We start from the raw sequence: 288,358 nt of genomic DNA on the forward strand, positions 1-288,358 counted from the left end.
GAACCTCTCTAATCCAGAACTCTCTCGTCTGGCAACATCCGTAATCTGGCTTGATTTTAGTTAGCTAGATGATCACTTACCATGGGTGTGGCCAAGTTTCCCGTAATCCCATAAAGTTTGTTTACAACCAGTCCTGGCTCTCACTGTTCTATGCTGTTATTTAGCTATAGTTTACCCATAAATGTTTCCTAAGAGCCCAGTATGGAGTAGAAGGGTTGGTAATGTGCTAATCAATATTAACCGCCCGTGGTCAAGCAATTTCGCTCCTCCAGCAATGGTCAGGTCCCAAGAGTGCCGTACAAAAGAGGTTCAACCTGTATGTTACTACAAAGCCACTTCAAAGTCTCCTTTATAGCTGTTCCTTAAGCACCCCAAATCAGGTAAGCACCCAGTTCTGAACAGCACTGACGTATATGCTTAATTTTGAAGTCTGTGGGACTTAGGCATGTGCTTAAGAGCTTTTCAGATTCATAGCCAAAGTGCTTTCTCTTGGGGAAGAGGGAAGAGCATATAACATTTTAATGAATTTAGAAAATACTTTCCCATATTCCAAGAGATTATTCTCTCACTCATACTTTTTATACGGGCTCATTTATATATCAAATGTACTCCTCTAAATTGAATTCAATCACCTTAAACAGCCCAGCTTTGGTATTCTGATAATGCTACAATTTATAGGTTTCGGGGATTATTTCTCTCTCTCTCTCTCTCTCTCTCTCTCTCTCTCTTGTTTGTGTACACCAGAGGTCCCCTGTTTCCTGTCTCCAGCTGATAATACTTGGAAGGAGGAGGGTCAGTGGGAAGGAGAGGGCCCTGTTCCCTTGGTGGCTCTCCAGAGTGAAGGGAATGAGGGAGTGGGGGGCTTCAGCCGTCTGACAGCTGAAACAGATGATGCAGCACACCACCTATGTAAACAGCAATAGGCGCTGAGGCTGATGTAGCACAGAGATATGACCCTGCCCATAGAGCCGCTGAGTCTAGACTCCAGATGTGTTCTCACTGTTACCAGGCCAATTCAGATCCAACTGGTAAATATTTCTACCAGATGACAGTGGGCTCGGTTACAGGAATGAGGACAAAGGACAAAAATAGGAAGAAAATGAGTACTGGGCACACTAGCTGCTTAGAGAACTATGCTGCATAGTTTTAGGGATGTTGAGGGGTAATTATTTAAATAGATCTCATACATTCTTTTATTTTCTTACCATGTTCAGTTGAAAAAGTTCCAAGGCAAATTGAAGGCTATTTAAATAAATTAGTCATCTAAAATGAGCTGAAACAGAGGTCTGTAAAGAATAAAATGTAATTTAAATTGTGATTTTTAGCATTAGGAGATAATGGAGCTGGGGGGAAAAAAAGAGAGCAAAACCTATTGCTGATTATGTCAGGTAGGTAAATGTCAATTTTATCATGAGGTGAGAATGATAGGACTGATTTAGAAAAGCACCAGAACCTAGGATGAGATAATTCTAAAAACAAAATGTAGTGAAAGAAATCCATATCTGCCAGCTTTTCATGCCTTCAGATATAGCTTTTCCTCTCTGGATTCCACATGGTGTTAAAAACGTCACATAGGCCGTGTCTACACTAGCCCCAAACTTCAAAATGGCCATTCAAATGGCCATTTCGAAGTTTGGGGCTAGTGTAGATCTAGTCATAGGGTGTCAATGAAGCAACAGCCAAGCCGGGGACGCCATCAAGACTGCAGAAAGTTTAAGGACATTATCTTTTTTGTCTGTCCCATGCTATCAGAATTAAGCAACAGAGGTTTTCAAGAAGCTAGGCTGGAATATTTCTTTGCTTTCTCATTGATTCATTGCCACCTATCATTTGGTAGATAGTTTTATACTGTAAGGAATTTCATTCAAAGACACACTAAGATGAGGGGCTGTGATCACAAGTGAATTTACCGTATTGCATAATGTCTTTGTGAAGGATGTGGGAGATGCCTGTAAAATTTAATGTTATACGTCCTTCTGTTTGATTGCTATGGCACTGTTTGCTATGTGACTACCAGGGGTTAACTACAGCAGGAGTTGTGGGGAAAGGGAACAAAGGGTTCAGATTTCCCTGTTCACTCACATTTAATGGGACAAAATAGTCATGCTCTCTGAAGTTTGCCTTTCCTGAGATCAGCTGCATGTTGGTACTCAGGAGGAGAGGTTCCAAACTCTAATCCTGGGGAAGGTCCTAGCATGTTACTACTACTGATTGACTGAACTGTTTTTCCTCAGAAAATGCTGATATTTTAGAACAGAAATTTTTCACAAAAGGGCTTCAGTTTTGTGGCCTGGTTTAGAACAAGACTTGAACGAAGGTCTTCCCCATTCCACATGTCCACCCATTCCACTGATGGTGTTAATGTCTCCTGTTGTAGCTCTTCCATTATGTATAAGTAGAGCACCATCAAATTCGCAGTCATGAAAAATATATCACATATCATGAAATGTTGTCTGAATGTGAAATCTGGTTCTTGTGTGCTTCACAGATTTCTATACTATACTAGACGCTGTACAGATTTCACAGAGCAAAACCAGGATTTCTCAAACTGGGGATCCTGACCAAAAAGGGAGTTGCAGGGGGGTTGTAGGATAATCACCTTTACTTTGTTCTGCCTCCAGTAAGTCATGGCTGGTGACTGAGGGCCCAACTCTGAAGGTAGCAGTGCAGAAGTAAAGTGTCATTATACAGTGCCATGCTCACTTCTGAGCTGCTACTGGTGGCAGATCTGCCTTCAGAGCTGGGTTCCTGGCCAGCAGCTGCTATTGTTCAACAGTCCAGCTCTGAAGGCAGCCCTACCTGCAGCAATACCTCTACCCCCCTCATGCCACAGAATAAACTTGTGATCCCAGAACAAATCATTTATGGATCAGGACCCCTACAATAACAACATGATGAAGTTTCAGATTTAAATAGCTAAAAATAAATGTGTTTATCACTGTAAAACAGATTAAAAATGGATTATAAACATAGTAAGTTATTAAATATTTAGTAGAGCAGAAAGTTAGAGAGACTGATGAACTCTGGAGCAAAGTGTTTAGACACCAAAAAAGGGTTTGGTTATTCTAGCGTGTTGCTTGCTTGACTTATTTTAAAAATTCTCAGAAGACAAACCCATTTAACCAAATGATGCAGGAGACAAACCCATTTAAAATCTTGCCTTTTTTTCTTTTTGCAGGATGGGAAAAACCTTGCTGGCTAGCACTGTTTGAAAACCCAGAGAGGACCTTTAGGCAGCGGACTTCAGAAGTGGTAAACAGAGGGCCCCCTAAAACACAGAGAAGACACAAGGAATGGAGGGAATCAAACTGAACCCCCAGCTCTCCATCTGAAGCTATGTGTAGATTACAGTGATTTATTGGCAGAAGATTTTGTCGGACGGTACCTTGCAATAAAACCTCTGTCAACACATTGCAGCTAGACCACAAAAGCAGATCGAAAGAGTGATCTGTCTTGTTGGCTGAGAGCTGCCAAACTACCTGACTGCTCTACCTTCAAAACAGACACCTGGAAGCACAGCAAGCAGGTTTGTGCAGTATCCCAGAAGTATTTTCTATCAACAGACAGCCCCCCAGAATTTTCAGACCAGTGTTTTACTGACAGATCTCTGTCGACAGTGGTGTTCTTCCTCATGGTGAGTGGGGTACTGCTGTCAACACAAGGGCTGTGTTCTGTCCACTTATTTTTAACAGAACACCCTTGGAAATCTGGATGCGTCATGGGTTTTGTCATTAAAACGTCCATTTTATCAACAAAATCCCTCTAGTCTAGATATAGCCTGAGAGTGGAAGAATCACAAGATTCCACCCCTCTTAGGTAAAGGTCTGAAGCCTAATATTTGGGGAAGTATGGCCTCAGAGACAGACCACTGAGAGGCTCAGACCCTCAGCTAGCCCTGAACCGTGCCTATCTTGTTAAACTAAAGGCACCCCTCAGAATGTGTGAATGGAATATTCTAGTTAGAAAGCAACCAATTTCGACACATTAACACGTGGTTTGAACGGGGATGGGAATTTTTGGGTCGTTATAGGGGCTATTTTGCATACTGGGCTTAATCTAATTCTTGACCTCCCCACCTGCCCTCTTCGGGCTCTCTACTCTCTGATTTGCTCACCTTGACAATTTTTTTTCTAATTTGTCAACCTTGATTACTATTTTTGGTTCTCTGTGCCTTAAGTATTGAGTCTGTTCTGGTATGGCTATGGGCTGAAGAAGTGGGTCTGCCCCACGAAAGCTCACCTAATAATTTATTTTGTTAGTCTTTAAAGTGCTACCTGACTGTCTTTTTGTTTTGATAGTATATAGACTAGCACGGCTTTCTCTCTGTTACTTGTGAAACAAGGTGTGTAAATTCTAGTTTGGAATAAATCAATGATAGCTGTGCATTTCACTTCAAATGGAACTAAGGTAGCATTATTTTTTTTTTAGTCTAATGCTTGAGGCATTTATTCTTGGTGGCTAAGGGATGCCTTCTGCCAACCTTGACCATGTTGAGTAGTAGTTTACCCCAGAAGAGTTCCCACTGGGTTGATAGAACTCTTCAGCTATGTCTACACTAGCACAAATCTTCAAAATGACCATACAAATTGCCATTTCAAAGATTAATAATGAGGCACTGAAATGCCTATTCAGTGCCTCTTTGGCATATCAGTGGCCACGGCTCTTTGAAATTGCCGCTTTTCACTGCCATGCGGCTCGTCCAATCAGGAGTCCTTTTTGAAAGGACGCTAGAAACTTCAAAATCCCCTTATTCCTATCAGCAGATAGGAATAAGGGGATTTTGAAGTTGGCGGGTTGACGGGGTCCTTTTGAAAAGGGCCTCCGTCTGTATGAGCTGTACAGCAGCGAAAAGTGGCAATTTCGAAGAGCCATGGCCGCTGGCATGCTAATGAGGTGCTGAATATGCATTTCAGCACCTCATTAGTAATCTTCAAAATGGCAATTTGCCATGGCCATTTCAAAGATTTGTGTTTGTGTAGACAAGGCCTTCATGAAGTAATGTACTACTCAACCAGTGCAATGGAGTCATTAACGCACTAAGACCCTTCAGACAGAAACTAAGAAATACGTTTGTCCATCATGTAGTAATAAGCAGAAAAGCCAAGGTACAAAGCCACTGTGTAAGGAGGGGCATCCATGGCAAGAGAGTTGTGACAGTGTCTTGCACCCAGCTAGTGAAGGCATTGCTATTTTTTTATTATTATTATTGACCAACTGAACTTGATGGATATATGTAAGTTATTGTCCTACCCTTACCAAGCACAGTCAGTTAAATAATCTATTTATATGGAATCTCTAACATAGGAATGGTCTATCAAATTCAGGATTCTGCCTGCATTGGCTGACTAAATGCTTTACAGTGATACGGTGTGGGAGTTCAGTAATAATACTTGCTGAGCCAGCTTCTGTCCAACTCCAAACACTGAGAGCTATATGGTGACTTGGACTACATGCCTACACTGGGAAGTGAATGCAGCCCAGGTTCTAGACAATGATATATATAAAAACAAAGTTGGAAAGGCTTGGGCTATTAAAACAATCAAATGAAACAAAGCCTACATTAGGAATAACTCCATTTCTTGCATAGGGATCATAAATCAGGAGACAAGAACCTTGAACTAGAGAGAAAAGGCCATGTTAGCCCTAAATGTGCCCTGTTTAATGTGACCTTTCCAATGGTTAAGCTCTAGGTAAATTAGAAGTGAGCATTCTCTTATGAATGCCTGTTAAGCTATTGGATTTACTAACAGATGCAGGTTATATTTTTATGTTTAAGAGACAGTACCTGGCTCTCCTTACACATTACTTTTTCTCTTCATTTTCATCTTTCTTTTGTATTTGAAGAGCTCTAACCAACTGTTAAATACTCCCAGGGAGAAGTGTGCCTTTTATATTTAAATGCTCACAGTTCGTATGAAAGTGGTTTGGCCTGATGTGCAGTGCCTATATGTGTATATTCTCTTGTGAACACTAGTGCACTGTTAAATTGTTGAGTTTAATTGGGATACAGCTGGTGATCATTTTCTGTGACTATATGAGGGGATTACTGACTGATTCACTGTCTTTTACTTTTGTTTTTAAATCTCCTCTTCAACTTTTATGCAGATTAAATGTGGTCTAGGCCTTAGGAATTACAAAGCTCAAAAAGGACAGAAATTTTATAATTTGCAAGTGGTGCAAACTGTGGTACTTCCTTGCAAACATCTTCTACAGAGAGCACTTCTGCAGGCAGTATTCATTTTCTCAGCATGCTGAAGATGAGTCAAAATGCCAGACCGTACAACTTTCAGGAACATACAGCATATGAAATAAGTGAGCCGTATTAGGCCTTATATTACTGCCATTGAATATGCTGGCAAAATGGAGAATGACTTTTACTTCCATGGGGGAGTATGGGGCTTTTAAAGAGGAAGTTACTAAATGACTCGTGGAGTCCAGAGTGCACCAAGTAGGATGTGGAGATAGGAGACATCTCCATCTATGTCTGCTCTAGCCCCAGAAATTCGAAAGGGGCGTCATAATGAACCTAGTCAAAAGATACTAGTGAGATACTTCCATGCATATGCAGTGCCTCATTAGCATAATGGCAGCTACAGCACCTCAAAAGTGCTGCTTTCGATCACGCTATTTGGTTATAGGAATAAGGGGATTTCGAAGTGTGTGGGGTCCTTTCAAAAAGGACCCTGTGTAGATGAGCCAGGCGTGATCAAAAGCAGCACTTTCGAAGTGCTGTGGCCACCATTATGCAAATGATGTGCTGCATATTCATGGCAGTGCCTCATTAGCATCTTTTGATTAGGTCTATTATCGTGCCTCTTTTGGAGTCCTGGGGCTAGTGTAGACGTAGCCTTAGTCTAAGACAAATGTGAAGGGAAGGCATTGCCACTGAGAAAGAATGGTAAACAGCACAGTAAAATCTGCAAAGAGCTTTTCAGTCTATGGAAGCCAGAGAATGACATACTAAGGATGACATGGTGAAAAAAAAAACAGTTTTTCCCTCCTTCTCAGTTGCAGCCCCTCTGAGGACTTGAGCTGTCACCTGTCTCTGGGTGGAATCACATGCGTCTTTCACTCTCAGGCCGTTTCTACACAGGCCACTTCCTTTGGAAGTGGCATGCTAATACACAGAGCGAAAGATGCTAATGAGGTGAGGATGCAAATTCCCTGTACCTCATTAGCATACCATCGCATGATTTGGAGTCCAGAACTCTTGAAGTCCCAAAAATTTTTGGGAAGAAGGGGCGTCCGGAAGAAGAACTTCCTTCCAGAAGCCCCCCGGGGCCACGCTTCTACACGGCATTTTGGAGTCCAGAAGAATGGTCTTCCGGACTCCAAGTCATGTGACATTATGCTAATAAGGTGTCGGGAATTTGCATCTGCACCTCGTTAGAATCTTTCGCTCCATGTATCAACATGCCACTTCCAAAGGAAGTGGCCCATGTAGAAACGGCCTCAGATTGGCCCTGGGCTGCTGTTCCCTGTGACCTTGTTAGTTTGCTTTTTTGGCAGTGTAGTACTCAGGAGTAGTCAGTACCATCCAGCCTGGGAAGAGTGGGAGAGGCCTCCTTCTCCTGACTCCCCAGCCAGCTTAGACCAACTCCTGCAGAGAGGTGATGGCAAGAAGACCTTCTGTAGCTTGGCACCCATCTTTTTATATGTTTCAGTCCATAGCTCTTGTCCAGTCCCATTGCCCCAAGATACTGTATGACCATAAGTTATCAGCGGACTTCGATCTTCTCTTCATGGGTCCTCTTTCTGTTTCTTGTGGGGGTTCTTTTGCAGGGCTCAGCTCCTATTATTCTCTGGCCACCTAGGTGCTGCTGGAACCTGGTTGTCCAGACAGGCTGGTTTTGAGGACTGATTCAGTTGCGCACACACACACACACACACACACACATTGTACTTCTAAATGAAATTGCAGACACACTTAACTTTCTAAGAGCCAAGATTTCTTACAGTCTTATGGTATCTATAAGCAATTGCTTACTAACTTATAATGCTTATATAGACCTTGCAGCTGCTACAAAACAAAGTTTATGAAACAAAATATAACTAAATGGAATAAAGCTAAATCTATAAACCAAAGCTACTGTTGCAAAGCTTACAGACGGTGTCAGGACTTAAAACCAGCAATGACTGACAGTTACAGAATTTGCATTTGCAGAGTGACGGGTGATTTGATACCAGCTTACTACTACCTGAAGCGGGGTTCCAAAGACAAAGAAGCTAGGCTGTTTTCACTGGTGGCAAATGACAGAAGAAGCAGCAGTGGTCTCAAGTTGAAGTGGAGGAGATTTAATTTGGATATTAAGAAAAACTATTTCACGAGGCAGGTGGTGAAACATTGGAAAGGGCTGCATCAGGAGGTAGTGACATTTTTTTATTCTGTTATTTCACGGGAATTGTTGTCTGCTTAGCAGCCTGATAATCCTTTTCCACAAAAGTGAATAGCCACCTAAAGCTGATGATTCTTTTGACTTATGGCATAGGATACATTAGCTTTTGTTTAGCAAACATCTTGGTTAAAGATAAGGTAACAAAAAAGTTACGATTTCCATCTTCATAGTCTTACAAAATACTCATTTGTCTGGGTAAATCTATTTTAAGTCATATCAATAGAATTGTCTGTTTCAAATGAGAATTTGTTCCTTGGAGATTTTTTGCAGAATAGTAGGAATCCTTCCAGATACTGTCATTCTTTCTGATTGTTTCTTACCACCTGACTAAGCAGAACTCCATGCATATTTCCTATTAACTTTTCTTTTGTATCGCCTAAATGTGTTCATGTCACATCTCCTCAAGCATAGCTTCATTAACCTGTCAATTGCAAGTCTAGACTAGTAGTTCTTTTGTGTGAAGGAAAACATAGTATATGTGAACAATGAAGGTCATGGAGCTTTATGTAAAGATTAGCAGAAAATCTAATGTTGAAAGTACAGATATCAAAAAGACAAAAAAATGGATGGGACTTTTCCAATTGTGTTTTGACTTGTGAATATCACACACAAATACAACACATAGCTCTGCTTTCTTTCATTCTAGTGATATTTCTCCTATTTAGCATTAGTAATTCATAATTATTTCTATTATTAGTAATTATTTCTATTAAGAAACATTCACCTGAGATCAGGGCTCTCTTGTGTTACACACTGAACATACACATATTGGAATACAGTCCCCTGATGAGTTTCAATCTCAAGAAACATTGGAGAAATTAGGCAGGTCAGTGACCAAGCTATGACTAGAACCCCAGTTTCTTTACTCCTGCACCAGTTCCCTGTGCATTAAACCATATTCCCTGTAAAACCACATTCAAAAATATTTCAGTCAGGGCTGCGGGGTGGGGAGGTAGTGTTCCCTGTAAGCTGAGTACTTGGGGCAGCCACCCAGGAGAAATTTAGGTTATGGCCCAGCTGATTAATGGTTCTAGCTATAAGTGGACTAACCAATTCCTCAGGGCCCCAAGCAACTCAGGGGAGACCCTATTCAACTTTCTTAGCAGGTGTTTTGTGTGTGAGAGCAGGAGATGGGGAGATATTCCTGCTTAAAACAGTCTATGGCCGTATCTACACTAGCCCCAAACTTCAAAATGGCCATTCAAATGGCCATTTCAAAGTTTACTAATGAAGTGCTGAAATGCATATTCAGTGCTTCATTAGCATGCAGGCAGCCACGGCGCTTCGAAATTGACGTGGCTCTCCGCCGCGTGGCTCATCCAGACAGGGCTCCTTTTCGAAAGGCCCCACCTACTTTGAAGTCCCTTTATTCCCATCTGCTCATGGGAATAAGGGGACTTCGAAGTAGGCAGGGTCCTTTTGAAAAGGAGCCCTGTCTGGATGAGCCGCGCGGCGGCGAGCCACATCAATTTCGAAGCTCCGCGGCCACCCATATGCTAATGAAGCGCTGAATATGCATTTCAGTGCTTCATTAATAAACTTTGAAATGGCCATTTGAATGGCCATTTCGAAGTTTGGGGCTAGTGTAGATGTAGCCTATGGCACACTTTCTAGAGACAGAGGCTGTGTCTACACTCGGCCAAAACTTCAAAATAGCCATGCTAATGGGCAAATCAGAGACTACTAATGAGGCACTGAAATGAACATTCAGAGCCTCATTAGCATGCTGCTGACCATGGCACTTTGAAAGTGCTGTGTTTTGCTCACACATGGCTTGTCTACACAGGGTTCCTTTTCGAAAGGACCTTGCAAACATCAAAATCCCCTTATTCCTATCATCTGATAGCTTCACTTTCAAAGTGCCATGGTTGGCAGCATGCTAATGAGGTGCTGAATATTCATTTCAGCACCTCATTAGTATTCTCTGATTTGGCTATTAGCATAGCCATTTCAACGTTTTGGCCAAGTGTAGATGTAGACAGACTGATTAACACTCTAATAAACTACTACAATTATAAAATTATCCAAAGCAGATCCTCACCCTCAAAATTCAAAGTCTTTTTTTTCGTTTTTGCAATGCACTTCTGATGCTTGTTCCCTGTTGTGTTGGCACCATGTTGAGTTCATGTCCCTCTGTTCCTCCACAGCACCCACAGCTGGCAGCATATGTTTCTGTTGGTGATGCACATCTGTACATGCCTGAGGGTATATAAAAAAATTATTCTGCCAATGGATGGAAAAAATTAGAGAGAACTCTGGGGGAGAACTCTATTTACATCAACATTCATTGCATTACGGTGTCTATTGTGATACCATCTCAAAGTCACATTTTTTCTCACTCTTCTGGGCTCTGTACAAAGAGGGTAAAAAAAAGATGATCCCTTCCCCATGAAGCTTGCAGTCTGTACTAGTTCACTATCATAAATACTCTTAGGGAAGTGGATTAATTCATTTACTGTTTGAGGGAAATTTGAGTGACGGTAGAGGGCTGACACAAAAAGAATGGGCTCATTTACAGCCAAATATGTTTAAATGGCCTACAGAATGTTGTGTCTGCTCTAGCATGCCAATTTTGTTCAGCTATTTAAAAATTGTGATGATCAAGATTTCATAGTTTTCAAATAAAAATATCCAGTTAAAAGCAATGAATTTGTAAAGGAATGTCTAAGAAATTAGGACCAACTGACCTGTCTCTCTTCCAGTACTCCAACATCTATTGTAAATGTCAGAAGAACAAAGCACAATCTGCTACAGAGGTACTTTATTCTTGGTGACTTTAAAAGAAACACATTTTTATCAACTAAGGTCATTATCTTTTCCATGGTTATAAACTGGCTTTAGAGATCAGACATGAATTAAAAACATGTGTAACCCCAAGAAATATCCCAACATAATAGCTTATAAGCCATTTGCAGTCTTACAATCTTCAATATCTGGTTTTGAAAACTTGTCTACCACAACTGTTTAGTCATTAACTTTTTCTTTGGGGGAGGGGGAAAGGGGCAAGCTGTCCCTTTCCATTCCCTGAAATGAAATTCTGTCAATTAATACATTGTAGTATCTGCCTACAATTTGAGCTCTTGAAAAACACTAGGCCTAGCTCTAAGGATGTAGGGTCTATTCTGCAACCCTCACATTCACCTTGGAGCAGAGGACTGATTCCTGAACTAATCATAACTACATCTCTGTAAACAGGTCAGTCTGGCCTTTTGATGGCCAGAGGCCCAAGGACAGCCCTGTTAATTGAACAAGGGTAGCTGAGGAGGGAGCAGGTGTTCGCTACAAGGAACTGGGCTGTCATCAGGCTTAGGAACAGAAGCTGTAGGGAGTTCTCTGTGAGTGGAGGCACTGGGATCTCTCTTGGCAAAAAGGACCACAAGGGAAAAAGCCCTTGTAGGGAACAGGGGTTGGTTCTCAGATAAAAAAGCAAGGAAGCTTTCTGCAGCACGATCTAAAACCAGGAGTGAGATTAAGAACAGCAGAGGGAAGACTTCCTGGAAGCTGAAGTTTAAGGTAGACTGAGGAAGTGGTTGTGGTTTTTGTTTGTTTGGAAAATAAAATTTCCAGGAGAAAGAGCTCATGTCTGGCTGTGGGTCTTTGTCGTCTGGAAACAAGCCAGCTCCTAATATTTCCATTTAAATATGACCTCAGAGGGGACCCCACCCATAGGAGTCATCTTATTTAATGGCACTTACCCTAGAACATAAGCCCAGAGGACTGTCTGCATGAGTAAGAGCCACTCAGGGTACGTCAATACTTACCAGAAGATGGAGTTGCTTTGGGTCAATCTTCCAGGGTTCAATTTAGTGGGGACACACTCAATTGAACCATCAGAGCTCTACAGTGGACCCTGATATTAACAAGAGGAGTAAGGGAGGAGGTTAAGGGGAGAGTTTCTCCCATCAACCTCCTTCTGTGTGGACAGGCAGAAAAATCAATCTATGATACATCATTCCAGCTACGCCATTGTGATAGCTGGAATTACATATCTTAAATAGACTTTTTGGCCTAGTGTAGACTTGGCCTCAGTGACTGGGTCTGCATGAAGGGGTATTGCTGGCAGCTTCATGCTAATGAGCAGTCTCACAATTGTAAATGGCCACTCATTAGCATAACTGCACAGCTAATTAACATAGCTGCATGAGATCTTGCTAATTAGCATAGCTGGCTGTCCTGATCACACCTCTTTCTCACAAGGCCCCATCCCTTCCTCACAAGGCCCTGTCCCTTCTGGAAGCATGGATCTGGTGTCCCCACAGCTTTGCCTAGGAGCACGGAAATTCTGTCCACTTCCCCTGCCCCTGGCAGATACTAGTGTTGTCAGCCGCGGGGCCTGATTCCCCTTTCATTCCCTCTGATGCAGAGTGCCATCCTCAGCAGGTCATTCTTACAATAGGTAGAAGCTGCTGCCAGCAGTAAACAGGCTGTGTAGACATGCCTCTGCCAGCAAAAAAAAAAAAAATGTAGGCATAAGGGGCTGTTAATCGAGGGTTTTTTTGCCGGCAGAAGCACGTCTACACAGCCTGTTTACTGCAGGCAGCATCTTCTGCTGGCAGCAAGATCTTGTGCAGCTATACTAATTAGCTGTGTGATGATGCTCATGAGTGGCCATTTGCAATTGTGAGACTGCTCATTAGCATGAAGCTGATGGCAATACCCCTCCGTGTAGACCCAGCCAGTGTGAGCAAAGGTTTCAGAATCAGGCTAAGAAATAACTGCCAAGCTCTTAATACATAGAGTCAGTTCTAGATGTAAGTAAGCTAACCAATTGCTCAGGGCCCCAAGGAACTCAGGGGAGCCCCCATTCAACTTTCTTAGCACATGTTTTGAGAGTGGGGGATGGGGAGATATTCCTGCTCAAAGCAGCCTGTGACACACTTTCTAAAGACTGACCAAGACTCAGTTTAATAAACTACTACAACTCTACAATTATCCAAAGCAGATTCTCACCCTCAAAGTCTTTTTGCAATGCGTTTCTGATGCTTGTTCCCTTGTGTGGTGGCACCACGTTGAGTTCAAATCCCTCTGTCGACCTGTTTTTCCTGTTGATTTTACATGCAAATATAGCACCTATTGTTTTTGATTCACAGTGCTTAATCTACATATGTCAGTTGACCTTTGCTCCAGTCTGGAAGAAACCTGTTTTTCAGTTTGGTTACAGACTTTAAAGCCTAATGATAGTAGATGTACGTAATTTCTCAGACAGTACTAATACATACTATCACTGTGAAGTTTAATGACCAGCTTTCATTTGTTACTTCTAATGCTTTATTCTCACCTTTTGGCTGTGATTGATACCATTCACACAGATGCTTCTGGTGGTCTGGAACTCCTACTCTGCTCTGTCCATAAACTGTCATTCCCATCTGGGACCAGATCTGCTTCTTTGCTGTTTGTAGACTATAGCTCTCAGCTGAGAACCAGATGTACTAATCTGTTCCCTCTGTAGAATGAAGCTGCTACTCTCAGCTCAGCTCCTTGAGAAAGGAATCAGTGATAAACAGGACCCCCCATAACCCAGAGAAAGCTGCTATAGCAAGCTAGAAGCACATAGTCTCTCTCCATTGACCTTGATGCTGTCTAGCACCTCTTACTCCACCTTGGTAAACATCAGTCTTAATTAAAGTGACCCTGTGTCCCATTCAGGTCTTGCCCAGGTGGTGCTCCAACGGACAGTCTCCAAAATAGCAAAGTGCAAATTTAGTTAAATTGTACGCCTGGGCCCCCAAATTATCCTGTTTCTATGTAAATGCGGTGTTGCCTCATTCATTCAACTCCCTTTGCTCCCCAGCAGAGAGCAGTGAAGAGCACAGTTGATATGTAAATTAGGTGCTGCTTTACTGAGGGTACATCTACACTTATTGGGAGACTGACTCAGTCAGGGTCGAACTTTCATGGTTTGATTTCTCACGTCTAGTGGGCAGGCGTGAAATCAAACTATCAAGGTTGACAGTCAACCCCTGTACTTCTCATTCTCACAAGGAAGAGTTTCTCCTGTTGACCTCCCTAGTGAGGACAACCAGATAAGTCAATCATAGTTATGTCAGTTCCAGCTACACAATTACCGTAGCTGGAACTGCATATCTAGGATCAATTTTAAGGTCTAGTGTAGCTCTGCAGTAAGTCTCTTCTCTCATGGGCTTCAGACCATAGACCTTTCAGTTGTCTAGTTAGTTTTGTCCTAACAAATGGCCAAGATCCGTGCTAGTGACAATACACAAAAAAGGAAATACATTGGAGTGCAAGAACTGCAGAATGATTGCTCTAATGAGTCATCTAGGCAAGATGCTGATGATGATACTGATGGAGAAACTAAGATCGCAGATAGAAGAACATATAGCAGATGAGCAAGCAGGGTTCAGAAAAGACAGAAGTACCATACAGCAGATATTGGCACTCAGACTGATAGCAGAGAAAGCTCGATGAAAGAACAAGAATGTATATGCTTGTTTCATCAATTTTCAAAGGCATTTGACAGTATAGATCAGAAAGTGACTTGGGTGATGTTGGAGTCATATGGAGTGGATAGCAGACTGATATGGTTGTAGAATGATATCAGTAGCAATGCAGAAGCAGCAGTGAGAACATACAAGGAGTTGGGATGTTGGTTTAAAACAAGTAGAGGTATGAGACAAGGAGATCCAATATCACCAAGTATCTTCATCACACATCTGGAGAGAGCAATGGACAAGATCAAGGAAGAAGTAGAAGGGATATCTGTGCATGGGAAAAGAATTAACAGCTTGAGGTTTGCAGATGATATAGTTATCATTGAGGAAGATGAGGAGAAGCTAGCGAAAATGGTGCAGGTGCTAAATGAAGAAGAGAAGTGGCACGGACTGATTATGAACATTGATAAAACAAAAACAATGGTATTTGGAGATAAGGAAATAGGAAGGAAGATCAGTGTAGATGGTATTGAACTAGAAAACGTAGAGAAGTTCACATATCTGGGGGCAACATAACATATAATCGAGACTGTAAGAAGGAAATAAAGACTAGAACAGCAAAATCAACAGCAAATTTGAAGGTGATGGGTAAGATCTGGAAAAGCAAAGTAATTAGCTTAGGAATGAAGCTGAGCATCTTGAAACGTGTATTCAGCAGCATGTTGTAGGAAAGTGAGACAAGGTTGACAACAAAAGATTCGAAAAGAAGAAAATTGGTGTTTGAAAGGAGTTGTTGTAGAAAGATTATGAGACTAGGATGGGTGCAGAAGGTCACCAGTGAGGAATTATATAGAAAGATACAGTTGAAAGAGAACCTGCTGCAGAAGGTTATAAAACAGAAGCTACAACTGTTCAGACATATTTGCAGAATGAACAACAAACAAAGAATCAAGACCCTGGTATTCGGAATAATGGACAGTTTGAATAAGAGAGGCAGACCCCACAGAGCATGGGTAGATGACATAGTAGATTGGTGTGGAGCTAGTCTACAGAAACTAAGCAACTCTGCACTGGATAGGGAAAGATGGAAAGAAATAGTGAGAGAAGCATCAGACACCAACAACCCCCGGTTATTGATGATGATGATGAATTAGTTGTGTGGCCTCCTCAATTTTTCTCCAGATTTTCTTCTTCTGATATATTTAACCTTTTTTCTTATATATTTTATGTTTTTAACTATGTACTTATTTAACCATATTTGCTTTCCATTTTTACTTTGATTTTGTTGAGTGGCATAAAAGTACCCGCTCTTATGGTATAATACACTTAAGGAGTATTTTGAAGAGTCTAAATTTTTAAAATTTTTAGTATATTGTTTTTGGCTAGCTGGTCAAAGAAGCAGAAATGTAAAGTACTAAGAAATTGCATCTCTGAATTTTGGGTTATTGCACCTTTTGAGAAGCTTGTAGGCAACTGAAAGTCTTCTATTATTATTATTTGGTTGAACTGAGTTGCCTCATCTTTCTGGACATTTTGCACTCAATATCCTCTTCCTCATGAAGAAGCCGGTAGTATAAATCTATTAACACAGTGTTTTGATATGTGTATCATGCAGGTTCTAATGCACAGTCCTATTCAATATGAGGGGACAACTGTTCTTTCTGCATAACAGCTATCACATTAATCCATTGATTTTTGCCATTCCGTAACGATCCAGTGATGCTTATTAAATCAACTGCTGGGCATTCTAGTTCTCATAATTTTGCTTTCAAGTCTCTTGCTTTGTGTGTGTTTTGGTCTTTTTTATGTTTTACCACAAACTCATTTTTATGTAACCCGTTTGTCTGACACTGTTCTTTTTCCAGAATTTACTTCTGTGACAGTAATCTGTCCCTTTACCAGTTCAGCTACAATTTTTGATCCTTATTTTAAGGCTTTAACCTGGCCCAGCAGAGTAGTGACTCAAAATTATGGTTTGATAGCTGTTCAGCAGCCTTTTTGAAACTCATTGTGGTGTCTGTCCAGTTTCTAGAGGCCAGCCCATATCTGCAAACCAATACCACTAAATAATTGGAACTCTCATTCTCAGTTTTAATAGAGGCTAAAGACTGAATGGGCCAATAAAATAAATTATTCTCCCACTTCCAGAAATGATCCAACCAGGTGAGACAAGAAACATGTTGGAAACACAGAGAGGAGAAGCATGAATAATTTCAGCTCTTGCTATACCTCTTCTGTGGATTTTAGTGTCCACTTTTTGTACTCCAGCTTTTATGGTTGCCAAATGAATATAAGAAAATAAACTACAAAATTTCTCTGCAAATCTGATTGCCTCAACCTCACATTTTTAATCTGATAATGACTAATATGTTCTCTGAATGTTAATATGGTGACCACTTAGGGGAAAATTCTATTATATAGGTTGTGACCAACATCCTAAGAAGAAACCACAACAAAGAAACAGGACTCTTGTCATCATGTATGTCTGTGATTCTTACGCATATTTAGATGGAAGCCAAGCACTCATGAATGTCAGATGATGAGTTCCCTAGGCTCCCTGGCAACGTGCATGCAACTAAGAGGCAACAACTTATTACAAGTATCCTAGGTAAAGGTGCGGTAGTTAGAAGCTGCGTCTACACGTGCACGCTACTTCGAAGTAGCGGCACCAACTTCGAAATAGCGCCCGTCGCGTCTACACGCGTCGGGCGCTATTTCGAAGTTAACTTCGACGTTAGGCGGTGAGACGTCGAAGTCGCTAACCTCATGAGGAGATAGGAATAGCGCCCTACTTCGACGTTCAACGTCGAAGTAGGGACCGTGTAGACGATCCGCGTCCCGCAACGTCGAAATTGCTGGGTCCTCCATGGCGGCCATCAGCTGGGGGGTTGAGAGATGCTCTCTCTCCAGCCCCCGCGGGGCTCTATGGTCACCGTGGGCATCAGCCCTTAGCCCAGGGCTTCTGGCTGCTTCTGCGGCAGCTGGGGATCTATGCTGCAGGCACAGGGTCTGCAACCAGTTGTCAGCTCTGTGGATCTTGTGTTGTTTAGTGCAACTGTGTCTGGGAGGGGCCCTTTAAGGGAGCGGCTTGCTGTTGAGTCTGCCCTGTGACCCTGTCTGCAGCTGTTCCTGGCATCCCTATTTCGATGTGTGCTACTTTGACGTGTAGACGTTCCCTTGCTGCGCCTATTTCGATGTTGGGCTGAGCAACGTCGAAGTTGAACATCGACGTTGCCGGCCCTGGAGGACGTGTAGACGTTATTCATCGAAATAGACTATTTTGATGTCGCAACATCGAAATAAGCTATTTCGATGTTGGCTGCACGTGTAGACGTAGCCAGATAGAGCTATGAGAGACTGCAACACATGAATGGAGCTGTCTGGAAAGAGGCAACCATTCCCTGGTGGATTGTCTCCACATTGTCCTGTGAAAGATTCAAAATACTTACCAGGGAAGCTGAATTTATTACCTAATGAGCAGAGACCCTATAAAAGATTATTGATGACTGCAGGATAGCCACAGCTACTGAATTGGTGTAATTGAATCCCAGCAGGACATTTTAAAAAATCAGTCCTACAAGCAGCACTTTTTACCAGGTAGGATACAAGTGGGATGAAGAGAAAACACAGAAAGCAGCTGTACATAACAGATGAGGTATTAGTAATGGTGGAAAGGAGAGAGCAATTTAAAATCCAAAGGGCATTGTTCAGAATGCTTGGAGTATTACAACCCTGACAGGGTAAAGGTGAAACAAGACAATTTAGCAGAACATCAGCAGAGTGACAGAAGTAACACAAGATGACAATGTGGCATTATTAGAAAGCTCAGCAACATACATAGCCTTCATCACAATGTCATGAGGACAGATGGTAGCAATTGGCAAAGACAAAACACAGCCTGACTGAAAAACAGAACCTACAGAAGAAATAATATAGTGAAAGACTATGGGAAATGGAAATGAAAACTGCAGCTTTTTCCAGATGTAAATTGCTAACCTAGCTTCTACCAGCTAATTATTGTGATTTATTTATATGCACCATGACCAATATTAATAAATCTTTAGAGAGAAATAAAATATTGTTTCCTACTTCAAAGAATGTATAGAAAATTGATAAGGGAAGCTAAGGGAAGCAAGTGGAAAATCTATGGCCAGCAAAGGTAAGGGCAATAGGAATCAGTGATTAAAATTATATTATTAATGGAAAAGAAACTCAGCAATGTTGTTGGTGCAAATGATAGAATTTATAGTAATAATGCAGAAAAGGCAAAAGTGTTCAATCCATACTTCTATTCTGTATTGGAGGAAAAACAGATGACATAATCTCATTATACAGTGATGACAATACTTTTTTCATTCCACTAGTATCTCAACAGCATGTTAAAAAACAGTTGCTAAAGTTGGACATTTCAAAAATCAGTAGGTCCAGATAACTTGCACCCAACAGTATAAAGAAGCTGGCTGAGGCATTGCTTGTGCCATTAATGTTGATAGTCAATTATTCTTGGAACCCTGGAGAAGTTGTAGAAGACTGGAAGAGAGCAAATATTGTGCCAGTTTTTAAAAAGGGTAAAAGATTCAGGTAATTATGGGTCTATCACCCTGACAGAGCTCCCCGGCAAGATAATGGAGTGGTTGATTCGGAACTCAGTTGATAAGGAATTATAGAAGGAGAATGTAATTAATGCAGGTCGATATGGATTTATAGAAAATAGAGCCTACAAAATATGAGGAGTAAGGGGACTTCAAAGTTGTCCCAGCACTTCGAAGTACCGGCGGGTGTGCTGCAGCTAGATGCATGCCAGTACTTCGAAGTTTAAAACTGCCACATGGCAGCACTTCATTAGTAAACTCCCAACACCCTAATTACCATCCTTTGAAGGAAGGTGGTAGTGTAGACGCAGATGAAGAGAGATAAATAATGAATAGCACAAGTAATTCAGAGTAATCTAGATTGTTGATACAGTCAAAAGAAACTAACTATATGTCTTAGTCATCTGAATGTCAATTTTTACACCTAGGACATTTGTACATCTGCTGCTCATAAGCCCCCAGTCTCATCAGGGTCAGGGGTATGGGACTGCCATCTGGTACTGCGGGGTCAGCAGTCCAGAATCCAAAGGTACCAGCTGGTCCCAAGGGGCCTGGGGTTGCCAGCCAGCCCCATGGGTTTGGGGTCTGGAATCAGCATCAGGGTTGCTGTCCAGGGTTCCTTCTAACGTTTTTCCATTCATGAGTGGAATAAATTTTGTTATGTGCACCAAGGCATGTGTGGATATGCACCACCAGCAGAAAGACTTGCTGCAGGATGCACATGCTCAGCTAATCAACTGAGCAGCACCTGAATTTCTCCTGGGAAACTGCCCAAGAGCTAGGCGTACAGGCAACACTGCTGCTGGCTAGCTCCACAGGGTCAGAGGTCCAGGGCTGCCAACCAGTTGCCTTGTTTCCTGGACAGGACAATGGGAAGTAGTAAATAAATAATCTGTTAGAAACAAAAGTCAATTACTAGATAGAAATAATAGAATGTATAGTAAAGATGCAGAAAAAAGAGTTCAATCAGTATTTCTATTGTGCATTTGAGGGAAAACAGGTAATATCCTTTTATATAGTGATGATAACACTTTTTCCATTCTACTAGTATGTCAGGAGGATGTCAAACAGCATCTGTAGTTCTGTACTTGCAACTCAGGTAACAGTTGGGAACCACTGGATTCAATGATCACAAAGGTCCTTTCTGGCCTTGGATCTATGAATAATCTAAGTTAGACATAACACAGTAAATAATGATGATAATAATAATGATAATGATAACAAAAAATATGTGGGTGGGTCTACACTAGCCAGCGACTTCGAAGTAGCCAGCACAATGTCAAAATAGCATGCGTTGCGTCTACACGCTCTGTGTGCTATTTCAACATTGAAATCGACGTTAGGTGGTGAGACATCGAAATCGTTATTCCCATCCCAAGATGGGAATAGCGCCCTACTTCAACATTCATCGTCGAAGTAGGGCATGTGTAGACGATCTGCGTCCCACTACTTCAAAATAGCGGGGTCCTCCATGGCAGCCATCAGCTGAGGGGTTGAGAGACACTCTGTCCAGCTCCTGCAGGGCTCTATGGTCACCGCGTGCAGCAGCACTTAGCCCAGGGCTTCTGGCTGCTGCTGCTGCAGCTGGGGGTCCATGCTGCATGCACAGGGTCTGCAACTGGTTGTCGGCTCTGTGGATCTCGTGCTGTGCAGGGCAAGTGTGTCTGGGAGGGGCCCTTTAAGGGAGCAGCTTGGGGCTTTGCTGGCCACTTATTTCGAAAGGGAGCTCTTGTGTGTGTGGACGCTCCACATTTCCTTCCAGGGCAGCTCCTTTCAATGTTCCCCGTCTCTACTTCAAAGTGGAACATCGACGTCACCAGCCCTGGAGGACATGTAGACGACACACATCGAAGTAGCCTATTTCGAAATCCTTACTTCGAAATAGGCTACTACAAAGTAGTGTGCTAGTGTAGACATAGCCTTTGTAGGGGAAATAAAATAGGAAAGACAAAGATATCAACAATAGAAGACGGATATATGATTATTGCTATGTTAAGCTACGTCTACACGTGAAGGCAACTTCGAAGTAGCTTATTTCGATGTAGCGACATCGAAATAGGCTATTTCGATGAATAACGTCTACACGTCCTCCAGGGCTGGCAACGTTGGCGTTCAACTTCAACGTTGCGCAGCACCACATCGAAATAGGTGCAGCGAGGGAGCGTCTACACGCCAAAGTAGCACACATCAAAATAGGGGTGCCAGGCACAGCTACAGACATGGTCACAGGGCGGACTAGCACTTCCGGGGCAACAGCTAGCCGCTACCTTAAAGGGCCCCTCCCAGACACACTCAGCCTGCACAGCACGCGGTCTGAAGAGCCATAGGCACGCAGACCTCAGGCGACGCAGGCATGGACCCCCAGCAGAAGCAGCAGCAGCAGCCAGAGGTCCACCCAGCCCTCCCGGCAGGAGCAGGGCTCACCCTGATCCATGCCATGCGGGAGGAAACTGAGCACCTCCTTGCCACACCGGAGGAGGAGAGGCCCCCAGGGTAGCAGGGCTCAACCCCCAACCCCGCAGCACCCCGACCCCACCACCGCCTCACACGCCGCTGCCTGTGGAGCTACCCCACCAGCACCGACTGGTGGGAGCGGCTGGTGCTTGAGAAGTAGGACGATGACCGCTGGCTCAGGAACTTCAGGATGAGCCGGCAGACATTTATGGAGCTGTGCCAGTGGCTCACCCCCGCACTAGGACACTGCCATGCGGCGTGCCCTCCCAGTAGAGAAACGGGTCGGCATTGCTGTCTGGAAGCTGGCCACTCCAGACAGCTACCGATCCGTGGGACACCAGTTTGGCGTCGGCAAGGCCACCGTCGGGGCTGTCCTTATGGAGGTAAGAGGACCCACGGGGGGGCGGGGGGGAGGGCAGGTGGGCCCTGGCAGGGCAGGGCCACACACACCCTGGTCATCCCTCATTGGTGCTGTCCCATGTGCTTTCCCTGCAGGACGTGCGTGCCATCAACGCCATGCTCCTCCACAGGCTCGTGAGGCTGGGGGACCCAGATGCCACCATCGCGGCCTTTGCCACGCTGGGCTTCCCCAATTGCTTCGGGGCTCTGGATGGGACTCACATCCCCATCCGCGCCCCGCAACACAGTGGAGGATGCTACATCAACCGCAAGGGCTACCACTCAGTGGTCCTCCAGGCCTTGGTGGACAGCCGGGGCCATTTCCAGGACGTTTATGTGGGCTGGCCTGGCAGCACCCACGACGCCCGGGTTTTCCAGAACTCGGGCCTGTGCCGCCGGCTGGAGGCGGGGACCTACATCCCCCAGCAGGAGATCCCTGTGGGGGACACCACCATGCCCCTCTGCATCATCGCAGATGCGGCATACCCTCTCCGGCCCTGGCTCATGCACCCGTACACGGGCCATCTCTCTGCCAGCCAGGAGCGCTTCAACCAGCGCCTGAACCATGCGCGCCAGGTGGTGGAGCGCTCATTTGGCTGCCTCAAAGGGCACTGGAGATGTCTCCTGACCCGCCTGGATGCGGGCCCCAACAACATCCCCCAGACTGTGGGTGCCTGCTGTGCCCTGCACAATTTGGTGGAGAGCAAGGGGGAGGCCTCTTTTCAGGGCTGGGCTGTGGAAGCCGGCAGGGGCGACATGCAGACACCCGCTGCCCCCAGTTGGCAGGTGGACCCCGAAGGGACCCGGGTCCGGGAGGCCCTGCGGGCCCACTTCGAGCAGGCCGTGGGGTGAACTCTGCCAGGCCCCCCACTGCCCCCCCCTTCCTCCACAACACTCCCTGCCCCTACGCCCACACCACAGAGCTCCCAACAGCACACACCCCCACCCACTTCTCCTGGACAAATAAAAGCACGCACTCATTGGTAAAATGAAACTGGTTTTCTTTTTTTAACTGGTTTTTGAACTAATAGGCTACGTCTACACGTGCACCCAACATCGAAATAGCTTATTTCGATGTTGCGACATCGAAATAGTCTATTTCGATGAATAACGTCTACACGTCCTCCAGGGCCGGCAACGTCGATGTTCAACTTCGACGTTGCTCAGCCCAACATCGAAATAGGCGCAGCGAGGGAACGTCTACACGTCAAAGTAGCACACATCGAAATAAGGGTGCCAGGCACAGCTGCAGACAGGGTCACAGGGCGGACTCAACAGCCAGCCGCTCCCTTAAAGGGCCCCTCCCAGACACACTTGCACTAAACAGCACAAGATGCACAGAGCCGACAACGAGTTGCAGACCCTGTGCATGCAGCCTGAATCCCCCGCTGCAGCAGCAGCAGCCAGAAGCCCTGGGCTAAGGGCTGCTGCCCACGGTGACCATAGAGCCCCGCAGGGGCTGGAGAGAGAGCATCTCTCAACCCCCCAGCTGATGGCCGCCATGGAGGACCCTGCAATTTTGACGTTGCGGGACGCGGCTCGTCTACACTGTCCCTACTTCGACGTTGAACGTCGAAGTAGGGTGCTATTGCTATCTCCTCATGAGGTTAGCGACTTCGACGTCTTGCCGCCTAACGTCAAAGTTAACTTCGAAATAGCGCCCGACGCGTGTAGACGTGACGGGCGCTATTTCGAAGTTGGTGCCGCTACTTCGAAGTAGCGTGCACGTGTAGACGCAGCTCTAATGACAAAACTATGTACAGGACCTACTAACTAAACCATAACATAAGAGTGAATAATAAAAAAGTTTCCATATATATTTACATGTAACAAAAAAGAGAAAACCAGGGATTGCAAGGACGGGGAGAACCATTTAAATGGGGGGGACTGGGCAAACGGGGGGCACAAATACATAAGTCCAACTATATACGGGGGGGGCCATGTCCTGGGCCCCACGCCCTATAGTCCGGCACTGGGGGTGGGCGGCCATGAGCCCCGCCTTGGCTGCAGCCCTGTCCGGGGCTGGCTGGGGGCTGGGCGTACCGGAAGATGCGTCCGGCGAGTCTCAGCTGGCCCCAGGTGTCCCTCGGTGGCGGGTGGCGGGGCGACGGCAGATGGCGCGGCGACGAGCGGAGCAGCGGTTGGCGCGGCGGGTGGAGAGGGCAGGGCGGGCACTGCGGCGGCCGGCGCGGCACGGGGGGCCAGGTAATCCATGAGACGGTTGAATGTCTCCATGTAGGCCCCCCATGCCTCTTGGCGCCAGGCCAGCGCCCACTCCTGCAGGTGGAGGTGGCGTTGCTCCACCCGCAGATGCTGCTCCGCGACCTCCAGCTGCCGGCGATGGATGGCCAGCAGCTGGGGGTCCGTCGCCACCGTGTTGTGTTGCGGGGTCCGCCATCTTGCCCGCCGTGGGGGCGGTCGGTCCTCTGCTGAGGGGCTGGCCTGCAGCGATGGCCCCGGAGGGGATTCCGGGACCACTGAAGCCACGCCAGGGCTCTCCAGTCCTTCCGATGGTGCAGCTGCGGAACACAGAAGGGGGGGAAGAAGAGTGGAGACAGGCGTTAGTGTGGTCCCCGAGCCGTAGCCCTTGTCCCCCCACCCCAGTGCTGCAGGTTCCCCATCCCCGTCCCCGGGAGATGCTGCTGTGATGGATGGGGTTCAGGGGTCCCCCTGCACTGCACCCCATCCCCTGGCAGGAGTGACTCTCACTTCACTCAGCAGGGTCTGACAGGAGAAGTTTCTTAGGCCACAGATGCCGGTTTCTCCCGGGAGTGACCGCACAGCAGTCAGAGACAGTCCTTCCAACCCGTCCTGGGGAGAAGACCCCAAGGGGTGCCCCTCTGGGGTGTAGCTTTCCCCCTCCTCAGGCTGGCTGCCTTCCAGCTCTCCCTTCCCCTAGCCTCTACCTGCGGCCCCCGCCCCGATTCAAAGCCAGCTCGGCTCCTCCCTCCTCCTTGTTCAGGGCAGAGTTGTCACCTGCCAGCTGTAGCCCCAGGATCATCCTTCGCCCCTGGGAGCTATTCGGCTCTTGTTGCTCATATCTAGCCTGAGTCTCCCTTTTGCACTCCCCACACTCCATCACATGCTGCTGCTGCTGCGGGGTGTCCCACCCCCTCCTCCCAGGGGACCCTCCAGGTTCTGCTCCCCCCTGCCCCGGGAATGGGGCATGGCACTGTCATGCTGGGGGGCAGGGCAGGGGCTGATGCACTGCTGTGAGGGACATGGTCCTGCTGTCCTTGGGGCCATGGCCATGTGGGCATGTGGGGGGCCCTGGGCACATATCTATTACCCCCGTCCCTCAAGCCCAGGGGTGTACACCAGAGGGGGGTACATACCTGTCGGACCACTCCCACGGTCCGGAGATCCCCGGGGGGCGCACGCCTGGCTGCTGCTCCGGGATGGCAGGAGGAGGATCTGCAGCCTGGACTCTGCAGAGGAGGAGCCCCCCTCCTCCTCCTCCTCCTCCTCCTCCTCCTCCTCCTTCCGCGATGGCCCGGGGGTGGGCTCCGGGGGGGGCCCCCAGGGTGCGGGGCTTACCTCCGGGGCGGACTCTGGCTGCAGGGCCTGCTGGGGCTTGTCGGCCGAGGTATCAAGGGTGGCCAGAGGGGAGGAGGTGTGCCGGGGGCCCAGGATGTCCCTGAGCTCCCTGTAAAAGGGGCAAGTGATGGGGGCAGCCCCAGATCGGCCGGCCGCATCCCGGGCCCGGGTGTAACCCTGCCGCAGCTCCTTCACCTTAGTCCCGATGTGGTCAGGAGTGCGGGCAGGGTGACCCGGGCGGCCAGGCCCTTGGCCAGCCGAGCGAAAGCATCCGCGTTCTGCCTCCTGCTCCCCATTACCTGGAGCACCTCCTCCTCACTACAGAGCCCCAGCAGGTCCCGAAGCTCGGCCTCCGTCCAGGAGGGGCCCCGCTGCCACTTCCCAGCCTGGCTGCCGGGCTGGCTGGCCTGGCTGCTCTGGCTCCCCTTGGGAGGGGTCTTCTGGGGGCGCTGGGGGGGGGCTGCCGGGCAGCCATGGCAGGTGCTGGCCCTGTTCTGGGTGGCTGAGGGACGTGCAGGCTGGCCGCATATCTGGGCTGCCACCTGCACGTTCCCTCAGCTTCCTGCACAGGAAGGGAGGGGGAGGAGACCTTTAAGGGGCCGCTCCACGTGGCCACCATTGAGCTGAGGGGCTGGAGAGAGCGTCTCTCAACCCCTCAGCTGATGGCCACCATGGAGGACCCCGTAATTTCGATGTTGCGGGACGCACAACGACTACACGGTCCCTACTTCGACGTTGAATGTCGAAGTAGGGCGCTACTCCCATCCCCTCATGGGGTTAGCGGCTTCGACGTCTCGCCGCCTAACGTCGAAGTTAACTTCGAAATAGCGCCCGACACGTGTAGCTGTGACGGGCGCTATTTCGAAGTTAGTGCCGCTACTTCAAAGTAGCGTGCATGTGTAGACATGGCTTAAGTGTATCATTAAACTTTTTGAATTAATATATTAAAATTAGTATGCAACGTGAGGAAAAACATGGGTTTGTAGGTGAAGACTCAGAAGGTGAGAGAGTAAACCACCATGGTAAAAGTGAGAAATAGAAACAGGAGGACAATGCTGCAAAATAGCAAAGCAGCCCATTGATAGGCAGAGACAGAAAGAATTGAAACAGTCAGCAAAGATGAGTAGTAGAAAAGTATAAAACTTATTCAATGATATCGTGAGTCAAGCAGGAGCTGTGAAAATATCCCCCTCCTGCCTTTTTAGAGGTAGCTAGCAGACTAGCAGTGACTGTGGCGTTGAAGGTATTCCTAGAGCCCATATAGTTTGGACGTGACTTCCAAGGTATAGGAAATGCTCCACATTTTCCGGCAGTTCTTTCATCAGTTACTCCCAAAACAGATTCTGTTTTTGGGGTTGAAGGAAAGACAGAGGCATGTTGGGGGCCAGAGGAAGTGGTTTAAAGACACATGAAAGCTGAAGGCACGCATGAAAAAAGTGCAGCATTGGTGTCCACACTTGGGAGAACCTTGCCCAGGACAGTTCCAGTGAAGAGCAGTAATCCATGAAGCGGTTGCACAATGTGAGGGGTTCCACCACAGTGCAGAAGAGGAGAAGAAGAGCAGCAAAAACTTGCCAATGCTCCTCCAACAGCTTCCAACCCAACTCTTTCTCTAATAAGACCAGTGACTCCAGAATCAGGCTGATCAGCCATCAATGGACTCCCAAATAGGAGGGTGACATGAAGATGTCCTATTCATGTGACTGCTAAGAGAATAGTTGAGAGAAGAAGATGAAGTCTATTGAGTTACACTAACATCAGCTGAAAAGCAGGCCTCCTTGTGCGGAGAAGGCAGCACATTTAATTCCTCTTGTGCCCTGTGTCATTCACCAGCTCTTCTCTGGGAAAATTAAGGTTTCAAATGGAGTCTCATGCAGAAATCATTATTGGAGGGACACTGGGTGCAACAAGGTCAAACAGAGGAAAATATTCACTTGTCGACAATTGGAACCGCAACACGTATAATAGTTTGGCTTGCGCCTAGGAAAGGCTAACAACCCTGCATTTTGTCTGCAGGCATACATTTTCTTTTGCTGTCTTCATATGTTTGCACAAAGCATATTCTCTGTTTGGTTTTGGAGGCAGTTAAAAAGAGAGACAGAGAGACAGAGAAAGAATAACTGAAAGTCATGAGAGGTCACATGTGCCATCAGGCCTTGCTGTTCAGTTCTGTGCATATGTTGGGTATTTGTCCGACCCTACCCAGCTGTTGTACACCTCCTGATCCTCCAGAAGATAAAAGCCCCTTCCCTTATAAGCTTCCAAATACTGTGGTGTTCTCAATTCCTCCTGATCACAAGAGTCTCAAGGCCAACCCAATTCTAGCTTCCATAGCCCTCCTCGTTTGTCCCTATCCTACTGATGTCCCCAGATGCCATAACCTGCTTGACCTAGTCCAGCAGTTGCAATCCTCCTGAGCCCACATTTTAAAGACCTTTGATTTTTTACACCCCTCTCAGGTGCTCTAACCCTTACCAATAAAGGCCAGCGGTCCATCTCCCTCAGGGCTCCTTGCAAAGCCCTAGAGCAGAACTGGAACAATATGTTGGTACAACCTTGCCCAGTTTTCCATGACTGGTACAACTCTCATGCCACAGAAAAATCCTGTTGCTCCATTTACTTTGCTCTGTCAATGGTCTGACTTCATTTTGATGTGATGTGATTACAGCATGCTTTCACATGGCTTGGGAAAATATCGTTTTCTGCTTGAAGATCATAATTGTTGCCCCTTTTATATTATATTATGGATAGCAGTGACTACATAACATAGGTCTGAAATCTCAGTTACACTAAGAGTTCTTTGCCCCACTTTGGCAAAATAATTTACACCTACCCTAATGCCTAATGCCTACCTTACGCTGCCAGAGTTGCATAAAGTGGAATTACTACAGATGAAAATCTAGCATACAAAGTTTAGTGTGCAGATCCAGAAGGTTGGTTTGACTAGAGTTGGTCAAATAGTAAAAAAAAAAATAAATCACAACAACCAGTTTCACATAAAAGTGCTGACTCCATATTGCTTACATTTTTTTAGAACATATTACTCACTGTTCACAAGTTTGCAGATAGCTGGGATTTCATAAATATATCCACAAAACACATAAGGTTCACAGCTTTTTGCATGTGTCATTATTTTTCTGTAGTTTTTCACAAAATTCAATTATTCATCACATTATTCTTGTATTTTAAAAATGTTCACATATCCAGTCAGACATCAGGAAAAAAATACCTTAGGTGACCAGTTTCATAACACAATAGTAAATATGAACTATAAAAATCAAACTGCCTGCAAATATCTAGTGAATACTCATGACAGCAATTACATCTGCAGGAATCAGAAATGTTTCACAAGTGATTCACTAATTCAAAGCCCTCATTCTTGCCTTGTGGGCAGATACCCTGTTTTTCCCTGGTAATCAACAGGACTCCACATGGGTCTCTTGGTTATGCTGGCTTACAACCAGTTGCCCAATCCAGGCCTGAATATCTAATGAATATTATTTGAAAAACTTCAATTAGTTCTAGGTTTAGTGTGCTTCTAATTTTTGGATGACCAATTTTTGTGTGAAATGGCAGAAACACACCAAAAGACAGTTTACCTCATAAGTGGCACTGCTGCAATCATTTTTTAAGTCCTTTTATGATAAAGCTTTTGCAAAGTAGAATCAACAAGTAATCTGCAAGTTTCCGACTCCCAGAGGCCATGTCTACACTAGACCCAAACTTCGAAATGGCCATGCAAATGGACATTTTGAAGTTTACTAATAAAGCGCTGAAATACATATTCAGCGCCTCGTTAGCATGTGGGCGGCCGCGGCACTTCGAAATTGACGCGGCTCGCCGCTGCATGGCTCATCCCAACAGGGCTCCTTTTCAAAAGGACCCCGCCTACTTCAAAGTCCCCTTATTCCCATCTGCTCGTAGGAATAAGGGGACTTTGAAGTAGGCGGGGTCCTTTTGAAAAGGAGCCCCGTTGGTATGAGCCATGCGGCGGCAAGCCACGTCAATTTCGAAGTGCCGCGGCCACCCACATGCTAACGAAGAGCTGAATATGTATTTCAGCGCTTCATTAGTAAACTTCAAAATGGCCATTTGCATGGCCATTTCAAAGTTTGGGGCTAGTGTAGACATAGCCTTAGAGTTACAAAGACCAACATTCTCTTCTGACTAAAAGAATACATTAATCCAGAAATTAGCTTGCTGATTGTATCTGTGGTCTCATCTCTGTAAAAAATATATTTGGACATACCACAGATGACTAAAACAAAAAAGCAGTCCAGTAGCACTTTAAAGACTAACAAAATAACTTATTAGGTGATGAGCTTTCGTGGGACAGACCCACTTCTTCAGATCATAGTCATACCAGAACAGACTCAATATTTAAGGCGCAGAGAACCAAAAATAGTAATCAAGATTGACAAATGAGAAAAATATTATCAAGAGTGGCAGAAGGCGGGGGGAGTCAAGAATTAAATAAAGCTAGGTACGCAAAAGAGCCCCTATAAAGAGCTAGAAAATTCCCCTTTCCAGTTCAAAACAAAAAGCAGTCAAGTAGCACTTTAAAGACTAGCAAAATAGTTTATTAGGTGAGATTTCGTGGGACAGACCCACTTCTTCAGACCATAGCCAGACCAGAACAGACTCGTGTTAATGTGTCAAATTTGAACTGGGATAGGAATTTTCTAGCTCATTATAGGGGCTCTTTTGCATACTTGGCTTTATCTAATTCTTGACTCCCTGCCCCCCCTCATTCTCCGATTTGCTCACCTTGGTAATATTTTTCTGATTTGTCAACTTTGATTACTATATTTCATTCTCTGTGCCTTAAATATTGAGTCTGTTCTGGTATGGCTATGATCTGAAGAAGTGGGTCTGTCCCACGAAAGCTCGTCACCTAATAAATTATTTTGTTAGTCTGTAAAGTGCTACTGGACTGCTTTTTTGTCAACAGAGGTGTTATTCCTCATCACGGAGAGGCAGAATGGGTTCCACTACTACTTGGACATCAGAATCAAGACGTCTAGATAGGCAAGTGAAACTGGAAAACAAAAAAGATAACTAAACTTTCTCAAGCCTCTGATAAAGTTTCAGCGCTCTTCAAGTTTATTGCAAAAGTTGCAACTAGTTCTCATTCTATCCCATTAGGTTTAAAGTAAACCATACTCATTTTGGTTCAGATACCACAAATTTGTATTCATACCACAGCTAGAGTGAAAGAAGTTACAGGAGGCAGGGAGGAATATCTGCCATTTTAGAGAAAAATGAACTGGGGAAAGTCAAGGAATAAATATATTTCTTTCATTGTTCATAACCTTTTGTTACCACACGCTTTTCTGCTGTGATCAACTTAACACACAACACCAAACACCGCCATGTATTTCACTATTATTAGTCACTAGTAAACAATAAATAAAAGTGCTAAGCATTAAATATATTTGAATACCAGATGCAAAGCGATTTCAGTGACAAAAACATTCTGTGTCCTGGGCACTCCTGTGAAAATAAATATTCAGTACCGTGCCTTCTCATAAGAACAGAGCCGACATGCAAAGCAAAAGGAGTGGGGGCTACAGCATCGTTTCAGCCTGTATGACAATCACAGCTGGTAGGTCAAATGTTTGCAACACCAACAAACTCCTATAAGCAGCAGCAATCCTCAGGATTAAAGATGATAATACCGGCTAAGCATCTGTACTTTATTTATAGAGTGACTTCTTTTTAGTAATGCCGAGTTCCGTCAGTAAGCATTTACTGCAAACTGTTGGGTCACAGTAGATCTCATTCACCACTAACAAGCTGGTGAAAATACTGTCTGTTTCACTTCTAACCATATGAACATCTGAGGAAACCTCGGTTTGTGAAGTCAGAGCCTGTGTGTGGGCAATAGGGGAAAAATAGTTTATATGGGGAAAGTGTAAAATTGGTACCCAAGTAATTTAGTTTGGTCCCTATCTCTTTTCTGGATTTCTTGTGTGATTTTGGAGCAAACAACTCTCTTGCTCCATGCCTCATTTTACCAGCTGTAAAATGGGGGTAATAATACCGCCCCACTGCACAGGGATTTTATGAGGCTTGATTCACTAATGTTTGTAAAATACTTTAATACAGCCTATTCTATTTGAATATAACTGTGAACTATTATGCATTTTATTAACAGAATCAGACTTTGATCGTCACTAAGTTTAAACTTGGCTTCTGTTTTTGAAAGACGAGTGAAACTTTTTTCTAGCAGCTAAAATCCAAAGTCTCTTGTTCCTTTCCAGGTCCCTTCTGTTTACTTCCCGCCACAAGAGCAGTCTAGTTCATCTGAGCTAGTAGGGGTCAGAAAGTCAGGTTGACTTGATAGGTACTTAAGCTTGGCCTGAGGCCCCCTCAGCTCACACACAGTTTTCATTACGTTAAGAGAAGTAATCCTCATGAGAAGAAAGAAGAAAGATGCCTTCGTTTCTTCATTTAAAAATCCTATATTTACAATATTAAATTAATAATTCTTGCCAGACAAATTAGAAACTCCCACACTATTAGCTGCCCTGCACATAGAAGCAACTGTGCTCTAATTTTTCATACAGGAATTATAACTCATTAGGAAACCTATTATTTCTACTACACCAAAATATATAAAATATATTTAAATTTGTACAGTAAGGAAACCAATGCACTCAGACACCCTCATTTGTGACACTGGACTTTTTTCAAAGCAACAGAAGGATGTCGGAACTGACCTCTTTTGGGGAGGGTTTAAATTAACAAGAAGTAGTAGTTCAGTAAACGAGAGAAGGACGTGTGTTTGTTTGTTTTTTTGTCTAAAGAAAGAACTTCAAGGAATGTTTTTGGTGATCTTCAACTCAGAGAGAAACCTTCTTGGAAGGAGGAGTTGAGTTCTAGTATCTAGAAATCTGTGTGCAGAAAATTCTTTTGAAATCAAGGAGAAGGAGGGAGGTAAAAATTGAGCAAAGCATCTTACTCACGAGCCATGCTGATGGCTTGATCCAAAGCCTATTTAAGTCAGTGGAATGATTCCCTTCAACCTCACTGAGATTTAGCTCAGGTCCCCAGTGTCATTCAGAGTGAGGCTCCATTTTATTCTAACAACATCCATATGAGTGAGGTCATCTTTGTAAAAAATATTCACAAAAAGAAAAACTGTCAAGAGTTTTCCTCTTAATATGCATATTAATTCATTTTCACATAGTATTGTCATGAAAGGTCTCTTCTGGTTTTCAGAGTCAACCAATCAGGGAGAAGAGAAAATTACAAATCACTAATATTCAAAGCAATGCATATGGTGACTTGTTTGCAAAAAATCCACGGTAAAAACATATTTGCATACAGTGTTTCTTCAACAATTTTGAACTGCATAAAATCTAACAAAAAGAAGTCATAATGTCTGATTCAAAATCAGAAATTTGTCTAATGTACCATTTATTAAGTCATTAGACTACTTCTACTTATCAACACAAGAGTGGTTCTTGGCTCCTCCTACATACCATAATTGGCATTCTATATGCATCTGATAACATAAGGATTATTTATTCAGTTCACATCATCTCCACTTCATCGCCCAACCTTTCCATCAATATTTTTTCCCACTAAATCTTACAGGTCTTTGCTCAGTCAAAGCTTCCTTTGATTTCATAATGGATAGAGCCTTACCTAATTAAGGCTACAGATATGATAAGAAAGAAAGGAAGAAAGAAAGAAAGAAAGCAAAAGAAAAATATTCTTCAGCATGTGTTCTGTGTGTAAGTGTGTATTGTAAAAGCATTGAAATGTTATGATTTATAGCTAGTCACTTTGAGGAGATTTTTATTCTTGACTCTGAAGCTGGTTGAACCAATTTCATAATGAATGAATGTCTCTCAATGCAACAAAAGGATAGTTTATCTGTGGGTCATGTTTTGACTATGGTTGGATCAGCTGGGCTATCAAATAATATAACAGATGACCAGTGTCAGTAAACCCAATGAGGTCAGTGGGTACTTTCCATGAGTGAGGACTGCAGATTTAATCAATGGCTTTGAAAGAACCATAGCAGCACCAACAATTGAAGCCATTTTAAAAAAATACTAAAAGTTGTACTGGAAAATTTCTGGTTAGAGTTTTCTTTGATCGTCACATTTGACAAAAAAAGTAATCAAATATTACAAACTTGCCACATTTCAATTGGATTTGATAGTGATAATGGGTAAGCTGAATTTAAGAGGTGCATTTGCGTCATGTGCCAATGTAAAAATGCAGCAAATTATATCATTTATGAAAATAATCCTCACTGCTCCACTTTGAAAATTTAAGTGGTGATTTGAAGACAACCTGCAGAAGAGAGATAGTCCTGAAACCAGAAGCCTAGATTAACAGACACCTGAACTTTGTGGAAATTCATAACCAGGTAACTTCATCACAAGTGAAACTGAACAAACACCTGATCTGTACATCTCAAACCCAAGGAATTCAGATCCGAGTCCAAGCTATAAGAATTTGGACAATCTCTAACGCTGATTTTTTTAGAAGGAAAAGTACAGCATTTTCTGCCAGCTAACCCACGAATGTGAATGAAAGTGTCCTGTAGAAAGTTGTTCATTCATTTAAGAAAGCTGCTAAAATGCACATATGCTAAAAGAGATCAGTTATATGTACTTTAGGAAAGAATATAAAATGGCAGTTCTCCCCCCAGAAAATGAAGATCAGTCACATTTGGCTTCCTGCCCATGACCCACCATTTAGCAAAACCTTTCTCCTTTGTATATTCAGAACAAGTTTCATGAGAAGTATCTCACAAACATCTGCCTTCATTATAATTATATTTCTATTTCAGCTGCACCAAGCTATTTACAGATGAGCCTGTTCATAAAGAGCTTTATAATTAAGCAAACAGAAATATCTTTTTATAGGCTGCAGATCTAGGGGTGATAATCACACACAAAATACACAGCAACAGTTGCAAATAGAGTGTTTAACGCTAGTTATATAGTTAGTGATGTGCTCAATAAAGCCTGACATGTCTTTGTTTCTAAATACGGGAAAATATGGTCTTTGCTACACAGGAGTGTAAATGCCTTTTTTACTTAGAAAAGGCCGTATATTTCGGGTGCTACTACTTTAAAGCCACACTGTGAAAATAAACCCCCATTTCTTTAATTTAGCAAGGTTAGAAAGCTCTTGGTTGCAAAAAAGGGGTTTATTCTGTACATCAACAGAGCCTAAAGAAACAAAGGGCTTGTCTACACTACCACCTTCCTTCGAAGGAAGGATGGTAATTAGGGTGTTGGGAGTTTACTAATGAAGTGCTGCCGTGCATACACAGCACTTCATTAAGCAAATTCCGCCCCTGGCAACTCCAATGTTTTAAACTTGGAAGTACCGGCACGTGTCTAGCCGTGGCGCACCTGCTGGTACTTCGAAGTGCTGGGGCAACTTCGAAGTCCCCTTACTCCTCAAAATTTTGAGGAGAAAGGGGACTTCAAAGTTGCCCTGGCCTGGCAGCACTTCATTAGTAAACTCCCAACACCCTAATTACCATCCTTCCTTAGAAGGAAAGTTGTAGTGTGGACACAGCCGAAGTGTAATAGTGTAAATTAGTGTATGCAAGGTGCTTTCTAATGATTCTGTAAAGAGAAGCTGAGAGACAGAGAAACTAAAAAGCTAATAACAGAACAGGGAAAATAGAGTGTAAAAGATAAAATTTATTGTATAAGGCTTACTTACACTGTAGGTGCTCCATAAATATAAGTAAAAAGGGTTCTCAACAACATTTCTATCACTCAATTCCCCCAACGGTGCAAGCATAATACTTTTCAAGTGTGACAGAGAGATAGCCGTCTTATTCTGTATTCTATCAAAACTAAACATCAGTCATGTAGCACTTTAAAGGCTAACAAAATAATTTATTAGGTGATGAACTTTCATGGGATAGACCCACTTCTTCAGATCATAGTCTTACCAGAACACACTCCATATACAAAGCACAGAGTCCAAAAATTGTTATCAAGGTTGACAAATCAGAAAAATTTTGTCAAGGTTGGCAAATCAGAAGACCAGAGGATGGTGGGCAGGGAGGGTTGTGGGGTGGGGAAGTTAAGAGTTAGATAAAACATCAAAGTACATAAAAGAGTCTTTATAATGGGTCACTAGCAACCACAGGCTATACCACAATAATACTAATCCTGGAACTTTTCCTTGCAACAAGCCCCATTGCCAACTTTGTCCACATATCTATTCTGAAGACACCATCACTGGACTGAACCACATTAATTACAGAATCATGGGCACATTCTCCTGTTCCCCAGCTAACATCATATATGCCATCATGTGCCAACAATGCCCGCATACTATGTACATAGGACAGCCTGCAAACACTCTTTGAGAAAGAATGAATGGACATACAACAGACATCAAAAAACTCCAAATACACAAACCTGTCAGCCAGCACTTCAGTGGAGTGGGCCATTGTGTTAAAGCCTGAAAGTTTGTGTTCTACTGAAAAGGGACTTTAACAACCGTCTACACAGAGAATGCTCAGAACTAACATTCATATTCAAATTTGACACATGAACATCTGGTTTGAACAGGGACAGCAATTACCTGACCCATTATAAGGACTCTTTTACATACTTTGATGTTTTATCTAATTCTTAACTTCCCTACCCCACAACCCCTCTTACCCCTCCACCCTCCCTCTGCTTTTCTGATTTGCCAACCTTGATAACAATTTTTCTGACTTGTAAACCTTGATAACAATTTTTGGACCTCTGTGTTTTATATGTTTAATCTGTTCTGGTGTGGCTATAATCTGAATGATTGGGTCTGTCCCACAAAGCTCATCACCTAATAAATTATTTTGTTAGTCTTTAAAGTGCTACATGAATACTGTTTTGTTTTGTTTTGATACTTCTTAAATGGTTTCTTACAACTTTCATGAGCAATATTAGCCCCCATAGAGTGGCCATAGAGTGGCCATGTAATAAAAATGCTTTTTGCTACATCAGCTGAAGTCCAAGTCTGAGTAATAGATCAAAGAAACCAATACAAACATGAACCTACAGTATATGCAATGTCTCATTTTTTGGGAGACAATCTAAGTTGTATTTGTATAGTTCTTTAATTACTTATATAGTACACAGGTGTGTACTACTGGCCCTAGGGAACACAGAGGAGGATAGTCTCTTGTCCAAGGTGTTTACAATATAGACAGGAAGAAATTATATGTTATTTGGAGCACAATTAAAAACATAAAAATGGGAGGCGGGTGAGAGAATTATGAGCGAATTACAGAATTACATTGACAAAATCAGCTGGTAATCTAGTCAGGTCTTCTACTAGGTTTTGTTTGTTTGTTTGTTTGTTTGCAGCAGATTATCATCTCATCTAATGGGCTGTTTCTACATATGCCACTTTTTCCAGAAGATGATCACATGCTTTCAAGTTTGACTTCCATGTCTCAGTCTTGTTTGTACAGCTCACTATGAAAATGGATGTTTTGCTTTAGCTGACCATGAAATATAGTCTTGGATGTATGACCATAGCTGGCCATGCCTAGTTGTTAGAACAGGAGCCAGTCTGAGAGGTAGCAGCAGGAAACAGTAGAAGGGAATTGCAGCCGAGGGTCAGCACGAGAGTCAGAAGAACCGATGCCTGAGCCAAAGGATCAGAGCTGAAACTAAGAGATTGAGCAAAGAATCAGATGAGGTTATCTGGAGTCAGACAAGGCAAAGACAGGAGCTGTCACAGCCATATTATTTCCGTAGCTTGAACTGAGTTTTCAAACTGACCCAGAAACAGGCTAGAAAAGTAAAACACAGGCTCCAAAAAAAAAAAGGAAAACCAGACTATGACCTCTTTCCCATCCAGAGGGACAGATATCCAGATTGTTAACTGCTGTCTGTCCCAGCCAGGAGGTTGCAGGCTATAAAGCCCAGCTCTTTGTTAACTGAAGTAGGGAGATGTGGTGGCATTCTTCCTCATTCAAGAGTGAAGGACCACAAATGAACAAGGAGAACAATTGATCATTCTCCCCTTTATAACAGCCCTTAATAAACTTGAGAACTTTTATCAGTTCCCCCCACCCCAGTCTTTTTCCTCTCACAACTAAAATATGCCTTTCTGGGCTGGTTTTCTAAATCTATTATTTTTATTCATGTCCTCTCTCCTATTTGTCCACATCTTTTTAAATGTTTGATGACCAAAACTGGACACACTACTCCCAATGAGGCTTCTCCAGTGCTAAGTACAGCAGGACAATTAGAATCATAGAATCATAGGGCTGGAAGGGACTGCAGAAGGTTATTGAGTCCAGCCTCCTGCCTAAAGCAGGATCAACCCTATTTAAATCATCCCAGACAGGACTTTGTTAAGCTGGGACTTAAAAACCTCCAGGGATGGAGATTCCACCACCTCTCCAGGTAATACGTTCCACTGTTTTACCACCCTCCCAGTCAGATAGCCTTTCCTAGTATCCAATCTACATCTCCCACTCTGTTGTTGAATGGGTCCTGGTTCTGGCCATTCACCACTACTGAGAACAGCCTTTCTCCATCCTCTTTAATGCCTCCTACAGGAAGCTGAAAGTTGCTATCAAATTGCTCCTCACTTTCTCTTCTGCAAACTAAATAAGCCCAAACCTCTTAGCCTCTCCTTGTACGTCATGTACTCCAGCCCCCTAATAATTTTCATTGCCCTCTGCTGGAACCTCCAGTGCATCCACCTCCTATCAATACTGAGGGGTAGGGGCAGAACTGGACACAATACTCCAGATGAGTCTTTACCAGTGCCAAATAGAAGGGAATAATAACTTCTCTAGATCTGCTGGAAATGCTCCTCCTAATGCACCCCAATATGCCATTAGCCTTCTTGCCTACAAACTCACGCTGTTGACTCATATCCATATCATCCTCCATAATCCCCAGGTCCATTTCTGCTGCACTGCTAGTTAGCCAGTTGGTCCCAGTTGTGTAACAGTGCTTGGAATTCTTCCATCCCTGCTACAGGACTCTGCACTTGTCCTTGTTAAACCTCATAAGATTTCTTTTCTCCCAATCCTCCAATTTATCTAAGTCACTCTGGGCCCTATCCCTACCCTCCAATGTATCTACTTATCCCCGTAGCTTAGTGTCATCTGCAAATTTGCTGAGGATTGACTTCTGTATGTCACATTAGATACTTTTGTTAATACACCCCAGAATGATCTTGGCCTTTTTTACGACTGCATGACCTGATTGGTTCATGTTCAATTTGTGATCCACTATGACCCCAGTGGGTTTCACTGGCACTGCTCCCAAGTCAGTTATTCACCATTTTATAGCTATGTACTGATTTTTCCCTTCTAAATTTAATATTTGCACTTGTCTGTATTGAATTTCATCTTGTTGACCTCAGACCAATTCTCCAATTTGTCAAGATAATTTTGAATTCTAATCCTGTCTTACAAAGTTCTAGCAACCCTTCAAAGCTTGATGTCATTCACAAATTTTAGAAGCATCTTTCCACTCCACTATCCAAATAATTAATGCTAATTTTGAATGGTAATGAAGCCAAGAAAGACTTAAACTAAACTTGAACTAACTAACACTCCCTAGCCGTGTCTACATGTGCACGCAACTTCGAAGTAGCGGCACTAACTTTGAAATAGTGCCCGTCACGGCTACACGCGTTGGGCGCTATTTCTAAGTTAACTTCGATGTTAGGCGGCGAGACGTCGAAGCCGCTAACCCCATGAGGGGATAGGAATAGCGCCCTACTTTGACGTTCAACGTTGAAGTAGGGACTGTGTAGTCGTTGCGCGTCCCGCAACGTCGAAATTGCGGGGTCCTCCAGGGCGGCCATCAGCTGAGGGGTTGAGAGACGCTCTCTCCAGCCCCTCAGCTCAATGGTGGCCGCATGGAGCGGCCCCTTAAAGGTCGCCTCCCCCTCCTTTCCTGTGCAGGAAGCTGAGGGAACATGCAGGCAGCAGCTCAGACACGTGGCCAGCCTGCACGTCCCTCAGCAGCCACAGGAGGCACAGGAACTTTAACGGCCGCCCGGCAGCCCCCCCCAGCGCCCCCAGGGGACCCCCCCCCCAAGGGGAGCCAGGGCAGCCAGCCCAGCCAGGCTGGCAGCCAGGCCGGCAAGCAGCAGTGGGGCCCCTCCTGGACGGAGGCCGAGCTGCGGGACCTGCTGGGGCTCTGGAGCGAGGAGGAGGTGCTCCAGGTAATGGGGAGCAAGAAGCGGAACGCGGATGCGTTCACTCAGCTGGCTGAGGGCCTGGCCACCCGGGGTCACCCTGCCCGCACTCCTGATCACGTCAGGAGTAAGGTGAAGGAGCTGCAGCAGGGTTACGCCTGTGCCCGGGATGCGGCCAGCCGATCTGGGGCCGCCCCCGTCACTTGCCCCTTTTACAGGCAGCTCAGGGACATCTTGGGCCCCCGGCACACCTCCTCCCCTCCGGCCACCCTTGATACTTCGGCCGACGAGCCCCAGCAGGCCCTGCAGCCAGAGTCCGCCCCGGAGGTAAGCCCCGCAGCCCGGGGGCCCCCCCCGGAGCCCACCCCCAGGCCATCGCGGTAGGAGGAGGAGGAGGAGGTGGAGGAGGGGGGCTCCTCCTCTGCAGAATCCGGGCTGCAGATCCTCCTCCTGCCATCCCGGAGCAGCAGCTGGGCCTCCGCCCGCCGGGGATCTCCAGACCGTGGGAGTGGACCGACAGGTATGTACCCCCCTCTCGTGTACACCCCTGGGCTTGAGGGGCGGGGGTAATAGATATGTGTCCAGGGCCCCCCACATGCTCACATGGCCATGGCCCCAAAGACAGCAGGGCCATGTCCCCCAGAGCAGTGCATCAGCCCCTGCCAACCCCAACCCCGCACGACAGTGCCATGCCCCATCCCTGGGGCAGGGGGGAGCGGAACCTCGATGGGCCCCCGGGAGGAGGGGGTGGGACACCCCGCAGCAGCAGCAGCAGCAGCAGCATGTGATGGAGTGGGGGGCATGCAAAAGGGAGACTCAGGCTAGATATGAGCAACAAGAGCCGAATAGCTCCCAGGGGCAAAGGATGATCCTGGGGCTACAGCTGGCAGGTGACACCTCTACCCTGAACAAAGAGGAGGGAGGAGCCGAGCTGGCTTTGAATCGGGGCGGGGGCCGCAGGTAGAGGCTAGGGGAAGGGAGAGCTGGAAGGCAGCCAGCCTGAGGAGGGGGAAAGCTACACCCCAGAGGGGCACCCCTTGGGGTCTTCTCCCCAGGACGGGTTGGAAGGACTGTCTCTTCTGACAGCTGGTGCTGTCACTCCTGAGAGAAACTGGGCATCTGTGGCCTAAGAAACCTCTCCTGCTGTCAGACCCTGCGGAGTGAAGTGAGAGTCGCTTCCACCAGGGGACGGGGTGCAGTGCAGGGGGACCCCTGAACCCCATCCATCACAGCAGCATCTCCCGGGGATGGGGATGGGGAACCTGCAGCACAGGGCTGGGGGGACAAAGGCCACGGCTCGGGGCCCACACTAACGCCTGTCTCCATTCTTCTTCCCCCACTCCTCTCCTGTGTCCCGCACCTGCACCATCAGAAGGACCGGAAGAGAGCGCCAGCGAGGCATCAGTGGTCCCGGAGACCCCTCTGGGGCCATCGCTCCAGGCAAGCCCCTCGGCCGAGGACCGACCAGCCCCACGGCGGGCTAGACGGCGGACCCCGCGCCACCACCAGCCGACAGTGACGGACCCCCAGCTGCTGGCCATCCACCGTCGGCAGCTGGAGGTCGCGGAGCAGCACCTGCAGGTGGAGCAATGCCACCTGCACCTGCAGGAGCGGGCGCTGGCCTGGCGCCAAGAGGCATGGGGGGCCTACATGGAGACTTTCAACCGCCTGGTGGACTACCCGGCCCCCCATGCTGCGCCGGCCGCCGCAGCACCTGCCCTGCCTGCTCCACCCGCCGCCCCACCAGCTGCTCCCCACGTCGCCGTCCCATCCGCCGTCGCTCCGCCACCCACCACCGAGGGCCGGAGCGCTGAGGGACCCCTGGAGCCACCTGAGACTCTCCGGGCATATCTTCCGGTCCGTCCCACCCCCAGCCAGCCCCGGACAGGGCTGCGGCCGCGGCGGGGCTCCTGGCCGCCCACGCCCAGTGCCGGACTTTAGGGGCGAGGGGCCCGGGACGTGGCCCCCCCCTTGTATATAGTTGACAAATTAATTTGTGCCCCCCGTTTGCCCCGTCCCCCCCATGTAAATAGTTCTCCCCTTTATCATCCCTGGTTTTCTTTTTATTACTGAACAAACTTTTTTATTACTATTGTTTTATTTGTACACATTACTTTTGTTCCACACATGTTGTATATAGTTTGTTCTTGTTTTATTTATAGTTAAAAAAAAAAGTTCTAAAAGAAAAAGCAGTTTAAGTTCAGCCACAAGTGCGTGCTGTCATTTGTCCAGCAAAAGTGGGAGGGGGGTGCGGTTGGGTGCTCCATGGTGTGGGCGTTGGGGCAGGGAGTGTTGTGGAGGAAGGGGTGGGCAGTGGGGGGCCTGGCAGAGTTCACCCCGCGGCCTCATCATCAAAGTGGGCCCGCAGGGCCTCCCGGACCCGGGTCCCTTCGGGGTCCACCTGCCGACTGGAGGCAGCGGGTGGCTGCACGTCGGCCCTGCCGGCCTCCATAGCCCAGCCCTGGAAAAAGGCCTCCCCCTTGCTCTCCACCAAATTGTGCAGGGCGCAGCAGGCACCCACAATTTGGGGGATGTTGTTGGGGCCCACATCCAGGCGGGTCAGGAGACATCTCCAGCGTCCTTTCAGGCGGCCAATGAGCGCTCCACCACCTGGCGCGCATGGTTCAGGTGCTGGTTGAAGCGGTCCTGGCTAGCGGAGAGATGGCCCGTGTACAGGTGCATGAGCCAGGGCCGGAGGGGGCACGCCGCATCTGCGATGATGCAGAGGGGCATGGTGGTGTCCCCCACAGGGATCTCCCGCTGGGGGATGTAGGTCCCCGCCTCCAGCCGGCGGCACAGGCCCGAGTTCCGGAAAACCCAGGCGTCGTGGGTGCTGCCAGGCCAGCCCACATAAACGTCCTGGAAATGGCCCCGGCTGTCCACCAAGGCCTGGAGGACCACAGAATGGTAGCCCTTGCAATTGATGTAGTGTCCTCCACTGTGATGTGGGGCGCGGATGGGGATGTGAGTCCCATCCAGAGCCCTGAAGCAACTGGGGAAGCCCAGGGTGGCAAAGGCCACGATGGTGGTATCTGGGTCCCCCAGCCTCACGAGCCTGTGCAGGAGCATGGCATTGATGGCACGCACAACCTGCAGGGAAAGCACATGGGAGAGCACCAATGAGGGGTGAGCAGGGTGTGCGTGGCCCTGCCCTGCCCTCCTCTGCTCTGCCCTGCCCTCCCCCGCCCTCCCCTCTCCTGCCCTCCTCTGCCCGGGCCCCCCCCACCCTGCCCTTGCCCCGTGGGTTCTCTTACCTCCATGATCACAGCCCCAATGGTGGCCTTGCCGACATCAAACTGCTGTCCCACGGATTGGTAGCTGTCTGGAGTGGCCAGCTTCCAGACAGCGATGCCGACCTGTTTCTCCACAGGGAGGGCACGCCGCATAGCAGTGTCCTGGTGCCTGAGTGCGGGGGTCAGCCACTGGCACAGCTCCATAAATGTCTTCTGGCTCATCCTGAAGTTCCTGAGCCAGCGGTTGTCATCCCACTCCTCAAGCACCAGCCGCTCCCACCGGTCAGTGCTGGTGGGGTAGCTCCACAGCCGCAGGTGTGTGAGGCGGGGTGGCGGGGTGCTGCAGGGTTGGGGGTTGAGCCCTGCTCCCCTGGGGGCAGCTCCTCCTCTGGTGTAGCAAGGAGGTGCTCAGCTGCCTCCTGCATGGCATGGATCAGGGCAAGCCCTGCTCCTGCCGGGTGGGCTGGGTGGACCTCTGGCTGCTGCTTCTGCTGCTGCTGGGGGTCCATGCCTGCGGCGCCCAGGGTCTGTGTGCCTATGGCTCCTCAGACTGTGTGCTGTGCAGGCTGAGTGTGTCTGGGAGGGGCCCTTTAAGGGAGCAGCTAGCTGTTGCCCCGGAAGCGCTAGTCCGCCCTGTGACCCTGTCTGCAGCTGTGCCTGGCATCCCTATTTCGGTGTGTGCTACTTTGGCATGTAGACGTTCCCTCGCAGGGCCTATTTCGATGTTGTGCTGCGCAATGTCGAAGTTGAACATCGATGTTGCCAGCCCTGGAGGACATGTAGACGTTATTCATCGAAATAGACTATTTCGATTTTGCTACATCGAAATAAGCTATTTCGATGTAGGCTTCACGTGTAGACGTAGCCCCTATGTGACCCCAGTCTGAGGCTATGCCTAGACTAGAAGGTTTTGTCAAAAAAACGGTTGCTCAGATTCCCAAGCGTGTTCTGTCAAAAATAAGTCAACAGAACACAGCATTTTTGTCAACAGCCGTACCCCACTCCCCAAGAGGAAGAACGCCTTTATTCACAGATTTCTGTTGACAAAACACAGGTCTGGATGTTCCAGGGTCTCAGCTTGAGCTTGGAGCAAACTAGTGAGTGATCTGTATCACAGTCAGCACTATGATAGCTGTGTGTCAGAAGGTCATTTTTGAGGTTATTACGCCTAGTGTTGACCACATCTAGTTGATGCCAGTGCTTCGAGCGTGGGTGTCTCCACAACACTCTGTGCTGTGGCTTCGTTTGGAAGAATGTGTTTGTGATGCACAGATTGTGGTACGAGCACAGTTCAACGAGATGCTGTCCATTGTCGTTCATTTTTCCCACACCGAAGCATCCTAAGCAGGAAGGCCATGAGGCCCAATCAGCTCCAACTCTTGCATTGAAGTCACCCAAGATGTACAGTTGTTCACGAGCAGGTATTTGCACTACAGCAGCACTAAGCACGTCATAGAACTTGTCTTTTACTTCTGGTGTGGCGTACAGGGTTGGAGCATAAGCGCTGCTGACAGTGATACAGATCACTCACTAGTTTGCTCCAAGCTCAAGCTGAGACCCAAGAAGCTGTACCACTCTAAACCTGCTGGAAGGCCCCACATTGACGCCAGAAAGACAGCAAACTCGGAGAAAGCTGAAAAGTTCAGAGACACCCTCCAGGAAAATCTGCACAGCGGCCCTGGGGGTGCCAATGAGACATCCAAATGGCAACATCTGAGGGATACAGTTTACAACACGGCCTTGTCGGTGTTTGGAAGAAGAGCTAGAAACACAAACGACTGGTTCGAAGCTAACGCCGATGAGATGATTCCAGTCATTGAAAAGAAGCACGCTGCACTCCTGGAGTACAAACACTCACTGAGCCAGGGTACCCAGCAAGCACTTAGAGAGGCCAGAAGAACAGTACAGCAGACAGCCAGGAGCTGTGCCAACAACCACTGGCTCCAGCGATGCATCAGCATCCAGACCTGTGCCGACTTTGGTAATCTCAGAGGAATGTACAAGGGTATGACGAAGGCATTAGGACCCACCAGAACAAGATGGCACCTCTGAAATCCAAATCTCGTGAAGTCATTGCTGACAAAGCCAGACAGATGAAGCGCTGGGTTGAGCACTACTCCGAGCTGTACTCACGCGAGAACATTGTGGTTGACACAGCCCTCGATGCCGTCGAGCTCCTACCAGTAATGGATGAACTGGATCAAGAACCGACTGTGGATGAACTGAAGAGAGCCATTGACAGCATTGCAGCAGGAAAGGCCCCTGGCCAGGATAGTATACCACCAGACGTAATCAAATGTGCCGCGGACACATTCCTGGAACCCCTACATGAGCTACTGTGCCTGTGCTGGAAAGAGGGTGAGGTTCCACAGGATATGCGCGACGCTAACATTGTAACGTTGTATAAGAGCAAAGGAGACAGAAGCAACTGCAACAACTTCCGTGGAATCTCCCTCCTAAGCGTCACTGGTAAACTGTTCGCTTGCATCATCCTTGGCAGACTCCAGAAGATTGCTGAGAGGGTGTACCCCGAATCGCAGTGCAGATTCCACGCAGAGAGGTCTACCGTTGACATGGTCTTCTCTCTAAGGCAGCTGCAGGAGAAGTGCAGGGAGCAGAGAAAGCCACTCTACATAGCCTTCATCGACCTGACCAAGGCCTTTGACTTGGTCAGCAGTGATGGTCTGTTCAAACTGCTCCACAAGATAGGCTGTCCTCCACGGTTACTCAAAATGATCCAGTCGTTCCACAAAGACATGAAAGGAACCATCCAATATAACGGCGCATTATCGGATGCGTTCAGAATCAGGAGCGGCATCAAACAAGGATGCGTGCTTGTTCCGACATTGTTCGGGATCTTCTTCGCACTCCTCCTGAAGCATGCCTTTGGATCTTCAACAGAGGGCATCTTGCTGCACACAAGATCTGATGGGAAACTGTTTAACCTTGCAAGGCTGAAAGCTAAGTCTAAGGTGCGAGAAGTCCTCATCAGAGCCTGCATCCTCAGCACCCTCCTTTATGGCAGAGAGACTTGGACCCTGTATGCCCGCAAGGAAAAGAGGCTAAACGTCTTCCACTTGCGCTGCCTCAGGCGCATCCTTGGAATATCATGGAAGGACAGAGTGACCAACACCGCCGTCCTCGAGCAAGCTGGAATCCCAACCATGCACACCCTCCTCAGGCAGCATCGACTCCGCTGGCTTGGCCACGTCCACAGGATGAATGATGGAAGGATTCCAAAAGACATCCTGTATGGTGAGCTAGCCTCTGGCAAAAGACCTCCCGGACGCCCCCAGCTGCGCTACAAAGATGTCTGCAAGAGAGACCTCAGAGAGGTAGACATCGAGCTGGACAACTGGGAAGAACTAGCAGATGACCGCAGCAGATGGAGGCAGGGGTTACACAAGGGCCTTCAGAAGGGCAAGATGAAGATCAGACAGCTAGCAGAGGTGAAGCGAGCACACAGAAAGCACAATAAGGACTTGCCAGACACCCACTACATCTGCAAGAGATGCAGCAAGGACTGTCACTCTCGTGTGGGTCTTTATAGTCACAATAGACGATGTAAATGAAGTCCTCAATTGAAACTACTCCTACATGTTCCAGGGGGCCTCAGTGAGCAGAAGAGGCCTCAGGGTGCTGCACAGATGCCCAAGGGGATGCCCTGTCCACAGCAAGCAGTTCTCTATGGTCCTTGCCTTCAGCCATTCTTAAAGCCACAGGGAGCCTGGGAAGCCCTGTAGCAGGAAGCTGAGAGCATGGAAGCAGGAGGGCTATAGGTTACATTCCTGCAAGCCCTCACAGCCACACTATAGTAGAGAGTTCTGAAGATGGCTGAGTGGCAGACACCCTATGCTGGTCAGTCTTACATCAGTCCCTGGAAAAATCATGGAGGGGCTCCTCAAGGAAGTCATTTTGAGGAACTTGGAGAAGGGGAGAGTGATCAGGAATAGTCAGCATGTATTCATGAAGGGCAAGTCATGCCTGACTAATCTGACTAGTTTCTATGATGAGATAACTGGCTCTGTGGATAGGGGAAAATCAATGGATGTGATTTATCTGGACTTTAGCAAAGTTTCTGATACGGTCTCCCACAATATTCTTGTCAGCAAGTTAAAGGACTGTGGATTGGATAAATGGACAGTAAGATGGATAGAAAGCTGGCTAGAAGGTCAGGCCCAGAGGGTCGTAATCAACGGCACAATCGGTTTCTAGTGGAGGGCCCCAAGGTTCGGTTCTGGGTCCTGTTCTCTTCAACATATTTATCAATGACCTGGATGAGGGGTTGGATTGCACCCTCAGCAAGTTGGAGGATGACACTAAGCTAGGGGGAGAGGTAGATACACTGGAGGGTAGGGACAGGGTCCAGACTGACTTAGACAAATTGGAAGACTGGGCTGAAATAAATCTGATAAGGTTCAATAAGGGCAAGTGCAGAGTCCTGCACTTGGGCCAGAAGAATCCCAAGCATTGTTACAGGCTGGGGTCTGACTGGCTCGGTAGTAGTTTTGTAGAAAAGGATCTGGGAGTTGTAATGGACGAGAAGCTGGATGTGAGTCAACAGTGTGCCGTTGTAGCCAAGAAAGCTAATGACATATTAGGCTGCATCAAGAGGAGCATTGCCAGTAGATCCAGAGAAGTGATTGCTCCTCTTTATATGACTTTGGTGAGGCCGCATCTGGAGTACTGTGTCCAGTTCTGGGCCCCCATTTATAGGAAGGATGTGTCCAGTTCTGGGCCCCCATTTATAGGAAGGATGTGGATACAATGGAGAGGGTCCAGAGGAGGGTGACCAAATTAATTAGGGGGCTGGAGCATATGATTTATGAGGAAAGGTTGAGGGAATTGGGACTGTTTCGTCTGCAGAAGAGAAGACTGAGGGGGTCTAATAACAGCCTTCAACTTACTGAAGGGAGGCTGCAAAGAGGCTGGAGAGAGGCTGTTCACAGTGGTCACGGATGGCAGAACACAGAACAATGGTCTCAAGTTGTGGTTGGAAAGGTCTAGGTTGAACATTAGGAAAAACTTTTTCACTAGGAGGGTGGTGAAGCATTGGAATGGTCTACCCAGGGAAGCAGTGGAGGCTCCATCCCTGCAGGTGTTTAAGTCTCGCCTTGACAAAGCCCTGGCTGGGCTGATCTGTTGGGTTTGGTCCTGCTTAGAGCAGGGGGTTGGACTCGATGGCTTTCTTAGGTCTCTTCCAGCTCTATTGTTCTACGATTCTTTGATTCTATGGCCCCCCGGGCCCTTGAGGGGTCCAAGGAGCCACCTGGGGTCTTGAAAAAGTGGGCCCCATCCCAGACCAGGGCCAACCTTCAGGCCCTGCTGGACCAGTGTGGGGAGAAGCCTGCATCCTCAGCACCCTCCTTTATGGCAGCGAGACTTGGACCCTGTATGCCGCAAGGAAAAGAGGCTGAACGTCTTCCACTTGCGCTGCCTCAGGCGCATCCTTGGAATATCATGGAGAAGCAGGCCTTGCAAGGCCCCAGCGAGAAGCACTGCAACACCCCTATCTATGACCACCACCCTGGTGGACCAGGGCCATACCCCTCCCTCCAAACCATGGAGCAGGTTTGGGGCAGGTAAAGGAGCATCACCAGGGCTATGTTTGGGATCCTGCCCAACACTCCCAGGCAGGACAGATCACCTCCTCCTATTACCAGGAACTGCATGACATTGGGTGGGGGGCATCCCCTCCATGCAGCAGCATGGACACAGTACTTGAGGTTCCCCCACCACAGTTGGAACACCATCAGCAGGAGGAGGAGGCCTCTGAGCGTCAACCCACACCAGATCTGGAGTCAAACATGGTTTCAGATGACAGCAGCAGCCTCTTCTTTGTGATGGAGTCAGTCTCCACCATCCAGGCTACCTTCCGGGCTTCATCTGTGCCAGGTGAGGGTCCCTCTGGCAAGTGCCCTGTGCATCACACACCCCAAAGCATCAGAGGTGGGTGCAGACATGGCAGACATGGAGTTCTGCACTTATAGCATGGCTGGATCGGGTGGGACCTTGTGCTGTGGTCCTGACACATGGAACCATGTGCAAGGTAGTGTGTGCCTTCTGGATCCAGCAGACAGCCCCAAGGCATGGGGCACAGGGCAGCCCAAGAGTGCATTACCTCCATGAGGAGGGCCCCAATGATGGACTTCCCATACCAAACTAGTTGCCCACTGAGCAGTAGCTGTCGGGGTAGCAGCCTTCCAGATGACAACTGCAACCTGCTTCTCTGTGGGGATGGCAGGCCACAGCCGGTTGTCCTATCTCCAGAGGGTGGGGGCGAGCCAGGCACAGAGCTCCAAGTAGGTGGCCTTCTGCATGTGGAAGTTCTGGAGCCACTGCTGGTAGCCCCACTGCCCCATGCTCAGCCCATATCACCAGTCAGAACTGGTGTAGTGGTTCCAGATCTGCTTGTGCACCCAGAAGGATGGATGCAAGTGTGACTGTGTGGCAGCAACAGTAAGGTCCGTAGAGGTGGTGTCAGACTAACCTGACTCTTCCATGAGGAAGAGGAAGATGGCTGTCAGAGGTGCAGCAGGTGCTGAAGCACCTCTGTGTGGGGCAAGTGCAAGCCTGGGGGCTGCTCTGGCACCATGGCTCACTGGAAAGAGCTGTGTCTCCCAGAAAGAGTTGAAGCCCTGCTCTAGAAGCTATGCTGCCCCTTGAGGAGGTAGGCACACCTCGGCATGGGCAGGAAAAGGGTGTCTGTGGGGGGGTGACCTTTAAGGTCGCATCTCACCAGGGCTCCTGGAAGGAAATGCTGACCTGTGACCTATCTGCTGTGGTTCCAGGTGGCTATTTTGTCAAGAGAGCGGTCAGGCAGATTGGTCGCTGTATGTCAACAGAATGGATTGAAAGAGTGTATCAAAAGAGCATGTCGAAACAGCAATCCACTCCATGCCTGGACACAATCTGGCAACAAAAGTTTTGTTGAAAGATATCTTCTGATGAAAAACTTCTGCAACAATCACTCTAATTTAGACATAGACTGAGAGCCAACCTTTTATAACTACTTATGAGAATGTTTTATGAGGCTGTGTCAAAAGCCTTACTAAACTATCCTGGTATCCTTGAAATCTTGTGGCACTAACTTTTCCTCTCAGATAATTTGGAAGAGCTACATGAGATGCCTTACAAAGGTGAAGCCAACCTGTTAACCACACTGTGCAAGTTGCCTGCATATTTGACCTCAAACTCACACTAGCAAACAAATTAAACCAATAAATACAAATTTTATGTAAGAACTTTATTAAAAAGAAATATACAATCAACAAAATATTGAATTATAAGAGATATTAATAATGCTTATTAACTATTAAAGGCTATGCTAGCAAGCACACTCGATCATGTGATCATATGTGCCCCAGTGTTCCTAATTTCCAGCCAAGCTGGTCCAGGAAGGGGCCAGCAACCAGGATGGGGACAGATCATGGAAGAGGGCAGGGCCTGTGCCATGGATGGGATTGCCTGACGCACTAGAGGGAACTGTCCTGGGCCCAGCCCCTGGGATGGTCCTGCTGGAGAGAGCTGACTGGGGTAAACTGAGGGCTGCATGTCTCAGGTTAAGCTGCTTTTCTTGGAGGAATGGGGTAAACTGGGGGACAGCGTCTCACCAGTATTATGCCTCTCCCCTCTTTCCCAATGGCATCAGCTTTCTCCTGCTTGTCCTCTGAGCAGTTTCTTCTCTAATATGAGCCAGCTATGATAAGAGGGAGCGGGAAACAGGAGAGGGCACTGACAAAGAAAGACCACACAGACTTCCAGTGTCTGGCACCAATAATTCCTACAGGCCAGCAGAATCCATAGCATTGCAGCTGGGCTGCAAGAAAGCATGAAACTTGGCTTCCTTGAAATTTAGAGACAAAGCAAACAGAAAACAAAGAGCAGAATCATTACCTAGCTATGCTCACCACATGTACAACTTATTAAAGCTACTCTCCCAACCACACAGACCCAAAATGACCCCAGATTTCTTAAATTAGGGCTGTTTTAGGTAAATGGTTTGGACTTTCTAGCCTGCAGTTTGGCTGACCGAGAAGACAGTGTACAATGTTCTAAGTGGTGTCCCTAACTGGCTAAGATGAAGATAAAGACACGATGGATAACAGAATCCAGACAGAATTTATCCATGTTTTCCATCCCCTCCAATGTACTGCTTCAGTGTAAATTTGGAAGCAGTATGAATGCACAACTGATCTTTGACTTCTTTACTCCAAGGAAGCACAGATTTTGGGGTAAGCATTGACTTTCTGAGTGAGTACAAGTGTACTAGCAACTAACTTTAGTGAATGGATCCAGTCTACAATAGAACTCCACAAAGGAATGTCAGAGTTTAGGAATGAGGGAATTATACAGGAGCAGACATCTATCAGTTGCTGCTGACAGATGTAATAGAGTAATTACATATGAGAATCAATTATTTGTGTCTACTAGATGGTCTTTCCAGCTAGACCACCAATACAGATGAGTGTGTGTGCCCTTGTGAGTGAGGTAAGCTGAGGACTTTTCTTAATCACAAGGTAACAAACCCACATTTCTCTGCCTTCTTATGATTAATTCTGGATGAAGGTGGGTGGACAGAAATGTGTTTGTCAGTCCTACCCTAAGTAGTCTGATTTTTCAGAGTGTGACAGAAGTTTTCTAGGTGTTGTCACATACACATATAGAAGCCGACCACTTGATGCTGCCTTCATGATTTTGTCATGGCCCTATTATAGAACTGTTTGATTCAATATTAATCCTGTCAGGAGGAAAGAACACAGGTTATGCCTACCTTATGAGCTGCTGGTCCTGCACACATGTTGTGCTAGCTCTGGTATGAATGGCATAGCTAAGCCCTGCCAAGTTCAAATGTACCCAAAACCAGTGGGTAAATCCTCAGCATGTCTCCACTGCCACTACTTGTGCTACTGCAGCCAAACTGCTATTTATACCCTTCAGACTAATGACATCTAGCACTAGCATGTGTACACATGCAGGAGAAATACACCCCCAGTTCACAGCATAGGCAAAGCCTGAAAGAAAGAGCGTGAAGCCAACTGGCTAGGTTTGCAAAGTGTTGTGCTTTAGGATTATGTTCTGGTATACATTTAAACAGAAAATTCAGTAGGGTAGCATGGGTGTCACTCATAACAAAGTTTGATCCTGAACTTGAGCTCTTTGTGTTTGAATATTTCCTTCCCCATGCTTATTTGCATCCAGCTTGTCCCATGATCGCTGCCATGAGCTCTCAGCAGGGGCAGGAATCACTGTTACCAGAACTGCTTCTTTTATAATGCAAAGTTTCTAATTTCATTCTGTCTAGTCCTTTTATTCTGGGTTACATTACTTGTCCTTGGAAAGAACATTCTCTGTGGTTCCAAATAAATTAGATTTCAGTTACTTCGTTTAACTTTTTTTATGTTATTGTACTTATAAAAACATAGTTTATCTGTTGAATAGTAACAGAGAGATAGCCATGCTAGTCTATATACTATCAAAAAAGTGCTACTGGACAGCTTTCCTGTTTTGATAGTTTATCTGATGTTACCTACCAGCTCTGTGTTTTTGGGGAACCTGGGCATGACCACCTGTCAGCTCTGTGCTCTTGGGGAGCCAGGGAGTAATAGTCACGGAAAACGATCCCCTTCCCCTCAGGCCTCTATTGGAACCAAAAGACAAAGCAGTAAAACTGGGAGGGACATACCCACCTATGTGATGGAGTCAGGGGAGTGCATGTGAGACTCAGGCTGGATGTGTGTGTGACAGGCAGAGCAGCTCACAGTGGCTAAGGATGACCCCCTGGGGTTGTAACCTAAGCTGGCAGGTAACACCTCTGACCTAGACAAAGAGCAAGGAGGAGCCAAGTTGGGTTTGAATCATGGGCAGCAGTTAGGAGCTGGAGGGAGAGAGAGTTGTAAGGCAGGCAGCCTGGCAAGGCAGGGAAGCTACACCCCAGAGGGGCACCCCTCGGGCTCCTCTCCCCAGGATGGGTTGGAATGACTGTCTGCCGGCTGTACTGACACCTCTGTGCTGAGCTGTGCCTCTGTCGACTAATAAACTTCCTGTTCTACCTGGAGAGTGAGAGTCGCTCCTGCCTGAGGACGGGGTGCAGTGCTTGGGGGCCCGTGAACCCCATCACAACCTAAATCCCACCAGCAAGAGTAACTGGATTAAGGAAAGACCCCAAGCCTCATCTGCACTGAAGATAGAATGGAAAGACATCACCATTGGCACAACGAATGGAGAAAGGCTTTTCTAAAGCAGGAAATGCACTGAGCTACAGTATACTGAAAGCAGTGAAGCACTGCCTGATGGAAACTCTCTGCTCCAGATGCTAATGAACTCAGGCCTGCTCAGACCCAAATTAGTCAAAACAAAAAAGCAGTCCAGTAGCTCTTTAAAGACTAACAGAATAATTTATTAGGTGATGAGCTTTCATGGGACAGATCCACTTCTTCAGATCATAGCCATACCAGAACAGACTCAGGTATGGCTATGATCTGAAGAAGTGAGTCTGTCCCATGAAAGCTCATCACCTAATAAATTATTCTGTTAGTCTTTAAAGTGCTATTGGACTGCTTTTTTGTTTTGATAGTATATAGACTAGCACGGCTTCCTCTCTGTTACTATTCAACATCCAAATTAGTCAGTGTAAGACCAACTCTAGTAATAGGTCCTGTTGATACCCAAAATACTTAAACTGCCTAGTTGCATTGTGAGCCCTTTCAAGGAACATCACCCATAGCTGGGCATGATCTGTATCTATTGTCTCACCTCTTTTCAGCCATAATAAAATCCAGTGTTCTGTTTTAACTATCGTGTTGTCCCTACAAAAACATCTACACTTGCTCAAGAAACTGTTCTGATACCTTGATGTAAACTCTATATCAGATCTCCTGAAACTTCATAATCTCCTGCCTGATCATATTGAGGGCTCTGCTTGTCTCCTGTCCCCTAGATTCTACAGGTACCATCTCCATCTGAGAACCCTGATCCATGGAAGCTCCATGGAGCGGTGATCTCTCTCTCTCTCTCTCTCTCTCTCTCTCTCTCTCATGCACACCTATGGCCTCCTAACCCTCCCTTATGTAATTAGTTATATGATTTGCTCGCCCTAACAATTGTAACCAGTTTCAGTTTAGATCTATATTGTAACTCAATTGTAACTACTCAGCAATAAATAACTTTCATTGTTAAACTGGTTGCTTTGTTCTTTTTCTTTCTCTCTTGCTCAATTTTCCACAGAGATGTTGTTTTGACTTCCCCATTCACTCTGTAACAACACTTCTTGTACCTATGCTAAAGATTCCCCTAGTGCCCAGAAATCCTGTGGGATTTGCCCATTGAGTGGGTTACTAGTAGAACGATTGTGCTGTGAAATTGGGGATGGGGCAGCTGGAGCTGAACCAGGGTGGCATATCAGGATGGCAGCTGAAGGTGCTGTGCAGCCCAGCCACTGTGTCTAAGGACACATAAGGGCCACAGCTTGGCACTTCTGTGCAACCCAGCCCACAGAGTACAGGGATATATAAAGTGTTAGCTTGTAAGTCCTGATTAATAGGTCCTCTCAGATGAGCTCTGGCACTCTGTGTGTGTGTGTGTTCACGTGAGTCCAGGGTGGGAAGAACTTAATCCTGTGGACCTTGGGTCAGGAAGAATAGCTCCATTGGGCGGGAATTGGCAGCAGGGTGAAGTAAAGCCACCCTCTACCCCCTGTAACCCCAAATATATAAACACACCCCAGAGTAATGGGCAAATCTGGTAACACTGCCCCCTAAGTGTATTTTGGCCCAGCAGAGATGCAGGGAATCTCTGTGAGCTTAGATTCAAGGAATTGCCTAGGAATTCTCCAATCAGGACTCCAGGGAAAGTTCAGCACAAAACTAACCCAGTGTTTCTTCCCTGAACCTCCACATATCCTGAGATCTGGGAAGAAATCAGGATATGTGCAGAGAGATAGCATTATCTATTGTCTTCTGCAGGTACTGTGCAAGAGCTAGCTTCAAACACCTGTACTGACTCCATTAGTAAAGGTAGCAGAATCTGGCTTTAATATTGCGTCTAAAAACAGCAATAGGTGCTGTCTGTGCTGCATCCTGCAGGGATGACTGAAGGTACATTTATTAAAGTGATCAATGTCGAAAAAGATGAGCAGTAAAGTCTAATTTGCTGCCATTCATTTTATGTATATGAAACCCACATGGCAAATTGGCAATAAACTGCTCAGATTCATTCCAAGCATACAATACTGAAATATTGTGTGGTTCTGCTCAGCGCTGGTCCCTTGCAATGGAAAGAACAACAAAAGTAGGATATTATGCACTTTAAAAAATTTAAATTCCTAATTGAATTTCATTTTAACCTTCTATAAGCCATACAAGGATCTTTTGAGTCAAGAATATCCTGTCACTTGGAGCTTCATAGGTGAACACCACAACAATATTACAGTAATGTAGCTATCCATATTAAACCCAATGTGCAAAGAATTCCATATTTAAGTCCAATCTAGATGGTATTGGCACACATAGATGGGAAGAGAGGGGCAGGCTGTTAATTATGTCTAGTAGCTATAAATGTTGACACATCATTAACACTATTTTTCTTTTATTCACTCTTGAGATTCATCCTGACTCTGATCAACATATGATTCCAGCTTCCTTCATCCGCTTCCTAAACTTTCAAATAATACCTTCAGGCTTTCTCCTATGTTACCAGTTTCTGAAAAGATATATAGCTGTACAAAGTTATATCATTGTCATTCTTTAAGTTCCACCTTAAAACTCTCCTTTGCTGTGATGTCCTCTGGGGGGAAAAAAAATACTTACAACAACTTGACAACAGTTAAACTGCTGGTGTGCTGAGACAATTAGCTGTCTTGCTGACCAATCTTGCTTCCTTGTTTCCTGATACTCCCTCCTCTGTCTATATCCATCTGTTATCTCTTTTTAATATTTACCTTATAAACTCATAGTGGGCAGGGGCAGTCTTTTTGTTCTGTGTTTGAACAGTGCCTAACACACTGGGTCCTGCTCAAGAACAAGGGCTGCTAGGTGTTACACTAATAAAAACAATATTAACAAATCCAATGTGGGCAGGATGTCATGCAACAACTGGGAGGTAAAAACTCCAGTGTCTACTGAGCTCCTGAGCTGAGAAAATCCCATTACTGAGGCTTCTGTGGAGTTGTGCTGCGGAGCTGGCTTTTTATTGCTATATTTCACGTATTTGTTTACAGACTGGCATTTACAACCTAAGTGTGAAGCTACATGAAGCTTCTCATTAAGAACTTAGCAAGTCCAACAGTGTGGAAAAGCAGTATTGATCATTTCTGGGTCTGACACATGTCCAAAGTAAGCTTGTTTCCAAAAGTTTTCCTCTTGTTGGTTACCTGGCAAATTCAAGTCATTGCTGCATGACTTCCTATCCAGACAGAGAATGCAAAAATTAGGTCAACAGCAAGTACGTCAAAATTACGGAGGAAATGTTGGCTACGTCTACACGTGCACCCAACTTCGAAATAGATTATTTCGATGTTGCGACATCGAAATAGGCTATTTCGATGAATAACGTCTACACGTCCTCCAGGGCTGGCAACGTCGATGTTCAACTTCGACGTTGCTCAGCCCAACATCGAAATAGGCACAGCGAGGGAACGTCTACACGCCAAAGTAGCACACATCGAAATAAGGGAGCCAGGCACAGCTGCAGACAGGGTCACGGGGCGGACTCAACAGCAAGTCGCTCCCTTAAAGGGCCCCTCCCAGACACACTTTCATTAAACAGTGCAAGATACACAGAGCCAACAACTAGTTGCAGACCCTGTATATGCAGCACGGACCCCCAGCTGCAGCAGCAGCAGCCAGAAGCCCTGGGCTAAGGGCTGCTGCCCACGGTGACCACAGAGCCCCGCAAGGGCTGGAGAGAGAGTATCTCTCAACCCCCCAGCTGATGGCCGCCATGGAGGACCCCGCTATTTCGATGTTGCGGGACGCGGATCGTCTACACGTCCCTACTTCGATGTTGAACGTCGAAGTAGGGCGCTATTCCCATCCCCTCATGGGGTTAGCGACTTCGACGTCTCGCCGCCTAACGTCGATTTCAACTTCGAAATAGCGCCCAACACGTGTAGACGTGACGGGCGCTATTTCGAAGTTACTGCCGCTACTTCGAAGTAGCGTGCACGTGTAGACGCAGCTGTTGTCTCCAGAATGAAGGCCGGCCCTTGGGACCAAAACATATGTGATAGCGGAACAAGTAAATTATATGCTGTATTTACAGAGTCCCTGGCACACCCAACCACTCCTGAAAATTCTTAAGAGAACCGGTCTAGTTTCAAAAAGCAAATGCATTTGCTACCACATTACTACAACAAGCACATTATGTAGAGAGAGAGACTGCTGGTTGAATCTGTCGAGTCCAGCACTATCTCATTGGGCTAATTCAGCATGTTATTCTCTGGTCTGAGCCTGGATTCGGGGCTCAACACCCCCCATCATTGACCACAATCCAGAAGAGGAGGAGGAGCCACAGAAGGAGCAGTAGCAGGACCCGAGTCAGAGATCAGCAGCCTTGTGATCACCCTGCACCGTGTTCCCAGCAGCCAGGACACCTCCCAGGCCTCCTCCGACCTTGGTGAGGGTTCCTCAGGTGAGTGTCCCAGTAGTCATACACCCCAGGGCAAGGGAGGCAGGGGCAGGTGAAGTGGGCTGTGAGTGTCACTCAGCCAGCTAGTGCAGGACCCCACGCTGAAGTCCCAGAATGTGGAACCATGTGCAGGAGTGTGTGCCACCCAGACCCAGCAGACAGCCCCAGGGCACAGGCGGCATTCTGCTGCCAGGCTTGTGGGAGGCAAGGCAAGCAATTGGCCTGGGGAAGGGAGAGGCGGAGCCTCCAAGCGCCTGCCATGTTTGGAAGCAGACTAGCCACAAGGATGCCGGCATGACCCCAGACACACTGAGGAGTGTGGCACATGGGTATGTCTTCATGAATGAGGCAGCACCCGCTCCCATGGGCAGTGCTGTGAGCCGTGGGTGTGTGAGTGGGACAGGCTGCTCCTGGCTCCCCTGCCACCCATGAGGGAACCCCCGGTAGCTGGATACCTCCCTTGGTCACTAGCCCATCAACTGGGGGGAGAGGCGGCAGTGGCTAGCACAGTCCTGTAGGCACCTGGGAGTTCCTGTGCCGCACACGTCTTTGCTCCTGAGACTTCCCATTCCTTGGCTGAAGGGGTGTTGGTCACTGCTTATGGTGGAGGCCATGGCCTCAGGGCTGTGTTGCATGAATGACTCGTAGTCTCTCCCTCCTTGTGTTCTGTACAGCTGAAATAGCAATGATTGACCAGCAGCAACCCCATGGACCAGGGCTGACCATATGATGGCACCAGATCCCCCTACTCCCCGAGCTGAAGCAGGAGGTTGAGGATCCATGAAGAGATCATGTACCAGCATGTGGCAGTCCTAGAGGACCTTCGCCTATCACATCCAGGAGGACATGGAGTGGCGGTCATGGGTGAGGGACCAGCTAATGTCCTGCTGCAATGCGGTGTGTTGGGACATGCTGGCCCAGCTGCCTGCACTGTTCCCACTGCCTTACACCCACCTGCCCTCCTGCAAGGCACCCTGGACCCCTGCTCCTGTGGCTGATGGCCATGTTCCCTCTCTTTGCCCCCTGCTACCCCTGACCCCCCTGGTCCCCGATCCCTCACCCCCCCCCCACCAACCCAGGGAGCTGCAGACAGGGGATTTTAAGAGGGAGAGCAAGTGATCCTGCTGCTGCAGAAGCTACCAGGCAAGAGCGCTGGCTTTTGGGGTAGTGAGTGAGTGTGCTTAACTGTTCGAATTTGAACTGCCATTTTGATTTCTGATGGGTGAGTTTCAGTTTCAATTTCTGTGGCAGTTGGGACTGCATGCTTGACCTTTGTTCCCTTGATTGCCTTGATCAGCCTTCCCCTGTGTGACTCACAGAGGGACGGCCTGACCCAGGCCAGTAGGTTTTAAAAGCCAGAAGCAAGGGTGACCAGGGGAGTGAAGCAGACAGGGAGTTGCACACAGGGGAGTTTAAGAGGGAGTTTGACAGAGGGAGGCCTACGATGGTTAGGAACACCTGTGCCAGCACTACTGCTGTCTCCTTCACCTGTGCCTGTAGCCAGACAGACTGCCTGACCATGGATGCCTCTACCCAGATCCTGGTGTGGCTTTGCAGGGACTGTGGCTTGCAATTCCCACTTACTGATATCCAGGCTGGGGGGACCATCCAGTGTGGAAGGTGCCTGCTGGTGGAAACTCTCAGGCGGCAAGTGGGAGAGCTACAGAAGGAGATAGCTAGGTTGAGGAGTATTCAACTCCACGAGCAGTTCCTGGATACTATTCATGTGGAGACAGCTGAGGTAACTGACCCAGTACACAGGACAGCTGATAAACCACTGGTAGAGGAGGAGATAGATCAGGGTGGACACTGGTAGCTTGTTACTTCTGGCAGTAGGCACTGTTCCTCCCCTGCTCAGAACCTTCCCACTGTGGTACTAGGAAACTGTTATGCTGTACTTGATACAAGAGACAAAGAATCACCAGTACAGCAGAGGAGAAGCCTCGTACCCCCAAGGCTGGGAAGTCTGCTGCCACCACTGCGAGGAGGAAACGCAGAGTAGTGATGGTTGGGGATTCTCTTCTGAGGGGGACGGAGGCGCCCATTTTTTGCCCTGACATTTCATCATTACGGAGGTGTTGTCGAGGGTTTTCCGGCCCTCTGACTACTATCCCATGCTTCTCATCCATGTGGGCACTAATGATACTACGAGGTGTGACACTGAGCATGTCAAGAGTGACTTCAGGGCTCTGGGGGCACAGGTGAGGGAGTTTGGGGTGCAGGTGGTATTCTCCTCAATCCTGCCTGTCAGTGGTAGGGGCCCAGACAGAGACAGGTGCATCCTAGAGGTGAATGCCTGGCTTCGAAGATGGTGTCACCAGGAAGGCTTTGGCTTCCTTGACCATAGGATGCTATTCCAGGAAGGACTGCTAGGCAGAGATGGCATTCACCTTTCGAGGAGGGGAGGGACTGTATTTGGACACAAACTGGCGAACCTAGTGAGGAGGGCTTTAAACTAGGTTTAATGGGGGCAGGGGAGCAAAGCCCATGAGTAAGTGGAGAACATGGAAACCTGGAAGATGGGTCAGAAATGGGAGGGAACATGGGCAACAATGTCAGAGTAAAAAGAGGGACAGGGCAAAACAGGGAGGCAAGATCAAATCAATATCTTAGATGCCCATATACAAACGCAAGAAGTATGGGTAATAAGCAGGAAGAACTGGAAAGGCTAATACATAAATACAACTATGACATCACTGGCATCATGGAAACTTGGTGGGATAATACATATGATTGGTAGGTTGGTACTGAAGGTACAGCCTGCTTAGGAAGGATAGAGAGGAAAGAAAGTGGGTGAGGTGTTGCCTTATATATTAAAAATGTACACACTTGGACTGAAGTGGATATGGATGTAGGAGAGGGACGTGTTAAGAGTCTCTGGGTTAGACTAAGAGGGGTGAAAAAACAAGGGTGATGTCCTGCTAGGAGTCTACTACAGGCCACCTACCCAGGTGGAAGAGGTGGATGAGGCTTTTTTTAAACAACTAACAAAGGCATGCAGGGACCTAGATTTGGTAGTGATAGGGGACTTCAACTATCCAGATATATGTTGGGAAACTAATACAGCAGGGCACAGACTATCCAGTAAATTCTTGGATTGCATTGGAGACAATTTTTTATTCCAAAAGGTTGAAAAAGCTACCGGGGGGAAGCTGTTCTAGATTTGATTTTAACAAATAGGGAGGAATTGGTAGAGAACTTAGAAGTGGAAAGCAGCTTGGGTGAAAATGATCATGAAATCATAGAGTTCACAATTCTAAGGAAAGGGAAAAGGGAAAACAGCAAAATAGAGACAGTGGATTTCAGGAGGGCAGATTTTGCTAAACTCAGAGAGCTGGTAGGTAAGGTCCCATGGTACGCAAAACTGAGGAGAAAAACAGCTGAGGAGAGTTGGCAGTTTTTCAAAGGGACATTATTAAAGGCCCAAAAGCAAGCTATCCTGCTGTGTAGGAAAGATAGAAAATATGGCAAAAGACCACCTTGGCTTAACCAGGAGATCTTTCATGATCTCAAAATAAAAAAGGAATCATATAAAAAATGGAAACAAGGACACATTACAAAGGATTAATATAGGCAAACAACACAAGAATGCAGGAGCAAGATTAGAAAGACTAAGGCACAAAATGAGCTCAAACTAGCTGCAGGCATAAAATGAAACAAGAAGGCTTTTTATAAATACATTAGAAACAAGAGGAAGACCAGGGACAGGGTAGGGCCATTGCTCAGTGATGTGGGAGAAACTGTAACAGGGAACTTGGAAATGGCAGAGACGCTTAATGACTTCTTTGTTTCAGTCTTCACTGGGAAGTCTGATGAAGGAATCCTAACTTAGTGAATGCTAGTGGGAAAGGGGTAGGGTTAGAAGTTGAAATTAAAAAAGAACAAGTTAAAAATCACTTAGAAAAATTAGATGTCTGCAAGTCACCAGGGCCTGATGAAATGCATCCTAGAATACTCAAGGAGCTGATAGAGGAGGTATCTGAGCCTTCAGCTATCATCTTTGGAAAATCATGGGAAACAGGAGAGATTCCAGAAGACTGGAAAAGGGTAAATATAGTGCCCATCTATAAAACAGGGGAATAAGAATAACCCAAGAAACTACAGACCAGTCAGCTTAACTTCTGTGCCAGAAAAGATAATGGGGCAGGTAATTAAAGAAATCATCTATAAGCACTTAGAAGGTGGTAAGGTGACAGGGAACAGCCAGCATGGATTTGTAAAGAACAAATCATGTCAAACTAATCTGATAGCTTTCTTTGATAGGATAACAAGCCTTGTGGATAACGGAGAAGCAGTAGATGTGGTATACCTAAACTTTAGTAAAGCATTTGATACGGGGGTCGCATGATATTGTTATAAAAACACTAGGCAAATACAATTTAGATGAGGCTACAGTAAGGTGGGTGCATAACTGGCTGGATAACCATACTCAGAGAGTAGTTCTTAATGGGTCTCAGTCCTGCTGGAAAAGTACAACAAGTAGGGTTCTGCAGGGGTCTGTTTTAGGGCCGGTTCTGTTCAATATCTTCATCAATGATTTAGATATTGGCATAGAAAGTATGCTTATTATGTTTGCAGATGATACCAAGCTGGGAGGGGTTGCAACTGCTTTGGAGGATAGGGTCCAAATTCAAAATGATCTGGATAAATTGGAGAAATGGTCTGAGGTAAACAGGATGAAGTTTAATAAGGACAGATGCAAAGTGCTCCACTTGGGAAGGCACAATCAGTTTCACACATATAGAATGGGGAGAAACTGTCTAGGAATGACTATAGCAGAAAGGGATCTAGGGGTTACAGTGGACCACAAGCTAAATATGAGTCAACAGTGTGATGCTCTTGCAAAAAAAAGCAAACATGATTCTGGGATGCATTAACAGGTGTGTTGTGAACAAGACATGAGATGTCATTCTTCCATTCTACTCTGTGCTGGTTAGGCCTCAGCTGGAGTATTGTGTCCAGTTCTGGGCACCTCAGTTCAAGAAAGATGTGGAGAAATTGGAGAGGGCCCAGAAAAGAGCGACAAGAATGATTAAAGGTCTAGAGAATGTGACCTATGAAGAAAGGCTGAAAGAACTGGGCTTGTTCAGTTTGGAAAAGAGAAGATTGAGGGGCGACATGATAGCAGTTTTCAGGTATCTAAAACGATGTCATGAGGAGGGAGAAAACTTGTTATTTTTGGCCTCTGAGGAAAGAACAAGAAACAATGGACTTAAACTGCAGCAAGGGAGGTTTAGGTTGGACATTAGGAAAAAGTTCCTAACTGTCAGCGTGGTCTAACAGTGGAATAAATTGCCAAGGGAGGTTGTGGAATCTCCATTGCTGGAGATATATAAGAACAGGTTAGATAGATGTCTATCAGGGATGGTTTAGACAGTACTTCATCCTGCCATTAGGGCAGGGGGCTGGACTCGATGGCCTCTCAAGGTCTCTTACAGTCCTAATATTCTATGATTCTATGGGTATTCTATAACCCAGACCTCACTCTAGCTCTTCTTTGTCCATACCTCCCCTTGTTCCCAGACCCAAGCCAGCCCCAACGGGGGCCCTGAATACATGTTGCTTGGCAACCTGCTCCCCCTCATGTTCACTGTCCCTTTCCCCACATATTCTGATGCCCAGCAACCCTTGTCCCATGTCCCCTATCTCCAAGTTGAGAAGCCCTCACTCCTGTCCCAAGCACATGATCTCCAAGTTCAGAGGCTTCCCACTACTCCACAGTGCCAGCCATCATCCCCCACAAACTTTTGTAAATAGTTCTCACTATAAACCCATTTATCATTCACCACAGAAGCATATGTCCTTACTAATCTGGGGTCAGTGAGGAGTGAGGGGGTGAAGGGAGGGTTTGTGGTGGGGACAGGCTTGGTCTGTGAGCCTGATGCCCCCTTATGGAGGGGACCTGTGAAGAGTTACTGGGGTCCTTGGTAGAAGCTCTCCCTCAGGACCTCCCAGATCTGCATCCCATCCTGATGTGCCTGGCAGATGGCAGCTGTGCTTGGTGTCTCATAGGCTTGCCCCTCACAGCTAACGGCTGCCCCCCACCCTGGAAGGAAACTTCCCCCTTCTCCTCCATGATGTTTTGCAGTCTCAAACAAGATCCTGCAAGCTCAGGAATGTTGAGTTCCCCCATGTTGAGGTGGGTCAGCAAGCACCTGCACCACGCCTTCAGGCAGCCAACAGCACACTCAGCCTGCATCCTCATGCAGTTCAGGTGCTCATTGAATAGTTCCCAGTTGGGGTCCAGCTGTTCAGTATTGGCTTCAGCAGCCATGGCATGAGGGAGTAGGCCTCAACCCCCGTGATGAAGACTGGCATCTGCACATCCCCAGCTGCCAGATTACAGGAGGGGATGAATGTCCCAGCTCCAGCTTCCTGCACTGGCTGGAACTGCAGAACACACGGGTGTTGTGCACCCTGCCATCCAACCATCTGATGAAAATGTCCATAAACTGTCCATGGCGGTCATCTTGGGCCTGCAGCACCATGGAGAAATAGCCTTTTCTATTGATGAACTCAGCTGTGCAATGTTCCTGTGCATGGATTGGGAAGGGAGTCCCATCAATGGTTCTAACACAGTTCAGTAACTCCAAGGCAGTGGATCTGACCATGACCTGGTCAAGGTCTCCCAGACAGATGACCCTCTGCAGCCGGATTGAGTTGATGGCCCTCAAAATCTGCAGGTGCAGGCAAATGAAAACACACAGCAGGGACTGGGGAAGGGAGTATCTTGGCCCTTGGGATGTTGCCATCCCCTTCCCCCAAGCTCTCCAGGAGGACCCCCCCCGTGAGGCCACCCCCTGGAGCAGAAAGGCTGTGTGAAGCCCAGATGGCACAATCCCCCAGGGACAGGGCTTCCCTCCCACCCCATCTCCATCCCTTGTGCCCCCCAACCTCACTTACTGAGGGTCCCCCTTTGGCAGGATTTCCACCCCACCATGTGGGGGCTGCAGCCAGAGTGTATGTTATCTCCATAAGTGTGTTACCTTACCTGACATTGGACTTCCCCATGCCAAACTGGTTGCCCACTGACCAGTAGCTGTTGGGGGTAGTGAGTTTCCAGAGGGTGATTGCAACCTGCTTCTCTGTGGGGATAATGGGACACAGCTGGGTGTCGCATCTCCAGAGGGCACGGGCGAGCTAGGAACAGTGCTCCAAGAAGGTGGTCTTCCACATGCAGAAGTTTTGGAGTCACTGCTCCATGATCATCTGGTCCCAGCAGTCCAAACTGGTGTGATGCCTCCACAGCCACCTATCCACTGTGGGGACACAGTTGCAAATGTGTAGCTCCTGCAGCCCCTGCAGCCAGGACAACAATCCCAAATATGATCTCAGGATCAACCTCACTGAGGAACAGGAAGGTAGCTGCCAGAAAGTTCAGCACAAGCTGCAGCACATCCACATGGGGCCATCACGAGCCCAGGGGCAGCTCCAGCTGCACAGCACCTAGGGATCAGCTGTGTCACCTGCAAATGCAGGATAAGCACAACAGCCACTGCAAGAGCACGGGTAGGTGAGCCCACAACAGAGGCAGTGAACGACTACCTGGAGGGGTCCCTTTAAATGTGTATCTCCTTGGGGCTCCAGCACTGGCTCTTGGAAGGAATTGGTGATCTGCAACCCTGGCTGATGTGGTTCTAGGTGGCCATTTCACCTGGAGAACATCCCATCAGTCTGGTCACTCTCTGTTGGGAGAGCAGATTGCTCTTTTGATGTGCCTTGGTGTCTGAACGTGCTCTGTCGACAGAAGTTTTGTTGCAAGATACCTTGAACTGCAGTGTAGACATAGACATAGTAGGGGGAGACAGGGAAGAAATGGCAAGTTGGACAGCATACTTTTTCTTAGAGTATATAACTCAGTAACCTGTGTATGATATGATTAATAGCAGCCATATCTGGGCACTGTACTTTAGAAAATAAAGCCTTGTTTTATCTATCCATCTATCTATTTTTTTTTTTAAAGAACGGAAGGCTTTTCAAAGTTGAATCAATAGCAGCATTGCTGGAACGTATTTGGACAACATTTGGCCTATTCTGTTAAATTCCTAAGGGTTCGCCTATTTTTGTATCAGATTACAGCTTTATTCGGTACAACTGTTTTTACATTGCATTTTTGTGATTAATGATGCTAAAAGGATTTTGGCATTTCAAATGTTGTACACAAACTTAATGGGCAAAATCTTCTGTAAACTTCTTCTAAGCTCTTGGCAAACTTTCCTCAGGAGCAAATATTAACTCCAGATAGTGTTTATTAGCTTTTATAAAATAATCATTATAATAGTGGCATGTAATTGCTGGAGGTAAGAGCACATCCAGGCCAAGAATTAATCAAGTTTGAGCTCCCTAATAGAAACAGGTCAAGGACAATTTATGTCGTGCCAGTTTTTATTTGAAATAATAACTTTCTTCTGACTTTGTTTCATATTCCAAGAGTGATTTCATATACAACATTCCCTGAACAGATTATGATGTTAACTAAAGACGGGTCTGAGCTGTAAAACTCATATTCAAATACACTCTCCCACAAGGGGGGTGGTGTATATTTGGATCTAGAGTTACAATTTCATTTACTACTCAGAGGGGCACCAGGCATAACATTCAGATCTGAATTTTAAGTCTCCTGAACTTTGGGGAAATTCAGATACAGGGTTTATCTGGGTCAGATCTATTGATAACATCAGTTACTAAGAAAGTAAAGTATCAGAAGGGTAGGTTGCATCTGATGAAGTGGGTCTTTGCCCATGAAAGCTTATGCTCCAAAATATCTATTAGTCTACAAGGTGCCAGAGGCCTTCTTGTTCAAGCAAGTAAAACTCATATGTTTATGTCTGCATGCTGTTGACATCATAGCAGAATTTTCTGAAGTCTTCTTGAGTTGTCTCTAACTTTGCACACTCCGCAACTGACCTCCCAGTAATCTGCCATACACCATCTATCCATTGCCACACTGCTCAACCTCTACTATGGTGACACACAACTATGCCTTCCCATGATAACTTTTGAGGGTATTTCCATGTCTTCAGCTGCTGTGACCAAAAATACATACGTTTGAACCTATGCATTCTAACAGCAGACTCCACTTCACTCCAATAATATTTCAGACAAAAGCAGTCATACTTTTCATCCAGGAGTCATGCAAGGGTCTTCACCAACACCACGTCTCAAATGCTTCGTTTTTGGTTTTGTTTTTTTTTTCTTCTCAGCAGCATTAGTATCCCAATATTCACAACCATAAACTCCCATAGGAAAAAAAAATTGTTTTCCACTTTTCCTTCATTCTTTGAGAAGCCAGTTTAATAAGGGAGGTGGCAGCTGAGCAAACCCTCAGTCTTTTTCTAATTTCTTTAGATTACCCTCCTGCACCCCTGTATGTGTAAATCCAAATAATTAAGTAAATCTACGACCTCTAAAAGCTGAACCAGTAATTTTTCCTAGGGTGCAATCTGAACAGATGAAGTACTGTGTTCCCTCAGTTCCCCAATGTGGGGTGCCTTTTACATTGCTTGGCTGTAAGATTTATCACTCTGATCTCCTCTAACATGTCCACCAGGATGTAAATTATTTCCAGTCATACCACAAACATGCTACAGCTAGGCACCCTTAAGTTACACATGACTTTGACAAAATACACATTTTTAATCCACCTTCTTTGTGCCAAAGAACGACCACTTAGCCAGGATAATCTATTTGATTTTCATGACACCTGGCTGAACCATTGGCTAGCATTTTGTCTCTGAGGAACTGTTTTTTGTCTGCTTCCACCCCAACTTGGCACGTCTAATAATAGCTTAAAGAGGAATCCTATAACTTTGCAGGCAGTGTTGCCACACGCATTTTACTAAGGCAATAACAATAATCAAATTATGAGTTTTAGAAGGATACTTCACAAGGCTTATTTCGTAGAAAACAGTTCTGCAGAAGAGATGAATATGGTGGTACAAACTGAAACAATATTGTGCACTTGCATCATGTCAATATACATGCATTTCATTTCTGACACATTCAAGAATAATCCCTATTCCTCACTAACAGATTCTAACAGTCATTGCATTGAATTAATGGTTAGCAGCAAATATTAACATATCAGCATATCCAAGGTTGATTAAAAAGTGATCACTAACAGAAATCCCAGCTCCTCCCAGTTTATCAAAACCTCTCCAGGCTTGTCTCATAGCAAAATTCTGCTTAGATGTTGAAAAGATATGAGGCAGAATATACTTTTGCTTCACATTCTGCATGATGAAAATTGGCTCACTTTAGCCTTCTATTGCTCACTCCATGGGTTATTATTGATAGCAAAGTCTTGCAATGAGCTGCTTTTGAATCTCCATGTCTGCCAGTTTCCTCCAGAGACAATCATCTCGGGTGGTATCTGTGGCAAAGATAGACCAGTTGCTTGCTCATGCCGAGGCCCATAGTCTTCAATGAACATTGACAAATGTCTGGCTCACCTCTGGCTGTGTAAGCACTGTAAAAACAGATCTTAAACTGACAAGCATGTGTTTAGTGTATCAATTTGATGAATTTCTTGTAGGATGCTACATGTTCTGAACTCTCTTATAGATCTGTGGCCCATGAAATAAAGTTATATTGAGAGTTTGCTGTGGAAACATCTGTGATTGTGTGACTCACCAAACAAGAAAAAAAGTTAACTAATGTAAAGTGCTGGTCTTGCACACAAGGCCAACTGAAACCAAATGAGTCATTGTGAAATATCAAGGGACAAACACTTTGCATATTGCCCCCACATACCTGTGAAGAGGAGACTGGAACCAGCAATTGTTCCATCAGTTTGAATCCTGGGGAAAGGGAGTGAAGATCACTGACCAGACAGAATTGTATCACTATGCTGCTGAGAATATGGGGAGGGCAATATTTCTCAATGTAAGCAAGGGATTCCCGATCTGCTTGGCTTGGCTTGGGTTAGCTCCAGAGGATGCAAAAACCTTGCCTAACATGGCAGTTTACATTAGTTTTGCAACCTAAGACTGTGACTTATTTGTGTGTGTATGTTTATTTGCTTCACCTTTGTTTATAATTAATTTATTTTTTTCTTAGTCCATATATTTTTAGTTAATTTATTATAAGATTGGCTATACCAGGAGTTGGCAGCCAAAATAGCAAAAAGAAGCATTTTTTTCAAATTTGGTAAAAACTTAATAATTCAAAAGCTGCAGTGCATGTGAATATGAGATGGTCCTTAATAAATAACATCAACCCATACTTTTTGTAGCCCCTATTTTAAGAACAGCATACACATAAGCTATGTCTAGATTACAGGTGATTTGTTGACAGAAGTTTTTGTTGGAAGATATCTTCCCACAAAATTTCTGTCAAAAGACCAGGGCCAAAATGCCAAGCAGATCGCAAGAGCGATCCATTCTGTCAACAGAGAGCGTCTAGACTGCCCATCTGCTCTCTTGACAAAGTGGCCAACCAGAAGCACAGCAGGCAGGACTGCCCAGTGTCCTGGAAGCCCTGTCTGTTGACAGAGGGCCCCACAGAATGTCCAGACCAGCTTTCTGTCAAAAGATCTCTGTCGACAGCGGCATTATGTCTCATAGGGAGTAGAATAAGACTGTCAACAAAAGTGCTGCATTCCGACAATTTACAGTTGATAGAACACCTTGGGAATCTGGATGCTCCCCACGTTTTGTCAATAAAACACCAGCTTTGTTGACAAAACCCTCTAGGGCAGACATAGCTGAAAGGAAATTCACAAACTTTTTCCACATTCTGTTTCCTCACACTTCACATATGTGTGTTTTTAGTACTATCTTCCGGACTTTCACTCCCACAATCACTTTAATTATGCCAATTTTACTTCACATTTAATGTCAGGGTTTTTTCTTAAAATGCACGTTACCCTTCACAGCAGGAATGCCACAAACTTCCTTTTCCTTTTCAAAATCAAAACTTTATTAGCAGCACAATCAAAACATAGATACAGCATCATATCCCACAATGCACTGCACATATTTAAGGGGGAGTTATCCAACATTACGAGATCATGTATGTTTTGCTATTTAGATATGAGTTGTTTGTTGTGCTTTTAGACATTCACTATTTATTGAACATAATCAGGAGGGGTTTTTTTTTTCTTACTTTGCAATTATCATGTTGAGAGCCACAAAGAAGTCCTTAAAGAGCTTCATGCAGACCCCTGGGCTATGCCACATATTGTCATTGGATTGCAGTCCAAGGTGCAAATTACCTGGAATAAGTGACTGGTCCTTTGGGACTGTGAGTAACCTGAATATTTTTTCATGTCAAGGACCATCTAGAATAAGGACAAGCGTGCCTGAGTGTGAAGATAGACCGGAGTAACTACAAAGCTGTCTGTGACTCCATGTTAAGACTATTGAGCCCACACTTGATACTTGTTGAAATCTAAATATAGAACACCCAACCAATTTGAGGTGTGTGCCCTATTTCTTTACAGTCTTCCCTGAAGTTGATTACTTCTAGCTGTAAGATGCTTTAGAAGCTTGACAATACCACATACTTTGGAGTACTCAGTGAAATCCATAATCAATAGGTGATTATATTCTCTGTAAATTTTCAATGACAAGACAGGTATTTACGGTCTGATAACAAGTGCTTTGTCCCTTTCTGAAACCAGACTGTCCGTGTGCCTACTTCTATTGTTTGCTTTGTGTGACCCAAAATTATGTGGTGCATTGCTTCATTTACAAAAAATATCAGGGAAATTGTAGGACCATTACTACATTCTGTTACATCTCCTTTCTTTGGTAAGGGTAGAAAGAGTCCCCTTGTCAGGGTGCAGGGCAAACCACCCACCACAGGCCTCACCCCTCATGTGCTTGACTCCAATCACTGCCCTGCTCCAGCTCCACTCCTACTGGTCTCTGCTCTGCCCCCTTGCCCAAAGCCTCCTCATACACTTATTAAGGTGGCAACGGGAGCCAGGGGATTATTGGAGGGTTTAGTGTGGGACAGCATGAGTGTCAGCCTCCCTACTGCACTCACCGCAGGAGCTGGAGCAACCCAGGAATCTGCTCCGCTCTGCCCCGCCACCCTCTCCACCCCACTGCACTCTGCTTCACTGCAGGAAGCAGAAAGCCCTCAGCCAGGGTGTTCCAGTTCCTGCTGCTACAGTGAAACTGAGTGCAGCAAGCTAGGAGAGGGCAGCAGCACAGAGCAAAAGAGGCTGCTGGCTCACTCTGGCTCACACCATTGCAATGAGAAGGAGGGGAGGCGACCCTACTGCCACACCATGCCAAGCTCCCAGATAATCCCTGGGCTGCCCTGGGCCCTCTTGATAGGGTGGTTGAGACAGCTGGGGGCCTGGTCAGCTGTTCTGGACCATCCTGTGAGTGGGATAACTCTGATCTTTGTCCAATGGTTCAACAAATTTGAAGTCACACAGGCCTCACTGCAAAAACTGCAATATGGGATCAATACTACAGTCACCTATAGCATCTAGCAACTCTGCTGACACCTTTTTTATCCCAACGCTTTCCCCTGCTTCCTTTTTCTAACAGCACTCACCACTTCATGTAGCAGTCCTGATGGCTCTAACTTCTTGCTCTTTTTCCTGATGTCGGGTATTATTGGTGGTTCTGATGAGGCACACAGGTTGTCACAGTAAGCACTCCATCTGCATTTTACATCACCATCTTCACTAAGAATTCCACCACCAAGATCTTTTATTCTCCTCTGTCACAGTGAAATCCCTTTAGTAGGAAGTCTGATTGCAGTGAACATACTTTTTATATTATTACACTCTTTATAACTCTCAAGTTCCTCCAATTTTGCTCCAATGTACTTGCTCTTGTCTTGTTTAGTCTGCTTAATTCCTTTGATTTTCTCATACATTCTTTGGTCTTCAAATCGCTCTCTTTCAGCATGCACCATTTGTTCCACCAATTCAAACATCATCTCTGGTAAACGTGGTATAGCCTGATGTTGATGGTTCTGATTGTGTTCCTTGTGGTTTGGAGCACGGTAGTTTTCATTTTGTTCCCAGATTTCTTTGGGCTGCTCTCCTCTTTCACTTGTGACAATGACTCAAGCCCATTTTTCACAGAAGTTGTGTATTTTTTATTGTTTTTTTTCCAATCGAGCTGCAGTGGACCTGCTGAACAGCTTATCTTTTCTCAGTTTTATGTTTGTAGCTAACAGTTGGTCTGATCTACAGACTGTGCTTGGGGAAGAAACCTTTGTCCATTGGACACTCAAGCACCACTTAGTGATCCTTGCATCATCACAGAGTTGATTTTCTTCTTTGTCCTGCCATGAAATGAGCTCAGTGTGCATAGACATCTAGGATGTTGGGTGAATATGGTATTTATAAAGGCCAGATTATTGAAGCTCAGGAATCTAATAAACATCTTCCTCTCTCATTTTGTAAACTGTAACCATTGTTTCCCATTAATTCTTTATGCATGCTTTCAGTTCTAATGTTCACATTCATGCCTCCAATTACAAGGCAACTGTCTTTGATTGGTGGTTTAATGAGAGTGTCTCTTCAGCCCATTCACAGAACTCATCAGATAACTAGAGACTAAATATTGAGCTCCAAAAATTTAATGATGGGTTCTTTAATCTATCAGAGAAATGTATTACACAAACCAGTAGCTGGAAGTTAAAGAGAGACAAATTCAGACTAGAAATATAGCAAATATTTTTTGACAGCATAATTAACTACTGGAACAATTTACAAGGGTTGTGGTGGATTCCCCATCAGAAACAATTTTAAAATCATAACTGGATATTTCTTTCTGAATGATACTAACTAGGAATTACTTTGGACAGTTCCATGACCTGTGTAATGGAGGAGGTCAGATTATATGATCACAATGGCCTTGGATTCTTTGAATCTCTGAAAAGGTGCATTGGAACCAGAAGCGCCAGACTCACTCACTTAAATTGGTTTCCCTAGTTACTTTTTACCTAGAAATAAAGATGCCTAATACTGCAGCCTTCCTTCAATCTCCTTTGTAAGGAAGCCAAGAGACTTTTAAATGAAGTTAGTTATTAAACCACTTGTCAGGAGTGTCCTCATCACAGTAAATGATCTACCATGAGGAAGTGTAAAAACATAATATCCCAGCTGAATAAATCCACAGCAGAATCTCGTAATAGAAAATCCATAGTTCCTATAAAAATAGGTCAGAGGCTAGTCCATTCTGCTTTTTTAATCTGTTAAGCACTGGTCAATCAAACCTATTTTATATAACCATTTTCAAACTGAAACTTCAAGACTCTTTAATTCAAATAAAGCCAATGACTCCAAATGTTAAAATTCCTTTATAATATTAAAACAAAGAATAAAAGCCTTAGGTTTGTGCTAATCATAGTCAAGATTGATTTATTTCAAATCCTTCCCAACTGCTTAGTTTGAAAAAGTCAGGATGAGCTATATGAGTACTTTAGATGTGAACATTGTAAATTTACAATAGTTTCGAACATCTTATAGCTAAATCAGTGTGAAAATTGTTACATACAAATACTCTCAATAAAATACACCATGACCAGTCATGTTGGAGTAAATGGGATGACTCACAGAGTAAGATACTAAATAATAAAACTGGAAACTGGCCCAGAGGCTGTTACGAATATTTCCTTCACATCTGACTTCTGTGGGTTTGCATCCCATTCTTTTCATTATGACTTTCAGATTCAACTAAATTTAAAATCCCAGTGTTAAACTTGGTTGAGTTTCTCATTAATCTGATTCAAACTCAGCTGTTTCTCATTCAGAACTGGGCCCAGGCTCACTCAGAAGGTTTGTGAGTCTCAGAGGTTTTTATGAAACCAACTTGAACCTTACATTTTGAACAGAACCCCAAACCAGGTGAATTTCCAATGGTTTTGGCTGCAAACAATTCTCACAGGTCTCCTTCTAACTAAAAGCATGAAAGTAGTCTTACCTAGAAAGTGAAACTCTCAACCTTACCATACATTATGTTTCCAAAAACTTGAGAGAAATCAACTGTTTTTAATATTGTTTGATTTGGCCCTCTTAAAAAAACTAACTTGAACAGTTTTGTGATGAATAAATGCAAAACTTGCCCACCACAAAAGAGCAAGAAGGAGCACAAGGTGCTTTCTCCCTCCGTGTCCTCTCCACAAATTGGCCAGCCGCAACTGCAGGCTAAGCAAAGGACTGTTCATAGTTGCTGTTCCCACCCACAGGCGCTTATCACCTTCACAAGAGGTGAAGAAGCTGATCTAGAACGTTGCCACTCTCTGCAACTAGCCATCAGATCTGGCTGCCCAGTGATTGGTATGGCAACTGAACCCTCTCCAGAAGCATGACAGAGTAGTTGCTCTTCTTAAGAACGTCCCAACTCACCCTGAGAGCTTGAAGTCAAGTTCGGTCCTTCTGTCCCATATATCATTAGTAATAAGGTAGCTGCAAATGATAGTTGATAATAAAGATAGTGGGAAAGTTTATGGAATTTAAGGTTATCCTTGCCCAGAAGATGCACACAATCTGAGTTTGACATAACACTACAAGCAAGGGGCAGATATAAGAACAAGAGGAGGGCAGAAGAGGGACAAGGCTGACAACAATAAGATGGTGTGTTTATTCAGTAAGGCACATATACATGGTAATGATTCAGTTCCTTTAACTAAAAAGCCCGTTATTATTAGTTGGCTATCTTGCCTCCTGCTGTCAAACCACTACAGGAGGATATTGCAAGTGTAAAGAACTGCACAGAAGATGGTGCAGAAAAATCTTGTAAAATGAGGCTAAGGCTTTCTCCATACTAGCACTTCCAATGGCCAAACTACCGTTAGTCAGGTTGTGAAAACAACACCCAGGCCAATATACATTTCCCAGCAAAAGTGGACAGTCCTACATTGGTGGGAAAGCTACAGTTGCCCATTGCAGGATGTTTTAATTTTGTTGATGGGAGAGCTAGCTACCCAGGAGACCTTATGGCAGTGCAGTTCCAGCAGTACAGCTGAGTTGCTGTAAGATCCGTAGTGCATACGTAGCCTAAGATGATAGCAAGGCTAGAACCATTGTTAGAGAAGAAATTATGTGGGAGTGCATAGGATTTCTATAAAAGCAACGAGGGGTCCCGTGGCACCTTATAGACTAACAGAAATGTATGAGCATAAGCTTTTGTGGGCAAAGACCCACTTCGTCACGAAAGCTTATGCTCATACATTTCTGTTAGTCGATAAGGTGCCGCAGGACCCCTCGTTGCTTTTGCAGATCCAGACTAACATGGCTACCCCTCTGATTATAGGCTTTCCATGAGGCTTGAATGTAGGTCACTGAAATTGGAGCCAATAGTTGCAAATGAGAATATATGTTGCCCTGTAAAGAGTTCATTACTGATAATGAGTTATAAGAAGGAAAAAAAGCCAGCTTGACTTTCAGATCTCGGAGAGTTTTCATGGCCTCAGAGAATCTTACTCTTACTATGATCTGGGGTTACTGAAACCCAGTAAGAACCCCTGGATGCAATCGTCGCACTATTAATTTTTAATGTAGAACTCCTCTTCCAGGAGTAACACTTTCTCTTCAGAACCACACTTTGGGAATCCGCCAATGTACTTTTACTAATCACACATCTCAATTATTTATTGCCTTTGAAGTTAGGATGTCACGTATGAATGTTACCAACATACTATGAAGCATAATATCAAATAGTAGCAATGGCACCATAATCTCACAGCCAGAAATTCATTGTTATGCCTGTGAAATAGTTATTCTGGTACAGCAATATTATGTTTAACAAGTATTTCTAAATCAAAGTCATTTACAAAGCCACTTTGTTATTTACACAGATGCTGTACTGAGACATAAGTAAAAAGTCCCTGTCACAATAGGTTTACAATCCAAGCAGCAATCACAGCCCAAAGATAGAGCATGTAATCTAGTAAGAGACAAGGGAGTAAATGGAAATTGTTAGTATGCAACTTGTTAGTTCTACTATTTAAAAAAAAGGGACAAAAAATCAATATTTAAAACACAATTCCTACCTATTGTATTGTACCACAGAGATTGGAAAGACAAAAAGAAGTCCTGTGGCACCTTGTAGACTAGAAAAACAACAAGATGTCCTGTGGCACCTTATAGGCTGTGTCTACACTAGCTCCCAGTTTCAAAGGGTGCATGGTAAGCAGGGTGTTGGGAGATTACTAATGAAGTGCTGTGGAGCATATGCAGCAATTTATTAAGCTAATTCTCCCCCATGGCAACTTCAAAGAGGCAAACTTCAAAGTGCCGGCTTGTGCATAGCTGTGGCTCATCTGGGGGTTCTTCAAAGTGCTCAGGCTAATTTGAAGTCCCTTTACTCTTCAAAATTTTCATCAGAAGTGGGTCTTTACCCACAAAAGCTTATGCTCCAAAATATCTGTTCATCTATAAAGTTTCATAGGATTTCTTGTTTTTGCAGATACAGACTAAAATGACTACCCCTCTGATATTTATAGACTAGCAGATTTATTGGAGTATCTGATGAAGTGGGTCTTTGCTCATGAAAGCTTATGCTCTAATAAATTGCATAGTCTATAAGGTGCCCCAGGACTCCTCATTGTTTTTGCAGATACAGACTAACACAGCTACCCTTTGATAAAATGGAAAGGGCTTTAAAAATCTTTGTTTCCCACTTTTTTCTCTGTTTACCTATTGCATTTTGCTCCTCTTGGAATGTGCCAGGAGAACAGCCAGCCTCACTTGCTGGTGCACATGCACTAGCACAATGCTGTTGCTTTTGAGTTCCTGAAACAGATGGAGTACTTACATGCTCCAAAGAAATTTTCATTGAAATTAACTGGAAAAAACTACGGAAGCATACTCAACTCAGGTTAAGCTGGGAAGGAAAAACACAAAAAAGTGAATCACTAAATCATGTTACATTACACATCTTTTGGAGCCTACACTGCTGAACCGTAGCCCTTTCGGGATACTGTGTGAATAGGATTACATACTCCTGCAACCCTCCTCTTGGTGACCTATCTAGACTGTGGTCGCACAAGCGTACATGTAAGCAAGCAACTTGCCTGCATACTCCTTTCCTGCAGCAAAGGATAAACAGCAAGCAGGAAATTAACAAAATCTTGGAAATAATCTCTTTCCTTGCTAGTAAAAGTAGTCTAGATGTGTGATGAGGTGGGCAGAATTTATTATGTCTATACTCTAAAGGAAATTTACAACTCCCACCTGATCCCCCAGAAGCAAAAACGAAGCCAGAGGTATTGTGACTCAGAAGTGTCCAAGTAGCATGCATCTCAGAGCATCCCCTGGAATTATACATAGTATAATCATTTTCATAGCCATTCCTAACCTCATAATACAGCTCTTAACATTTTGACTAATAAGCTCCACCCTTTGCAAGAGTGGCCTCACATAACAAGGGCAGTGACATGAAGGAATCTTTATCACTTTGAAACATTTAATACAAATGCAGCTTTGAATCACAGGGAACAGACTATCTGCTGTGGATTACATGGATTGCATAATATACAACTGCATTTTCACTGTAGGTCTCAACTGTAGGACAGTGTGAAATACAAATGAGTTTGTACCTATCATCAAAACTCTGAGGCTATGTCTATATTGCAGGCTTCTGTCGGGAGCTTGGAGGTCTCCTGACAGAAGTCTGCCACTCTGGCAGTCTTCTGCCGACATCCCAGTCATCCTTGTTCCAAGAGGAAGAAGGGATGTGTCAACAAAGAGGGTTTTCCTGGCATTTGGCCCCATGTAGATGGGCCAAATTTTGGAAAAGCCTCTCCCAACAGAAGTGTCAGCAAGAGATACACAAAGGTGTTGCACAATTTGCATATCTTTTGCCGACAGATCTCTTCAATCTAGAAATAGGCTGAGACACAAAAATAGGGTGGAAACCTGTTTGCCATGCTCCCATGAGTAGGCACATTTCATTTGTGCGAGAAAAGGAGGAAGAGTTCAATGTCAAGGTTAGAGCTGAAGAACTGAGAGTCCCGAAGCCTAAAATTTTTCAGAAAAAATAATACTTTTCATTTTTTCAATAACAAGTCAGCATTTCCAACACATATAGACACTTGTCAGTCCCCACAAAATGTTTATGAATTTGACAATTAAAAAAAAACCCAGTTAGAATGGAAAATTTTCAATAAATCCTTATATGTTGTATGCCCAATTGACATATAGTCTTTGTTAAGAACATTTACAGTTCAGGTGTTCATTATGCTATAGCAGAAAACAAAAAACAAAAACCAGAACTAAAAATCAAAACCATCCTACATTAAAATTACTAAGGGTGTATTGTGAAGTATCCAATAGATAGGAAATGCCAAAATTAAGGTTGCCATGCAATTTTCATTCACTCACTCTGTGAGGATTATGATTTGGTCTTAAATTACATGCTCACATATTATTTTTTCCTCAACATTCAAGCCTCACTCAGTGAAAGGGTAGTTATTTCCTGTTATTTTTATCTTCTGTGATGAAGAAGAGAGCGACTACTCTTTTCTGGAAACTCTAGCCATTCAGCTAATAAAGTCTTTTCACAGTGGTTAAATCTTGAAACCTAATCCTAATAATTGTCTTGCCTGTAAGGGTTAAAACCACATACAATGGGTCTTCAACAGTCTCCAGGAATGCAAGGGAAGCAGGAAGTGAGTTGACAGGAATCCAGAAGAACCAATAGAAACACAATGGCTGTGGCCACACTAGCCCCATCCTTTTGGAAGGGGTATGTTAATGACAGATTTCAGAAGATGCTAATGACATGAATATGCAGTGCCTCATTAGCATAATGGCTGCCATGCACAATTCGAAAGTTCTGTTTTCAGAATGCTGTTGCCTGTGTAGATGGGGGTGTTTTGAAAGGACTCACTGATTTCAAAAACCACTTTTTCCTGAAACCAAATAGGAAGAAGGGGCTTTCAAAATCAGTGGGTCCTTTCAAAAGGCCCCTGGCTACATGGGAGGTGGCATTCTGAAAGCAGCATTTTGAATTGCACATGGATGCCATTATGCTAATGAGGCACTGCATTTTCAGGTCATTAATCCCTCTTTAACATGCCTTCTGTGAAAGGAGGGAGCTAGTGTGACTTTTTGAATTGGAAGCAGGGACCTTCCTGTCCTAGACTTTCTGTGACCAGGACAGAGCCTGGAAGATATGCATCAAGGGAAGCAAACAGGCCTGGAGAACCCAGTAACATCCATGCCTAGGGAAGGACTAAATGTTGAAACAACAAATACAAGAGAAGAACAGGAAATATTTAGCCAGATACAAACAGGTTATCTTCTTTATTAAGGTTCTTTCTCTGCACTTCTGTGAAGCTTTCAAAAATCCACATGCTGCACAGACATGAACGTATTTATCTCCATAACATCTCTAGAATGTTAGGTGTAAAGTGGGTATAAAAATAACACCTGAGGAATTCACAGAGGTACTGAAGCCAAAAGAGTGGCCACGAATGTGGGATGTCCAACTGGAGAGAAAAAGAACATGATTTTTTCAGAGTATTTAGAATTTTTATAATACTTTATATGTTCAAACACAGCTCCCCATGCCTTCATTTACAGTTGTGAATACCTGGGACTTCGGTAAACCTTTCCCCAGTGTCCCATATTGGGCAACTAGAAAAAATTAGGTAATAAATGTGTCAGGATTGCTATGATAGAATCATAAAATCATAGGGCTGGAAGGGATCTTAGAAGGTCATCTAGTCCAGCCCTCTGCCTAAAGCAGGATCAATCTTAAATAACTTACCTAACATCACAAAGGAACTCCATGGCAAGGAGAGAATCTGCTTTTCTAGAGTGGCATACACTTCCTTAACCAATAAAGCATTATTTTCTTTATGCAGCCCCCTGCCTCATTGAATATACAACTTTCAGCATCTGCAACAAATGAGGCAAGAATTCTAAACTCAAAAGCATAATTCACCATGCAACTCTGATTTATTCTCAGAGCAGATCTACTCTGCACTGAATGAGGCAGAAGTCAAAACAACCTTAATATTAGGTGTTGCAACCATCTCCGTGTATATGGAGAGAGAGATTGTGACTTCAGGGACAGCATTGAGCAAAGGATGATGATAAATGGCACCATCCCAGGAGGACTTCTAGGAAGCAGGGTGGATCAGACACTCACCTCCAAAACACAGTGCATAAGGGAGGAGGGGTCAAAGTTGTACCAAAGATCTGCCTATTTCCTACCCACCAACACTGTGGAAAGTGTGTCAATTTGTACAGCCCTGCTTATTCCTGTGCACCTAGACCCCAGGGTCTAGGTACTCAATGCAGACATCCAAGGGAAGCTCTTACCCTCTCCTAGTCCTTTGTCCAGGTGTATAGTCCAAACTAGCTCTTAGAATTCTCCTGTTATTTTAATTCTGGAACTACGAAGTGTTCTTGTGAGTTGTTTGGGATTTAGCACATTCTGCATTTGTACAGGTTAAGGATTATTAGAAGTGTCCAAACAATGAGTGACAGGATTTTATAATCCTAAAAAGTGGCCATCAACACTTCCAGTGGGTGGCCAATGGCAGATACGCCAGAAGGAATTAACAGAGCAGGCCAGCAATGAGCAACCCAGGCTAATGAGTTGGCTGGTAGTGCTAGATCACAGAAAAGCATGTGCACGTGCAAACCTTTACATGCATAAATGGAGATTGGGTTGGGAATCCTCGATGAAAATCAGAACTTTACTGTAACATTTCCAAATCTGTTTTAAGCCTTTATGTCACCCATCATACAATCGGTTTATTTGTCTTCCAAATATTCACGTCATAAAGGGTTAAAAAAGGATAAAAACAGATTAAAAGTGATCTTAAAAAAGCAAACTAAAAACTGCTTCTCATCTGACATTACAGACAGCAGCTCCAACCATCAACAAGGGATAAATCAATTTCCAGCAGCTGTGGTAGCTATTTAAGTCCAGGGCATTGGGCCAAATTCATGGGGTTTTTGTTTTGTTTTGTTTTGTTTTGTTTTTGTTTGTGGGGGGGAGGTGTTTTTGTTTTTTGGTTTTGGCATCCCGTAGCACTGCATCACAGTGATCAGGAACAGAGTTGGTCAAACTATTTGCCATGAACAACATATGCATCATTTTGGTTCTCTCACTCTTCCTTCATTAGTTATCTATGAACAAGTCTCAGTCAATTTCCCAACCCCAGCCCCACACCCAAAAAAAAACAATCATTTTTCATAATTGTTTGAATAATTTATACTCAATATTACAGCCTGTTAGTTCTTTGGGATCTTTTTGTACTGAATTTCCATCAATATCCAGAACCCACCATTTAAGCTTTATCATGTTACTCACACCTTATGGTTTCTTTCCCCTAATTGGATGACCTATCTTTAATGTAACAATTTATTTGGATATAATCCAAATGTCTACCTTAAAAACATTGAAGTAACCATATGTTTTCTTATATAATGATATATCCGACCACTCAAATACTTATGTTTCCCTCTCATTAATAACACCAGTGCCATCCAGGGCCACGTGAGACATTGTTGCTAAGGTTGTAATCACACGAAGCTACACCCAACCAAAGACAAACTGCCATTCCAGTATGATAGTGATTGCTCAGGTTCCAGGGATACATGATGCGCAGAAAGAGATCTGTGATGATGATTACCATGCAGTAGATATGATTTTCATCTTATTCTATAGTGATGGAAACTAGGCATGTTACCTGTGGCCCTCCAAAAAGCTGGAAGAATTTCAGTAGCAGCACCTTTGAGTCATTCTGTTTATGAGCTGGCAAAATAAAAAGCATATATAATAAGGCTCTTCAAAAGGATCCCACAACTTATAAATTGCAGCTTCACTGGTATGGACTTATGAAGACAGGACACCCAACATTCCTCACAAAAAATGAAAAATCCAAAATGCGTAGTAATAGCAAACTGGTAATAGGCAAACCATCAGAAGGAAGGGAAGATGAGAGACCTCCTAAAACATGTGCCCATTTTGACACTGGTATCAACATAGATAAGAACCAGGGCCTGCCTGTTGGCAAGCTCCATACAAAGGGTCTGGAGGCATGTGTAATCTCCTGCCGTATGTAGATGTAGTGCTTCTAGTTAGAGCCCTGCACGTACACCAAACTTGTATCAGCACCTGCCAAAATGATCTGCAGATATCCCTATCCCATCCACACCAGTGGATAGCCACAGATATTTAAAAAATCAACAAGTATGAAGCATTCAAGATACAAAATTTTTATCTGCATCCGTAAAAATAAGCTGCATATATCCCCATTCGTATCCAAGCAGATGCTGATACCCATGGATATAAAGTGAATATCTGTGGATTTAAAGGGCTGTACTTCTTGTTACCCTCATTCAAGCAATACACCTTCTCCCATATCCTGTAGTATCATTCATTTGGCTCAATAATCTCAGTAATGCAGAATATGTTCAAAATTCAAATGTAGTTGTGGATTTGTCCAATATATAGTTTGCAGTATCCTTCTGAGATATCAAAGTCCTTCACCCTCTCTTTTTGTTCTTGTTCACTTGGTTTGGTTTTCACAATTTGGTCTCACGTCTTTACATGAAAGAAATTGCCCACTGAATACAATTAGTGAATACAACTACATTTTATTTGCAGTTTCTATGTTATCTCTTAAAAATAGGTAATATTTGGAATATTTACTTGGAAAGATCCGTGATTTCATCGCTGCAGATATTCTTGTCACTGATGTAGATTGCATCTATTCCATACCATCCTGTTTTGCATGACTCTCATCCATGTCCTTCCATGAATCTCCATAGAGGATCCAACCAACATGTTGGATGCCTTTCTCTTGTTCTTTTCACATCTCCTGGATACCCATGGTTTACATGTGCTGTTTGTCTATTGTCTCTCAATCTCGTAACATGACCACCCCATAAGAACATAAGAACGGCCATATTGGGTCAGACCAAAGGTCCATCTAGCCCAGTATCCTGTCTGTCGACAGTAGCCAATGCCAGGGGCCCCAGAGGAGGTGAACCGAAGACAATGATCAAGTGATTTGTCTCCTGCCATCCATCTCCCACCTTCGACCAAAGGCTAGTCACCGTACCTTACCCCTTGCTAATAGCCATCTATGGACCAAACCTCCAAATATTTATCGGGCTCTTTTTTATCAAGCCCCATCTCCTTTTCCAGTCGTAAGTAACTTGGATGGTATCATTGACACCACTTCTTGCACGTAAATCACTAATAGTAAAACGATGTAACCTACTTACACCCCCCGTGTGTCTTTCCATTGCTGTTTGGATGATTTGCAGCTTTGAGTCTTCTGAAAACATCATATTCCATGTTTTGCAGAAGGACATTGCAAGTAGGAAATGGTTCTGGAATAAGGTGTACTGGAAGTCTGTTGTGCCTCACTGCTTTTACTGCACAGTGGAAAATTAATTTCTTCAGTTGCCCTGCTTGGATGACTAAATACTTAACTTCCCTTCTTAAAAAAAGTTCCCTGGTTCCACCCAAGAGGATGATTCCTGTATTTACATAATTTGTCAAAGGTCTTTAGGATCTTTGGAATTAAAAAGCCATATGCAAGCATATGTGATTATTATTTCCACATAGGGAAGAACAGGCCATTTAAACCTAGTGTAACCCCAAAGGCACTGAGACCACCAACAAGGGAGAGTGAAGTCTCTTCTCTAAAGCCTTAGCTGAGGGCGTCTGGCTTTTAGCTCATGAGATAGAGGTGTTGCCATAGCCCATAATATTGTGAGCTCATTCTCTCCTGCCAATAACCCAGGTCCCTCAGCCTTACAAGTGGGGGTTCATCCAGGATGAACTTCTGGGAGGTCTCAGAAGCTTGGGATGCACTTCCACAGCTGAGAGACTCATGTAACCCCAAAGGCACTGAGACAAAAAGAAGAGTGAAGTTTGCTCTACAGCTTAGCCCATAACATCCCAGGTTTACTCCCTCCTGCTGACAGCGAGCATCCATTGGCCTTACACTAGCTAACTGTTTACCCATATCTATATTAATCAAACTGGAGTGCCTTTACATAAAGAATTTCCATACATTTTGCTGTGCCAACCTATGTTGCTGAGCAGCAATTTTAACAACAGATGCTGAAGCCATGGACTCACCTTTCAAAGAAGATGGTATCTTCATAACAGCTTCCAAATCAGAGAAGGTAGTATAGGGGTAGAAAGCAAAGAGAGAAGTAAAATGAAAAATAATTTGAAGAGTGAAAACTTAGAAGATCTAGAAAAGAATGAAGTCTTGGAACAGATACTGGAGTTTTCCATTACAAATTATCATCACTAGCCGTCTGTCTGGGAAGCACTCCAACCTGACGTTGGGTTCTCTTTGATAATGTGTTGTTTCTAAGCAACATTTCTAGGCAGCTCATGCAGATGAGTGGTCAGCCACCACTCAATGACTTCAAAAATGAATTTATTTTGTCAGATGCAGATCCAATTTCTTGTTTGTTTTTATTCAAAATATAGCAGGCTTTTAAGATAGGGTTTTAAAGAAGAAAGTAAGAATTAATAGTAAGTATTGTAACACATTTTTCCACATACAGCAGAGAGGCTAATTTATTCAACAACATATTAATGACTACTCCATTTTTCTTAAGAGATGTAATATGTTAAAGTTGTCGGGTGTTTATCTTCTAATTCCATATGTACAATCACTGGAGACACCTCTTATTTAAGAAAAATAATGACTGTTTTATTTATTTGATATGTTTCTGCTAGGTGATAGATCCTCAAAGATATATTCTACAGGATGGAGACCTGTTCCACCAGAACTTCTAAATTTCATTCTCTTTTCAAATCTCACGGAAAATCTGGAGTCAAGTCAGTTTGATTTGCATCTGATGTCTCAGTTTTCTAAGTGTTCAAGCAAAGCTTATAATGGTCATGTGGCATATGATTGTTGTGGCTTCAATGGAGAATTTAGAAACCATTCCTATCCCTCTAATAATATGTCTGATTTTATGCATGCATCCGTAAGACCAATAGCTAGTAGAGAAGAACAGCAACACTTCCCTGAAAGAAATGGTCCACTTTCAGCAAGAAATAGACCAGTTTCACCAATAGTCAGCAAATGAAGAAAGAGGCAAAGACATTTGCGTGAAATACTTCATCTGTGCAAAGCTGGGCCCTGACAAGATATGACTCCTAATGCCAGACTTGAAATAAAACAAGAATTCAGTTACTGGTGGTAAAAGAGAACTAAACCCACTCTTAGGTAATGGGTAGTGTGAGTGTGTGTGTGTGTGTGTGTGAGAGAGAGAGAGAGAGAGAGAGAGAGAAAAAACTGTAGGCTGCTGACTTGGACCATGTCTTTTCAGAGCTTTAGGGATCATCATACTCAGTTTGCATGGCCTCCTCCCGGATGGCTGCATCAAAGAAGTGAGAAAGAGAGAGAATGTCTAAAGATCATTAGCCATAAAAGTCACATTCCAAACTTCAGAAGAAATTAATTCAGGTTTCCATAAAAATCTCTTCCCATCATAATGGACTCAAACTTGGAATGTTTGCATCTCATCCATGTAGCTACAAATGAGACTTTGGTTAACTAACATTTCATATACAGTCGCATAAACGCACCCTGTCAACCAACTCTCAGCTTGTATGAAATAAGGCTTGCAATGGGCACCTCACATTGTACTAAATTCTGACTCTGTCTAGTGATGTCTGTAGGGATAGAAAGGGTGCAGGAGACTTTTTTCATATTAAACCTCCCAGGTGAGTCCCAGGTAGAATGAAGAATTCCCGTGTACTGGTGTGGAGACAAATAGGAAAACCTCATGGTCCTCAATAGCCACAAGAAGGCTACATCCAGATGAGGGATGCAGACAGTGCCCATCCTGCTCCTCGTTCTGTTCTATGGCATTAGACATTTGAAACAGTTTACATTATACATTAGCATTAATTTAACAAAGGTTTTACAGCATTCTTCAGTCAGCACTGTGTGTTATACTCTGTCCATATCGTCTCTGCATAAGCTGCACCTCCACTGAGCCAAGGTGGACTCACATGCCCTCCCCTCAGATGTGTTGCAGGAATGAGCAAATCCATAGGTTGATCGCAGTGGCTTATGACCATCAAAATAACCGAAACTCAATGTGAGTGTTTTCAATACTGAGGCATTACAGACAAATGTCTGAAGATAATGGAGTGCATGAGAGGATGCAGGAAAGTGAGCTTGTGAAATAAATCCACTACAGCACACAGTAAGATCCAAAGCTTGGAAAGTGTTCTTAATAAACAATCTGTCTACTCAATTTAGCTTTATTATTTGTTCATTGTTTTTAAGAGTATCGGAGGATTTCACAGACTGTCCAAGGAAGATGATAGTTGCCACAAATTTGTTTGCCAATGGTAACTCTTCATGAAAATTTTACATAAACATAATTTTGGTCTACATTTCTCAGTGATTCTTCACTGTATTGCTCTGAGTGTTCACTGTCTGCAGTTCAGAACCGAAGCTGTTCATTTTCTTCCCTCCTAGTCATTTTCATGTTTTCTTTCCAGGCTTTATGACTATAGAGACATCAAAAATAGTGTTCCTCAAACCATCTCCCTTTTTTCATAGACTCATAGACTCATAGGACTGGAAGGGACCTCAGGAGGTCATCTAATCCAGCCCCCTGCTTCAAGCAGGATCAACCCCCACTAAGTCATCCCAGCCAGGACCTTGTCAAGCTGGGACTTAAAAACCTCAAGGGATGGAGAATCCACCACCTCTCTAGGCAATGCATTCCAATACTTCACCACCCTAATTTTTCCTAATATCTAACCTACACCTCTCCCTCTTCAACTTCAGACCATCACTCCTTGTTCTGTCATCTGACACCACTGAGAACGGTTTCTCACCCTCCTTTTTAGAGCTCCCCTTCAGGAAGTTGAAGGCTGCTATTAAATCACCCCTAAGTCTTCTCTTCTGTAAACTAAACAAGCCCAAATCCCTCAGCCTATCCTCATAGGTCTTGTGCTCCAGACCCTTAATCATTTTTGTTGCCCTCCACTGAACCTGCTCCAGCACATCCACATCCTTTTTATACTGGGGGCCGCAAAACTGAACACAATATTCCAGATGTGGCCTCACCCGTGCCGAATAAAGGGGAACAGCCAATTCTCTAGAGCCGCGTCTACACGTGCCGCCTACTTCGAAGTAGTGGTGCCAACTTCAAAATAGCGCCCGTCACGGCTACACGTGTTGGGCGCTATTTCGAAGTTAACATCGACGTTAGCCGGCGAGACGTTGAAGTCGCTAACCCCATGAGGGGACGGGAATAGCGCCCTACTTCGACGTTCAACGTCGAAGTAGGGAATGTGTAGTCGTTGCGCGTCCCACAACATCGAAATAGCGGGGTCCTCCATGATGGCCATCAGCTGAGGGGTTGAGAGACGCTCTCTCCAGCCCCTGAGCTCAATGGTGGTCACGTGGAGCGGCCCCTTAAAGCTCCCCGCCCCCTGCCTTCCTGTGCAGGAAGCTGAGAGAACGTGCAGGAGGCAGCCCAGACATGCAGCCAGCCTGCACGTCCCTCAGAAGCCCCACACACACCCCACCGCTGCAATGGCCGCCCGCCAGCCCCCCAAGCGCCCCAAGGGGACCCCCCCCCAAGGGGAGCCAGGGCTCACAGCCCAGCAGCCAGGTGGGGAAGCGGCAGCGGGGCCCCTCCTGGATGGAGGCTGAGCTTCGGGACCTGCTGGGGCTCTGGAGCGAGGAGGAGGTGCTCCAGGTAATGAGGAGCAAGATGCGGAACGCGGATGCGTTCGCTTGGCTGGCCGAGGGCCTGGCCGCCCAGGGTCACCCTGCCTGAACTCCAGATCATGTCCGAAGTAAAGTGAAGGAGCTGCAGCAGGGTTACGCCCGGGCCCGGGATGCGGCCGGCCGATCTGGGGTTGCCCCCATCACTTGCCCCTTTTACAGGGAGCTCAGGGACATCCTGGGCCCCCGGCACACGTCCTCCCCTCCGGCCACTCTTGATACCTCAGCTGAGGAGCCCCAGCAGGCCCCAGAGGTGGAGTCCACCCCGGAGGCAAGCCCCGCACCCCAGGGACCCCCACAGGAGCCCATCCCCGGGGCACCGGAGGAGGGGGAGTCCTCCTCCAGCGACACCGGCCTCCAGATCGTCCTGTCATCCAGGAGCTACAGCTGGGCGTCCGCCCCCTGGGTGTGCCCCGACCATGGGAGTGGACCATCAGGTATGTACCCCCCCGGTGCACACCCCCGGGGTTGCGGAGTGGGTGTAATAGATATGACCAGGGCCCTCCACATGCCCAGATGACCATGGCCCCAAGGACAGCAGTGGCATGTCCCTCAGAAGAGTGCATCAGCCCCTGCCCCCCCCAGCACGATAGTGCCATGCCCCATCCCCGGGGCTGGGGGGAGCGGAACCTCTAGGGTCCCCAGGGGGAAGGGGGTCAGACACCCAGCAGCAGCAGCAGCAGCAGCATGTGATGGAGTGGGGGGAGTGCAAATGCGAGACTCAGGCTACATATGAGAAACAAGCTGAATAGCTCCCAGTGGCTAAGGATGATCCTGGGGCTACAACTGGCAGGTAACACCTCTGCCCTGAACAAAGAGGAGGGAGGAGCCGAGCTGTGTTTGAATCGGGGGCGGCAGTTAGAGGCTAGGGGAAGGGAGAACTAGAAGGCAGCCAGCCTGAGGAGGGGGAAGCTACACCCCAGAGGGGCACCCCTTGGCGTCTTCTCCCCAGGACGAGTTGGAAGGACCGTCTCTGACTGCTGTACTGTTGCTTCTGTGAGAAACTGGGCATCTGTTGCCAAATTAACCTCCTGTTGTACCTGCTGAGTGAGAGTCACTCCTGCCAGCAGACAAGGTGCAGTGCAGGAGGACCCCTGAACCCCATCACAGCAGCATCTCCCCGGGACGGGGATGGGGAACCTGCAGCAGAGGGGTGGGGGGACAAGGGCCACGGCTTGGGGCCTACATTAACGGCTGTCTCCACTCTTCTTCCCCTCCTCCTGTGTTCCGCAGCTGCACCATCAGAAGGACCGGAGAGCACCAGCGAGGCGTCAGTGGTCCCGGACAGCCCCCCCGGGGCCATCACTCCATTCCAGCCCCTCGGCGGAGGACCGACCAGCCCCACGGCGGGGAAGATGGTGGACCCAGCACCACCACCCGATAGCAACGGACCCCCAGCTGCTGGCCCTCCACCGTCAGCAGCTGGAGGTCGCCAAGCAGCAGCTGTGGGTGGAGGAACGCCACCTCCAGCTGCAGGAGCGGGCGCTGGCCTGGTGCCAGGAGGCATGGGGGGCCTTCATGCGGACCTTCAACCATATCGCCGGCTACCTGGCCCCCCATGCCACGCCGGCCGCCTCTGCGCCCGTCCTGCCTGCTCCACCTGCTGCTCCACCCTCTGCTCCAGCAGCTGCGCCGTCCGCCATTGCACCACCACCCACCACCGAGGGCCCTTCCGCCGAGGGGGACCTGGGGCAGCTGACACTCGCCAGCCGTATCTCCCGGTCCGCCTGGCCCCCAGCCAGCCCCGGCCAGGGCTGAGGCCGAGGCGGGGATCCCGGCCACCCACCCCCAGCGCTGGACATTAGGGGGTGTGGGGCCCAGGACGTGGCCCCCCCTTTGTATATGTTGCCCCCAGTTTTAGGTTATTTTGTAAATAGTTTGTATATTTGACCCCTGTTACTATGCTGATCCTTGCCCCCCCATGTACATAGTTCTCCCCTTCCTTGTCTTCCCCTTTCATCTTATCCCTATTTATAATACATATATATATATGTTAGATTTTTGCCTGAAAATAGTTAGTCTTGTTGATAATAATAATAAGAGTTCTACAGATATTTGATTTGATGAACAACTGTCTGGTTTTATTTACAAGAAAAGTTGTGGGGTGTGCTCTTGGGAGCTCTGTGGTGTGGGCGTAGGGGCAGGGAGAGTTGTGGAGGATGGGGGGGGCAGGGAGGGGCCTGCCAGCGTTCACCCCATGGCCTCATCAAACTGGGCCCGCAGGGCCTCCCGGACCCTGGTCCCTTCAGGGTCCACCTGGCGACTGGGGGCAGCGGGTGGCTGCACATCGGCCCTGCCGGCCTCCACAGCCCAGCCCTGAAAGAAGGCCTCCCCCTTCCTCTCCACCAGGTTGTGTAGGGCTCTGCATGCGCCCACAATCTGAGGGATGTTGGTGGGGCCCACATCAAGGCGGGTGAGAAGACACCTCCAGCGCCCTTTGAGGCGCCCAAATGTGCACTCCACCACCTGGCGCGCATGGTTCAGGTGCTGGTTAAAGTGCTCCTGGCTGGCAGACAGATGGCCCATGTACGGGTGCATGAGCCAGGGCCAGAGGGGGTATGCCGCATCTGCGATGACGCAGAGGGGCATGGTGGTGTCCCCCACAGGGATCTCCCGCTGGGGGATGTAGGTCCCCGCCTCCAGCCGGCAGCACAGGCCCGAGTTCCTGAATACCCGGGCGTCGTGGGTGCTGCCAGGCCAGCCCACATATATGTCCAGGAAATGGCCCCGGCTGTCCACCAAGGCCTGGAGGACCACTGAGTGGTAGCCCTTCCTGTTTAAGTAGCGTCCTCCACTGTGTTCCAGGGTGCAGATGGGATGTGAGTCCCATCCAGAGCCACGAAGCAAATGGGGAAGCCCAGGGTGGCAAAGCCCGCAATGGCAGCATCCTGGTCCCCAAGCCTCATGAGCCTGTGGAGGAGCAGGGCGTTGATGGCACGGACAACCTGCAGGGGAAGCACATGGGAGAGCACCAATGAGGGGTGTGCAGGGTGTGTGTGTACAAGAGGAAAGGTCACCATCCATGCTGTGACAAATACCAGAGCAACTCACTGCTGTCTATAGCTGGTAAGATCCTGGCTTGCATCCACTACAATCAGTTGTCATTACATGTGTTCACAAATGGCATCATTCCTGAAAGTCAATGTGGATTTCATACTGGTCAAGGCACTGTGCTGACATGATATTCACAACTAGGCAGATCCAAGAAAAAAGTAGAGAGCACTGTCAGGATCTATGCATGATTTTCATTGACCTGGCCAAGGCATTCAACGGAAATTAGCTTTGGAAGATAACTGGGTGAATTGGCAGTCCTGGAAAATTCTCCATTGTAGTTTGTTACTTTCCTGAGGGTATGTTGGGTCGTATCTTTAACATAGGAGTGATGTCAGAATCTTTTGAAGTATCAAATGGTGCAAAGCGGAGATTTGTCCTTGCTCCTGTCTTGTTCCACATCTACTTTTCACTGGATTGTGAGTTGGGCATATCTATTCAGCTTCAAACTAATGGCAGCATTTTCAAATGCCAAAGATTTCAGGATTGTACCAAAGTGTCCACTGCCACTATCCATGACTTCCTTTTTAGTGATGGTTGTCATTGTTGGCTTGTTACATTGAAGATGCACAGAAACTTTTTTGATCATTTTGTTCCCTCTGATCCCTGTTTTGAGCTTCATGTGAGCCTCAGGAAGACAGAGGTTATATTGGAGTCTCTACAGTAAAATCCCAGCACTCCAGTGATTACTACTGCTGATACTGTCCTTAAGGCTGTGAACAAGTTGTGCTACCTTGGAAGTATGCTGTTGTCCAGTATAAATGTTAATGACAATGTAATTGCTCAACTAGCCAAAGCTAGTGCTGCCTTCAAAAGATTGACCGAACACTTATGGAATGACCAGTTTGTTAAACTTCATATGAAGGTAACTGTTCATCAGACAGTTGTCCTGACAATCCTGTTGTCTGAGTTAGGGACCATGTGCTGCTGCCATGTTTTGAAACTTGATCAATTCCATGTGCGCTACCTCACAAACTCTGCCCATGTGACTAAAATTCCAAATTCAGATGTCCTTAAGCTGTGTGGTGTCTTGGACATGGAAGCAATTCTTATGAACAGTTTCACTGGATTGATCATGTTGTGAGGAATGATGAGATGCAGACACTAAAGCTGATCTTCCACAGCCAACATTTTTGTGGAAAACACACTATTGGCAGTCAGTATAAACATTATACAGATGTCTTAAAGGCCAACATGAGGTCACGCAGCAGATCTCCCGGTGATCTGGAAATGACACCTCAGGACAGATTGTTCAGGCTGCAGACTATTGAAAAGGTATCAATAGAGTCAACGTACCCAGCCATTAAAAGAAAAATGTAGGATTCGAAAAGAGTGTACAACACTTGCAGATGGCAGATTTTTTATGTGACATCTGCGATCACATTTGCTGATTGAGAGCTAGTTTAGTTGCTAACCAATGACATCATAGATGATAAGTATCGGAGGGGTAGCCGTGTTAGTCTGGATCTGTAACAGCAACGAAGGGTCCTGTGGCACCTTATAGACTAACAGAAAAGTTTTGAACATGAGCTTTCGTGAGCACAGACTCACTCATCTGATGAAGTGAGTCTGTGCTCCCAAAAGCTTATGCTCAAAACTTTTCTGTTAGTCTATAAGGTACCACAGGACCATTCATTGCTATCATAGATGATAAGATCTGATAAGAATGATGGCTCAGTCCACCAGTTCTATCTACTACAGTGCATGATCTAAAGCTTGTTGCAATGAAAGGAAAAATTCTCTTTGGCTTCTGTCAGCATTGATCAACTCTTTATTGGTCAACTATTTGATTTTACTGCTCCTGTTACCCTTCCTGTCCCTCTTTTTATCTACTTACGATTCTCACTTGTCCCTTGACATATTGAAATCAGTCACATTTTGGAGCAGGGACTAGGTATTTATTTTGTTTTGTGCTCTATTATTATCAAAATAATACAGCACAGTAATTGGGTTGGACACACAGACCATGCATTATTTTTCCTATTCCCTAATTGGTTAAATGCAAACCTTACAATTAACCCTTCTACCTCACATGCTAGTGGCTGGGATGTTGAAATTCACTTTCCACAGATCTTTTCCAGTGGTTATAGAAGATACACAGAAAATGCACACAATTGGAACTGAATACAGTACAGTCAAAGCACCTTAAGCCTTATTAATGAGCATAATCAAAATGTTGGGCAAGTGTCTGCCAGCCTAATTCACATGAAATAGTCCATGAGCGCACAAGTAGTCCCATGGTAGTCAACATGAGAAAGATCAGTAGAATTAAGCCCTTTGTGAAGAAGTGAAGTTATCATCCAGCTCTAGTGAGGCCTCCAAGAATATGTGATTGAAAACCAAGGTGACGCTAGTTCTTTTTTGTTAAAACATAGCAAATGAGTTCATAGGGATGAAATACATTTGATGGAATTTCCATTTAAAAATTACAAAAAAAATGAAAAAGAAAAATGTTAACAATTCCTTTATATATGAAATCTGAAATAAAAATTAATTAAATAAAAATAACACTTTATTTTTCAAAAATACAATCATTTACATAAAGCAGGTATATATTCCCTTTACATTCCAAAACAATAACAACAACAAAACTTAGTTGAGGACCTGAGCAACACCAGGTAAATCTAATTACATATATGCTCTGTGGATTTGTTTTTTTTTGTTTTTTTCTCATGCATGATCTTTAAAAAATAATGGAGAATCTCAATTCAGTGCTTGCTCCTGAAAAATGCATAGCATGCTGGTTCTAAACCACCAAGGTGCTTAACTACATGCTTAACTTTTTAAGCACATGAGTACTTTAATTAAACTTAACCAATTTATGTGCTTAAAGTTATATACATGGGTGAGTGAGAGCTAAATCAAGCTCTCAAAAAGGATATCTAAAAGACATCTTTAAAAAGTGACACAACTGTGCTACTTAGAGTCATGTGTCTAAGGCCAAGTCAAACTCAGAACTAAGCTCCCCCCAACATAGGTCGAATGACCGCAGCATTGAACTTGGACCTTGATTTTTTTTCTGCAAAATTCATTTTTTTTGGTAAAATTCCACTGATCTAATTTTATTAGACATATTATAGTCTCACCAGTTTCTATAAGACCTTAGGTGACAATTTAGGACAAACAATACATCAAAACTTTCAAAATAGTTGGATTTCTATGCTTGGTTAGCAAATTGCCTCTGTGAATGGTGTTTGTGCTTTCAGTCATTGGACCTTGGCTGTGAACATCAGAATATTTGAAAGTAATGAACTTTCTTCCAATGTGTAAAATGCCCGTGGTTGTTTTTCATTTATATTTTTTATTTCTTTGGTTTTGTAGAAGCAAAATATTCTAGCTAATGGTTCCTGAACCCACTGTAATGGATGTCAGAAATAACTGGGTCAAGGTTTCAGTATTAGCTCCTTTGCAGACATTTGCTCAGAATTACAAAAAGCAAGAATTTCTTTGGGAGGTGGGATGTGGGGGTTAGAATTTTCAACCAAAAAGCTGTAAGATTAAAGCATTAATTGCACCACAGTAAATAATGTCCAGCTGGTACAGCTCCAGCTGCAGTTGATCAGTTAGCTGCTACTTCATGTATTGAACCAAACAGTAACCATTCTTTCATGATCAACATTAAACTGGATTCTCTCAGACATTTGTTAGTTCTATATGCTTGCTTTTATTATCTAGCTCTTGCTCCGTTTTTTTTTTTGGCATAATTATTCGTAATAATTTCTGAGTCTTCTTAAAACTAGCTAGGACTTCCTTCTGTTGAAAAATATTGGAGCTCATCTATAAGACTACTAATTTAGTCCTACTAAGACTCCAACAGTAGGATTTTGGTAGGTATAATTGCCTACGTTAAACAGTAATTTATTCTTCCATGTCAGAACTGCAATGCAAACTTCCACTGCCAGCAGTAAATCCAAAAAAATGGAGTTATTTATGTAGGCTAAGCAAACTGACAAAAAATAAGAGCAGTTGTTTTTATAGATAGCCTAAGAAATATTCCAATTTCTCCTGTGCTTGTCTACCACCAATAACCGTGCATAGGACCCACTGGTATTCATGAGAATGATTTTTGCAAATGCTATGTGCACCGATGGGGGAAAAGGAGATGCTGATCCCCCTAAGCTCTTTAGTTTTTACCCTATCCAACCCCACTACTTGCTGGTTGTTTTGTTGGCAGCTGTATCAGCACTAATACATTCCAAACCAGAAAAAGTTTCTACTTTAATGTTGTGCGACTAGCTGAATATGCACTGACCTCAAACCCTGGATAGTAGTAACTTGATCTAGCAGCTCATTATTGTTATTTCCAGCAAATTTCCCCTTGAAAGTGCCTGATGCTTTCTTCCACCCTCACTCACCCACTCTTCACTCAGAATTTGTTTTTAATTGTTCAGGAGAGAAAATTCAAACTGTGAGCCAATAATATATTTCCAGGGGGTAAAAGATATTAATAGAGCAACAATGTGGCCCCATATATCGTAATAAACTGTGCTGTAATTTGTTACCCACCATAGACAGTAACTAGCATTCAGATAAATGGAGTTGGCGCCTGCAAGATTTATGATACACTTCTGTGCTTAGCAATGTTTAATCAGGGAGTTAAAATATTATAGTGTGAAATCCTTTACAAGCATGCACAAACAGAGAACTACCATTAGAGGCTTGGCAGATGTACTCAATGTCAAATAGTACCTCCAGACACTCTCAAAACACAAAGAGGAATAATCAAAGGAGCTACTAACTGACTACTAACATTATTTCAGAATAACGTCAGGGCTCAATTTGTTTTCGGGGGGCTTGCTTTTGAAGTGACAGAGTGATAGGCAGGGACAAGTGGACTTGTCTGCAGGGCCCATCAGGGTGAGAGGATTTTGGGCTGAGGGGGAGGTGAATTTTGGTCAAAAAGGTGGTGGATGCATGTCACAGAGCTTAGTGTGTTTGGATAAGACAGGCTCGCATGTGGGGGGATCAGCATGAAGCATCACACCTGGAGGAAAAGACAACCAGCCCCAGCCCCAGTGCCGTAAGACTGGCTCCACAAAGTCTAGCCAACATCTGGAATGGATATCAAGAGACACAGTGCAGCCCTGACTGGCGCTCCACTCTACCTTTGTACTTTCCCCTGCAAATTGAAAAGCAAAACAGACATCAAGGATATATTTATATAACTGTCTTCAAGCTGCATATTCTACTCCCATCTGCTGCACATGATAAGTTTCAAGTGTTTTCTAATAAAAAAGGATTTTTTTTAATGTCTTGTTCGGCAAATAGAATGACCTCTTTTATTCACAGTTTTAAAGGAACAGTAAATATTTTACAAGCAAGGGAAGATTTTTCAGTTATTGATGTTATTAGCCAAGTGAGCAATTTCTGCAATGTGCACACAAGTAGGTCTATGTACATGTGTGAACATGTGTGTTTTGAGAATAAGAGAAATTCCTTTGAAGTAATAAGTTTGTTGTTATTGGATGTTCTCGGGAGCGGGTGCGGGAGCCATGCTGTGTACAAACAGGAGATTGCATGGTGAGCCACTCAAGAAAAAGTGATACATGAAGGAATCCATCCACCACATCAGATAGAATCTGTTTCTTCTTTGTACTTTGTACCTGTAAAGCTAATGGGTCCAGAATAATTCTAGTCAGGTTGATTAATAATAATAAGGAAAATATACACTAGAAGGAGAGCTGGCTACATTTTGCAGCAAAAGTAGCAAATTTATTTTCACACCAGAGACAAGGCATCAAAACAGGCCTATCATATATTCACTGGTCAACAAAAGCAAGGGGTACAGGGCATCGTGAAACTGACAAGGGACACTTTGACAAAAGGCCAGGGCCACATCTATACAGTCTGGGTCTTGAACTGCGCTGCCAGCAGAGCTATGCTAAGCAGGTTTCTGGAAATTGCAAATGGCTTTTCATTTGCATATTCATGCAGCTAATTAGCATAGAGATTTGCCCCTCTGTCACCAGTCCCTTATGCCTGAAAAAGGGGGTTTAGCCTTTATGCTGGCAGACCCCTCTGCCAAGAGTGAAATCTCATGTGGCTTTGCTAATTAGCCATGTAAGTATGCAAATGGGAAGCCATTTGCAATTTCCAGAAACCTGCTTAGCATAGCTCTGCCGGCAGTGGAGCTGATGACCCGGGCCATGTTTACATGGCCCAGCTCATTTATACAAAAAACATTAAAGGCCAATATTAGACCCACTAACAGTGGTGAGTAGGCCCTCCTCACACAAGTAGTCATGAAAAGTGGGAATACTCATGTGAATATGTTCTCCATTTGTGGGAGTAAAGGATTCATAATGTGACCCTAAAAAAGAAAATCCATTCTTACATATGGAGCAATGGAATGGATTTCTCTCTTACCTACAATTAGCTGGATTTAGAAAAATATTATTCACTATTTTGTTTGCTTATTGTCACCAAGAGAAGAGATAATCAGCATGCCATTTCACATACTAAAAAGGGCTGCCTTGCTTTCTCTTCCCCATATAACAAAATACAATTGTCAACTATCTGTGTGATATTCAGTTCAAGGAAATGCAAGTGAAATTGGATGTAGCTCGATCTGGGGACCTAGAATCAATACATCTGGGTTTTGTTTCTGACTATCCCTGCTTGGATCGATAACTGTGCACAAGTAGCAACCAGTGTACTTCAGTTTATTCAGTTGTAAATGAGGCACGTCTACATCAGAGAGAAGGGCTGAGAGTTTAACAATACCTTGAAATTAGACCTCTTTGAAGCTTCTCCTAATGAACAGTTTTGATAGAGAATGGCCTCTTCAAAGGAACAAACATTTCTGTGTGAAAAAAAATTCCTGAAATTTTCTATTTTTTGCCAACAAAGCAAAAAAACCCACAAATTTACAAAGTTTTTTGATTTTTGGTGGTTGTGGCAGAGAAAAATTTCTTCAAAAAATTCAGGTTGCCAAAAAAAAGGAAAAACATTGTTTTCACCAATATTTTTCACATAAAAAAAGACATTATACCTCAACCAGGCCTATTTGTAACACGTTAAGTTTCTTCAATGAAAATGCCATTGTAAGTGTAAGGATACTTAGATATGATATTATAATTAGACTGAGGGAGATATTCCATACTGAGTTGTGAAACTCAATTGATTTCAAGAAAAAAGATTTTGGCTGTGAATATGTTCTTACCTGAAATTCATTATGGCAAAATACTACAACTGCCAGTGATGGTCTATAGCAGTGTATCCCAAACTTTTCAGTACAACAGCTCACTTCAATGAGACAAACAATTTACACCCACTTTTTTCATATGAATCGATTGCTCATAAACATCACATTTACTTACATTTACTATGGTTACAGTCTTCCTAGGGAGGTTTGCTACATATTAGCACATACAACAAACTAAACAAGGCTCAAATGCATTAATTTTTCAAAGCCACCACAGAATACACCATCTTAGATGACAAGCACAGACACGTTTTCAAAATGTGCTCAAGGCCATTCTAGGGATATTGAGTAAACAAGTAGTGACTGAAAGCAGGCTCCCCTCCCCACCAGCCTGTTGGAGCCAAGATGCAGCCTTTAAACCAGGTCCCAACCTCAACAGGCTTATGTCCCCCTCACTCCCCCTCACCACAGCAGGGAGTAAGGGCAGGCTATCCACCAGCTTGTTCAGGATGGGAAGCAGCATTTCAGTTGCCTCCTGGTGCAAAAGGGTCCTGCAGGCTCAGCATTTCCCCTCATGATGACTCTGCAAAGAGCCACTGTGGGGGCGGGGGGGGAGGAATTGACAAACCCTGCATAAGCTGGGACTCAGGCATCATCCATTTCCTCCCCCTTGCAGCTCTGCAAAGAGCTACAGCAAAGGGAATTTCACAAAATTTCATGGCCCATTCAGATAGATCTCACGTCATACCAGCGTGCTGTAGCACTGGTTGAAAACTACTGGTCTAAGTATATTTGTTCCTGACTTAGTGCTGAGGGAACTAAATGACCTCTGAGGGCCTCTTCAAGCCCTGCAACTTCTGTAGTTCTATGAGGCTAGCTTCAGTCTGAAAGCTGGCTGTTTCATAAAGTGTATTGAAAATCCTTCACTGTTATCTAAATATAGAGGCATATTTGTCTTGTTTCATAATACACAGTTAAATAAAAGCACCTGTTGTTATTTACTGAAATCTTCTCAATTTTTTTGTATTTTCACTTAAAAATTACAACTTCATTAAACCTCCAAAGGGGTGAAAGTCTGTTTCTGGAGAGAATGCTGGAGAATCTGTGAAAAGAAAATCACCGGATGAAAACACACACATATAAAAATGTAGGATTTTTCACTGCGAGTTTGACTCCATCAGGCAAATTTCACAAGGACAACAAGTGTCTGGTCCCTGCACTATGAGAAAAAACAGTCTCTCTTACACTTTGAAATCTTACTGCTCACAGGCAAATTTTATTTGTATGTCCAATTTAATTCAAAAACATTATGATTTACCTTTACCTAAATGAAATTCCATTGTTATCACGGCAGAAAGTTCCATTCACCTAAAGATATGACAAAATAGCACCATCCATAAGTTCCACACATTTTTAATACAAAAGTTCTGTGGAAATAAATATGTGTTCAATTTCCGAACAGACATAAAAAAGCAAGCATTTCCTTATTCTGAGATACAATTTTCCAGACTGCTTCACACTGTTCTTTGGAATATATTTTCCCACTCTTCTGCATATACATCTAAAATAAAAGGCCATTTTGATCCTAAGAAGCTTTCTTGATGGCATTTAAATGACATGGTTCAGAGATCAAAAGACAAGCAACCAGGTGGGCTAATAAAAACCACCAGAACATATTGCCAAAGAAGTTAATATATTTTGGGACTAAACCTATTCCAAGATCTGTAGGCTACAAGCAATGGGTAGTGATCTGACAACAAAGCTGTGTCACTTTGGAATCACAAGAATGATGTATTTTCTTAATATTACCTATTTTCTTTAATTATTTTATTTATTTTACTGATTGCAAAAATATTAAATAGCTGCAAAAATTTAAAAAATGTCTGAAAACAAGCAGAGAAGACATGTAACATATCTGAGATTCTATGTTTTCAGTTTTTGTAATAATTAGTATTTCGAAGCTGATTTAGAAAATTTAAAGAAAAAAATATATGTTGCACTTATGCATTAAACCTATGGTTTGTTAGTGCAGCTGTAGGGAATGGTTCACCAGGGAAGATATACAGAAACCATCTAGTAATTGTTAGTGAGTCTTCAGTGGAATGGTCTGGTTGTAGCAGACCATGTACCATGTCTGTATAAGACAATACAATGGAATTTGCACTCAGTAGAGTATGTAGGCATTCAGTACTGAGATTACTGTCAACAGAGTCTGCACTGAGATTTCAGTAAACCTCTGAAATATGTTGAACTAGGTTTACGTTCTGTCCCTGCCCTTCCCTCTTATTTAACATGTTACATTTCTCATGAAAAAAACAAAACAAAAAACAAAAAAAACCTGTTAATTCTGTCTACTTACCAGGGACGGTCTGATAAAACTGACTTGAAAATGTTACCTGTAGTGTAATGCTGACAAGCTCTGACTGCAGAACAATTGCCTACTACAGAAATAAAGTACTGTCATTCCTATAAAATCTATAAACTCAAAACAGGGCTACAGAACTAGTGGTTGCCAATAACTTTAACTTCATTTATCTATATTTGGCAAAAATTGTGCTGCAGCTGGAGATGAAATGCTGAGCTAAATAACTGCAGCGACGTGAGCTCCAAAACAGCAATTACCAAGCAATGTTGCCTTGCGTAAGATTTTACTTTTAATTTATTGTATTTAAAGCAACTCTCTAGCAATGTACAGTACAAGGAGAATTGCCTATTCAAATAACACCTGATCCCCAGGGCATCTAAGCTTCACTATCAATATATTGAAGTGTTTAGCCAAGCAATATCTCTCTCATGCAATCAGATTAAAGAGGTGAGTAGTCGGATTGAAGTGGTGTGCATGGCAGTTTTATCACTCCGTGAACCTTTTTATTGTCTCTGATTGTATGGAGTGACTCATCTGAAAATTTAAACTTGGATTATTACAAACTGTTCATGCATTTGATTTAATTTTCCTCCTTATCAGCAGAGCTATTGGTAGCAGGCTGGAGAAAAAAATATTTTGACATAGTGAAAACCACAGTCACCAAGGGCTAGGCTCTGTAACCTTCACTCATGGTGATGAGCACATTATCAGTTAAACAGTCCCATCAACGAGACTAATATTTTGAGTAGCTGCCCATTAACATGAGTAAATGTTCCCCCATCTATACCTTAAAAGAGGACAATGGGCTACACGAGTTCTTGGTCTACACATTCCTCATCACTCCATTCCAGTAGTTTCTATTTTATGAAGTCTGGTAATAACCATGAATGTTTTCCACATGCATATTTAATAAATGCAATTTGTGTGAAGGTAAAAATATGGTCCGCCACACTACAAGCTACGTATTCCACTATGGAAGCTGAAACCTCTTCAAGAAAAGCTTTGGTATTTCCGAAAAAGGTCTAAGAAAAGGGCAGTGACCTGTTCTGGAAAATGAAGTCCCTGCCATAATTTCACCTCATTCATGCACAACGGTGCCACTGGAATAACATTACTGTACCAGAAAAGCTGGCTGACTGTCTTGATTCCAGAAGCAATCAAATATTTGATAAGTTATTTCCAAGATGACACAGCTTCCTTCATGCACTTGAGTCTTGCGTCAGGATGAAACTTCTCTTTTGGGTCACATTGTAGGCTTTGCCTACACTCTGCTTAGTTTCACTGTCAACTCCAAAAACTCATGACCCTAAGCTTTCCCCTGCCTCAAACATCCCACTTGTCTATAAGATTGTGTCACCTCCAACTAAATCCAAAACATAGCCAGAATTACTGAGTAATTCTTACTCATACATTATCTATCTGATCTACAAGCCCATTCCACTCAATCCCTTTAGCCTAAGTAATCCCAACACATCAAAGAGCAAGGGATAGCTCAGTGGTTTGATCATTGGCCTGCTAACCCCAAAGTTGTCAGCTCAATCGTTGAGAGGGTTGTTTAGTGACCTGTAGCAGGTAATTTTTTTTAAATAAAAACGAGGGTGCTTTGTCCTGCCAGGAGGGCAGGGGACTGGACTCAATGACCTCCTGAGGTCCCTTCCAGCTCTATGAGATGTGTATCTCCACATGCACCCCACCTCAGCAGTCAGGGAGCAGCTATGGCAGAAGAGGCTTTGACCTTGGGGTAGGGGAGATATTGTTAACAGTGCCTCATTCTCATGCAGAGTTCACCCAAGGTGAAGTAGCTGTAAACCAAGTCAAGTCAAGAGTGGAGGCAGCAGTCTGTCCTGTCCCTATACTTCAAGGTGGGTCGCACCTACCTTATGAGCTATGTTGGCTGCTTTCAGGCTTCCTGGAGGTAGGGCAGTTGTAGCCTGCATCCCCTGAAGCATTTTTCTGTCCTGGAGGACTTCTAAGGGTTAATCTGACCCTTGACTTTGATCACTGAGAGCCCAGCATCTATACTATGTTCTTGCCCAAAGAGGTTGTGCCATATCGCCCCATTCTCTACCACTTTCACTGGATTCTTGCCCATCCATGCACCCAAGTTACAATCACTGTTTTAATCATCAAAACTCTTGATGAATCTGATCCACACCTTCTTCTGGGCCCCACTCTCCCCAGCTCACTAATTCCTCCCTCCCCAGATCTTGGCTTCTTGTCCCCTGTTTTCTTGCATATCTCCATACTTAGTGGTTGCTGTCTTCTTGCTGTACTATCTCGGACTCTTTTCCTGCCTCCAGAGACACAGAGAGAGAGAGAGAGAGAGAGAGAGAGAGAGAGAGAGATTCAACCTCTGCTAAACATAACTTTGAAATACAGCATCATCTTTAGTTTACAATTGACTCACTAACTCCCTGCCAACATTATATTAGGTTATAACAAGCTGTATTAAAATATATAGTCTATTGTGTAACGGTATACAGACTTAAAATAAAAACCAAGGGGGTTCATACAGCTGGGTTGTTTAATGACACCCTTGTTCTTCTGTATACTCTTATCTGTAAAAATACTAAGATTAGCTCTATTATATTGAGCTAGCATAAAGGGTTAATCAGCTCTCAGAAATTGTTAAATAACTGTTTCTGCCTTTGGGATAACAAATGAGGGTTGTTCTGAAGACTTTCACTGAAACTATTGTCATTCTGTATCTTCTTGTCCTGGGGTTTCAGCCTGAGCTAGCTCAAGTTGACAGAAGCAAGAAGTGGCTCATCATTTAATAAAGTTAGCTGTTCTTCGTTTTCCCCTACTGAAAGCAATGTAAGCATTTTCAGTCAAAAATAATTTCAGAATAAGAGAAACACTCCCAAGAAGGAAGAAAATTAGAGTCTCTGAGAGACGGAAAGCACAGTGTGAGTGTTGCCTCTGAGCTATTGAGAAATTTTGTGCCTGTCACTTCAGAAAGGAAACATTCATAGAAATATAAAGGAACTGTATACAGCAAATAAAGGCACACAGGTTTCATGCTATATACTCAACGCTATTTTTCTAATTCACTTCTGGTCTTAGGGCTAGACTGACTTTAAGCCCAACATTGAGCAACAACTCCCACAAGGCTTTGCCACTCTGACCCACAGTTCTTCCCCTCATCCTCCTTGCTAAAGGGAACCATGTTGGAGAGGAGCAATTTACAATCGCCATTGTCAGCTCATCTACACTGCACAGTGATGACTGAGGGGAACTGGAACCAAAGCCCTACCCATTCCCCACCGCTTCTTGTCCTCCTACTCTGTGAAGAGAGAGTAAATAGGTGCCCATTTACATTGCACAAGCAGACCCAAGGCCCTCATAGACTGTAAGGCTATAAAGGTAGACTTCTGACACCCTCTTTCCTCATACTCCTTTGTCACAACCTGGGCCTCACTGCGTGCATGAGCCCAGAGTCATTAAAGAGTACAGTGACACCTTGCCAGTCAGCCCTGCCTCAAGTGCTTTATTGAACACACCAGTAATTATTACTTTAAATTCAACCACTAGCGAGCCAACATACGACTCCCGCCATCATTGATCTCATCTTTATGGAGTATAAGCTTCTGGGTCCGTTTTCAGAAAAGATCCTTCCTCCACTAACAACCCTGCTCAGAGAGGGATACTGTATGTACACACTCTTCCAAGGTTGTTCAACATGGAGCAGACATGCTGCTGAAAATTGTTTTCAGTTTTGAGATACTGGCACTGCTGATATATGGGTGTCAGCTTATAGCTTCATCAGTTACAGACATTGTACAGGTTCAATTTTGTTTGGGCTGTGAGTTTTCAACATAACATGAAGCAACAATTCGAAAGACACCTAATTTACAGCTTAGTCTCTATGTTTTATTTTCATATTGTGGCCACAGCCCTTCTGTCCCTGGCCAGCCCCTGCTCTTCTCCCCCAACTGGCCTCAGACAAAGTAACTCCTTTCTGGTGCATCCTTGTAGACAGTCTTCACCTTAGCAGAGGTTTAGGCTCATTGTCTTCGCCTTGGGTAGGGAGCCCAGCCTCTCCTCCTAGAGCTGCTCAGTCCCTTTCTGTCCCTAGCTTAGCAGTTGCTTGGGTGAGTGGTGGTGGTAGGGGGTGTGTGTGTGTGTGTAAGTCTGCCTGTCTGCCTGTCTCCTCTTCCTCGCCCCTCCCAACCGAGGAGTTTTAAAAGAGCTCAGGGAGCCCTGAAATGTGGAATCATCTGACCCTAGTTGATTCTGAGGTAGTCCCATCTCAGCTGATCCGAATCTGCCTGAGACAACCCCCTTTTAGCTGATCCTGTTTGGCCTGCAGCAACCCACTTCTAGTTAATAGGGAGTAAGCCTTTTACCTTTCTGGGACTGCCTTTTCCCACTCTTTTGCAGCCATCTAGCCTGACTTTGCCACAATAGATAGAAGTCAAACCCAACACTTCCTTTTAAAGGAACTCTTTCCTTTCCCTTCAGCACGCAGCCACTCACCTCTGCACTCAGAGATTTGACAGGAAATTATCCACATTCCAGACATTCTTACAGGACACAATGGTTAAAGTTTAACATGCTCATGCAAACTGTGAGGCAAGGCAACAGTGTCCAAGCACAAACACATTCCCTACACTCTGTTCTCTACACCAGAACAGCTTCCACTGCCTACTGTTCAAACCACTGCAGAGTAGGCAGGAGGGGCAAAACAAAAGTCAGGGCATCAAGTCCTGCTCCAGCTCCGCTTTAGGCAGACTGGATGCTGCACTCTCCCTGAAGTGCAATGTCTCCTGGAGTTCCCAATGAGCAGCTCCATGCTGAAGTGTCTAAAGTTATGCTAACTCAGATGCCGTTCAAATAAAACACTCTAGCACCTATCGAGAGCAGTACACTCCCTGCTGCCATATTCCTACTGCTTGTACAACACATGTGTTCTATGTTCCTTTCAGTTTGTACTCAACTTTTCATTCCACCTCCTCTTTTCTAATATTAGGGCAGGGTGAGGCTACATGGGGTTAGTAGGAAAGTGAATTACATGAAAGTTAACCTTCTTTTTTGTCTGCATAATACACTTTTTCCCTGATTGCAAATGATGGACAACTGGCCCAAAGAGATGAGTACTGTACATCCTGTATGAACAATTCTCTGAAATGGAGATGGAAAGTCATGTACAGTACAGTATGCGTCCATAAGATCATAGAGTTTCTGCAGTAAATGGCAGTAAAGCAGCACTACATTTAACAGAGGCAGACTAGCAATCCCCTTTCTCCACACCAAAATACCAAGGTGTCAGGCAGTTATTATTATGGTGATATTTCACGTATCTAGGGAAAATGAAACAGGCCGTGGAGTACAACCATGGAGTAGTGGAATGCCACACAGCAATCATTCTGGTCCAGCTCGGCAAAGCAAAGACAGAGGCGTGTGAGAGAGAGGCACAGACTGTAAGTACATCACTGGTCTGCACAGACTACCAGTACACTACATAAACCTGAGTCCATGTGACACATGGCTAGTTGCTATGTGAGGAGGGAGCAAAAACACCATAGCCGCGTCTACACTAACCGACTATTTCGAAGTTGAAATCAGCGTAAGGCAGCGAGACGTCGAAGTCGCTATCCTCATGAGGAGATTGGAATAGCAGCCTACTTCAACTTTGAATGTCGAAGTAGGGCACGTGTAGCCGATCCGCATCCCGCAACATCGAAATAGCGGGGTCTGCCATGGCAGCCATCAGCTGAGGGGTTGAGAGACGCTCTCTCCAGCCCCTGAGCTCTATGGTCGCTGCTTGCAGCAGCCCCTTAAAGCTCCCCCCCTCCCCGCCAATTTCCTGTGCAGGAAGCTGAGAGCTCATGCAGGCAGCAGCACAGCTACGTGCCCAGCCTGCACGTCCCTCCGCAGCCTCAATCCAGCACCCTGCACCCCATAGCAGCCAGCCAGCCCCCCAAGCGCCCACAGGGCACCCTCCCCAAGCCAGAGGGGGAAGAGGCAGTGGGGCCCCTCCTGGATGGAGGCTGAGATCCGGGACCTGCTGGGGCTCTGGGGCAAGGAGGAGGTGCTCCAGGTGATGGGGAGCAAGAAGCGGAACACAGATGCATTCGCTCGGCTTGCTGAGGGCCTGGCTGCCCGAGGTCACCCTGCCCGCACTCCTGACCATGTCAGGAGTAAGGTAAAGGAGCTTCGTCAGGGTTACGCCTGGGCCCAGGACACACCCAGCCGATCTGGGACCGCCCCTGCCGCTTGCCCCTTTTACAGGGAGCTCATGGAAACCCTGGGCCCCCGGTACACCTCCTACCCCCCAGCCACCCTTGACACATTGGCCGACGAGCCCCAGCAGGCCCCAGAGACGGAGTCTGCCCCGGAGGCCAGCCCTGCACCCCAGGGGCCCGCCCCAGGAGCCCACCCCTGGGACACCGGAGGAGGAGGAGGAGGGGGCCTCCAGCGACAGAGGGCTCCAGATCGCCCTTCTCTCCCACAGCTCCAGCAGGGCGTCAGCCCGATGGCTGTCCCCCGACCGTGGGAGCGGACCGTCAGGTATGTACCCCCCCTCGGTGCACACCCCCGGGGTTAGAGGGTGGGGACAAGAGACATGACCAGGGCCCTCCACATGCCCAGATGACCGTGGCCCCAAAGACAGCAGTGGCATGTCCCTCAGAAGAGTCCATCAGCACCTGCCCCCCAGCAGGACAGCACCATGCCCCATCCCTGGGGATGGGGGGAGCGGAACCTAGGGTCCCCTGGGGTGGGGGTTGGACACCCATCAGCAGCAACAGCAGCATCTCCGGGGGACGGGGATGGGGAACCAGCAGCAGAGGGGTGGGGGACAAGGGCCCCGGGTCAGGGCCCAGACTAACGGCTGTATCCACTCTTCTTCCCTGCTCTGTTCTACAGCTGCACCATCGGAGGGCCCGGAGAGCACCGGCGGGGCATCTGTTGTCCCGGAGAGCCCACCGGGGCTATCCCACTAGGCCAGCCCCTCGGCGGAGCACGGATCAGCCCCAGGACGAGGCCAACAGCGGCGGGGCCATCTGCGGGTGTCCACGGACCCCCAGCTGCTCGCCACCCTCCGGCATCAGCTGGAGGTGTCCGAGAGGCACCTGCAGGTGGAGGAGCGGCAGCTCCACCTCCAGGAGCAAGCGCTGGCCTGGCACCAGGAGGCTTGGGGGGCCTTCATGCACACGTTCCAGGACATTGTGCGGCACTTGGCCCCCCCCTGCCACTCCGCCCGCCACTCTGCCCACCGCTCCACCCACCACTCCTCCTGCTGTCTCTCCACCATCAGCCGTCCTGGGGCCTGCCACCGAGGGGGACCATTGGCCTCCAGACACTGCCCAGCCGTATCTGACGGTTCTCCTGGCCCCCCACGCAGCCTCGACCAGGCCTCCAGCCGAGACGTGGCTCACACCCCCCAACACCAGGCGCAGGACAATAGGGGTGTGTGGCCGAGGATGTTGCCCCCCAAGGCCCCCTCCTTTGGACTCATTCCCCCCACGTTTATGTAAATACTTTTTGTTCTACCGCTGTTTTGTAACTGCCCCCCCATGTACATAGTTCCCCCCTTATTCTTCTGTTTTCATATTAATAATACAAAGGGTTGCAGGGTTTTGTTTAAAAAAATTCCATTTTTTTATTGTACAGAAGGGGGGGGTGCTCTCGGGTGCTCTGTGGTGTGGGCGTGGGGGCAGGGAGTGTTGTGGAGATGGGGGGGTGCAGTGGGTGGCTCACCCGCAGCTGGCCCTGCCAGCTTTCACCCTGCAGCCTGGTGAAATGGGCCCGCAGGGCCTCCCGAACCCGGATCCCCTCAGGGTCGACCTGGCGACTGGGGGCAGCGGGTGGCTGGACGTTGGCCCGCCAGCCTCCGCAGCCCAGCCCTGGAAGAAGGCCTCTCCCTTGCTCTCCACCAGGTTGTGGAGTGCGCTGCACGCACCCACAACCCGGGGGATGCTGGTGAGTCCTGCATCCAGGCAGGTGAGGAGACACCTCCAGCGCCCTTTGAGGCGGCCGAAAGTGCGCTCGACCACCTGGCGCGCATGGTTCAAGCGCGTGTTGAACGACTCCTGGCTGGCTGTGACATGGCCCGTGTAACGGTGCATGAGCCAGGGCCGGAGGGGGTACGTCGCATCTGCAACGATGCAGAGGGGCATGGTGGTGTCCCCCACAGGGATCTCCTGCTGGGGGTTGTAGGTCGCCGCCTCCAGCCGGCAGCACAGGCCCGAATTTCTGAACACCCGGGCATCGTGGGTGCTGCCAGGCCAGCCAACATAAACATCCAAGAGGCGGCCCCGGCTGTCCACCAAGGCCTGGAGGACCACGGAATGGTATCCCTTCCTACTGAGGAAGCATCCTCCGCTGTGCTCCAGGGCACGGATGGGGATATGGGTCCCATCTAGAGCCCCAAAGCAATTTGGGAAGCCCAGGCTGGCAAACCCCGCGATGGCGGCATCCGGGTCCCCAAGCCGCAAGAGCCTGTGGAGGAGCAGGGCATTGATTGTGCGGACGACCTGCAGGGGAAGGACATGAGAGAGCACCGGTGAGGGGTGTGCAGGGTGTGTCTGGCCCTCCCCCCCAGGCTCCCCCCACCTCCCCAGGGCTCCTTCTCCAGGGCTCCCCCCTCCCCCTCAGGGCTCCCCTCCCGGGCTCCCCCCCGGGCTCCCCCCTCCCCCTGGGTCCTCTTACCTCCATGAGGACAGCCCCGACGGTGACCTTGCCCATGCCGAACTGCTGCACTATGGATCAGTAGCTGTCTGGAGTGGCCAGCTTCCAGACAGCGATGCCGACCCATTTCTGTATGGTGAGGGCATGTCGCATGGGGGTGTCCTGGTGCCGTAAGGCAGGGGTGAGCCACTGGCAGAGCTCCAGGAATGTCTGCCGGCTCATTCTGAAGTTCCGGAGCCAGTGGTCATTGTCCCACTCGCCGAGCACCAGCCGCTCCCACCATTCCGTGCTCATGGGGTATCTCCACAGCCGGCGGAGTGTGTGGCGGTGGCGGGGCTGGGAGGGCAGCAAGGTCTGGGGCTGCTTCCTCATCCCCCGAGGACAGTTCATCTTCCTGAAATAAAAGATGGTCAGCTGCCTCCTGCATGGCACTGAGCAGGGCAACCACTGCCCCTCCAGGGGCAGGTGTGTGGGCCTCTGGCTGCTGCTGCTGCTGCTGCTGCTGCTGCTGGGGTCCATGCTGCTTTCACAGGGTGTGCATGCCTGAGGTTCTGCAGACCGCATACTGTGCAGGCTGAATGTGTCTGGGAGGGACCCTTTAAGGGAGCGGCTAGCTGTTGCCCCGGAAGTGCTAGTCCGCCCTGTGACCCTATCTGCAGCTGTTCCTGACATCCTTATTTCGATTTGGGCCGCTTTGGTGTGCAGACGCTCCCCTGCAGCACCTACTTCGATGCAGTGCTGTCCAACGTCAATGTTGAATGTCGACGGCACCAGCCCTGGAGGATGTGTAGACGCTATTCATCGAAATAGCTTATTTCGATTTTGCTACATCAAAATAAGCTATTTCGATGTAGCATACCAGTGTAGACGTAGCTCATAAAAACTAAACTGAGCTATTGCCAGCATCTAGTGACCCATCCTATGGCAATCAGCATTGCATTTCAGACTGAACGCAATTTCCCCTTTTTGTATGATCATTTGTTGTAATGTTATTGTCCCCACCTGCATAACAAATGACAGCTGACTCTGTGGACCCTTTTCTCCACTGTGCCACACCTTATGTAGACACTGACATCAGAGCTGCGTCTACACGTGCACGCTACTTCGAAGTAGCGGCACCAACTTCGAAATAGCGCCCGTCGCGTCTACATGCGTCGGGCGCTATTTCGAAGTTAACTTCGACATTAGGCGGCGAGACGTCGAAGTCGCTAACCTCATGAGGAGATAGGAATAGCGCCCTACTTCGACGTTCAACATTGAAGTAGGGACCGTGTAGACGATCCGCGTCCCGCAACGTCGAAATTGCTGGGTCCTCCATGGCGGCCATCAGCTGGGGGGTTGAGAGATGCTCTCTCTCCAGCCCCTGCGGGGCTCTATGGTCACCGTGGGCAGCAGCCCTTAGCCCAGGGCTTCTGGCTGCTTCTGCGGCAGCTGGGGATCTATGCTGCAGGCACAGGGTCTGCAACCAGTTGTCAGCTCTGTGTATCTTGTGTTGTTTAGTGCAACTGTGTCTGGGAGGGGCCCTTTAAGGGAGCGGCTTGCTGTTGAGTCCGCCCTGTGACCCTGTCTGCAGCTGTGCCTGGCATCTCTATTTCGATGTGTGCTACTTTGACGTGTAGACGTTCCCTCGCTGCGCCTATTTCGATGTTGGGCTGAGCAATGTCGAAGTTGAACATCGACGTTGCTGGCCCTGGAGGACGTGTAGACGTTATTCATCGAAATAGACTATTTCGATGTCGCAACATCGAAATAAGCTATTTCGATGTTGGCTGCATGTGTAGACGTAGCCCAGGAGAGAATGGCTATAAAGTTCTGCCAGTCGAATCTAATGTAAATGACTACAAAATATACAATATACTGGAGAATTGGGTGCTATAAGCTCAAGAAAAGAAGCTAAATTAGATGTGAGGTAAAAGAACCCACCCTTTTGTAGCAATACTGCTGTTAAAAGTTTATCACTGGGATTATGGAACTGCCTGCAACAGAAGAGGACTAGACTTGATAACCCAGGAGGTCCCATCTAGTCCTGTGTTACTAAAGATCATTTGCCTCCTGAAATTGTTGGAAAGTCACCACTTACCAACAGTCACAAAAAACTCATAACTGAGATACCACAGTTTTTTTCCTATACTTAGACCAAAAATAACTGCATGTTGGCAAACCTTGACTTTTGGATGGAGACCACTATGCCAAGACCCGTAGTAACCTTTCTAAAGAATTAAAAGCATGAACAGAAATTTATGAAATTTACACTAGTTAGCAGACCAAAAGTAATCACATCAAGCTGTACCACTTCCATGTGTGGTCTGGCACTGACTTAAGCCTCTTAGATTTTTTTATTTTCTTTTATTTTTGCTTGCTTGAATGGACTGCAAGACTAGGGTTACAAACAAGAGACTTGCTGTTAGTAGAACTGGACTGAATATCATTCAGACAACTCCCATTATTGGTTTGGAAACAATGCATATTCTGTGATTAAATACATATTCAACCATACTTTGTCAATAAGACAGTGAGTTTTCTTTATACAACAGGCAAGAGCCGAAGAGAAGCAATGATGAAGGGAGATAGGATAAATGGGAGCCTACTGCTAAGCTAATGTTGTAATTCTCTGTTACAGTATTCAGCTGTGTTCATTCAAATTCCCATGAGCAGCCAGGTGAATTCAGAGGCAATGAGAAGGAAGAGAAAATAGATTTCCTCTCCTATGTTTTCAATTGGACGAGGGAAAGACTGCCCATTAAAACACCTCTTCAAGAACCCTATTCCTCTTTAAAGGAAAGATGAAAATTTGAAGGGAGTTTCTCAATATCCTTTAGCCCTCAGTCCAGAATAGAACTGTGGCAAATCATGCAAAATAGTGCAGTGATAGTTTTACCAACAGTACTGGAAAGATGATCATCTGGCCAAAATTTATTAGAAGGAATGGGAAAACAGCAGCTTGGGGTTGCCGGGGCAGGGGGAGTTAAACCTGGGGGCAGCTTGGGGCTGCAGCAGGGGAAGGTTATACCTAGAGGTGGCAGGGCGGCAATCTGGAGCTGCGAGGGATTACATTTGGCGATGTGGAGGGGTGGGTTTGGGGCTATTTTCTGTTCAGCTCCTGGAACATGTAAAAAGTTGCCATGTGACTTCCGACAAAAAAATCTTGGACACCCCGATAGTCTAATGGTTCTCAATGTGCAGCCCATTTACACCCCAATCAGCACAAAGCAGTAGCTGATGTGACATCACAAGGCCATGCACATAATACATATACTATGCAGGAGCAGTCTGTATAACACAAAGGCTACGTCTGCACTAGCCCCAAACTTAGAAATGGCCACGCAAATGGCCATTTCGAAGTTTACTAATAAAGCGCTGAAATGCATATTCAGTGCTTCATTAGCATGCGGCTGGCCGCAGCACTTCGAAATTGACACGCCTCGCCGCCACGCAGCTTGTACCAACGGGGCTCTTTTTCGAAAGGAGCCCGCCTACTTCGAAGTCCCCTTATTCCCACAAGCTGATGGGAATAAGGGGACTTCGAAGTAGGCGGGGTCCTTTCGAAAAGGAGCCCTGTTGGGACGAGCCACACAGCGGCGAGGCGTGTCAATTTCGAAGTGCCGCGGCCGCTCGCATGCTAATGAAGCGCTGAATATGCATTTCAGCGCTTCATTAGTAAACTTCGAAATGGCCATTTGCGTGGCCAGTTCGAAGTTTGGGGCTAGTGTAGACACGGCCAAAGAGCTATATATGCATCCCACTATGGTAAATAAACAGAGAACCACTGATCTAATATGATGTCCTGCACAGACTACTTCACTCACCCACTCCTGAAATACACAGCTAATGGTTGGCAGAGTTACTGGAATCCTCAAATCGTGGTTTAAAGACTTAAAGTCACACAAGTTTAAACCTGCAAGGGACCCATGTCCCATGCTGCAAAACAAGGCAAAAATCCCTAGGGTCTCTGTCAAACATCCTGACCCCAAATATGGTGATCAGTGAGACCCTGGGCAAGGACCACCACCAGACACCTGGCAGTGAGTTAGAGTCCACCACATCTAGTGTCCCCCCACCAAGCATTAGAGCTATTTGCTGCTAACAATCATAGACTGTCTATATGCCACTGTAGGAAGTCTCATAATACCATCCCCTCCATACATGTATTAAGCTCAGCCTTGAAGCCAGTTAAGTTTTTTGCTCCCACAGCTCCCCTTCTAACGCTGTTCCAGAGCATCACTGCTCTGATGGCTGGGAACCTTTGCCTAATTTAAAGTCTAAACTTGTTGCTGATCAGTTTATACCCTTTTGTTCTTGTGTGCACGTTGGCACTTAATGTAAATAACACCTCCAACCCCTTTTGCTATTATTTATCCCTTTGATGTATTCATAGAGAGCAATCATTTCTCCTCTCCGCCTTCCTTTGCTTAGGCTAAACAAGCCAAGATCTTTGAATCTCCTCTCATAAAGCAGGTGTTCCATTCTCAGATCACCCTAGTAGCCCTTCTCTGCACCTGTCCCAGTTTGGATCCATCTTTCCTGAACATGGAATACCAGCCTTGCACACAGTATTCCAAATGAAATCTCACCAATGCCTTGTATGATGCTACTAACACCTCCCTCTCTCTATTGGAAACACCTCACCCAATACATGTATTAACCTTTTTCATAGCCACATCTCAGAGTGGTGGCTCAAAGTCATGTGGTAATCAGCCAGTACATCCAGGTCTTTCTCTTCCTGTTATTTCCAACTGAGATGTCCCCAGGAAATAGCAAAAAATCTTGTTAGTCCATCCCTAAATATACCCTAGTAGCACCTCACTCATCTAACCTACCTAAACTCAGTTTCCCTAGGTTACCAACCTTTCCTGATCTAAATTTAGGGAAATGATGTCATATCTGAGATACCACTACATGGTAACCATTGGTAACAGCTGGCTTTTTTAATGGCAACCAATGTAAGCAATAAAGAACATGCCAAAGGCAGGGATATGAAGATGAGTCATCTCCTCATGAATAAAAGAAAGGTAACAGCACAAAAGTTAAGAATATTTGCCAGCTGCAAGGATCATTAAGCAGGTGCAAAATAGCTATTTCAGGGTTGTAGCTGCTTGTAACTCCCATATTTAAAAGGGGCAACTACTAGAAGAGCCTTCTGGGAAAGATGATGAATTTATAGTGAGATTCTAGTAGTGACTAGGCAGCAGAAAATATGCTCACAGAGAAAGGTCTAAATTCCCTTTTTTCTAAGGCATAAACACTTGGTTGCAAGAAACTGTATGATGTTCAAATTCAACTGGTTTATTTCTAGAGTTGAACTAGATTATTAACAGGAAAAAAGGACAGGAGATGCTGTTTAGCACTTAGTTGTTTCCTGTGTTTTGACTGTGCTATTGCTACACCACAAGGATGCTAAGAGCTTGTCTACACTTGCCCCCAACTTCAAAAAAGGCATGGTAAGCAAGGTGATGGGAGATTACTAATGAAGTGCTGTGGTGAATATGCAGCACTTCATCAGGCCAATTCTCCCCTGCAGCAACTTCGAAATATCAAACTTTGAAGTGCCAGCATGCGTATAGCCACACACACTTCGCAGTGCCCATGCTACTTCGAATTGCCTTTATTTCCCTGCACCACACAGCTGCCAAGCTCTGCTGGGCTTTTCCCATCCCCTGTTCCTTTCCCCCAGCATTTGTTTTCCACCACTTCCTTGCATTTTCCTGGGCCCCCACAATGTCCCACGGCTGCCAGGCTCTGCTGGGCATTCACCCTAGCATGTACCTTTCCAAGCACCATTCATTTTCAGTTTTCAGGAATCCCAATGCCCCAAGGGCGATTCCTCTGATGTGCTTTTCCCCTTCCATGCCCCTTTACATCCAGCCTTCCTTTGGATTATTTTTTTCTTTACATTATTTTAATTGTCTCCCAAACCCGCACATACAGCCATCCATTTTTCACTGCCACAGGACCCGGCCAGGACACTTAGCAGCTTCCCCTGCTTTACAGACCTTCCCATTCCACTGAAAAGAGGACAATTGCTTATAGCTCACCATGTCCACAAAGCAATGTGCTGGATAAGCGAAGGCAAGTGAGGTATTGTGAAATACATGCTTACTGTCCCATCCTTAATAACCCATGTGTCCTTCAGAAGTATACTTTCAGTGATAGTACACAGAAAGATCCATTCATTGAACTTCAAAGCACATTATATGAATTACATCTTAATTCTGACCTTCCTTTTCCAGAGCCAGTGCCCAGCATTCCAGAGAAAACCAGAAGATGCAAGAAATGCAAACAAAATCTGATCCTGCAGCATACGGAAAAGATTGAGGCAGAGCACAAGAACCTGAGGAAGCAGCTCAGTGGCATCACAGTACAGCTGAATGGGGTCAGACTCAAGTACATTTTAACAAGCAGCAGCAACAAAACTGGTGGAACGCCCACACGCAATATGGGTTTTGTCGACCGTTTGTCGACAAAACTCAACAATTTTGCCAGCAGCGTTCTGCCTCTCAGCCATGAGGTATAACACTGTTGTCAACAGATTCGGTTGACAACCAGCTGGGTGGATGCTCTTCAGGGCCTTTTCTCAACACCTCGGGCATCCAGAACAATGGGGTGCCCTCTCTGCTGTGTTTCCGGGTGCCTGGTCTGTCAAGAGTGCAGCCAGGCAGTCTGGCTGTTCTGTCAACGGGGCATGCTCTGCAGATTGGCTTTTGTGTGAGGCCGCACACTGTTGACAGAAGTTTTGTTGGGAAATCTCTTCCATCAGGGACTTCTGTGAACAGATCACAGTAGTGTAACCAAAGACAGAGAGTCCCAGAATTTGTGTTATAAAGACAGTTGCTCATTTACTTATCACACTGGCAATATTCTATCACCTTTGTCTTTTTCTCTGTTGGGTCTAATCATATCATACACAAATCAAAACAATTAGAAAATCCTCCATGAACCTTAGAAATTTCAAGCTGATAAGTTTATGAAAAGTTACAATGACTAGGAAATATTTCAGGATGTCCCATAAAAAGTGCTGTAAGATTGGGTCTTGGTTTGTCCTTTCAAAATACCTTCATGATTCCATCTTTACAAATAATTTCAAGTGGGGAGTTGTTTTATGTAGTGTCTCCCACCCCATTAATTCTTTTCTCTTTCTTAAATTTCTTCATTATGGCAGCCACAGAAGTATTATCCCAGGATTCTTTCCCATAGGAAAAAAATAATGGAAGTAAAGTGAAAAAATTGCAAAAATACCTTAGCTTGTTGAGAGGAGAGCGATACAGACTACAGGATACTGACAAGCCTTAAAATAATTTTCATAGTAGCTTGCTATTAATCTATTCTGCATCCTGTCAGTGTAGCAGCAATGCCAAGATTGTCATAACCAAGCACCATCCTCACCCCTATTTTTCCCCCTGATCTATTTGCCCCAGATCCCTAAAGAGTCCCCTGAAGGGCTGAGCTCACAACCCTGCAGTTAGCAGGCCAATGCTCAAACCACCAAGCTATCCCTCTGCAGCTTCCGTCTTCCACTTCCATTGCATTATATCCAGTCAAAGGTATGACCAGGGATAAGATCTTGTCACACAGCACAACACTGGCCATGTAACATTAGGACCCCCGTGCGACATTACAGCACAAGGCTTCACTGGGAGGGATGGCATTTTATGAATGAAGCAGGGTTATATAATAACAAATGTTTGCCCCACTCTGTGCAAAAGTGGGAACATACATAGTGAATTAGGAAAGAGTATGAAGGAAGAGAGAGGATGATGTGTGAGTAAGGCACTAGGTGAAGACTCATAACAGCTAGTTCTATGCCTGACCCTGCCACAAGCATTCCCTGTCAGGCTGGACAAGGCACTTGAGCCATAGTTTTCAGAACCAGCCATGAAGCATCTGTTCCTCATTTTACAAGTCCACAATGTGAGACACTTAAGGCCTGATTCTCAGAAGTGCTGAGTGCTCACAACTCCAATGAGAGCTGCTGTTGCTCAGTGCACCTGAGAAACTTTGCCAGATAAGGCAGCTCTGCCAGAACAAGTTTTACAGTGGAGGTGCTGAGACACAATGAATCAAATTGAAAACCCTGGATATAATGGAAACCACATCAAGCCAGAGGGTGCTGCAACACCCCCCATACCTCTAGTTCTAGCAGCTATGCAGATTTGTCTCATGCCAGGCATCCCATTATAGAGGCATCCAAAATTGCTGGACAAGTGGTGGGCAACTGGTGGCCCATTGGAATTCTATGTGTGGCTCATGAGACATTTTGTTTACCATTGCCCAGGCCAGATTCTGCTGGTTTTCATCCACATAGATTTTCTTCCTACTGGTACTACAAAAATGACACACACTTAAAGCAAGGGCATACGAAGCGAGGTGTGTATTGATTGCACATAACATTGTGAGAGCCACACACTTACTCCTTCTGCATCTAACTGAAGCACTGCTATGGTTCAGTTGGTACACCCCGCAAATTCTAGATGCACAAAGGCAGTTAGCAAAAGTACCCTATCCTGGGAGACCATCTTTGCTATGACAATCTTGTGGCCCGCTGAGATGAAAGAAGACCACTAATGTGGCCCCCTCTGTAGCCTAGGTTGCCCCTTACTGTGCTGGACACCTGAAAATTATGGCCGGACTCTCCCTGTGTCTCAGTTTCCCATCTGCAAAACGGAGATAATGAGACGCTGGAGTGCTGTGAGGATAAATTCATTGTTTGTGAAGTGCTCAGTTACTACTGGAATGAGCACTATAGGAAAAGCCCATGAGGCAATAATGAGTTTGAATTCAGGGCAGGGTTTGTGTAGTAAACAATTCCTGGCTTCACAGCATGAATGGTGAAGATAAAATAAAAGAATTACTGAACAGCTATCTCATTCAGTGAAAACAACGCATGCAGTGTGCTCAGTTAGGAAGGGTTCTCATGGTAAAACTAGAATCTCATCGTATAATGAGCACTACCATGATGCAAGCACAACAAGGGGACCAAAGTGAGAGTATATGGCTGCCTGACTGAACCTCCCCAAACTTCAAAATCCTTCATTTTACAGACTCACGTGATTTTAATTTAAACCAAGTGTAAATAAAACAAAGCAGCAGAAATGTAGCACTTTAAAGACTAACAAAATTATTTATTCTCATCAATAATCAAGCTTCGACACAAGACCCCACAGAGCTGGACTTTTCCTATACTAGACAAGAAATCCATAATACACACTTCCACTCCCTACAAAAAAAAAAAGGGGACAATAAACTATCTAAATTAATTCTTACCTCAGGATACTACCATTACAACAACTACAACACACTGGATAATATTGTTAACCTTTCAAGCTACAAACTGAACACAGCTGAAGAATCTCTCTTATCCTGGAGTCTTTCTTTTTGCCCCACCACCTCCACAAACCTAATACAATTTTGTGGTGCTCTCAAGGCCTTCTTTCGTCATCTCCGTCTAAGAGAATACGTCCAACACACCAATGAGCATCAGTCCGACTTGCTAGATCCCTCCTACCAACACCAAAAAAAGAATTCTATGTGGACTCCCGCAACAGGAGTAGTGTCAGTCTAGATTTCTATATACAATGCTTCCGCAACCATGCACAGACTGAAATTATATGCAAAAAACACCAAATGCAATACAATCTCAACTGTGCTGAAGGCTATGCTGTACAGAGTCTCAAAAATAACTCGGACATTATAATCAAGCCAGCTGACAAAGAGGATGCTATCATCATCATGAATAAGTCAGGCGATGAACAGGGGGCAGCTAGACAACTATACAACACTATGTTTTACATGCCTCTATCCTCAGATCTCACTTTGGAATTCCAAAAGAAACTACACCATCTACTTAAAGAACCCCCTGCCTCTTCTGGAGACCAAATTCACTCAGACACACCATCTGAGCCCTGACCTAGATTATTCTATTTACTGCCTAAAATCCACACACCTGGAAGCCCAGGATGCCCTATCATTTCAGATATTGGCACCCTTACAATTGGACTGCCCAGCTATGTAGACTCCCTCCTCAAACCCTACGCCACCAGCCCTCCTAGCTAGCTCTGAGATACCACTGACTTCCTGAGGAAATTACAAAACATTGGAAAGCTTCCTGACAATTCCATCCTTGCCACCATGGATGTAGAGGCTCCCTAACCAATATTCCACATGAATATGGAGTATGAGCTACCAGGAATACCATCCCTGATGTTACCAGAGCAAATCTGGTGGCTGACCTTTGTAACTTTTTTCTCATCCACAGTTATTTCCAATTTGGGGACAAGTTATACCTCCAGATTAGCGGCACTGCTATGAGCACTCGCATGGCCCCACAATATGCTAACATTTTTATGGCCGACTTAGAACAATGATTCCTTAGCTTTTGTCCCCTGTTACCCTTCCTTTACTTACACTACACTGATGACATCTTTATCGTTTGGACCCATGGTAAAGAGACTCTGGAAGAATACCACAGAGATTTTAATAACCTGCATCCTAACATCAGTCTCAGCCTTGACTATTCCACACAAGAAATACATTTCCTGAACATAACAGTACACATCACTGATGGCCACATCGACACCTCTCTGTACCAGAAACCCACTGACTGCGACACTTACCTACATGCCTCCAGCTTCCTTCCAGCTCACACTGCACAATCCATCATTTATAGCCACACCCTTTGATACAATCACATCTGCTCTGATCCTACTGACAGAGACCGTGAATTACAAGACCTCTACCAAGCATTTATAAAACTGAATTACCCACCACGAGAAGTAAAAAAAAAACAAATTGTCAGGGACAGACGAATACCCAGAAATGAACTACTTCAAGATAGGCCCAAGAAGATCAACCACAGAACACCACTTGTCATCACCTATAGCTCCCAACTCAAAACCCAGCAATGCATCATTAAAAATCTACAACCGATTCTGGATCAGGATGCTACACTCCAGGTGACAGGCCTGCCCTTTCCTACAGACAACCTCCTAACCTGAGAAAGATTCTCACGAGCAACCACAGGCTACACCACAGTAGTACTAATCCTGGAACTTTTTCTTGCAACTTCTAGCAACATTGTATATGCCATTATGTGCCAAGAATGCCTTGCCACTATGTACTTTGGACAGACTGGGCAAAATCTTCACCAAAGGAAAAATGGACACAGAGCAGACATCAAGAAACTTAATACACATAAGCCAGTCACTGAACATTTCAATGGAGTGGGCCATTCTGTTAAAGACCTAAGAATTTGTGTCTTGGAACAAAAAGAATTTAAAAGCAGATTAGAGTGAAAAATTTGTGAGTTGGAGTTCATATTCAAATTTGACATATTAACAAGTGGTATGAACAGAGATATCAATTACCTCACACATTACAAGGACTGCTTCCCTTCCTTGGATGCCGGTAATTATCGCAGACAGGACAATTAGCATCCTCCCAGCCCTCACCTCCTTCCCTAAATCCTGTTTGATTTCTCAGATGTCGGGTTTTTTTGCTCCTCTGTACTCATAAATGTCAGTCTATATTGGAAATGAGATTGATCTGATGAAACGGGTCTGTCCCACTAAAGCTCATCACTGAATAAATAATTTTGTTAGTCTTCAAAGGCTACATTTCTGCTGCTTTCTTTTGTTAGAGTACAGACTAACACGGCTACCCCTCTGTTACTATGTGTAAATAGTTATACATAAGTATGTGTGCACATATCTACTTCCTTTACATGTAAACAGACAGTCACACATGCAGAGCTTCATGAAGTTCAATTTGCATTTCACAACGGTATTACAAGGTGGGATGGGAGCTTTTAACATTAACTGCCCTTATAACCAGTGTCATTGTAAGAAAGATATATGTTACACAAACAAACCTCAGTTGTCAGGAGGTGGGATCAAACTCTGGGATCTCTGAAGCTAAATGCATGAGCTTCTACTGTGTGAGCTAAAAAGCCATGTCCAGCCAGACATAATTTCAGGAGCTTTATTGCAGCCACTGCTGATTTACACTTACATGAGATCAGAATCAAGCCTCTACCACTATGGCCAAGAGCACAAAGTGCACACTTATCAAATAAAATACATTGAATATGACATTCCAGATCCATAATGCAATTAAAAGAATGACTGTTGTGGACACAATATGACCTCCAACTCTGATTATCCTCTTAATTTACACAGAAATAGGAATCCCTATAGAATATCTTTTCCCCAATCATAAATCAGGGCATATTTCCTCTTGCTCCATTGTTTTCTTTTCCTTCATAGCTCTTTCTCAGCAATGGCTTACTGGCTCACCTGTGAGAGGCTGTTAATGTCAGAGACTCACCCATGATTAGGAAACTTGAAATCCTTGAGGGTGCACACCTGGCTTCTCGTTGCTACGTGAATTTTATGCATCCAAGTATTAATCAGTCCTTGGGCTTTTGCCTCCAAGTTTCACCCCACTATTCAATGAAGCTTTTGGATTTTCCAGGCACTGACACCTCGGAAATGTCTTCCACTGGGTACCAATCTCAATTGTGTAATTATTTAACAATCTCTTCAGGGTAATTTCCACAAGTGTAGCACCCAGGGGGAAAAACAGCACAGACAGTAATAAAGCTCCCAATTAAATTTATAGGGTGAGAAGTTTTGTTTTAAAAAGGATGTTTTATGTAGAGGGCATTATTATTATAATTATTATTGCGATTGCAACTTGATTTTGGTGAGCCTAAGAGTTTCTTACGTTTGGCAACCTTTAAGCATAAGTTTTACTGACACTTGTTCCCTGTTGTAAACCAGCTCTTCTGCCATTCTTCATAGTTTTAATGAAGTACATAGGATAGCTGGAAGCTAGGAACTGTAGAATAATTTAACTCACAATTATTTCCTTTGGTATGGGATTCAAATAAATCAGAGCATGATAATTTACTAAATACTCGTAGGGAGTCATTTAGCCCCATCAATCAGAATATTTTAAAATGATATATTGCTACTAGGTATCAGAACGTGGAGCTTGGGTTTTGCTTAGAACAGGGTTTCCCAAATTGTATATAGTTGGGACCCGGTTTTACTTAGTACTTTTTTGCAGCCCAAAAATATAAACGCGTATAAAAAAATGAAAAATGAATACATTTTCACTGTTTCTTATTTATTCATAATAATAATAGTATGCAGCGATAATTTGTATATTTTCTAAAGACTGGTATTTTTTTCCAAGGACCGGTACTGGGCTGTGGACCACACTTTGGGAAATGCTGGCTTAAAACAAACATCAGCAATCCTTCTCTAAATAAGTTCAAAGTTCTGTTTCTGTAAATTGCGGTGATTCCTAGTTTAGAGATTGCTGGTTCTCTGAACTGGTAGTGCCATTGTGGCTAAAGAGACAGTGACATTTTAACTTCTAAATTATTTTTTTAATGGGAAAAGGTAGTTTTACCATTGTTGTCAGTAGGAGCAGGGCCTGGTGTGTCTGTGCTCTAATGCTCTGAGCTGGTGGTAGCACAAAAAGCTACAGCACCTAAGCTATGAAAAGCGCTGTGCCTTAGAGAGACGAGTGGCAGACCCTGAGCCGAATCCTCAGGAGTAAATCAACACTGCACCATTGGCTTTAATGAAGCTCTGGCAGTTTACACTGGTTAAGGATCTAACCCCACTGTGCCCCACACAGCTCCACTCTGTCTAAGGAATATGCCTTCTACCACTCACACTTAAATGGTGCAATGCACGCTCTGGTGATATGGAGGGGAGAAAGCATCATAGCTAGGACTCCACTGTTACATATCAGTACCTCTACTTTCCTGGATGCAGGACTCCACTGCCCCTTATATTTCTCACATTGTCCTCTCGATACACCAAGCTTTTGGCTAGCTATGTAGTGAAGGAATTTTCTGGATTTTAAGTGCTCCCCTTGCCTTACCTTCACATAAATAATCTACTAGTTCACAAGAAAATCAGAGACCTCAGCAGCAACAAATTGGCAAACACAGGACTTTGAAGATCATTTCAGACAACAGTAGAGAGAGGGTAAGGAAGCAAACAAAACAGATTCATATCATCCTCCATAGCATTCAAAAGACCTAAGGAGAAAATCGTACTTGACTGTTTACTCTCAATATTTATCATTCATTGCTAGAAACTTGAAAACAAGATTTCTTTCTCCTCTTCTGATGTCCTTTTCCAGCAGCATTCATTAAGAAGTCGCCTGGCACTTCTGTTACAAGCCCCATTTAGAAAGGGGCTACTGAGAAGGAGCAGGTCTTTTGGTTTTATGACATATTTTACATGCACATTAATGTTCTGTATAAAAATACTGTGTGTGTAGTCAGTCATATGAAATGCTGTTAATTTCAGCAGGAGTTTCTGTGCTATGGTAATGATGTCATTAGCCAGGGTTGATGAAGTGGGTCTGTCCCAGGAAAGCTCATCACCGAATAAATCATTTTGTTAGTCTTTAGAGTGCTACATTTCTGCTGCTTTGTTTTGTTGGAGTACAGACTGACATGGCTGGCTCTCTGTTTCTATTAACCAGGATTGTTAAACTCAGACTATTTAGTTCCCTGAATTACACTCATCCCGACCTCCAGAAATCACCTTTCATGCCCTCTTCCACATGTATTACAAGGAAAAGCCCAGTACTGTTCCACATATGACTAAAGGTTAATCTGTACTCTTATACTTCCTGAATTGTACCTATATGAGAAAGAGATTTGCCCCATGGTTGCTTACAAACCTATGTATCCCTTACAGGAATTTAATACTGTGTTTATGCCAGAGGTTGGAATGACCTTGTTTATTTTCATTAATTGGTCCAGGTATTTATATAGCCTGTCTCACTGAACCTGAGCGTTGCACAAACATACTAGGGATTACCTACATCATATCACTGATTTAGAAATTGTCATCCCTATTCCACAGATGGATATCACAGAGAGGTCAAATGATTTGCCAAAGTTAACACAAAGTCTGAGGGAAAGCTAGGAACTTTTAGTCCATTGCCTTAACCAAAAGAGTACTCCTCCCAACCTCCAGCATCACTCCAAGCAAACGACTTAAACATGGGCCAGAGTTTATGCAGTTGAGTGGTGCTATTGAAGTCAATGGAGCTACTCGTGTGAGTCAAAGTAATCCACACTTTCAGTTCTTTGCAAAATTATGTCTTTACTTTGCAAAGCTATGCAGTGAGACCCAAATGGCACCTTGGGCACAGATCTGAATGAAGTATGGTACATAAACTCCTCCATCCTTGGAGTAGCTCTGAGATGTATTGTATTTACCCCTGAGGCACGGTCCCTTCTTGTTTTTCGCTTGCTCTGGAGAAGAATAAGTTGTTGCTCACTATACCAGCCCTGCTGGATGCCACCCACAGAAGAGGAGTAATTAAGACTGTACCGTTCCCCCACACTCTAGCCATCTGCTGGAGCATACCCCCATGCAGCCATGTGAGGGAGGTTCTCACTCCCATTCACACCTCAATGCAGGTGTGTAGTCCAAGTCCCATCCTACCTCCAGAAAGTCCTTCTAATCCTACCCCTGCCCATGTTCTTCCCTGTCTCTTATGGCTGTTCAGCCAAATTCACAACTCCATTTCCAGTACTAGGTCTTTTTCCTGCTCCATGGGATTTTGCCATTAATGTCAAAGAGAGAAGGATCAAACCTTTTTAAAAAAATCTAATTTGGATTGTAGTTATGCTGATTGACAACTTCACCACAACTGCATTGAATTGCTGTCTAAATCACTAACATACTTTGGTATCTTAATTAACTAGAGTCATAGTTGAATTGAATTGGTTTCCTTAGAGATCTTTCAGGGTGGCTGTCAATCCAAAAAGGTATCTTCTAAAAAATGCTGCTTTTCTGTGCAATTGCTTTAGATACAAAGATACATCTCTTCATCTCCTCCTTCCTGGTTCCTTCATTTTCTTATTTCCAATTTCACTCCTATTGCCTTTTTAATATATTCTTTTCTCTTCTCTTATGTTTTAATTATCATTCTATTTGAGTTTAATTATTTTCTTCTTTCAGCTAACTCCTGTCTTATACAGCACACTATCTCACCACCCTTTTCAGTAAAGCCCTTTCTATTAGCTTCACCTGCTTCTTTTAAGGGGCTTTTTCTCATTTCTAATAATTCCTTTTTAACACATTAGTTGCCTTTACACAGCGAGGGCTTGATTTGCTTCTTTGCACTGGCTTTTCAGTTGTGTAAGTCCATTGAGTTCAAGTAACTCACACTTAATTTGTGCCAGTGCAAGTGAGAGAAGATTTAGACCCTGAAGGGATCTGGAATGGTCCAACAGAGGACTGCTGCTCATTGCCCTTTGTAAATAAAGGTAAGACCCTTAACATTATAGACCCAGGCACGCAGAAGTAACGTGCAGGAAGAGGTTAACAAATATTCTCTCTCTCTCTTCCCATCCATTCCCCTACCTGTCATCCCTTCCCTCCCTGCATCCTCCTAAACTTAGGGCTTTATTTTGAACTACTTTACACTGATATCAACCTATCCACTTCTGTGCAGTTACTTCTGACCTACCCTGGTCAAAGTGAGAGCACAACCAGGCCCTTTCTTTCTAATAAACCGTTTTAGTTTTTCACTTTTCAATTTATCTTAAGCACTGTGGCTAGCCTTCCTCTCCATTGCCTGCTCCCCAGCGCAGTTATCATTTAATGACACTTCCCACACTTTCATCAGTAAGGCTACTTAAATGAGCCAATGTGCTCCAGCTGAGGAATGCTACTGGCACTGCAGTACAAGCAGCCTCAATGGCCCTTACAATAGTGCTAAAGCCCTCAGCTGCATCTACACGTAATCGTCCTTTCGAATGGGCAAAAATCGAAGTTCATTTTTCGAAAAAGAGGCAATCGAAAGACAGTACCTGCCGCCATTTTTCAGATCGGAGTTCCGATCTGCTTTTTCGAAGTTCTGTCCTGGTCTTTCGAAAGAGAGCATCTACATGGCTCCAAGCCCTCTTTCGAAAGAAGGGAGGCAGGAAACGCTGTGGACAGGGTCCCATGGCTGACAAGCCCTTCCGGGGCAGCAGCCAGCCGCCTCCTTTAAAGGGCCCCTCCCTCCACCCTCCCCTCCGCACGAGCTGAGTGCTGGCCAGCCTGTTCCTGCCCGGCAGAGCCCACTTACTTGTGCTCATGGAAGCCCAGTGACAGCTCCTGCTGGTGGACGGCATCATTATGGATGCCCTGCTGGCAGTGCTGTGCACCCTCGCCGCAGCTGCACCTGAGCTCATCGGGTGGCTGCAAGGTCCCCTGGGGGCCATGGGGCTTCCCTCCCGGGCCACCAGCTGGTGCCCCCCCGGGTGCCCCAAAGCCTCTGGACCCACCCCAGCAGCACTGACTGGTGGGAGCACGTGGTGCTACGGAAGTGGGGCTAGGAAAGGTGGCTGCAGAACTTCTGCATGTCGAGGCAGACCTTCGAGGAGATCTGCCACCGGCTCGCCCCCGCACTCCGGCACCATGACACCTGCATGCGGCCAGCCCTCACCCTGGAGAAAAGGGTTGCTATTGCAATCTGGCAGATGGCCACCCCGGACTCCTACCGCTCTGTGGGACAACAGTTCAGGGTGGGCAAGGCCACTGTCGGGGCTGTACTTATGGAGGTAAGGTGGGGCTGAGGGGAGGCGGAGGGGCTGGGGCAAGGGGAACCCTCCCCTGCAAGGGGCCAGATGGGAAGGGGACGGGAGCTGCATGGGCCAGGGGCTGGATGGGAGGGGGGCAGAATGGGCCCGAGGTGGGGGGTGAGAGCCACCACACCCACACTAGAGCATGTGTCCCCCTTCTCCCTCTGCAGGTCATCCGGGCCGTCAACACCATGCTGCTGCATAGGGTCGTCCATCTGGGGGATGTGGACAACACCATCGCCGGCTTTCAGGACCTGGGATTCCCGAACTGCGTCGGAGCTTGGGATGGCACGCACATCCCCATCCATGCCCCGCCACACAACGCCGGCCAGTACGTGAACAGGAAGGGTTACCATTCAGTGGGGCTCCAGGCCCTGGTGGACGCGAGGGGATGTTTCACGGACCTCTATGTGGGCTGGGCTGGCTGCACCCATGATACCCGGGTGTTCCAGAACTCCAGCCTCTGCCGCCGCATGGGGGCTGGCACATTTGTCCCCCAGAGGGAGATCCCAGTGGTGGGAGATGTCACCATGCCGCTATGCATGGTGGCAGATGCAGCGTACCCCCTGCAGCCGTGGTTCATGAGGCCCTACGCAGGACACCTCAACCCCACCCGGGAGGAGTTCAATGAGCGCCTCAACCATGCCCGCAACATGGTGGAGCAGGCCTTCGGGAGCCTAAAGGGGCGATGGAGGTGTCTCCTCACAGGCCTCGAGGTCGGGGTCCCCAACGTGCCCCACGTGGTGGGCGCCTGTTGCGTCCTCCACAACATTGTGGAGGAAAAGGGGGACACCTATGTCCCTTGGTGGGGGGCCTCCGGACAGCGCTCTCTATGAGCAGCCGAGCACTGCCCCATTCGCCAGGCCCACCAGGATGGCCACCGCACCCGGGAGGCCTTCAGGCAGGCTTTTGCCAAAGGCCTCCTCTGACCTGCATGCACACCCACATCCCACGCACATCCATCACCCACCCTCCCTGCCACCCCGACTCCCACCCCCACCAGCACCGCACCCGCACATCCACCACCCACCATCCACCAAGGAGCACAGCATGGGGCGATGAACAATAAACAAACTTTATAAAAAAATGTGTTTTGTGGCTATTTACGTATGGGGGAACCTAATTTGGAGGGGGGAGGGGGGCATGTAACCTGGAGGGAGGCGGGGGGACACTCATTCTAGGGCAGGTGTGCTGGGCCACAAGCCCTGTTGGCCCCTGGAGCCCCTGCTCCCCCAGATGTGGGGTCCCTGGTGGGGCGGGGGGAAGGTGCAGGTACCACCGGCAGGTACCGGCGGCGGGTGAGCCTGGTGGCGGCAGCGGGGGCAGGCTCAGGGACAGCAGCAGGGGTTGGCTCGGGGCGGGAGTCGTCTGGGGGGCCAGGAGCTGGGCCACAGTGTCAGTGTGGTCCCGGATGGCCTGGCTGATGCCCTGGAGCGTGTCCAGCATCCTATCGCAGTGCACCCTCCACCACTCCATGTCGGCCCGGGCTAGGTACAGGTGCTCCTCGGCCACCTCGGCCTGCCGCTGAGTGGCTGGGTCCTCCTCGGATCTCTGGGGGGCCCTCTGGCCACGGCCCCAATGGCACCCTGCCTGGGGTGGCGTCCGGACAGGAGCTGCTGGTGGGCTCTCCAGCACGAGGGATGGTGCAGGGCTGTCCCAGCCCCCTGATGGTGTGGCTGTGTGGAGAAGGGGGAGCATGTCAGTAGTGTGCCCCAAACAGACGGGACTCGGCTGTGGTGTACCTGCCCAAGCCGACCCCATGGGGCCCCCACCCCCACAAGGAACACTGACCCCCCAGGGAGCACCGACCCACCCCCCTCACCCTTCCCCAAGACTGGGCCTCCCAGCCTGGGTGTGATTCCAGGGGTCTTTTCCGCAGGAGGCCCTTCCCAGGCTGCGATATGTGGTCCCCGGGCACCATCAGGCACTGATCAGCCGCCACCCCTGTGCGGCTTATGGCACTGTCCACTGAGGGCAGGTGCTGGGCATGGCTGATGTGCCACCTCAGGGTGCCGCATCCCATGTAGGGGCTGGCCTGTGTATGGCCCAGCCTGTGTATGGCCCAGGACCGGCGGTCCCATGTGTGGGCGCCTAGCTGTTGCATCACTCCCCCCTTGGAGTAGGTGTGCGCCCGTCTCTGTATGTACCAGAGGGTCCCCGGTGACATCTGGAGATGCCCAGGCCTCGGTTGCCCGGCTGGAGGAGCGGGAGGGGATCAGGATTGTCGGCTCCCCCTCCTCACTCAACCAGTCCGTAGTCCCCACTCTGGGCTGCTCCTCCACCTCGGGCAGCTGCAGCTCCTCCCCGGAGGTGTCCAGGAAGGCAGTGAGGGGGGAACTGTCCTGGGGCCTCAGGATACTACGGAGCTCCCAGTAGAAGGGGTAGGTCGCTAGATCTGCCCCGGAGCATCTGGCCTGGTCCGTGGCCCAGGCGTACCCCTGATGGAACTCCTTAACTTTGGAGCATACCTGCTCCGAGGTAAGTGCCGGGTGGCCCTGGGCCTGGGGGCCTGTGCCCAGTCAGGCAAAGGCCGAGGCATTATGCTGCTTCCCCCCCATGTGTCGGAGGACCTCCTCATCCTGCCAGAGATGGAGGAGGTCCTGCAGCTCCCACTCCGTCCAGGAAGGGGCTAATTTTTTCTCTCCCCCTGGGAGCCCTGGGAGGCTGTGGAGGGCTCAGAGGGGGTGGCCGTGGGGCTTGCGGGGGGGCGGGGCTGGCTGCTAGCCATGATTGTGCTGGAGCATGTGGCTGGAGCACATGTATAGCCTGCTCTGAGCACGCTCTCAGCTTCCTGCCACAGGTTTCCTGTGTGTGTGGGGCTTTAAGGCAGCCAAAACCAGGGACCACAGAGTCTCGCTGCTGCCAGCTGGAGCAGCCCTGCGCTCCAGCTGATCGGCGCCATGGCGGACGTGTCTTTCAAAAGAGTGGGCTGTGGAGCATCTACATGTGTATTCTTTCGATTTATTATTTCGAAAGGGAGAGATCTTCCTGATACGGGATCGGGGTTTGGATTTCGGTTTCAGAGCCCCATTCTTTCGATTTTCTTTCGAAAGACAGGTTTGTACATGTAGATGCTCCGCCCGCTCTTTCGAAAAAGGGCCTCTTTTTTTTAAGGTTTTTGCACGTGTAGACGCAGCTCTCGTGTCCTAGGGATAAGGCAACTCCAGCTATGCAAAACTGAAAAAGGAATGGCTATTCCCATTCTGCTGACAACATTTCCTCCCTGACTTTGTTGAATGCAAATTATTCATATTTTTGTTCCACTGTCAATTAATTGCAGAGAAATAAATTAATACAAAACAAAGTATATTAAAATCATGATGGTTAATCACAGTTGTAATCACATTGTAAATAATAGAATGCCAATTTAAATGTATTATAAATATTTGTGATTGTTTTTCTGCATTTTCAAAATTTATTGATTTCAATTACAACACAGAATACAAAGTGTTGAGTGCTAACTATAATATTTTCATTGCAGATATTTGCACTGTAAAAAGATAAACAAACAAAATAGTATTTTTCAATTCATCTCAGAAAAGTATTGCAGTGCAATGTCTTCATCACAAAAGTGCAACTTTTAAACACAGAATTATTATTTTGGGGGGTTACAATTAATCATAGTAAATGCAAGTGACTAACAAACAAAATTACTTTTTAATGATGTTAATCGCAAACCTCTCTTTTGACTCCCTTCACTTACTGTACCACATCGCTTGATGGATATTGGTACAGTTCTACTGTATTCTCATGATCTGGGTTATTTCAACACTAGCCCCCGCCTTTCAGAAGGGGGATGCTAATGGATATACTTTGGCAGATGCTAATGAGTCTCTGACGTGAATATGCAGTGCCTCATTAGCATAATAGCAGCTGTGGTGATTTGAAAGTGCCGCTTTCAAATTGCATGCTGCCCATATAGATGGGGTTCTTTCAAAAGAACCCCCACCCCAGACTTCAAAAACCCCTTATTCCTATTTAGTTTTAGTAAGAATGGGATTTTGAAATCTGAGGGGTTCTTTCAAAAGAACACCATCTACATGGGTGGCATGCAATTCAAAAGTGACACTTTCGAATTGCTGTGGCCACCATTATGCTAATGAGACAATGCATATTCATGGAGCACCTCATTAGCATATCCCCAAGTATCTCATTAGCATCTCCCTTTTGAAAGGTGAGGACTAGTGGAGACATAGCCTGGAGTGATTAAACATCAGAAAAAGTTAATGTGGCAAAGCAGCAAAATTCAGATCTTCTAACCAGAATGTGTGTTAACAAAAACAAACAAACAAAAAAAGCCTTTTTGGTGGTTCTCAGCATAAAAAGATGGTCATCTGTAGTTATTGCAAGGTGGAGTTCCAATACCATCAAAGTACTTCAAGTAAGCAGTGCCACCTACACGTGGCTCCTGCTTTCACCTCCAGTTCTTATGCTACAGATAACCCACCAAAAGCAAATGAATCCAACCAGCTGCGAAAGACAATGCTTACAGAGTATCAGGATCGCTACAAGTTCATAGATTGAATAAAGTACAACTTAACTAATGCTATTGCAAAGAGGATAGCTATGGACTGTGGACCATTCAGACTTGTAAATGGCAGAGGGCTAAAAGATGTTATTAAAATGACATCTTTCAATCAGTCATACATCTTGTCCGCCCGAAGAATTCATGAATTCATGAACTATGTCACAACTAGAAGACTACAAAGTTGGAACTTCTAAAAAATGCACTAGCTGTTGCTTTGACTGGTGTCTTTTGGACATCTTGAAGCAATCTTATGAAGGAGTCAGCACACCTCACTGCTGCTGCATCGACACTGTGGTCATTTGCTTTAACCCTGAAGAAACATCTGAAGAGACATTATGCTGAAGCATGTGCAGAACATTTCTTGGCTGTCTCGAAAGAACAGAATATTCAAGAAAAGGTAACAGTTACTACTAACAGTGCATGTAATATGGTAGCAGCAGATTAGTCATTTGCCTTTTGATCACATTGTATATATTGCTCACAGCCTGTTGCAATCCATTGCATTAGTACTCTGTAATGGTGGTTTTATGTAGAAAATGTGTGGGCCATTTTAAACACAGTCCAGCTAACAGTACCAAGTGAGGAATAAAATAAGTTTCAAATTGACAGAAGCAAGAACCTCTTGTTCAAGATATTTCAACCAGATGGAACGCTACATTGGGTACAAGTCAATTTGCAATAAAATCAAAGACACATTAGTTCTTCAAAAGGACAATCAGTACCAACAGGTAAGGATTTTGAAAAACTACAACAGTTGGAAACTCTGTTTGAGTCCTTCAGGTTTGTGACTTGGGTGAAAACTGTATGCCTCTTACTGCATGGTTTTAGGAGCATTCTGACATGTATTTCATGTTATGGAATTCTAAGGTGACAAACCATCTTATAGCAGCAATGAAGGGTCCTGTGGCACCTTATAGACTAACAGAAAAGTTTAGAGCATGAGCTTTCGTGAGTTAACTCACTTCTTCAGATGCTACCCATCTTATGTTATTTAACCCATCTTATGTTATTTAACCCATCTTACGGTATTTGATTTAATAACACTTTAACTGGAGATCTGACAAATGCCAAACAGGTCCCAATATAAGATTTTTAAAGATAGATACAACACTTGCCTCACTGTTTAAGTATCAATAGTGCCTTCCAAAATCGGAGAAGGGTGAAGTGTGGAACATGGTGTCAGGAGTCTTAAAAGAGCAAAACTCTAAGGTGGAAACTACGGAGCATAGGTACTGATTCCATAGGTGCCCTGAGATGGAGCACCCATGGGAAAAAATTAGTGAGTGCTCAGCACCCACCAGCAGCCAAGCTCTACCCCACCCAGCGACTCTCACCCATCACAGGCCAATACTTCCCCCCCTACCCTTCCCAACACCTCCTGGCCACTGTGAAACAGCTGTTTTGCAGGTTTTGGGGTACTCTAGGAGGGAGGGAGGGAGAAGAGATATGGTGCACTAGGAGGAAGAAGTGGGGGAGAGTTGAGGTGGAGATAAGGTTTGGGGCAAGAGGTGTTGGGGGTCTAGAACCCGCTGGCTAGAGGGGAAATTGGTGCCTATGCTACAGTGCCCTATCCACCAAAAAAAGAAAACCAGTCTTCTATGGGTGGTGTCTGACCCGTGATGAAGCAGAATGCATGCTGGCAAGCTCTGCTTTGGACAGTTATCAAGGCGTACTTACCATTAGCATGCAACGAGTTCGCTGGACTGGTAGTAAAAGCATAAAGGAGACAAAAATGTCCAATATAGCTAACATATAAATACCTTGCAATGCTGGCTACAACAGTGCCATGCAAACATCTGTTCTCACTTTCAGGTAACATTTTAAATAAGAAGTGGAAAGCATTATCTTCTACTAGTGTAAGCAAACTTGTTTGTCAGAGTGTTTGGCTGAAAAAGCAGTATGACTGAATGGACTTACAGGCTCTAAAGTTTTACACTGTTTTGTTCTGTTTTGAGTGGTTATGTAAAAATATAAATCCACATTTCTAAGTTTCACTTTCATGACAAAGAGTTTGCAATTGTATGAGATGGCTAGAAATACATTTTTACAGTGCAAATATTTATAATCAAGATAATATAAACCAGTGTATATTTTGCAATTTGTGTTATGACTGAATTCAATATATTTGAAAATGTAGAAAACATGTAAAATATTTAAATGATATTCTATTATTTATAGTGTAATTAAAACATAATCACCACTATTTTTAGTCTTGTGATTAATTTTTTAAATCTTTTGACAGCCCTAATTTGCTGTAATTGTTTTAAAATATCACACACAAAAAATCAGAAAGAACATTTTTCTGGCTATTCTTGTCTCAGTTCCTGAGCATTCCACGACCATGTGACAACAGAGAGCAGAGAACATGTACAAAATATCAGCCAGAAGGGGAACTGGAGATGGGGGAAAATGCACACAAATGTCCCATGGATTCATAGCTCCATCCTTTCAGGGTTGACCAGTGGGTCTGATGGGGTAAAACCAGCAGGGTGACACATGGCGTCGTCGCCTCCCTTCCTGATTCTACCAGCATTCTCAGATTCCCCTCTGTACTCTGTAGCGACCTGCAGGAAAGGTTGCACATTGGGAACAGATTGCTTCTGTAAAGTTAAATTTTACTAAATGAATATAAACAAATACCTCCATGGGAAGCTCATAAACGATCTGCCATCTCTTATGCAGAGGCAATACGTGTACTGTATCATTCATACATCATGAGTCTAAATACACATTGCAGCTGCTGAATTTTCTTATTACTGAGACACACATTCAGCAGTACTATCTTATTTCTTTATGTCTCTGTTGAGACAAAACTACAGTAAACTTGACAGTCAGTCACTGCTTTGAAGCACTAGACTTTACTGGTGAATCTGTCCTTCCATACTTCTATTGAGTTGGGAGCCATTGGGCTAGGTACTATGCAAACACACATTAAGACACAAAGTCAGATTTATCTTTACCTTGAGGTTTTTGTACTCCTTTACACAAGCACAATAAGATATATTCTGATTTGGTGGGGTTTTACATACACCTTGTACTAGGATAACTCAATGCCGTTGGCCCCAGAGAACCTACTAACTACCTTTGTAATTGTTCTAAATCACAGAAGTATCAGTTCTAAAAGCAGACAGCTAAATTTATAGCCTCAGAATGCCCCTTGAAAAACCAATTTTGTGATATGATTAAATTGTGGTTGCACCTGAAGCCATTATATGAGCAGTAATGAGATTCCTCACACAACCTGGCCCTTCCTGTGCACGATAATTAGAGAAAACTTGCATCCCAAAAGACAGATTCTCCAGAGTGGTGGCGGTGGGGAATAGAGGATAAGCCACCTATTTAGCCCAAGCTCCTCGGTATATCGGTCTCAGCACAGAGCTATGCAAATGTGCATTCAGAAAATTAGCACAGCTAGAAAGCAAACATCCCACAGGGCAATCAATCCCCAGCAAAGGATAATGGGAACCCTGTTCAAGCAGCTGTGTCCTGCCCTCTGCACATTAGCACCTGTCGGTGGAAGCAATCAGTCCTGGTCAATGGACAGCTCCCCTTACAGCTCAATTCATACAATGATCATTAACCAACACAGTGGCACCCCAGGCTGCCAAATGGTACCCCTTTCTTTCTGAACACAAGCAGACAATGCCTTGTCCAAGTAGCTGGCACTGCTCTTTTTAATCTTTTCTTTCTTTTCTCTCTGTTTTGTCCTTTCGCAGTGAGCAAGGGGAAATCTACTGAAGGTAGAAATTAGGTTATTCAATTTAATTTCAGTATGTGTTCCACTACAGGGTATATGAGCAATCTTGATTGACATAAGTCCCTTACACTTAAAACCAGAAAGTAACTTTTAATCTACATCAGTTGATAATTATGTGACTTGAACTTATTTATCAACATGGACCTTAATTTATCACTTTTGAAAGGTGGGGAGGGAGGAAGGATGGATGAAAAACAGCACTAGAGAAAGTGATGACAGCCTGGAATTTGAATTACTCTCCCTGGAATTGAGAAATTTTGCAAGAACGTCCTTTACGATGGTATACAATTTAATAAACTACACAATACAACACAACTGGATTCTTACAGTGTTTTTCCATAACACTGCATCGCTGAAGCTATGTCTAGATTGCAGAGATCTGTCGGGCAAAAGATACACAAATTGATACTGTTCTGGTGGGAGTGGATTTCCTAATATTTGGCCCATCTACAGGGGGTCAAATATAAGGGTAATCCCCTCTGCTGACACATCTCTTCTCTCTCTTGAAAAGAGGATGACCAGGATGTCGGCAGAAGGCTCCCAGAGTGGTAGACATCCATTGGGAGACCTCCAGGCTCCTGACAGAAGCCTGAAATCTAAACACACCCTTAGTGACTAACAAAATTTATGTCACAGCTAAAGGAGAAAGAGATAGTATAAGCAAGAGAGAAGAGATGTTTTCAACTGCGAGCTGAACTGCTACAGTGAGTCAATGAGTTAGACCAGTAGCTCTTAACCTTCACAGCAGCCTGCACCCCTTTAGTTCTTAAAATATGTTCTCACACCCCTTATGAAAAGTCAAAAATGGGCATGGGGGTCCTATACATTTTTAAATGCATATTAAATATATGTAAAACAGTTTTATTTTATTACTCAACACAAGCAATAGTACAGTAGGCATACAAAATACACAAGTACTACCCACAGATGTTGTGGAGTTTTGCTGCAGAAGTTAACTGTAACTGATGCACTTACAGTTAGTGGCTAACTGAATTTAAACAAAGCCACTGCGCTGCCATATCATCATAATGTACAATGTTAATAAATACATAGATGAATAATAATAAATAATGATGAAACAAAGTTGTTGTACTTATATGCCTGTGCTTAATTTGTGATTTTGATGATCTACCGTCTAAAAAAATCTGGCATGTCTCGTACCCCCACAAAGGGCATCATGCAGCCCCAGGGGGTACATGCATCACAAGTTAAAAACCCCTGGGTTAGACTCAGAGCACGAAAAGATGAATCCTGTGGTTCATTTCTAGTTGGCCAAGGTTCTGGAGAAGAAGGTGCTCTCACAATGCTGCAGTTGCAAGAAGACCCATGCTGGATGCTCATAAGAATCAAAGGACTTTTAAGGCAGACCCAACATAACGCTGATTAAAAAGTCCCCATCACCATAAAAACTAGTCAGGAGTAGGGACAGGAAGAGATCAAAATCTTTACCAATTTGGAATCTGGGGTCTTAATTCAAATACCACAGATGTCAACAGGAATCCTTCCAAAGGTCCATAGGAAATCTGCCGCAAATTTAGGAAATTAATTCAGACCTTCCAAATCCCAGCTGAGTGCCTTTATCACTTTAATGTTCTGCCTGCCTCTGGAGACAATATCGGACATAAGACATCCCCATGTATACTGTGTTTGAGGGCCAACAAGTGCTTTTAAAGATGAACAAGTGGTCTGTGTACTGAAAAGCTATTGGGGATATGGGTGTGTGTGTGTGTATATATATATGGAGAGAGAGTCATACCCTGAGATACGCCTATTCAGGTTACGAGAATTCGACTTTACGAGGAGTTTCATTTAATACCCCTGCTTCGGCTTATGAGGCATTTCTTCGCATTTATGAGGACTGATTTGGATTTTGCGTGCCTCAGCGGGACGCAGCCATCCTGCAGTGGGAGAAAGGCATCTCTCCGCAGTGCCCGGCACCAGTTTCCCAGAGCCCCCAGCTGGCCGCAGCAGGCACCCACCTCCAGAGCCGGGAGAGGAGGGGACACCGCCCATCCGTGGAGCCGCTGCCCTGGGCACCTCGGCCCGCCCCTGCCTTTACCTTGACCCTGCTGTGGCTGGTCTGGGTCTCTGCCTTGGCACTGCAGCAGCAGCATGCCCCGGCCCAGCCAGGGGCCACGGGCTCCCTGCGCTCCTGACAGTGGTGGTCGGGGTCGGGCGGAGGCTGGCATCTCTGGTAGGTGAGCACCAAGGGGATGGAGTTGGACACATTGGTCATGATGAAGAGGCCGATCGGCGGGGCAGCGGCGCCCTGCAAGAGGGTGGCAGTCTGGTGCAGGGAGGTGGACTCGTCCGAGTCCCAGCAGTAGACCACGCCACTCTGCGAGACATGGGTGCTGGGCACACAGCCCATCCCAGCCCTGCCACTGCTGCTCGCCCCCCACCAGGCAGCTAGGGGGCCGCCGCCACCCGCCCTGTGCAGCTGTGCCTTGGGTGCTGCTCACCTCCTGCAGCATTCCATCCCATTTAGCACCTGGCTCTCCCGCTGCTGCTGCCTCAGCCGCTGTTGGTGGGGCCTCTCTGCCGCGCAGCCCCACATGGGTGAGGCATCGCCCCTCGCCAGCTGGGAGCCCCCTGTGCCTGTCTAGCTCCCCACATGGCCAGCCCCTGGCACCACCCCCTCCCCACTTAACCTAAGCTGCGCTCAGGCCGGGCTGCCTCCCGGTGCCCTTTTCTTCCCTGCCCACCCCCTTGCACCAGCCCCGCTTCTGCAGCTGTGGGCAGCTACCTGGCTTTGCGCTACCCCTCCCAGGCGCTCTTCAATTTCCATTCGCCTCGCAGCCCTGTCTCTGCACCTGGGACAGCCCCCCAAAAGCAAGTAAAGAGCCATATTGTAGAGCAATTAATGAAGGGAAAATGTCTTGTTAGGTTGTGTTATGATAATTGATGTTAACTATTGAAGTAGTTGTGCCCATTTTAATGGGATTTGGTGGTGTTTTAGCACAAATGGGTGTAAATTTTGGGGCTCAGGAATGCATAAAATTTTTTCACATTGAAATTAATGATAATTATGTTTTCAACTTATGAGAGTTCACCCTAACAGGGGTTTTTCAGGAACAAATTACCCCTGTAAGGCGGGGGAAGACTCTGTGTGTGTGTGTGTGTGTGTGTGTGTGTGTGTGTGTGTGTGTGTGTGTGTGTATATATATATATATATATATATATATATATAAAAGAGATTTAAACAGGAAAGAACCAGGGGACTATCTACATTCTGAATTTATAATTTATGCCAACATACCTGGGAATTACAGAATATTTGTTATCTAAGGTCACCCATTTCTAATGTATATGCACAATTCTGAGTGCAGCTTGGTAAGACTGGGGTGAAATCCTTTACCATTCATTCACATTTAAAATTAAATATCAATGTTATCAAGTTCTCATCCTGCATTCATTCATTCACTTTGCAGAAACAACCAAGCCCTTGGAAGTTTCCTAATGCATCCTTGTAAAAAGTCCATATTTATCATGAAGAGTCTCTAGCAGTCAGTTTCAAAACCACACAGTATTGATTAGTAACAGAGAGGAAGCCATGCTAGTCTATACACTATGAAAACAAAAAGCAGTCAAGTAGCACTTTAAAGACTAGCAAAATAGTTTATTAGGTGAGCTTTCGTGGGACAGACCCACTTCTTCACACCATAGCCAGACCAGAAAAGAAAGCTCACCTAATAAACTATTTTCCTAGTCTTTAAAGTGTTACTTGACTGCTTTTTGTTTGATAGTATTGATTAGCTATATCACATACCCAGTCAGTGAATCATGTGACCTGGCACTTCCCAGCTATCCAGAAAATATTCATTCTTTTATTTTTTCATGGATTTTCCAAAATCTGAGCACAGGGAAAATTAAAATTTCCATTTCTACAATACAATTAGAACGTTCCTAATACTCCAGTTTCTGCTCCTGGAAGAGTATCCCTGTATATACAACACTGAAGTCTTTTTGGAGGTATTTCTCAAAATCTTAGTTAATTGGTTTGCCTCCTATGCTTCAAACAATTGCCCACATTTAAAGCACAAGTAATATAAAGAAGACAATGAAATCAGGCTTTATGTGCATTTAATGGAATATCTCAGAATCTTATCTAGTTTGTATGTAATATACTCTCACTTAAGTGCATAGCCCATACAGTACTTTGTATTGCAAGCAATATGTAAGGTATTCTAATGAGGCTTCCCAGTTTTAAATTGGCAGTAATATAAAAATAATATCCTCTGTCTTTCAAAACAGGCAGGAAATCATTTAAGAATCCATGCAGAAGGTGTGCTTGGCAAGAATTCAGTGATCATTTCTACAAGTCAGCTCCTCTTTCAAATATGACAATTTTGTCTTTGAAAAAAAATGCTGCAACTGACAGTGGAGCTTGATTGGCAAATTACTTGTGCATTTATGAGGTTTTCCTGACCAACATGAATCACTAGTTGTTGTGTGTCTCTGCGTGCTCACATGATACGTAGGAGTGAACAATACAGGAAAGATCTTTCCCTCCCTCCCCACCCCCAAAAAAGAAAAAACTCTTCCTGCTAGGCTGGCTTGATTAAAACGGGACCCTGCTAAAAGTCTGGTTGGCTGCAGTGGCTGGCTCTATATAGCTCCTGGTTGCATCTAGCATGTCCTTTTGGCTCTTAGGCACAGGAGTGGCCAGCAAAGCTTTGCACACTGCCACAGCACAGGTGCCACTCTCAGTACAGGCTCCACAATTCTGATTGGTTGGGAACCAGAGGGACTGATCACCACTTCTAGGAACTGCCTGAGGTAAACAACACCTGAAGCCCATACTACAAACTCCTTCCCTCCTGCACCGCAACCCCCCCCCCCACTTCTTCCAAACTCCCTCCCAGAGCCCAGACCAGAGCCTCCCCCTGAACCATGAACCCCTCATTTCTGACCCCATTCTGGAGCCTATATCCCCAGAGCCCTTGCCCTATATCCTCTCCTGTACCCTAAGTCCCTGAGCCAGCCTAAAACCCCCTCCTACGTACCAAATCCTTTAGCCCCAAACGCAAGCCTGGAGCTTCCTCCTGTACTCCAAATCCCTCCTCTCCAGCCCTACTCAGTAGCCCCCTCCCTCAGCTGTAGCCCCACTCCCTGCTGCAACCCAGCTCCCTACACCAGCCTGGTGAAAATGAATGTGTGAGAAAGGGTGGAGGAGAGCAAGTGGTAGAGGGAAGGGAGATGGAGCGAGCTGGGGGTGAGGTCTTGGAGAAGGGGCAGGACAGGACAATAGTTGTCTCCAGGGTCCTTTTTCAACCAGTCAACCCAAGAAGGAGATGAGTTTTCTTTTTTGTTGTTAGTGTTGGGAGTGTGGGAAAGAGATTTCCTGTGTGAGAAAGTTGGCAACCCTACCTTAATTAGGATGATATTTTACATGGGAAAAACTTGCAGTGGTTGCATAGGTAACAAATGGAGGTGTCATTCTTCTGAGTTTCACATACAAAATAGACTCTATTTATGAGAGTCAACAAAACAAGACATCAGTTTGATTGGGCCCTACAGAGGTTACGGAAAGAGAAAAAGCACCTGAGAATCTGGGCCACAGCCTCTTTGATCCAAACTACAGCACAGAATGTGATGCTTCAGAAAACAGCTTCTAATTATAAAATGCCTGTTTCCACAATATCAATTTAGAACTCACACGTTCCATTCCAGGTACATCTTATCAGAGCAAGATAACTTACAACTCGTGTATGCATACATATTTTTTATGGTAGATGAGCTTCTTCTTTGAGCACTGAATCTCTCCCAGCATCTTCCTGAGCATTTGCTCATCCTGCCATCGATTTTCTCTGGCCTGGTCTACTTTAGGTTGTTAGGTCAAACTTAGCTGACTTAGGTTAATTTTCTTAGCTATCAGCCACACTACAGGGTCCCTTCCACCAACTTTACCCATGAAAGCTCATGACCTTATAAATTTGTTAGTCGCTAAGGTGACTGCTTATTATTTGTAAAGCTACAGACCAATACATCTACCCCTCTGAGATTATATAGAAGGGAACAAGGATGCAAATCACAGATCATACTTGCCCAGGAGTAAAAATATCATCCATCTCTATGTACAGTTCTTAAATCCTAGTGTTAGAATAGCCTTTTTTACTATCCAGTTCAGCAGTGTTCATTCATACATATGCCTGTATCTAAGTTCAGGGACAGTTGTGTGGTCTAAATACTGCCCCACACCTTGAGCATTTAGGGATGCAGCCTTGCTATGCAATCCATATATAATCTGTAACTTTAACATAAACACACAGGCTACGTCTAGATTGCCGAGAAATGTTGGCAAAAGATATGCAAATTGCACAACGCATTTGCATATCTTTTGATGACACTTCAGTCAGGAAAGGCTTTTCCGACATATGGCCCCTTCACACAGGGAGGGCCAAATGTCAGAAAAAGCCCCTCTGCCCAGATATCCCTTCTCCCTTGTGGAAGGAGGAGTACAGGGACATCTGCAGAATGCTCCCGACCCGCAAAAGTTTTGTCGACAGAAGCCTGCAGTCTTGACATGGCCATAGTGTCAAATATCTTTGCCTGGCTTTTGATGGAATCAGATCCATACCATCGTGGACTATGTGCGTATCAGATTTCAAAAAAGAAGCTGGGTTTGATCAATTCTTGAATAAAACACCTACGAAAAAACACAGGCGCTGAAGAAGATTATATTAACCATAATGGTCACTTAATAGGATTCCTAACACAGTAGTTCAGGATGGTGAAGGACATCAATTTGGCCACACTCAGAATTTAAGCAGCAAACTCCTACAGGGCCTGATCCAAAGTGAATTGACAACCAAATGAAAGACTCTCGCAGGCTTCCAGTGCAGCCACGTGACTATTTTTTTCTAATAACTACAATAAAAGGAAAAAAATATCTTTTAACTTTCACGATCAAAAACTGCAGTGTCACTGGGCCATGATCTGAATTGCTCCTACACTGCTGCCCAAGTAAGTGTCATAAGAAGACTTTGAAAACATGTAAAGCACTTTTTAAATGTATTTGTGTCTGTGCGCACCAGCCGGGCCAAATTCTGCCCTGATTTGCACCACATGAAGATTTAGTAGATGCGATGGCACTGCATCATGTTGAAATCAGGGTCAAATTTACTTTATTTACAACAAACATATATTTAGATAATCCTTAGCGTTTAAGGCCAGAAGGGACCATTAGATGAACACAGGCTCTTAAATGTCACCTAATATTGAGTTGCACAGGTTGACCCTCTCTAGCCGAGCACTCTCTCTTCTGGCAACATCTGTAATCCAGCATGGTTTTAGTTAGCCTGACAACCACTTATCATGGGTGTGGCCAAGTTTACCATGGTGCCAGAAAGTTTGGTTACAGCCAGCAGTCTTGACGCTCAGGGTGCATCTACACTAGCCGCCTACTTTGAAGTAGCTGGCACAACATCGAAATAGTATGCGTCGCATCTACATGCACCGTGCGCTATTTCGACGTTGAAATCGACGTTAGCCATGAGACATCAAAATCGCTATTCCTACCCGAAGATGGGAATAGACCTCTACTTCAACATTCAATGTCGAAGTAGGGCATGTGTAGATGATCCGCATCTTGCTACGTCGACATAGCGGGGTCCTCCATGGTGGCCATCAGCTGAAGGGTTGAGAGATGCTCTGTCCAGCCCCTGCGGGGCCCTATGGTCACCATGTGCAGCAGCCCTTAGCCCAGGGCTTCTGGCTGCTGCTGCTGCTGCTGCTGCTGCTGCTGGGGGTCCATGCTGCGTGCATGGGGTCTGCAACTGGTTGTCAGCTCTGTGGATCTCATCCTGTGCAGGCCAAGTGTGTCTGGGAGGGCCCTTTAAGGGAGAGGCTTGGGGCTTTGCTGGCCCCTTATTTCAACAGGGAGCGCTTGTGTGTGTGGACGCTCTGCATTTCCTTCTGGGGAGGCTTCTTTGAACCTTCTCTGTTGCTGCTTTGACGTTGAACGTTGATGGCACCAGCCCTGGAGGACGAGTAGATGATACGCGTTGAAGTAGCCTATTTCCATGTTCTTATATCGAAATAGGCTACTTCAATATAGTGTGCTAGTGTAGACGTAGCCTCAGTGTTCTGTGCTGTTATTTAGCTGTAATTAACCCCTAAATGTCTTCTAAGAGCCCAGTATGCAGTGGAAGTGTTGGCAATGCTGCCAGGCAACACTATTGAATCACAGAATCATAGAATTCCAGGGCTGGAAGGGACATCAGGAGGCCATCTAGTCCAGCCCCCTGCCTAAAGCAGGATCAACCCCAACTGACCTCCTGTGGTCCAACAAACTCTCTTGTTCAGCACCATTCAGGTCCCGAGGGTGCTGAACTAGAGAGGTTCATCCTGTAGCTTGTGACTAAACACTCTTCATTCCCAAAGCATTTTAAAAAGGATGTGAAAACTAAAATATGTAATTGAAATGGCAGGAAGAATTTAGGGAAGACAACTGTAATTACCTGTGTTGAAATTTGTCTAGAACACAGGGGCAGTGCCTCTGATGTTGAGAGAAAATAGTATAGGGCAGCTTTAATGATCATAAATGATCAGGGACTTGTTTTCTTATTTAATCCATAAGGCGTCTTCTCCAACAGATCCCATATTGAGCCATTGATTCATTCCTGACTCAAGAGAAGAGGCCCCATCTACTGAGTCACCTCTTAGTTGTGATTATTATTTATTACCTAAGCACTAACAATGCTCCTGAGCATTTTGCTAAACAAAGCATTAAAAAGTCTCGGTGTGCATAAGAAATGACAGAGAAAGAGGCGATGTGATGGACTGCAAAGACCAGAGAAGGAATGCTGCATCTAGGAGGGACGTGAATGAAGTAAGATGGTAGCGTGACATAAAAGAATTAAGTCAGTTCATGCTGTGGTAGAGCTCCAGCTTTGCCTGGGGGTGGGTCCTGCACTACTAGGTAATTAGAGTTTGCCTCAGACCCTTGTTTCTGTGTAGCCTCTCTTACCTTCTGGAGGCAAGAGTCACAGCCTCCTGAACCACCTTCATCATAGGGCAACCAATGCATTTAATGTGAGAACCCTCCTTAGTCCTTAGAACCCTCTGGGAGAGGGTTTCTGTGGTGGTGTGGGGAGGGCTGAGGGAGGTGGGACCCAGTCTCTCGAACTCCACCAGCGTTCCAACCTTGGAACCTTAATGGCTGTGGCTACAAGTAGTTTCTCCTTCGCTACCAGAGACATACATCTGCCCTGGACCACTTCTCCAAACAGCTATTCCCAGTGCCTGACTCCTGGGACCTGATCACTCTCATTCTCCCAGCACTTCCACAGCACACAACCTTACTCCCAACTCCTCTCCAACCACTCTTCCTGAAAGTGAGCCTTTTAAACTAGTCACATCAGGTTCGGAATATATTCCAGGTATTCTGATTAGCCCATCTCTCTTAATTGCTTCTAGCAAACTCTTAACTGGCTTTGGGCATCTTATGGTATCTGACTGACTTAATTGGCTCTAATTAATCCCTGATTGCTCTGAAGCAGCCCCTGTCCTGATTACTCAGGGCAGTATTTCCCAAACTTAAAACATTTGGGTACTCCTTTTGGGACTCCAGCCTTATTGGTATACCCCTTCTCCTACGGCCATCCCAGTGCTTATCTCCTGATTTTTACTAATTTATTTTCTGCTGCATACTCCTTGAAATCTTTTTGCGTACCACCGGTGGTATGTGTACCACATTTTGGGAAACACTGACTCAGGTAACAGAAATATATTCATCCAATGGCCAGTATATTTACCTTCTACCAGGCTACTGGAGTGAACTGGTTTGGGCCTGTCACAATGTCTAATGGAAAAAAGTGTAGAAGAGCTAGACAAATGAACTACTACTGCTTCAACATCTCCTTAACTGAGATGGGCAATAATTTCTTAAGGGGAGTCCATTCCAAGAAATTGGTAGATGGTCAAGGGCAACATTCTTTCCTGATATTAATGAAGGAGGTGCAGGTTCTGGGATGGAGGATGGAAGTGGAAGGTAGCTTGGGATAGTGGTTCGGGGGGAGGGCCTGGGAGGGACTTTGGGTAAAGGAGAGGATTTTGATCTGGAGCAGAGGATTGGGGTGCCGAAGGGGTGCAGAATCCAGGAGTGGGTATGGGTGCAGGAGAGGACTGTCATCTGGAGGATGGGTATAGGAGCAGATGCAGTCTGGGAGGGGGTTGTGACCTGGGGTCGCGGTGCAGGAAGGGGTGCAAGAACACATGTAGGGTTTGGCTTGAGAGAATAGTTACAACCCACGGGAGATGTTTGACTTCTCAGGCTTCTTCTTGAAAGGGTCAGATTGTACTCCCTAATACTGTACCAGCATTCAGGAAGCCACATCCCATTTTCAAGTGCTTACAGTCTAGGGCTGCATCTACACTAGCAAGTTCTTTTGAAAGATTTTTCAAAGGAAGAGGGCTCTTTTGAAAGATCCCATGGAGCGTCTACACATGAAAAGCATTCCTTAAAACTAAATCAAAAGAATGCAGCTCTCCTTTTGAAAGTGCTCTTCCACTCCTGTTTCAGGCAGAGTGCTGCAGGCCCCTTCTTTCGAAAGAGCACTCCTCATAGCGCCTGACTTTTTGATCCCTGCTCCTTTCCTTTGAAAGGGCAGGGGGCTGTGTGGACGCTCTCTTTCTAAAGAGCAGATCAATCTTTTGATCTCCTTTTTTTGTGTGTGGACACACACTTCCGAAAGAAATACTTTCAGAAGAGATCTTCCAGAAGGGCTTCTTTCGGAAGATTGCTGTAGTATAGACATAGTCTAAAAGAATATTTGCCACATGTTTATCATACCCTACGAAAGCTCATGCAAGTAGTTTAAAAAAAAACCTTCTAAATGTTACTTTCATAAGGAACGTGTTGTTGCATAAAACCAGGAGACAAGAGTGTGTGAGGTGTCTAATTAATGACACTCATTTGTCAGCATAGGCGGATTTAGAGGTCAGGTGATTGCACATACTAATAAGGTTTCATAATAAGGCCAGGGAAGTTTGGCCAGAAAGGTACTCCTCTACAGGGGAAAATGAATTGTCCATTTTCTCCTCTCCCTGACAGTACCTGTAATTAACATTTGGATGGACAGGGTCACAAGTTGCAGAGAGGGAAAGGTTAATGTAAAAGCTCTGTGAAACTTGAAGGGGCCTCAGCTGCTCATTAGGCGATATCCACACAGCAAACGGTATATAGGTGCGTAGGAGACCCATACCTCAGAGACAAACAGCAAATTAAGTGTGACATTCAGGCCTACTGGATGCAGAGGAGGCCTCTGGGAATTGTCTGACAACATACCCCTTGATAATATAGTGACTTCAGTGACAGCCTATGGAACAGAGCATATGGTTATGGCATCTGACTACATATTATATTTTTAAAGGTGTGACTCCAGCAATAGCACGGGATTATGATGGGACAGTGGATTGCAGCATGTGAGTTTATTACACCGCGGAGTAAAGATTTCTGTCAGCTCTATACACGTATCAGAACATGTCTGACTGATTGACTAGAGCAAGTGACTCTAGCAGCACAACATACGATCCTGAGACAACAGAGGCTATAAGATATTAATATAAGAATGTAGCTGATTACAATATAAGCTGTTGAAAGTGAGCTGACTATTGCACAAGACTGCAAGAATGCAGCTGTCTGCAGGATCTAGCTGTGAGAATGCATCTATCTATACATATGTGTGTTTCTGGCTACAGCCACCTGTCATGCCATTGGAGTGGACTGGCAGAGTTGTCAGTTATTAAACCATGGCACTGTAAGAGTGTGAGAGGGAGGCCAGGCAGGGCAGGAGTTAAAAGGCCCTGTCTACCCAATCAGCCCCACCCCGGTTCACCCGAAGCCAGTGTCAGGCCTGGAGGCACATCAAGGGAGGGAAGCCAGCCCAGTTCAGGCCTGGCTAGCCAAGAGGCAGGAGCTGGTTCTGAGGCAGCAGGGCCTGAGCCAGAGCTGCCACCCAGTCGTCCACCAGAGGGCAGAGCCTCTAGACCCTCCCCCAGGCACAAAGCAGGGAGCCCCTTCCAGGGAACCCCCTCCTGCTGGAGGGAAAACTAGATTCTCAGGGCCATGTGCCAAACTTATCCATTAGCCTCTCGGATGGGGACTGAAGATCCACACCCTGGGCCCCAGCCCTGGCAAGGGGGTCTAGCCACTAGGGAACCACTCACAGGTCCATGTAGTTATCAGGCACATGTACTGATCAACTTCATGGATAATAAACTAATTTTTGCCTTTGTATGTGTGTGAAGAGTGGTGGTGTGTGGTGAGTTTGATTACAAGGTTCTAGAACCTTCAATTAGACAGGCCTAGTGTTAAAAAAAAGAAATCAGCTGATTTAATAAAAAGATTCTGCAGTTGGATCCATTCAGACAGAGGCTTGTCCTCTCCCTGTCATGACAGAGTCCACTCACAATGATCTCCCTGAAGAATTGAACCAATATTTCTAGGTATGGTGAGCCAGGCTTTGCCATTCATGCACTGGCCTATGCTGGGATGGTTCAAAGATGCATTGTTGTGAGAGGAACTGTGGGGGGGAGGGATCACGCTACAAAAAGTGAGAAGCCCTCCTGCAACTGCTACATCATGGCACCCCACTGTGCATCCAGCCAGTTCCACAGGTGGCTAGTAGAGGTGGGGACAGCCAAGGACCCGTCTCCTGACTTGCCAGTGTGACTTGAACATTGAATTCTCAGGAAGCAGTAGTTTGGGCAGTTGGGCCAACAGACTTGCCAGGCCCCTTGGAGAGGTGGTGGGGGCAGGAGCCGGCTCCATGCTCCCATAAGGGGCGTGGCCTCAAGTGGAAGGGTGGCAGTGGGGTAACCAGCCCCCCCAGTGCCACCAGGAGCACACCACACCATAGCAATTTACAGTCAATTTCAAGGGCCTGGGGCCCCATCTGCCACTGCTGCCACAGTAGCATCAGAAGCAGCCAGAAGCCCTAGGCCCTTTTGAATGCTGGGCCCCAGGCAGTTTTGCCCTTTGCCCGCCCCCACACACACGCACATTGGTGGGCCCAAGCCTTGACTTTAATTTGCCTCCCTTCAGTAGCATCTGAGCAGGAAGCACCTTGCTTCTTAAAACAGTGCTGTTCTGTGCTCCCATTTCCATTACATGCTCTCTCTCGCTCTCTCTCTCTCTCTCTCACACACACACACACACACACACACACACTCTCTCTCCAGCTCTAACCTTCAAGGATGGCCTTCACACACACACACACACACACACACACACACACTCTCCAGCTCTAACCTTCAAGGATGGCCACATGAGCTGAACTTCCTCCCTTCTGAACTGCCCCAGAACACTGCTCTTTCAGTGTTTAATCCCTTTGCCCCTTGGCTGCCACGTATGCATCAATAAATAACAGTGTAAGTCAGTAAATATCTCCAAAGAAAGAGGCTTTAAAGATGTGCCCCTTACTTATGAGGGTAGCTCAATTCCATTGCCATGTACATATGGTTAACACTTTTTTCCAAAGTTGAATGTAAGTAAAGCCTGACATTTCTATTAAATTTTCCAGTCGTTTTGTTGCCCCCTATATCTTTTCTTCAACCACTAAGAGTACATTGACTCGTGACATTTTTGAGCCAGTTCTGTTCCCTATGATATATCAAGTTGTTTGTGTGGCAACATAATGGCAGTTACCTGTGAACTTCAAATGTAAAACATTTAATAACCATCTGATGGGGGACGCATGTGATCCTTTCAGGCTGAGTGTTGGAACAGTATGACAAGAGGCAACACACTGCATTCAAGCCCTACTGTATGCCAGCTCTCTTTCTTTTCACTAGAAATGGACCAAGCTGAAAGAAAGATGACTGCTGGCATGTTGCTAAAGTACTTCCAAGTCCATTAGAACACCTGCAATAGATGCCAACCGAGTGAAAAACAATCTTTTGCAACAAAAATTAAAAGTATAATCTGAAAAAAAATATAATAATTAGCTCTTCCCACCAAAGAACTGGATACACTCCAGCTTCTTGATCCACAGTTAGACAACTGTAGCTACTATGGCTAAATTAGATCATAAAAATGTTAGTTACAGTTTTACAAATTGATATGCATGTTTGTTTCCTTCTGAAAAGATACATAAGATTGTCCTGCTATCACTCAATGCAGCTGCACTGGCCTTGGAGAGGCTTCTGGATTTAGGCTATGAAAAGGAATGTGTATTTTAGACCACATTTTCCATCCTGCTCGAGAAGCGTTCTGCCTCTGTTGATTAAGAGTAGGTTATGTCCCAGCTGTGGTATCATCATTACAATGTTATTATTTACACTGTGATCTGCATTTAGACTGCAGAGTGATGGCCTCTGAGTAGAAACTTGCTAGCCAGATTCAGACAAAGTAGCAAGACTGTCTTTGGCGAATGTAAGTCAGGGAGAGATGGAGGGGTTGGGGGGACAGAGGAAACAATCTCAGTCTAAAAATTTCAAAGGAGCCCAAGGGAACAGGTCATCAAAGTCCCATTGATTTCAGTGGGATTAGATCACTTAACTCCCTTTGGTTCTTTAAAAGTCTCAAACCCGAAGGCTGAGGTAAGAGTGAAGCTCTGCTTGTTAAACCAGCACTCTGCTGAAGGATCCAAGGATCCAATTCATTCTTGCTAAAAGCCACCACAACTTCCTCTGAAGTCAGTGGGTCTCACAATCTCTGAAAATTAAACCTCTTTTACTTGCAAGTACAAATAAGGAAGAATGTGCATCCCCCATGTTTGAAAAAGTTAATTTAAGTGATTTGTTCAAGTCAGTAAATTCTTGTGAATTGAGCTTATTTTCCTGTCTTTTAACAAGAAGACTATACCTGCTCCCACATGGAACATGTTTAAAAGTAACACGCTTTATGTATCCAGATTAATTCTACTGAGTTCCTTATAACCATTCAATGTGTGCTACGGCATCCCCACAGTTACATTATCAGAGGGGTAGCTGGGTTAGTCTGTATCTGCAACAACAACGAGATGTCCTGTGGCACCTTATAGACTAACAGATTTTTGGGAGCATAAGCTTTCATGGGCAAAGACCCACTTCATCAGATACATTGCAGGACTTCTCATTGTTTTTACAGTTATATTAAAATCCCATTGTTTGTTTATGTAAAGTAGTAGGTATTTGTATTGATTTCTATTACAATAGTATAAGCCTATTCCGTTTATAGGAATTGGAAAGAGCATTAAAATAGTGCAGCTGTTAGCAAATTATTATTAACAGCATGCACACAGCCTAGAATAACAAGCTTATACCACATGAGCTGCTCAGTGTGATCCTGCAAGAATGAAAGATCCCATGATTCGTCAGTTTTTCCCGTTTACTGAAAAAGCCGAGCTTTCATTAAATGTTTCTAGCTTTATCCATTGCAAAGCTAGCCCTTTGAATGTACTGCTGCTCTGAAAGCACTGTCAGAACACTGCTCAGGCGCACTCACACAGCAAAGCAAGCGCTTACACCTGCACTCCTTACTCAAGGAAAGCAATCACTGAAGTGTCACTTTGGGTAGGAAGTGAGGATCAGGGCTAACAGCAAAAAGCCTAATTCATGTAATTCACTTCTATTGCTGTTACCTCTTGTGATCTTTCGGGGTTCAACACAAACACTAAGTGGTTGTGTCACCATCTGCCCTGCAACTCCAATTGCTTTAAAATGTTATGGTAACACCAACAGATCACTTACAAACAGAGAGCTAACACCCTGGCTTCCATACGTCTAGTTCCTCTTTGCAGGGTAACCAAATTTCCTCTCACTTCTGAATTTCCCAAATACCATCTGCACCTCAGTGTCAGCCATCTTCTGGAACACTTAAACTACATCAACGTTTACCCCTCCTTTAAGAGCCAGGAGCTGATTAATTTAAATGAGATTGGACAGACACTCTTATTTCAATCACAACACTGTCTTTTCATGAAAAGTAAACTAAGGTAATTAAACAAAAAAAAATGACATAGGATTAATAGATACCAGATAAGAGCAATAAAGACAGAAAAAGGTTACAAGCAAACAAAAAAGCATGCTTCTAAGACTAAAACTGATTTAACAAACTGGACTCTTTTCTAAAGTGTTTCTCACTAAGTCTCTTTTTCATTATGACTGACTAGAAGGATGAGATCCTGCTGGGACCTTTCTAACACTGCATATTTAAGCAGAGTCTAAAGGAAAAAAGTCAGGTAGACCCAAAGATCTTTCATTTTGAGCGGGGAAGATCTACAGCTGGTTAGGACTGCGGTGAATGTACAAAGGAATAGGAGTATCCTATTCCAAAGGGGTAGGAATATCCACATGGAGCCCAGCAGCAGGAAACAGAAGCCTCACATTTATTCAGCTTTCAGGGACCATGCTAGCGAACACAAATGGGAATCTGACAGGGGGAAAGACATATGGACCAGCCCTCTCTCCCATGCCAGTTGTAGCTCAGAACCTGGCACTAAGGAAAGCACATGAATAATCTCCAAAAAATAAGTGAAGATATGACTGCTGTGTGTACCCCCTCAATACACATTCCTTGCTGCTGCTCTTCCTGGAAGCACCTTTTGATCCTAAAATCCCAGTATTTACTATAATATCTGTGGCATGAAAATCTCAGTCCTTTTCTTGATAAGCATCTCAGCTGGAGAGGTTAAACTACTCTTCCTGCTGAAGGACAAGATCTAGATATCTAGGGCACTTTAATGTATTCTTCACTAGAATACGTGATGGCATGTCTGTGTTTCCACCACAATTAAAAACCCACAGCTGGCCCACAATAGCTGATCTGGGTTTATCAGACTCAGGCTGTAGGGATGTTTAACTGCCATGTAGACATAAAGGCTTGGGTTCTTGGGTCCTTCAAGGTCAGAGGGCCCCAGAGCTTAGGCTGTAGCCCAAGCTGGAATGTCAACACTGTAGTTACACAGCCCTGCAGCCTGAGTCCCAGTTGGCTGGCATGGACCAGACACAGGTGTCTAATTGCAGTACAAACATACTGTGGATGTCCTTAAGAGTTAAATATTTGGGACAATTACATGAAGACTTATCAAGTAAGGAACACACAGACTACCACTATGATAAACACTCTTTATGCTAATGTGCGACCCAAAACAATGATCTAGATCTGAATCACTTCCCGACATCCAACACCAATTCAATACTGGCTGGAATCCAAACTTGGACCTAGCTCACAATTTCAAAGGAAGCATCTCCTTTCTAACATACTGAACCAAAAGCCAACCTCCATAAACTCCTGGCAATTGAACAAATTGTAAGTGAGGATACAATCCAAGTCAGCACTGCCAAGATCAGGCTGAGGCCCATTTCTATTTTAAATCAGGTGCCTCATTCTGGTGGTGACAGCTTTGCTGATTTCAGTCTGCTCCAAAGCCCATGTCAGACTGGTTCCTCCTTCACACAAACACCTTCACCATAGTTCCATGCTTACCTCCCCTTTGTAATCTCAACTCTGTATTCTTAGTGTTCAAGGTTGATTCATTGATTTTTAAGCTAAATTACTTTTCCCTGAATGATCTTATTCAATTACCTCCCTGCAGGAGCTGAACTAATTGCCCTTTCTCTACAATTCTAGTTTCCTATTTCACCTTCATTGGTTATTTCCTCTGCTGCCATCAGTTTCCCCAAAAGATATGTTCTGCCATTTCAGGCAATGTGCTGACTCTCACAGGACAGGCAAAAAGACCTTGAAGCTACTCTCATATGAGTTGTAAGGGTATGCGAACAAAAGTTTGGTGGCACTTTTCCTTATTTTTCATCTTCCTATCCATTCAATGACCTCTGTTTAAGGAATGGAATAATCTTACTCTCTCCTCCTAACTTTCTCCTTGTTTTGGTGAGTAACAAAAATGTGGAAGAACCATCTCCAGACTGGCCAAAAAGGCAAGTCTCATGTATTAGAGCACACCATGGAAAATTCTGCTGAGTATGTTTTTGAGGCAACAAGAAGTTGCTTAACTCTTATTTTCCATTTCAGTTCAAAACCTGCCTATTGAACTTCCTGAGATTCATTTCTCCTGTAAGTCCTATGGCTTATGTTATGCAGGCAGGAAGTCAGTCTATCACAAAGGTACCTTCCAGCTGATAAAATTTATCATTCTAAACCTGTCCTACCGCTGTGGTCCTTCCAGCGTGTAGTTAAAGTTTTGCTAAGTAATAAGAGCTTCCCCCATAATTAGTATTGTTATTGAAGATATTCTTTACCACGCCATTGCCATTATGGAAGAATCAGTGCCTCCAGTCCCCCACACACCTGCCATCTTCTCACCACTTGGACTGTTAGATAAAAGTCCTTTGAAGCCATTTGTTTCAGCCTAAGCCTTATTCCGAGCATGTGTGCATGCGCGTGCACACACACACACACACACACAATTTTTTGTCATGAAATGGATACAAAGTGGACAAGTACAACTTCAAAAAAAGGCCAAAAACAAAACAGCTCCATAATTACTCATAAAAACTCTCTTTGAGATTGTTTAGCAGAACAACATAAGGAACCTTCTGCTGCTATTGCCCAACCTGCATGTCTTCTGTGACTAGAAGACTCCAGTCTCTGTGGATATTTACACAGCAAGTTGCATGAGCACAAAGTTTACCCAAAATACATATAAAAAGGAAGGAAAGATTCTTGGCTGTCACCCAGTTCCTGGGCAGAAAGCATCAGATTCACTTGTATAGGGTAGTGTTTTCGGTGTGTAGATCTTTGGTCTAAGCTGATCCGCTAAGAATCTTTTCTGCTAACAAGACATAAGAGCATCCTGTCCAGCATGTGGAGCAAAACAAGCTTTCTAAAGCAGACTGATTAGAGTGGATTACCTTAATAGGTATAAAAAAAACCCTGACTGATCTCAGATTAACAGCCTGGAAACCATGTGATTAGAGAGCTGGAAAGAGGGGGAATGCTTCCTTATGCCCATATGAATATTAACAGGAAACTGGGGCAAACAATTTCAAGTTTCAAAAGTTTCTAGCGAAACAAAGATCCTTTTTTTTCCAGTCCCCTGCCAATTTTCTAACCATCTTCTCAGAAAACTCAAAAAATTGCCACTACAATAAGATCCCTGTTTTCAACTGGTGCTGAGTTCCATGAGCTTCACAAAATAAAAAGGAGATATTTCAGTAAAGTTATTGTAGTTATTTAGTCCATCAATAGCCTGTATATGTGAAAAACAAACAAACAAACAATTTACCTCAAATTACATCTCGCTAATATCCACCCTAACCAGTTTGTTCCACATCAGTGATGTGTTCTGTTCTGATGAAACTAGTGAAGTACAGGTACAAATGACTCATAACACTCAGCATTTACTGAAGTGAGTATTAACCAGATTCTGAAAGTGGCAGCGCTGTTTCTGAACCTCAAGCAAATATTGTCGGGGGAGTGCTTCATAAAACACCCCCCACACACCCATTTTCAAGACAATGTCTTTCATAAACTACAAAGAACAGGTGTGCATGTGGGTTATATTGTTTTATAACAAGCCCTTTTCATTTTCTGCACTACAGCCTTACGTCCATTAAATGCAATTTGGTAGGATCATTGGAGCTTGAAAGGGCAGATCAAACAGTATTCAGAATCCCAGCTGTGCAGGCCCCAATTCAGAGTAAACATTAACCACAGCACTTACTAATAATTTATGCAATTTGAGACAAGACATTTGTGTTCCTTTGTTGTTCTTTCTACTGCACTTTGCTTGTTTAAATATTTCCCTAATTTATTAATAAATAACAGCCATTATTCTTGTTTTAGGACTTAGTTTATATTTACCAATATTTAAAACTGACCTCTCAGAATTTATCAGGAGTGCAGTGTGTAGCGAACATAGTCGAAGTTCATTTACCCATTTTATGTCCAACCATTTTATATTACATGTGGAGGGTGGCTGGACATAGAAGAGTAACAAAAAGGTTTTTAGATGAGTGCAATGATTCAACAAGCTCATATTTGCATCTTTGTGGTATTCCAGATGTAATTTTAAGTCCCAAATCTAAAAGCTGTGCTGAAGAAACCTATTTTAGCATGTAAATGATGAATGATTACATTTTAAAGGTAACCAAGAAAATGGCGTTTTTAAAAAAAGTTTCTTACAAGGTGAGGGCTCTCAGAACTCAACTGTGTTCCAGTGTCTGAGGCTTGGAGATGATTTCTCTCATGTCTAATGCAGGGGTGGCCAACCCATGGCTCTCAAGGTGCATGCAGCTCTTTGAGCCATTAAATGCAGCTCCTCCTCAGAGCTGTGCCCCCGGAGTGCTGTCTGCTGCTCTGCACATGCACCCCAGCACTTGGTAGGAGAAACACACGGTGGCAGCTCCAGTGAGTCACCAGCATCAAATTAGAGTGGTCGGAGTCTCGGGGTGCCTGGCTCTGTGGGAGGGGAAGGGCATTGAGTTAGAGCAAGGGAAAGAATGGGGGTGCTTGGCTCTGGGGGAGGAGGGCACAGAGTTAGAACAGTGCCCAGCTCTGTGGGAGAGATGGGGGACTGGGTTAGAGCAGGGGGTGGGGGTGCCTGGCTCTAGAGGAGGGGTAGGGGATTCGGTTTGAATGGAGGACTCAGGGTTCCTGTCTCTGGGGGCTGGCATTGAGCCACGTATTATATATTTATTTTTAGATAGATATAATCAGTGGCTTTTTGCACTCTGTCCATAGATCTTCTCCCTAACTCATTGGGCACCCCTAATCTAATGTTCCCTATCTTCCCATATGATGTTCCCTCTTTCAGAGGGGTGTTTGAGAAATGAATGATGACACAAACCAGAGCCTGATCTGTATCCTGACACTGTCCTGCTAAGGGCTTGTCTAATCTGTGACATAGTGCAGACTCCAGGAATATGAATTGCAGAGTGAACCAAAGTGTTGTGTTCATTGGTGTCTGAAGCCTTGCCCACTATTTCCTTCCATCCTTCTCTGTCCAGTGCAGAGTGGCTTAGTTTCTGTAGACTAGCTCTGCACCAATCTACTATATCATCTATCCATTTCCTTTGGGGTCTGCCTCTCCTATTCAAACTTTCCATTATGCTGAATACCAGGATCTTGACTTTTTGTTCATCGTAAATTCTGAAGATATGCCTGACTAGCTGTAACTTCTATCATATAACCTTCTGCAGTAGGTTCTCTTTCAGCTGTATCTCCCTATATAATTCCTTGATGAGGATCTCCTGCATCCATCCTATTCTCAGGACCTTTCTATGACAAATCATCTTGAATGCCAATATCCTTCTTTTAGAATCTTTTATCACCCATGTCTCACATCCATACAACATGCTGCTGAATACACATATTTTCAAGACACTCAGCTTTGTTCCTAAACTAATCACTTTGCTTTTCCAGATCTTACTCATCGCCTTCAAACTCACCCTTGCTTTCTAGTTGCTATTTCCTTCTTACAGTCTAGATTATATGTTATGTTACTACTGAGATATGTGAAAACTTCTCTACATTTTCTAATTCAATACCATCTACACTGATCTTCCTTCAGATTTCCTTATCTCCAAACATCATTGGTTTTGTTTCATCGATGTTCATAATCAGTCCATACCACTTCCCTTCCTCGTTTAGAACCTGCACTGTTCTTGCTAGCTTTCTTCATTTTCTTCCGCGAACCTTCATCTTCATCTTCTTCTCTTCATCTATATCATCCACAAAACTGAAGTTGTTGATTTTCATCCCACGCACAGATGTCCCTTCTACCTCTTTCTTGTCCATTGCTCTCTTTAGGTGCATGATGAAGATACTCAGAGATATCGAATCTCCTTGTCTTGTATCTCTACTTGTTCTAACCCACCTTCCCATCCCTCTGCACATTCTTACCATTGCCTCTGCATTTTCATTGATATCCTTCAACAACCCTATCAGTCTCTATCCACTCCATATGACTCCAATACCACCCAAGTCACTTTCTGATGTATACTGTCAAATGCCTTCTGAAAATGACAAAGCAAGTGTAGATATTCTTGTTCTGTTGGCAGACCTTAAATTAAAGAGACAAAACCATAAGGTATAACATGCAAGACGCTCATTAAATACATACTTAGGTTATGCATTAGGGAGAGCATAGCTGTATGTGACATGAGGATGTCTGGGGCAGTTCAAATGCTACCTCTGCATAGGAGACAGCTTTATCTATCAAGGGCTGGTTTGCTTGCAGATGGTCCTGGTGACTTACTCCAGGTGACACTGGTGGCTTCATGTAGGTTTGTATGTACCCCAGCACCTCATCCTAAGACTTTTCCTCACCTGGCATTCTCACCTTTGTGAGGGAAGAGTAGCAACAGAGAATGTCTAGTCCTCCAAATGCATGAATGTTCCTGTAGCAAAGCCAGTAAAACAACTCCCAAAGTTGTCATTTGCAGACCAAAAAAATTCAGAAACAGAAAACCAGACTGCAACTAGACACTGCTGAGCTGGAATTCATATGCAAATTTGACACAGTGAACCAAGGGCTAAACAGACACCTGGAGTGCTATTCACATAACAATAGGTAATTTTCCATTCAGGTTCTTCCACTTTCTCATCCCTTCTGGAGATGAGCCACATCCACTCTGCTTTTATTAGCACTGATACCACACTCCCATCTCTGTATCTCTTCCTTTTCTGTTTTCTCTTCAGCATGCAGGGAAGTGAGTTGTATCTCACGCAAGCTTGTGCCTGAACAGCCTCATAAATTGGTTAGTCTTTAAAAGGCTACCAAACTCCTTTTTGTTTTAAATTCCAATGTGTAACTTTGGCAGAAACAGTGCTGGAGCAAGCTAATGGATCACTTGCAGTGGTGTGGCAAGCAAAGTACAATATTGGTCAACCACAAAGCCAAGGAGTGGTGGTCACAAACTGCAAACACTGGACTATAGAAACAGACAGAAGAATGGAAAGAGAATGGAAAGAGAAAAAGAAGTATGCTAGCTAGGTCATCACCCAGACAAACAAAAGCTGTGGCTGCTGCTACACTACCATTCTGCTGTCAGAGGTGCCATGGTAATGAAGCAATTCGAAGCAGGCTAATGAGGCATGAATGTGCGTATTCAGCACCTCATTAGCATAACGGCGGCCGCACAAACAGGCTTCTAATTGCAGATTGACACTGAAGATGCAGGCAGCTTCTAAATAAGTGCTGCACTTTGACAGTCCCCTACTCCCACAGAACTAGATCAGAGTAAGGGAATGTCGAAGTGGGGTGCTTATTTCGAAACTGCCCCCATTTTCGCTGTCAATCTGCAATTTGAGGTCTGTTTGCACGGCTGCCACTATGCTAATGAGACACTGAATATGCACATTTGCACCTCATTAGCCTGCTTCGAATGGCCTCATTACCATGACATCTCTGACAGGAGAATGGCAGTGTAACAGCAGCCTGAACTTATCGCTCCAAAGCTGAGACAGGGATGAAAACTATGCAGTGCTTTTTTTCTAGAAAAAAGGTTGTGAAATGCAAGTATCATGATTCGTCATAGAGATTTGGGTGTTCATTTTTAATGACCTGGTCCCTGTACTGTTGCAGGACCAGTGGGGGGCTCCTGTCCTGGTCCCCACATTACTGCAGGACCAGCAGGGGCTCATGCCCCAGTCCCTGTGGTCCTGCAGAATCAGTGGTTAAATTTTTCTGGAGTTCTAATGGAAAAAAGTGACAAAACTCCATTCCAGTGCAGTCCACCAGAAAAAAAAAACCAAACAAACAAAAAAAAGCCTGAATGTATGTGATCATAAACACAAACATAACCTCATGCAAAAGAGACAATCACAATGAACGCTAAGACATTTGTCAAGACATTTGTGTAAGACATTTGTCAAAACATCAAATGGATAAACATTATGTCAGGCTGGAGCACTCTGATAATGATCAGGGCCCTACCAAATTCACAGTCCAATTTGGTCAGTTTCATGTTCACATGCTTTTTAAAATCATAGGTTTTGTAATTTCTGCTATTTTAATCTAAAATTTTATGATGTTGTAATTGTAGGGATCCTGACCCAAAAGGAGTTATCAGGGGATGCAGAGCTATTGGGGAGGGTGTGGCCCTGCTTCCTTACTTTTGCACTGCTGCTGGCAGTGGAGATGCTTTCAGAACTGGCATCCTGATCAATGGCCACCACTCCCCAGCTGCCCAGCTCGGAAGGCCCTGCTGCAGTAGGAATGGCAATGCTGTGACTCAACTTTAAATAACCTTGTAACCCCTCCCTCACTGCAACTCCCTTTTGGGTCAGGCCCTCTGTCTGAGAAATGCTGATCTCCCTCCACCCCATTCCCCTGAAATCTGATATTTTGATTTCCTGAGGAGACCAGGTCCATGATCTATGATGCAATTTTCATAGCCCCATGAATTTAGTAGGGCCTTACTAACGAGGTATGAGTTAAGACACTAGTGGAAAATGGGTTTATGTGAAACATGATGGAAAGACAAAGATGAGGAACCATGATGAACACAGAATATTAAACATTGGCAACAGAAGGTGGTAGACCCCAGGATGGTGTCATGCTGGTACTAAACCCAGGGACTTACAGCATTTAACTCAGTACCTTTGTATGTTGAAGTAGAGACATGGAATGAATATATGATGCAGTCACAATAGCACAAGGATATGTGCCAACCTCCCGGGTACCCAAGGGGAAAAAAAGTGAAGAATGTTGTAATCATCCATGGAAAAACCATAAACATTACAACATACCAGTGTGCAAGGCAGATTAGTGAAGGAATGTCTCACCCCCCACTACATCTACATGACAGCCCTATTTCAAAATAAGAAATATCTATTATGTTATTTCAAAATAACACAACCAGACACAAAATGCATTTTGAAATAGCCCTCAACTATTTTGAAATAGCATTTCCAGATCTATAGCACTATTTCAAACTAGTGCCGCTGGACCCTATTATGGCCTATTTCAAAATAAGCATTATTCCTCAGGAAATGAGGTTTACCAAAATCAAAATAAAGCACCAGCTATTTCAAATTTATTTTGAAAGAGTGTGTGCATCATTTACATGCTGCCAATGTTATTTCAAAATAGCCCACCTACTCTCCAAACTTGGTTGCCTACCACTGCGCTGTAGTTCCTACCTGGCTACCCACAGATAACCCCAGAACACCATCAGACAGGGTAACATGGCTAGAAATCCCTTCCAGGAGCCCCAGCAAGATGCACCCTTAATGTGGTTAAGCTGGTTTCTTAAAGGCAAAGGAGAAGCAGAGTTATCATTTAAGTTGATTGGCGATCACATGTCAAGTAGCCATTTTTGGCAGTGAAGAGGGTCAGGAAGAGACTGACCCAGGTGCCCATTCCCTGCCCATGCCGAGGCTTGCCTAGCTCCGGGAGGGACAGCACAGCTGCTACATCAGGGCTTTGATGCTTGCTGAGAGACAAATAGCATGTGGTTAACATCCTGACTATCTGTGTACAGCTGCTCAAATCCAAAGACTAGTTCTTTCTCTTCTCAGTTCAAGGGGGAGGAGACGGAGGAGAGAGAAGACACAGATGGGATGTTTTGCCTCTCTTTTTCACAGCCAAGTCACCTTTTGAAATGCATTTTCCTGGGGGTTACCCAATGAAAGAAATTCCTTCCTGCTGTGAGAAAGGCGCCATGGGGTCTCACAGAGAAAGAGATTGCATGTTGTTTGATAAAAATACAAAATCAGTCTCTTCCTGACCTGCTTCACTGCCAAAGAATGGCCACTTAACAGGTGATCACCCATCGTTTTGAGAAATCAGCTTAACCAGGCTCATCTGGTAAAATGCATTTCAGTCATAGATACACACATCTCATAGAGCTGGAAAGGATCTTAAGAGGTCATCGAGTCCAAGACCCTGCCCTTTTGGCAGGACCAAGCACCTTCCTAAACAGATTTTTTTTTCCATTTATTTGCTGCAAATTTCTTGGCCTCCTCAAGGATTGAGCTCAAAACCCTGGGTTTAGCAGACCAATACATAAACCACTGTGCTAACCCCCAACCCATGGCTTATGTTCATAACTTTGCATATAATGGTCCTATGCATATTTCATCATTATATTATTGACCAGCAAGTTATTAGCTTTCAAATGATCCCTCATATAGTATATTCCATACAAAGAGTATTGCTGTGTGTGGTGTAATTGCAGGGGTACAGTCAGTCACAGGCATTTCACAATAGCATGGGTTATTAGTGATGGGTAAAATTAATGCAAAATTTGGAAAAGAGTAGAATCTCTGAGATCGACCAATAGGCAGATTTGGCTTCAGTAATAAAGATGAGAGAGACTCAATAATAATCTGGTGATAATAATCATGACAATCCTACAAAGAAAGTAGCAAAGTACATGGACTTGATTACCATCTCTTTTATATATATATAATATATATATATATATTTGTGAACAACAGATGGAACTCAAGTGTGTTCTCTTACAGATTTATGGACAATATATGATCAGATCATAGGTTAATGTTGGCATCAATGAAGTTGAGAACAACAGTAATAAAAAAAAATAAAAGGCCAAAAACTGAGATATCTGACACAGACCAATTGAAAGAACCAGACGTGGAATGAATACAAAGAAGCAGTGCAGAGAAACATCATGCCTGCAGTGATAATGCACGTTGAAGAGATATTGAACCGTATAAATAAATGGGAGGAGCATTGCTGAAATGTTGGGCTATCAAACCAAAGCAAATCAACCAAAGGAGATAACGTATGGAGTATCATAGCTGAGTGGACAGCACAGGAAGATGGAGAATGAAAAGGAGAGACAAGCTGAGTATAATGTTGAGCAGAGAGATCAGTGTAAAACAATGCAAAAAAAGAAACAATTGGATAGGTGGACAATGCAAGGAAATGGAAGAATATAGCAAGAAAAGTAATACAACCCCTATGCTGAAAGGTAAGAGAACTAAGTTGAACATATGTTTTGAACATGATGATGGTGAAAGACAGGTATGGGTAAATAACTTAGAATGAATAAGCAAAGAAGGAGAGGTGGACAGAATATTTTGAAGAGCTACACAAAGTTCAGAACACAACAAACGGTTGAGGAGCAGCTTCTCGGTACAAACAAAAGAGAGCAGAGACAGACTCCCTAGCAGAAAGATCTTGATAGAAATTTTGAACAAAGGAAGAGACACTGGGAAGTGACAACTGCAGAGTTGTCATGCAAGTGAGGAACATACGGTAAAGGCAATTCAGAAGATAGTCAACAAAATTCAGAAGCAAGAGCAAATGCCAATCGAATGAGGGAAACATAATAATACTACTGATTCATAAAAAGGAGATAGGAATGAGCACAAGAACAAGAACTACAAAATAATGAATGCACCAGGATAAGCATTCACTAAGGTACAGCAGAGCAGAACAAAGAGGTAGGATTGAAGCAGTGCTAGTAGAGATTAAGCAATCCAGATTTAGACCGGTACAGTGGATCAGCTAGTTGTTACAGGACATATATGAGAAAGTACACAGAACACAAGTGACCTTTTTCTAACAAAATTAAGAACTTGAAGCAAGCTGTTGATAGCATTTGCCAAACACTGTTCTGGCAAGTCTTGAGAAGATATGGCAAACAAGACATTGAAAACATACAGCAAGTCAATCGGTGTGGTGAGAGTAGCAAAGAAGCTGGAGCGACTGTAAGAGTGAGACAAGGACATACCTTATTGCCAGAATTTTTCAGCTCAGTATTGACATCTGTAATGCCTGTAGCATTGCGAGATTAAATGAGACGAGTCATGTATTGTGGAAGGACAGTGAATAGCCTTAAAATTGCATATAATATTAACTGCACGCCACTGAAAGAGGAAAATCTACAGACAATAACTGAAATGAGATGCCAGGAAATCAGCACACTCAGATCAGTACCAATTTGTAAAAAAAGGGAGGAGCTGGTACTCAGGTGGCTCCCCACCACCACTCCGCAGGCCAACCTTGGGGCTAGGGCTGCCGAGGTGCCGATACTCAGTAGAAGCAAGTACTGGCACAAAAAAACCCACTGATTTAGACTGAAGATTGAAAAGGAAAAAATAAAAAATAGCAACTGGAAGAAGAAAGTCAGAGAAAGAACAAGGATAAGTGGAGAAATCTACATAGCCTGGAGGATTAATATTGAAGAATCATGAAGATGTCTTAAAAGAAGACTCAGACTAGCCGCTACTTGCAGAGATTTCTGAATGCAGATCTAGAAGGCTAAAAACACAATGAAAAAATTTAAGTCACTATATATGAGATAATTGTCCTGACAGTACTGCTGTATGGGTTGCAATGATGGAGTGTGAGAAAAGGTAACAAGGGGAAATAGTGAGAGTTTCAATCTCAACCACATAATTTTTTTTTAAAAATGAATGCTACAAAAATGGCCATTACAGAAGATTCAAGAAAGATGACTTCAGTGATTTGGACAAGTGTCAAGTATGAGCCTGGACACAATACACACGTAGTGACACCTACCAGTGTACAAGGTACTAGAAACAGAAAGAATGTCATAGAATGACATAGCCACCTCTGTTAAGAACATAAAAACATAAGAACATAAGAACAGCCATATTGGGTCGGACCCATAGGCCCATCAAGCCCAGTATCCTGTCTTCTGACAGTGGCCAAAGCCAGGTGTCCCAGAGGGAATGAACAGAACAGGTAATCATCAAGTGATCAATTCTCTGTCGCCCATTTCCAGCCTCTTGCAAACCGAGGCTAGGGACACCATCAATGGCCATCCTGGCTAATAGCCATTGATAGACCTATCCCCCATGAATTTATCTAATTCTTTTTTAAACTCTACTATAGTCTTGGTCCTTACAACATTCTCTGGCAAGGAGTTCCACAGATTAACTGTGTGTTGTGTGAAAAAATATTTCCTATTGTTTGTTTTAAACCCACTGCCTATTAATTTCATTTGGTGACCACTAGTTCTTGTGTTGTGAGAAGGATTAAATAACAATTCCTTATCTGTTTTCTCCACACCAGTCATGATTTTACATACCTCTGTCATATACACACTTAATCATCTTTTTTCCAAACTAAAAAGTCCCAGTCTTATTAATTTTGCCTAATATATCAGATGCTCCATACCCTTAATCATTTTTGTCTCCCTTGTCTGAACCTTTTCCAATTTGAGTATATCTTTCTTGAGATGGGGCAACCACATCTGTACACAGTATTCCAGATGTGGACATATCATGGATTTATATAAAGGTAATATGATGTGTTCTGTCTTATTACCTATTCCTTTCTTAATGATTCCCAATATTTTGTTAGCTTTTTTTGACTGCCACTGCACACTGAGTGAATGTCTTCAGAGAACTATCCACAATGACTCCAAGATCTCTTTCTTGAGTGATAACAGCTAAGTCAGAACCCATCATTTTATTTGTATAGTTGGGATTATATTTCCCAAAGTGCATTACTTTCCATTTATCAACTTTGAATTTCATCTGCCATTTTGTTGCCCAATCACCCAATCTATTAAGATCCTTTTGTAGCTCTTCACAGTCTGCTTGGGACTTAACTATTGGAAGTAGTTTTGTGTCATCTGCCACCTCACTGTTTATCCCTTTTTCGAGATCATTTATAAATATGTTGAATAGGACTGGTCCCAGTACCAGACCCCTGGGGGACACCACTATTTAACTCTCTCTCTATTCTGAAAGCTGACCATTTATGCCTACCATTTGTTACCAGTCCAGATCCTTCCCTCATATCCCGTGACAGTTAACTTTGCTTAAGAGCCTTTCGTGAGGGAACTTATAAAAGGCTTTCTGAAAATCTAAGTACTCTATATCCACAGGATCCCCCCTGTCCACATGCTTGTTGACCCTTCCAAAAATTCTAATAGGTTGGTGAGGCACGACTTCCCTTTACAAAAGCCATGTTGACTCTTCCCCAACAAATTATAATAGATATGGTGAAGAATGTCAAAGGACAAAAAGGTTTAAACATGGAAGCATGTGGAAAGATTTCTTTTGACCCCATTTTGGCTGTTAAGCTGACAGACTCAAATCAGAGAAGAGGAAAGAAAACTTGTGACATGGACAAACAGCAGCATTTCCACCACTGCTTGCACTCCTGAGAACTAGGCCTGCCGACAGAGAGAGGCAGAGGGGGCAGCTGTAGAGTGGATGAGTGTTTCAAAGGGGCCTGGAGCTCTGGCCATTGCTACTGCTACTTCAGCAACAGAGGTGGCCAGAGCTCCAGGTCCCTTTGAAATGTTGCCATAGCAATGCTCCACCATTCCACATGGCTCTGAGGGAGGTGGGTGGGCCCAGGACCATGGTCTAAGGGGCATGCAAGCCTGACTGCCCTAAACCCTGCCCCTTCTGCTCTGAACCCTGCCACTTTTGAAGCAAGGAGCTTCCTGTCCTACCTTGCCCTGGGCCTGTGGTGGTTGTTGGCCCCACTGCTGAGGCCATTCAATTGTGATAGGTTATGAATGAATTGCTATAGATGGCCAAAGATATTTTCCGCTCTCCTCCATTTCCTCCTTGCTGTACTTATAGGCTACGTCTACACGTGAAGCCTACATCGAAGTAGTCTATTTCGATATTGCGACATCGAAATAGGCTATTTCGATGAATAGCGTCTACACGTCCTCCAGGGCCGGCAACGTCGATGTTCAGCTTCGATGTTGCGCAGCCCAACATCGAAATAGGCACAGCGAGGGAACGTCTACACGCCAAAGTAGCACACATCGAAATAGGGCTGCCAGGCACAGCTGCACACAGGATCACAGGGCGGACTAGTGCTTCCGGGGCAACAGCTAGCCGCTCCCTTAAAGGGCCCCTCCCAGACACACTCAGCCTGCACAGCACGCGGTCTGAGGAGCCATAGGCACACAGACCCCGGGCGCCACAGTCATGGACCCCCAGCAGCAGCAGCAGCAGCAGCAGCAGCAGCAGCAGCAGCAGCTAGAGGTCCACCCAGCCCTCGCGGCAGGAGCAGGGCTTGCCCTGACCCATGCCATGTGGGGGGCAGCTGAGCACCTCCTTGCCCCAGGGGAGGAGCTGCCCCCAGGGCAGCAGGGCTCAACCCCTACCCCTGCAGCACCCTGCTCCACCCCCCGCCTCACACGCCGGCGGCTGTGGAGCTACCCCACCAGCACCGACTGGTGGGAGCGGCTGGTGCTTGGGGAGTGGGACGACGACCACTGGCTCAGGAACTTCAGGATGACCCGCCAGACATTCCTGGAGCTGTGCCAGTGGCTCACCCCTGCACTCAGGCACCAGGACACTGCCATGCGGCGTGCCCTCCCTGTGCAGAAACGGGTCGGCATCGCTGTCTGGAAGCTGGCCACTCCGGACAGCTACCGATCCGTGGGACAGCAGTTTGGTGTCAGAAAGGCCACCATCGGGGCTGTCTTCATGGAGGTAAGAGAACCCACGGGGGGAGGCCAGGGCAGGGGGGCCTGGGCAGGGGGCCTGAGCAGGGCAGGGCAGGGCAGGGGGGCCAGGGAAGGGGGGCCAGAGCAGGGCAGGGCAGGGCAGGGCAGGGCCACGCACACCCTGCTCACCCCTCATTGGTGCCGTCCCATGTGCTTTCTTTGCAGGTTGTGCGTACCATCAATGCCATGCTCCTGCACAGGCTCGTGAGGCTGGGGGACCCAGATGCCACCATCGCCGCCTTTGCCACCCTGGGCTTCCCCAACTGCTTCAGGGCTCTGGATGGGACTCACATCCCCATCCGCGCCCCACATCAAAGTGGCGGACGATACCTCAATCGCAAGGGCTACCATTCTGTCATCCTGCAGGCCTTGGTGGACAGCCGGGGACGTTTCCAGGACATTTATGTGGGCTGGCCTGGCAGCGCCCATGACGCCCGGGTTTTCTGGAACTCGGGCCTGTGCTGCCGGCTGGAGGCGGGGACCTACATCCCCCAGCGGGAGATCCCTCTGGGGGACACCACCATGCCCTTCTGCGTCATCGCAGATGCGGCCTACCCCCTCTGGCCCTGGCTCATGCACCCCTACACGGGCCATCTCTCCGCTAGTCAGGAGCGCTTCAACGAGCGCCTGAACCGTGCGCGCCAGGTGGTGGAGCGCTCATTTGGCCGCCTCAAGGGACGCTGGAGATGTCTCCTGACCCGCCTGGATGCGGGCCCCAACAACATCCCCCAGATTGTGGGTGCCTGCTGCGCCCTGCACAATTTGGTCGAGAGCAAGGGGGAGACCTTTCTCCAGGGCTGGGCTGCGGAGGCCAGCAGGGCACACGTCCAGCCACCTGCTGCCCCCAGTCGGCAGGTGGACCCCGAGGGGACCCGGGTCCGGGAGGCCCTGCAGGCCCACTTCGACGAACAGGCCGCGGGGTGAACTCTGCCCAGGCCCCCTACTGCCCGCCCCTTCCTCCCCCACACTCCTGCCCCAACGCCCACACCATGGAGCACCCCACCGCCCCCACCTCCCACTTGTCCTGGACAAATGACAGCATGCACTTGTGGCTGAATGTAAATTTTTTTTTTTCTTTCCGAACCTTTTTTTTTTTGGATGTAAATAAATATGTGAACCACAAACAGAAAACCAGGTACAAACGTTCAACAAAAGCAATATGTACAAAAATAAAACAATCCAAAGAAACAGCTGTGTGCCATAAATAATAAAAATAAAACCAAGGAGGATAAAGGGGAGAACTATTTACATGGGGGGGACGGGGCAAACGGGGGGACCAAAAAAACAGGGTCCAACAATATACAAGGGGGGGGCCACGTCCCGGGCCCCTCGCCCCTATAGCCCGGCACTGGGCGTGGCCGGCCGGGAGCCCCGCTGCGCTTGCAGCCTGGTCCGTGGCTGGGTGGGAGCGGGCTGGACCGGAAGGTATGGGGGCCGGCGAGTGTCAGGTGGCTCCAGGGGTCCCTCGGCACTCTGGCCCTCGTGGGTGGGTGGCAGGGCAACGGCGCACGGGCCGGCGACGGGCGGAGCAGCTGGTGGTGGGGCTGCAGGAGCGGGCAGGGCGGGCGATGGCTCGGCCGGCACAGCATGGGGGGCCAGGTAGTCCACCAGGCGGTTAAATGTCTGCATGTAGGCCTCCCATGCCTCCTGGCGCCAGGCCAGCGCCCGCTCCTGCAGCTGGAGGTGCTGCTCCGCGACCTCCAGCTGCCGACAGAGGATGGCCAGCAGCTGGGGGTCCGTCGCCGGCGGCGGTTGTAGGCGCGAGGTCCGCCGTCTAGCCCGCCGCGGGGCCGGTCGGTCCTCGGCCGAGGGGCTGCCCTGGAGCGATGGTCCCGGAGGGCTCTCCGGGACGACTGACGCCTCACCGGTGCTCTCTTCCGGTCCTTCTGATGGTGCAGGTGCAGGACACAGGAGAGGAGGGGGGGAAGAAGAATGGAGACAGGCGTTAGTGTGGGCCCCGAGCCGTGGCCTTTGTCTCCCCAGCCCTGTGCTGCAGGTTCCCCATCCCCGTCCCCGGGAGATGCTGCTGTGATGGATGGGGTTCAGGGGTCCCCCTGCCCTGCACCCCGTCCCCTGGTGGGAGCGACTCTCACTTCACCCCGCAGGGTCTGAGAGCAGGAGAGCTTTCTTAGGTCACAGATGGCCAGTTTCTGGCAGGAGTGACAGCACCAGCTGTCGGAAGAGACAGTCCTTCCAACTCGTCGTGGGGAGAAGACCCCAAGGGGGGCCCCTCTGGGATGCAGCTTTCCCCCTCCTCAGGCTGGCTGCCTACCAGCTCTCCCTTCCCCTAGCCTCTACCTGTGGCCCCCGCCCTCGCCCCCCAATTCCAAGCCAGCTCGGCTCCTCCCTCCTGTTTGTTCAGGGCAGAGGTGTCACCTGCCAGCTGTAGCGCCAGGATCCTCCTTTGGCCCTGGGAGCTCTTCGGCTCTTGTGGCTCATATGTAGCCTGAGTCTCCCTTTGGCACTCCCCCCCACTCCATCACATGCTGCTGCTGCGGGGTGTCCCACTCCCTCCTCCCGGGGCCCATCGAGGTTCCGCTCCCCCCTGGCCCGGGGATGGGGCATGGCACTGTCATGCGGGGTGGGGGTGGGCACGGGCTGATGGCTGCAGTGCTGTGAGGGCCATGGCCCTGGTGTCCTTGGGGCCATGGGCATGTGAGCATGTGGGGGGCCCAGGACACATATCTCTTACCCCCGCCCCTCAAGCCCAGGGGTGTCCACCAGAGAGGGGTACCTACCTGTGGGTCCGCTCCCACGGTCCGGAGATCCCCGGGGGTCGGAGGCCCTGCTGCTGCTCCGGGATGGCAGGAGGAGGATCTGCAGGCTGGATTCTACGGAGGAGGAGCCCCCGTCCTCCTCCTCCTCCTCCTCCTGCCGCGATGGCCCGGGGGTGGCCTCCGGGGGGGGCCCCCGGGGCGTGGGGCTTGCCTCTGGGGCGGACTCCGGCTGCAGGGCCTGCTGGGGCTCGTCAGCCAAGGTGTCAAGGGTGGCCGGAGGGGAGGAGGTGTGCCGGGAGCCCAGGATGTCCCTGAGCTCCCTGTAAAAGGGGCAAGTGATGGGGGCGGCCCCAGATCGGCTGGCTGCATCCTGGGCCCGGGAGTAACCCTGCCGCAGCTCCTTCACCTTACTCCTAACATGGTCAGGAGTGCGGGCAGGGTGACCCCGGGCAGCCAGGCCGTCGGCCAGCCGAGCGAACGCATCCGCGTTCCGCCTCTTGCTCCCCATTACCTGGAGCACCTCCTCCTCACTCCAGAGCCCCAGCAGGTCCCGCAGCTTGGCCTCTGTCCAGGAGGGGCCCCGCTGCCGCATCCCAGCCTGGCTGCCCCTCTGGCTGGGCTGGCTGCCCTGGCTCCCCTTGGGGGGGGTCCCCTGGGGGTGCTGGGGGGGCTGCCGGGCTGCAGCCTGCACGTTCCCTCAGCTTCCTGCAGAGGCAGGGAGGGGGAGGGGACCTTTTAGGGGCCGCTCCACGCGGCCACCAGTGAGCTGAGGGGCTGGAGAGAGCGTCTCTCAACCCCCCAGCTGATGGCCGCCATGGAGGACCCAGCAATTTCGACGTTGCGGGACGCGGATCGTCTACACTGTCCCTACTTCGACGTTGAACGTCGAAGTAGGGCACTATTCCTATCCCCTCATGGGGTTAGCAACTTCGACGTCTCGCCGCCTAACGTCGAAGTTAACTTCGAAATAGCTCCCGACGCGTGTAGCCGCGACGGGTGCTATTTCGAAGTTAGTGCCGCTACTTCGAAGTAGCGTGCACGTGTAGACACAGCTATAGTGTAATAAAGACATTTCTCTACAAACACATTTTTCTTATTTTTTGTTTTCTTAGGAATCGAAGCAGATTTTGGAACTTAGATGAGAAACCACTACAATGCTCATGAGACTAAGACAGAGAGTTCAATATCTGAACACATAAAGTTCAGTTTTCTTCAGCAGACTGCTATATTTCCTTCAGTGTACTATGTCCTAGCTAGTGAAATAGTTATTGTGTTGGTAATAAATATTCAAAGATTTCATTTTTCAGGTTAGGATGTGATTTTCCCAGAGGCAAGGAAAGCTACCAACAGCTAGAGGTGCATTGCACAGTTCTTTAGGCACAGAAAAACTCCTAGGCACAGTGTGTGGAATATCAGAGGGATGAATGGCAACACAAAATATGACAAATAAATCTTACACCGTTGAGGAAGATACACAGAAGTCAATGACATGAAGAGAATTCAAAAAGACCTAAGTGACTTAGGCTCTTAAATCCCATTTTCAAAAGTGACTTAGGGACAGTTTTTAAATGTATTTAACAACTTACAGATGTAGCTAGGCACCTAATGGGAACTTTCAAAACCAACTATCTAGTTAAATACCCTCACCCGGTGCTTTAAGTGCTTAAATACCTTTAAAAATAGACCTGCAATACCCTAAATCTCATTGATCCCAACACTATATATGCATGCCTTGATCCTCCTGCAGATCAATGCAAAGCCATTTATTTTTGGATAATAGTAACAGAGTGATAGCCATGTTATTCTGGTTTAGGATAAGTTATTTTGAGATGTGACAGCCACAGGGAACTGAAATTACAGACACTGATCAATGTAATATAGAGCGGTCCCAGACACACCACCTACTCCTCCATATTGATGTCTGTTGGATTTCCCGGCTTCTGTTTACAAAAGTTTCACTTATCCAATCAGGGAGTAGAAACACCACAAAATGTATGTAAGAAATATAGGCTACAAAAACCCTTAGTTAAGCAGTTGCTTCATTAAACATTTTTCTTAAGGTTTTTTTTTTTATTTTAAGGTCATAGCTCAGGCGTCAGCATGGATACCAAGAGTGTCACATGAGCTAATTTTCATAGGTATGCAGGGTAGGAGCTCAGCCCCACTCCTCATCCCCATACAGCCAGGAGCTTGTTCAAAGCTGTGCTGCCTGTGGATTAACAGAAGTCCAGCTAATACTACCAACCACCACCTAAATAGTAACACTTTGCATCTTAATTTAATTATTAATGAAGCTGTTGTAAGTAGGACTATTAGGGACTTTAAAAAGTATCACCAGCGCTCAAACCGTACATACAGGTCAAAAGATCAAATTTTGGCTCTCTGCTTTGGAAAGGTTGCTGACCCCTAGTTTAGCTAAAGAAAAAGTACGTGAGAGCTGAATTTAATTTTGTACAGTTAAACACCCTTAACAATAGCTAAACCAGTGGTGTACAGAAGAAATGTATGGATTGCCACACACACCCCAAGACACCCACCACCACCCAGGCACTGCCTCCCCACCAGATACCCTCCCCCTGAGCCAGACACTGCCCCCTGCCGCCACTGCACAAACTGTTTGAGCAGAGCCATACCATGCCCCACACCACCCCATAGCAGGAGCATACCTACATGACGCACCCCAATCACCGGAGACACCTCTGCGAGCCACATGGTGCCACCAAAGCCAGGAGGAACCACCTCTGCCACTGCCACCACATGCATGTCCACCAAATAGTGGGGCACATGTGCAGAACCGGCAGAGGGTGCTCTATGGGTGTGGCTCTAACAAACCTCTCTGCCACATTGCGGTGTCCAGTTCATCACATGTGGTGAATGGAAAGTGTATTGAACACTGCAGAATTAAACAATACCCAAGGCAAAATGATATGAGATTGTGATTCAGCTACACAAATTAGAAAATTGGTCAATATAGCCAGTCAGTTGTTAAGAATACAATCACATAACTATGACAGAAAGCAACTCTTGTACTCTATCACTATACTGGGAATGTCATTTTGATTAGTTTTTTTTTTCTGAGTCCCTCAAAATAAGGCTTTACATGCTGATTGGCTATCAGCGCCAGTGTCGCTAACAATTTAGGCAATTACTTAAATGACAATTCTTCAATGTCTTTATAGAGTCAAACCTTTTCCCCTGTTTTCCAATCAGTTATATTTTCCCCAGAATCCAATTAACATTCTTAACTATATAAACTATACTTTTATGACAGACAATAGACTAAGCCCTGTTCAAGAAGCTTGCACACACTTTTTATATCTATATACACTTAGAACCTGCAAGACATATGAAGCCATTAGCTGTTGAAAGCCCACATACAATCTTCAACAATCTCTGCTGGAACCTGTTACAAACCAAAAACACACGGTCACTCTGACACAGTCTTTTGAGCATATACTAAGTAAATACCCAGTTCCAGAAAGAGTCAGTTGACTAATTTGGAGTAGTCATACAAGAATGTTTGGAAGGAAGATTACTTATCCTCAAAGCTTTACTTATGTTACTTATCAGCACAAATGTACCCAGCCATCACTTTTCAGCCCAGTTATTGGTCACACCAAGAGCTGACAGCTCTGTAAAGCACAAGTGGAGCAAACGACAGACATGAATAGTTTATTCCTGGTGGCTTAGCAGGCGACCCAAATAGCTGGAAAATAGAAAGACAGCTCCACTATCTATCTTGAACTAGAACCTTTATATCACTAGGAAAACTCAGGATGCCAGCCCAAGACATCAGTCTTCTCCCCTACAGGTGTCTTAGGCTTTCAGGAAGTGATGTTCTGAAGGAGACAAGTTGCTTTATCCTATTTCTGCTGGCTGGGCCAAGTTGCTTCCTCATCTTGGAGGTGCTGGCATGGGCCAATCCGGTGGTACCCCACATCTCTGCCAAAGATCTGAATTGTCAAGTCAGGCCATAATTGTTGGTACAGCCATCACGAGACATACGTTGAACACCAGCTCGTTTGTTGCAGTCAATAATATTCCTCCTCAAGTCTTCTATCCTAGGCCCTCTTAGGCCACATCTACATTAGCAAATTCTTTCAGAAAATCAGTCTCTTTTTCTAAAGAACACACGGAACAGATCAGGAAGAGCACCTCCTTTTGAAATCTTCTTTAGAAAAAAAATATGTGTAGTTGCTCAGCAGGCCCTTTTTTCAAAACAGCAGTCCTCATGGTTCCGGATTTTTCTATCCCTAGCCATTCATTAGAAAAGGCGGGGTCTGCATAGATACTCTCTATTGAAAGAGTGAATCGATCTTTTAATCCACGTTTTTGTGCGTGGACGTGGTCTTTCAAAGAAGTTTCTTCGTGAGAGATCTTCTGGAAGAACTTCTTTCAAAAGATTGCTGTAGTGCAGACAGCCTTACAGAGCATCTCCCAGCCAACTTTTACTCTTATGCATTTATGCTTGTTCAATTTACCGTTTCACCTGCACTTTCCTTGCTGTTGAAATAGCAAGTTTTAAGTTCACATAATTTACGAAAATTCCCTTCATATACTTTGCTGGTTTTTAAACCTGTTGTAACAGGCCATTCATTGTGCAATAACATTACTTAAAGAAAGGCTGTTCTCCAGCAGCCCAGAACAACTGTTTAAATCTTCCATTTCTGTTCTTCTTTTAGCAACAATAGGAACTTGATATGTAAGGTTGAGATAAATCTGTGCATTTTTAATCAAATTGTTATATTTCTGTGGCCTCTATTCTGTGATTGTGTCCTCATAAGGACACCATTTAGTTTCAGTTCTTTTTATTGACTGTCTGTTTCAGCACAGTTGTATTTCATTAACCCAGTAGCATAAACATGACTGATCACAAACATTTGCCTTTCTTCCTCACTTTATCACTTAAACTACGAGTGCATCTACAGTAGCTGGCTACTTCGAAGTAGCCAGCACAACGTCAAAATAGCACGCGTCGCGTCTACACGTGCTATGTGCTATTTCAACATTGAAATCAACGTTAGGCAGCGAGACATCGAAATCACTATTCCTATCCAAAAATGGGAATAGTGCCCTACATTGGCATTCAACATTGAAGTAGGGTGTGTGTAGACGATCCACGTCCTGCTACTTTGAAATAGCGGGGTCCTCCATGGCAGCAATCAGCTGAGGGGTTGAGAAGCTCTGTCCAGCCCCTGTGGGGCTCTATGGTCCCCATGCGCAGGAGCCCCTAAAGCACCACGGACCTGGATTTCCTGTGGCAGGAAGCTGAGAGCATGCAGGCAGCAGCACATGCACGTGCTAGCCCTGCACACACTCCAGAGGCCCCAAACTGTCCACCCAGTGCCATGGCATCTAGACAGCCCCCAGACCACCTCCAGGACTCCCTCCTGAGGGGACCCAGGCACCCCAGCAGCCAAACGGGGGGCCAAAGGGGGGGGCCCTCCTTGTCGGAGGCCAAGCTCTGAGACCTGCTGGGGCTCTGGGGTGAGGACGAGGTGCTCCACATGATGGGGAGCAAGCAGTGGAATGCAGAAGAGTTTGCCTGACTGGCCGAGGGCCTGGCCACCCGGGGTCACTCTGCCTGCACTGTGGATCATGTCCGGAGCAAGGTGAAGGAGTTGCGTCAGGGTTACACCCAGGCCCAGGACTCAGCCAGCTGGTCTGAGGCTGCCCCCACCACTTGCCCCTGTTACAGGGAGCTCAGGGCCATCCTGGGCCCCCAGGACACCTCCCCCCCGCCCGGCCACCCTTGACATCACGGCCAACTAGCCCCAGCAGGCCTCAGAGCTGGAGTCCGGCCCTAGGCCAGACCCACACCCTGGGACCTGCCCGAGGAGCCCCTCCTCGGGACAGTGGTGGGGGTTCCAGCAGTGAGGAGGGGGGACTCCTCATAGACCTCCCCTTCTGGAGCTCCAGCCAGGCATCCACCCACTGGGGTTTCCCCACCCACAGCAATGGACAGTCAGGTATGTACCCCACAGGGCACACATCCCTGGACCATGGGGTGGGGGCACCAGACACAACCAGAAGCCTCACACACCCTCAGCAGACCCCAACCCACAACTGCCCAGCCACAGCACAGTCCCAGGATGGTGGCATGCCCATCATCTCCTGTCAGCACCCACACCCATGGACAGCACTGTGCCCTAACCCCAGGGGTGGGGGGACCATGCAATGGGGATACCCAACAGGGACATCACAGCCACCGACAGGGACGGAGACCCAGCACCGAAGGCAGGGCGGGGGGAATGGGCCATGGGCCAGGGCACAGTACTAACAGCCTTCCCCTCCCTCTCTCCCTCTCTGCATCTGCACCATCTGAGGCCCCAGGCAGCCAGGCACCCTCCATGGTCCCCAAGAGCCCACCAGAGGTCAGCCACCGCCAGTGCCCGGGGACACCCCCAAGGCCAGCAGGATGGTCACGCCACCGCCGGACCCAGGGGATGTACCCCGTGAACCTCCAGCTCCTGGCAACTCTCCGGCAGCAGATGGAGGTGGCTGAGGAGAGACTCTGGTTCAACCTGGAGGAATCCACCTGGTGCTGGGCAGCATGGCAGGAATTCATGGGCAAATTCCAGGACATAGGCAGGTCGATCCGGGAGGCTGTCGCCCGGCTCCCACTCCCCCACTGCCCCCCATGCTGCCCTCTCCACCACTTCATCCAATGCCCCCCTGCTGCCCCACCTGCCTCGCCCCCTGCCATGCCGCCTGCCACCCCACCTGCTGTGCTGCCTGCCATGCTGCCTGCCAGCCCCCCAGGACTGGAGCCCACTGGGGCTGAAGACCGGCTGGTGGAGGCATCCCAGCCACACCTGCCAGTCCTCCCTGGCCAGCAGCAGGAGTGTGTCAGTCTGCGAGAGTGTGGCTAGAGCTCTGCAGACCTTGTGCTGTGCAGGCCAGGTGTGTCTGGGAGGGGACCTTTAAAGGAGTGGCTCACTGTTGCCCCAGAAGGGCTAGTCCAGCTGTGACCTTGTCCGTGGGCTTTTCTGGCCCCTTATTTCGAAGGGGAGCGCTTGTGTGTGTGGACGCTCTGCAATTCCTTCCGGGGTGGCTCCTTTCAATGTTCCCCGTCGGTACTTCAATGTTGAACATCGACACCACCAGCCCTGGAGGATGTGTAGACGATACGCATTGAAGTAGCCTATTTTGATGTTCTTACTTCGAAATAGGCTACTTCGACGTAGTGTGCTAGTGTAGACGTAGCCTACAAGAATATGAATGGCCTTTTGTGCTTAATAGGACTGCCTGTGAGGTAATCCCCATTATTAGCATTTGCAATATTTTGCTCAAAGCTGCATCGGTGATATTTTACTTCCCCGTGATAACCATGATAACCATTTTAATTATAATTAGATTCCATCATTTGTCCTATTTTACTGCTGTTTCTGACAGACATACTAGTGTTTGATATTAATTTAATAAGATTTTTCTTGAATTTACTTAATCAGAGCGAAGAAAAAAGGGACCTCTCTTTAGCAGCAGAAGCAGTAGTCTCTTGCTAAAGGCAGGCAGATATTCTGAGTTTTCTCAGACATTTAAAGAATTTTATCCATTAGACTTTGAGTTTTTATTCTCTTTTCCCTTCATTTTATCTTTTCTAAAAAGCCTTTATACCTGGGAAAGTCTTAAACAGTAATAACTCATAAGATTGTGGATTTACTTACTTGACCCCACACAATGAAGACATGCAAATAGGCAGAGATGTAGGAGAAGCAAATGGTTTATAAACAACTGATAGGTTAAAAGCTGCTAAGTGGAAGATTTCATTAAAAAAATTAGAAAAAATAAAAGATTAACAAAAATCGAAGTCTGTTCATAAATACTTTAAGAAAAGGGCTAAATGGTGCTACCTCCAGGACTTTTTTTGTGCCAGAGCACCATGGAATGCCATTCTGGCACCTTTTCTTCTGGCGCCGCCATTTTGGAAGGCAGCTGGGCAGCTCCAAGTTCTTTAAGTAGCCCTTTGCAGCTCCCACCGCCACCATCACTCTCTTCCAGATCCCTGTATGCTATGTTGAAAGAGGGCTCAAGTTAATTGGTTTAACAACTGTTATCAGCATGTCCTTTCAGCATGGCAGGACACTGGGAGCTGCCCCTACCACATGCTATGCTGGGGCAGTCAGAGGGCTGGGGAAGCCGCACAGTTGTGGTGAAGAGCGGACGGCCCAGCGAAGGAGCTGAGGGGGGAGTGGCAGCAAATGGGTGAGTTGGGGCTGCCAGGGGGCTTAAGCAACCTGGAGATGAGAGGGGAGGGGTGGTGGTTTGGGGCTTTTTGAGGGGGATTAAGCTGCCTGATGATGCAAGGAGGATGGTTTGGGGCTGTGGGTGGTTAAGCCTAGGGTCAGTTTGGGGCTACAGGAGGGGTAAGCCTGGAGATGGGGGGCAGTTTGGGGCTGCAGGAAGTTTTGGCACCTTTTTTTCTAGAAAAAAGCACTGGTTGCCTCAATAAATATGAATGATCACTGCTCAGACCAGGAATCAAATTATCTCTAAGAGGACTATTTATCTGGGTAAATTATTATTATTTACATTGCCATAGTTCCTATAGGCTGCAACCAAGACCAGTGCTCCATTTTGCTAGGCACTGTATACATGTGAGAGACAGCCTCATTCACAGCCTAAAGAGATTAAATGATTTGCCCAAGATCACTCAGCAGGACAACTGCTGAGCTGGAAATTAAACCAGATTTCCAGAGTCCCAATCCAGTGCCCTAACCAGGAGGCCACTCTTTTTCCAAGTGCTCGTCAAATGCAAGGATCCTTCAGTCTAGCTTTGTGTAAATTATTTCCTAATTATTTTCAGCCAGTTCCAATATAACCTTCCTGCTCTTTGAGAAAGAAATCCATTTTTAAGAACACGTCCCCCAGAATCTTGGCTGCTTTTGACACTGACATCTCCTATGTGTACGATGGGAGAGCTCAGCATCGAGGCTTCAGATCATACCATCAGATTTAATGAGGAATGTGCAAGCCAGATGCTCAGTGCTGGCTTGGGTTTTTACCACTGATTAATACATCAGGTTACGTGGTGAACACTGACCACAAAGGCGCTTTTCCAATTTTAATCTAATCCTTTAAGGAATGGCACAGAGAGTTCTCTTGAGAAAATGTTATTGATGCAAAAAAAAAAGGGGGGGATATGAGTAAAGTAAGGCACAGCAAATTAAAATAAAAACCTTGTAGCATTTCTCCCCCTCCGTGCCATGCTTCTTGTGCAGCATCCCAGCCTTTAAAGGTCAAATACGTAAACTTAAGAAGGGTGTGAGTATGTTCTCTTTACAAGCTCATTTTTTCAGCAGTTCTATGAAGCAATAACCCATGAAATATAGTTGATATCTCCTGGGTACAGTTCTCCATGCCTGCAAACAATTAAAATTGCACTTGTGGTCCATAAAAGATTTATAATGATCTCACCCGCAAACATAAATTTTATCCAGCATAGGAGAGAAAAGTCCTAGAAGCAGAAGCAGCAAACAGCTGAATGTGAGCAAAGCATCATAAATTCATAACACTTACAGCTTTTTAACAATCAGTCATAAATGTGACTGATTTCAATCTGATGTATGACGTTTTGCAATAGAACCAGGAATATCCCTTTCAAACTCCAGTTCTAGAAACAATGGGCCCAATTGTGGACTTTCTAGTGTTGGGGTGGGGAATGCAGGTGTTGGAGGTGCAAGTACATGCAGGGAGGACGTGTCAGGGGAAGCAAAGCGTTCTGTGCACTCTCTCTAGTAGCACCAACTATGAACAGCAAGTTAACATGTACGTAACCATGCCCCCAAATCTGGCTAACCACTTCCCTTGTTCTCATGCCATGCCATATTCTGCCATGCTCTTGCAAAACTGGGGAAAATATTATGTTAGTCCCATATTTACTTTTATGTAATTTTCCATATGATATTTTATTTATATTTCAAAATATTTCAGAGGGTTGGATTTTCAGTGGAATCAGAGGAGATTGTTAGAGTAAGAATGATGAGAGAGGAAAATAGAGAGGTTACGTCTTCACTAGCCCCTTTCTTTCAGAAGGAGCATGGTAATGAGTGAGATGGGAAGATGCTCATGAGGCACTGCCATGAATAATGGCAGCCACACGCAATTCAAAACCAAATTGGTTTTAGGAAGAAGGGACTTCTGAAGTCTGGGGGTCCTATGGAAAAGCCCCCATCTACACAGGCAGTGCGCAATTCAAAAGCAGTGCTTTTGAATCCCATGTGGCCGACGTTATGCTAATGAGGCAATGCATATTCATGGCAGCACCTCATTAGCTTCTTCTCAACTCACTCATTACCATGCCCTTCCAAAAGGAGGGGGCTAGTGTAGATGCAGCCAGGGGAGTGTAGCGTAGAAAGAGGGGCAAAACAATTTGTTAAACCATTGGTGAAATGGTATGTGTCTATGAGTACGACTACACAACAAAGCTTTTTTGAAATAACAGCTGCAATTTGGAAATAACCATACAAGTAGCTACACAGCACAACTGCTATTTGAAATAGTGGTTGGCTTATTTCAAAATAGGTAAGGCTCATTCCTTGAGGAATAGCGCCTATTTCGTAACAAGCCATGGTGAGTCCAACGGCTCTACTTTGAAATAGGCTCTATTGTGTGTCGACTTTCTGTTTCCAAATAGCTGAGAGCTATTTCGAAATGCACTTTGACCACATCTACACTAGCAAGTTCTTTCAGAAAATCAGACCCTTTTTTGAAAGAACACACAGAGCATCCACACACAAAATTAGCTCTTTCAATCCAAAATGAAAAGAATGCAGCTCTTCTTCTGTAAGCCCTCTTCTGCTCCCAGGTCAGGAAGAGTGCCTCTTTTTGAAAGCTTCTTTCCAAAAAGTGCATGTAGATGCTGTGTGAGCCCTTTTTTTTCCCAAAAAAGCAGTCCTCATTGTGCCAGATTTTTCAATCCCTGGCCCTTTCTTTCAAATGAGTGGGGCAGGGGGGCTGTGTGGACCCTCTCTATTGAAAGAGAGGATGAATCTTTCAATCTGCTTTTTTGTGCGTAGAAGTGCTCTTTTGAGATCTTCCAGAAGATCAACTTTCGAAAGATTGCTGTAGTGTAGACACAGCCTTTGTGTGCAGCAGTGTTATTTCAAAATAAATGGCCCTTCTGGAATAGCTTATTTTGAAATAAGGCTGCTGTGTAGACCTATCCTACATCATGTAAGCTACATCTACACATGAACGCTACATCGAAGTAGCTTATTTCAATGTAGTGACATCAAAATAGGCTATTTCTATGAATAACGTCTACACGTCCTCCAGGGCTGGCAACGTCGACGTTGCGCAGCACCACATTGAAATAGGCGCTGCAAGGGAACGTCTACATGCCAAAGTAGCACACATCGAAATAAGGGTGCCAGGAACAGCTGCAGACAGGGTCACAGGGCAGACTAGCGCTTCCGGGGCAACAGCTAGCCGCTCCCTTAAAGGGCCCCTCCTAGACACACTCAGCCTGCACAGCACGCGGTCTGCAGAGCCATAGGCACGCACACCTCAAGCAACGCAGGCATGGACTCCCAGCAGCAGCAGCAGCAGCAGCCAGAAGTCCACACAGCCGCCCCTGCAGGAGCAGTGCTCGCCCTGCTCCATGCCATGGAGGACGTAGCTGAGCACCTCCTTGCCACAGAGGAGGAGCTGCCCGCAGGGGAGGAGGACTCAACCTCCAACCCTGCAGCACCCCGCTGCCCCCCGCCCGCCGCACACGCCACCGGCTGTGGAGCTACTCCACCAGCACCGACTGGTGGAAGCAGCTGGTGCTCGGAGAGTGGGATGACGACCACTGGCTCCAGAACTTTCTCATGAGCCGGCAGACATTTCTGGAGCTATGCCAGTGGCTCACTCCCACACTCAGGAACCAGGACACCGCCATGCGGCGTGCCCTCAGCATCGAGAAACGGGTCGGCACTGCTGTCTGGAAGCTGGCCACTCCAGACAGCTACCGATCCGTGGGCCAGGAGTTTGGCATCGGCAAGCCCACCATCGGGGCTGTCCGCATGGAGGTAGGAGGACCCATGGGGGGTGGGGGGGAGGTAGCCCTGGCAGGGGAGGGGAGGGGAGGGGAGGGACACACACACCCTGCACACCCCTCTTTGGTGCTCTCCCATGTGCTTTCCCTGCAGGTCGTCCACGCCATCAACGCCCTGCTCCTCCACAGGCTCGTGAGGCTTGGGGACCCGGATGCCGCCATCACGGGCTTTGCCAGCCTGGGCTTCCCCAGTTGCTTCAGGGCTCTGCATGGGACTCACATCCCCATCCGCGCCCCGGAACACAGTGGAGGACGCTACATAAACAGGAAGGGCTACCACTCAGTGGTCCTCCAGGCCTTGGTGGACAGCCGGGGCCATTTCATGGACATTTATGTGGGCTGGCCTGGCAGCACCCATGATGCCCGGGTATTCAGGAACTCGGGCCTGTGCCGCCAACTGGAGGCGGGGATCTACATCCCCCAGCAGGAGATCCCTGTGGGGGACACCACCATGCCCCTGTGTCATCGCAGATGCGGCATGCCCCCTCCGGCCCTGGCTCATGCACCCGTACAGGGGCCATCTGTCTGCCAGCCAGGACCGCTTCAACCAGCGGCTGAACCACGCGCGCCAGGTGGTGGAGTGCACATTTGGCAGCCTCAAAGGGCGCTGGAGGTGTCTCCTCACCCGCCTTGATGCGGGCCCCACCAACATCCCCCAGATTGTGGGTGCTTGCAGAGCCCTACACAACCTGGTGGAGAGCAAGGGGGAGGCCTTCTTTCAGGGCTGGGCTGTGGAGGCTGGCAGGGCCGATGTGCAGCCACCCGCTGCCCCCAGTCGCCAGGTGGACCCCAAAGAGACCCGGGTCCGGGAGGCCCTGCGGGCCCAGTTTGATGAGGCCGCAGTTTGATGAGGGGTGAACGCTGGCAGGCCCCCCACTGCACCCCCACGCATCCTCCACAACACTCCCTGCTCCTACGCCCACACCACAGAGCACCCAAGAGCACAGCCCCCCAACTTTTCTTGTAAAAAATAAAAGCAGACAGTTGTTTGTCAAATCAAACATCTTTACTACAACTCATTATTATTATTATTATTATTATTATTACTATTATTATAAATGTTCTGAACAAGACAAACTATGTACAGGGGAAATCAAACTGATAAATATACATACATTATAAAAATCGGGATGACATGAAAGGGGAAGACAAGGAAGGGGAGAACTATTTACTTGGCAGGGTAAGGATCAGCATAGTAATGAGTCACAAATACAAACTATTTACAAGAAAATAACAATAAACTGGGGGGAATATATACAAAAGGGGAGGGAGGGGGCCACGTCCTGGGCCCCACGCCCCTACAGTCCAGCGCTGGGAGTGGGTGGCCAGGATCCCCGCCTCGGCCGCAGCCCTGGCTGGGGCTGGCTGGGGCCGGGCGGACCGGGAGATAAGGCCGGTGAGTGTCAGCTGGTCCCAGGTCCCCCTCGGCGGAATGGCTCTTGGTGGCGGGTGGCGGTGCGACGGCGGACGGCGCAGCGGCTGGAGCAGCGGGTGGAGCAGGCAGGGCGGGCACTACGGTGGTCGGCGCGGCCTCGGGGGCCAGGGAGTCCGCGATGCAGTTGAGGGTCCTCATGTAGGCCCCCCTTGCCTCCTGGCGCCAGGCCAGCGCCCGCTCCTGCAGGTGGAGGTGGCGTTCCTCCACCCGCAGCCGCTGCTCGGCGACCTCCAGCTGCTGATGGTGGAGGGCCAGCAGCTGGGGGTCCGTTGCCGTCGGCTGGTGGTGCTGCGTCCGCCGTCTTCCCCGCCGTGGGGCCGGTTGGTGCTCCACGGAGGGGCTGGCCTGGAATGATGGCCCCGGAGGGCTTTCCAGGACCACTGACGCCTTGCCAGCGCTCTCTGGTCCTTCTGATGGTGCAGCTACGGAACACAGGATGGGGGGAAGAAGAGTGGAGACAGTCATTAGTGTGGGCCCCGAGCCGTGGCCCTTGTCCCCCCACCCCTCTGCTGCAGGTTCCCCATCCCCGTCCTCGGGAGATGCTGCTGTGATGGGGTTCTGGGGTCCTCCTGCACTGCACCCCGTCCGCTGACAGGAGTGACTCTCACTCAGCAGGTACGACAGGAGGTTTATTAGGCAACAGATGCCCAGTTTCTCACAGAAGCGACAGTACAGCAGTCAGAGACGGACCTTCCAACCCGTCCTGGGGAGAAGACCCCAAGGGGTGCCCCTCTGGGGTGTAGCTTTCCCCCTCCTCAGGCTGGTTGCCTTCTAGCTCTCCCTTCCCCTAGCCTCTAACTGCCGCCCCCGATTCAAACCCAGCTCGGCTCCTCCCTCCTCGTTGTCCAGGGCAAAGGTGTAACCTGCCAGTTGTAGCCCCAGGATCATCCTTAGCCACTGGGAGCTGTTCAGCTTGTTTCTCATATCTAGCCTAAGTCTCGCATTTGCACTCCCCCGACTCCATCACATGCTGCTGCTGCTGCTGCTGCTGCTGCTGCTGCTGGGTGTCTGACCCCCTCCCCCTGGGGGACCCAAGAGTTTCCGCCCCCCCGAGCCCCGGGGATGGGGCATGGCACTGTCGTGCTGGCGGGGGTAGGGGCTGATTCACTCCTGTGAGGGACATGTCACTGCTGTCCTTGGGGCCATGGTCATCTGGGCATGTGGAGGGCCCTGGCCATATCTATTACCCCCGCCCCTCAACCCCAGGGATGTGCACCGGGGGGGTATATACCGGACGGTCCACTCCCACGGTCAGGGGACACCCGGGGGGGCGGACGCCCGGCTGGAGCTCCTGGATGGGAGGATGATGTGGAGGCTGGCGTCACTGGAGGAGGAGTCCCTCTCCTCCTCCTCCTCCTCCAGTGCCCCGGGGGTGGGCTCCTGGGGGGGCCCCTGGGGTGTGGGGCTTGCCTCTGGGGCCTGCTGGGGCTCCTTGGCCGAGGTATCAAGAGTGGCCAGAGGGGAGGAGGTGTGCCGGGGGCCCAGGATGGCCCTGAGCTCCCTGTAAAAGGGGCAAGTGACGGGGGCGGCTCAGATTGGCCAGCCACATCCTGGGCCCGGTCGTAACCCTGCCGCAGCTCCTTCACTTTACTCCAGACATGATCCGGAGTGCGGGCAGGGTGACCCCAGGTGGCCAGGCCCTCAGGCAGCCGAGCGAACACATCCGCGTTCTGCCTCTTGCTCCCCATTACCTGGAGCACCTCCTCCTCACTCCAGAGCCCCAGCAGGTCCCAAAGCTCGGCCTCTGTCCAAGAGGGGCCCTGCTGCCACTTCCCTGACTGGCTGCTGGGCTGTGAGCCCTGGCTCCCCTTGGGGGGGGGTCCCCTGGGGGCATTGGGGGGCGGCCATCACGGCGGGTGGGGGGGGGTGTGGCTGTGGAGGAGCGTGCAGGCTAGCCGCATGTTACTGCTGCTGCCTGCACGCTCTCTCAGCTTCCTGCACAGGAAGGGAGGGGGCGGGGAACTTTAAGGGGCCGCTCCACGTGGCCACCATTGAGCTCAGGGGCTGGAGAGAGCATCTCTCAACCCCTCAGCTGATGGCCGCCATGGAGGACCACACAATTTCGATGTTGCGGGACGCGCAACAACTACACGTTCCCTACTTCGACGTTGAACGTCGCAGTAGGGCGCTATTCCCATCCCCTCATGGGGTTAGCGACTTCAACATCTCGCTGCCTAACGTCGATGTTAACTTCGAAATAGCACCCAACACGTGTAGCTGTGACGGGTGCTATTTCGAAGTTGGTGCCGCTACTTCGAAGTAGCGTGCACGTGTAGACGCGGCTGTAATGAGTCAAAAGTTTTTGCTTTTCAAAGTATGATGCTATTTCATTTGTGTTGATAGCTTCAGTATGCCTCCTATAAAAAAAGAATAAAAACCCTATCTCAAAACAAAATCCCCAAGATGAGCCCTGAGATCTGGCAAGACAGCAGTCTTTTATGTTTTCCTGGACATTGAAGATGAAATTTATTTTGAGTCTGGAAAAATACCTTGGAGAATCAGAGATTGCTTCAGAGCATACGGTCTGCACCTGTCAGAAGTTTGCTCTTTTTTTAGGGTACATATTTGCAGCTTGGAAACAAGTAATCAGCCCCTGCATTTTTCCTATAACATACAAAGTCAGAACAACCACAGAGGAAGGAAACATTTTATTACTCAGATTTTTAAGACAGAGAGAAAGAGAGAGGGAGAGAGAGAGATTCCCATGTCTCTTTAAACAAGGATGATGACATTGTTTGGATCTGCCACTGTATATGCAGCTGTGTACCACTGCCCACTTTATAAAAAAGGGTTATGGGGAGAACAAGTTGCACTGTTGTCCCCAAAAGTAAGATATAGGATAAACATTTTAGTTCCAATAATTTTTAAGCCTGTGTTGATAATTATGGATGTAATTCTTCCACTGTTGTTGGGCATTATGTTCATTAGTGGCAAATAAAAAATCCACATGTACACACTCTAAATATCATGCTTCATTTTCACTGTGAAAAATTTAGAGTGAAAACTATTATAAAATTATTGCACATGAGTAAAAAATATAGTTAAATGGCTAAGGAAAGAATATTTTTAAGAAAAGTTGGTTTAGGGTAACAGGATACAGTGGTTTTAGTACTGACTCTGGATCTCATCCTGTTAGTTGTGACTAAAGTTGTTACCACTTGGCAGCTATTTTGGTGACCGATGTGAAATGGTCTGGTGGTCTTAGTCTTATCCCAACCCACAACCATTTTTTACATACCACAGCTGATATAATTGAGTACTATAATAGATTCAACAACCAAGAAAAGAGTTCTTGTAGCATTTTTCATCCAATGCTTCCGAAAGGATTAGTAGCTAGCTATATAGATGTTATCCTGTCTGTTACCAGTCTTAATCCAGTTTAGCACCTTAATAAGTGAAAGACATTATCTTTGGCCAATGTGAAATGAACACTTTTGAAGAAAAGTGACTATCACAATACACACAACCACAACAATGATTAGTCAGAGCAGTAAAGTCAAAGAACTAATAGCAACAGGGTTACTTTCTTATACCTGAAGATGCAGCATGGATTAAAGATAAGGCACATTGATAGGACAGTGTGGAGGAAGTTCCACTGCCACTGACCACCCAATATGTTTGGTGGAATATACAGAGGTCTTTGATCTCCAAGGCTGGTGAAGCCAGATTATTCACAAATGGAATGGGCAACAGCCAAATCCCACCAGACTCAAACTATTCCAACTGTAGGGGTTAATTGCAGAAGAACTTTGTACGCGACAGCTTAGAGGTGGTGGGACACACACTTCCCCAGATCTGATGAGCTAGGGGCATGCATCAGTAAAATCCCCCATTCAAAATAAGCAGTGGCATTATAGTAGCAGAATATATGTAGATAAGAATGGGGGAAGGGAACAAACATGTAGTGATCTCACGTGAGCAGATGTGACAATTTCATGCAAGCAGGATGAGACACACGTACAACACGTAGTAACACACCAATAACCAACAGCTAAGCAAATATCTTAAACGGCAATAAGTGACCTAAAGGAACTGCATAACAAAGCAGAAAAAACTGTATATAAGCAATGAAGTAATCAATGTAATTCAGACTTCTGCAATGGACCTCAGCACTGGTGCCTCTGACCCACTGAAAAGCTCTCACTTACCTGCAGCTGTCCAGAGTCCCCTGCTGTTGAAGGGACATAAGCACCACTTTCCTGCCATGCGTTTTAGTTAAGAGGTTTGTTAAAACTTGTTAGGGAATAAATTGACTGTGTTAACAAGTATCTGATCAGTGTTCTTATCCTCAGAGAACCCAGTGTCAAACCTAAATTACTTTTACTGGCAACACCAATAGACCTCAGTGGACACTGGATTATTGTTAATTTTTATTATGTATCTATTTGTACTGTGGCAGCACCTACGATCCACAATCCAGAACTCCGCCACATTAGATGGAGTACCAAGAGAACAAAAAGACAGCTGCTGCCTCCAGCTGTCCCTGGAAAAATCAAGGAGGGGCTCCTCAAGGAAGTCATTTTGAGGCACTTGGAGGAGGGGAAGGTGATCAGGAATTGTCAGCATGAAGAGCAAGTCATGCCTGACCAATCTGATTAGTTTCTACGATGAGATAACTCGCTCTGTGGATAGGGGAAAATCGATGGGTGTGATTTATCTTGACTTTAGCAAAGTTTTCGATACGGTCTCCCACAATATTCTTGTCAGCAAGTTGAAGGAATGTGGATTGCATAAATAGACAGTAAGATGGATAGAAAGCTGGCTAGAAGGTCAGGCCCAGTGGGTAGTGATCAACGGCTCGATGTTGGGATGGTGGTCAGTTTCTAGTGGAGTTCCCCAAAGTTCAGTTCTGGGCCCTGTTCTGTTCAACATATTTATCAATGACCTGGATGGGGGTTGCGGATGACAGCAAATTTGCGGATGACACTAAGCTGGGGAGAGAGGTAGATATGCTGGAGGGTAAGGATAGGGTCCAGAGTGACTTAGACAAATTGGAAGACTGGGCTGAAAGAAATCTAATGAAGCTCAATAAGGACAAGTGCAGAGTCCTGCACTTGGGCCGGAAGAATCCCAAGCATTGTTACAGGCTGGGGTCCGACTGGCTCAGTTGCAGTTCTGCAGAAAAGGCCCTGAGAGTTGTAGTGGACGAGAAGCTGGGCATGAGTCAACAGTGTGCTGTTGTAGCCAAGAAGGTTAATGGCATATTAGGTTGCATCAAGAGGAGTGTTGCCAGTAGATCCAGAGAAGTGATTGTTCCTCTTTATTCAGGTTTGGTGAGGCCGCATCTGGAGGACTGTGTCCTGTTCTGGGACCCCATTTATAGGAAGGATGTGGATACACTGGAAAGGGTACAGCAGAGGGTGACCAAAATAATTAGGGGGCTGGAGCATATGACCTATGAAGAAAGGCTGAGGGAATTGGGACTGTTTCGTCTGCAGAAGAGAAGACTGAGGGGGTCTAATAACAGCCTTCAACTTACTGAAGGGAGGTTGCAAAGAGGCTGGAGAGAGGCTGTCCACATTGGTCACAGATGGCAGAACATGGAACAATGGTCTCAACTTGTGGTTGGGAAGGTCCAGGTTGAACATTTGCAGAAGAATTTTCACTAGGAGGGTGGTGAAGCATTGGAATGGTCTACCCAGGGAAGTAGTGGAGTCTCCATCCCTGGAGGTGTTTAAGTCTCACCTTGACAAAGCCCTGGCTGATCTGATCTGATGAGTTTGGTCCTGCCTAGGGCAGGGGGCTGGACTTGATGGATTTTTTAGGTCTCTTCCCGCTCTATTGTTCTATGATTCTATGAAAGAGGATCATACCATGTATTCACACACATAGTAAACAGCTTTCAAAATTATAGGATTCTTCAGCTTAAAGAAAATTCTTAGCATTATTTCCAAAATGCCCTACCTTCCAAAGAAGCTAGAACACTACATGGGTTCCTAAATGTCAGTAAGAATCTCAAAGCAAGCAGCTTGTAAAGCATACTCCATCCTTAATCAAACAACCCCATTATGTTTCAAGTGATTTCCTCACAGAGATATATATTTTAATACATTGCCTAAAAGATACTATATCAGACCTGCCTGCCTTACACCCAAGTCAGACCACGTGCTCAGTGGAACAATTCACAGAAGCAAGATTTGACTCTTTAATAACTTGAATATGCCACAGATTTTGAAGGCCTTCTGATTTGCTTGTGAATCTTTTGTGCTCCAAGTTTTCCCTCCAGTTGAAACGCATCTGTTATCAGCTGTGTTCTTAATACCTATGCTAATCTTAGCACAGAAAAGCTTCATAATTTGAAAAGAAGTTTTTGCAAGACACGAATCTTATTGTTTGGGTAATCAGCACATCTAATTGAGCTATAGCATTTGAAGCCATGCTTGTGTTTAGACTGCAGAGACACAATTTTTCTTTCAGTTTTCAGTTTTATCAGAAAATTAACCTATATATATATATATATAGGTTAATTTTCTGATATATATATATAGATATCAGAAAATTAACCTCTCTCTCTCTCTCTCTCTCTCTCTCTCTCTCCTATATATATATATATAAAGACACTGCCTGGACCATGTTTTACAACTATGGTTCCTCTGCTGCTTGCAGAAATCTGAATTTTAAATTTACCGTTTACTTAAATGCTGCAACCTGCAGGACAAAGTGGAAAACAGGTGTTTATGTTCAAATAGACATAAGACTGCATTACTTCTTCAGCTATCAGGTAAATGATGGTTGGTTTTTCTTCCAATCTTTTTAATAAGAAGGCCAAAAGAAAGCTCTTGCAAACATTTATGTCTTGTTTGCTATTCTTAGACACTCAATATTATTGATTGTGCAGTGCAAAATATAAGTTGAATGAGCCACTGCCTTGTCAGTGATAGAACATTTGCAATGTGAAGATTTATTGACTACCTAAAAAGAGGACACGTATAGTAAGTCTTCCAGTAAAGAACTGTGGAGGATTTGTAATACTCTGTTAACTGTTCCTCACTCTTCGCACCTCAGCTGGGAAATAATACAAAAAGCAAATGCCTCCATCCTACCTAAATTATGTTTTCATAGAACAGAAAGCAACAGTATAGTATAATATAATTTATTAGATGATGAGCTTTCATGGGACAGACCTCCAGATCCGAAGAAAGCTCATCACTTAGTAAATTATATTATCAGTCTTTAAGGTGCTACGGGATGGCCTTTGTGTGGCGGGGGGGAGGGGTGCTACAGGATGGCCTTTGTGTGTGTGTGTGTGTGAAGATCCAGACTAATATGGCTACCTCTCTGAGTCTATTTTACATGTTACCATTAGTTGCCACTTTTGTGCCAGGAATGGCCCACATACAAATGGCAGCACTGGAAGAAATTCTTAAATGCATACAGAAGAGATACATGTTCAGTTTTCATTGACTTTCAGATGGTATTTGGCCCTTTGTTTCAAAATACAAAGGCAATAGATAAAAATAAGTTACTAAAAAGACACAAAATCTGTCCCTGATCAGCTGTTCATGTTTAGAACTTGATTTTCTCCAGCATTGTCCTGCCTAACATAATTTTGAAATTGCAAGTGTTAAATCTATGATGTCTCCTGGTATAGGATAGACGTCATTGTACTCTGTAAGCATTATTGTCTATGTCTTCTAGGAAGGCTCGCTAGTAAGTTAGGATACTGAAACCCTTGTAGCATTGTATCAGGACAGAAATATAGGATTCGCTTTTGGAGCTGTTTCAGATAACATTGCAGCACCTGATTAGCAACAGCAAAGGACATCATCCCTGGTCTGGGATTAATATAAAAGCACTCAATAAACTCTCTTTTTATCACATGAGAGCAAAGGCATCTGTGAGTTAGAACTGAATCTATTTAAGTGGCTGGAGCTAAGTTTCTTCTTTGCTTGCTGTGCAGATCTGTGTTGAATAGTTAGGGACCTTGAGAGAGCTGGGAATCACCTCAGTCATACTCATCATAATGTAGCTTGGTGCACTGAGCACTGAACAAGGACGCAGAAGTTCTGGCTTCTATTCTTGGATCTCCTGGGTAACCTGGCACAAGCAGCTTTCACTGTCGTGTGTCTCAGTTTCCCCACCTGTGAAATGGGGCTAATGACATTGCACTTCTCTGTGAAAGACTTTGAGACCTATAGATTAAAAGTGTGATAAGGAATTATGATTAGCCCACACTAGCTACGTCTACACGTGAAGCCTACATCGAAGTAGCTTATTTCGATTTGGAGACATCGAAATAGGCTATTTCGATGAATAACGTCTACACTTCCTCCAGGGCTGGCAACGCCGACGTTCAACTTCGACGTTGCAGGGCGGACTAGCGCTTCCGGGGCAACAGCTAGCCGCTCCCTTAAAGGGCCCCTCCCGGACACACTCAGCCTGCACAGCACGCAGTCTGAGAAGCCATAGGCACACAGACCCCGGGCGACGCAGGCATGGACCCCCAGCAGCAGCAGCAGCAGCAGCCAGAGGTCCACCCAGCCCTCCCGGCAGGAGCAGGGCTCGCCCTGATCCATGTCATGCGGGAGGCAGCTGAGCACCTCCTTGCCACACCAGAGGCGGAGCTGCCCCCAGGGCAGCAGGGCTCAACCCCCAACCCTGCAGCACCCCATCCCCCCCGCCTCACACGCCGCCGCCTGTGGAGCTACCCCACCAGCACCGACTGGTGGGAGCGGCTGGTGCTTGAGGAGTGGGACGACGACCGCTGGCTCAGGAACTTCAGGATGAGCCGGCAGACATTTATGGAGCTGTGCCAGTGGTTCACCCCGGCACTCAGGGACCAGGACACCGCCATGCGGCATGCCCTCACAGTGGAGAAACGGGTCGGCATCGCTGTCTGGAAGCTGGCCACTCCAGACAGCTACCGATCCGTGGGACAGCAGTTTGGTGTCAGCAAAGCCACCATCGGGGCTGTCCTCATGGAGGTAAGAGGACCCACGGGGGGAGGGCAGGGCAGGGGAGGAGGGCCCGGGCAGGGGAGGGCAGGGCCACGCACACCCTGCTCACCCCTCATTGGTGCTCTCCCATGTGCTTTCCCTGCAGGTTGTGCGTGCCATCAACGCCATGCTCCTGCACAGGCTCGTGAGGCTGGGGGACCCAGATGCCACCATTGCGGCATTTGCCACACTGGGCTTCCCCAGTTGCTTCGGGGCTCTGGATGGGACTTACATCCCCATCCGCACCCCGCATCACAGTGGAGGACGCTACATGAATCGCAAGGGCTACCATTTTGTGGTCCTCCAGACCTTGGTGGACAGCCGGGGACATTTCCAGGACATTTATGTGGGCTGGCCTGGCAGCACCCACGATGCCTGGGTTTTCTGGAACTCGGGCCTGTGCCGCCGGCTGGAGGCGGGGACCTACATCCCCCAGCGGGAGATCCCTGTTGGGGACACCACCGTGCCCCTCTGCGTCATCGCAGATGCGGCATACCCCCTCCGGCCCTGGCTTATGCACCCGTACATGGGCCATCTCTCCGCCAGCCAGGAGCGCTTCAACCAGCGCCTGAACCACGCGCGCCAGGTGGTGGAGCGCTCATTTGGCCGCCTGAAAGGATGCTGGAGATGTCTCCTCACCCGCCTGGATGCGGGCCCCAACAACATCCCCTGAATTTTGGGTGCCTGCTGCGCCCTGCACAATTTGGTAGAGAGCAAGGGGGAGACCCTTTTTCCAGGGCTGGGCTGTGGAGGCCGGCAGGGCCGACCTGCAGCCACCCGCTGCCCCCAGTTGCCAGGTGGACCCCGAAGGGACCCGGGTCCGGGATGCCCTGCGGGCCCACTTCAATGATGAGGCAGCGGGGTGAACTCTGCCAGGCCCCCCACTGCCCACCCCTTCCTCCACAACACTCCCTGCCCCTACGCCCACACCACAGAGCACCCAACCGCACCCCCCCACCTTTCCTGGACAAATGACAGCACGCACTTGTGGCTGAACTTAAACTGGCTTTTCTTTTAGAACTTTTTTTTTTAACTGTAATTAAAACAAGAACAAACTATATACAAGACCTCTTCTAACAAAAGCATTCTGTACAAATAAAACAATAATAAAAAAGATTGCACATAACGGATATGTTGGTCAATAAAAAGAAAACCAGGGATGATAAGGAAGGGGAGAACTATTTACAAGGGGGGGATGGGGCAAAGGGGGGGCACAAATATAAATGAAATGCGTCAATAACCATCCTCTTTTGTGACATAACTATATACGGGGGGGCCACGTCCCGGGCCCCACGCCCCTAAAGTCCAGCACTGGGGGTGGGCGGCCGGGAGCCCTGCCTTGGCTGCAGCCCTGTCCGGGGCTGTCTGGGGGCCGGGCGGACCGGAAGATATGACCGGCGAGTCTCAGCTGGCCCCAGGTGTCCCTCAGTGGTCCACCCCTCTGTGGTGGGAGGCGGGGCGACGGCAGACGGGACGGCGACGTGCAGAGCAGCAGGTGGTGCGGCGGGTGGAGCAGGCAGGGCGGGCGCTGCGGCGGCCAGCACAGCATGGGGGGCCAGGTAATCCACAAGACGGTTGAATATCTCCATGTAGGCCCCCCATGCCTCTTGGCTCCAGGCCAGCGCCTTCTCCTGCAGGTCCAAGCGGCATTGGTCCACCCGCAGGCGCTGCTCCGCGACCTCCAGCTGCTGACGATGGATGGCCAGCAGCTGGGGGTCCGTCGCCGTCGGGTGCTGTTGCGGGGTCCACTGTCTAGCCCGCTGTGGGGCCGGTCGGTCCTCCGCCAAGGGGCTTGCCTGGAGCAATGGCCCCGGAGGGGATTCCGGGACCACTGATGCCTCGTCGGTGCTCTCTTCCGGTCCTACCGATGGTGCAGCTGCAGAACACAGGAGGAGGGGGGGAAGAAGAATGGAGACAGGCGTTAGTGTGGGCCCCGAGCCGTAACCCTTGTCCCCCCACCCCTGTGCTGCAGGTTCCCCATCCCCGTCCCCGGGAGATGCTACTGTGATGGATGGGGTTCAGGGGTCCCTTTGCACTTCACCCCGTCCCCTGGCGGGAATGACTCTCACTTCACTCAGCAGGGTCTGACAGGAGAGGTTTCTTAGGCCACAGATGCCCAGTTTCTCTCAGGAGTGACCGCACAGCAGTCAGAGACAGTGCTTCCAACCCGTCCTGGGGAGAAGACCCCAAGGGGTGCCCCTCTGGGGTGTAGCTTTCCCCCTCCTCAGGCTGGCTGCCTTCCAGCTCTCCCTTCCCCTAGCCTCTACCTGCGGCCCCCGCCCCGATTCAAAGCCAGCTCGGCTCCTCCCTCATCTTTGTTCAGGGCAGAGATGTCACCTGCCAGCTGTAGTCCCAGGATCCTCCTTTGCCCCTGGGAGCTATTCAGCTTGTTGCTTATATCTAGCCTGAGTCTCCCTTTTGCACTCCCCCCACTCCATCACATGCTGCTGCTGCGGGGTGTCCCACTCCCTCCTCCCAGGGGACCCTCGAGGTTCCGCTCCCCCCTGCCCCGGGGATGGGGCATGGCACTGTCGTGAGGGGCGGGGGGGGCAGGGGCTGATGCACTGCTGTGAGGGACATGGCCCTGCTGTCCTTGGGGCCATGGCCATGTGGGCATGTGGGGGGCCCTAGGCACATATCTATTACCCCCGCCCCTCAACCCCGGGGGTGTACACCAGAGGGGGGTACATACCTGTCAGTCCACTCCCACGGTCCGGAGATCCCCGGGGGGCGCACGTCCGGCTGCTGCTCCGGGAGGGCGGGAGGAGGATCTGCAGCCCAGACTCTGCAGAGGAGGAGTCCCCCTCCTCCTCCTCCTCCTGCCGCGATGGCCCGGGGGTGGGCTCCAGGGGGGGGCCCCGGGGTGCGGGGCTTACCTCTGGGGCGGACTCCAGCTGCAGGGCCTGCTGGGGCTCATCGGCCGAGGTATCAAGGGTGGCCGGAGGGGAGGAGGTGTGCCGGGGGCCCAGGATGTTCCTGAGCTCCCTGTAAAAGGGGCAAGTGACGGGGGCGGCCCCAGATCGGCTGGCCGCATCCTGGGCCCGGGCGTAACCCTGCCGCAGCTCCTTCACTTTACTGCGGACATGGTCCAGAGTGCGGGCAGGGTGACCCCGGGCGGCCAGGCCCTCGGCCAGCCGAGCGAACACATCCGCGTTCCGCCTCTTGCTCCCCATTACCTGGAGCACCTCCTCCTCGCTCCAGAGCCCCAGCAGGTCCCGCACTCGGCCTCCGTCCAGGAGGGGCCCCGCTGCCGCTTCCCAGCCTGGCTGCCGGGCTGGCTGGCCTGGCTGCTCTGGCTCCCCTTGGGGGGGGGCCCGGGGGTGCTGGGGGGCTGCTGGGCAGCCATCGCAGGTGCTGGCCCTGTTCTGGGTGGCTGAGGGACGTGCAGGCTGGCCGCGTGTCTAGGCTGCCGCCTGCATGTTCCCTCAGCTTCCTGCACAGGAAGGGAGGGGGAGGGGACCTTTAAGGGGCTGCTTCACGCGGCCACCATTGAGCTGAGGGACTGGATAGAGCGTCTCTCAACCCCTCAGCTGATGGCCACCATGGAGGACCCCACAATTTCGACGTTGCGGGACACGCAATGACTACACGGTCCCTACTTCGACATTGAATGTCGAAGTAGGGCGCTATTCCTATCTCCTGATGAGGATAGCGGCTTCGACGTCTTGCCGCCTAACGTCGAAGTTAACTTCGAAATAGCGCCCAACACGTGTAGCCGTGACAGGCGCTATTTCGAAGTTAGTGCCGCTACTTCGAAGTAGCGTGCACGTGTAGACACGGCTACTGAGTCACATACACAGCCTGCTGACAGCAGGTTCCAAAAGGGATTTGTCCTCTAAGTCTACATGTGGCCCAACTAATCATTACAGGGCACTCATTTTGGAATGTCATAGTCTAAGGAAGTACCAGAAGTTATCAATTAGTGGATGAGCATTGTCCCTCTTCATTCTCTGATCAAAGGCCACCCATATATCCCATTAGAGGTGACAGTTCAAGGCCACAGATGAATCAAGGCAGGGGCCCTTCTGCAACTGCTGCTCTTTTGTATTCTCCAGACACCAGTTCTTCGTTTCCCCTCTACCTCTGACATGACAAATAACTTTCAAAATAGCCTGAAAAATGCTTTTGGTGTGTATTCCCTATTGCACGAGAAGCTATGGGGCTTAAGAACATAAGAACAGCAATACTGGGTGAGATCAAAAGTCCAATTAGCCATTCATCCTGTCTTCTGATAGTGGCCAGAGCCAGGTGGCCCAGAGGCAATGAACAAAACAGGTAAACATCAGATGATCCATCCCCATTGCCTATTCCCAGCTTCTGGCAAACAGAGGCTAGGAATACCATCCTTGCCAATAGTCATTGATGGATATATCCAGGAGGTGACCTCCATCCCCTATTAGGTGGGACGGTCCCATATTTGGAATGCCAGCTCCCTGGAGCTTGGTGGCGCCCGGAGAAGCCACTCCTCCCCCACATATCTCCCTGTCCCATATCTGAATTTATCTAGTTCTTTTTTGAACCTTTTTATAATCTTGTCCTCTCACAACATCCTCTGGCAAAAAATTGCATAGGTTGACTCTGGCACATGAAGAAATACTTCCTTTCTTCATTTTAAGCCTGCTGCCTATTAATTTCATATTGACCCCTCTAGTTCTTGTGTTGTAAGAAGGAGTAAATAGCACTTCTTTATCCACTTTCTCCACTACAGTCATGATTTTATAGACCTCATTTATATACCCACTTAGCTGCATCTTTTCCAAGCTGAAAAGTCCCAGTTTTCGTAATCTGTCCTTGAAAGGCAATTGTTCCATTCCCCCAATAATTGTTGTTGCCCTTTTCTGAACCTTTTCACTATATATATATATATATATATATATATATATAAACAGAGACTGAGAGAGAGAGAGAGAGAGAGAGAGGGAGAGAGAGAGAGAGAAATGAGGTGCCCCATACCTGCAGGCAGTTTTGAAGATCTGGGTATACCATGGTAGAGGCAATATGATACTTTATGCCTTATTAGCTATTACTTTTTTAATGATTGAAAACATTCTCTTCAGGTTTTTGTTTGTTTCTTTGTTAGTTTTCTGACACTGCACATCAACTGGGTGTTTTAAAAGAACCATCCACAATGACTCCAAGATTTCTATTTTGAGCGGTAACAGCTAATTTACATCCTGTCACTTTACATGTGTAGATGGGATTATGTTTCCAATGCACATTACTTTACATTTATCACCATTGAATTTCATCTGCCATTTTGTTGCCCACTCATCCAGTTTATTTTTAGCTTCTGCTTTTCATGAAAAGCTAATGAGAGTAGGTGGACAGTTCAGAGAGTGTTTGCTAGCTCTATTTTAAAAATGATTTACACAAACTTTTTTTCAGTCTGAGCTCAGCTCAACACTTGGCATCTTGTAAGCATGTATGTATAGTAATATCAGAAATGTAGGTTTCATCTGCACTAAAAAGAGCAAAATCTACTAAATTTAGCATCACCAACATTAGATAGACCTATGGTTAATGTAGACTCAGATCATAAAAGTTCACGCAATTTACCACTAGTCTAAAAAAACATTATCCATATAAGCAAATGTTTCTCCTCTTTTTTAAAATCAGGGCAAATAACTTGATCACAAAATCCTCTGTATTAGTGGCACAAAATCCACTAAGTTTCTAACCCACAGCCTCTACAGACATCTTCCAATCAGCTAATATTTCTCAAGCAATATTCATTTTATTGCCATCCACGAAAGATTTAGCTTCTTTGTCTTGCAAAAGTTATAATTTATTAGATGTGTGTGCTTCGCTTAATTAAGAAGCACGGCCTTGGAATTTATGTTACTGAGTTTAGTTTGCGGCCATTTCTAGTTTCTTTAATATTATCAGTTTGACATACGTTTTCTTGTATGTCATCAATTTTTCTACAATCAGCAATAATAATCGCACAAGAATCTGTTATTAACCTATAGTACATACTGTTGACAAAACTAGGGTGACTATGGCCGCGTCTACACGTGCACGCTACTTCGAAGTAGCGGCGCCAACTTCGAAATAGCGCCCGTCACAGCTACACGTGTTGGGCGCTAGTTCGAAGTTGAAATCGACGTTAGGCGGCGAGACGTCGAAGTCACTAACCCCATGAGGGGATGGGAATAGCGCCCTACTTCGAAGTTGAACATCGAAGTAGGGCACGTGTAGACGATCCGCGTCCCGCAACATCGAAATGGCGGGGTCCGCCATGGCAGCCATCAGCTGAGGGGTTGAGAGACGCTCTCTCTCCAGCCCCTGCGGGGCTCTATGGTCACCGTGTGCAGCAGCCCTTAGCCCAGGGCTTCTGGCTGCTGCTGCTGCAGCTGGGGATCCATGCTTCATGCACAGGGTCTGCAACCAGTTGTCAGCTGTGTGGATCTTGTGTTGTTTAGTGCAACTGTGTCTGGGAGGGGCCCTTTAAGGGAGGAGCTTGCTGTTGAGTCCGCCCTGTGACCCTGTCTGCAGCTGTTCCTGGCACCCTTATTTCGATGTGTGCTACTTTGGCATGTAGACGTTCCCTCGCAGTGCCTATTTCGATGTGGTGCTGCCCAACGTTGAAGTTGAATGTCGACGTTGCCAGCCCTGGAGGACGTGTAGACGTTATTCATCGAAATAGACTATTTCGATGTCACTACATCGAAATAAGCTATTTCGATGTAGCGTGCACATGTAGACGTAGCCTATATGTCCCGTATGAGGCAGGACGGTCCCGACTTATTTAAGCATCCTGACTTATTTTTTAAATGCGACTCATTGTCCCATATTTGAGCCCTTCTCCACTGACCTTTTCCACCAGCAGCTGCGCAGGCGCAGCTGCTGGCAGGAGTCGCTTCCCTGAGCATCAGGGGAGCGTGGGCAGCTGCCGTGTCCTTGCCGCTTTCCCGGGGCTCCCAGCAGCTGCTGCTTCCTCAGGGCTTCCACGGAGGGCCAGAGGCTGCCTCTTCCCTGGGCTCCCAGGCAAGTCCGCAGCTGCCGCCTCCTTCCCGGCTCCCTGGAGCTTAGTAGAGCCGAGAGGAGCCACCCCTCTCCCCCATATCTCTCCATATGGTCGTCTTAGACAAAACACCTTTTATGTGTAGACATTCCACCAGTTTTGCCTACAAAACTGGGGTTTTGTCGGCAACACTCGGTAGCGTAGCCATAGCTAATGAGAAAAAGACCCTTCCTCAAAAAGTTTACAACAGAAAAGGCAAAGAAAAGTTAGAAGTGATTACTTCCATTTTACAGATGGGAAACTGAGGCAGAGACAGATTAGCTGGCTTGTCCAACATCTCTTCAGAAATCATGGCACACCTAATAATTGAGTCCTGAGCTCCTGAATCCACATTTTAGCTACAAGGCCAATCTCCATCTCAGTTGTTCCAATTGTTATAAATGGCTTTAAATTTTGTAAGTGAATCTCTTATGCCCTGATAAAAAGTTATCTTTGCCACCTTGGAATCCACAGAGGGATGGGGTCAGGGTCTGGGAGGCCTTGTGCCAGGCCTTCACACAGGGCCTGCCCTGACCCTCCCAGCCACATCCCACATCACAGCCCCCCACTCTCCCATCCCTCATGCCCTGCCTCCCACCAGTCTCCCACCAAGCGCTGGGGACACAGCGTTAGGGTGGGAACATTAAACATTAGTATTGGGGTAATAAACTGTTTTGCCAAAACAAACAGAACAATGTGTCAAATTATTTACAGTGCACGGGGGTGGGGGGAACAGTCCACAGGAGGGAGGTTGGGAGCTAGGTGGGGGGGCTGAACTGGGATGGTTGCTGGGGGGGGGGGCTGAACTGGGAGGGAAACCTATGTCAGCCAGGGGCATAGGGGACCAGGAGCCATGTTGGCCATGCCTGCCTCTAGTGCCCTGAGTCTGGGGCCCCCTGTGGGGCTGCGATGGTGCCAGGACCACAAGGAGGTAGGGCCGAGGTGGGGGTGCTGCAAGCTCAGCCTGCACAGAGTGTGAGGGAGGAACCACTGGGCCCTCAGCCATCAAGCCAGTTCCAGGTGGGCAGACAGTGACAGGTCCACCAGGAGATGGGAGGCTGCCAGAGAGGCAGCTGTGGGGAGGGCAGCTGTGGATGGGGGGGCAGCTGCCAGAGTGTCAGCTGCTAGAGGGATAGCTGCAGGGGGGCCGGCTGCGGGCCAGGCTGGCAAGTGGGTGGGCGGTTGGGCAAGATGGGTGGCCAAGGCCTGAGCCACAGCATCCAGATTCCCGGCCAGCCACGGCCGCAAGTCCCACTCCATTGCCAGCCAGACCCAAGCACCCCAGTCATCTCCCGCATGACTGCCCAGTTGATGGCCACCTCTTCATCACTCCAGCACCTTCTACAGGAGGCCCTGCCACAGCCATGGGGGGATGCAGTCTGGGCCAATGGGATGGCCACCCAGCCCCTGAGGCTGCAGCCTGTTCTGGTGGGCTGCAGGACCTTCCTGACGATGGACCTGTGGAGACAGAACGGGACAGGGGGACAGACAGTTAGTGCTGGGTCCCAACCCTGGGCGGGCCTGGGCCCCCACTCTTCTGGCCTCCACCCCACGCCCCTGCAAATGGCTCATGAGCCCCGTGGGATCCTGGGAGCCCAGAGGTTCCCGTCTGGCGAGGTTCTTTCCTGTTGCCTCCCCAGCCCCCTGTCCACAGGCGTGTGGGCTGGGGGGCTGTTCTGGGGGAGCCTTGTCCCCATCCCTGGTGACATCCCGCCCCTCCCATACATACCGGCTGTGAAGTCCTGGGGTTTGGGTGAGGCTCGGGAGAAGGAGGCTCTGCTGGGTGTCTCAGAGGGGAAGGCAATGATGAGGGTCCTGTTGCTGGAGCCCTCATCATCACCCCCAGTCTCGGTCAGCTGCTCCCCGCATAGGGGGGTCATGGTGCCAGAAGGGCCTGCCTCGTCCCTGTTGTCCACAGTATGGGTGAGTGGCAGTGTGTACCACGTGATCTTGGGTGGCCACCTCACTCGACCCCAGGAGCCTGGGTATCTCCCTATAGTGGAGGCAGTGGATGGGCCATGCCCCCAACCAGCTAGCAGCATCGTGGGCCTTGATGTAGGTCTGGCAGAGTTCTTTAACTTTTATCTGCATGCAGCTGCCAGTGTTGGGGTGGCCTCGGGCAGCAAGGCCAACGCCTACCCAGTAAAAGGCCTCAGTGTTTCTGTGGCGGGTGCCGGTTTGGCAAAGGACTTCCTCCTCCCCTCACATAGCGAGGAGATCCTTCAGCTTGTCCTCAGTCCATGGGGAGGCCCCTCCTGGCACAGCCCTTGCCCGGGTGCTGTGAGCCCTAGGATCCCTCATCCAGGGGTCCCAGAGTGGCAGGGGGGTCCTGGGGGAGCTCATGCTGCCCCTGCTTGTGGCACATTATCAGCTTCCTGCCTGGGGTTGCCGGGGAGCTGTTTCCTTTAAGGTGGATGTCAGGGACCATAGAACCCTGGCTGGGCTGGCCAGAATGTCTCCATCCTCCGGGGTGGCTGCCTCCCTTGGCAGACTCCTCACTTCGAAGTAAGAAGTGCAGAGCATCTACACACACTTAACTTCGAAATCAAACGTCGAAGTAAGCCACTACTCCATTCCCAGTCAGTAGTGACTTCGAAGTTCTCCTCCCTTATTTCAAAATTCACTTCAAAGTAAGGAAAAGCGTGTGCAGATGCCCTGCATGCTACTGCAAAGTAGTAACTTAATTCAAAGTAAGTTTGTAGTGTAGACACAGCCATTGTTAGGCAAAGGAATCTGCCTAATCACAGGACACAACTCTGTTCTTCCCATGTCCTCTCTTCTGCCTCTGCAACATAGGCTTTGTTTTGGAGTGCAAAGGAAATGCATACGCCCACTGAGTCCACTATGGTCAAGAACCTCCATGGATTTTCTTTGAATAGTAACAGAGAGGCAGCTGTGTTAGCCTGTATTCTAACAAAACAGAAGAGCAGTCAGGTAGCTCTTCAAAGACTAACAAAATGATTACAAAGCTGATGAGCTTTTGTGAGACAGACCCCACTTCTTCAGATCTATATAATTTCCAGTCCAGACCCAGATATATTGCACAGATGTCCAAAAATTTTCTTTGAGATGAAGAAAGTTTCCCCTGTTGGATGTTTGGAAAGAAGGAGCAAATGCTTTATGTGGTAAGTATTCATTCCAAAAAGACTTTCTCCCTGTCTGGGTATTCCAAATTTATCCCAATGTAAAACAATGAACAGGAAGCTTCTCCCTGATCCAGTAAGGAGGAATGCATGTGTGCTTCTAATACCCTGGGATACATATTAAACAAGAATTTTTGTTCCATATTGACAGTGGGTTAAAAAAACTAATGGTCACAGTTCCATAATGGAATACAGGTGCTTTGCAGGAATGTTCTGCACTCCCCTATCAGATGAGACAGTTCATAGAATAGATGCATTGCCCACCTCTCCATCCGTGCTCCCCCCTGCCCCTCCGAGATAAAGAGCCTCTTGGTTTACTGATGAAAGCTATAACTAATCATCGTAAACTCAGATTGCTATGTACAATAAAGACGACTTTGAAAAAGGCAGAGCTATGCCAGCCTTGCCAGGCAAAAATCAGTACCATTGCAAATTATACTACAACTGTGATATTTGCATTCTGCTAATAATGCCTCAATTAACTATTTCTGAAATGTATCGTTTCAATTCCCAGCTACACAACTACAACTTCCTATGTATATTGAAAGACTAGGCCCTCTGACTTTAAATGCCTAATATGAAAGGGAATATCAAAATCCAGGAAGCAAGTGATACACATAAGGGATGAAGGTAGGTTTCCAGACGTCTAGTTTTCAACTGTAAGAGCTGGTTGGAAAAGGAACTTCGGAAGTTCCAGTCAGCACAGTCAAGTGGGCCATTAGAAATCAGGTCAGCAGCACAGCAGGGGCTGAAACTAAGGCAGACTCCCTACCTGCCCTGTCTCTGCACAGCTCCCAGAAGTAGCTGCCGGGTGCAGGGAAGTTCCACATACTGCCTTTGTCCCAAGCGCCAGCTTTGCCATTCCAATAGCTAGGAGTCGTGATTAATGGGAGCTACAGGGATCCCTTTGTGCGTCTCCAGGCCATAAGGACCCGCTAGTCACTTCCTGAAAGCCACAATAAGCACTGCTGGGACTTCCCACCCTGAGACCACCCCAAGCCCCAGCCCCAGAGTCCACTCCTACATGCAAACTCCTTACCAGAGCCCATACCCACCACACTCCAATCCGTGTGCAAGTAAGGCCCCCTCCTGCATCCCAAACTCCTGATCTCCAACCCAACCTCAGAACCCACAACCACAGCTGGGATCCTCTGCCCCTTGAGCCCCACCCCCCATGCCCCAGCCTAGAGTACTCTCATGCACCCTGATCCCTCATCTCTGCCCCCACCTGGGCCCAGTGTAACTGTCCACAGGCAAACTCAAACCTAGGACCTCTAGAGCTTACTGCAAGAGCCTCTACAGCTTGAGCTAGAGACCAGTTGTCTCCTAGCTTAGGCTGTAGAGGATACTTATTCTTCCTCTGTTAGGTGGTCTAGGTACCACTACATGGGACAGTTAGCCACACATAGGTGTATGGGCTACACCAGTACCCCTAGCCAGAGCCCTCATGTCCCCACCAACCACTTTGCCCGAGCCCAAAGCCCCATCCTGCACCCAAACTCCTCATCCTCAGCCCCATCCCAGTGCCCACACCCACAGTAGGAGCCGCCACCCCCTCCTGCACCACAATCCCCTGCCGCAGCTTGGTAAAACCGAGTGAGCTTGATGGAGAGAAATGTAAGATGGCGGGATGGGAAGAGCAAGGAGTGGGGCTTCAAGCAAGGGGCAAGATGAGGTGAGATAGGGATGTTTGGTTTTGTGTGACTAAAAAGTTCACAGCCCTAAATGAAGAATGTTTAATAATGTAGATGAGTTAACTCACCATTGGTGCACTCTCTTGTGGCTGGGTAGGGAGTAGCAGTTGTTTCTACTTTAGCAACACTGCCACCATTTGCTTCTGTGGTAGTCTCTCTTCTTGGCCATCTGACCAGGTCAGGCTTAATCCCACCTCTTCAGGTATAAAAGAAAGTCTAATACTCCAAATAAAAGTCCAATCTTCTTTTTAAAGGTCTTCAGGACTCAACTGGTCCTTATGCTCCTCTCAGGGCTTTCATCTGTCCTGCTCAGTGGAGACTTCACACCACCCTTGGAAAGATTAGTAGGGAAATCCAAGCCCTTTACTCTTAGCCTAGTATAGGGACTGCAAAACTGGAAGCAAAAATTCAGTCCACTAAACTCTTTGCTGTCATGTCTCTGGACGTCTTCCTATCAAACCTGTAAATAGATATCTCAGATACCCCCTCTAAGTTAACTCCTCTTTCAGGACCAGACATACCAGGTTCTCCCTTGGAAGTCCTCATTGTATCTCAAACCAAAAGTACAATTTAATTCACTTTGCTTTCCTCAAACTCGATCTTCTGTCACTCTTATATTGTCCCTATATGCTTCCTCAGATAGAGACCACTGGGCCCTCTTCTTGGAAGTCCTTTTAGCGGGGCCCACCACTGGAACTTGCTACAACAGGGTGACCACTCAGTGTCTCTCTTCTCAGATTTCTCGGCTGTGTTGACACTTGCATTCCTCTTTCAAAAGAGGCACGCAAATGAGGAAAATCAGAAGTGCAAATGAGGTGCAGATTTGCATATCTGGCACCTCATTTGCATATTCTTATTTCAAAATAGCTTCTTTCGAAAGAAGAAAACCAGTATAGACACTGCTCTTTTGAAAGTAAACACCAACTTCAAAACAGTCCTACTTCCCATAAAAAAGGAAAAGTGAAAGAAGCTATTTTGAAATAAGAATATGCAAATGAGGTGCCAGATATGTAAATCTGCATCTCATTTGCATTTTCAATTTCCCTCATTTGCATACCTCTTTCAAAAGAGGAATGCAAGCATAGACACAACCCTTTACTCATAAAAGGATCCCAAGGTCATTTCTTCCCCAGAATTCCTTCTAACACCTCCTGGGTTTTTCCCCCTATTCTACAGTACCCAGAGCGTGACTGCCAACCCACAGAGTGACTAACAACCCTTTCTCCCTGTTACCCCCACCTGGATTTCATCTTTAATTAAGCCAGACCCATCTTCGAGGTACAGTTGAGGAGCATAATTAGCCTTTCAGGCCCACATGAACCCAGGAAGGCCGGGGGCAGAGAGGATACACACTCATTAACATGTGGGGAAGGCATGGGGCTAGGAGCCAGAGATCTGGATTCTATTCCAAACTCTTCCACCTTCTTACTTGACCCTGGGCTATTCAAAAGCATGTAGACTCTTATGAATCTTAATTCCCATTGACTTTCAGTAGAAATTAGGTAACTAACAGGCTTTGAAAAACTCTATTACAACCTCTGTGCCTTGATTTCCCCATAGTTACCTGCATTCTGACATGGGGAATTAGTGAGCATGAAAACACTTACTGACATCACAGGTGGTTGTGAGAGTTGATTCATCATTAGGTGTAGCTCATTCAGAATTTTCCAATGGACTATAGAAGTGCAAAGAAGTATTATTACAGGTCCATAGGCAACCTAAAACAACTGTACTGTTGCTAATTCTACAGAAAGAAGATCTCTTTAGCCGGTAATAGGACAGACAAATTATTAAGAAGCTATGAAATCATATTATTCATTTGGAAAGCCTTCTTCACTCAGTCACTTGCTTGAACCATCACTTCAAATCACCACAAAGGGCCAGAAAAGGTAGCTAACTGCGATGGCATTTTCAGACTCTGACAGACAAATTGAAAGCAAAGCCATCACTGAAAAAGGAGTATGTACACTAAAATATATTATGGGCATTTAGGACTTGACCCTGATAAATGTAACTCATGCAAGTAACCTCACTGAAATCAGCAGGACTGCTTCTGCAAGGGCTTAGGCCCAGTCCTCCAAGATCATTAGGTATCTCTGGGCCAGACCCTCAAGGGTCTTTAAATGCCTAATTCCCATTCAAATCAATGAGAATTAGGCACGAAAAGACCCTTGAGGGTCTGGCCCAGAGACCCCACTTCATCAAACCCTTTAAACACATGGTTTTGAGCTCTGTTGGGCCTCGCCATAGGCATAAAGTTCAGCACATTTGCTGACTTGGAGCTTGATTAAGGGTTGTAGGATCAGGCCCTTAAGTTCGTCAAATTAAAACATGTTTTAAAGATTCTTCACTCATGCAATTATACTGTTCAGCCTGAGAAACATCACTGTTGAATGTTAACCACACTTAACAGCCTTTATGAATACACTAAATCTTCAAACCTGAAATTAAATTAATTATAGGCAATTATTATTTTATATAAAACTTATGTTGACACAAAACACATAATAAGTGGGTCAGGTAAATGACGAAGCATTTGCCTGAGCTAAAACCCAATATTTTAATGGGGACATTCTAGGGTCAGTCCTGCAACCCAGTATGCACAAACCATACAACAGGCTCTGACTCACAGTTCCACCCTTGCTTACACTGAGTAATTTTTACAGTACAGGTAGGGTGGCAGAATGTATTCCCACAATGCAGAGATTGTTGTTATCTTTGAATCTAACCAGTAGCTCTCCTGAATAACTGACCACCCTAAGAACTCAAACTTCAGACCTTGTCTGAGCAAATACTAATCCTCATCACTGCATCATTTAAAAAAATCAGATTTAGGTACTGGACAAAACTTAAACCCCAACAGAAGCTTAAATGTCAGCTGTATGGGTACGGCTTCACAACAGCCTTATTTTGAAATAAGCTAATAAGCTAGTAGCTACGCCAACACTACAGCCTCTTTCGGAAGGGAACCTTTCGAAAGAGAGTAGTCCAAAGATGTCCTTTCTAAGGCAAGTGTCTACACACAGGCTGGGGCAGGCGCCGCCAATGAGCTCCATCTAAAGGGCCATGGACCACATTGAAAGGGACTGTCCATGCCAGCAAAAGAGAACAGCCACATGCACCCACGCCCTCCTTCGAAAAAACAGGGAAGGAAACACTGTGGATGGGGTCGCAGGGCAGCCAAGCCCTTCTAGGGCCCCAGCAAGCTGCTCCTTTAAAGGACTCCTCCCCCAACACCCTTGGCCTGCACAGCACACAGTGCCCACAGGAGAGGACATGGACCAGTAGCAGCTGGAAACCCTGCTGGCTGCCGCAAGTGAAGTGGGCGCCCTTCTGGCCACAGCACTGGTGGCTGCCCTCCAGCTACTGGCAAGGGAGACCCTGCCCCCCGGGGCAGAAGAGGACACCTCAGACCATGGGGTCCTCTGTCCCCTGGGTGCTCCAGAGCTACCCCATCAGCTCTGAGTGGTGCGAGCAATTGGTCATGGGGAAGTGGGACAATGACCGGTGGCTCTGGAACTTCTGGATGCAGCAGCAGACTTTTCTGGAGCTCTGCCAGTGGCTGTCCCCAGCCCTGAGACACCAGGACACTCAAATGCAGCGCTCCCTCCTCATGGAGAAGAGGGTCACAATGGCTGTCTGGAAGCTGGCCACTCCAGACAGCTATCATTCTGTGGGATGCCAATTTGGTGTGGCCAAGGCCATAGTTGGGGCTGTCATGATGGAGGTAAGGAGGCCCAGGCACTCTCCCACTAGGGAGTGGGTCCCAAAGGGAATTGGGGGGGGACCAGGGTGGGGCCGGGGGGCCAGGGAGGCGGGGGGGGTAGGCACACTCTGTGTATCCTCATGGGTGCCTATGTCCCCCCCACACACAGGTGGTATGCCCCCTCAATGCCATGCTCCTGCAGACGGTCATCTGCATCGGGGACCTGGATGTGGCCATCACAGGCTTCACCACACTGGAGCTCCCAAATTGCTTCGGGGCCCTCGACTGGACCCGCATACCCATCTGTGCGCCAGAGCACAGCAGAGGACAGTTCATAAACAGGAAAGGCTACCATCCAGTGATCCTGCAGGCCATGGTGGACTGCCAGGGCCAGTTCCAGGACGTGTACATGGGCTGGCCCGGCTGAACCCATGACATGCGGGTGTTCCAGAGCTCACAGGTGTACCAGAACTGTGCCGCTGGCTGGAGGCAGGGACCTACTTCCCTACCGTGCCCCTCTGCTTGGTGGCCAACACGGTATACCTACTCCAGCCCTGGCTGATGAGGCCCTATACAGGACACCCCACCCCCAGCCAGGAGCACTTCAATGGCCAGCTCAACCATGCCTGACAGGTGGTTGAGCTCACCTTTGGCTGCTTGAAGGGGAAGTCACGCTGCCTCCTGTCCCGCCTGGAGGTGGGCATCCTGAACATTCCACAGGTGGAGAGTACCTGTTGCATGCTCCATAACTTTGTGGAGAATAAGGGGGAGGCCTTCATGCAGGGGTGGGTGCCCAAGGCCGGTACAGGCTACCCCCAGCCAGCTGCTGCCCCTAGCCACCAGGCGCACCAGGATGAGATCCATGTCCAGGAGGCCCTGCACCAGTACTTCGAGCAGAGGTCCCAGTGAGTGCTGCCCTGGTCACCCCCAGCAGGCCTCCTTGCAAACTACCCCCATCCTACGCACCCCACGTCCACATCGCCCACACACTACCCCCCCACCTCCTGCACACACACCCCCCACACACACACACACACTGAACACACAGCACACAGAGGTTTGGGGAAAATAAACAGGTATATTGTGAACTACAAGAAATGTGTGGATAATACTGTGCGGTGAGCATAACAGAACATCCAACTATTTAGGGTTGGGCTAACTATTTACAGGAGGAAGGGGACCTAGGTGGCCCATGCAGTGGGCCATCACCCTGGGGTAGGGGTGGAGGGACACAACCCGTGCCAGCCTTGGGTCCCATGCCGCCCCCATCCAGGGTCCCCGGCAGGGCTGGGAAGGGGCGGAAAGTAAGGGGAGGTAGGGATAGGGATTGGCCTCGGGCCAGCAGTCTGGGCCAGTGTGGCCTTCTCCCAGGGGGCTGGTGTGTGGAACCACAGAGGGAGAGGCAGCAGAGGGCAGCGGGGGCAGGGGGCAGTAGGGGGGTGGTGAGAGGGGGCAGCCAGGCCAGGAGCTCCCAGTACATGGCTGCCACAGCTTGGAAGGTGGGAAGGAACTATCCCTAGGCCTCTGGTGCCAGACGACCTCCCCTTCCTTGAAACTGAGTTGGGGTGCTCTGCTGGCTCCACCTGGCACTGGATGGAGGCAGCAAGGTAGAGGTCCTCCACTAGCTGCCTTTGGCTCTGCCATGACCGGGCCCGTCCTGACGCTGGGGGTGGCTTTGGCTGGTCACCATCCCACACCTCTGGGGGGGTGCTGTCCAGTACCACAAATAGGGCAATGCTCTTCTGGCCCTCAGAGGGTGTGGCTGCAGAACTGGGGAAGAGAGGAACAGGCCATAAGTACTGACCCCTGCCCCATGGCCCACACCCCGCATCCCCCTGTGGGTACCAGGTCCCTGTCCCCTGTCCCCTGTCCATGGGTATGGGGGCCCTGTGGGCAATCCCTTTGTGCAGTCCGCCCTCTTCCCGAAGTGCAAGGCACTGTCCATGGGAGCAAGTGCTGATGGGCACCGGCAGCCATGCTGCCATCCCGGGGCCATGGTAGGGCTGGGGGACCAGGCACACTCCGCACACCCTCACGGGTGTCTATGTCCGTCCCCCAACAGGTGGTAGACACCCTCAGTGCCATGCTCCTGCAGACGGTCATCCACGTCAGGGACCTGGACGTGGCCATCACAGGCTTCGCCACACTGGGGTTCCCAAATTGCTTTGGGGACCTCAACCGGACCCACATACCCATCTGTGCCCTGGAGCACTGTGGAGGATAGCTCATAAACAGGAAAGGCTACCATTTGGTGGTCCTATAGGCCATGGTGGACAGCTGGATCCGGGGTGTGTGCCCTGCTGGATACATACCTGAGGGTCCACCGCAGAGGTCGAGGGATGGCCATCTGGCTGGTGCCTGGCTGGAGGTGCAGGAGGGCAGGTCAATGACCAGATAGGTCCGCCTCCTCACTGGACCCATCTGCTGCTGCACCAGCTCCATGTCTGGCCCTGGTGGTGAGTGACTAACCGATGGTCCCAGCTCCTGCTCTTCTCCAGGCTGGGGCTCCTTGGCCAAAGTATTCAAAATAACCAGCGGGGAGGAGGTGTCCTGGGGGGCCCAGAATGGTCCTGAGCTCCCGATAGAAGGGGCACGAAGCAGAGGCAGCCCCCAATCAGCAGTCTGAGTTCTGACCCAGGGTGTAACTCTGCCACCGCTCCTTGATGCTACTCCTGACTTGGTCAGGAGTGCAGGCAGGGTGACCCTGTGTACTCAGGGACTTCGCCAGCCGGAAGTAGACAGCTGCATTCTGCCGCTCTGTCCCCATCACCCAGAGCACCTCCTCCTCCTGCCAGATCCCCAGCAGGTCTCAGAGCTCGTGCTCTGTCTGGGGGGTGGGGCAGCATCCCCCCCATCACTGGCTGGAGCCTTGGGGGCCCTGGGTGCACTCAAAGGGGTCAGGGAGGCTAGGGCTTCTGACCTGCTTGGATGCTGGCCATGTCCGTCTGGCAGCTGCTTGGGTCATCACCGAGGCACACAAGGGCAGCACTCTCTCAGCTTCCTGAAGTGGGGTTTCTAGGCTGGTGCAGCTGTGAGAGCTGCTGCATGCACAGACCATAGAGTCCCGCAGCGGCTGGGCAGTGTGTCTGTGCCTAACAGTTGACTGCCACCATGGCAGACCCTGCTGTTTTGAAAAAGCAGGACGCAGAGCGTCCACACACATCCTTTTTCAAAAAAAAGACGTCAAAGGAGCAGCTTCTTCCTAGTTTCTGTTTGGAACAACGGTTTTCGATTCCTGTGGCACCCACAGTTGATTTCATGTTTGAAAAAGTGTGCAGCATGTGTAGATGCCCCAGGCACTACTTCAAACTGAGGCCTGCTCTTTCAAAAGAATTGCATATTGTAGGCGCAGCTAATAGCAGCAGCCTTATTTCAAAATAAGCTAATAAACTATTTCAAAATAAGATATTCCAGAATAAGTTATTTCAAAACAAGGCTCCTACACACAAAAATGGATTTTGAAATAGCACTTAGCTTGTTTGAAATACACTGTCTGCATATATGGAGCCTACTTTGAAATAGAGCCATTGGATGCCCTATGGATTATTTCAAAATAAGCTATATTCCCTGTGGCTAAGACTACACTATGGTTTCTATTTTGGAATACATTTTTATCCCAAAATAGAAGCTGCATGGCCAAACACCACACTAGAAATAACAGTGCCATTTCAAGCACAGTATTTTGTTCCCTGGTAATCCTTGTACGACAGAGGGCTCTGGGAAGTTCGGTGTAGCCCTAGCCTACCTTAAGCACCGATTTGAAAGAGCTCTTTCAAAATATGTAATATTCTTCTTTTATTGCCCCATATCATAAATATCTTGTCATTTGTGAGCTACTCATGTTAATTCAGAAGAGGAAAGAGCTTCATTTAGATGCTCTTTCCAAGCGTCCAAAATGTTTTAGCCAACTGCTGGATCTTTCCACGTTTCACTGTACGACACAAACATGTTATTTTATAATGTTGTGGGGGAGGGGAAGTTCAAACAAAGGAGTACATGATGTCATGGACAAACAAATAGCATGTTAGTTTGTTTCTAATAACGATCACATATTTTTAAAGTTAGGATAACAGGATAAAAACAAGATAAAAGGAAAAAAATGAAGTTAGTGTTGAATGAATTAATAGCAGGCAGGTGGTTGGGTGGGTGTCATGGCAGATAAACAGTGAGATGATGCCAAGGTAATTATGACTATAATCTCACAAGTAATGCTTTCATATGAGGGTGTATAAACCTTGGTAAATTAATACTGAGATATTCTGACCATCTCCTTGCCTGCACCCCAAACCAAAACACCCTGTAGCCAAATTCATCTTCATCTTTTCTTTGAACTTCATACATTCATGTCATTTTTAAGGGGGCTATTCCAGTATAATCAGATTTCAACTTACTTTCCACCCTCCTTTCCAAAAACCTGGATAAAGGAATTGAAAGTAATCTGAGTTTCCCTTGGCCTCTATGTTTTTCTGGATATAGTTCACCTCTCTCTATATATATCTCTCTCTCTATATCTCTCTCACTATCCCCCTCCCACCACCCCCCAGCCCCCTGTGTTATTCACAGGGATATAAAAAGCTCAGGCAAACAGAAGTCAGTGGCAGATGTACCAGCATCACTTCTTTCTACTAAATGGATGTAGCCCATAAAAGCAACATGAATTAATGAAATCATTTTAAAGGCAACCATAATAACCAGGGACAACACTAGTTGCCAAAAACAAACTTTATTAAGAGAATATATTTAAATGACTTAGCTGAAGGGTCTTGTACATACCGCTGTTGAACCAATCAGATGTTTGTTCAATCCTCCTCCACATTGTAAAGGGTTTAGGTATGGAGTTTTGAGGTTTCGGATGGAAGGCTGTAGGAGGGATGGGAGAGTATTCTTGGTCTGTCATCCCTCCAGAAACAGAGGGAAATGCTTTTACTCTGACTCAGAGCTTGGCTACTAGTTAAAAAACTGAACCTGAAAGGTGTGGAGAACTCTTAGCTCTCACTGACTTCACTGTCAACCACCCCTACAGCCAGACTACCTCAAATGGAACCTGCAGTATCTCAGCATCTTGCACCATATGTTCAGTCAGTCAGAGAATCACATCCTTCAAACGTGATCTTGAGAGATGAGAAGGCCCCAATTCAGCATAATATTTCCATACGTGATTAATTTTAAGAATGTGCTTAACTCCATCCCTATTCATTACAGCTCTCTTAAATTCAATGGGACTTAAAACCACACCCCTTAAGTACATGCTTATATCTATGATATTTGACAAAGCACATAAATAATACATTTGCATGGTGTGCTGGACAAGAGCCCAATTCAGTGTATGCACATGCTTAAGTTCATCCCTATTCAGGAAGGCACTTCCATAAGAATTAAACACGTGCTTAGAGTCAAGTATGGCTTAAGTCCCTGGTGGAATAGAAATGGCCTTCCTGACTCGTGACCTCAATTCCTATTTTCTAAAGGAGTTTTGACTACATGTCAATTGATTTTAATATTTAACAAACAAATTTTGTTCGTCATCTCTAACAGTTCCCAGAAAGGTTAAACATTCCACCTGATCTCGTGTCATTTTTTTAAAAAAAACAACCACCTCTTCCCTTTGTATACACACTTCACAGCACTTTGTCATCAGAGCCATCCTTACCTATATGCAGACTACACAGCTGCTTAGGGCACCCATAGATTTAGGGCATTGCTGGGTCCCAATGTCTACCCACTTGCCTACTCCTATCCCTGTTCTGTGGCTCTGCTTCCTTTGAAGGGTATCTAGTTAACTTAAAAGTGAAAAATCCTACCAGAGCTATCAGCACCCTGCAGATCCCCTGCAAACGAGCCATTCAAGTGGTAATGAAGCCATTTAACAGGCATGCGTTAATTTATATGCAAACAATGCCAAATGACACACAATCTCAACTATGCTGAATGCTATGCTGTCCAGAGTCTCAAAAATAACCCAAAACAAAAAGCAGTAAAGTAGCACTTTAAAGACTAGCAAAATAATGTATTAGGTGAGCTTTCATGGGACAGACCCAATTCTTCAGACCAGCAACTGCTTTTTGTTTTGATAGTATGTAGACTAGCACGGCTCCCTCTCTGTCACTGAAAATAACCCAGACATTATAATCAAACCAGCTGACAAAGGGGGCACTGCTGTCATCATGAATAAGTCAGACCATGAATAGGAGGCAGCCAGACAACTCTCCATCACCACATTTTACAGACCTCTCTCCTCTGACTCCTCTTTGGAATTCCAAAAGAAATTACAACAACTGCTTAAGGAACTCTCTGCTGCTACTTGGGACCTTAGTCACTCAGACACACCATCTGAGCCCCATCCTGGATTATTCTATTTACTTCCCAAAATCCACAAACATGGGAACCCCAGGCGACCTATTGTTTTGGGTATTGGCACCCTTACCACCGGACCATGCAGTTATGTAGACTCCCTCCTCAAACCCTATGCCACCAACACTCCCAGCTATCTCCAAGATACCACTGACTTCCTGAGGAAATTACAAAACATTGGAAAAGTTCCTGACAACACCATCTTTGCCACCATAGATGTAGAGGCTCTATACACTAATATTCCACACAAAGATGGATTACAGGTGATCAGGAATACCATCCCTGATATCACCACAGCCAATCCAGTGTCTGACCTCTGTAACTTTGTTCTCACCCATAATTATTTCCAATTTGGGGACAATTTATACCTCCAGATTAGTGGAACTGCTATGGGCACCCGCATGGCCCCACAATATGCTAATATATTTATGGCTGACCTGGAACAATGATTCCTCAGCTCTTGTCCCCTATTACTCCTCCTCTACTTAAGATACATGGATGACATCTTTATGATTGGGACCCATGATATAGAGACTTTAGAAGAATTCCACAGAGACTCTAACAATCTGCACCCCACCATCAACTTATGCCTCGATTACTGCACGCGAGGGATACATTTCCTGGACACTGCAGTACAAATCAAGGATGGCCTGATTGGTACCACACTCTACTGGAAACCTACTGATCACTATACTTACCTGCATGCTTCTAGCTTCCATCCTGCACACATAACTAGATCCATTGTTTACAGTCAAGCCCTTAGGTACAATTGCATTTGCTGTGATCCTGCTGACAGAGACCGAAAACTACAAGATCTTTACCAAGTATTCATAAACCTGAATTACACACCAGGGCTGCGTCTACACGTGCACGCTACTTCGAAGTAGCAGCACCAACTTCGACGTTAGGCGGCGAGACGTCGAAGTCGCTAACCTCATGAGGAGATAGGAATAGCGCCCTACTTCAACGTTCAACGTCGAAGTAGGGACAGTGTAGACGATCCGCGTCCCGCAACGTCGAAATTGACGGGTCCTCCATGGCGGCCATCAGCTGGGGGGTTCAGAGACGCTCTCTCCAGCCCCTCAGCTCACTGGTGGCCGCGTGGAGCGGCCCCTTAAAGGTCCCCTCCCCCGCCCTGACTGCAGGAGGCTGAGGCAACGTGCAGGCTCCTGCCTGCACCCGCGGCGAGCCTGCACAGCCCTCAGCCCCTGACACCGGCCATGGCTGCCCAGCAACACCCCCAGCGCCCCCAGGGGACCCCCCCCAAGGGCAGCCAGACCAGCCAGGGCAGCCAGAGGGCCACGCAGTCTGGGAAGCGGCAGCGGGGCCCCTCTTGGACGGAGGCCGAGATGCGGGACCTGCTGGGGCTCTGGAGCGAGGAGGAGGTGCTCCAGGTAATGGGGAGCAAGAGGCGGAACGCGGATGCGTTCGCTCGGCTGGTCGACGGCCTGGCTGCCCGGGGTCACCCTGCCCGCACTCCTGACCACGTTCGCAGTAAGATCAAGGAGCTGCGGCAGGGTTATGCCCGGGCCCGGGATGCGGCCAGCCGATCTGGGGCCGTCCCCGTCACTTGCCCCTTTTACAGGGAGCTCAGGGACATCCTGGGCTCCCGGCACACCTCCTCCCCTCCGGCCACCCTTGACACCTCGGCTGACGAGCCCCAGCAGGCCCTGCAGACGGACTCCGCCCCGGAGGCAAGCCCCGCACCCCGGGGGCCCCCCCCCGGAGGCCATCCCCGGGACATCGCGGCAGGAGGAGGAGGAGGAGGAGGAGGGGGGCTCCTCCTCCACAGAATCCAGCCTGCAGATCCTCCTCCTGCCATCCCAGAGCAGCAGCAGGGCCTCCGACCCCCGGGGATCTCCGGACCGTGGGAGCGGACCCACAGGTAGGTACCCCTCTCTGGTGGACACCCCGGGGCTTGAGGGGTGGGGGGAACAGAGATGTGTCCAGGGCCCCCCACACGCTCACATGGCCATGGCCCCAAGGACACTAGGGCCATGGCCCTCACAGCACTGCAGCCATCAGCCCCTGCCCCCCGCCACCCTTCATGACAGTGCCATGCCCCATCCCTGGGCGAGGGGGGAGCGGAACCTCGAGGGGCCCCCGGGCGGAGGGGGTGGGACACCCCGCAGCAGCAGCATGTGATGGAGTGGGGGGAGTGCCAAAGGGAGACTCAGGCTACATATGAGCCACCAGAGTCGAGGAGCTCCCAGGGCCAAAGGAGGATCCTGGCGCTACAGCTGGCAGGTGACACCTCTGCCCTGAACAAACAGGAGGGAGGAGCCGAGCTGGCTTGGAATTGGGGGGTGAGGGTGGGGGCCACAGGTAGAGGCTAGGGGAAGGGAGAGCTGGTAGGCAGCCAGCCAGAGGAGGGGGAAAGCTGCATCCCAGAGGGGCCCCCCTTGGGGTCTTCTCCCCACGACGGGTTGGAAGGACTGTCTCTTCCGACAGCTGGTGCTGTCACTCCTGCCAGAAACTGGCCATCTGTGGCCTAAGAAAGCTCTCCTGCTCTCAGACCCTGCAGGGTGAAGTGAGAGTCGCTCCCACCAGGGGACGGGGTGCAGGGCAGGGGGACCCCTGAACCCCATCCATCACAGCAGCATCTCCCGGGGACGGGGATGGGGAACCTGCAGCACAGGGCAGGGGGGACAAAGGCCACGGCTCGGGGCCCACACTAAAGCCTGTCTCCATTCTTCTTTCCCCCCTCCTCTCCTGTGTCCTGCACCTGCACCTGCACCATCCGAAGGACCGGAAGAGAGCGCCGGCGAGGTCTCGGTTGTCCCGGAGAGCCCTCCGGGACCCTCGCTCCAGGGCAGCCCCTCGGCCGAGGAACGACCGGCCCCTCAGAGGGCCAGACGGCGGACCCCGCGCCTGCTACCGGCGGCGGCCACGGACCCCCAGCTGCTGGCCATCCTCCGCCGGCAGCTGGAGGTGTCGGAGCAGCACCTCCGGCTGCAGGAGCAGGCGCTGGCCTGGCGCAGGGAGGCATGGGGGGCCTATATGGAGACCATCAACCGGCTGGTTGAGTACCTGGCGCCCCATGCCGCGCCGGCCGAGCCACCGCCCGCCATGCCCGCTCCTGCAGCCCCACCACCAGCTGCTCCAGCCGTCGCCGGGCCGTCCGCCGTCGCCCCACCACCTCCCCGCGAGGGCCACCGCGCCGAGGGACCCCTGGAGCCACCCGAGACTCGCCGGCGCCGCTACCTTCCGGTGGAGCCCGCTCCCACCCAGCTGCGGACCAGACTGCAGGCCCGGCGGAGCTCCCGGCCGGGCACGCCCAGTGCTGGGCTGTAGGGGCGAGGGGCCCGGGACGTGGCCCCCGCCCCCTTGTTGGACAGACTTTTGTTGGACTGCTTTATTTTGGTGCCCCTGTTTGCCCCGTCCCCCCTCTGTAAATAGTTCGCCCCGTTCTCCTCCCTGCTTTTCTTTTTTGTTGATGGCGCACAGTTCTCTGCTTTGTTGTTGTATATTGTTTTCTTTGTGCACATCTTGCTTTTGTTGAACGTTTGTCCCTCCTTTTTGGTTTCCGTTTCACATATTTATTTATTTACCAAAAAAAAAAAAAATCGTTAAGACAAAAAAAACATTTACGTTCACCCACAAGTTCGTGCTGTCATTTCTCCTGGACAAGTGGGGGGGGGCGGTGGGGTGCTCCATGGTGTGGGCTTTGGGGCAGGAGTGTGGGGGAGGAAGGGGCGGGCAGTAGGGGGCCTGGCCAGAGTTCACCCCGCGGCCTGTTGCTCGAAGTGGGCCCGCAGGGCCTCCCGGACCCGGGTCCCCTCTGGGTCCACCTGCCGACTGGGGGCAGCAGGTGGCTGCACGTGTGCCCTGGCGGCCTCCGCGGCCCAGCCCTGAAGAAAGCTCTCCCCCTTGCTCTCCACGAGGTTGTGCAGGGCGCAGCAGGCACCCACAATCTGGGGGATGTTGTTGGGGCTGGCATCCAGGCGGGTCAGGAGACATCGCCACCGTCCCTTGAGGCAGCCAAATGAGCGCTCCACCACCTGGCGTGCACGGTTCAGGCGCTCGTTGAAGCGCTCCTGGCTGGCGGAGAGGTGGCCCGTGTAGGGGCGCATGAGCCACGGCCGGAGGAGGTAGGCCGCATCCGCGAGGATGCAGAAGGGCATGGTGGTGTCCCCCAGAGGGATCTCCCGCTGGGGGATGTAGGTCCCCGCCTCCAGCCGGCGGCACAGGCCCGAGTTCCGGAAAACCCGGGCGTCGTGGGTGCTGCCAGGCCAGCCCACGTAAATGTCCTGGAAACGTCCCGGGCTGTCCACCAAGGCCTGCAGGACGACTGAATGGTAGCCCTTCCGATTGAGGTATCGGCCGCCACTGTGGTCCGGGGCGTGGATGGGGATGTGAGTCCCATCCAGAGCCCCGAAGCAGTTGGGGAAGCCCAGGGTGGCAAAGGCGGCGACAGTGGCCTGTGGGTCCCCCAGCCTCACGAGCCTGTGCAGGAGCATGGAGTTGATGGCACGCACGACCTGCAGAGAAAGCACATGGGACAGCCTCAATGAGGGGTGAGCAAGGTGTGCGCAGCCCTGCCCTGCCCTGGCCCCCCTGCCCTGCCCTGCCCTGCCCTGCCCTGCCCTGCCCTGCTCTGCTCTGGCCCCCCTGCCCTGGCCTGCCCTGGCCCCCCTGCCCTGCCCTGCTCTGGCCCCCCTGCCCTGCCCTGCCCTACCCTGCCCTGCTCTGGCCCCCCTGCCGTGGCCTGGCCTCCCCCTGTGGGTTCTCTTACCTCCATGAAGACAGCCCCGACGGTGGCCTTTCCGACACCAAACTGCTGCCCCGCGGATCGGTAGCTGTCCGGAGTGGCCAGCTTCCAGACAGCAATGCCGACCCGTTTCTCCACAGGGAGGGCACGCCGCATGGCAGTGTCCCGGTGCCTGAGTGCGGGGCTGAGCCACTGGCACAGCTCCAGGAATGTCTGCCGGCTCATCCTGAAGTTCCGGAGCCAGTGGTCGTCGTCCCACTCCCCAAGCACCAGCCACTCCCACCAGTCGGTGCTGGTGGGGTAGCTCCACAGCTGCCGGCGTGTGAGGCGGGGGGTGGAGCGGGGTGCTGCAGGGGTAGGGGCTGAGCCCTGCTGCCCTGGGGGCATCTCCTCCCCTGGGGCAAGAAGGTGCTCAGCTGCCCCCAACATGGCATGAGCCAGGGCAAGCCCTGCTCCTGCCGGGAGGGCTGGGTGGACCTCTAGCTGCTGCTGCTGCTGCTGCTGCTGCTGGGGGTCCATGACTGCGGCGCTCGGGGTCTGTGTGCCTATATGGCTCGTCAGACCGCGTGCTGTGCAGGCTGAGTGTATGTGGGAGGGGCCCTTTAAGGGAGCAGTTAGCTGTTGCCCCGGAAGCGCTAGTCCGCCCGTTGACCCTGTCTGCAGCTGTGCCTGGCATCCCTATTTCGATGTGTGCTACTTTGACGTGTAGACGTTCCCTCGCTGCGCCTATTTCAATGTTGGGCTGAGCAACGTCGAAGTTGAACATCGACGTTGCCGGCCCTGGAGGACGTGTAGACATTATTCATCGAAATAGACTATTTCGATGTTGGCTGCACGTGTAGACGTAGCCCAGGAGAAATAGAAAAACAAATCGACAGGGCCAGACGAATACCCAGAGACCAGCTACTCCAAGATAGACTCAAAAAAGCCAAGAACAGAACACCAGTGGTCATTATCTACAGCCCCCAACTCAAACCACTGCAACACATTATTAGAGACCTACAACCTATTCTTAATCAGGATGCCACACTCCAGAAGGCCCTAGGTGACAGGCCTGTTCTCTTCTACAGACAGCCTCCCAATCTTATGAGGATTCTCACCAATAGCCACCGTCTATTTCGCAGGAACACCAGTCCTGGGACTTTTCCTTGCAACAAAGCTCACTGCCAGCTTTGTCCACATATCTGTTCTGGAGATACCATCACTGGACCTAACCAGGTTATTCACAGAATCAGAGGCACATTCTCATGTTCCTCAACTAACACCATATATGCAATCATGTGCCAGCAATGCCCAGATGTATGTTTTATATATCGGACAGACTTCAAACTCTTTTAGACAAAGAGTTAATAGGCACAAAACAGACATAAAAACACTCCTGATCCACAAACCAGTCAGCCAACATTTTAATGGAGTGGGCCATTCTCTTAATGACTTAAAAGTCTGCATCTTACTGAAGAGGAATTTTCACCACAGTCTTGAGAGGCTGCTGAACTCTCTTTTATATTCAAATTTGACACATCAACACATGGTTTGAACCAGGATGCAAATTTTCTGGTTCATTATAGGGACTCTTTTGCATACTTGGCTTAATCTAATTCTTGACACCCTCCCTCTGCCCCTCTACTCTCTGATTTGCTCACCTTGATCATTTTTTTTCTGATTTGTCAATTTTGATTACTATTTTTTTGGTTCCCTGTGCCTTAAATATTGAATCTGTTCTGGTATGGCTATGGTCTGAAGAGGTGAGTCTGTCCCACAAAAGCTCACCTAATAAATTATTTTGTTAGTTTTTAAACTGCTACTTTACTGCTTTTTTGTTTTGATAGTATATAGACTAGCACGGCTTTCTCTCTTTTACGAATTTACCAAGTTATTCTACAGGACCTTAGTTTAAAACAGGGATGGGAACACTTTTTAGGTCAGGACCACTGGCAGATCCACAGACAATTGGGTCAGGGGCCACACACAAGTGAGAAACAACCCAAAAAATCCACCCACCTGGCTCAGCTGAGGAGGGAGAAAAAAAAACAATCAAACCCCCAGAGATGTGCCTCCCCACAAATGAGAAGCAGAGAAAGAAGGCATTCACCTCTCTACACTCAAGCTCCACCATAGAGCCTAGACAGACTGGAAACAGAGAGGTAGCCATGTTCACCTGTATCCTAGCAAAACAAACCAGCAGTCATGTAGCATTTTAAAGACTAGCAAAATAATATATTGGGTGATGAGCTTTCATGGGGCAGACCTGGAGGTCTGAAGAAGTGGCTCTGCCCCATGAAAGCTCATCACCTAATAAATTATTTTCCACGTCTGGTATACCTGCTGTACTTCTTCCTTTAATGAAGCATATAAATGGCTGATGCAATCCATGCCATCATGAATCAGTCATTTACGCCACCCCATCCGGAAGAAATCCCTGTGACCTACAGCTTTGAAACATGCAACTAGAGCAAATCCTCTGCTCAAGCTCCTAGCATCCTGTCCTCCTACCCTCTGCAATGGTTCCGCTGTAGCCAGGGACCTCCATGCTTGTGCCCAGGAATGGTAAGATCTGTCCTTCACTGAGCAGAAAGTTTAAGTAGAGACCAAAATTGTTTTGGCAGGCTTAGAAAACGTAAATGTTAATCCACTCATTTTGGTATACATACTCCATAGGGTATGTATACCACTCCAGATTGGTTGGCAGGGGGAATTCTCCACCTTTACCACACCCTGAGGACACACTTGTGTGTGTTCTGTTTTCAAGGGTTTGTGGATGGGGATGAGAGTTTATCCCTTGCGAGGAGAGGGCTTGGAGGATCTCCATTTCTCACTGGTGTTAATTTTAAAGAAAAGATTGCAATGTGGGTATCAGGGTAGATTGATTTAAATCAAGGCAGTTTAAATCACTAGTTGGAAAACCTCAGTTTAAATCCTCAATGTTAAAGAACTTCTCTGTTTTTACTTCAGTTATTTTCTAAAGAAAGATGTATTTTCATTGGGTGCTATAATCATTAAATCATGTTGCTTTGTATGAAGTAGTGGGATCCTTAACCACATTTTCCACACCCCACTGCCTTGTGGGTTATCCTGGGAAGGAGAAAGGCTAAGGGAGTAAACCATGACAGAAAATCTGGAGTGGAGTCCGAAGGCGGTTCGGTGTCAACTTCTGGCACTGTCCCAGCAACTCCTGCAGCTGAGCTGGTACCAGACGTGGAGGTTTTCCTCTCCTTTGGATTATATCAGTAAAGCCAAGAAGGGGACACTGGTGTCAGGGCAGCCCAGAGTCTCCATAATAAGTGCCCAGGCTCACGCCCGGAGAGGTACTCCGGCATTGCTGAACAGCGTTGCGTCAACACGGGAGGCAACAGATACCGGTTATAAGCTCTTGCTCAACTGGCGTAGAGAACGAGCGCCAGGGGTTGCCTTCGACAGTGGGAAAGATCCTCGCATCTCACTGGACAGTCACCGCCCGCCTCAAGCTGGGAAGCCCCCAGCCAATAGGGTACTGTCCCACCACAGTTCACCTGCCCCGCTGGGTGCATGAGGCTTAAGGTTCCTGAACCTGACAAGTGACTGAAATTTGGGCACCAGGCAAACCAATAAAAAAATCAACAAGAAATGAGAAACATCAACAATTTAAGCTTGCTTGCTGGAATGTGCGGACCATGCTGACCGGCTTGACTGAAGATCTTCAGGCCATCAGTGACACCCGAAAGACCGCTGTCATCAACGAGGAACTGAAGAGGCTCCGAGTTGATATCGCTGCACTGCAAGAGACGCGACTCACAGATTCAGGATCTCTAAAGGAAAAGGACTACACCTTTTTCTGGCAGGGTAAAGCCCAAGAAGAACCCAGAGAGCATGGTGTAGGCTTTGCTGTCAGAAACACCCTTCTACAAATGGTGGAATTAGTCATGGGCAGATCAGAAAGACTTCTTCGGATCACGCTTCAAACTTGCGCCGGTCCCATCAACCTGATCAGCGCTTATGCTCCAACCCTGTACGCCACACCAGAAGTAAAAGACAAGTTCTATGACATGCTTAGTGCTGCTGTAGCTCAAATACCTGCTCGTGAACAACTGTACATCTTGGGTGACTTCAATGCAAGAGTTGGAGCTGATTGGGCCTCATGGCCTTCCTGCTTAGGACACTTCGGTGTGGGAAAAATGAATGACAATGGACAGTGTCTCCTTGAACTGTGCACATACCATGACCTGTGCATCATAAACACATTCTTCCAAATGAAGCCACAGCACAGAGTGCCGTGGAGACACCCATGCTCGAAGCATTGGCATCAACTAGACGTGGTCATCACTAGGCGTAATAACCTCAAAAATGTCCTTCTGACACACAGCTATCATAGTGCTGACTGTGATACAGATCACTCGCTAGTTTGCTCCAAGCTCAAGCTGAGACCCAAGAAGCTGTACTGCTCTAAACCTGCTGGAAGGCCCCGCATTGATGCCAGAAAGACAACAAACTCAGAGAAAGCTGAAAAGTTCAGAGAGACCCTCCGGGAAAATCTGCGCAGCGGCCCTGGGGGCGCCAATGTGACATCCAAATGGCAACATCTGAGGGATACAGTTTACAACACGGCCTTGTCAGCGTTTGGAAGAAGAGCTAGAAACACGAACAACTGGTTCAAAGCTAACTCCAATGAGATGATTCCAGCCATTGAAAAGAAGGACGCTGCACTCCTGGAGTACAAATGCTCACCTAGCCAGAGTATCCAGCAAGCACTTACAGCGGCCAGAAGAACAGTACAGCAGACAGCCAGGTGCTGTGCCAACAACCACTGGCTCCAACTATGCAGCAGCACCCAGACCTGTGCTGACTTTGGTAATCTCAGAGGAATGTACGAGGGTATGAAGAAGGCATTAGGACCCACCCAGAACAAGATGGCACCTCTGAAATCCAAATCTGGTGAAGTCATCACTGACAAAGCCAAACAGATGGAGCGCTGGGTTGAGCACTACTCCGAGCTGTACTCACGCGAGAACATTGTGGTTGACACAGCCCTCGATGTCGTCGAGCTCCTACCAGTAATGGACGAACTGGATCAAGAACCGACTGTGGATGAACTGAAGAGAGCCATTGACAGCATTGCAGCAGGAAAGGCCCCTGGCCAGGATGGTATACCACCAGAGGTAACCAAGTGTGCTGCAGACACATTCCTGGAACCCCTACATGAGCTACTGTGCCTGTGCTGGAAAGAGGGTGAAGTTCCACAGGATATGCACGACGCTAACATTGTAACGTTGTATAAGGACAAAGGAGACAGAAGCGACTGCAACAACTACCGTGGAATCTCCCTCCTAAGCGTCACTGGTAAACTGTTTGCTTGCGTCATACTTGGCAGACTCCAGAAGATTGCTGAGAGGGTGTACCCCGAATTGCAGTGTGGATTCCGCACAGAGAGGTCTACCATTGACATGGTCTTCTCTCTAAGGCAGCTGCAGGAGAAGTGCAGGGAGCAGAGGAAGCCACTCTACATAGCCTTCATCGACCTGACCAAGGCCTTTGACTTGGTCAGCAGGGATGGTCTGTTCAAACTGCTCCACAAGATAGGCTGTCCTCCACGGTTACTCAAGATGATCCAGTCGTTCCATGAAGACATGAGAGGAACCATCCAATATGACGGCGCATTATCGGATGCTTTCAGAATCAGGAGTGGCGTCAAACAAGGATGCGTGCTTGCTCCGACATTGTTCGGGATCTTCTTCGCACTCCTCCTGAAGCATGCCTTTGGATCTTCAACAGAGGGCATCTTGCTGCACACAAGATCTGATGGGAAACTGTTTAATCTTGCAAGGATGAAAGCTAAGTCTAAGGTGCGGGAAGTCCTCATCAGAGATATGCTGTTCACAGACAATGATGTTGTAGTGTCTCACACAGAAGACCAGCTTCAAAAACTGATGGATCACTTCTCCAAAGCGTGCAAGGACTTTGGGCTTACCATCAGCCTAAAGAAGACAAACGTACTCGGTCAGGATGTTGCTGAATCCCCATCAATCAACATGGACAACTGTACGTTAGAGGTCGTCCACGAGTTCGTTTACCTCGGGTCCACCATCACTGACACCCTGTCGTTGGACACTGAGCTAAATAGGAGGATCGGAAAAGCGGCCACAACTCTGTCCAGACTCAGCAAGAGAGTGTGGAATAATAACAAGCTGTACACTCACACCAAAATGCAATTCTACAGAGCCTGCATCCTCAGCACCCTCCTTTATGGCAGCGAGACTTGGACCCTGTATGCCCGCCAGGAAAAGAGGCTGAACGTCTTCCACTTGCGCTGCCTCTGGCGCATCCTTGGAATATCATGGAAGCACGGAGTGACCAACACTGCCGTCCTCGAGCAAGCTGGAATCCCAACCATGCACACCCTTCTCAGGCAGTGTCAGCTCCACTGGCTTGGCCATATCCACAGGATGAATGATGGAAGGATTCCCAAAGACATCCTGTATGGTGAGCTAGCCTCTGGCAAAAGACCTCCCAGATGCCCCCAGTTGTGCTACAAAGATGTCTGCAAGAGAAACCTCAGAGAGGTAGACATCGAGCTGGACAACTGGGAAGAACTAGCAGATGACAGCAGCAGATGGAGGCAGGGGTTACACAAGAACCTTCAGAAGGGCGAGATGAGGATCAGACAGCTAGCAGAAGAGAAGCGAGTGCACAGAAAGCACACTAAGGACTTGCCAGACACCCACCACATCTGCAAGAGATGCAGCAAGGACTGTCACTCTCGTGTGGGTCTTCATAGTCACAGTAGATGCTGTAAATGAAGTCCTCAATTGAAACTATAAAGGGCGTGATCCATAGTCTATGCAGACTGAAGGATGCCTACTACTAATAAATTATTTTGTTAGTCTTTAAAGTGCTACATGACTGCTGGTTTGTTTTGTTAGAGAGACTGGAGTTAGTAGATTTTGTGGGGGGCACCCAGGTTCTGTGGAAGGGCCAAAAACGAGGGGTTCAGTTTATGGAAAGGGGTTGCCCAGGAGTGGGCGGAGGTGTGGATGTGGGATCTGTGCAGGAGGTAGGGTGCAGGCGTGAGCTTGGAGTGTGGCATCTGGCTGGGGGATTAAGTGCAGGAGTGGGCTGGGAGTGAGGGTGTAGGGTCTGCTTGGATGGTCCAAGCAATTGAGGCACCTACCTGGTGCAGCTCCAGGAGAGGAGCATGCAGCTCTGCACAGGACAGGGCGGCAGTCCCCACCAGCACCATTCCGCCACCACACCCATTGGCCACAATTCAGCCACTGGGAGCAATGGGGAGGGAGTGCGTCCCTTCAGTGCACAGGAGCCACTTCCTCCCACCTGTCAGGAAGAGACCTCAAGCCAGTTCAGGGCTGTGCTTCAACTATAGTGATCCCCTCTCTACTAGAATACAAAGCACCAGCACCGGCTTGTGGAGAGGGGAGACCTCACCACATGGGCCCAATCTGGCCTGAAAGTTCCCCAACCCTGGTTTAAAATTTGTTTTAAAAATATTTAATTACCGTGTTGCTGAAGATTATAAAACAACATCTCTAGAAAACGTTGTTATCCCCTCCCCCCTTGGCTGCCACTGGACACAGGGACACCAATTTAATGCTACTGCATAGGTCCCCATAAACCCTAAGGATGGCCCTGTTTGTTGTAGTAAGACTGTTCATGAGGTAACCTAGGAGCTAATTATGCTCATTGGGATTTGAAGGCACACATTCCTGCTGACAAATGGCTGGCATTGACTAATGGTAATGTTTAACCAAACCTTATTATTAAATCAGCATTTAAATGGTTTAGAAAATGTGAGGCTACAGCAAGAGGTCATTAGTCATGAGCACAAGAAGTAATCAATATAGCTATGGTTGTTGAAATTGCAGCGGATAGACCAGGTGGTGCATTGTGATAATGCGTTACCCTTTCACCTCTGATGCCCTCCCTGCTTAGCTCACCAGTAACGATGAGTCTGGTGGTTTTGTCCAAGCCCCTTGTGGATGTTTGCACATACAAAAACCAAAAAAAAAAAAAATCCACATAGTGGGCCAAATTCAGTTCTCAGTCATGTTCGTGTAAATTTTCAATTGAGTCATGCCAGAAGTCTACTGGTTCAATTCCAATGTGAATTTGGCTTGATCTGCCCTGAAAAGGATGCTGATTAGAACAACAAGATGTTATATTACATTACAGCCATTAAAAAAACTGCATAATAAAAACACTAACAGTCAAATCTGTTGTCAGTCACACTGCTGCAAATGTGGGGTAACTCAACCAAAGTTATTCCTGGTTTATATCAATTCAAGTGAGAGCAGAATTTTGTTGTTAATGTTTTCGTTAAGTGAACAGTTTTACTGAATTATTACAATGCAGTTATGGATGCTATCTGGAGTACTTCACAACCATGCTTTACAACCTTGGGGCAGACTGTTAAAAACCAGGCAGCCACCCCAGTCTGGTAGTTGTTCCACAACAGTGGTTTTCCTAATGTGGGTCAGAAGTCTGAAGTAGCTCATAAACCAATTTTAATGGGATTGCCAAGGCCAATGTTAGATTTTCTGGGACCCAAGCCCCACTGTCCAGAACAAAGCACCAGGACTTTAAGGTTACAGGTCCCCTGCCTAAGGTTCAAGCCCTTGGATTGGGGTTTGAACCCACCCCACCCCCCATTCACAGTAGTGTAGCTTGAGATTCATATTTTCCCCCTCCCCAGGACAGTGGGAGTTTGGCTTTGGCTTTGATCCTTCCAGTGAGGACAGTGGGGCTTGGATGGGCTCAGGCTTCAGTCTTCCTTATGGGGATCATGTAGTAATGGTTGTTGTCAGAAGAGGGTCATAGGGAAATGAAGTTTGAGAATCCCCATTCTGTAATTAGATTTCACCAAGTCAATAACATATGGGAACTCCTGTGCCACTGTAACAATCTTACCATGGAGTCAGCGTCAGTCCCCTTGGACTCACCAGTCTATCTTGCCACCCAGACAAACTTGACTTGGCGCTAAATGGTTACATATGCCAAAACACACTCTGTATTCAGGTTGTTACTTAAATTTTGATAGGCCCCCTGGAATGGTGTGAAGATGTGTCCCAGGCCCAGGTTCCATGGGTTCAAAGCAAACATTTTCAAACATATAAAGCAGAAGTTACATATTTCCTCACAGTGTTGACTATAGGCATTACAAATGAGCTTAATACATGCAGTAAGATATAAGCATTTCATAGAATCTAAACACAAAATATATTCTTACAAGACTGCAAGGCCCTATAAGACCTATTTTAAGCAAAACTAACGTACAGGTGAACTGGCCTTCAGCTATTAGTTTGTCTGTTCTTAGCTAATTACAGCTAGGGCTGCATCTACACTATGAGATAAATTCAAATTTAAGGCAGTTAGCTCCATATTATCACCAGACTATCTTCACTGTAAATACCATTAGCTCGATTTAGGGAGCACTAATATCAGTATTACAACATCATAGGTACCTGACAGACATAGCCTCATACTTGAATTCAAAAGTTTGATTAAAGGCCAGTATGGAAGCACCGCATGTTAAAATCGAATGTATTAGCCTCCAGGTGTCCCTATATAACCCACAATGTCCCTCGGTGCTCAACTCTGGCCACTGCTGTCCAGGTGCACAGGAATTAGGTAATAGGTAAACCGTGAATTTCTTTGCTATGAGTGCTGTGAGCATATCTACAAATAGCCCCAACACTGAGGTCGCGGTTCTTTCTCTACACTTGTAATTTTCTTCTGTGCTGCTAGCGCCAGTCAGTACCATGCCACACCACGTGGCAACAAGGCTGTTGGGGGTGGGGGTCATGCTTGCATAAGAGAACAAGAAACTTCTTCTCAGTGCTTTATATTTATGCACAAGCCCCCTTCACTCCCCCACAAGTGCCACACAATTGGGGTCTTTCCCACACTCAGCCACATCACGTGGGTAGCCCCCAACCCAATAAAAGGACATGCCTGTCGTTTGGTGCTGACCATGCTGCCAGGCAGCACCATATCCTGGCTTGCGCACAGTTAGGGCTCCAAGGGCGGGAAAGATTTCTGGGGGCTTACTGCCACCGGTGGGGAGGGGAGTCTCCTCCAGTGGCTTAGATACCTGGGGGTACTACTTCAATTATTTCAACAGTTCAACTGGCTCTGCAGCCACAGACCACAGCATCACCCCCACCCACTGCCAAAAATATTTTCGGGAGCTTGCTGTCCATTGCAGACAACTGATGCTTTGATATTTCTGTTATAAAATCTTTTTACTAACATTTCCTATCTGCCTTCATGCTTTGACTCCCCCCAGAAAACACAGGGTCAATGGCCAGTTGAGATTCCTGTTTCTGTTATAAGTTCAGTGTATGAGATTTCACTGCCATCCCCTATGTTGGCAATACCTGTGCAGTGAAGAAGGAAAGCAAAGATCTTTTTTCCTAGACTTTTTCTATCCTCTTTCTTCTAACTTTGACAAAACAGTCTGTCCCTGTGTTATTTTCAGGGATCCGATGCAATCACGAGAGGTGGGACAGTCAGTGGATGGCCAGTTGGGAATTCAGCCTGTGCACAGAAGCCTTACAGTGCACCAGAAAGCCAAAGACCCTCCTCTCAGCAACTCTTTTTTCAAAAACTTTCCTATCATCACTTTCTTTAAGCTTTTCAGGGTCCCTGTATTATTTTCAGGGTTCAGATGAAATCACACGAGCAGGCATGGTGAGTAGATGGCCAGCTGAGAATTCAGTTACAGAAGAAAGAGATTTCTGTTAACTTTTCCGTCATCTCTGTGGCCACCCTACTTTTCCTTCCTTCTGACAGGAAAAATGTATGTGTGCTTAGCATGGGAGGGGAATGAGGAAAATGCAATGTGGGAAGATGATGTCAAAGACCAGTGCGCATACCCAGAATGCTATGGGGATGAGGGAACTGTGGAATAGGTTCCCACAATGCACTACTGCAACAGTCCATGTTTGCCTCCTGAGTGTGGCAGCAATAAGTCAACTTTGTGAAGAGAAAATGGGGAGGTGAGGCTAGTCAAAAACGAATTTATAAATTCCAGAGTTACAAAATTGATATTAATAAATTTGATTTTTTTTCATATTGTAGACACAGCTTAAGTTTAAGGAAGGACTCTCTTGGAGGGAAAAAGCATAAGTGAAATTCAAAAAGAAAAGTGGTGATTACAGTGTATGGTAACAAACAAACTGAAAAATCTGCACTTAGTCCAAATAAATTCTGGAAAGTGAGTTGTATGGCTGAGACCTCAGTTAATTCAATGCAGCTACATCCATTTATATCTGCTGAACATCTTGATACGCATGTCCTATTAAGAAGCACCTAAATAAAATAATACCAAGAGCAAATATTTAAGTTCCAAAAGACCTTCTTTATTTATAACAAAATGTTTGGCTCATCTCCAGTGTTTGAGAGCTGCTTTAAGGATTACAAGCATACATTGCAGAGGACTATGCTGGAAGAATAAAGAATCTAATTATGAACTACGCCTAAGAAGAAATGCACATGTTCGCGCCTCTGGCTTGAGAAAACCAAGAAAAACCTGTTGCTGGCTTTTGAATATTGGAGAGAGGATATTACCTCTTCTGTGAGGAATGATCCAAGTATTCGCTTAATCACGAGTATTTGATAGTATTTTCTTAATGAAAAAATATCAAATAAGTTATATCCATGTGTTCCTGGTACTCATAAGAGATTACCTAGAATGCAAAGTAAATAAAGGAAATTCCACCACACAGAAAGCCACTGTAACCAAGGAATTAAGATTTCTGCCACCCATTCTTAAATATCATAAATAATAAAAAAATGGCAAATTCTATACTGAATTTTTTCCACAACAGTAGAAATTATTCCTCTTTCATACAAAATATTTTAATCTATCCATTCACATGAATAAGCATGAACTTAAAGAAATCTAAAAAATTCACATAGCAACCAGAATAATGAATATTATTCAGAATTGTTGTATTTTATGGTGCAATTAAAACATTTTTCATGTCAAATATATTGTTAGCGTATTATCATAATGTGATATTTGCACTAGATTGATACCATATGCTGTGTGGGAATTATGTCATATTACACATGTGTAATGTCTGAAATTTAGGAGCGATTTCTGTTTAATTGCTGCTGACAAGTCCATGGATTTTAGTGGAGTTAGATTTACATGAGTGTACTTGTGATAGGAATCTAACCTTAGCTATTTTTAAATTTCATAAAATACATGGAAGTAAAAATGATCCGTATTTTAAATCTTTTCAGTGTGTATTTGTGATCACACAGAGCGTCAGGAGCTCAATCATAAAGAACTCCATTACTAACGCTGCTCCTTATCCCACAGATGTTGGACGGTTGTGCAGAGCACCAGACTGTCTAGGCTTTTTTTTTTTCAGCTCCCTTGCTTCTGCTTCAGTATGGAGCTGTGAGCACCTATCTCACTTGTGTTCTATCCACTCTCCAAGTAATTTAACAAAGCCAGCGGGTAGGGGTGCAGCTAGCATTTTTGAAGTGAGAGTATGTGAAAGTAGGAAAGGATGAAGGGGTACAGGAGTGGGTGGAGATGGTAGAAGAGGGCCTGAGTGGAGACAAATTAAGAAACAGGGCCCTGATCCAAAGTACACTGATAATAATTTTGAAGTCACTTCAGTGGGCCATGAACAAGTAGGCCACAGGAGAATGAAGATGTTGGGAATCGCACTAGTGAAATAATATGGAGAGCTCACAAATTTATTTGCGGAAACATTTTGAAATGCAGAATTCCTAAAATCAAGCAACCAAATCCAAATGTCATGCGAGATTTTTTTACACACCTAAGTCTAGTTAGGTGACTGAAAATCAGGACACTCACGATAGTAGCTCAGTCAACCAAGGTTGGAAAACGTTGCTTCCTAAAATTTTAGAGAGGTAGAATTTTATTTAAAGTGTGTTACAAATAGGGCTTGTCTACACTAACCTCCTTCTTTGAAGGCACATGGTAATCAGCCCAAGTGGATAATAGCAATTTGGTGCTGCGATGCATATGCAGCTCCTCATTAGGCTAATTCTCGCTCTGTGAACTTCAAAGTTGCTGACTTCAAAGCACCAACAAGCCATGTAGCTGCAGGCACTTCGAAGCACCCGCACACCTTTGAAGTGCCCTCACTCCCAAAACTGTCCTCAAAACATTTTTGCTAGTAAAGGCCCTTCAAAGTTGCATGGTACTTCAGAGTGCCTGTGACTACAGAGATTGCCCAGCTTCAAAGTTATCAACTTCAAAGTTCACGCAGCAAAAATTAGCCTAATGATGTGCTTCATATGCATTGCAGCACCTCATTGCTATTCCCTGCCCAGGCTGATTACCATGCCCCTTCAAAGATAGAGGCTAGTGTAGACAGGCCCATATATATTAAAAACTTTCAGAAGTAAAGCTCCGAGCATGTAAAATTTAGTTTTCAACATGACTTTCCTTTTTACAACTATACATGTCAGAGAATCGTGGATTCCAGAGCACAAGCCGAGCATTTGCACAGTATTCTAGAGTTTTATCTCATATTGCAAAGCTTTCCCTTCTATTTGCCTTGAAAAATATGGTGTGCATACAGCTTTATTTAAAAATTATCCTAAGTCACAAATTGGTAACAAAACAAACCAGCAGTCATGTAGCACTTGAAAGACAAACAAAATAATTTATTAGGTGATGAGCTTTCGTGGAGCAGACCCACTGCCTCAGATCTGGAGATAACAGAGATCTTTCTCCAGATGTGAGGAAATGGGTCTGTCTCATGAAAGCTCATCACCTAATAAATTATTTTGTTAGTCTTTAAAGTGCTACATGACTGCTGGTTTGGTTTGTTAGAATACAGACTAACAGGGCTGCCTCAAAGTTACCATTCACACAGGTAACAGTTTACCATTTTGATTAAAGTTATAAAGCTGAGCTGCTGGTTTGACCCTGTTTTATGTATTGCCTAGAATATGAAGTCTGTTCTGCTAATAAACTCCAAACAGATTATCATAACAAAACAAACAAAAATGTTGCAACTTTAACCATAGGACAATTAAAGCTCTCTTGCACTGTACTGATTAATGTGAAAATTAATGTAATATGATTAGCTGTTCTTCTTAATGCCAATGAGAAGAAGCAATGGGAGATTATTTTGCAGAATGATAGTACTTCCCTATCCAGTCTGCAATACTAGGGAAAACTGGGAACGTACAAATTCTGATCTGAATAATAACGAATGATAAGTGATTTACCTCACTGGCTTCTGATGACTGTGTTAATTTTCAGGCTGTAGTGTCAGACCAGAAGAAAGGTACTTGAGGAAACATGTCTGTTACCTAGGCAATGGTTAATACAATGAAAATGGTATTTAGAAGCAGCCCCATGTGCTATCATGAATATGTTTAATTTCTTGAGAATCTCCATAAACATGTAATCTAAAAGAGAAGGTTGTCATTTATAAATAACCTCCACTCCCAATATTTGTTATGGATTTTTCAAACTTAAAAAACAAAAAAAACCAAATAAAAACAAACAAAAAAAACTTTTTGAAGTGAAAACTAGCCGTATATATCCCCATGCATAATAAGTGACCAGTTTAGAAAAAGTATTTGGTTGCAATAAAGAGACTGATTTTTTTTACCTTTCACTTGGTCCTGCATTAGCAGGAAAGACCTTATCTATTAATTCGCCAGGGAGATGCACTCTCCAGTAGTGCTTTTTTTTCTTCTGTAATAAGAAAGCCTTTTCAATTTTAATTTTAGTGTTGGAAAGAAATATTCCACATACAAGTGAGAAAATGGAACATTCTGCACATTGAGGTTTTATCCCACTTCAACAAGATTCTTATGTATGTGCCTCTAAGTATGGAAGGGTTATGGTGTGACATTTTATTTATTGTTAAAAGATATTGTTGTTTGCAAATTTGAGGGTTGCTCATGCAACGGCATGACTGGTGTGACTGAACACTGCTCCTTACCTTCAGTGTCCTTGTGGTTTGGAGCAGCTTATAATGGTCATGAGGCCTATAACTGTCTCCCATTTCACTCTGTAAAGTTTGTTCTGAGGTCTTTGGGGGAAATAGGATTTACTGATTGGCAAGCAACCGATAAGGTAAAGACTATCTTTTTGCATTAGGATGTTTGTATGAAGGGATGGTGAGAAGTTACCAGGTCCATTTATAAGACACTAGTGTTGAACAGGGAGAAGAAGTCTGTATAAGAATGATGTGTAATCTCATTCTATAACGAGGTGTACATGGCACGCTTCTTGTAGGTGAATGTAGTACTACTAAAAGGAAAAAAAGGAGCTGGCCAATACTAACTCTGGTAACAAGTTCTGGGCCACATGTTTTGATGCTTGTTTGTGCTGTAAATTATACTTATTATATATTCACATGACAGTGGCACCTAAATTGGGCTGAGGTGTGTATGCACATATAAACAGACACTGTTTCTGCGCCTTATCTTACTAACATAAGAAGTACCAGACAAAGGATGGGAAATGTAAACCAAAATATAGGGGCCTTTATTTTTTTAAAAATAGGTATTAATTGTCCCCAGCCACCTCTACATTAACCATGATTGTTTGTTTGTCGTCACTGAGGTAGAATTTGAATGAGAGAAGGTGGCAGTAGCTTTATGGATTCAGGAACAGCACTGGATCATTAAGTAGCAGAGTAGATGCAAATCAATCTTCCCAGTTTAAGGAATTGCCCTATTTTATAGCTATTCATACTCTGATTTTTCATTGAGATGTCAGCCTGGTGGAGTACACTGCAGGAAATATTCTTCAGTCCTCCTGAGAGGATTACAACTGCATGAACTGGATCAAAATAGAAGAAGGAGCCCCACAGGATAATTTTCCTGTATTGGTCTCCTACTTTAATAGCCCTGTCCCTGAGTTTGGGGAGCTGAAGGAAGCCTATTTTTTGTTCAGCTTTGCCATATGCACAGTTTTAGCCAGTGTTCAGATTGTAGGCATTTGTTTCATTGGCTGGGTCAGCATTGTTTGAGCACATTCTTAAACCATGTAGCTCTGTTCAGGCAGAAGCCTGACTGTAGCTGAACGATAAGGCTGTATCAGCTATAAATACAATATCATCAACTATATAACTGTACATATTGCTGTAAAATAGCATTGAGGCATCATGTTTTGCCAAATATAGATTCCACTGAAAAATCATGGATCCTAGGTTTAGAATTAATCTCCGAACTTTGGGCCATTGCATATCTTTGCTATATTATTTCATTTTATTCTCCTAACAGTCCTGGAAGTAAGAAAAGAATTCCTTTCAAACAAGAATCTTTCCACTTATTATGTAATACTTTGTTTAATTTTCTCAAAACTTTTTGGGATTCCCCACTGGTTCCCCCAAAAGAAACTTAATTAAAACATTTTTTTTTAAATTTAAAGATTTTTTTTAAGTTCCCCTGACACTGCTGTCAAAAGGAAAGGAAAGTAACCACTATCTTTAGTGTCAGGGAGAAACGCAGAAATAATTCTTTATAGGAATACACTGCCAATTCCGACTTAGTGGAGCTATGCTGAGGATCTGGCCCCCATCCTCTATTAATTTTACTGGAGGAGTAAATGGATGAAATTCTGGTTTTACAGATGGTCAGACTTGCGGAACTAATAGTCCTTCCTCAAGCCTTAAAAATCTGTGCATAGAATGAACATTATGAGTGTGCCTCATGGGGCAAATATGTCTGTTTATTGCATGGTTTCCTGGTGCCACTTGCAACAAGAAAGACAGAGATTTGGCTACATTTTTCAATTCAGGATTTCTTTTCAAGGTATTGATAATTATATTACAAACTGTCTTTAGCACATGTAATTATTCCATCTTTTGCATCCCAGTTTACACCAATTTACCAGATTGCATTAGTAACCACACATTAGCTAATCAGCAGGTTGAGGGGAAAGCTGCCAAAAGCAGCTCTGTGATATGCAGCTGTCAAACAATCATAGCAGCAAACTTAATATTTCTGGGCATAAGGATACTCATGAACTCTACACTGAAGTACAGCTGCGGTGTGTGTGGTGGGAGTGGAGGAGCGATATTGGGTGATTTATTTCTTCCATATTATTTATGTTCTTTTTTAAAATGATTTATGATTTAATGGTGCCTGACAAACACACACCACTACGTCTTCTGGATGGAAACAACTTGGATCCACATTCAGTGCTGATAATAGAAAATCTGAATACCCAGAAATTTAAACTTTGGCTGAGGAAAGAGTTCACAAGTAGCGTATGGTGATGTTGGCAGGCAATTTAACTCAAGCATATTTATTTATCTAAGGTACATAGGTGGACCACAGTATTGTGGTATCTGAGAGTTTCACAACCATTTAATGCATTTATCTTCACAACTCCCCTATGAGACAGAGAAATGCTATTACCTCCACTTCACAGCTCAGGTACTGAGAAGCTGAGTGAACTCAGTGGTTTGAGCATTGGCCTTGTAAACCCAGGGTTGTGAATTCACTCCTTAAGGAGGCCATTTAGGGGTCCAGGGCAAATAGTTTTAAAAACCAGAAAAAAAAATGCCAGGAATGGTGCTTTGTCCTGCTGGGAGGGCAGGGGACTTGACTCAATGACCTCTTGAGGTCCCTTCCAGCTCTATGACTTACCTTGAGGTCAGTCACTCTTGAAGTCTACAATGAAGCAAGAAACAGAACCTTGAGGTCCCAAGTTAGCGATCCAGCCACTGGGCTCCTCTTTTCTGTACTACAAATGGCCGAGTATAATGCCTTTTTCTGACAATGCCTCATCCTCATGTCTGTAAGCTGTCAAATTATGCACAGCATTTTTAAACATTCTCCAATTATGGGGGAAGCTTCTCTGTTCAGGTACCTCCATACTCTGCACAGAATTAAACATACACAACACCTTTGTCAACAACATGAAAACATGGATGAGGGTAGGCAACAAATTAGACATGAGCTCAGCATTAGCTATGGCTGCAAAAATACCAGTAGAATATTGAGCTGCAAATGCAAAGGCACAGTTTCACTGGTATCTTATCCATCCCATCTTAATTGCTTTTATTCATTCCTGCTACTTCTCCCCAGACTGCAAGGAAACTGAGGTAGCAATTGTTTTTCTATTTCGTATGGGTACAGTGTCTAGCACAGTATTGCCCGGAACTACTATTGGGCCCTTTCAGCTTAAAACCATAATAAAAAATAAACAAAAGCAATAATGAACGGCTGGTCCTGTGTTGCATTCATTTCTGAGACCCTTACTAATGTAAAGTTCAAAAAATGGGAGGTTGTTCTGGAATAAAGTCCACAGAGTGGGAGGAGCTGAATTGAAGAAAAGTTCAGGGATGACATGATGCCTGTTGTCTTCAATGGGAGCTGAATCAGATCCTAAAATAGAGATATGTAAATAGCTATGCTGTAGCGTGATTAAGGGAAGTCTACAAATACCTGAGGGGTACAAACAGCAAGGGTGAGTCAAGAGCATTTACCTAATTGCATGATACTGTGAAAAGAAAAATGAAGGCTAAATATCGGTAAAGGGATTCTGGACAGTCACATCTATCAGATAGTGAATAATCTCCTAAGGGAAGCAGTGTAAGCACTGTTGTTAGGGACTGGAGAGAGCAATAGAAAACAACAGGATGCTGTAAGGAGCACTCTTGTCCTGTATTATCCACTAACAGGTGTTCATTAGTTTCTACAATTCTACAACTAACATGGATTATGAGTCCAAATGTCATTGGAAAGCTTCTCATTAGGAATTTAGCCCTTATTAAGGGTTTAGACTGTGCTTTCTCTTGACTGGTTGTTGCTTGTATATGGAGGTATGAGTGTATACAGATATAGATATAGATATAGATATATGTGTGTGTGTGTGTGTGTGTGTGTGTGTGTGTGTCTCATAGAGCTGGAAGAGTCCAGTGCCCTGCCCTCTTGACTTGCCCCAGTACAATCACTGGGGGACTTTTTTAAAACCTATTTGCTCTAGGCCCCTAAAAGGCTTTCTCAAGGATTGAATGCAAAGCCCTGGGTTTACAAAGCCAATGCTCAAACCAGTGAGCTATCCCCACCCTTGTCACTCATGCATCCACTTGTTTCTGAGGTGTCATGAGGAGAAAGAAAAAGCATAGTTAGTTCCAATCGATGGTCCCAACCCTGAGCCCAAAGAAGCCTATGGATCTCTTGCCAGGACTTTTGAAGGGAGCAGCTCAGAACCCAAGAGGAAGACCTTTGCATGGTGGATTAATATGTTCATTCTCCCAAGGTCAAAAAGTGAGACTGAATGATAATTTCCCTCTTCAAATTTCAAACTTACCGTTTAATAATTGGACTTTGGCAATTGGTGCATAACCACTTTTTAAAAAACTGAAATGCCAGCCTTGAAGGGAAAAAAATCCTACGATGAATTTAATGTAAGTGTCAACCAAAACACAAATGTTCACTGTGGACCTGTTAACAATTCTCATGGTTCACTATTGATTGCTTGGGAATGAGCAAACTAATGCAGCAAAGTATGGACTCACAATATATGTGAAGTTTAATATACATAGTAGGGTCACCTGATATTTACACCTGTATCTGTAAACTCGCAATCTTGAGACATGTTTAATTAATTTATTTAGTTAAGTTAGATAAACAGCAATAGCAGTTTGTTTTCCTAAATAAGCTTTTTCACAGACTGGGAATGTTCATTTATGATTTCACATTTTTTTCATAAATGTGAGAGACCACAAAAGTTGTTCTCCTGCTTGCTACACATACATGTTGTGCGCATTATATATAGTCTACTGGATAGTCTTCAACAACTTTCAGGTACCATCTGCACGTGTTCCTGGCACTATTCATTTGCAATTAGTAAGTGCCTTATGTTTAGCCCCCTGGAACTGGATGCCTTAAATTTTGGAGGAGGCAAGTTTAGCAGCAGGGAATATTGAAGAGGATTGCAGGCTTTCTAATAAACAAAATCCACCCCTGCTAATCCATATTTAAATCACTGGATTTAGAAAGATTTTGTTCTAACTACAAAAGGTCATCTATTAAAACGCTGTTTTAATGACATAGCAGCTAGAAAGGAAGAGCTGAATGCTCAAGAGGAGCTGGATTCTTAAATGGCACGGATTTCAGTGGAAGTTAGTAGCCTACATAGAAGTTAAGAGCCTAATTCCTTTTGAGCATTCAACCTGAAATTGTTACTAATGAATTTGTAATGCAGTGGGCGAGATCCTGCACTGGGGTAATCCCTGCTGTATTTATTATAATGAAATGGCTTGTCAAATAATGAAGTCCATGGGTCTATTTCAATTCCCACCAGCTATTTCAGTTCTCACCATATACCCAGCAATGTATGCACGACGCTGGCACAGCCCCCAGCGTCAGTAGTTTTGGCAGAGGCACCCCTAGCCTCTCTTGCAGAGCACAGGTGCAAGTGTTATTGTCCCTTATTCCACTCCTTCTACCCAGGACAAACTCCATGCACAGGTACCTTCTTCCCTGTGCAGCTGTAATGCGCACAGAGGAGAATGGAGCCCAATGTGTGCCTTCAGTGGTATTACATAAATTTCACTCAGATTCCCATATATTTTGTATTACTGTTTGTCTTCACTTATGTTTATACACGAAATACAGTATTAAAAATTTAGCAAAGTACTGCAAGTTTAATAAACCCTCCATTCATAAAAATGAGTGCCTTACACCTTTGTGTATTGCTATTATACGGTGAGAAGCAATATTCCAGAGACAGAATCAAAGTGATGAGGAAGGGCAATGATAAACATCATTTTCTTTACAACACCGTGATAGGCAGAGAAACACTTTCATCAACATCACTCGTTGGAAATACATCAGTCCTTTTCACTGTGACATTAAGAAGGGAAGACAGCCAGTAGGTCTTGACAATATTGCACACTTTGTAGTTTTGACTCCCCATAGCAATATTTCCAAGAATGACATGTCAATGCTCCGTGCCTGGTGCTGTTTACATTGTTCCCAGAAACGCCCATCTGCGGAGGTAGCACAGGTGGAAATGACTCGAGGTGCTGAAAATGTAAGCATTTCCTCCCGGACATTGGTCACATTCTTCTAAATGGTGTGAAATTCTCTGAAACCTGCTAGCATGCAAGTACATTTTTGTGTGTATATAAAAGACAGTGAGTGGGTGGGGAAAATGTTTGGCAGATAGAAAAACCCCAACCACTTCTTTCTCTGTGCAGAGGAAAACTTTATTATTTGCGTCAGTACAGGAAGCTTTTGAAACAAACAAACAAGAACCATGACAAGAACAAGCGGCTGGCCCTCCCTGTCCCCTGTACATGCTGTCCCCAGGCATCATCCATTTTCATGTAAAATGGGAGAAAGTTAGTATTGGTGAATTCCACATTGAGGAAAAATAAGTAAATATCAGTATGACACAGTGAGTCATTAACATACCACAAATTAAATATAACTGGTTGGGTAAATGGTACCAGAGCAATTAAGAAGTAGCCAAACTGCAAACTACTGATCTTTTACTATTATTCCAAGTGAGTGGCTATATCTACACTTGCATGCCCCTTTTGAAAGAGGAATGAAAATGATGAAAATCAAAAATGCAAATGAGGTTTACGTGAGATATGAGATTCACAGCTCTCATGCATAATCTTTCAGAAGAGATTCTTTCAAAAGAAAAAAACAGTGTAGGTGGGGGTCTTTCGAAAATGAACCCCCTCTTTACAAGAACCCTTATTCCTAAAAAAGATTAGTTCTGTTCTTTGAAAGAAAAAAAAAAAGATGAACAATGAGGTGGCAAAATTTGCAGATGATGCAAAGTTATTCAAGAGAATTAAGTCCAAAGCTGAATGCAAAGAGCTACAAATGGGTCTTGCTAAACTGGTGCCTGGAAAATAAAATTGTAGATTAAAATTATTTTTAAAAATAATCCTAATAGTACATACAGTTGCACCTCCCTGCTCCTGTGCCCTTGGGACCTCAGTGGTCCTGGATGAATGATTTTGATGGACCATGGGAAGTAAATGCCCATGGTCCCTGTTCACCCCCACTGATCCTCTGGCCACAGCTCTCCAGTTCTCCAGCCACAATTTGCCACCACAGCCAGCCACCCAGCCCCAGCCCCAGCACTCCAGCCCCAAATGGCTGCCAGGGGACAGTAGTGTTCCAGGGGCTTTACATCTTAGGAAAGAGATGGCAAAGAGGGTTATGATAGATGCCTATAAAACAATGAATGGTCCAGAAAAAAGTGAACAGGGAAGTGCAGCTTCATATAATACAGGAACTAGGGATCACCCAATGGAATTAACAGACATCAAGTTTAAAAAAACAAAACACTAGAAAGTGCTTCTTCGCATAATATACAATCATACTATGGAACTCACTGCCACAGATTGTTGTGAAGGTCAAAAGAATAACTGTGCTGAAAAAATTAGATACATTCACAGAGGAGAGACCCTTCAATGGCTGTTAGCCAGGATGGTCAGAAACACAATCCCACACTCTGAGGCTGTGTCTACACTAGCCCCAAACTTCGAAATGGCCACACAAATGGCCATTTCGAAGTCTACTAATGAAGCACTGAAATGCATATTCAGCGCTTCATTAGCATGCGGGCGGCCGCAGCTCTTCGAAATTGACACACCTCGCCGCCGCACGGCTCATCCCAACAGGGCTCCTTTTCGAAAGGATCCCGCCTACTTCGAAGTCCCCTTATTCCCATCAGCTCATGGGAATAAGGGGACTTCAAAGTAGGCGAGGTCCTTTCGAAAAGGAGCCCTGTCGGGGCGAGGCACATCAATTTCGAAGAGCGGCTGCCGCCCGCATGCTAATGAAGCGCTGAATATGCATTTCAGAGCTTCATTAGTAAACTTCGAAATGGCCATTTGCGTGGCCATTTCGAAGTTTGGGGCTAGTGTAGACGTAGCCTGAGTGTCCCTAAATTTCCACTTACTGGAAAAAGGGGAACAGGCAATCTGTGATGGATCACTCAAAAATGTACATTCTGTTATTTGCCTCCAAAGCAGATAGCATTGACCATTATTGGAAGACAGGATACTAGACTAGATGGGCCATTGGTCTGACCTGGCATGGTCACTTTTATGCTGTTCTGAGTGGATACATAGTTTAGGAAAAGCGAATTGGCAGATAGTGGTGTGTTCTATTAGTATTTTTTTTTCTTATTTACTATTTATTTCTCATGATTTACGGAGAAAGTGTTGTTCAGATATTCAGTACCTCCAAATTCTTACCATTTGTAATACAGAGGACAAGAGAACCCAGACGAGAGAAAAGATGTAACAACTAGGCACAAGGCTGGGCAAAAACTGGGGTTTTGACACTTTTATACTCGGCTAACTGTTTTGAGAATTCTCTACTTTCTCCGACAGCTATATTGTTCTCCAAAACAATGAACCAGCCAAAATATTAAATATTTAATTTGGAAATATTAACAGGGTGATATGGGAGTAATATTTCAATTGCTTCCTGCTCCATTCTCTTCTATGAGCCAGGCACCACAGTCAGACTACACCTGCCATGATGCACTCTAGCCAATGCTGCTGTGAGAACGGCCTCTTCCATCCTGGAATCTGTCTGAAATTTTTTGGTCTTCAATTTCTTCCAGAAAATTAAAAATTCCTGAAGAAAATGTAGGTGAAAATTTTTATTTCAATTTTCTATCTTTATTTTCTGTAGTAAGTCCTATCTCTATTTTTTGGTCAGCTCCAATGAGGTGATCTGTTTCTCAGGGGAAAGGTCGCATTAATAACTCCTTTCTTGTGGGCAATGCAGAACGTTTTTAGGAGGGATTTCAAGAAAGTGTGGCAGTTGCAATAGCAGATGAGGATGACTCCATTTCAGCATAGTGCCCCTCAGAAAATGTACAGACATGAGACACTCCAGGTCTCCCTTTTTTCAAAGCATCTTGGAGTTTCAACTAAATGTGGTATCTGAAGCTAACATTTTTCTTAATGCTACTGTTTTCAAGAACCCATAATTTACTGTGACCCCCCACACTCACAGAGAATTTGAACCAAATTTAGAAACTACCTACATACCAGCAGCAGCGCTGCTGTTTCTGTTGCTTCTGCTCTGTCTTATTCCCCATATTGCCGTCTCCTGTGGTTTCAAAGAAAGTGACATTCATTGGCTGTTAACAGCATCATGTGGGGAAAGGCACCAGCTTCTTTTAGTTTAAGTTCATACTCCTTTTCTTGAGCTCAGTGTCTGAACACAAAGGTGCCCTAACATCTGGAACACATTTATTATAATAATTGTTATTTCATTTCTAAAATGCCATGCATGCACATGGCATTGTCCAAACTATAGGCAAACTATTCCAGCAAATTAGAGGCTCCAGCTACAAGGAAAAATCAGGTGGACAGATGTACCTGCGTCTTCAACTCTGCATTTTAAAAATTCTAGGGAGGTAGCCTTTTAGCTGAACAGCGTTTCTTATCTAACAGCCTGTCTCCACCTTCACTGTCCGCAAATAGCTCTCCTCCCCCTCACCATAATTCCCATATTGATGTGCCACAGATTTGTTCTCCTGCCAATTGCTGATAGTACACAGACTAGTTCCATTGGGTCTACCAAATTCACCTTCTGCAGCACTTCTCCTGCATCAGACCTTTCCAAGCTTCTGAGGCACCACTCAGTGCAGAGATCATTGTCACCAACACAAGAGGGAGCATGAAATGGAAGGAGATAGGAGTACATGAGAGACAGAACTGTGTGCGGCCATCTCAGCACCTACCCCTTGCTCTTTTCAACCTGCTCTAGAAATCTTGGTGCCTTATTTTCTTATTTCCTTCTTTTTGCTTATTGACCCTTTTTTCCCTTTTCTTTTAAGTGGTACACTCCCTCTCCCACTTTTTGCAAACCTTCTAGCTGACCCCAAAATGGAAAAGTTGTTATATAAAACACTGGACACCGAAATTGTCCTATTCTTTCCTTGTACTCTTCTATCTGTCTCTCTCCATCTGTTGTCCCTTGTTTTATACTTAAATTGTAAACTATTTGGGGCAGGGACTGTCTTTTTATTCTGTGTCTGTAAAGCACTAAGAACAGTGGAGTCCTGGTCCATGACTAGGGTTGCTAGATGCTTTAATAAGATCCTCTGTTACTATAAAAATCTCTGTAATGCACTAAGGTGTAGTTCAGATCAGCTGGTTGAGAATTTCTATTTACTGTATAATTATTAATAATTGTCCATCATGTTTAATCTAAGTGCTCTAAAAACATGAATTAAGCCTTAATCACCTCCATGGGGTAGGTGCTGTATTATGATCATGCCCATTTTACAGAAATGTATTCTCAAGCACGGAAAGGCTAAAACCTGTCCAAAGATGCACAGTGCGAAATGACAGAATCAGGAATGTAACCCAGAAGTTCTGTTCCCTTGTGCCCCGCATCTTAAAGCTGCACTGAGAAAGGACAAACACCAACACCAGCACACAGATAGGAGAAATAAATGATTGTTTGATTCATTGCTCTACTGCCATGATGCAGTCATTCCAGCCTGTGTAAACTAGGTATAAAATGCTACCCTAGGAGAATAGTAATGTGTCACCCCAAAGCAAAGAGAATGTAAGTGAATTCATATAATCCAGAACAATAGTGAACTGGGTCCTGAGAAAGCCAAGACCCCACCATTCTTCTCTCTTTTACTCCTCTCCATTGGGACATGTTAGGGTGGCTGTAACACCAGCAAAGGAACATGGAAGTATTGATGCTACTTAGTGGCTGAATGGGGCAGAGACACTAGAGAGTCACAAGGTGCTCTCTCCCTTATCCCAATCCCTTGTCTTTTCTAAATGTGCATTTCTAGCTGAAGATCAAAGGAGTGAGTTTATGTGTCAACCCCAAATCACCTGGGAAGCAGCACTACCCTTCCATGGCTGAGCTGGCCAATTTAATAATACCCTCTACACATTGATCCAAAATAGACCAGGATACACCATATTGAAATGCATAAAGGTGGATGTAGGTGCCCACGTAAGAGAACTTGGGCCTTCAAGATTTGTCGAAGGTGATCAAATAAGCAGGGATCAGAACCCAGGAGTCTCACTGGTGCAACAAAAATTCAACTCGCTGTGACAACACTAATTTCAGACTCAGGCTCTAAACCTTGAGCTCATCTTATGCTTCATGCCTTAAGCAGAATAAGATAAAGAACAGGGAAGAAAAATGTCCATTGCCTTTGTTTTTAGTGTATTTCTGTTTATCATTTCACTGCAACATTTCATGCAGCAGCTCCAGAGCCTCTTAGGCTGGCTGAATATTAACTGTTCCACGGTCCTGTGCTCAATCACTCCTGGCACAGGTTAATCCCTGTATCATAGGCTGCCACCAGTTTGCTAAGCAGCTTAAAAGGACATGTTGTAACTTTGACAATGACCTGCTAATGGTTTTACATTTCTCAGAAGTATTATGAGCTATCTTTGTCACTTTTATCTTTTAATGAGATCAATAAATTTAGGAAGCAGACACAGATGGAGCAAACTGCAATGCCACAGCCAAGGACGTGGTGTGTATAACTGCTAAACTATAAATAATAATGTAGAAATTATGATCAAACCTTGACTTCTTCACACAGAAACTGATCTGCAGGTTCCCTGGCATAACAAAATCTCATATGTTAAGAAAATACTATAACTTTGTTATAGATTTCTTCTTTTTGGCATTGTATGATCTTCCTCCAAATGAAAAGCTTCATGCTGGGAAATTGGTTTCATTCATGATTTTTTTCTTTGAGCTGAATAGCAGGTTTTGACTTTTTATCGTTCTCTGCCAAGATAGGTGCTGAAGCATAAAATAAATGGGTCAGAATCTTTGAGTAACCACAGAGTGAATCTTTATACTCTTTGTTGTGCATATATGTGTAGTACCCAGAGGCACGGAGACCTCATCTGGGGTGAGTGAAGTCTCTGGGTACTACATATGGTTGACTCAGTATAAAATCTTACAAATGATTATACAAGGACTGAGCATGCTCAATAAACATGGCTGAATCTGCTGCCCTCACTTGCCCCTCACTATTGATAGGCCTGGCTTGTCTCTGATTGTAAGCTTGTGTCCTTGTATTAGTGCTGCTGAGCATGAACTGAGAGCCCCAGTTCCTGGCTGTTTGTGAAGGTAACAATTTATAGACAAATGATTACAGACAGCAACCTCTCCATTTCAGCTGGGTTTTTTTCTTTTCTTTTTTTTTTTTTTTTTTTTTTTAATATATCTCAAACAAGGTGAGTCTGTCTGTCTCTTGCAGGGAATGCGGCTCTTCTGCAGAGGTAGAGAAACTAGATATAGACTGGAACCGGGCTACCTCCTTCCCACCTCTACCGCTCACAATGCACACTTCTAGGTGTGTCCAGTGCCACAATACACTTTGGAGTATGTTGTATTGGTTGATCAGTTGATCAGTGCTTTTCATAGCATAGTGACACTTCTAAATAAGCTGCTTTGCCACACTAGGGAAATCACACATGACCTCAGGGTTGGATCTCCCAAATAGGACCAGTACAGATGGTCTCCTAAGACAGAAAAGCTTTGGGCACATGTTTGCATGGATGAATCCAGGACTCAGGGAGGAACAGAGCTACAGGTTGAACCTGTCTCACCTGACACCTTCAGGACCAGACTGGTGCTGCATGAGAGAATTTTTCCGGACCACGGGAGGTCAATATTGTCTAGTACCTTAACAACACTTCCACTGCTTACTGAGCTCTTAGTTAAATAACACTGAAAGCCAGGACATGTGGCTGTAAACAAATGTTATGGAACCATAGAATGCAGCAGAAATGTAGCACTTCAATGACTAACAAAATGATTTATTCGGTGATGAGCTTTCATGGGACAGATTCACTTCATCAGATGAAGTGGGTCTGTCCCACGAAAGCTCATCACCGAATAAATAATTTTGTTAGTCTTTAAAGTGCTACATATCTGCTGCTTTTTTTGTTGGAATACAGATTAACATGGCTACCTCTGCGGTACTGTCTTATGGAGCCATGGGAAACTTCGCCACACTCATGATAAATTGTCATCCGGCTAACTAAAATTATGCTAGATTATGGATGTTGCCAGATGAGAGAGTGCTGGACTAGAGAGGTTCAACCTGTATTAGACTTATGGGGCTATTAGAGACTGCAGAAGTGGCCCTGCATGGAAGAAGCAGGATATAGGGTAGTGTGAAAAGCAGTAGCAAAATCCCTTCTCTTGCCATATTCAGAGGTTGTAGAGCTTCATCCTCTTCATTTTCCCTGAAAACACCTAATCTCAAACAGTGATTTTAAAAATGTACATTTTAGGGGAGTACATTCACCAGGGCAAAAACCCAAACTCTCTCATTGCTTCCACATATTGGGATCCACAAAATGAGCTGTAAGTGCAACACCAATTAGTTGCACCAGTAACTTATTAATTGCCCTCCCTCCACCCTGAATTGGGCATTTAGGTGTGCAACTATTCAGATTTGCACTCTCAATTTAATTTTGAACACAAAAATGTGCAAGCAAATTGTGTGTACAAAGGAGAGGCCTTCCTTCTGAAGAGGTACCCCTTTGAGAACACAAGTGTCAAGTATAATTTTGCAGTACTACAAAACTAAACAACTATTTGTCGAGAAACTTGAATGGCACTCATCGCTGTAATGTCTGAGCAGCTGTGTGTGTATAAAAGACTGGATAAGGGAATATTATAGTGCACCTTTGGCTATGTAGACCTGCATCCATGGCAGAGGAGCAGACAAATGATTCAACCACTTTAGTGTATATTTTTTAACCCTGCAGATCTCTTGACCTCAGTGATACCTGTGCATTGTGTGAAACAGATTCCTTTTCTGAATTTTGAATTTGACCATTACTCAAATCAAATCATTACATATTTATCGTTCTGTAGATGAGTGCAATATAGAAAGAAAGGTATATGTGTTGATGTGATCCATTAATATCAATGAGGATATGTCCTGATAGTTCACTACCTTTTTCCCCAAACATGAGACATTTACTATACTGCCAGATTATAGAACCTTTTTTGGAGTATGAATTAAAACCATAGTAGCACTGAATGTAGAAACTGGATAGTAACAGCCTCTATGTGTCTGTAAACAAAGGGAGGGCTGGATAATAATCCGAGTAACCCAGGAACATGTGACTCAGCAAGGATTTTACACTCTAAAAAAGCTTCTTCTTTTTTTAACAACAAATGATAGGAGAATATGAGACTTAAGACAAGTAAGTGCCTTTGTAACAACATCAGTTACTGCAGTAGTCTGCATTGTTGGAATGTCAGGAATCAATCCCAGGAAGGCTTTGTGGTCCTGCAGCCATGGGGCTCTAAGTGGTTGATCATGACACTGGTGCAGATGATCCTATGTGATGTTTAAGCGTAAAAAGTATCAATTATAGAGCCGAGCAAAATGGAGAAGGAAGAAGAAAATTTTATCACCTTTATCCATGTGAGCATGTTCTGTCATTAACATAGGCCTCATTGTTCCCAGAATCAAAGTAATGCCAGTCAGTTGTCACAGCAAGCCTTTTATGGCCCAGATCTTCAAAACTACATGCAAAAAGCTTGAGTGCATATAGGTCAAGGTGCTTTTTATGAGTTGGCATGGGTATTTTCAAAGTCCTGAGCTGCACACATGAGCTGGACCCATGCAAAATAGGTGAAAAGAATTTCTCTTAAGCCTGTCTTTATTTCTATAGCAACATCTTCATTCTACCGTTCATGAATTAAACTAATGATACCATTGTACTGATGATCCAAAACTGAAATCGCAGGCCCAGTTCTACTCCCACTGAAGTCAAAGGAAAAATCATCCTTGACTTAAGTGGAAGTAGGATCAGGCACACTATTCATTAATATGCTCATATGGTACAGTGCATATTACTCAAAATCACTTTCCCAGTTAAATGGATGTAAAAGAAAAAATGATTCTCTGAAATGTCTTAATTTACTGTCGTAGCACAACTCTCTGTCACTCGGCTCAGGACCAGAACTTGCCATTTGGGTGAAAAACAATGTTCACATGAAATGTTCACAGCGTATCACTGCGATTCTTAGGGCAAGATTCATACCACATCCTGGACCTGTTTGTTCATTTTACATTTGCTGTAGCTGTCACTGTACAGGATCTTTTTCTTTCTTTGCACATGCTCTTTTTTACCTTGCTTGGATAATGGTGAAAGTGGGGAGAAACTATCTGGCACCTATCAGCCCAGCAATTGAGCGCCTTAGAGAATCCACAGCTTATTTGACCCTGCACCTGGTTCATCCAGCTCAAAAACTGGAAACACAACCGTCACAGAGTTACATTTCTGCATATAGAGGTATTACAGCCTCCCTGGAACTGGAGTCATTCAGCCCTAGGGCACAGGCACGATCTGAAACTCTAAGATCAAAATCACCAGCAGATAACAGATACCTGTTTGCTGAATCCCACACCTTGTCCCCTTCCCAGGAAAATGAGTCTGTGACACCACCACCTTCCTTTGGACATTTTTGGCAGTGGATGCTGAGATGGATCTCAGAATGGGTGGCAGCTCTGTAGACATCCCAACTTGGAGGCACTTAGGGGACATACTGGCTCCAGGAAAATGACAACCAGGCAGATGAAAAGGGTCAAGAGACTTACAGCTATTACCTTCAGTCACAGCAGGATCAGGCCTTAATGTTACTTCCTGAACTTCATCTCAGGCCACATCATACATCTATGGCATTTTCTAATTGGGTTTTCCTGATTCAGTACAAATTATAATCAATTATTTGCTAGCAATGATGCAATACAACATGCATCAGAAACCAAAGAGGATGCCTAATGAGTTAATGTTGTCGGAGCATCCTTGCCATTTGGAAGTCCTGATTTTGAAAGCTTCAAATCTCAATATTAAGATCTCATTAGAGGAAATTATTTGTATTTTATAAAGGAGTTAAATCATAGATGCACACTTACTGCTCTGTGAATGTTTAATCATAAGATAAAAATAAAAATAAACAGTCAAAATAAATACCGTGGGTGAATCCTGTCCCCCAGGAAGTCAGTGACCTAACCAGGTACCTATCAACCCATATATACTATGGGCCAGATCCGCCCCTGAAATTGAACAGTTTTGCCAGTTCAGCTGTTTGAGGATCTGACATTAGACCCTTGTATGCACACGAACTTACAGATATACACACATATGAATGAGATCAAAGATGTTGATGAATGAACATTTCATTTCAGCAATGAGACACTAGCCAGCATCACTAGATTTTGTAGCTAAGTTGCTTCAGAACAACTAAACACAAAGCTCTATCCTAGACACCCATCTTCAATCTAAACCTGGAAAGACCACTTTCTGTACTGACATTATCAATAATCCAAAGGAAACATCCTCCCCTATGTATCATATTAAACTGAAGTGACTCTGTGATGTGGACAAGCCCTGAATTTTTGGTATCCAAAAGCTGTCAAAAGTGCATCTTGCAGTTTGTGCTAGTTTTGTGCACATTCAGGAGCCAAAGGTTTATACTTTGCAGGAATCCAACAACCTAGCTTTCAAGCATTTCAAGTTCCGTATTCTGAAAAGTTATCAAATGTTCACAAGTTGGTGGCTTTAGGAATATTTTTCATCAGGATTGCTTTTCGCTTTTTTAAAACTCAGCTTTCTGTACAATTTATGTAATGCTTTATATGTACAAAGAACGTAACAGACAAACTAATAACGATAAGCCTTGCAGGATTTCCTAGTGCAGGTGGTAAAAATGATTGCTACTATTTTGTAGCTATGGAACCTGACACTGAAAGAAAAGATTTGACTAAGGCTGCTGCTACACTACCATTCTCCTGTCAGAGAAGCCATGGTAATGAGGCAATTTGAAGCAGGCTAATGAGGCACTAATGTGTAAATTCAGTGCCTTCTTAGCATAATGGTGGCCATGCAAACAGATTTCCAATTGCAGATTGACAGTGAAGATGGAGGACCTTTGAAATAAGCACCCCACTTCGACATTCCCTTACTCCGATCTAGTTCTGTGGGAGTAAGGGAATGTTGAAGTGGGGTGCTTATTTCAAAGCTGCCCCCATCTTCACTGTCAACTTGCAATTGGAAGTCTATCCGCATGGCCACCATTATGCTAATGAGGCACTGAATAGGAACATTAGCACCTCATTAGCCTGCTTCCAATTGCCTCATTACCACGGCACCTCCGACAGGAGAACGGTAGGGTAGCAGCAGCCCAAGCTTACGGAGCAAGTCTCATTTGCAGCTGCAGGTTTAAAAAGTAGGATACTGTGAAGACCAAGCCTACAATCTGCCCCTCCAAATGATTATGTCTCCAAAACGCTGCCCTCAACTATCTGCTCATACGATAGTTTTATCTCTATAGGTGCAAACAACCTCAGCCTGCCACTGTTTTAGACAATGCTTTTCATAATCTTGGGCCCCAAGCCTACAAAATGTAAGTAGCTTCTCCCATTTAGGCCTATCCATTTTATATAGTCCCCATTACTGTAGTATCTGAGCACCTTACAACCTCTAATGTATTTATCCTCAGTTCTTGCAGGAGTCAGCGAAATGTTACTATCCCCCATTTTACAAATAACAACAGAGAGACTAAGTGATTTCCCCAAGAGCATACAGCTATTCTGTGGAGGAGCACAGAACTGACCCTGGGTTTCTGAGCCCCAGAGTAAAACCCAAATCACTGTGTCAGTCTTCCTTTCCTACTCTTGTGCCTGGCAATGAATGAGATAGGCCTCTCTTCTGATGTACTCAAATGCAGAACATCAGGAATGATGCAAAATGCAGACACCTGCTGGAAATTTATGATTTGCATTTCCTGACTTTTGGTGATCAATTATTAGGCTAGATTACTAGCATTACTGCTGTGATATACATCATAATGCCTACGTCTACACGTGCACGCCACATCGAAATAGCTTATTTCGATGTAGCGACATCGAAATAGTCTATTTCGATGAATAACGTCTACACGTCCTCCAGGGTTGGCAACGTCGATGTTCAACTTCGACGTTGGGCAGCACCACATCGAAATAGGCGCTGCGAGGGAACGTCTATACGCCAAAGTAGCACACTTTGAAATAAGGGTGCCAGGAACAGCTGCAGATAGGGTCACAGGGCGGACTCAAAAGCAAGCTGCTCCCTTAAAGGGCCCCTCCCAGACACAGTTGCACTAAACAACACAAGATCCACAGAGCCAACAACTGGTTGCAGACCCTGTGCATGCAGCATGGATCCCCAGCTGCAGCAGCAGCAGCCAGAAGCCCTGGGCTAAGGGCTGCTGCACACGGTGACCATAGAGCCCCGCAGGGGCTGGAGTGAGAGCGTCTCTCAACCCCTCAGCTGATGGCCACTATGGCGGACCCTGCTATTTCGATGTTGAGGGACAGGGATCGTCTACACGTGCCCTACTTCGACGTTCAACTTCGAAGTAGGACGCTATTCCCATCCCCTCATGGGGTTAGCGACTTCGACGTCTCACCGCCTAATGTCGATTTCAACTTCGAAATAGCGCCCAACACGTGTAGCCGTGACGGGCGCTATTTCGAAGTTGGCGCCGCTACTTCGAAGTAGCGTGCATGTGTAGACGCGGCCAATGTGTGGCACAATGCACTACACAACAATCTAAGGAGCAATATTTTAAGGAGAGTTGGGGCCAGCAGGTCTGACTCTCAGCCCCCCCAGTCAGTGAGCCCTTATAAGCATGTAAATGCTGTGTAGTTCATTTGTATGTAATCGCTATATTTGTCAATATTGAGCTCCATCAGGAGAGTTTCACATCAATGGGAGCAGGTTTTTCAAAGAGCTCAGCTTCATTATCATGAATATTCAAGTTCGATGCATTAGTTTCCGCTAAACAGTCATGTAACTGATTTTCATTTATTCAAATTGTATATCTCATTTGCTTGAGGCAAGTCAATTGTCATGGACTGTCTCCATCCTCTGTGTTCCCAGAGTCAGCTTTTATGGCCAGATCCTCAGCCAGGTATCAAAATTGCCTTATTGAAATCCTTTCTGTTACGCTGCTGTTTTCATTAAATTGTATTAACAGTCAGTACTGTCTCAGTGCTGCACATTATGACACTGGCTTTGAAATGTGAGTAAATTCTCAGGAAAGAGTTGAGCTCAGTGGAGAAATAACATCCCCTATTAAATTGCAGAAAGAAAGACAAAAAAGCAGCATCAAATAGCTGTTGATTAGGTACCCTAAAATATCGGGAGTTAAAGACCTGCTGCACATATGCATTTGGATCACCACACTTCAGTACTGGCACATAAAAGAGTAATTTAGCAGGAACTTTGATATGGCCCATCTACACACAGCGCTAATGTGACCCAGCAGAATAGGCCCAGGACATGAAGCCAGGAGACATTCTGGAGTCCTTGTACTAGCACTGCTGCTGACACTCTTCTCAGCTCTGAGAAAGCCATTTAACTATTCTGTTGACAAACTGACTTACAGGTCAGCAGGCTCAACTGCATTAGCAGCCGAATAAATTGAGCCATGTGCTTCAGTTACTGTAAAAGAGGGAAACGGACTTTTCCTCCTAATAGGGGTGTTTTGAGGATGAATTGGTTAATGTTTATACATTGCTTTGAAGAGGCAGGTACTAAGTATAATAATTGCAGGCTATTAATGGCTTTAGTGCTTTTAGACATACTAATGAAAGGTGATTGTACTGAGTCACCCATCATTTCACCTCTTTTATAGAAGGTGGATATAAAATGCAACCACAAAGCAATTGACTTTAATCCCAAACATGTCCTCTGATCAGACCTGTGAGGAAATGGCAGATCACAGGGTGTTAGTTTTAGAAAATGACAAGCGTGGGCAGATGAGGCCAGGAAATCAACAATTTTATTCTCCTTTCTTTAGATTAACTGTTTTGATAATTTAGTGAATGATACCAGTTTGTTGGCATTTAAGCTGAAGCTAGGCACCCATTACAATAGCATCCAAGCTTTAGTGTATTTATCCTACTAGCACTTTTGTAAGGTAGTCTGGTGCTACTGTCATCCATTTGTGGTGGGAAACTGAGTCACAGAGGGACTGTGAGACTTGCCAAATGTATTGCAGGATGGCGATGGTGAAGCAGGGATTGAATTCAGTGTCCAAAGTCCAGGACTACCCTTTCATCATACAGTAATGATAACATTTCATTACCCCCTGCATCTAGGACTAAAGTGGATCTTAATTCAAAATAGCTGAGAGTGATCATACTGGCAAAGTGAGCAGGTATGCTGATCATCTCAGCCAATCCTTCTATCAGGATCCACTGACCCAGAGAAAAAAAATCAGTTAGGGGCCACATACAGCCCTGTGCGGGATGGAGGGGGTGCTCAGGGCAGTCCCTTGGCTCCATGGCAAAACTAGGAATGAGAGGTTCAGGGTGTGGGAGGAATCCAGGCTGGGGCAGTGGTATAGGCTGTGGGAGGACTCTGGCTGAGGGCATGGGCTCTGGCCTGGCTCCAAAGGGTGGTAGTGCAGAAGCAGGCTCAGGTATCGAGCAGGGGATTGGAGTGTGCACCCCAGCTTGGACTGTGGGGTGGGACTGGGGATAGGGTAGGTGGATGGGGAACAAGAGGAGGTTGTGAATGCAGATTCCATGAGGAAGTTTGGATGTGGGAAAAGGCTCAGGGTTGATGTGTGGCTGTGGGCTCTGGAAGGAAGCTAGAATGTCCGAGGAGGTTCCAACTTGGGACAGAGGGCTGGGGTACAGGAGAGAGTTTGGGTGCAGCCTGGCCAGGCAGTGCTTATCTCAGGTGGGTCCTGGTTGGTCAAGCAGCAAGGTGGGCTAGCTTTCTGCTCTAGCTCTGTGCTGTTCTTGGAAATGGCCACCATGTACAGACTCTAGGCATAGAGGCCAGTATGATCTGCACGGTATACCTGCCTACGCCTTCAGGCAATGCCCAGCAGCTCATGATTCCCAGCCAGTGGGAGATGTGGAGCCAGGACCTGGGGATGGGGAGCAGCACACAGTGCTTCTCTGATTGCCTCTCTACCTACGTGCCACAGGGACAGCTGGCAAACCAGCACTTGCAGCTCTAGCACTGTGTGTGAGTGGAGCACAAAGGCACACAGCTTCTGGCCTGTGGTAAGTCTCCACATCACAGCCTGGTTGAAATGAAGCAGCAGCTCGGATCCCACCACAGGTTCCCCACCCCAACCTAAACACATGTCTATGAAAATATAGTTTGCTCCTGAAGGCTCTTCTCCCAGTTCAGGCAGACCACTACTTATGTCTATTCAGGGTCTACCAACTGCATCCCTCTTGTATAGCAGCAGACCCAAGAGCAGCATGAAAGCCCAGAAGGAGGTGAGCTAATCTCTCATCCACATTCTCACGTGCAACTGCTCTCTGAAAGGGGAGAAATTATGGTAATAGGAACAAAAACAATAAAGGTGGCACATGGTCTGATATTCTAAGATCCATCCTTATGAAGGCTAAGTGGTTTCCTTGAATACGGCTTCACCTAAGAGGTAGATAAGAGAAAACCCTAAAATCTTCAACCAAAAATATTAATGACGAATACTAAGAATTCTGTGAAGGAGACAGTGCAGAATAGAAGTCTGTGTAGCTGGTATTTAAAAGAAGATAACGAATGTGAATCTTGTTTTCTTCACATCATGACTAAATACAAAGCCATGCAATAACTTAAAAAATGTAAAAGCAGCAAGGGCCACTGACTGGATGTGCTCTGCCCATAGGAAGTAGAAAATAAACAGGCTGCAAAATTAAGCACATTCTTTTAAGATCGGGTATTATGTGAAGTGTTCAGGGTTTGGGTACATGAATACAGTGTTCTCCCAGGTGTTCCATCATTGTTCCAGAGTGGGAGGAAAGCTGGCTGCAGACCAAATCATAATTTTATGTTTCTCTAAGAGATTGCCAGACCCTACGAATTCATCAATATAACATCTGAGGCACAGAGACAATGCAGCGTGGTAGGATAATCCTCTATTCAATTGATTTTTGCTGAAGACAGGACAAATAGACGACAAATCAGAACACCAAATGACTCATATTGAAGATATAAATTGAAAGTCTACATTTGTACTGCATACTGTTTAGCTGAAGAAGTTATAGTTTGGAATTTCCCACATCAAACCCAGCTGCTGCTTTTTGTAGATATACTAAATGCTAACTTTAAACACGGCTGGTTCTTTCAAATTGGGTTTTTTTTTAACTCCTTTTATAGTATCTGTGGGATGCACATCCTTCTCCAGGGAAACAGAGAAGTTTGCAAAAGAAATAAATCACTGAAATGCCTCCTTTTCTTCAAAAAAAGGAAAATGCCATTTGGCTTTTCCTAACCATTTTTAAAAGAATTCTTCTTTGTTCATAATGACGCTGGTGCATTGCTGACTAGTGCCCTAAGAAATAATTTCTGAGAATAAAAGTATCCTCTCAAACAGCCTATGAATAAGGAAGAACCAAGCAAAAAACATTTGCTACCTGCTAAAGGCAACAGAGTTCAGCATAGTGATCTATTAATATGGGAAAAGTAAAAGTAATAACATATATATAGAAGGCTTTGTTTACATTGACTGAGAGAAGTGTTATGTGGAGAAATAACCCAAACTGTAAAAGGGAAAAGATTAGGATACGCTTTAGAAAACACAGAATTCCAACAGAGCTCCATCATGTCTTCATGGAGTCGGTCACAGCATCAGGGCATATGGTTGGACTAGATTAATTCTAATTCTGTCCACTTATCCCTAACCCAACCAGTTCCACTCACCTGCTAAAGCACTGTACAGAACCTACACTTCTGGGTGTGTGCCCACAGATATCCATTAGCTATAGATATATGCAAACACACCGCATTTGTGACCTGTGAAAGTAGTGGCTATTTTTAGCCAATGGTATGGACTGGAAGGGACATGTGGAATTGGTGGTATTAGTAAACCAAAGACCAGAAGGAGTAGATCAAAACAAGTTTGTCTTTAATGTAGAAGCCTGTTTTATACAAATTTTCTTCGTACAGGATGCAGGGTTTTTCAGTGATATTTTTGTCACTGATTGGGAGGTGGGCAGTCAAGCCTATTGGCCAGAGAAGTCAGACCTAGTGATCAAACCTGAAGTGAGAAGCCAAGAACACCACTGAAAGTCCAGGCTGGAGTTAGAGATCAAGTAAGGGGCATGACAGGACAGAGGCTAGGAACAAGATAGAATTGGAACAGGCACAGAAAATGTTGTAGTTTCAGGAATGCATCTTGATCAGTTGTTGCTTTCGGTCTTAAGAGCAGATTTCTGACCTCCTTGGCCAATAAAGTGGAGTGATCTATCAGGTGGCCCTGATGTGTCTAAGCTGTGCTTATAGGCTGCCTGGAGACTGGTACGCAGGCAGCCCCCTTTCCTGACACTGACCTGCCCGAGAGGCCATGCTGCCTGGAGTTTAGGGTGAAATTCTATGCTGCATTGCTAAGACATATACGTGGACTGGAGTGTGCATAATCTGAAATTCTGCCAGGATGCACAGGTAACTGCATCCTTTCTGGTGCGAAAAATGACACTGACATCATGAACCATCATACATACATAGCCTTAATTTTATGTCCCATCTGGAACATTGCACCACACCACCTCCAGCCAAAAGGTGAGGCTTTTGGTGTGTTAATGACTGAGTCTTGTGCTTGTTCTTAACATAAAGATGAAACCATTTGTATTCGCTTTGTAAAAAATTACCTCCAGAATGAAGATTTTTCAGGAACACTGTGTACTCCAGGCACTTCAGCATTCTTGTTACTTTAGGCCTTATTTTCAGATACACATGAACAGGTGAACAATCAGAATTGGAGCCATCAGGTGAGTGATTTCCTGTCCTGTCAGCATAAAGCATGCTCTCCTAGGTCTGCATTTACCTAAGCATCTTCCAACTGCTTGCTTTTTAAAAATAATTATTTAGAAATTAGATTTCTAGTGAATACACCTTCAGAGCAGGAGCACTCCAGCCCTTTACAAACATACGTAATAGAGCTAATTATTTTTCTTTAAAACTACAAACGCACATCCAAATAATGACAATCATTAAAAAACATTAGGGTCTGTCACTTATAATCTCTGCCCGGCACTGATAACATTTTATGGCTGCATACAAGGGTTAATTAAAGCTTGTAATACATTTAGTGAGGGTGAAAGATTAACAAAAAGGTATTTATGGTGCATACACTAAAACATAATATGTTCTCAGTAAACACTGAGAAAACCCAGGTCTATAACATTTATAGTAGAGGTTGCTCAACATGTAGTTTTTCATCTGGCACAATGAAACCGATAACAGGTTTCAGCATGTTGCAAAGAAGGACAAAAAGGACGAGAGCATTTCCTCTTGGGAGTCATATGACAGAGCAAGCCAGAAAATATGCCTCTCTCTCTCTCTCTCTCCCTCTCTCTCTCACACACACACACACTCTGGTAGTTCTACGTCTTGGGAACCTGGGCCACAGCCCAAGTTCCAATAAATGCAATAGAAAATTAAACAAAAAAGTCTAAATAATGATCTGTGTAAGCAGCAGAATGTTATTGTGTTTCCTCTGGAGTAGACCAGGAGGGAGCTTCCTGATTTCCCTGCTGTTCCTAGAAGGGAGTAAACTGTGGTGGGCCCAGACTTTGTGCAGCATCCACTGTCAAAGCACTGGCATAGCCACACCATGCTCTGCACTGGGCAATGAGGTAAGGGCTTTGCCCTCTTCTCAACCTGCCTCTTGTACCCATCTGTAATGGGAGGCCAGCAGCAAAGCAGCAGCTCTGCAGAGCCTACCACAGGTTGAACCTCTCTAATCCAGCACCCTCAGGACCCGACCAGTGCTCGATGAAAGAATTTGCCACACCCCGGGAGGGCAATATAGTCAAGCACCATTACCAACACTTTCACTCCTTACTGGACCCTTGGAAGACATGTAGAGATAAACTGTAGCTAAATAGCAGCACAGAACACTGAGAGTCATGACTGTAAACAAACTTTATGGGACCACAGGAAGCTTGGTCACACCCATGATACGTGGTCTTCCAGATAACTAAAAACATGCCAAATTACAGATGTTGCCAGATGAGTGAGTTCTGGATTAGAGAGGTTCAACTGTATAATATTGTTTTAAGGGCAGTGCTCAGCACTAGCTTCATTGGCAGTGGGGGCGGGGGAGCCTGAGAGAAGCCAGCTGAGTACCAGCTCCTCTTTTCCTACAAAAAAAAAAAAAGCAACACTTAGGGGTATTATCAAATACCCCTAAGAACACAGGGAGTTAATAGACAGCCCACAGATTGTTCCTAAAATGTATTTATTTTCAATCCAGTATTATAGACTATTCACAGTAATTATTTTAACAGCATGTGGCTTCTGTATTCTTAAGAAGTATACATGTAAGGGGAAGCTTGTTCCCTTGTACAAAATGGCTAAGGATCTAACAGCTTCCATGGATGGAGGAGAGACTGGACATTCAGTACTGCTGAAAAGCAGGTGGCTTATTTAGGGCCCTAAAACTAAGCAAAAATGTAGGCATCTATTTTTAAAAATCTTGCTCAATATTTCTTGCAGCAGACTAGTGACAGCACTCCCCAGCACAGAAGGGCCAAGGCCATGAAAACTGCTTATCAGGAAAATGTGATCAGCTTCTTCATTGCAAAAAAAAAAAAAAAAGAAAGAAAGAAAAGAAACTAAAAAAAAACAAAGCAACCCAGTATGAAAATAAACAACTGTTTGTCAACAGCTCTATAAACAGATACAATCATACCATACATGTGCCTCATCAGAGAGGTCAAACTGTGGTGAAGCAGAATGAGGCTGTGGTTAAGCCAAGCAGAGAACCACTGTCTGCATTCTGTGAATATGTTTGTAAGTTATGACACTGTGAAGTGGATGACAGATTACCAAACTGGTGAATGTGAATCAGCCTACCTCACACAGTTCCTCAAGTGCACTAGGTGGGCGACGCTCACTTTGCAGATGACTATTAGCTTCATGGTGAAAAGTGGCTTTTTTTAATGTTGTGCAATGGTCATTCAGAGAGTGAGGATTTAGAAACTGAGGTTGCTGACTCCTCCAAACAGACTGAAACCCTGTTCTCTTTCAGGTTTAATCATAATACATTTTGTCATATCCACTAGATGAGGCCAGTGCCATCTTCCAGGTGAAGCTTGACAGTGAATTCTCTCTCTCTCCCCCTCTGTCTTTCATACCAGTAAAATTAACGATGCATTGAAAAAAATCAAAATATTTCCAGACTGTTTAAAGACACACAAAACTGAACAAATGTAAACAAAAGCTTCATATTTATATGCTGCTGTAGTGAGTCAGAACAAACAAAACAGCTTTACCTGAGAAGCTGGCATCTGAAAACAAACACTGGGTGTTTGACAACAGGCAGAGCAGGTTTTTAAATCAGAAACACAGTACTGAGCATCAGCACACCAACAAAGTGAGCCAAGAACCTTTTGTGCACCCAGGTAGGCCTCACTTACCCAAGTAGTCCCACTAAAGTCAAGACAAGGCGCAGTAACATAATTCAAGTTACCTGCTGCGTATATCCCACTGAGCTGCCAACTGAATCCTCCTCCTGCAATAGCTAAATGCTCTCTAATAGCAATATGTTACTTGGAAACAATAACGAATTAGAAGTCCAGCAAATGTTGGCCTAACAAGCTAAATCAGAAAAGCAACAGAGGGAGAGAAAAAAATGGTGCAGACTTGTATACATGCTTATCCAGTTCCAATACCCAGAACATCTGAACACCTCGAATAAGAAGCAAGGTGAGGCCATTGGTACAGCAGAGATGACAAATGGGATCAGGAAAATGACTAAGGAAAACTCAACTATTATTACCGAGCCCAAGTCACCCAACAGCAAGCTATGGAGAAATTTTCTTTCTGAGTGCATACTTTCACACAACAGCTATGCCAGGCAGAGAAGTAGTCTGAGCTGTGGAAGAGATCTAGAGCATGTTGGAAAAATAGATGGCTTCTGAAAGAAAGCAATTCTGAAGGGCAGCAGAATGCTGAAGAGAATCAGCTGTGCCACAACAACCTCCAAGCTTTAGATCTCCTACAAAAACCCAAAATCCCAACTGCACCTTCTTCAACTTGACACTTGCAGCCATTACAACTGTGCAAGTTGTACTATCGTGGAAATCTGGCTAGAAAAAAAGTCAGTGTGAGTTTTGCCATTTCCTTCACTCACTATGCCTTTTAAATTGGAAGCTAACATGACCCAGATGGCAGGCCACAAGCGGGGATTACTTCCACCTCACCTGGATTCCGCTGAACAGTTTCTTTAATGAGGATACCCTTTGTCTTCTGCAATGCAATCAAAGGTACAATAACTTTATATCAAAACTTCACTCCTGAGCTTCATCGAAGAGCTGTGGGAATGCAGCTTCACATCCATCCATCCTCACAGGAGAGGGACAAGTGGCAATCCCAGTTAAAACAAACAAAAACCTAGAAACTGCAGTAAAGACTGCTAAAGATCTCAGTATTAAAATAAACGGAGCTCTCAGAAGAACAATAGGCCTCAGCAAAACCCAGAGAGACTCTTCAACCTTTGTGTCCTCTCTTGTGAATTATGGATTGGTCATGTGACAAAACAGCCTCCTCTGTATTCATTAGCCCAGATCAGATTTTTCAAAAAAATTTGGGGTGAAATATAGGCTCCCTGCTTGCCAATGGCAAAATTCCACTGATTTCAACTGAGCCAGGATTTCACAATTTCACCTTTTGGGCCTACTTCAATAGCCACTGATGGTAATGAGAGTCTTTCCACAGGCTCTGGTACAAGCCCTGAATTAGAAAATCATTATTCTTTCTACGTAACCAGGACTCCCACCATTTTCTCTGGAAACCTGAAGACATCAGGCGAGTTTCTGTTCTTATGAATCAGTTGGGTGTTCTACAGAGTTACATCTATGCTGTGTAACCAAATCAAGACTTGTTGTTGTTGCTGTTGTTATAGACAAGAAGTTATTACTTGCATCAGGTCTTCAGTATGACCAGCCTCAAGAGATGAAAAATCATGAATCAGACCCCAAAAATCATGAAATTATTCCCACCCCCTACAAAAAAACATGAGATTGTTACAATATCCTATTGTGTGATCTTGGGGTCTTTTTATTTTTAAACTCCCTCTGTCCAGTGTGTGTATTTATGTATGTAGAAGGGGCAGTAACATAAAGCAGAGAAATTAGTCTCGTCCACTCTCTCAAATTTATTGGATAGGATGGTTTTGGCCACTGCTAATGATAGATGGTAGAACTGAGTGGAGGCAGCTCAACTCCCCACCCTTTTGTCTTCCCTCAGCCCCAACCCCAGTACCCACCCCCCCCTTGATATAGTTCCCTTGAGTTCATTCTTCCAGCTCCTGCAACCCTTCTGTTCTGCCCCCCTCAGCTCAAACTCCATTCCCCAGTTCCCAATCAGTCCTCCCAGCCTCATCTCTACTCCTCTTTGGGTTCTTCAACCCCTCTCCCACTTCCACTCTAGGGGATGAGGGCAGCTCCCTGTTTCTTTTCACCTCATACCCCTTCCCAGCTGGTGTTGAAAGCAGAGAGGAGAAGGAAAAAGCTCTGTCTGCAGCATCTGTAATTGGTCATTGCCAGTGGCTCAAGTAGGCAGTTAGCAGGCTCAAATTTACCAGCTGACTAGAGCTTCTCCTGCCATTGTGAGAGGGGCTCCCTCCTCACTCAGAATCATGTCACTTGCAAAATGTGATCAAAAGAATTGACAACACTGGATGTATGTTTTCAGTGTATCCACAATGAGCTCAGCTCATTGACTAGGATCAAGTAGGAGGTGTGACAAGGTAAGGCTGGGAGGGGGTAAGAACAAGAGGGAAAAGCTGGGCAGGCAAACAGGCAGAGTGTGAGCACCTATTGGAGGCTGGGGAGTGGGTGGGCACAGCCCGCCCATGAATAAAAGCCCCTTCTCACAACGAGGAGGGACCTGCTAAAAACAACCGGCCCCAAATGAGTTCGGGGGACAACGAAAGAAAAAACAGGGGTGGGAGTGAGGGTCAAAGGTTTAGAATAAGGGAGCCAGAGGGGGACACCGAGCAGAGAACCCCGGACAGCGCCCACAGCTCCTCAAAGGTGTCCAGTGAGTCAGTGGACGCCGCCCAGAGGAACTTTGCTCAGATTCATGACCAGAGGGAGGAACGGAAGTAGGGCCCACAGTCGCAGGTCGCCCCCTCTGCCAGCCTCCTCTCCCTGGTTTTGTAGATGGCCACTTTGGCTATGGCCAGGAGGAGGCTGACGAGGAGGTCCCGCGACTTTGTGGGGCCGCGGATAGGGTGTGATAGGATGAGGTGTGGGGAATAGTGCAGCCAGTACCTCAAGAGGAGGTTCTGGAGGAGCCAGAAGAGGAGCTGCAGCCTGGCTCACTCAACATAGATGTGCTCCAGGTTCTCCCTCATACCGCAGAAGGTGCAGGTGTCCAGGAAATGGGAGAACCACGACAGGTACACACCCGTGCTCACCGCTCCATGGAGGATCCTTCAGCTGATGTCCACAGTGGACTGCGGAACCAAGGTGGAATAGAGGCTGGCCCGCTGGGGCTCCCCACCCTCTGACGGTGGTAAGAGGTCCCGCCATTTGTGGTCGGGGCAGGACACGAGGGTGGGGAAGTGGAGCGTGTGAAGCACGAGCGTGTACAGAAGATGTCTGGGCATGGTTCAGAAGGGGACTGGCTGCAAGGTATGCAGCCAGCTGGGATGGCAAGGGGGAGGGGGACGGGCAGGGTCACAAAGCCGGGGGCCCACAGAGAGGTCCGGAGGGCTAGGAGTCAGAGGGGGGCGGGGCGCGCCCTCTTGCAGGACCCAGCAGAGGTAGATATGAGCAGTGGGCGGCAGGGCGGCCTTCACCTCCTCGAGTACACACCGGGGGGAGTGTAGGGTGGAAAGCCCCCTGTGTTGGGCGAGCGCCGGGGCTCCCATCCAGTCCCCCCGGTCGTAGTCCAGGAGGTCTCCGACCCTGGTAATTCCACCTACGACCAACCTCTGGCACACCGCGGGAGACTCCGCTGCCTGCACACGAAGGTAGGGGTTGTGTAGCAGGGGCTCTGCGAGGAGGTCTTCCCCCACGGCGGCCCCTAAGGACCTGGAGGCTGCAAGCAGCTGCCAGGTGTGGAGGAGGTCCTGGTAGAAGGCCAGCAGCTCCGAGAGACCTCGTGGATGGTCTCTCAAGGACAGATAAAGGAGCTGCCGGTCGTATCGGAGCCCTCGGTAACGGCGGAGAAAAGCATGCACCAGCATGCTTCACGCCGGACTATCTGCACTGCTGATGTTGAGAAGTCCCTGCAGGGCCCAGAGGCGGAAGACATGGACCTGAGTGCACAAGCAAATCAGGCCCTGCCCTCCCTCCTCCAGGGGAAGATAGAGAACCCCTGCAGAGACCCAGCGCTGTCCTGGCCAGAAGAACTCCAAAACTAACTTCTGGAGCTGGGCCAGGAACTCCGGGGGTGGGACCAGGGTGTTGAGACGGTGCCAGAGCATGGACAGGATCAGCTGGTTAAGCACCAGTGCCCTCCAGCGCAGGGAGAGACACTGGAGCAATCCTGTCCACCTCCGCATCCGCTCAACCACCCTGCTCCTCAAACCTTGCCAGTTTTCTGGCGGAGAGGGATGCGTGGCAGATAAAAAGACGCCAAGATAGAGCAGCGGATCCGCGCTCCACCAGATGGCCTGAAGTGCGGGTGGGAGGCAGCCCACCTGCCATCCAGTCCCAACCACCAGGCCAGAGCTCTTGACCCAGTTGACCCGGGCGGAGGAGGCTGCCGAGTAAACAGCTTGGCAGGCCTCCAGCCGCACCAGGTCTCCCGGGTCCTGAACCACGAGGAGCACGTCGTCGGCATACGCCGACAGGACCAGCCGCAGCCTTGGCTCTTGAAGCACCATCCCCGTCAACCTTCGGCAAAGGAGACACAGGAAGGGCTCGATGGCTAGGGCATAGAGCTGTCCTGAGAGCGGGCAGCCTTGTCGTACTCCCTGTCCAAAGCTGATCGGGCTGGTCAGGGTCCAGTTGAGATTGACCAGGCACTCCAAGGCAGTATACAGCACCCAGAGAAAACTGACAAAGCGGGGCCCAAAGCCGAAGGCCTGCAGGGTGCCCAGGAGATACCCGTGGTCCACCCTGTCCAACGCCTTCTCCTGGTCTAAGGACAGGAGGGTGAATGACAGGCCATCCCTACATCCAAGCTCTAGGAGGTCCTGGACCAAATACAGATTATGGAGGATGGTACGGCCCAGGACAGTGTAGGTCTGGTCAGGGTAGACCATGTCCTGCAGCACGGACCCCAAGTGGCAGGAGATGATTTTAGCGATCATCTTGTAGTCCGTGCTAAGGAGCAAGATGGGACACCAATTCCTGAGGTTGTGGGGGTCCCCCTTCTTGGGCAGCAGGGCGAGGATGGCTCGCCTGCGTGATAGGGGGAGAACCCTGTTTTGCAAGGACTCGGCCGAGACACTGAGCAGGTCTGGGCTGAGGACGTCCCAAAATGTGGTAAAACTCCATGGTCAGCCCGTCCATGCCCCGGGACTTATTGGTGGGCATGAGATGGAGGGCTTCCGAGAGCTCAGCTAGAGTGAGAGGAAGCTCCAGCCGGTCCCGGTCGCCTGTGCTGACGGAAGGGAGTTGGTTCCAAAGCACTCTGCAAGCGTTGGCGTCGGTCAGATCAGAGGAGAAAAGGGTGGCATAGAAGGCGCGGGCCCTCTTGCGCATCTCCACCGGATCCATAAGAGGGGTGCCATCCTCCGCAAGAAGGCAGAGGATATGTTTCTTGGCACCCCTCTTTTTCTCCAGGGTGTAGAAGAAGCAGGAGCCACGGTCCATCTCCCGAAAGAGTTGGATTCACGACCTCACCAAGGCCCCCTGTGCCCAAAGAGCATAGAGGGCCCTGAGCTCATCCCTCTTCTCCCGGTACGTGCCGTGGAGGGATGGATCTCCGGGGCTGGCAGCTAGGCACCTCTTCAGCTCAAGAACCTCCTGCTCCAGCTGCCCTATCAACGCGTCCTGCTGCCAGCTGGCCCCCTGGGTATAGTCATGGCAGAAGAGCCGCGCGTGCACCTGTCCCAGATCCCACCACCACTGTACCAAGGGAAAGGTGCACCGTTGCCCACTCCAGGCCAGCCAGAACTCCCGGAAGGATGCAATGAAGCCCACATCCTCCAGCAGGCTGTTGTTGAAATGCCAATAGGCCGACCCCCCCTTCCCCGATGAAAGGGAAGCCTTCATGACCACCAGATGGTGGTCCGAGAAGGGGGCCAGCCTCACGCTGGAGGAGTGGGCCCGAGAGAGATGGTGCCAAGAGATGTAAATGCGGTCCAACCGGGAGTGCACAGATTTATGGCCCACCACCCAGACGTAGGTGAAGACGGTGTCCTCGTCCGGGTGGTGGCTGTGCCAGATGTCCACCAGGGAGCAATGGTTGATGAGCTCCCTGAGGACGTCCGCAGCGGCCTGGCACTGCTCAGTCCCCATGCGGTCCTGTTTCTTGAGGGTGCAATTGAAATCCCCGCCGAGGACCAGGCACTCTTCCCGGTCCTCTTGCCCTCCTTCAGAAGGACCCTCACAGACTCTAGGATGGAATGGAAGTTGCCCCTGTGCTGGAGGGCAAGAGCTACCTTGTTCTTGGAGCCGCGAACATCCTCCAAGAACTGGCGCATCTCGCCCACCAGTGCATGGGGTGCCAAGGCCTCAGGGTCCTGGGTACCCGTTGGCCTCATGTTCTTCTGGGCCACACGGCCGGAAAAGAGATCTAGGCGGGGGCTGGGGTTTAATTTTGGGAGGGACGGGGGCGGCAGAGGGAGAGCAGCCCCAGAAGTGCTGGGAGAGGGCGGTGCAAGGGGGGCCTCCCAAGGAGTCGCAACCTTGGGGGCAGTTATCGATAGGCAGGGGTCTGGGGGAGGGGTGGGGAGAGGAAGGGTAGGGGCAGGGAGGATGGAGATTATAAGGGGAGGGAGAGGGTCATGTGGAGCGGGTAAGGGGTGGGAGAGGAGAGGAAGAGGAGGGAGTGGGAGAAAAGGAGGAAGGGGAGGGTCTGGAGGCGGTAAAATTGCGGGGTCTGGAGCAGGACATTGATTGGAGGAAGGAGTAGGGGTGGTAGCAAGGGGAGGGGCTAAGATGGGAGCGGGGGCAGGGATGTGAACGGAAGGGGTCTCAGGAGGGGGGGCTTCCTCAGGTGGTGGGAGAGGAGGAGGGGTTAAGGGCAAGGTGCCAGCGCACTCAGTGGCAGGCACCAACAAGGTGGTGGGGTGGGTGTCGGGGTTTTCGGCTCCAGTAGGGGAAGTGGGGTACAGGGAGAACACTAATTCCTCCGGAGCGTCCAGGGGCTGGCCGACGGGGTGGAATGCTGGGCGCTCACATTCCTTTTTTTTCGCTTCCCCCGCCACCAGCACCCAGCCCTCCAAAAAGGCGGGCTGGGCAGTAGAGTAGGAAGGGCCAGGGGACAGAGACAATGAGGAGGGAGGGAGGGAAAGAGGGCACGGCGGCAAGGGAAGGGGGCGACCCACCCTGGGGTGGGCCCTGTCCTTGTCCTGCCGCCAGCCCTGCCTCCCTCTCCTCTGCGGGCCCAGCTTTAGTGGCCGCTCAGGCACCAGCACCCACTTCTTCTTGCCCCTCACCATGCGTTCGGGTGTCCTCTGACGCCCAATCGGCGATGGATCTGTCCGGGGCGGGAGGAGGAGGGGCAGTCCCAGGGTCTGTCGTGGTCGGGGTGCTGCCGGTCTCGTGGCTGACACCCCCCGGGTCGGAGGAGGTCCCGGGCTCCTCTTTGTGCCGGGCCAGGGGGCAATCCTTCCGGACATGCCCCGCCGCCCGGCACACGAAGCACCGGGCCTCCCCCAGTGTGTAAAAGACCCGGTACTGGGTCCCTTGATAGGACACCAGTATAGTCCCCTCCTGGGCTACCCCACCCTGTGCTGCCACCGGCGGCAGTTGGATACAGGCCTGCCAGCAGAAGGATAGCACATGCCGTAGGGTGGGGTCTTTGCAGCCTAGGGGGAGGGGACTCAGGACCGACAAAGGCCAGCCCAGGGCAGTAAGGAATGGCAGAAGGGCAGAATTGGGGAGAAAGGGTGGGGCAGAAGAGAAGACCACCCTCACGCCCAGGTCTTCAAGTGGCTCCAGGGGCACATAAACGCCCCCAACCACCAGGCCCCTCTCCACCGCCTGCTGGGCGGCAGCCTCCGACGCCAGGAAGAAAACAATCTTCCCGAACATCCGGGAGGCTGCCACCATGGCCGCGGGCCCCACCACCTGTGCCAACGCCCGCACATAGGTCTCCACGTGGGGCAAGACAGCCACCAGAAGGCAGCGGACTCCATGCCTCCTGGCGAGCCCAGGGAAAGGGCCGCGACCGTCGGGGATGGTATTTCTGGTGGAGGCAGAAGAAGCAGGGTCCGAGGCAGCAGCCGCCACCTGGGCATACGACCTGGGGCCTGAAGAGTTGGAGCCCCCAGGATTGGTGGAAGGAACAGGGGGGCAGGAAGAAGGGGGAGCTGCATCGGATGTATTAGGAGCTGGGGTGAGAGTCCTCACCGTGGGAGGTTTTGCCTTCCGGGTGGGGCTCTTCCCTTTTATGGTCCCCTGACCCCTCCTGCCCTTTCGGGGGGGTGAGTTCGGGGCAGGGTCGCTGGAGGACGCCGCGGCAGGGGTGGCAGGAGCCCTGGAGCCTGCGCCCATGCCCTCAGCTGACATTATGGTAACAATCCTGGCAGCCCTGGATGAGTGGGCCACCGTTTCAGGGTTGGGAAGGGGTAGCAGTAGAGGGGAGGGGGAGGGGGGCATCACTGGATGACCCCCCAGTGGGCACGGAGGCCATGATGGCGGGTGTAAGAGGGAGGGAATTTATTGAGGGTGAGGGCCTTTAAGAGAGTGGGGGAAGGGGGAGAAGAGAGAAGGGAGGGAGGACAGTAGCTGCCCCTCCCTCACTGGCCGGGCTGAGGATCCGGTCAGGTGGGGGAAGGGAGAGAGGGAAGTGAAACAGGGGAAAGGGGAGCACAGAAATGGCCACAACTCGCAGCACAAGATGGTAAAGGTGGCTCCTGTTTCTGTACTGGGACATGGGGGGAATCCAAAATATGTGCGTGTGTGGGGGTATGAGTGTGGGGGGTGCCTCAGGCGCCTAACAAAGCAAAAGGAGGAGAACGTGGGCACTCAGAAGAGGGGGGGGGTGGCAAAGCTGACCGGGGGGGGGGGCCTTAAAGGGAGGGACGTGCTCACGGGCACCTGAGGGGTGGGCCCACAGCAGCTGCTGCAGAGCCTCGCAGAAAGCAGGGGCAGGAGGAAGGGCCAGCTGGTTGGGGGGCCCAGATGGAAAGGGCCTCTGCAGCAGCTGGGGGTGGGGAGGGCAATAAGGGAGGCGGTGGCTGCAGGGGTGGGGCAGGGACCAAGCCCTAACACCCCACCCCCGACTATGCAGCCACCCCTCTGGAGCCCTGGTGGAGAGGGGCCCCACCCAAACTCACCCTTCCCCAAGCCACTCCACAGGAGGCTGTGGAGGGGAGCCTAACCACCACTTTAAGAAAGCCCCTTACCTCCTCCGAAGCAGTGAGGGTGCAGCAGCTGCCAGATGAAAGCATGGGGCCAAACAGGGGGCCAGCAGTCTCCCCCCAAAGGATGGAAATGGGGGACCCTCCTGCCAAGGGGCAGGGGGCAAGAGTCTCCCACACTCCACCCACCTAGCAGCTCCTGAGGAAAAAGCTGAAAAGGGTGGGGGAGTGCAGGGAGGAAGAAGCAGCCTGCCTGCCGGGGCAGGAGAGAAGCTGGCCCAAGAAGTGGGGGGTCCCAAGAAGACAGCCCCACAGGGGCTTCAAGCAGCCAGGGCCTGCCCACCCCCAGCACCACACCTCCCCACCGTGGGGAGGGTTCCCAAGGTGGGGGGTCCCACAGCAGCCCTGCAGGAGACCTGCACAGTGTGAGCAGCTGGGGAGGAAGCTACCCGGGGCCAATTGGGGCCAGCTGGCCCCACTTAAGCCTGCTTTTAAAAGAACGCTTGCCTGGTAGGCAGTGGGGAAAAAGATAGTAGAAACGTAATGCAATGCGTTTTTCTAGGAGCACCAGAGGAGGAGAGGAGTCCTCAGCTGCAAGGGGCTAAGGCCGCTGCCCAGGAGGCCCTGAGATTTGGTGTAAGGCCAAGCAGGCTGATCACACAAGAGGAGCCAAAACCAGGAGGGGGAACAGGCTGCTGCTGCTACATGGAGGAGGTACTGGGGGGAGGAATTATCTGGGGAAGTGGCCCAGGGAAGAGCTGGCTGTTCATAATGAGGGGAGCCTTCCCCCACTACTAGCAGCCACACAGGCTCCCTGGGCTGGAACCTGGAATGAGTGGGTGGGGCCCAGGTTCCCCCCAGACCACCATCCCCCCTCCCGACTATCTCAAGAAGGGCAATGGTATTCTGGCTGTGGGGTTAGTGGACTAAACCGAGGCCCGGAGCCCAGGAGCGAGGCTAGCCTTGCCACAGAGGGCACAACATATATATGTGCAAGGCCATATTAAGCAGTATAATATTTTGACAACATCAGAAGCCCCAGAGGAAATGTAGATTGCACAGGAGGCCAGAGCTGTGTCTACACGTGCACGCTAACCTCATGAGGGGATCGGAATAGCGCCCTACTTCGACGTTCAACGTCGAAGTAGGGACCATGTAGACGATCCGCGTGCCGCAACGTCGAAATTGCCGGGTCCTCCATGGCGGCCATCAGCTGGGGGGTTGAGAGACGCTGTCTCTCCAGCCCCTGCGGGGCTCTATGGTCACCGTGGGCAGCAGCCCTTAGCCCAGGGCTTCTGGCTGCTGCTGCGGCAGCTGGGGATCCATGCTGCAGGCACAGGGTCTGCAACCAGTTGTCAGCTCTGTGTATCTTGTGTTGTTTAGTGCAACTGTGTCTGGGAGGGGCCCTTTAAGGGAGCGGCTTGCTGTTGAGTCCGCCCTGTGACCCTGTCTGCAGCTGTGCCTGGCACCCTTATTTCGATGTGTGCTACTTTGGCGTGTAGACATACCCTCGCAGCGCCTATTTCGATGTGGTGCCGCGCAACGTCGAAGTTGAACATCGACGTTGCCAGCCCTGGAGGACGTGTAGACGTTATTCATTGAAATAGCCTATTTCGATGTTGCTACATCGAAATAAGCTATTTCGATGTTGGCTTCACGTGTAGACGTAGCCCAAATGTGAAGATGATGGGCACATGATTTAAAAGCAGATGGGTTGCACAGGTCTCACAGCAAGATCAAATTTAACCATTCAACTCTTTATGGCCAGCATTAGTGAAGAAGGAAAACACTCGCTGAAGCATTGATACTCTGCTTCATCTCTTAAAAACCTGTCTTACACATACGTGCACACAAGCTTGAACGAGGAGACAGAATTTACTGTTAAAGATAGTCTTTCTTGATTACTATATTTTTTCAAGGCTTTCCTGTTCCATTACTTAGCTGGTGCAAGATGGAAATAGACTGAACCATGTGAGATTTTTCCCTGACATTAAGAAAATCCCTATTACCCATCTTCAAATCATAAGCTCAAAGTCACAGTCTCTCCATTTGGAAATTCTAAAGGTGGTAGCTCTGGTGTGATATGTCTGAGCACATTTCAAAGTGAACAACAGAAACAGCTTCACCTGGGAAGCACTAAAAACATCTATTTGTGCATTTTGGACGTTATCTGATACGATCTTTACTTAGCTACTCATTTCCTTCTTACTGTACAGAACAGTCTAAAATCAGGAGAACCATGGAAATAAAAAGAAGAGAACTTCAAACTATGGCACATTCACAAGATGTACCATGTCCACCTGAAACAACACCTGGAAATCAAGAAAGAGTGAGGAGGGTTCCAGTAATAAGATGTGGGAGGGCAGAGGGTTCATTTCTCTGAGATTCTTTATGCAAGTGTAATCTATGACTAACTTTTCAGAAAACAAAAACATATTCTTTTTTTGAGGACTTTGGAGAGTATTTACAAGAAAATCTAAGACGAAGAATCACCATTAAGACTGGCTAGATCTCAGGCATTTCTTTTTAAAATATGTCACTTGACTGTTAGATATCCCGCTAGCTAAACAAGACATCATATACATCCTGAGAATGCAACTTCTACATGAAGTCAAATGATGAATATTTGGCAAATGTGTTCACATCAGAAAGAAACTTCACTCTGTTCTACCAGCAAACAGCTTGAGCGTTTTCACCCGCTTGGCTCATCTCATTCCCCTCTCATGATCAGTCATCTGAAACCAGATACCTCCCTGAAGCATGTTAGAAGTGGAACTGCAGATGCTGACTCACTGTGTTTGGGGCTGCCCCCCCGTATAAAAACACTTTGGTTATTGATCTAAAGATTCATGAGTCACAGGCTAAATATAGCTCAAATCTTAAATCCTGTTTGCTTTGTTCTTGGAATTGACACGGGTTCTCAGCAACAGCAGCTGCAGTGGTCTTTGGCTTCTAATTTTTCAGAATGGGCTCCAGTAAATGTCAGAGGAGTAGACTGGAAGGGACCTCATGAGGTCATCTAGTTCACTCCCCTGGAACTCATGCCAGGACTAAATTTTGTCTAGACCATCCCTGATTGGTGTTTGTCTGACCTGTTCTGAAAAATCTCCAGTGATGGAGATCCCACAGCCTCCCTAGACTATCCTGACCTTCGTCCATCTCTCCCCCAGACACTCATGTCAACCCGGGAAGCTGATCTATGAACACCATCCTTTGCCCTCCAACCTTCCCCTGCCCCTGCCTCCCAGAGACAGCAACATACTTCAACAAGAAATCTGTGAAATGCTCCAGTGCACAAAGAGGAGTTTCCAGTAGCAGTCAACCAGGGGTTAAGAAGACAGACATCCTCAACTTTCGTAAGAACATAACGATGGCCATACTGGGTCAGACCAAAGATCCATTTAGCCCAGTATCCTGTCTTCCAACAGTGGCCAATGCCAGGTGCCCCTAGAGAGTGAACAGAATGGGTAATCATAAAGTGATCCATTCCCTGTCACCGATTTCCAGCTGCTGACAAAGGCTAGGGACACCATTCCCACGCAGCCTGGTTAATAAGTATTGATGGATAGAATCCAACTCCCAGCCCTCTGCTATAAAACAAAGGACAACACTGACTCATTATTGACAGTTAGAGTCTTGACAGAGTTGACTTTGGGTTTAGTTTAGTTTAAAAGATATTTTAAAGATTGCCAAGTGTACCTAGACCCCTTCATACTCCCGCTCTAAACTCCCTCACAAAACTCCCTTGTGCAGAAATTCCTAGGTGATATTAATTCGTGTTACAGGAAGTCAGACTAGGTGATCATAAGAGTTAGAATCTCAGACATCCAGGCTATGCCTACACTTGAAGCATCTGTCTACAGAAGTTACTGTCAGAAAAGGTGTCTGCACAAAACTTCTGTCAACAGATCGTTTCTACACATAAAAGCGGATCGATCTTTTGATCCGCTCCGTCAACAAAGGGCCCCCAGGATTGTCTACACAGTTGTTTTGTTGACATTTCTATTGACAAAACACATTTTGTGTATAGACGCTCCATAAGTTTTGTCAAAAAATAAATTTTGTTGACAAAACCCTCTAGCATAGATGTAGCCCCATTGTCTGTGGAAAAATACCCTTGCTGATCCCTAATGGACTTGGACCAACTGGAGGCTCTGAATCCAAGAACTTCTGTTGTAAAATCACACCTGTTCTACTTGAATTAGAGAACTAGCTCCCTTAAGTAGTACCTGTTCTTTTATGTAGACCAGTCATTAGCATAGCAAAAGGCTCATACTCTCCTAGTATGGGTTATAGTCTTGCCTGTGAAACCTCATTCAATGTTTTTTCTGAGTTCAGCCCCCATACTGGGTATCACTTTTGCAACCAACTCCTGGTTTATTCAACAAGGAATGACACACCTGTATTTTCCATCTGTTAGTTGCACCCACACCAGGGGTGAAGTTAGCCCAATAAGATATAAAATGTGAATGTTATAATGTGTGCACCCCTTTTATATAAAAATTAAGTATATAATCACATAATGTGCAAAAAATTCCAAAGATTACATACACACTGCAATTAAACACACAAATAGAGCCCTATTTAAATAGCTGTGATGTATTCCATAACTTTTGACAAAAAAGATGAAGTTACAATAATTGTCACTTCCCGTTTTATATAATTTTACAAATAAAAATGAGAGATTTGCCATTAGCTACTATTGACAATATGCATATAGTACACACATTTGTCAATTTCATTAACCTTCCAAATTAGGTATTCATAGTGTGCTAATGGCAGCATAACACATCATTACAATATTCAATGCAATTTCACAGATATTATGTATAGGGAGAAATTTTAGATTCTCTTGTCCTTACAGCTGTTAGAAAACATTATACTTTGCAAATATCCCATTACGAACAGACAAATACCAAATAGCTGAATCTGAAGAGCATGAATTATGGGCCCTTGCATTCATCCCAGCACCCCCAACATCCGAACAGGAACAGGCTACTATTCTGCTTTTATTTATTAACTGGCTATATAGAAGTAGTGTGAATAATTTGTATTGAACGCCAGAGCTGATTATAATATTCTCCCTAGGAGTATCTTCAAGATTGAATAAGTGACCTAGCAGCTAGAATGCTGGATTTAGACTCAGGACACCTGAGGTAGGTTATTGTCTTGGCCACACACTCCTCTTATGGTCTTTGGTAAGTAACTTAATTTTTTCAAGTCCCCAGGTCTTCATTACTTCACAGGAACATTGGGAGGATAAAATACATAACAATTGTGAGATATTCAGATACCATAGTGATCTGGTGCCCATGTCTGTGAAAGGTTCCCCAAACTTACATTCTTCTCTCTATTTCTCACCAACTACTGCCTGACTCTTGGGATGCAAACATTATGTCCTGGCTATCTTTGTTCACTAAACTGGCTCTCACAGGACCTTGAATCAAGTTCAAGATCTCATTCCTTATCTTCAAAGCACTCTATAGCCTTATCCCAGGTATCTAAAAGGCCATCTAAAGCCCCTGGATAAAGACTGTCATTGACAAATGTGTTCCCTTTGCTTACTGGAACTCCCAACATAAATATGGGATAAAAGTTCATCTGTGCAGGAGACTGATCCTTCTTTGAGGGACAATCTGATACCCAAGACCTCAGGACCACCACAAACCTTACCACCTTCCACTCCAAGCGTAAAGCACGTTTCTTCAACCTTGCCTTCTCCAACAAATGCATGGCAACACGTATATTTATTTTTTATTAAAAAAATCATACAAATTACTCAGCCAGGATATGCTTCTTGCATAAGGAATAGGATGAGATAACAAACAACATATGATGGATGTGTGGAGACATAGCTTAAGGCACTACTGGCAGATACTTGCATGCTAGAATGACAAGTAATGTATAAAAACCTGAACAGAATACAATTTCTGGAACTTTATCGTGCCACCCTCAAATCTTGAGGTTGGATGTGTGTCTCCTCCACTTTTCTAGTGAAGATCAACTATTACTGCTGACAATTGTTACTGTAACAGCCCTCCATAGTTTGCTTAGCAGATAAAAATAATGGTCGTAATATAACTGCTAGCTCTGGTAGCAGCTTCTCTTCTGTTGGTTGTTTGTTGTTGTTTTTTTGTTTGTTTGTTTTTTTTTAACAGTTGGACATGAAGTACCTTATGGAATTGTAGACTTTCCACTCAGGGCACATGCTTTGGATGGTCCAGCTACACAGTCAGCTTGTGTTAAGTTGAGTCACTTTAGTTTGCTTTTCTCACTGTTCCTTTCAATGCCAAGAGCTGTCAAAACACATTGTCCTGTTTTCGGAGCACAGCCACATACCGTTCCATGGAAATGAAATGCAGCTGATAAAACTACATGGAAGAGTTCAGCTGTCTTCCTCATCTAGGAAGTTTAAAAATTATTTTTGATAAAGTGAAAGCCAAGTTACCCAATGCCCAATGTTCTGCATAAATATGTGATATCAAAGCTGGACTAATTTTTGTCCATAGTTTGAAATGAAGACTTTCTTATATTAAAGTTAATTTGTCTTTTTCCCCCTTTTCATGTAGTCTCTGCCTCACTTTGGGCAGCTGTTTTTCATTTTAGATTCTTCCAGTGATTATTTCTTTCCAATTTATATATTTAATATAACCTGGAATATAAGAATATTGATATTTTAGTGATCTCCATTTACTATCCACTGAGCTATCAAAGTTCTTTGGAAAAAAATCTGATGGGGAGGTAAGATATAAAATATAAATAGCAATCAAAGACTGCAAATAAAGCTGTCAGCCTTACTATCATAACACTGATATATTGAAAGATGAATGACTGTGTCTCAAACGATATGTGGTGGAAACTAATGTAATGTTACAAACTGTTCAACTCTGGCCACTGTAGAACTATTTAATAACCAGAAAAAAAGAAATCGTCTGTAAAATAAAAACTACACAATTTATTTGTTATGGCTGCTGCTCACTTGCATGTCACCAAAAGAGAACTAATAGTCTTTGACAGACGAAGTATGGAATATTTTTGAATACAGTGTTGTGCCAATTTGGCTTATTCTCTTGCATAAAGAATCTTGGTGTCCTTTGGAAAAAAATAGCTATTCAATCTCCACAGCAAGTGCCAGTGAATGTTATAAAGCAGTTGATAGTGGGTGGGTGGTGTGAAAAGGTTTCAAAACGGCTAACTGCAACCTTGTTGTGAACCAAACAGCTGTGAGCAAAACACAGGTGTGCTAATGCAAGGAGAGCTATTCATGCCTTCCCACACTGTGTTGGCCAGGTTTGAAGAGCCACAGCTGACCACATAAAGCATCAGAGATGGAAAGGGCGGCTTGTGAAATGTCCACTAGAAGTGTAAACACCAGATACCACACAGACACACATTTTCAGCACATTTTCCTCGCTGCTGAAATTGAAAAGAAATGAAAGTCAATGAAACAAAGAGAAAAAAGAAACAAAAAACAAGTCTAATGCTCCAAGTGCAGAATATTGTATTTACAATGTCCTTTGGCTTGAAGAGTTAAGAAAAAATAATCCTTGTGTGGAAAATTATGCAGATAACATATAGTGGAAGATGACACAGCTCAAATATTTTGTGTTTATGTCTAGTTTCTAATTACTCTTTCGTTGCCATTTTCCACCCATGACAATTGTAATGGAAGGAAATTAAAAAACAAATGTCTGAATCAGTTGTGACACTTGTAGAGCAGGTAACACTTCATGTCAAAGTCCCAAAGTCTCAATTGAATACTAACAAATATATAGCTGGAAACAACCTGGCTCATCTCTCTCTGTGTTACTATTGTTAAAATAGGTATTAAAACTATACGAATGTGTTCTGAGTTTGGACTTTATTGAATGTTTGTGAGCTACTGCATGGATTAATGTCACTTAACACCCGTATTTGATATAAGCAGTATCTGAGCAGTTGAATTGGGAGCATTGGTGTCAGTGTGAATCACCACACAGGAGGGCTACGTCTACACGTGAAGCCAACATCGAAATAGGCTATTTCGATGAGTAACGTCTACACGTCCTCTAGGGCTGGCAACGTCGATGTTCAACTTCGACGTTGCGCGGCACCACATCGAAATAGGTGCTGCGAGGGTACGTCTACACGCCAAAGTAGCACACATCGAAATAAGGGTGCCAGGCACAGCTGCAGACAGGGTCACAGGGAGGACTCAACAGCCAGCCGCTCCCTTAAAGGGCCCCTCCCAGACACAGTTGCACTAAACAACACAAGATACACAGAGCTGACAACTGGTTGCAGACCCTGTGCCTGCAGCATGGATCCCCAGCTGCCGCAGAAGCAGCCAGAAGCCCTGGGCTAAGGGCTGCTGCACACGGTGACCATAGAGCCCCGCAGGGGCTGGAGAGAGAGCATCTCTCAACCCCCCAGCTGATGGCTGCCATGGAGGACCCAGCAATTTCGACGTTGCGGGACGCGGATCGTCTACACGGTCCCTACTTCGACGTTGAACGTTGAAGTAGGGCGCTATTCCGATCCCCTCATGAGGTTAGCGACTTCGACGTCTCGCAGCCTAACGTCGAAGTTAACTTCAAAATAGCGCCCGACGCGTGTAGCCACAACGGGCGCTATTTCGAAGTTAGTGCCGCTACTTCGAAGTAGCGTGCACGTGTAGACACAGCTGAGAAGACATTAATTAGCACAAAAGGCTGAATAGCAAGCAACAGGTACTGTTGTGTCCTCCCCACCAGAACCCCATATGGACAACTGGTGGTCATTAAGAGGACATTTATTATTCTGCATTTGCACCACCCCATTGAAGATGAGTCATACAAAAGAATTCCTCAAATCTGCTGAGTTTTCAGCTCACATGGCAAAAGGGGGTTAAAACCCAGTAACAAGGAGGGACTGATTAGCTAAATGCTGCATACACTATGGAGGCAAAGACTTTCTAGGCATAAGCAAGAGATCCTCAGTTGCATTGCCTAGGTTACTCCTAAAGGATGGATAGATCTTAAGAGGCCTCTATTGCTTACAATTGTAACTCATTTTGTGTATATGTGTATCTGTTATAACCCTATAATACGTTTGCGTTTCATTTTACTATTTAATACATTTTTATATAGTTTCTTATAAGATTGGCTATGAACATTGTCTTTGGTGTGAGATCTAATGTGAAACTGACCTGTGGTACACGATTGGTCCTTAAAACTGAGACTCACCTGACTTGCTGTATTACAAAGATACACTTACCTGAATCACAAGGCAGATCAGAGTATCCAGCTGGATTATCTGTGACCCCATATTACAGATATTATATATTTCTGGTGAAATCTAAGTACTGAATTCACCATCACGTTGGGGGATGTGTCCTGACATTCTGCCCTGCAATTGAAAATAAAAATGTTGAGTCGCTGAGGGCACTGTTATGCAAGATATGCAGAAAGATAATCCAAGTCTTGCTCCTCATGGTAAACTTCCCAGATAGTAAATGAGACTTATTTCAATAAATTAGTATTAAAAACTAAATTGGCTACCTTTATATACTCTATATTTTAAGTTCCTCTTTTTTCAAGCAAACATTGGTTTAGCAAAAGTGTAAAAATGTTGATTTAATGAAGCAATCTGAGAAAAGATTAGAAGACAAAGAGGCCTGAGTTCCAGCTGAGACTATGGGAAATCCTGTTTGAGACATTTAAAACTGAACTCGCTAGGCAAATATTGATACACAGACTGCAAGAAAGAACACTCTTTCATTGGGAAAGGACTACATGATCTAACAGAGCTTTTCCATCTACAGTTTCCATTAAAGAAGACAATAACTCATTCAAAAAGTGCCCTTACATACTATCTTTAATACCCAGAGGATTCAGACTGATAACACATCAGAAATACTCATTTAAATTATTTAATATTCATAAGAATAAACGTAAGCTTTTATAAAAGAGAAAATAGTAATGAAAATTCAACATATGGTAATCATGATACTGACCAATAGCTGAACATTTCAAGTCACACAAATTGCTACAATGTGAAATCTCACATGACTAGCTTTGGCGCACTAAAGCCATGATTCCCTAGAATTTTGATATCCCTTGTATCCACTTTTGCTTTTAAACCAAAGTACAAAACTGTCATAAATGAAAGTAGTGAAGGTAAAATTTGACATTAAGCTGTTGTATTATGAAATAAACTAATGATAAAACTACTTTTTTCCAGATAATGCTAAAGAAAAGTTGAAAATCCTCTTTTTCTGAACACTCAGTTTCAAGGGTATTTATATAACGAACCGCAAAGCTTCAGAACTTTGTTTTCGGCAGATGTAGGGCCCCAGTAAAACAGTTACTAATGTGAAAAAGGAGCGATAAAGATACGTAGATGACTTACTGCATACATTCTTTTCTCCCAGCAGTGGAGACCTAGATGTGTATCTCTCCAACGTTCTGAGTGTGGCTGTTCCACTCCTGTTAGCAAGCAGCTAGTGGTCAGCATCACAGAACCACACTTAAGAAAATATCATGCTGTTTTTGCACTATGGCTACTATCTGGGTCAAACTGAACATCCTCATCTCCCCACTCTACAGAAATAGATTAGATATTTTTATCGTTGTAACCATCACTCTTCACCAAGCCAGCCTCAGCTGTCACAACACAATGTAGCTCCAAGAGCAACAATTTACTTTTGTGTTTTTGATGGAACTAATTCAAGGCAAATCCAATCTTTGTTCAATGCAGCTGAAGGTAACAAACAGTTCTCTGGAGCTACGTCTACATGTGAAGCCTACATCGAAGTAGCTTATTTCGATTTGGAGACATCGAAATAGGCTATTTCGATGAATAACGTCTACATGTCCTCCAGGGCTGGCAATGTCGACGTTCAACTTCGACGTTGCGCAGCACCACATCGAAATAGGCGCTGCGAGGGAATGTCTACACGCCAAAGTAGCACACATCGAAATAGGGATGCTAGACACAGCTGCAGACAGGGTCACAGGGCGGACTAGCGCTTCCGGGGCAACAGCTAGCCGCTCCCTTAAAGGGCCCCTCCCAGACACACGCAGCCTGCACAGCACGCGGTCTGAGGAGCCATAGGCACACAGACCCCAAGCGACACAGGCATGGACCCCCAGCAGCAGCAGCAGCAGCAGCCAGAGGTCCACCCAGCCCTCCCGGCAGCAGCAGGGCTCGCCCTGATCCATGCCATGCGGGAGGCAGCTGAGCACCTCCTTGCCACACTGGAGGAGGAGCTGCCCCCAGGGCAGCAGGGCTCAACCCCCAACCCTGCAGCACCCTGCCCCCCCCCACCTCACACGCTGCCGCCTGTGGAGCTACCCCACCAGCACCGACTGGTGGGAGCGGCTGGTGCTTGAGGAGTGGGACAACGACCGCTGGCTCGGGAACTTCAGGATGAGCCGGCAGACATTTATGGAGCTGTGCCAGTGGCTCACCCCCCGCACTCAGGGACCAGGACACTGCCATGCGGCGTGCCCTCCCTGTGGAGAAACGGGTCGGCATCGCTGTCTGGAAGCTGGCCACTCCAGACAGCTACCGATCCGTGGGACAGCAGTTTGGTGTCGGCAAGGCCACCGTCGGGGCTGTCCTCATGGAGGTAAGAGGACCCACGGAGGGAGGGCAGGGCAGGGCAGGGCCACGCACACCCTGCTCACCCCTCATTGGTGCTCTCCCATGTGCTTTCCCTGCAGGTTGTGCGTGCCATCAACACCATGCTCCTGCACAGGCTCGTGAGGCTGGGGGACCCAGATGCCACCATCGTGGCCTTTGCCACGCTGGGCTTCCCCAGTTGCTTCAGGGCTCTGGATGGGACTCACATCCCCATCTGCACCCCGCATCACAGTGGAGGACGCTACATCAATCGCAAGGGCTACCATTCTGTGGTCCTCCAGGCCTTGGTGGACAGCCGGGGCCGTTTCCAGGACATTTATGTGGGCTGGCCTGGCAGCACCCACGACGCCTGGGTTTTCCGGAACTCGGGCCTGTGCCGCCGGCTGGAGGCGGGGACCTACACCCCCCAGCAGGAGATCCCTGTGGGGGACACCACCATGCCCCTCTGTGTCGTCGCAGATGCGGCGTACCCACTCCGGCCCTGGCTCATGCACCCGTACACGGGCCATCTCTCCGCCAGCCAGGAGCACTTCAACCAGCGCCTGAACCACGCGCGCCAGGTGGTGGAGCGCTCATTTGGCTGCCTGAAAGGACGCTGGAGATGTCTCCTCACCCGCCTGGATGCGGGCCCCAACAACATCCCCCAGATTGTGGGTGCCTGCTGCGCCCTGCACAATTTGGTGGAGAGCAAGGGGGAGACCTTTTTTCAGGGCTGGGCTGTGGAGGCCGGCAGGGCCGACCTGCAGCCACCCGCTGCCCCCAGTCGCCAGGTGGACCCCGAAGGGACCCGAGTCCGGGAGGCCTTGCGGGCCCACTTCGATGATGAGGCCGCGGGGTGAACTCTGCCAGGCCCCCCACTGCCCACCCCTTCCTCCACAACACTCCCTGCCCCTACGCCCACACGACGGAGCACCCAACCGCACCCCCCCCACACTTTTCCTGGACAAATGACAGCACGCACTTGTGGCTGAACTTAAACTGGTTTTTCTTTTAGAACTTTTTTTTTAACTATAATTAAAACAAGAACAAACTATATACAAGATCTCTTCTAACAAAAGTATTCTGTACAAATAAAACAATAATAAAAAAGATTTCACATAACGGATATGTTGGTCAATAAAAAGAAAACCAGGGATGATAAGGAAGGGGAGAACTATCTACATGGGGGGGACGGGGCAAAGGGGGAGCACAAATATAAATGAAATGGGTCAATAACAATCCTCTTTTCGGACATATAACTATAATCAAGGGGGGGCGCCACACACTGGGCCCCACGCCCCTAAAGTCCGGCACTGGGGGTGGGCGGCCAGGAGCCCAGCCTCGGCCGCAGCCCTGTCCGGGGCTGGCTGGGGGCTGGGCGGACCGGAAGATATGACCGGCGAGTCTCAGCTGGCCCCAGGTGTCCCTCGGCGGTCTGGCCCTCGGTGGTGGGTGGTGGGGCGACGGCGGACGGGACAGCGATGTGCGGAGCAGCAGATGGTGCGGCGGGTGGAGCAGGCAGGGCGGGCGCTGCGGCAGCCGGCGCGGCATGGGGGGCCAGGTAGTCCACAAGACGGTTGAATGTCTCCATGTAGGCCCCCCATGCCTCTTGGCGCCAGGCCAGCGCCCACTCCTGCAGGTCCAGGCGGCATTGGTCCACCCGCAGGCGCTGCTCCGCAACCTCCAGCTGCCGATGATGGATGGCCCGCAGCTGGCGGTCCGTCGCCGTCGGGTGCTGTTGCGGGGTCCACCGTCTAGCCTGCCGTGGGGCCGGTCGGTCCTCCGCCGAGGGGCTTGCCTGGAGCGATGGGCCCGGAGGGGATTCCGGGACCACTGATGCCTCGCCGGTGCTCTCTACCGGTCCTTCCGATGGTGCAGCTGCAGAACACAGGAGGAGCGGGGGAAGAAGAATGGAGACAGGCGTTAGTGTGCGCCCCGAGCCGTGACCCTTGTCCCCCCACCCCTGTGCTGCAGGTTCCCCATCCCTGTCCCCGGGAGATGCTACTGTGATGGATGGGGTTCAGGGGTCCCCCTGCACTGCACCCCGTCCCCTGGCGGGAGTGACTCTCACTTCACTCAGCATGGTCTGACAGGAGAGGTTTCTTAGGCCACAGATGCCCGGTTTCTCTCGGGAGTGACCACACAGCAGTCAGAGACAGTCCTTCCAACCCATCCTGGGGAGAAGACCCCAAGGGGTGCCCCTCTGGGGTGTGGCTTTCCCCCTCCTCAGGCTGGCTGCCTTCCAGCTCTCCCTTCCCCTAGCCTCTACCTGCAGCCCCCACCCCGATTCAAAGCCAGCTTGGCTCCTCCCTCCTCTTTGTTCAGGGCAGAGATGTCACCTGCCAGCTGTAGCCCGAGGATCACCATTTGCCCCTGGGAGCTATTCAGCTTGTTGCTCATATCTAGCCTGAGTCTCCCTTTTGCACTCCCCCCACTCCATCACATGCTGCTGCTGCGAGGTGTTCCATCCCCTCCTCCCGGGGGCCCCTCGAGGTTTCGCTCCCCCCTGCCCCGGGGATGGGCCATGGCACTGTCATGCGGGGAGGGGGGGCAGGGGCTGATGCACTGCTGTGAGGGACATGGCCCTGCTGTCCTTGGGGCCATGGCCATGTGGGCATGTGGGGGGCCCTAGGCACATATCTATTACCCCCGCCCCTCAACCCCAGGGGTGTACACCACAGGGGGGTACATACCTGTCGGTCCACTCCCACAGTCCGGAGATCCCCGGGGGGCGCACGCCTGGCTGCTGCTCCGGGAGGGCGGGAGGAGGATCTGCAGCCCGGACTCTGCAGAGGAGGAGCCCCCCTCCTCCTCCTCCTCCTCCTCCTCCTTCTGCCGCGATGGCCCGGGGGTGGGCTCCAGGGGGGGCCCCTGGGTTGCGGGGCTTACCTCCGGGACGGACTCCAGCTGCAGGGCCTGCTGGGGCTCCTCGGCCGAGGTATCAAGGGTGGCCAGAGGGGAGGAGGTGTGCCGGGGGCCCAGGATGTCCCTGAGCTCCCTGTAAAAGGGGCAAGTGACGGGGTCGGCCCCAGATCGGCTGGCCACATCCCAGGCCTGGGCGTAATCCTGCCACAGCTCCTTAACCTTACTCCTGACATGGTCAAGAGTGCGGGCAGGGTGACCCCGGGTGGCCAGGCCCTCGGCCAGCCGAGCGAACGCATCTGCGTTCCGCCTCTTGCTCCCCATTACCTGGAGCACCTCCTCCTCGCTCCAGAGCCCCAGCAGGTCCCGCAGCTCGGCCTCCGCCCAGGAGGGGCCCCGCTGCCGCTTCCCAGCCTGGCTGCCGGGCTGGCTGGCCTGGCTGCTCTGGCTCCCCTGGGGGGGGGTCCCCTGGGGGGGGCTGCCGGGCAGCCATCGCAGGTGCTGGCCCTGTTCTGGGTGGCTGAGGGACGTGCAGGCTGGCCGCGTGTCTAGGCTGCCGCCTGCACGTTCCCTCAGCTTCCTGCACAGGAAGGCTGGGGGAGGGGACCTTTAAGGGGCCGCTCCACGCGGCCACCATTGAGCTGAGGGACTGGAGAGAGCGTCTCTCAACCCCTCAGCTGATGGCCGCCATGGAGGACCCCGCAATTTCGACGTTGCGGGACGCGCAACAACTACACGGTCCCTACTTCGACGTTGAACGACGAAGTAGGGCGCTATTCCTATCTCCTGATGAGGATAGCGGCTTCGACGTCTCGCCGCCTAACGTCGAAGTTAACTTCGAAATAGCACCCGGCATGTGTAGCCGTGACGGGCGCTATTTTGAAATTAGTGCCGCTACTTCGAAGTAGCGTGCACGTGTAGACACGGCTTGTAAATCCACAGAACAAATATAATAGTGTAGCTGTGGAAGCTTCCACACATTTACCCTGATCCTGCTCTGAAAGAAACATCACTGGAGGTGAACAAACAGATCAGTCATTGTGTCCTTCACTCCTTGGCCTCTCTCAAGGGATTCCCAATAATTACTTCCCAAGCAGTGCCAGCTATGGCGATGTGTTATGATTTGTATTGAGGTTTCCAACTCCTTGCACTTAGTCCAACAAAGAGTTGTCACATGAAGTAATTCTCAACAAATACAGCTCTCAATTAAGAAAAGAGTTAATTTAATTTTTACTTAGCTGCCATGCTCAAATTGGCCTGGTACAGCCATCATTGTTTAATGGCACTCTCTTGTTTTATGAAATAGATTTTAATTTAATCATTAGCAGGTCCAAGTGGACTCAAGCAAAATCAGGAAATAAAATAGCTAACAGTTTATGATTAAGAATATCATCCTTGTCACAACTTAATTGATAATAGGTGTTGTGCAACTGGCTCAAAACTCTGAGAATCCTGACCCAAATTCTAATAAAACTCAATATTTTCCTTAGAAGAACTTCCTCTACGCAGAAAATCTGCCTTCTTTCCAACAGACACCATTATCTAATTCTTTAAGTAGCTTTGCAAAAGAGTACCTCTCCTTCTGCCTTGCAGCAGCCCTTTACCACATGAATTATAGCCAGGCAGCACTGTCTAATATCTTGCATTCTTCAGTGTGGGAGGTCCACCTAGTAGCATGGCAGTTGTGGCAAAAATAATTCTGAAATGATAGCTCTCAGGGTTCTAAGGAAATGAAGGAGTGACAGCAACAGAATAAGGCCAATATATTTCAACGAACAGATTTTTAACAACCTTAGAGAACTGCTACATAAGATCCTAAGGGAAGAAAATGTAGGGGTTGAAGGAGTTCAGGAGAGCTGGCAGTTTCTCAAAGAGAATCTGTAAGAGCAGCACTGCAGACTATCCTGATGTGAAGGAAAGATAGGAAGAATAGTAAGAGGCCGGTCTGGCTCCACTGGGAGCTTGAAAAATCAAAAAAGAACCCTACCAAAAAGTAGAAACATGGACTAATTGCTAAGGATAAATAAAAATTAGCAGAAGTGCATAGGGACAAAGTCCAAAAGCTTATGACACAAAATGAGTTACACCTTTCAAGGTCCATAAAAAAGCCAACAAAAAGAGGTTTTATAAATGCGTTAGGGTACATGATAGAGGAAGGAACGTTCAGAGAAGGGAAGAAGCGGTAACAGCAAACAACATCGAGAAGTGTTAATACCTACTTGCTTCACTCTTCACTTAAAAATGTTAATTGTGTCCAAATGTTCAGCATAATTAGTATTAAAATTGGGACGGGGGGGTGAACACAAGTCAGAATAAGAAAGATCAGGTTAAAATATTCACTGTTAGATGTGTTCAAGTCAGCTAAGGAGCTAGCTGAAGCAGTCTCAGAACTGTTAGCAGTTATCTCTGAGAACTTATGGAGGGCAGGCGAAGGCAAACATAGTACCTATCTTTTAAAAAAGGAGAACAAACTGGACCTGGGGAGTTATAGACCAGTCAGCCTAACTTTCATACCTGGAAATATACTGGAACAAATTATTAAGCAATCAATTTATGAGCACCCAGAAGATAATAAGGCAATAAGTAATAACCTGCAAGGATTTGTCAAGAAGAAATTATGCCAAAATAACCTCATTTCCTTTTCTGATAGAATTCTTGGCCAAGTGGGTGGCAGAAGTAGTAGAAGTAATATATCTTGATTTTAGTAAGGTTTTTGACCCAATCCAACATAACATTCTCATTAGCAAACTGGGAGAATGCAGACTCCATGAAATAGCGATCAGGTGGCTGGATGGTTGGTTGAAAGACACTTCTTAAAGAACAGTTATGAACACTTTGCTGTCAAAGTGGGATATTGTATCTGGTGGGGTCACGCACAGATCTATTCTGGATCTCATGCTGCTCCATATTTTAATTCATTACTTGGATAATGGAGTGAGAAGTAGGCTTATTAAATGTACGGATGACACCAAACAGGGCTGGCAGGGAGAGGAGGGATTTACAAAGACTTTGGAATTCAGGATTAGCTTTCACAAGTGTCTTGATGAACTGAAGAATTAATCTGAAATAAGATGAAGATCATTTGAGACAGTGCAAAATAGTATACGTAAAAAAAATCAAATGAACAACTACAAAATGAGAAACAAGTGGCTGACAAGGATGTAAGGATTATAGTGAAACACAAATTTGAGTTGAGTGCACAATATGATGCAGTTGTCAAAAAGTTAATATTCTGAGGTGTCTAAACAGGAATATTGTATATAAAACATGGAGATGATTGACCCACTCTGCTTGGCACTTAAGAAGTTTCAGCTAGGCTGCTCTGTCCAATTTTGGCCATCACATTGTAAGATGTGGCCAAAGTGAGGAGTCTAGAATAAAGCAATAAAAAGGATAGAAGTGTTGGAAAATCTGGCTTTTGAGAAAATGTTTAAAAACTGTGTACATCTAGTCTTGAGAAAAGAAGACTAAAGGTGACCTGGTAACAGATTTTAAATATGTTCAGGGTGTTATAGTAGGGACAGTGATTAGTTGTTCTCCATGTCCACTAAAGATATGACAAGAAGTCACCAGCCGAACCTGCTATAGGAGAGATTTAAGTTAGATATGAAGGAAAAACTCTTTAAGAACATAAGAACATAAGAATGGCCATACTGGGTCAGACCAAAGGTCCATCCAGCCCAGTATCCCGTCTGCCGACAGTGGCCAATGCCAGGTGCCCCAGAGAAGGAGAACAGAAGACAATGATCAAGTGATTTATCTCCTGCCATCCATCTCCTGCCCTTGTACTGAAGGCTAGGGCACTATACTTTACCCCTGGCTAATAGCCATTTATGGACCTAACCTGCAAAAATTTATCGAGCTCTTTTTTACACCCTAATAGAGTCCTGGCCTTCACAGCCTCCTCTGGCAAGGAGTTCCACAGGTTGACTGTGCGCTGTGTGAAGAAAAATTTCCTTTTATTAGTTTTGAACCTACTACCCATCAATTTCGTTTGATGTCCCCTAGTTCTTGTATTATGGGAAAAGGTAAATAATTTTTCTATATTCACTTTCTCCACACCATTCATGATTTTATATACCTCTATCATATCGGCCCTCAATCGCCTGTTTTCCAGACTGAAAAGTCCCAGTGTCTCTAGCCTCTCCCCATATGGGACCCATTCCAAACCCCTAATCATCTTAGTCGCCCTTTTCTGAACCTTTTCTGATGCCAATATATCTTTTTTGAGGTGAGGAGACCACATCTGCACACAGTACTCAAGATGTGGGCGTACCATAGTTTTATATAGGGGAAGTATGATATCTTTTGTCTTATTATCTATCCCTTTTTTAATAATTCCTAACATCCTACTTGCTTTACTAACTGCCGCTGCACACTGCGTGGATGTCTTCAGAGAACTATCCACTATAACTTCAAGATCCCTTTCCTGATTTGTCATAGCTAAATTTGTCCCCATCATGTTGTACGTGTAATTTGGGTTATTTTTTCCAATGTGCATTACCTTACACTTACCCACATTAAATTTCACTTTCTGTAAGTGTAGCTAAGTACAACTTTTCCAAAGTAAGGTTATAATGGGTTCAACAAACATTTGTTAGGGACCGTCTAGGTCTACTTAGTTCTGCCTCATGACAATGGATGGACTAGATGACCTCTCAAGGTCCCTTCCAGCCCTACATTTCTATTATTCTACGATGCACAGCCCATTTATCCAATACTCCACTTCTGAAAGGCTTTTCCAGGGGAGCTGGGAAGGCTCCTGTGTCAGTTTGCCTTAGGGAAAAAAAAGCCTCCCTACTCTCACTGATGTCTGCTCTTCACTGAACCTGCAGACTGAAACTTCCCAGACTGTGCAAGCAGTGTGCAAGCGAATGCAATGTAAATGCTTGGTTGAACCCTATCTTTATATTGGTACCAAGACTTTTGGCTGTCCTAACTTACCAAAAACATACCCACCCACCCATGTAGATGCAGCAGTTTGCTACATTATGTAAACTGATACAGCACCGTTGAAGTCAATGAAGCACTTCCTGTTTACCCCTGCTGAGAATATGTCCCAAAATGTTTCTGACTTTATCTGTTAAATTAGTGGACCAAATTATCCCTTTACATTAATGTTATTGTTTCAGTGTAGTTACATTGATAGAAAACTGGTGTAAGAATCAGGCCCCAAAAGCTCACATACCATCAGGCACAAACTTTAATACTCACCTTTTGATATCTAATCTTCTGATCTATCTTTCAGAAATTCTATTTTTATGCTTTTCCATGTGGAAATGAATGACTTGCTTCTGTGTGATAATTTAGCTGAGTGACAATTATTACTTCATGTCCTCAACTGTGGAAAAGGTAGTTACTTCAGTTCATTCTTTTGTTCCTCTCTTCTGATTTATAAATTAGATATTTTTGACCTTATACACAGAGTGAAAGAAAAAAAGAAGAGATCATTAACCTCATCTAAACATTAATATATCAATTTAGTACAAATCTTCAGCAAACAGAACATATAACTATTATTATTCCTTCAGAATGGTTTGGTTCTTTCCTGATTTTGTATCACACCTAAATTCTACCTTTTAAGTATATTTCCACTTGTCAGTGGGATTTGAATATGTGGATCAAGGGTAGAAAATGGGCATAGCAACTTCTTCAATCGAAGTAAAGATTATATTGCAAGAAATAGGACTGTCCAGTCTACCAGCAAAATGTCTTGTTTATTCCAGAATGGTAATGTTAAGAATTCTGTAGAGAATTCTTTCACATAGACTAAATCACTGATTAATATAAATCATATGAAAGTCAATTTACAATTATTATATTTCTTTTAACAACCAAATAGTACATTAATTGGCTTTGTATGTTACACTTCTATCATTTATTACAGTCAGTTCCATAGCAAGAGTATAGCTGATACTATTGCG

At 46.6% G+C, this 288,358-nt stretch overlaps 1 pseudogene; it reads left to right on the top strand.

The window, feature by feature from the left end:
* The first annotated feature begins 48,859 nt into the window (after nucleotides 1–48,859).
* Nucleotides 48,860–208,739, top strand: LOC142010729 (uncharacterized; annotated as a pseudogene).
* The last annotated feature ends 79,619 nt before the right edge of the window (nucleotides 208,740–288,358 follow it).

This window comes from Carettochelys insculpta, chromosome 3, assembly GCF_033958435.1.
Source record: "Carettochelys insculpta isolate YL-2023 chromosome 3, ASM3395843v1, whole genome shotgun sequence".
Lineage (NCBI taxonomy): Eukaryota > Metazoa > Chordata > Testudines > Carettochelyidae > Carettochelys > Carettochelys insculpta.